General features: G+C 44.5%; 6 protein-coding genes and 1 long non-coding RNA gene across 11 annotated transcripts in view; 3 read left to right on the top strand and 4 right to left on the bottom strand.

Annotated features, from left to right (window-relative positions):
- Positions 1-312, bottom strand: part of LOC116985895 (LITAF domain-containing protein-like) — a 43,282-nt gene extending 42,970 nt beyond the window's left edge. The window contains exon 1 of the mRNA XM_033041012.1: positions 92-312. The gene's annotated coding sequence lies outside the window, so the exon portion shown is untranslated. The remainder of the gene's footprint in view (positions 1-91) is intronic.
- A 14,493-nt stretch (positions 313-14,805) lies between these two features.
- On the bottom strand, positions 14,806-33,551 carry snrnp25 (small nuclear ribonucleoprotein U11/U12 subunit 25). 4 transcript variants are annotated; one of them, XM_033041008.1, is made up of 8 exons: positions 33,472-33,551; positions 29,509-29,712; positions 28,905-28,995; positions 27,702-27,807; positions 24,594-24,668; positions 21,907-21,965; positions 17,614-17,700; positions 17,289-17,444 (listed from the first exon to the last, which is right to left on the bottom strand). In XM_033041008.1, the coding sequence occupies exons 2-6, from the start codon at positions 29,695-29,697 to the stop codon at positions 21,908-21,910; spliced, it is 519 nt and encodes a 172-aa protein (XP_032896899.1). In that variant the 5' UTR covers positions 29,698-29,712; positions 33,472-33,551; the 3' UTR covers positions 17,289-17,444; positions 17,614-17,700; position 21,907. The 4 variants fall into 4 exon arrangements, with proteins under 4 accessions (XP_032896901.1, XP_032896899.1, XP_032896900.1 ...); XM_033041009.1 differs by having other exon boundaries at positions 33,458-33,534; XM_033041010.1 differs by lacking the exons at positions 17,289-17,444; positions 17,614-17,700 and adding an exon at positions 14,806-15,052 and having other exon boundaries at positions 21,904-21,965.
- An 8-nt stretch (positions 33,552-33,559) lies between these two features.
- Positions 33,560-38,597, top strand: polr3k (RNA polymerase III subunit K). Its single transcript, XM_033041013.1, has 3 exons — positions 33,560-33,723; positions 34,505-34,592; positions 38,235-38,597. The coding sequence occupies exons 1-3, from the start codon at positions 33,613-33,615 to the stop codon at positions 38,360-38,362; spliced, it is 327 nt and encodes a 108-aa protein (XP_032896904.1). The 5' UTR covers positions 33,560-33,612; the 3' UTR covers positions 38,363-38,597.
- A 2,699-nt stretch (positions 38,598-41,296) lies between these two features.
- Positions 41,297-63,508, bottom strand: cdip1 (cell death inducing p53 target 1). Of its 2 annotated transcripts, none has more exons than XM_033041006.1 (5): positions 63,405-63,508; positions 55,091-55,181; positions 51,411-51,588; positions 45,438-45,720; positions 41,297-43,286 (listed from the first exon to the last, which is right to left on the bottom strand). In XM_033041006.1, the coding sequence occupies exons 1-5, from the start codon at positions 63,491-63,493 to the stop codon at positions 43,175-43,177; spliced, it is 753 nt and encodes a 250-aa protein (XP_032896897.1). In that variant the 5' UTR covers positions 63,494-63,508; the 3' UTR covers positions 41,297-43,174. The 2 variants fall into 2 exon arrangements, with proteins under 2 accessions (XP_032896897.1, XP_032896896.1); XM_033041005.1 differs by having other exon boundaries at positions 41,298-43,286; positions 51,411-51,578; positions 63,405-63,491.
- Positions 63,244-72,701, top strand: LOC116985892. The gene is made up of 3 exons (XR_004415366.1): positions 63,244-63,334; positions 72,406-72,489; positions 72,571-72,701. It is a non-coding gene; the product is annotated as an uncharacterized LOC116985892 (long non-coding RNA).
- Positions 72,702-75,935: 3,234 nt separating this feature from the next.
- On the top strand, positions 75,936-122,136 carry LOC116985890 (uncharacterized protein C16orf96-like). Its single transcript, XM_033041003.1, has 20 exons — positions 75,936-75,977; positions 76,973-77,059; positions 79,428-79,511; positions 85,375-85,504; positions 88,070-88,155; positions 89,806-89,907; positions 90,077-90,151; positions 93,302-93,466; positions 94,786-94,904; positions 95,506-95,568; positions 98,159-98,248; positions 100,840-100,999; positions 101,705-101,804; positions 102,704-102,790; positions 107,034-107,111; positions 107,548-107,631; positions 108,803-108,838; positions 110,498-110,569; positions 119,117-119,212; positions 121,513-122,136. Exons 2-19 carry the CDS (start codon positions 77,045-77,047, stop codon positions 119,206-119,208), a joined length of 1,638 nt encoding a protein of 545 aa, XP_032896894.1. The 5' UTR covers positions 75,936-75,977; positions 76,973-77,044; the 3' UTR covers positions 119,209-119,212; positions 121,513-122,136.
- A 123,243-nt stretch (positions 122,137-245,379) lies between these two features.
- LOC116985889 (UBA-like domain-containing protein 1) overlaps positions 245,380-254,725 on the bottom strand; it is a 22,152-nt gene continuing 12,806 nt past the window's right edge. The window contains exon 3 of the mRNA XM_033041002.1: positions 245,380-246,909. Within this exon, the coding sequence (XP_032896893.1) occupies positions 246,619-246,909 (291 nt within the window). The 3' untranslated portion in view covers positions 245,380-246,618. The remainder of the gene's footprint in view (positions 246,910-254,725) is intronic.

Here is a 254,725-nt window from a genome sequence, read left to right as displayed (position 1 = left end):
CTTTCCATTGAAACCCAGGCAATAATCCTGCAACGCTTTTAATTTAACAAGTTACATCTCAATTCTAACAGGTGTAAGTAACGAGCCTTACCCTTTGAATTCTGCTTTCAGTGAAGATCGACTCCAAAGTGCTAATGACAAATGTTTCCTTCAACAAGCTCCTCCTGCTGCTGCTGTTCCGTTCTCAAGTTCACCATGTGACTGTACAGAAATTGGTGACGTTGCTTAGTTTTATTGATCTTGTGCAAGTCCACTCTTAATATATTTCTAGTCATTAGGAGCCCGCCTGGTAATTTGTATCCACTGTCAGCAGAAAGCTCACCCCTCCTTATTGCAGGAACGAGAAACTGCAATCACTAGGTCTCATGTGGCAAGGCATTAAATCGCACAGTTTCTTTGAGGAAGGAGATGAGGGGAAATTTCTTTAGTCTGGGGGTGGAGAACCGGTGGAATTCTTTGCCACAGGAGGCCAAATCAGTGGGTATTTTTACAGCAGCGATAGATAGATTCTTCATTAGTGCGGCTGTCAGAGGTTACGGGGAGAAGGCAGGAGAACGGGGTTAGGAGGGAGATATCGCAGAGTAGACTTGATGGGCCGAATGGCCTACTTCTTCTCCTATCACTTATGACTCATGGGTTTGTGGGTTCATATTCACTTAATAGTTCAGCAAATTAAACTAAAACAGGGTGTGTGCAGGAAGGAACTGCAGATGTTGGTTTACACCGAAGATAGACATAACGTCCCCATAACCTCTGACAGCTGCACTAGTGAAGAATCTATCTATCTCTGCTGTAAAAATATCCACTGACTTGGCCTCCCGTGGCAAAGAATTCCACAGGTTCACCACCCCCAGATTGAAGAAATCCTCTCATCCCCTGACTCTCAGTCTGAAGAAGGGTCTCGACCCGAAACGTCACCTATTCCTTTTTTCCAGAGGCTCGATTGTAATCGTGTTTTGTCTTTTCGCTGGCCGGTTGGCACGCAACAAAATATTTTCACTTTACCTCGGTGCAGGTGAGTATTAACTAAACTCGCAGCTATCCGACCCGGCTGAGTAACTCCGGCATTTTGTGTTTATCTTCAAGCTAAGAGAAGGGCTGTGGTTAGCGATTTATTGCAAATACTGGTGCAGGGCTCACGATGGTTGTGTACATGCAGCAAAATCTCCCATTAGTTGCAAACAGCAAATAGCCTTCCTGTAAAAGGACAGACCGTTGCCAGAAAGCTCGCCGACAATAACAGGCAAAGCTAGCGACAGAGAATGGGTAATGTGAGAAGAGATAAGAAAGACTAGTATTTACACGGCATGGTTCATTTCCCTTTTAGAAATGTAACCACCATAGTGATTCACCAATTACAATTTGTTCAGGGTATGATTACAATTTTTTTTTAAATTACTAGACCAGGTGTCCACGATGGCTGTCGGAAGGGAGAATGTACGCTGGCGCGGTTTAGCTGCCGCTGCTCTCTCTTCACATTGTGTTTTGGATTTTTTTGTCTTTGGATCGAATTCTGTCTTTAATTTGTGTATTGGTGATGTCTTTATTATTTATTTTACTCCGATTATATGTTTTTTACTCTTGTTAAATTCTGTAAGGTGTCCTTGAGACTTTTGAAAGGCGCCCACAAATAAAAATGTGTTATTATTATTATTTGGTGTGGACCCGTAGGGCCTGTTCCTCCCAAGGCAATATTCCACCACTGACCCATAGCCCCCAACTGCACAGGCGCGGCTGAGGGGTTCACGTTCTGACGCCAGAGATCTCCGTTGTCACGGCAACCCTCCCTCAACTGCGCCTCGCCATCCCTCTTCCTACCCCTATCCTACCCCACTCCACCTCATCCCCTGCACTCCCTTCTGCTCCTCTTCGCCCTCCCTCTCCTTTCCCCTCTCCTCCTCCCCTCCCCCACTCCCTCACTCCCTCTCCTTCCCTCTACCCTCAGTCACTCCCTCCCTCCCACCACATCACCTCTCCCCTCCCTACCCTCCTCCTCTCCCTCTATCTCCCTGCTCCCCCACTCCTCACCTCCCCCCTATCCCACTCCCCCACTCTCCCTCCGCACATCCCCCACTGCCCTCCGCTCCCTGTATCCCCCACTCCCTACCTCCCCCACCCCCCTGCCCAAACTCTCCCTCCTCACCTCACCACCCCTCACTTTCCCCTACCTCTCCCTCCCTAACCCCCTCCTCTCTCTCTATCCCCTTGCTCCCCCATTCCTCACCTCTCCCCCCTACACCCCCCCCCCCCCCCACATGAAAATCGTGTTTTTTTTTCTTTAAAATAACCTAAACACAATGTTAGCTGTTAATGAAAACTGAAGAATTTGATTAAAGCTGTTATTTTTGAAAATTGTGATTTTTAATGTAAATGAGATTCAAGATCCCATTGTAACATCGTTGAAACGCGGCTGACAGGCAGGGCAAGTGGAAAGGTCATTTGAAAAGTGGTTTTTGTAAAGTTTAAAATGTCAATAACGTACAATATAACATAAATCCGAACTAAACTTGTTTCATTTACATCCCAGGACAATGGTGAGTAAGGAGGGCCTAACATTGTACCGATTTGGCGGAGTTTTGGGCTAACACATCCACGCATGCACGCACACATACAAACAAACAAGATGAGAGTTTTAGTAATATACTAGACCAACTGTTGGGTCCCTGTCACACGGGAGGCCTGGTCCTCCAACGCAATATTGCACCACTCACCCATAGCCCTCACGGGAGGCCTGGTTCCCCAACGCAACTAGTTCCCCAGGACAATAATCCACCACTCACCCATAGGCCCCACGGGAGGCCTGGTCCACCAACGCAACCAGTTCCCCAGGGCAATAATCCACCACTCACCCATAGGCCCCACGGGAGGCCTGGTCCACCAACGCAACCAGTTCCCCAAGGCAATATTCCCCCCCTCTCTCTCTCTGTATCTCTTTCTATGTCTCTTGGTCTAGCCCTGACATTCTGGTCTGTGAGATGCCATTGTGATGCCATCGCTGCAACTCGCCCCTCCCCCCCCCCCCCCCCCCGACACTGGTCTGTGACATGGCATTGTGACATCATCCCTGCAACTGTCAGAAACCTCTCATGTTATTCTGAGGATTTGGCTTTTTGATACGTTTAAATATCAATAACTTGTGAAATATAACATCAAATCCGAAGGAAACTTGACATGAACGACCACCGGACAAAGGTGTGTAAGGTGATGCAAAAATGTATGCGCTACCATGTACCGTTTTGGTGTTAGTCCCCCCTTTATTCACAAATCTTGAGTTTTTAAGTTTAATTTTTTTTTGTAAAATATAACATCAAATGTGAAGAATCTTGATACGGATGATGATGGGGTAAAGCCCCTGTCCCACTTAGGCACGTTTTTCGGCGACTACAGGTGACTAGGCTGTCACCACATGGTCGCGGGGTGACGCCTGTATGGCCATGAGTCGTCTCCTCAAGTCGCCTAAAGAGTCGTAACATTTTTCTGGTCGCCGCTGAATTTTGAAATGTTCAAAACTTTTTGCCGACTGTGGGCTTGACGTAGCTTGTCTTCTCCTGTCGTAGGCGCTGTCGTAGATTGTCGCCAGGATGACGCAGGTTGTCGCCAGGTGACGTTGGTTGTTGCCGGGTGCTGACTTCGGTGAATTCCATTGGCGACTGCCTACGTCAACCGGCGACAGGTACCGGCGACTGAATTGTCTTCAGTTGTCGCCTACAGGGTCGTTACTTGTCATAGCTTGTCGCAGGTGGACTTTGGTTGTTGTAGGTTGTCACCTGTGTGGTCGTAGGTTGTCATATGTGTGGTCGTAGGATGATGTCCTAATGGGTCACCGGTTGTCAGTAGCTTGCTGTAGCTTGAGGTTGACTAGGTGGTAGGTTGTTGTAGATATTGTCATGGGTGGTGGGGGGGGTGGGGGGGGGGTCCAGTCACCGCTTTTTCGGTGACCTGCCATGACTGTGCTACCTTTAGAATGGAAATAGGGAGGAACTTTTTAGCCAGAAGGTGGTGAATCTGTGGAATTCCTTAGACTGTGGTCCTCCCGACGGAGCCTTGGCGTTGGCTGCACCGAGCTTCAGTGCGTCCCTCAGCACGTACTCCTGCAGTCTGGAGCGGGCCAGTCGGCAACGTTCCCTGACGGACGTCGAACTTCGGCCCATCAAGTCTACTCCAAGTCTGATCTATCCCTCCCTCCTAACCCCATTCTCCTGCCTTCTCCCCATAACCCCGACACCCATACTAATAATCTATCTATCTGTGCTTTAAAAATATCATTAACTTAAAGAATTCCACAGATTCACCACCCTCTGACTAAAGACATTTCTCCTCATCTCCTTCCTAAAGGAACGTCCTTTAATTCTGAGGCTAAGACCTCTAGTCCTAGACTCTCCCACTAGTGGGAACACCCTCTCCACATCCATTCTCTCCAAACCTTCCTCTATTTGGTAAGTTTCAATGAGGTCTCCCCTCATTCTTCTAAACTCCAGCGAGTACAGGCCCATAGCCGTCAAACTGTCATCATGTTATCCCACTCATTCCTGGCAATGATCAAAATGGGGGGGGGGGGGGGGGGGGGTACGCAGGGGAATGGCATTCCCCTACTTTTCAGTTTCCAGCTCAGGTTTAATGAGTACTGCAGAAAGATTGGGGTCGTTTATCACTTGATTCAACTGAGACGAAAACGACTTGTTAACTGCCACTGTTAGCACTTGTTAACAGCCAGTAGTTAACACATAGTTATACAATGTGTCACCCATACATTGATCTGCATTCCTCAGTCAATATAATTGTGTTTTGACCAAGTATTAATGACTCAGCGGGTCAGGCAGCATCTCTGGAGAGAAGGAATAGGTGACGTTTTGGGTCGAGACCCTTCCTCGGACCCTCCATAGATCCAACCTGACCTGCTGAGTTCTCCAGCACTTTCTGTTTTGCTCTTAAAATAAATCCGTGGTCCGCAGAAGAAACAACACGATAGACCACCCTGGAAGTGCAAGTTTTGCTGTACACTTCATACAGTAGAACACAATGCTAGGTACGACGGTGACCACAACTTCTACTGAAGTGCGGATGGTCATCGGCTCGCCAGGAGCTCATCCGCCCTTTGACAGGTCTTGTTTTTGGTCTTGTTGGGCGTCTACAGCACCCTCCTCACCTGGCAAACCAGGTGGGGGAGAGAGTTTAGTCGCCGACTATCTGACCATGGAGCAGGTAGCACGGGATTACATGGTACCCGTGGCGGGAGGAACTCCCCCCAACTTGACTGATATGGTGCCCAGAATTGCTCACAATGCTTCAAATGCAGCCTTACCAGCGCCTTACAGATCCTGTTGTACATCATGCATTTGTGGGTGACTTCTAAATGGGAAATGAATGACAACAGAGGTAGTGAAAGGAAAAGAATGGCTGGAATGGAACACATATGGAACACATTTGTTTCTGGAAATCTGAAGTGAAGGAGAATGGTGAAAATAACCAAGAAATCCAGCGCCATCTGTGGAAGGAGAAATACTGAGTTAAGCTTAGTGATTGCTGACATCAGAACCATCCCCCATTCTGGTCCAAACTAGAAAGGCCAATTATCTGAGAGTTTTTAATGAAGTGTTGATTCCCAGATGCTGTAACATGCCGAGACGTAAGATGAAATGCCATTCTTCGCGCTTTTGTTGATACTGTGTGAGATGTCAAAGGTGAAGCGGTCACTGTGGGAGAGCGATATTGAATTAAAGAGACAGTCAACAGGAACAGATTCACCCTTAATAACGTTTTTATTGATGGCTGAAGGTTGCCGTAACCCCGTACAGTCTAGTTTAGAGATACAGCATGGAAACAGGGCCTTTGGCCCACCGAGTCCACGTCGACCAGCGACCCCCGCACACTAGCACTATCCTACACACATAAGGGACAATTTACAATTATACCAAGCCAATTAGCCTACAAACCTGTACGTCTTTGGAGTGTGGGAGGAAACCGGAGATCCCGGAGAAAACCCACGCAGGTCACGGGGAGAACGTAGGAATCTCATACAGACTGCACCCGTCGTCAGGATCGAACCCGGGTCTCCAGCAGTGTAAGGCTGCAACTCTACCGCTGCGCCACCCACTGAAAGCACATTCATGACTTTTACAGCTGTGTACACAAATTCCTGCTGTCAGTTTGTTAGTCATGGGATAGCAATATTTTGACAATCAAAACTGATGCAAAACATGCAGTTATGGCTCACTCCCCATAGATATCTCATAACCTTCTGAGTACATCCAGCTTTTCTGTCTATGTTTCAGATTTCCAGTCTTTTAGTTAAGACAGTATTGACCATATAATGGCAGTATGGGCAGCATGGTGGCGCAGTGGTAGAGTTGTCCTTCCGTAGGTGGATGCTACTGGATGTACTCGGCTTGTACTCGCTGGAATTTAGAAGATCGAGGGGGAATCTGATAGAAACTTACAAAATTCTTAAAGGGGTTGGACAGGCTAGATGCAGGAAGATTGTTCCCGATGTTGGGGAAGTCCAGAACAAGGGGTCACAGTTTAAGGATAAGGGGGAAATCTTTTAGGACCGAGATGAGAAAAACATTTTTCACACAGAGTGTGGTGAATCTCTGGAATTCTCTGCCACAGAAGGTAGTTGAGGCCAGTTCATTGGCTATATTTAAGAGGGAGTTAGATGTGGCCCTTGTGGCTAAAGGTATCAGGGGGTATGGAGAGAAGGCAGGTACAGGACACTAAGTTGGATGATCATATTGAATGGCGGTGCAGGCTCGAAGGGCCGAATGGCCTACTCCTGCACCTATTTTCTATGTTTCTACGTGATAACATCATTATTGACAGGTATGCTAAAGTGTCATGGTATTGTTGGTCATCATTCTTTCTTTTAAGCCCCATTTTATGCCTTTAAACACAAGAAAACTTCTTGCCAACGGTAAATAGCGAGTTAAAAGAACCCGTTTAAGTTCAAGTCAAGTTACATTTATTGTCACATGCATCAATTGGTACAGTGAGATATGAGTTACCGTACGGCCATATGAATAAAAAAGAGCACAATACATGATAGAATTTAACATGAACATCCCCACACAGCGGAATCAACGTTTCCCACTTTGAGGGAAGGCAATAAAGTCGTCATCTTCCTCATTGTTCCTCATTGCTTCCTCATTGATCCCCCAGTGAGTCAGACAGCATTTTTTCAGACTCTCCAGCATTTTGTGTTCATCTCCGACATAAACCAGCATCTGCTGTTCCTTCCTACGGACACCCATGCTATTCTTTAGTTTCGTTTATTGTCACGTGTATCGAGGTACAGTGAAAAACTTTTGTTGCGTACTATCCAGTCAGCGGGAAGACAATACATGATCGCAATCACGCCATTTAGAGTGTATAATAATAATAAATTTTATTTAATGGGCGCCTTTCAAACATCTCAAGGACACCTTACATAGTATATCGGAATAACATATAATCGGAATATAACAATAAAGACATCACAGAGACACAAATTAAAAACAGGATTCAATCCAAAAACAGAAAATCAAAAACACAGTGTGAAGAGGGAGCAGCGGCAGCCAAAGCGCGCCAGCGTCCACTCTCTCTTCACGGCAGCCATCTTGGACACAGACCTACAAGACTACAAATAGACAAAAAAATAACGCTTAGTGCGATTCTGCAAATGGCATTAGTGACTCACATACATGTTACGTGCCTTATATTCATCCCACTCCAGGCACATGCCACATATTCAACCTACTCCAGGCTCCTTGCATTTGAGGCTGTTAACTTTTTGCGGAGAATGTCGGCTGGAAGTAAGGAGCAAGCAGATCAAACTTGAAGATACTTTCAAAGACCTTGTGTGCAATCATCGAGCCTGCAGCATTGAACACACCCCCAGATACCCGGGTTTAATCCTGACTATGGGTGCTGTCTGTGTGGAGTTTGTATGTTCTCCCTGTGATCACGTGGTTTTTCTCTGGGTTATCCAGTTATCCATTGTTCCCGATGTTGGGGAAGTCCAGGACAACGGGTCACAGTTTAAGGATAAGGGGGAAATCTTTTAGGACCGAGATGAGAAAAACATTTTTCATACAGAGAGTGGTGAATCTGTGGAATTCTCTGCCACAGAAGGTAGTTGAGGCCAGTTCATCGGCTATACTTAACAGGGTTAGATGTGGCCCTTGTGGCTAAAGGGATCAGGGGGTATGAAGGCAGGTACAGGATACTGAGTTGGATGATCAGCCATGATCATATTGAATGCAGGCTTGAAGGGCCGAATGGCCTACTCCTGCACCTATTTTCTATGTTTCTATGTTTCTCCCACACTCCAGACGTACAGGTTCATAAGTTAATTGACTTTGGTAAAAATTGTAAATTGCCCTGAAGGTATGTCGGACAGTGATAGTGTATCAGCGGCGACTCGGTGGGCCGAAGGGCCTGTTTCCGTGCTGTATTTCTAAACTAAATTAAACTACCCAGACTCAGACCTACTAACAGCTTCCTGGTTCAGTACGGGCACAGGACAACCTACATATCTCTCGCCTCATTTACTGAGGCATCTGGTCGAAGGAACCCACAATCCTTCCCATGCTGTTCCATAGTTTACTGCTTCTCAATACTGGCTCCCTTCCACCATAACAGCAACAATACCCACCCATCCGTTACATGTTGGTCTTGTACTTCTTGTTTTCAAAAGCTTTCACAAAAATTGGGCGTTAATCTTCCCGAATTAAAACCATTGTAATAATTGTGACCTTTGGAAAATCAGTCCAACAGCATTGCCTGAAAAGTCAACATGGTATTGAATTGAAATATCTCCAAAGGGCGGCACATCAGTGGAGTTGTTGCCTTACAGCGCCAGAGAACCGGGTCCGATCCTGACTGCTGGTGCTGTCTGACTGGAGTTTGTACGTTCTCCCTGTGACAACGTGGGTTTTCTCCGGGGGCTCCGGTTTCCTCCCACATTTCAAAGAAGTACAGGTTTGTAGATTAACTAGATTGTTTTAATTATGTAAATTGCCGCCAGAGGGTAGGATGCAAATCTGGGAAAACATAGAACCCATGTGGACAGGTGATTGTTGGTCAGCGCGGACTTGGTGGGATGAAGGGCCTGATTCCACGCTGTATCTCTAGACCAAAAACAAATGTGATAATATCACCAATTGCAACTTGCTGTTTCCTTTCAACGTGCAAGAAACTCCCATCTGAAATAACATCGTGTGACTTTGAGATTGAAGTGACTTTATTGCAACACAGTTTATTTAGGATTGTAAATGCCATCACAAAGACGAAAGAACTCCAAATCTTTCACTCCAAAGAAATGTTACCAAGGACCTTGAGATTTCAATGAGCAAAACTATTTCATTTCATACCCCCAGCATTCATGTTTTATACCAATTGAGGAACCAGTTTATCTGGTTATGAAAAATGTTCATTGTTCCCTAGTGAGTAATAAAATGAGAGTTGACAACACAAACTTTTATGAGATTAGGAAGTTTTTTTTACTGAGGAACTGATAGGATGTGCTTCCCCTATCTCTTTGTCCTCTGCCTTTAAGTTAACTAGGTGCTGACGTGAATGCAGTACATCCTGGATACGTGTCATTGGGATGGAGCCAAGTAATAGCACAGTGTGTGCTTAACAAGGGTTCCTGAGTTTAGTTTAGGTTAGAGATACAGCGCGGAAACAGGCCCTTCGGCCCACCGAGTCCGCACCGACCAGCGGTCCCCGCACATAACTCTTCTACACACGCTAGGGACAATTTACACATACACCGAGCCAATTAACCTACATACATAGAAACATAGAAATTAGGTGCAGGAGTAGGCCATTCGGCCCTTCGAGCCTGCACCGCCATTCAATATGATCATGGCTGATCATCCAACTCAGTATCCCGTACCTGCCTTCTCTCCATACCTTGTGATCCCCTTAGCCACAAGGGCCACATCTAACTCCCTCTTAAATATAGCCAATGAACTGGCCTCGACTACCCTCTGTGGCAGGGAGTTCCAGAGATTCACCACTCTCTGTCCAGAGATTCACCACATCTTTGGAGCGTGGGAGGAAACCGAAAATCTTGGAGAAAACCCACGTGGTCACGGGGAGAACGTGCAAACTCCGTACAGACAGCAGCTGTAGTCGGTCTCGAACCCGGGTCTCCGGCGCTGCAAGCGCTGTAAGGCAGCAACTCTACCGCTGCGCCACCGTGCCGCCCAAGTGAGGCGATGTCTGTTTGCTGGTATCGCCAACTCCAACCCAATTCAGGCCTACTAGAGTTTTTAACTTGCCAGATCAACGGTTTAATTTAATGGTTCAATGGCACTTTATTTGTCACATGTACCGAGGTGCAGTGAAATTCATTTTTGTATACGGTTCAGTACAGGTATGACTATATAACAGGTGCTGTCGAGTTTGTATGTTCTCCCTGTGGTGAACCACATGTGTTTTCTCCGGGTGTTCTGACTTCCTCCCGCATTCCAAAGATGTGCAGGCTAGGAGGTTGATTGGCTTCTGTAAATTGTCCCTAGCATGTAGGCTAGAACTAGCGTATGGCGATCGCTGGTCGACGCGATGATCGGTGGGCCGAAGGGCCTGTTTCCACACTGTATCTCCAGCTAAACTTAAACTAAACATAAACTAATCCCACGGACTAATCCCACGGAGTGGCGGCGCGGCTCTGGCTGCAGCGGCTCACCGGCAGTCCTGTTTGTTTTGTGTTTTTTGTGTTGTTTATTTTCGTTTTGGTTAGTCTAGTTTTGGTTTTTAGTTTGTGTTTGGGGAGGGGGGGGGTTGAAACGGGGCTTGCTGTCTCTCCCTGCGGGGGAATGGGACTTGTTTGTCGTATTCCCCTTCTCTGCCTCCGTCTGCGCTGAGGCCTAATGGCGGAGCTGGCGACCTCGAGGCTCAGGAGGCAGAGCCCGCCAGGACTCGCCCTGAGCTCGCTCCCGTGAGGGCGGCCCGGCTCGGGGCTGGAACAGTGCTTCCGTGAGGGGCTGTGACGCTCCCGTGAGGGCGGCCTGGCCCGAGGAAGGAACGGTGCTCCCGTCGGAGTGGCCGAGCTCGGGGAGGTACGGCGTTCCCAGCCCGAGGGAGGAGCGGCGCCCATGTCGGGGCGGCCCAGCCCGAGGGAGGAGCGGCGCCCATGTCGGGGCGGCCCGGCCCGGGGAAGAAGCGATGCCCAAGTCGGGGCGGCCCAGCCCGAGGGAGGTATGGTGCCCATGTCGGGGCGGCCCAGCCCGAGGGAGGTACGGCGCCCATGTCGGGGCGGCCCAGCCCGAGGCTGAAGACGGCACGATACTCACGTAAGGGTGGCTGGGACGGTGTTCTGGCGGTGGTGGCCTGAGTCCGGGGTTCGGCCGCGGGCCAGCGGCTACGTCAGCAGGACTGGTGGGCTGGTGGGCGGCAGCTTCGACCACCCCGGGCCGCGGGACAGTTTTTAACATCACCCGTGGGGTATCGCCTCAGCGCAGAGGGAGAAGAGGAGGGAAGAGACTGCAGACCTAAAGACTTTGCCTCCATCACAGTGAGGAGATGCTGGGTGGACTCACTGTGGTGGATGTTAATATGTGTTTATTGTTGTTTTTTATTGTATTGTATTGTATGTATGACTGCTGCAATTTCGTTCAGACTTCGGTCTGAATGACAATAAAGGCTATCTAATCTAAGATCAAGTTCATGGTCAAAACTCAGTTTGGGGAAGTAAACAATGGCACAAAAAGAATGAAGTTATGATATATAATTCCTCAATTAGTATCACGCAAATATGTTAATTTAAAATACGGGAATTTTCTGGATGAGATACTGTATATAGCTCTCCGGTTTCAAATAGCATACCTTTTAGTTTAAGTGCCATCATAGTTATTGATTAAGCTAATTGATCACCTTACTGGAAATAATTCCATTCGCCTCAATTTATACTTTCTTATTAGTGCACATAGAAATTAATAAAACAGGAGTTACACATTAATAACTCACAAGTCATGTATTATTGACTTCCATTAACTTGAGGCTTGTATTTACATTCTCAAAATGTACTTAGTAGAATAAAAACTTTGAGACAGTAAACATGTACCAATACTTCAGCACAGCGTGAATAGTCAGCTTAGTTTAGTTTATTGTCACGTGTACCAAGTTACATTGGAAAGCTTTTTGTTGCGTGCCACCCAGTCAGTGGAAAGCTAACACACGATTACAATCAAGCCATCCACAGTGTACAGATACATGATAAAGGGGGTAGTGCAAGATAAAGTTCTTAATCTCCTTCCTATATTCTGCCTTGTCATTATTTGATATCTGGCCCACAATCTGATTTTGTCTGCAAATTTGTAAATGGAATTGGATTTGCATTTGGCTGCACAGTCGTGGGTTTATAAGGGGTAAAGAAGGGGGCTGAGGGCACATCCTTGAGGAGCTGAAATTAGGACGTCTTTGGAAATCAATAAACTCCAGATGCTGGAAATCTAAAATAATACGGAAAATGCTGAAAAAATACTCAGCAGATCAGGCAGCATCTGTGTGAAGAGAAACAGAGCTTTACTGTACATCAGAAATTCTTCTTCAGAATATCGTTTAAACATTTAAGAGTACTAAGAAAGGTTCCGACTGAAAATGTCACCTATTAGTCATAGTGCGTAGAGTCATGGAGAAACAGGCCCCTCTGTACAACTTGCCCCCACCGACTAACATGTCCCATCTATACTAGCCCCACCTGCATGCGTTTATAGCCCAAATCCCTCAAAACCCATCCTATCCAATCCATGCACCTGTCTAAATGTTTCTGAAACGTTGCGATCGTCCCTGCCTCAACTAACTCCTCCGGCAGCCGTTCTTTCTATCAGGAGATGCTGCCTGTCCGGCTAAGTTACTCCAGCATTTTGTGTTCATCTTCGGTGTACACTAACACCTGTAGTTCCTTCCCACACATTCAAGTATTTCCAGCTTTTTTTTCGTTCTTGTTTTAGGACTTTTTTTGGTTTTGATTCTCAACCCGTGCCAAGAGTTCGCCCTTTAATGGCATGATCCTGAGTGGCCCTGGTTGGAAAGGCAAAAGGCAGCCAGACAATACTGCGACCTCCAGGTTCAGGAACAGCTCTTTCCCAACAGCTATTATACTCTTGAACAGCAACAGCCCCTTTGAACTAAACTACAATCTGATTTGGTTGCGCTAGTGACTTTGGGGGTTTGTTTTACACTAATATTGATTTTGTTTTAATGTATTGTACTGCCTTTTGTTTACTGTGTTATCTATGAGTACAGTGTCTAGACCTTTTATGCTTCCGTTTAGATTAGAGATACAGCATGGAAACAGGCCCTTCGGCCCATTGAGTGCACGCACGCCGGCCACAAATCACCCATTCACACTCGTTGTCCCACCACACGCCAGGGCGATTTACAGAAGTCAATTAACCTACAATCCCGCATGTCTTTGGAATGTGGGAGGTAACCGGAGTACCTGGAGAAAACCCACACGGTCACAGGGAGAACGTGCAAACTCCACTCAGATAGCACTCGAGATCAGGATCGAAACCGGGTCTATGGCGCTGTGAGGCAGCAGCTCTACCATTGTGCCACAGTTGCGAGTTAGAATCTAATTGTTCTGTTTTTGGTACATATGACAATTAAACACTCTTAACTCTTGAGAGCGACAGCGCCAGAGACCCGGGTTCGATCCTCACTGCGGGTGCTGTCTGTATGGAGTTTGTACGTTCACCCCGTGACCTGTGCTGGTTTTCCCCGGGTGCTCCGGTTTCCTCCCACACTCCAAAGACGTACAGGTTTGTAGGTGAATCGGCTTAGTAAAATTGTACATTGTCCCTAGTGTGCGGATGGTGAGTGCGAGGATCGCTGGTTGGTGTGGACTCGGTGAGCCGCAGGGCAATGTATCTCTAAATGTATCTGGGACGACAGATGACACAATGGGCTAAGTGTTCGGCTGGCAACCGGAAGGTAGCCGGTTCGAATCCCGCTTGGAGTGCATACTGTCGTTGTGTCCTTGGGCAAGACACTTCACCCACCTTTGCCTGTGTGTGAATGTGTGTGAGTGATTGGTGGTGGTCGGAGGGGCCGTAGGCGCAGAATGGCAGCCACGCTTCCGTCAGTCTGCCCCAGGGCAGCTGTGGCTACAGAAGTAGCTCACCACCACCGAGTGTGACTGAGGAGTGAATGAATAATGCGATGTAAAGCGCCTTGAGTATTAGAAAGGCGCTATATAAATCCCATCCATTATTATTATTATTATTATATTGATCTAAAGCAGCAGGTAATGCAGCTCTCTCACAAGTCCAGTGATGCAGGTTCAACCCTGATCTACGGAGCCGTCAGTGTGGAGTTTGCACGTTCTCCCTGTGGCTGTAGGTTTCCCTCAGTTTAGAGATACAGCGCGGAAACAAGCCCTTCGGCCCACCGAGTCCGCACCTACCTACCAGCGGTCCCGTCACATTTACTCATATCCTACACACACTAGAGACAATTTACAATTGTACCAAGCCGATTAACCTACAAACCTGTACGTCTTTGAAATGTGGGAGGAAGCCGAAGATCTGCGTCACGGGGAGAAGGTACAAACTCTGTACACACAGCACCCGTGGTCGGGATCGAACCAGGGGCTCCGGCACTGTAAGGCAGCAACTCTATCACTGCACCACCATGACGCCCTTGCTTTCAGTTCTTCTTCAGCATACAGGCAGTTTTGTTATATTGTGATAGGGGCTTTCCTCAAAAACGTCGTGTTAGAGAAAATCACATTAGAAAAACTATTGGTTCAGTAGGAACAGGGGATTAGAGGAGAGAGATTCTGTTTCGCAATAAAAAAGTTATTTTTTCCATAGGATTTTAAAAATAAACGTTTTTTTAATAGCTAGAAGTTGATTTTTGTTAATGCAAACTACTGTTGCCCTAAATGGCCACCTATATTTAAGAAACATGAGAAGTTGTGCTAAGACCCAGATTGGTATGGTGCCTTGCCAGCCGTTAATTAGCCTGCTGACCATAATTGTTCATCTCACGTGGGAAGAAGGTGAGACAATCTGGAGCAAATAAAGAACAAAGTGCTGGAGGAACTCAGCTGGTCAGGCCGCATCTGTGGAGCCAAAGGGAGAGTTTTGAGTCAAAACCAACCTGGAACATCAACCATGCCACTGCCTCCACAGATGTGGAGATCCATGAGTTCTTCCAGCAGACACAAGGAACTGCAGATGCTGGTTCACAAAGAGACATGTAACTCAGCGGGTCAGGCAGCATTCTGGGAGAACATGGATAGGTGACGTATTGGATCAAAGGTCTTTTATTGCCGCTTGTACCAATTAAGGTGCAGTGATGTGCGAATTACCACACAGCCATACTGAAAAAAAGCGACAAGACCCAGAACGCTCCCACTTCGGGGCGGTCGAAGGTCCCGCGGCTTGGAGCTCCCAAAGTCGGTCTCTAACCAGAGACTGCGAGCTCACGTTGTTAAAGCCCCGCGGTTGGAGCTCAGAGGTCGATCCGTGTGTTAAAGGGATCGCGAGCTCCACGATGGTAAATCCGCAGGCTCCCGCAGTTGGAGCTCCCGAAGTCGGTCTCCAGCAAAGGTCGGCAACTCCTCGATGTTAGACCGCAGTGCGGACGGAGATACGATACGGGAAAAAAAAAAATCACATCTCCGTCGAGGTAAGAGATTAGAATAAGTTTCCCCCAACTCCTCCCCACCACGCCCCACATAAAAAATGCTAAAGAACGCTAAAAACATACAGAAAGCTGGAAGAGAGTTGGAGGCAGGACGGTCTGGCGAGTGACAGGTGGATACAGGCAAGGGAGGTTTTCATCGGCTGATGGCTGGACAAAGGCAAGAGATGAAAAGGCCAAAGGTGCAGTGTGTTTTTAGCTGTAGCATTTGGGCAGCCTCTCCACCCAAAGGGTGGATTGTGTATGGAACGAGCTGCCGGAAGAGGTAGCTGAGGCAGGGACTATCGCAACGTGCATGGACAGAACAGGTTTAGAGTGGTATGGGCCAGACACAGGCAGGTGGAACTAGTGTAAGTGGGACATGTTGGTCATTGGGGGCAAGTTGGGCCGAAGAGTCATGCTGTATGACTCTATTTACTCAGTGGGTTTAGCATCAAAGGATGAGTCAGGGGAATGGAAAGGATTTCCAAAAAGCATTAAACTATTATTTTTAATCACCTCTGTGTTTCACCGACCATAACTTTCCATCAATGGCAGAACAAAGTTCAGAATTGCTTCTGACGGCTGAGGTGTGGCAGCGGTATGTGTACTTTGCTATTTAAATTAGAGATGTGTATACAATGCCGCTCCTGGCGTTGCACAATGGGGCCTTGGAAAATAGAGAATTTCGAAATTTAATAAATGGGAAGTTGAGGTGAAACCCAAGACTAAAGCTGGTGCGCTGACGTATATTAAATGGACTATTTACATTGCTACTTATGTCAGGGTGTTGGTAGGATGAGGTACATGATTCATAGCAAACATTCCAATGTGGAGGAAGCAAAGTCAATTTACTCAACAAGTATTGTGTTCAGACAATACAAGATTTACAACATCCTCTCCCAATCAAAATAGTTGTAATTTCTTTAGCCAATTTTATATATATATATATATATATATATATAAATAAATTGTCTGCATAAAACCAATCTCACCTGCAGATGTGTAAGAAGGAACAGTAGATGCTGGTTTACAGCGAAGATAGACACACGATTTGTTTAGTTTTGAGATACATCGCGGAAACAGGCCCTTCGGCCCACCGGGTCCGTCCCGCACATTAACTCCATCCAACACGCACTAGGAACAATTTTTACATTTTCAAGCCAATTAACCTACAAACCCGCACGTCTTTGGCGTGTGGGAGGAAGCTGAAGATCTCGGAGAAAACCCACGCAGGTCACGGGGAGAACGTACAAACTCGGTACAGACAGCACCCGTAGTCGGGATCGAACCCGGGTCTCCGGCGCTGCATTCGCTGTAAGGCAGCAACTCTACCCCTGCGCCACCGTAACCGGTGTATTTTACATTTGAACAATAACAAGGTTTCCCATGGAATCTGTGGCCACATACGAGTTAATTATTAGCTCCAGGCCGGGTTAGATACTGCCAAAGAGATTTTCTGAAGAACATGTCTCTGTTCAGGTGGAAGGTGGTTCACTTATAGGAAATGCCACCTAATTATTGAAAGGAAAATTTTGTTTTAAAATCCTGGGATAAGCTAATCCACTTCTGGCCCCAAGACAAAGACAACGTGAGATTTATAGCCACTTAACAAAACCGTGCAGGCCCGTTATCTGTAAATTAGAAAATATAAAGATGAAAACTAATCTTTAAAAAAAAAACAATAATTGACACTTTATTTGTTGAGAAACAGCTCTACCAAGACTCTGTACAAACGGGACAACTCTAAAATTGGTTCTTTCCTTGACCTTTAATATATTCTAACAAACCCAGAACTCTGTTCTATTCTCCTTTTATCAGAATTTGATCTGCTATTAAGTTGCGATACTTAAGTTGCGATACCATGCACGTTGCGATAGTCCCTATCAGCTATTTCCATGCTGTATGACTCGATTTCTGATCCTATCCAATCTAGTATTGAATCAGGGAGCAGTTTCCAAGTTCAAGTTCAAGTGAATTTATTGTCATGTGTACCATAAATAGTTTTGTCAGCAGTGGCAAGGTTCTGGGGTGTCAGAGTCAAATACAAATTCCGCCTGAACATGTTTACAGTCTTCTAGACCTGAAATGAAAGACAGAATGGAAAAGATGTGTTAAAATAGCTCCCAACTTCTTACCCCTCTGATGAATAAAAATATCCAATTTAAAAAATATTCCTCATTGAGGATCATAACATTTTACATAGGAATCGGTGGGGTGCAATTGGCAGCCGCATTAATTTCATAAGTAATAGTAGCAGAATTAGGCCATTCGGCCCATCAAGTTTACTGAAGAAGGGTCCCAGCCTGAAACTTCACCTGTCCTTTTTCTTCAGAGATGCTGCCTGACGTTAAAAACATCGCGGAGCTGCGGGCGGCGGCGCTGAACTTCACATCGGGAGCCTGGGATCTCGCGACGAGATCGCCAGTTGAGCTCCATTCGGCGCGGCCTTGTCGGCTCCGGAAGCCACGGTCTCGAGTAGGGAGGCGGCCGTTTCCAGGGTTCCCAAGCCGCTGAGAGGACTCTCCCGACGCCGGAACATCATCACCCGGCGAGGACGGCCTGGAACATCGGGCCTCCGTAGAGGCAACTGTGGAGGCCTCAATAGGCCCGACTATGGGTGGACATTGGGGATGGGACTGGACTTTGTGCCTTCCCCCATAATGGGAACCATTGTGGGGGGATGTTTTTATGTTAAAGCTATTTATTATTGTTATGTTTGTATTCTTTTTTATGTGCTGCATTGGCAAAAAGAATTTCACTACATCTAGGTGTATGTGACAATAAATCAACCTTTGAACCTTTGACCCGCCAAATTACTCCAACACTTTGTGTCTATCTTTGGCTTAAAGTGAGGTTTGTATTCAAGCCTGTAAGAGACTGAGAGTATGTTTATTTCTTTGACATCCGATGAATTAAATACCCTTAAAATAGAGGTGAAAAATTACGAATTATGGAACATTTTAACTTTGGGGAAAAAATAACATATTGAAAACATTATATTGGAGTAAAACAATTAAAATATTGCCCAGTTATTGCCTCCACATCGATAGGTGAGAATCCCACAAATAATTGGGGGGTCAGTCTGGGCAAGTTGGGCCGAAGGGCCTATTTCCATGCTGTATGACTCGATGTCTGATCCTATCCAATCTAGTATTGAATCAGGGAGCAGTTTCCAAGTTCAAGTTCAAGTTCAAGTGAGTTTATTGTCATGTGTCCCTGTATAGGACAATGAAATTCTTGCTTTGCTTAAGCACACAGAAAATAGTAGGCATTTACTACAAAACAGATAAATGTGTCCATATACCATGATATAAATATATACACACATGAATAAATAAACTGGTAAAGTGCAAATAACAGAAAGTGGTTATTAATAATCAGAGTTTTGTCCGAGCCAGGTTTAATAGCCTGATGGCTGTGGGGAAGTAGCTATTCCTGAACCTGGTTGTTGCAGTCTTCAGGCTCCTGTACCTTCTACCTGAAGGTAGCAGGGAGATGAGTGTGTGGCCAGGATGGTGTGGGTCTTTGATGATACTGCCAGCCTTTTTGAGGCAGCGACTGCGATAAATCCCCTCGATGGAAGGAAGGTCAGAGCCGATGATGGACTGGGCAGTGTTTACTACTTTTTGTAGTCTTTTCCTCTCCAGGGCGCTCAAATTGCCGAACCAAGCCACGATGCAACCGGTCAGTATTCCAAGTCTTATGCTGGGGAATCCCAGGAAGACTGAGCTCCACTTCTCTCCTTAGATGCTGCCTCACCTGCTGAGTTTCTCCAGCATTTTGTCTACCTCATAAACTAGTAATCTGCCCTACACACGAGGGATAATTTACAATTTACAGAAGCCAATTAACCTACACCTGGAGAAAACCCACGCAGCCACAGGAAGAACGTACAAATTCCACACAAGCAGCACCCGTAGTCAGGATCGAACCCGGGTCTCTGGCACTGCCAGGCTGCAGCTCCACCGCTGTGCCACCCTGAAGAAGGGCACCGACCCAAAACGTCGCCTGTCTGTTCCCTCCGCTGATGCTGCCTGACCCGCTGAGTTCCTCCAGCACTTTGCGCTTTGCTAGAGGATCGGCAGCATCTGTGGAAAGCAGAACTGTTAATGGTTTACACAATAGGACTCTTCACCAGGCCCGAGAAAGAGAGAAACTAATCAGAAGCAGCAAAATGCTGGTGAAACTATGGGAATTTCTCTGGTGGAGCGAACATATGTGACAACACAAGAGACTGCAGATGCCGGAATCTGAAGCAACAATCTGCTGGAGGAACTCAGCAGGTCAAGCAGCATTTATGGGGTGGAAAGGAATTGTCAATGTTTTGGATCGGTTCGGATAAGATTCTTTGGTTGCGTCATTTGCTGTTGAAACCCCAAGTCTTGGCTAGAGGATGAGAAGGCAACAAATTACTGGAAATGTGTGGGTTGCATCAAAGAAGAATTCAGGATGTTTGTGTTTTTAAATCAGTGTCTGGTTTTATATAGTTGGAATAAACTGTGTTTTGCTGAATGATTTTTGGCACTAGGTTGCATTGTGGAGATATGCAACACTGATTTAAAAAATACTAGATATTAATCTGTCATGTTATTCTGTCTTGAAATAAGGTTTAACCGCATTGTGGCTCCTAAAAGTGTTGCAATTTTGTAAAAAAAAAACTGCTGATGCTGGTTTATACCAAATATAGACACTTCCGGAAGTGGCGGCGCTGGGAACGGCTGCGGCTCGCCTGCAGTCCGTTTGTCTTTACTTTTTTGTGTTGTTTTTTTTCGTTTTGTGTAGTTGCGTTTTTGGTTTTTAGGTTGTGTTTATGTGGGGGGGTTGAAACGGGGTTTGCTGTCTCTCCCTTGGGGGGAATACGACTTTTTCGTCGTATCCCCCCTCTCTGCCTCCGTCTGCGCTGAGGCCTAATGGCGGAGCTGGCGACCTCGGGACTCCGGAGGCAGCCTGTCAGGACTTGCCCTGGGCTCGCTCCCGTGAGGGCGGCCCAGCTCGGGGCTGGAACTGCGCTCCCGTGAGGACGGCCTGGCGAGGGGCCGAGACTCTCCCGCGAGGGGCTGTGGCACTCCCGTCGGAGTGGCCCAGCCCGAGGGAGGAACGGCACTCCCGTCGGAGTGGCCCAGCCCGAGGGAGGAACGGCACTCCCGTCGGAGTGGCCCAGCCCGAGGGAGGAACGGCACTCCCGTCGGAGTGGCCCAGCCCGAGGGAGGAACGACACTCCCGTCGGAGTGGCCCAGCCCGAGGGAGGAACGGCACTCCCGTCGGAGTGGCCCAGCTCGAGGGAGGAACGGCACTCCCGTGAGGGCGATCCGGCTCGGGGCTGGAGCGGTGCTCCGGTGGCTGGGACGGCGTTCTGGCGGCGGTGACCTGAGACCTGGGTTCAGCCGCGGGCCAGCGGCTGCGTATGCTGGACTGGAGGGCAGCAGCTTCGACCACCCCCGGGCCGCGGTGTTTGAGCCGGCCCGTTGCGGGGTTCGGTGAGCCGCGGGACTGTTGTGCCATCGCCCGGTGGGGAATCGCCTCAGCGCAGAGGGAGAAGAGGAGGGAAGAGACAGTAACCCTAAGATTTTTTGCCTCCACCACAGTGAGGAGGTGCTTGGTGGATACACTGTGGTGGACGTTAATTTGTGTTCACTGTTGTTTATTATTGTATGATTGTATGTATGACTGCAGGCACGAAATTTCGTTCAGACCGTTAGGTCTGAATGACAATAAAGGGATTCAATTCAATTCAATTCAATTCAGTAACTCAACTGGTCAGGCAGCATGTGTAGGAAGGAACTGCAGATGCTTGTTTACACCGAAGATAGACAAAATGCTGGAGTAACTCGGCGGGACAGGCATCATCTTTGGATAGAGGGAATGGGTGACATTTTGGGTCGAGAACCTTCTTCCGACTGAGGCTGGAGATGCTGCCTGACCCGTCGAGTTACTCCAGCACTTTGTGTCTATCTTCAGTTCTTGAATGTTTATGATGCAACTGGTTAAATTATTACCCTGTAATTCAAAGAATGATGTGCATCAAGCCAGCACAAAATACGTAATTTTCATCAGTCAAACAAAATGGGCACTTTCTAACTGTGGCTATTAGCCGAGTGCCTCTCACTGGCTCTAACCTCTCCGAGCTCCTTTGAGACATGCTAACGCTGGCAAAAAGGTTCTGGCCAGGATGTGGATTTTTATAGCTACATGAGTGAGATGTCACAGAGATAATAATGTACCTTACATGTTTTCTCCTATTAAATATAAAATAAAATCTACCCATCCAGGGACTGAAATACCAACCTTTTTATTTTTTACGGAGCTTCTTTATGAATGTGACTTCATCTCGATTCCTTATTGCATAACTGTCAATGACAAAATGTACATTTTAGGACTTTTTGCTAAATACATTTTTCTGTTCCATGCATGAATAAGAGACCCAGTTGTAAACCAGGCAGATGCACCATGCAGTATATTGTTCCTTTTTAACGATCATTGACATTATCATCCTTGGCTTCCGTGTAACAAAATGTTAAAAACAGTAACATTGCAGGCAGGTGGGACTCAATGTAGCTGGGACATGTTGGCCAATGTGGGCAAGTTGGGCAGAATGTTTCCATGCTGTATCACTCTATGACTATATAACGTTGACCTTCAGCCATGACCTTCAATAAACAATTGGCTTTTCTTCTAAATCATGAAATGGTTTTCATTCATTTCATTAAGGTTAATGGATAACATTTAAGCCTACATATTCAGTCACACAATTCAGATAATTTCAATCTTCGGCTAAATTCAGCCGACTAACATTGAAGCTTATAAGTATGACACAAAGTGCTAGAGTGAACTCAGAGGGTTGGACGTGTAATGTTTTGAGTTGGCACCCTTCTTCAGGCTGAAGAATGGCCCACACCTGAATCGTCGCCCAAGTCTGAAGAATAATCCATTCCCTTCACAGATGCTGCCTGACCTGCTGCGTTACTCTGACACTTGGTGTTTTACTCAAGAATCCTGCACCTGCAGTTCCTTGTGCCTCCATTGAAGTTGCGAAATTCTCTTTCCTTCTTTTGAACCTCTCTTTTTCACAGAGAGTTGTGAGTCTGTGAAATTCTCTGCCTCAGAGGCCGGTTCTCTGGATACAATCAAGGGAGAGCTAGATAGGGCTCTTAAAGATAGCGGAGTCAGGGGACATGGGGAGAAGGCAGGAACAGAGTACTGATTGGGGATGCTCAGCCATGATCACATTGAATGGCGGTGCTGGCTCGAAGGGTCGAATGGCCTACTCCTGCACCTATTGTCTATTGCCTATTGTTTTTCCATTTTTGAGAAAAGAAAATGTAATACGACATAAAGAGAACATTTATTTGTGGGATTATTTTAGTTTTTGCTGTAAAGTGACTAGCATTTCCTTTTGGCCTGGTTAATCATCCACTAAATCTGAACAACATTTGCTTTTGAGCTATGTTGGAGAGAATCTTATGTTACTAATTAGGGGAAGGAAATCATTAAATCTATCCTCTTAAGAGTTTAATTCGTTTCAAGGGCTGGCTATTTGAAGCAAAGATCCTATAGCAAGCAAGATAGACCACTCCTTCTAAATGCAATGGGCTGACGTGTAGTATGCAATGGAGCGGAACATGGGCCTTTTTTTCATCCATTTCAGTAACCCGACCCGACCCGACTCGCAGTGTAAACAGCGTTGCGTGGGAACGGTTTGTGTTAATAAATTATAATTCTGAAAATGAGGAGAAGATTTTTCCCAAATAACTTTTATTTTTACGAGGATGTTTCCATAACCGGTTTCCATCAATAGGATCTTTGATTTGAAGAGTCGATTCTTTGATGCAGGTTAGTAGGCATTCAGAATACAATCGGCGTTAATGATTTTCTAGTTAACTTGGCTCATTAAGTGGTCCTGAGAGATAAACCTGCCACTGAATACACTACTCATTTCTACATAACCCCATAACTCTCAACGTCCAAAGAGATAAGGGGGGGGACTTTACACAGGGAGGCACGGTAGCGTAGCAGTAGAGTTGCTGCCTTACAGCGCTTCCAGCGCCAGAGAAGCGGGTTCGATCCTGACTACGGGTGCTCTCTGTACAGAACTTTTCTCCACGATCTTCGGTTTCCTCCCACACTCCAAAGATGTACAGGTTTGTGGTTTGTATGACATGGCATATTATAAATATAAATTTCCCCTAGTGTGTATAGAATAGTGTTAATGTGCGGGGACCGCTGGTCGGCGCAGACTCGGTGGGCCGAAGGTCCTGTTTCCGATCTGTGTCTCTAAACTAAAAGTATTATTGAGAAGCTTGTGGGAATTCAACAGGTTAAACTCCAGTCCATAAAGAGAGCGGGTTCAGCAGACGCCACAGACAAGTAATCGGCAAAGAGAGAGGAAAGACTGATGGTTTAAACTTCATTCAATTCAATACTAGCGTGCAAATTGGCAACAACACTTCCGCATCGATAATCACCAACAAAAGAACACTTCAAGTTGGTCCCCTGCTCTACTCCCTCTGTACCCATGACTGTAGCCAGATACAGTCCCAACAACATCTTCAAATTTGCTGTCGATATCACTGTTGTTCGACAATTACTGAAAACGATGAGCCAAAGAACAGGAGGGAGAATGGCAATCTTGATCTCAATGTTAGCAAGACAGAGGAGCTGAGGACAAGATGGTGGCATTTAAGAGGCTTTTAGATACGCACATGGAAGTGTAAAGAACAGAGAGATAAATCATGTACAGATAAATTAGATCAGTTTTAATTTGGCATCATGTTAGGCACAGGCATTGAAGGGCCTGTTCCTTTAGTTTAGTTTAGAGATACAGCACGGAAACAGGCCCTTTGGCCCACCGAGTCCGCACCGACCAGCGATCCCGAATATTAACACTTTCCTGAGCTGTAATGTTCTATGTTAAGACTACTCACTGAGGATCAGGTACAAGAGCAAAATGGCATATAGTTAAATATATTAATACATACTCTTTGAGTTTCATTTTATCATCCGTTAGCTTCTCGCCATTAAATGTTAGATGGTATGTCCGCCAGATATATTTCCTGTAAATCATTTGAGAAAAATATCAAAAATAATGTAATTCAGAACACAATATTAGAACTATTCATTGCTTTCAATTCTTCTTCTACATACAGGCAATTTTGCTATGGCGTGATATGGGCTTTCCTCACAAACTTTGTGTTAAAGAAAATCACATTACAAAAACTATTGTGTTTATGGGAAAAGGGAATTAGAGGATAGATTCAGATTCGCAATGATAGTTACTTTTTCCATAAGATTTTTAAAAATAAAGGTGTTTTTTAATAGCTATGTTGATTTTTGTTACTGCAATCTAGAAATAATAAAGGCTGAGTATCATTGTTTATTAGACAAGCATTGCACAAGCAGCAGAGGCACAGCTGAAAAAGCAACTGCTTCACAGCAGCAGAAACTCGGGTTTAACCCTGACCTCGGATGCTGCCTGTGTAGAGTTTGCACGTTCTCCCTATGACCACCTGCGTTTCCCCTGGTTGTGCTCCGGTTTCTTCCAACATCCCGAAGACTTGAAGGTTGGTAGGTTAATTAGCGACTGTAAATTATCCCTAGTGTATGGATGAGTGATACAATGTGGCAGATAGTTCATAACAATGTGGGGAAATAGAAACATTTGGATTAATATAGGATTAGTGTAAATGGGTGGTTGAAGGTCAACACGGCCTCGGTGGGCCAAAAGTATTTTCCTTGTTGTATCTCTCCATGACTATGAAACGTCAATAGAAGCAATTGCTTGCCAATTTCAATGACAAACGTGGTAAAACTAGCGGCTGTGTTCTTATGAGACAATGGTGTCAATGGAAACAGTATTTTTTTCGCCCGGACTTGTTCCCCCACTAAGACAGCTTTTTTTCTACCTATCAATTTCCACGGTAAATTTCAAATAGTTTTCTTGTTCCCAATTGAGTCACACTGTGAGCAACACGGCACGCATAATATAAACAATGTTCCCTAGTTCATCATGTGATAAAAAGGAACTGCAGATGCTGGTCTGTAACAAAGATAGACACAAAACACTGGAGTAATTCAGTGGGTCAGGCAGCATCTCTGAAGAAAATGGATGTGACATTTCAGGTTGGGACCCTTTAAGTCAGGTCGGGATGGGTCCAGATCCGAAACGTCACTTACCCATTTTCTCCAGAGATGCTGCCTGACCTGCTGAGTTACTCCAACACTTTGTGTCTATCTTCCCCAGTTCATCGGTCATATTATATTCAATTAACGTTGTAGAAATTGGACTGCAGAGTTAAGGGCCTGTCCCACTGTACGAGGTAATTCAAGAGCTCTCCCGAGTTTAAAAAAAATCAAACTCGTGGTAAGCACGTAGAATATACGTAGCAGGTACGTCGGAGCTTGGGACGTCTCTTAGCAGCTCGTAACGCCAACGGCAGGTACTCATGAGAAACGCGGTGAGCTCGTGAAGATTTTTCAACATGTTGAAAAATGTCCACGAGAGCCCCGAGTACCTACGAGCGGCTATTACCATAATTCTCCGAGTTCGAATCAGGGGAAACTCGGGAGAACTCTTGAATTAGCTTGTACAGTGGCACAGGTCCTTTAAACAAATACCTGTCCCTGGAGTAGTAGGTTATAATTTCCGTGCTGTATCTCTAAACTAAACTAAAATAACCACTTCTTTGAACATCTGCGTACCTATTCTTTCTTTCTAGCATTTCAAATCTGCATCAGCTCCAACACCTTCACAACCTTTCCAGAAGATGGCGCCTGTTAGTAACCTTGCTTGCTGGAGTCTAACTAAGTCTCAGATAGGTTTAGTTTGTCTTCCAGGTTTTCATTCATTACAATTCCCTTTTTAAAGCTGACTTCCCATATGCGTTGCCGGCAGCACTGTTAAGCAGTCCTCTCACCGGTATAGATGTGCTCCACTGGTTCCTGTTATTTTATCACTTTAAAAAATGTTCCCTTTAAGGCTTATATTATATTTAATTTTCTCATTAAGAGATATCTACTGTGTTGAAAGGAACTGCAGATGCTGGCTTAAACTGAAGATTGACACAAAATGCCGGAATAACCCAGCAGGACAGTCTGAAGAAGGGTCTCGACCCGAAACGTCACCCATTCCTTATTTAAGAGGGAGTTAGATGTGGCCCTTGTGGCTAAAGGGATCAGGGGGTATGGAGAGAAGGCAGGTACAGGATACTGAGTTGAATGGCGGTGCAGGCTCGAAGGGCCGAATGGCCTACTCCTGCACCTGTTTTTCTATGTTTCTATGTTTCCTTCTACCCTAAGAGATATCTACTTGTTTCCAGTATCCAGCTACTTGACCAGGTTAACTACGTGCCTCATACATCTGGTTACTATCTTCCTCACTGTTTATTCTGCTTCCAATGGCGCTTAACAGGCTTTTGGATAGGCAGGGGATGGAGGGATATGGATCATGTGCAGGCGGATGAGATTAGTTTATCTTGGCATCATGTTCAGCACGGATAGCCCTGTTACTGTGCTGTGCCGTTCTTTAGACTTGAGAGATACAGCGGGGAAACAGATTCTTCGGCCCATGGTGTCCATGCCGACCAGTGATCCCCCTGTACACTGGCACTATCCTACACACTAGGGACAATTTACAATTTTACTGAAGCTAAGTAACCTACACACCTGTATGTCTTTGGAGTATGAGAGGAAACTGGAGCACCCGGAGAAAACCCACGTGGTCAGAGGGAGAACATACAAACCCAGTACAGACAGCATCCTAGGTCAAACCCCGTACAGACAGCATCAAACCTGGGTCTCTGGCGCTGTAAGGCAGCAACTTTACTCCTGCGCCAGTGTTCTATGTTCTAAAGTTTCATGTCATCTACAAATTTAATTTTTCATGCCTTTAACTGAATACACCACACATATTGCTAAACAAACCAGAAGATTTGCCAAACCTGCCATTAATTCCTTTTAAGTAGTTTAACATGGTAATAATCATATAAATAATAAACTGAAATAGTCTGGACTAAAAGAATTAACAGATCATTAATTTCAACTTGTCCCTGTCACATATGTGGTGTAATGGATGACAACACATAAATTACCAGCTAATGAATTCTGTTCCTCCCTCACGTTGTTGCTTCAGTTGGATGTATCTCTGAATAGCTTTTTTCAAATCCAGGACTGATGCATTTTGAATTACAACAACAGCTGGAGAGAGAAAGTACGGATTATGTAGCAACCTAAGAGATAATATTGAACATACCATTTTGCCCCAAACCATATAAAAGTGTGTAGCATTCACTTTTAGTTTAGTTTAGTTTAGAGATACAGCGCGGAAGCACGCCCTTCGGCCCACTGCGTCCGCGCTGACCAGCGATCACCCCATACACTCACACTAGGGACAATTTACAATTTGTACCGAAGTCAATTAACCTGTACGTATTTAGAGTGTGGGAGGAAAGCTGAGCAACCGGAGAAAACCCATGCGATGACAGGAGAACGCACAAACTGTGTACAGACAGCACCCGTAGTCAGGATCGAACCAGGATGTCTGGTGCTGTAAGGCAGCAACTCTACCACTGTGCCAACGTGCCGCCCTGTGAATGAAGTAGGGTGTGGCGTTTTAATCAGAATGGTAGTTTTATAAAACAGATAGCTAGCAGGGTTCAGCATACTTCCTTTCTATTGTACTGGAGCCTAGTAGCTAACTTGAAGTCTCATATATTGGACCACAATAATTGATTCCTTCAATCTCTCTGCGCCTATAGTGGGGATAAAAATGGAGTTTGGAATAAAAAAGTAAGCAGAAACAAACCTTGCTTCTCTCTGAATGATTGTCGAGAGGAAAAGTTTGGTTGGATGCACAGAATCTCTTCCCCAGAGTAGGGGAATCGAGAACCAGAGGACAAAGGCTTAAGTGAGGGGGGGGGGGGGGGGGGGGAGAGATTTAACAGGAACATTCACACAAAGGGTGGTGGGTGTATGGAACGAGCTGCTGGATGAGGCAGTTGAGGCAGGTACTATTATAACATTTAAGAGACAATTGGACAGGTAGATGGATAGGACAGGTTTAGAGGGTTATGGACCAAGCACGGGCAGGTGGGACTTGTGTAGGTGGGGCACGTTGGTCGGCATGGCCAAGTTGGGCCGAAGGGCCTGATTCCACACTGTCTGACTATTAATTGAACTCTTTGGGATTCGCTCACTGCTAGAAACTTTCCCCCAATTTACCCAGATTTAATTTTCACTCATAAGATAGTTATAAGAACAGTTTACAGATATAGATTTAAGAATAAGGTACTTACGCATAATTTCACTATCTCCTTTCTTTACTTTGACTGTCATTGCCTGCCCATACTCCAAAGCCACCTGTGAATTTATCTCTTCCAAAGTAACCTGAATAAAAACAAAATTTAAGTTAGCAATAATGGTCAACCTTATCTAATGTCTACATTATCACATTCTGGACGTTCCACAGAAAGGATTTAAGGCCAAGAATCCTTTCAATGTTCATTCTTTTAAAAGTACAGTGGGTTCAAATATATTGTAAACAGGTGAGTGATCAGCTAGGATACTGATGATCCTGTGTCAATATTATTTCTGATTCTACAAGCAAATTTTAAAAAAATGCTCAACTCTCAGCATGCATGCCGTCTTGATTATTAAGAGATGAAACAAGTTGATATGACATAAACTAATGATCCGATTCGATAGAAGTTTATTTATCCCAGGAGGGAAATTAAAACAGTCATAAAGCACAAAATACATGAAACATGAAATTAAAGTGATGAGTGGAAAGGATTGGGGATGAGCAAAGATTGGGGAGGGGAGTCAGTCTACCCCACGACAGAAGGGTGAGGAGTTGTAGTTTGATAGCCACAGGTTTTGGTTCATTACAATGATACACACCTGTATAGGCAGATCACACAGCAAAGGGTCCTGAACTATCATGGCCAGACCTTCCTGAAATAGGTCCAAGATGTCTTCATGTGATAACTCTTCTTCCTCTTCTGCTACTTTCTCTTCATTACAAGTTGCAGCGGTTTCTTCCTCTTTAATGCTGACGGACGGGGATTCATTCTTAATTTCATCAGCCATCCCAAATCAGCTGATCTGTAAAAGAATTCTAAGATCTCCAAAAAGCACTTTTGAAAGTAGCCTTAAAGTTACATCACCCAACAATATAATTCCATTCTTTCATATTAAGAGTAAAAATGCAGAACTAATCAAATAAAAATTGTTAACTTGGTGTAACTGTTTTTCCTTGAAGTAAAACATCGCGTCATATTATTTTCAGCATAAATTGTGGAATGATTTGTAACTGGATAGAATTTCCAATTAAATCAATTTAAATCAAATTCCCAGACTGAAGTTAAGGATCAAGTGATTATTGCAATGGGACTTAAGGACCCCCCTCCCTTCTCTCTTCTCCTACATCCCAATCTCCCCCATCTCCCCTACACGCCACCCTCCCCTTCTCCTCCTGAACTTAAAGAAAGGAGACTTTGAAGGTATGAGACAGGAATTGGCTAGGATAGATTGGCAAATTATACTTAAAGGCTTTACGGTGGAAATGCAATAGCAAAGACTTAAAGACCACATGGATGAACTCCAAAAATTGTTCATCCGTGGTCTGGCAAAAAAAATAAAACTGGGAAGGGGGCTCAAATGTGGTTAACGATGGAAATCAAGGAAAGTGTTAAATCCAAGGAAAAGGCATATAAATTGGCCAGGGGAAGCAGCAAACTGGAGGAGTGGGAGAAGGGAATTCACATTAGTCAGGAAAAGGTGTTAGGTTAACTGTTGGGACTGAAGGCAGATAAATCCCCAGGACCAGAGTACTCAAGGAGGTGGCCCTAGAAATCGTGGATGCAGTGGTGATCATTTTCCAATGTTCTCTTGACTCTGGATCAGTCCCAGTGGACTGGAGGGGAGCCAATGTAACCCCATTTTTTAAGAAAGGAGGTAGTGGGGAAGATGCTTGAGTCGATTGTTAAAGATGTTATAGCAGCGCATTTAGAAAGCAGTGACAGCATCGGTCGGTCAAAGTCAGCATGGATTTATGAAGGGGAAATCATACTCTTCTGGATTTCTTTGAGGATGTAACAAGTAGAATGGATAAATGAGAGTCAGTGGATGAGGTGTATCTGGACTTTCAAAAAGTCTTTGACAAGGTCGGACACAAGAGATTAGTGTGCAAAATTAGAGCACATGGTATTGGGGGTAGGGTATTGACATGGATAGTGAACTGGTTGGCAGACATGAAGCAAAGAGTAGGAATTACCGAGTCCCTTTCAGAATAGCAGGCAGTGACTAGTAGGGTGCCGCAAGGCTCGGTGTTAGGACCCCAGTTATTTACAATATATATTAACGATTTAGACGAGGGAATTAAAGGGCCTGCCCCACTTTGCCGATTTTTCAGCAGGCTGCCGGCGACTGTCAGAGTGGAACACACGCAAAGGCGGGGGCCAGGGCAAACGGGGGGAGCGCTGTCTGAAATCCACACGGAGCAAAGCCAAGGTGATACAGATACACACCGTGATGAACAGGAAGGTTAAGACAGCTAGCACAGTGCACAGTAAGTCCTTTAAAAGAGGTGAGAAGCAGTGGAGACACTTTTAAGAAGCCAGACAACTTTTAATAAGCCAGAGATACACAGCTGTGAAGTTTGGCGGGCATTTAACATTACCGGTCGGTTATCCTTGGTTCTGAAAACTACTAGTGCTTAGGTTTTTTTTCCCCAATGAGCCAATGAAAATGCGATTAACTAAAAGGCGATTAACGAAAACTACCTACCACTACCTCGACTACCTACAACTACATGGCGACCACACTACAACTGCACCTACGACTACAGGATTATCGATTTTCTCCATGGCGACCAATTTTTGGTTGCAGAAAAATTTTCAACATTTTGAAAAATTTGCGCCGACCATACTGAGGCCGCGACTAGTTCCCAGAATAGCGAACATGTGGCGACCATGTGGTGATCATGAGGCGAGAGCAGAGTTTCCTGCACTCGCCTCAAAAGTCGCCTAAGTGGGACAGGCCCTTAAATGTGACATCTCCAAATTTGGGGATGACGCAAAGCTGGGTGGCAGTGTGAGCTGCGATGAGGATGCTATGAGGCTGCAGGATGACTTGGATAGGTTGGGTGAGTGGGCAGACGCATGGCAGATGGCAGTTTAATGTGGATAAATGTGAGGTTATCCACTTTGGTGGCAACAGGAAGGCAGATTATTATCTGAATGGTAGACACAAAAAGCTGGAGTAACTCAACAGGACAGGCAGCATCTCTGGAGAGAAGGAATGGGTGACGTTTCGGGTACAGACATCCCTTCAGACTCGACCCGAAATGTCACCCATTCCTTCTCTCCAGAGATGCTGCCTGTCCTGTTGAGTTACTCCAGCATTTTGTGTCTATCTTCGGTTTAAACCAGCATCTGCAGTTCCTTCTTACTCATTGGTTTTTGGTGTCAGATTAGGAAAAGGGGAGGTGCAACCAGACCTGGGTGTGCTTGTACATCAGTCACTGAAATTTAGCATGCAGGTACAGCAGGCAGTAAAGAAAGCTAATGGTATGTTGGCCTTCATAGCGAGAGGATTTGGGTTTTGGAGCAAGGAGATGCTACTGTAGTTGTACAGGGCCCTGATGAGACCAGGGCCCTGATGAGACCAGGGCCCTGGAGTATTGTGTGCAATTTTGGTCTCCTAATTTGAGGAAGCACATTATTGCTATTGAAGGAGTGCAGCTTAGGTTCACCAGGTTAATTCCCGGGATGGTGGAACTGACATATGATGAAAGAATGGGTCGACTGGGCATGTATTCACTGGAATTTAGCAGGATGAGAGGGCATCTTATAGAAACATATAAAATTCTTAAAGGATTGGACAGGCTAGATGCAGGAAGAATGTTCCCGATGTTGGGGGAGTCCAGAACCAGGGATCACAGTTTATGAATAAGGGGTAGGCCATTTAGGACTGAGATGAGGAAAACTTTCACCCAGAGAGTCGTGAATCTGTGGAATTCTCTGACACAGAAGGCAGTGGAGGCCAATTCACTGGATGTTTTCATGCGTTAGAGTTAGCTCTTAGGGATAAAGGAATCAAGGGATATGGGGAAAGATATGGGTACTGATTTTAGATGATCACCCATGATCATATTGAATGGTGGTGCTGTCTCGAAGGGCCGAATGGCTATTCCTGCACCTATTTTTCTATGTTTCTGACACCACATCGACTCCCACCTCTGTTACACACTATTCTCTCCTCTCTTCTATTCTCCTACCCCTCATCCTCTCCATTCTCCTACACCCCATCCTCTCCCTTCCCTCTCCTTCACCCCATCCTCTCCCTTCCCGCTCCTTCACCCATCCCCACTCTGATCTTATCCCCACCCAAACCCCATCTCCTACGCCCCATTCCCTCCCCTCCTGCCCCCTCCCATTTCTCCCCTGCCCTCACCTCCACCCCCTGCCCATCCCTCCACCCCCTGCCCATCCCTCAACCCCCTCCACCCCCTGCCCATCCCTCAACCCCCTCCACCCCCTGCCCATCCCTCAACCCCCTCCACCCCCTGCCCATCCCTCAACCCCCTCCACCCCCTGCCCATCCCTCAACCCCCTCCACACCCTGACCTTCCCTCCACTGCATCTCCTGCCTTCCCCTCTCCCCAAACCTTGCCCTTCCCTCTACCCCCTCCATCTCACCCCTCCCACCGGCTCACCCTCCTCCTCCTCATTCCACCACTCGCTCCTTCCCCTTCTCTCCCCTCCCCCCGCCCGCGGGCCACGCACCATCCCCACAGTCCCGGCGCCCGGACACGGACACGGACACGGGGCCTCACTCACTCACTCACGCCCCCGTCAGCGCCCGCCCGCCCGCCGGGCCCGGTGCAACCTCCTGTCCGCTCCGCCCGGCGGAACCGATGTCCGGGCTGCGGGGTTCCAGGGGAAGAGCGCAGGGCAGCGCCGGGCCCGGGGAGGGGGAGGGCGCGTTGAGGACGCGGGGCCGATGCTGCTCTTCTGTCCCACCTGCGGCAACGTCCTCATCGTGGAGGAAGGGCAGAAGTGTTACCGGTTCGCCTGCAACACCTGCCCCTATGTCCACAACATCACCCGGAAAGTGAGGGGGGGAAGGAGGAGGGAGTGTGGATGGAGGGGAGGGAGGGGCAGTGGGGTGGATGGAGGGAAGGGAGGGAGGGAGGAAGGGGGTAGGATGGGAGGAGGAGGAGGAGTGGGGGGGGGGTGAAGGAATGGGAGGGAGAGTGTGGGAGGGGTGGACGGAAGGAAGAGGATGAAGGATAGAGGTAGATGGTAGACGTGGGAGGGTGAATGGGGAGGGGGGGGGAGTAGGGTGATGGAGAGAGGGGGAGTAGGGTGATGGAAGGAGGATGAGAGAGGATGGAGGGTGTGTGCTGAAGGGGGTGGAGGGGAGGACGTAGGGTGGAAGGAAGGGGAGGATGAGGGAGAGGAGGGTAGAGGGGAGGAAGAGGAGGGATGGGGTGGACAAAGCATGTGGAGGTGGAGGAGGGTGAATGGGAAGAGGAGGACGCATGAAGGGGGGAGTGTGATGAAAGAGTGAGGGGAGGAGCATGGAGGGAGTGAGGGCGAGGAGGATGGGGTTGTGGAGGGAGGGTTAAGAGAGGGAGGGAGGACGGAGAGGGGTAAAGGAACTCGGAATGGTAGAGACAAGGGAGGAAAGGAAGGAGACTGGCCATTGTCAGAATGATTAAAACTAGCCTGATGACTTGCCCATACTTGGATTAAATGTAGAAGGGTTTATAAACATTTTGTTGGAAAATGCTGCATGAAACAGAATTGCTGAGTTGCGTTTAAGGCATGTTTCCTCTTTACTTCTTCAAATGTGCATGTGGAATAGCATATATTTCTCTTTTGCGTTTAAGATAACCAACAGAAAATATCCTAAGCTGAAAGAAGTTGATGATGTGTTAGGTGGTGCTGCAGCTTGGGAAAATGTGGACTCTACAGCAGGTATGGCATGTACTAACAAAATTATATCTGAAATTAAGCATTATGATGGTACTGCAGATTGTTCTGAAATTATATGGTTGTGGATATCTCGAGTTGTAGTAATTCACAATGATACTTATGCAAATCTAACCGTTTTAGAATGTGACTTTTTTTTTAAATTTAGGAATGTGATTGTTAAGATTGTTTATAAAATCTAACCACGTCTACTAATACTTAACCCACTGCTTTTAACCTTACGTGATATTCTTGACGATGATGTGGGTCACTGTAGCTAAGTTGGGGACACAGTGGAGCGGCTCAATGTCAGTTTTAGTAAAGCCTCTGACTCGCAGCTCGACCTGAGTTTCTTCCTGACCACTGGTGCTGAATATGTCTGGTATCCTTTCTCATCCCAAGGGTGAGCGAGAGAGTCAAGAGTGGTTTATTGTCATAGGTTCCGAAATTGAATAATGAAATTCTTACTTGCAGCAGCATTAAGTGCTCTAAAACCCATAACAAAACAAGTACGTATATATAAAAAAGAACAAACAAACAAATAATAGTGCAAAGATGAAAATAATGCCCCAAGTCTGTCGTTTGAAGCTTATTTGGAGATTGTTGTGTTTAATGACCTGATGGTTGTAGGGAAGATGGTTATAGGACATGTGTAGGAAGGAACTGTGGATACTGGTTTAAACCGAAGATAGACACAAAAAGCTGGAGTATCTTAGTGGGTCAGACAGCATTTCTGGAGAGAAGGGATTGGTGACATAAAGGAATATTCCTTTTCTCCAGAGATGCCATCTGACCCGCTGAGTAACTCCAACTTTTTGTGTCTGTCTATGGTTATATGATATGTAGGTTAATTGGCCAATGTGAGTTGCCCCTGGTGTGCAAGTGAGGGGCAGATATTGAGAGAGCCATCAGGAATCTGGACAGAAAAAATTGGATTTGTACAGGATCAGTGTAAATGGGTGCTTGATGGTCAGGTGGACTCTGAACCAAAGAATATGTTTCTGTACTGTATGACCCTATTCACCACATATGAATTCCCGTTCAAGCACTGAATGATCTTTGTTGTGTCTTTTATACAATGGTGGGTATCTTGGGTCTGAAACTGGGGGCCTGTACGTAGTTAAGGACAAATAAAAATAACGAGGTTGAAGTTGTGGACAAGTTTCATGAATCAGGTGACCTTCGTCCTAAGGCCTCAAAGATAAGGTGGCTGCTGAGATTGTGGATTGATTAGTTGCTTTGATCGAAAGATATAGCATGCAAACAGACTCTTTGGCCCACTGACATCAATCACCTGCTCACACTAGTTCTATGTTATCCCACTTTCACAGCCACTCCCTGCACAGTAGGGGGCAATTTCGAGGCCAATGAACCTACAAACCTCCACGTCTTTGGGATGTGGGATGTGTTGGTTGCAATCTGCCAAAGTTCCATCAATTCTGGAGAGGTCTCAAAGGATTGGAACATACAAATGTAATACCGTTCTTAGATGGAGGAGGGAGACTGAAAGCAGGAAACGATATGACAGCTAAAAGACATATCATCATCTTTTAATTCCTTTGTTTGGATAGCTTGATTTTGTAAGAGCCATGAGGGTTTTTATAACATTGTCAGTTTCACTGTAATTATCTTAGCTTTTTAGTCCAGGTTTTTTTTTAATTAACTGAATTTAATGTGATAGCAAAATGCTAGGTGAGAGGTTAATGGGGATGCTTGGGATACTCACAAGGAGAGCATTCAAATGTAAAGTCCAATACTGACCTGGGAAGATTGCAGAATAGGCCCCTAATGGTCTACAAAATCATGGTACCATTCAAGCACTGGATTAAATTTGATGGTGCATAGTTAGCTTTAACAGATTGAGGAACTGAGGTGTACTTATTTATTGAGACAGAAAACCATTCAGCCTAATGGGTTGATGCAGGCTCCCTGCAGGGCTGCCACAGTTTAAGATTTTATTTTAGTTTAGAGATACTGCGTGGAAACAGGCCCTTCGGCCCACTGAGTCCGTGCCGAGCAGTGACCCCTGCACACTCACACTATCCTACACACACTCAGGGCAATTTACAATTTTACCTAGCCATTAACCTACAAACTTGTACGTCTTTGGAGTGTGGGAGGAAACCAGAGCACCCAGAGAAAAACCATGCAGGTCACGGGGAGAATGTACTAACTATACCGACAGCACCCGTAGTCAGGATCGAACCCGGGTCACAGGCGCTGGAAGGCAGCAACTCTACCGCTGTGCCAGCGTGCTGCCCCTTTGGAATGGAAAGTTAAAAACGAACTACAGTTCATAAGTGAAGTTCCTCTTTTTCTTGTTCGGGAGACATTGAGTCTTTAATCAAGGCTAGAGATCTATTTCCTTGACAGTGTTTTATTCCCGAAATATTTGTGACCCAAATGTTGTGTGCTCAAGTTCCATTTCAATGTCAACTTGAACGATTGGTACGTTACTTAGAGGCTATTACTTTGTAGGATAGGCTACCTTCCAGATATAAAATTAAATCTCAGATAGGATATCAAATTGTAGCTCAATAACATAAAAGGTTACTTGGGGTGTCCTGGTCATTAATTAACCAACCATTTCTACTAAAACTGTTGACTATTATTTGTGAGGTTCACCTGTGCACAGATAGGTCCCCTTTAGTCTATAAAGGAACAGTAATACTCAAGATAGACACGAAAAGCTGGAGTAACTCAGCCAGGCAGCATTTCTGGAGAGAAGGAATGGGTGACGTTTTGGGTTGAGACCCTTCTTCAGACTGATGTCAGGGGAGAGGGAGATACATAGATAAGGAAGTATAAGGTGTGAAAATAGGACAAGGAATGGGGATCAAGGAAAATGTAAAATAATTAGCTAGGAGAAAATAACAAAGCAAACAGAGATAAAATGTAGTTGGAGACAGTAGAACTGGGAAGGGATGGAGAGGGAAAGCAAGGGTTACTTTAAGTTAGAGAAGTCAATGTTCATACCGCTGGGGTGTAAGTTGCCCAAGTGAAATCTGAGGTGCTATTCCTCCAATTTGCACTGGGCCTTTACCTGTAACCACACGATAATAAAAGGTGTTGAATAAAAACAAGTTTGCTTTAATTTCAATGAAGGTAAAGGGTGGGCAATTCACCTTTTATACGTGGTAGATTTTCTACTTATGCAAATTCCAGTATAAGATTTGCATAATTTAAAGGTTTTTCCCAGTTAGATATTTTCATAATCCCATCCTTCCTCTCAGCCTCGTGTCCTGCTGAAGGCGGAGATCAATTAGCTTTGCCATTACATTGATAGAATTCTGTTAACAAAATAGGTTTAGACAGATAAAAGTAACAAAGCTGTACTAATTAGGACTATCATTATAGAATCATGTAGTCATAGTCATGCAGCGTGGAAACAGGCCCTTTGGTCCAATTTGCCCTCGCCGACCCACATACCCCATCTACACTAGTCCCATCTGCGTGCATTTGGCCCATATCCCTCTAAACCAACCTATCCATGTACCTGTCCAAATGTTTTTTAAACATTTATTTTAAACTTAACGTTTAGTTGACAAATGTTTTTGCTGCCGACTCTTAACAAAAGTAATTAAGTTTGTACTACTCAAAAGTAGACTTGGTTTCTTTAAGATTAATTCTCTCTCTTCCTTTATGCAGAAACCTGTCCCAAATGTGAACATCCTCGGGCATATTTTATGCAAATACAAACCCGATCTGCTGATGAACCTATGACCACATTTTACAAGTGCTGTAAACTAGTATGCGGACATCGGTGGAGAGATTAAAACCCCAGCATGGGAAATCTAGGCCACAAATTGAAAGAACATGTTCTGAATTATTGATATGATGGAGAGAAAAACAATTTTTTGCAATAGTTAAGCTACCAGCTAATGTTTATACAAACTCATTTAAATTGCTGTTCAGTCCATTTTAATCCACAAGTATTTAGTGTTTTAGAATGTTTGTTGTTTTGTTTGATGCTGTAATGTACAATAAATGTATTTTCCTTGACTAATTTAATTTTGATGGATAATTTGTGAATTACACTTGGCAGACTTGACTTTTATGCTGCATACTTGGTACTAAACATTGGGGTTCTGAATAAAATTGAGCTCATTCAGAATTCATGCACAGAGTCATAATACTGTTGCAGAAGAGGAGCTCCCAACATCCGCTGCACAGCCGTGCTGGAGCGGACCTGGCTGGTAGATGCTGCGGGCAAGTTCAATCGCAGCAGCCAAAGTGACCTCCGGGACCAAGGACGGTCCGGACAAGTGGCCAAAGAGAACAAAGACCCGTCGGCCACTGTGAATGAAGACCCAACGGCCACATGCGGGGGAAGCTCGGAGCCCCGAAGACCGGAGAGTCGAAGAGGGAGCTGCTGGCGGCGACGTTTGAGAGGAGTGGGCTGGTAGGAGAGGTACCGGAGTTTTGTCGCCAGTGTCTTCAGGGTCTGAGGGAGAGGGAGGGGGAGAAAGGTGGGAAAATGACCTCGGCGTCCACCCTGCCAAGGTCGTGTTTCCATCTCATTTTTCCAAACTAAAATCACACAAGCCCAATCTAATCAAACATATCATCCTAGGCTTCAAACTGGTGAAGGGTTCTCTGAACTGGTTGCTCAAATAATCTTCCTTAAATGAGGCCAGATCTCCAACAGTTCCCTGGTGTGGTCTTGCTAATGTCTTCTACTAGCATAGCAACATGTCCATCCTTTATTATGCACCATCCTCTTTGCAATAAAGGCAAACTTTCAAATTTGCCTTTCCAATTATTTCCTGCAATTCAATGCTGTTTTCCATGTACAATATGTTCTTGGCTCTTTTGCTTAATCTAATGAAATTTCAATTGTTCCCAGAGGCTGATCTCCCACAGCCACCATTTCTTCATGCCCAAGTTCATTCTCCAAAACTAAACTTGTCTCCACTGTTGTTCAGCTTGCTATGTACAAATTATGTCCCCATCATAATAAATCTTCACTTTCTTATGCTACCTTCCTAACCAAGGCTTTTGCCTTGCAGTTTATTCAGTTGCATACATAGTTGCTCCATCACCCTGTGTTTTGGGTCTATGGTACTCCACTGACAAATCGATTTTCACATCTTTTCTGAACCTCAGTTCAACCTACATGGTCTCATTTGATGTTTTGCTCATTTGATAATCTTCCTGTAGGACAATTTTAGACCCCACAACAATATAAAAATGATTGGGGGGAAAAGTGCACATTAATTTTTTTAATTGCATTGTTTTGAATAAGGAATTAAATCAAAGTAATACTATTGGCATTTATTAGCTTCCAAGATGTATATACTTTGTACACGCGAATACATGGATATGAATAATTTGTACACAGCGTTACAGAAAACTTACTTAGGACATTGCAAAGTGTCTTCTAACAAAAAGGTGCATAATTTAAGAAGCATAATATATATTAAAATATTTCAGAACATCACATTTGAAACAGACAGGCAAATACTATTCATTTCAAAAAAGATCATGAATGCAAGTAAATTATGCACATTGCCCAGATATGCAAACTAAAGATTGGCATTTACAGAAAATACAGACATTTTATCCATCATTTTCATAGTTTATCATAGTCATACACCATGGAAACATCCCATCGGCCCCAACTTATCCACACTGGCCAACATGTCCCATCTGCACTAGCCTCACCTGCCCGAGTTTGGCCCATATCCCTCCAAACCTGTCCTATCCATGTGTCTATCTTTCCTTAAACGTTGGGATAATCCCTGCCTCAACTACCTCCTCTGGCAGCTCGTGAGCTTTGGAGCTATGGTTTTATATTGGTGGATATACCTTAAATATGCAAGTAATCAAATCAGTCAAGACTGATTGACAGTGGAATTTTCATACTTTTCTGACACAGAAGCCTTCAAAAAGCCGTGGATGTAGACAAGGTATTTAAAACAAGTAACTAGTTTTAAATAGGCCCATTTAAAAAAAATCCAATATTTTACAATTATTCAGTGAACCTAATTGTGAAATTGATTTAAATTGTCTAATCAGCAATTGAAAATATTGCATCAGATATTAATCTTTTATTTATGTGTCCAACATAGCTGGATCTGCTCCTTCATTAAAATTTAGTATACATATGTATGGTCTACATCATTCTATTGATGAACAGCATTAAAATCTACAAATCCACCAGATCGTAATTTTGAAAATGGAAATAATTTCCTAGTTTAAATCAAAATTTTCATTTTACAGAAATTGTTTTCTGCACTCACAATATAACTTGAAATTCAAAGTATTATAAAACGTGATTTCCGTGCAAATTGTAGAAACAAGGAACTGCAGGTTGCTTATTTTAAAGACACTGGAATAACTTCATCTTCCCAGTTCCACCCATTTCTCTCTTCCGCAGAGCATATCTTCCTAGCCCCATTCCTTTTCACCTTCCACAAGGACCTCTCCCTCCACAACACCTTGATTTACTCCTCCCTTCCCAACCAAACCCCTTCCCAGGTATTTTCCCGTTTACCTAAAATTGGAGAATTCAATGCTCATACAGTTGGGTTGCAAGCTACCCAAGTGCTGTTCCACCAGTTAGTAAGAGGCCTCACCCTGGCAATGGAGGAGGCCTTTCTGTCCTTGACCTCCTCCATGGCTAGAATGAGGCCATATGCAACTGGAGGAACAGCACCTTCTACAACCCCCCCCCCCTCCCATTAACCCCTTTCTCCCCCACAACGCCCCTTTATATTCACCCCCTCCCCGACTCCCACCTGTTTCTCCCCTCCCATAGGTTCATAATTTGCAATTCATCAACGCCATCTGCTTTTATCTTTGGCCTGTGTTCCAACCAACTGCCTACCAAAAGCCACCTATTAGCTGCCACATTTTGTCCTGCCTCTTCCCTCTTCTCGCTTTCTTCTCCCCCCCCCCCCCCCCCCACCATAATTAGTCTGAAGGTCCCAATCTGAAACATCTCCTATCCTCGTTCTTCAGAGATGCTGCCTGAGCTGCTGAGTTACTCCAGCCCTTTGTGTCCATATGCATGCAAGTAACCTACTGATATCCTTCCAATGATTCCCAATTAATGATAGTAAGAAACTACTTCTGAACTTAAATCTAGGCAAGTTTGATCCACCCATGATTGTGTGGCGGTATCGGAAAAGCTCAGTTTAAAGCAAAAAAGTTGAAATATTAATATTTCAAAGTACTGAAATGTTTCCCAATAAGCAATAATTGCCACTTCTCATCAACCCAAGTGTTGAGTTGGTTAAATGCATTAAGCTACAACATGATAGGCAGAAAAAGGTCAGCCACATGCACACCCCTTCTGCACTCTGAAAAATAAGTGTATTTTCTATTACTTTTGTATTCCAGTAATATATTTTCAGAGGAGTATTTGTTATAATTCCCCAAGTTCATAATGCAAATTGTACAGTAGAAACACTAAAGCAAAGTGCAAGTTTATATGTGCAGCAGAGTCTTAGCAAAGGCAATACTTGCAAGCTGCACAGTTATTTTACCACATTTAAATTCTGAATATATCCAATATTTCTGCACTGTACAATATTTCAAAACACTACTATAAAGAACATTTCAGGAGACCCTGACAGTAATCATTAACAGACAATATTCCTCAAACTGGGGAAAAAAAACCTTGTTTGGATCCACAAAATCTAAGCTACATGTTTGGACTTAAAGCTTACAGGTGATGTTATTTTTAAAAAAATATCCTCTGTTAAAGTTCCATTAAAATGATTTAGACTGACACGAGTTCACTATAATCATGATAACACATTTGTCATGGCTCAGAACCTTTAATGTTTAGTTTTAAACTAAATTAGAAAGGCAGCAATAAAATGTGCCAAGTTCATATTTTAGCAGATTAAAACCTTCATCTCTTTAAAATACTGTTTCTAACATCAACCTTCATTTTAACCTTAGTTCCTTTCCGGCAACTAACAGCTGTTCAGAAATTCAGTCTCAGACCTGTATCGGGATGGATTTTTGAACCAAGAAAAAAAAACACATACCAATTGCAAGTATTCAATGACAAGAATGCATGTCATATTATAAAACACACCCATGCATGTGCTCCCATTAAGCAGTAACACGTGCCAGACGCCAAAACTATTTTCCCTGGGGTTTAAAGAATGCACTCGAATTCCTGTATTATCTATAGAGCACATTAATAGATTTATATTAAACTACATATTAAATATAAACATCACAAACATATTGCTGCAACAGGCAATATTTTGGGACGGAAGGCTGACTTTTGATACCCTAAACTAATTATTTATCCTTCATTTTCACACTACTCGGCACAATAATCCACATCAATATGCAACTGACTCATGATTCCACACTGAATATAGTTTTCAAAAAGGTATTAGCCATAAGTTTGTTTCACTGGCAATTTCACTACTTTAAGTGGAATTAAATATTGTGTTTTGGATTTTCAGTTGGGAGATCTAAACTTCATTGTTAATACATTAATAGTTCAATATATATATTCTGCAGATAAGGCATTCACAGTTTGTTAAACAGCACGAGACAATGCTGCATCACTATGTGTGTAAATTGAAACAAAAAAGTTAACATCATTGTAAGGGTCGATGTTAACACACACGCTTGTATGTATATATGTAGGCTTTACAGTTTGGACAAGTATGCATTACATCCTTCAGGTCATCTATCAAGCATGGGATTAAGCAGCAGCCCAAATCGCACCTGGAGCAAAATAAAATAAGTTTTGTAGAAGTTTACCATGACCATACATCAGTTGCAACACATCAAATGGGAAAGAACATTGCGGGTGAAATGGAAAATCAAATATTTATTTTTTTGCTCTCGCAAGAATGGAATAACTAATGATTAAGTGGTAAAACGTGCTGTGGAGAGTTTCAATCAAAGTAATCCTCATCAGAAATTAATCGTAGTGTCTTACAGCGCAGGAAAGCGTTGTTTCTGCATTATTGCTTTCAAACGAGAAATTGTCCCAATACTGGAGTTATACAAGTTACAGGAAGAAACTTTGCAGCTCCAGGAGCAAATAGTAAAACTGATCCAGAGACTCTATTACTGACTGGGTGGAATGAGTGAACAAAGAGGAATTGGATTATATCAATTTCCTAACTGCAGGATTCCCTCATTCCTACATGGAAGAGTTATTTTAATATGGTAATAAAATAGATCAGACAGATAAGACAGCTATTCCTTTTCTCCCGAGAGGTTGACAGGAGGGCATCTGAAAATAACAGTTTGCTTTTACCATCACAAACAAACTATCCTTCCATTGACTAATTAAACTTCACATTGGCTCAGTAACGCCACCAGCATAATGCCACCAGTCTCATCCCGGTCACTCCCTCTTCTCCCCTCTCCCACCAGGCAAGAGTACATTTAACACAATCATCCCCTCCAAACTGGTTACCAAACTCGCAGAACTGGGTCTCTGCGCATCCCTCTGCAACTGGATCCTCGACTTCCTCGTCTACAGACCACAGTCTGTTCGTATTGGTGGAAATGTGTCAGCCTCAATAACAATCAGCACGGGAGCACCTCAAGGCTGCGTGCTCAGCCCCCTGCTGTACTCACTCTATACCCATGACTGCGTAGCGAACCACAGTGCGAACTCCATCATCAAGTTCGCTGACGACACCACTATTGTGGGGCGTATCACTGATGGGGATGAGTCAGAGTACAGAAGAGAGATCGAGCAACTGTCCATATGGTGCCAGCGCAATAACCTGGCCCTCAACACCAGCAAAACCAAGGAACTGATTGTGGACTTTGGAAGGAGTAGGAGGGGGACCCACAGCCCCATTTATATCAACGGGTCGATGGTTGAAAGGGTCAAGAGCTTCAAATTCCTGGGCGTGCACATCTCTGAAGATCTTTCCTGGTCCGAGAACACTAATGCAATCATCAAAAAAGCACATCAGCGCCTCTACTTCCTGAGAAGATTACGGAGAGTCGGATTGTCAAGGAAGACTCTCTCTAACTTCTACAGGTGCACAGTCGAGAGCATGCTGACCGGTTGCATCGTGGCTTGGTTCGGCAATTTGAGCGCCCTGGAAAGGAAAAGACTACAAAAAGTAGTAAACACTGCCCAGTCCATCATCGGCTCTGACCTTCCTTCCATCGAGGGGATCTATCGCAGTCGCTGCCTCAAAAAGGCTGGCAGTATCATGAAAGACCCACACCATCCTGGCCACACACTCATCTCCCTGCTACCTTCAGGTAGAAGGTACAGGAGCCTGAAGACTGCAACAACCAGGTTCAGGAATAGTTACTTCCCCTCAGCCATCAGGCTATTAAACCTGGCTCGGACAAAACTCTATTATTACCAACCACTTCTGTTATTTGCACTATCAGTTTATTTATTCATGTGTGTATATATTTATATCATGGTATATGGACACATTTATCTGTTTTGTAGTAAATGCCTACTATTTTCTGTGTGCTTAAGCAAAGCAAGAATTTCATTGTCCTATACAGGGACACATGACAATAAACTAACTTGAACTTGAACTTGAACTTGAAGTGTGAAAACGCCCATCTCCAGATTCATGAACAATTTCTTCCTAGCTGTTATCAGGGAACGGAATCACCCCATCAAAAGCTAGAGAGCAGTCTTGAGCTACTATCTACCTCACTGGAGACAATTGGACTATCTTTAATTGGCCTTTACCTTGCACTAAATGTTATTCCCTTTATCATGTATCTGTACTCGATTGTAATCATGTACAGTCTTTCTGCTGACTGGTTAGCAAGCACCAAAAGCTTTTTCTCTGTACTTCGGTACACGTGACAATAAACTAAACTTAAATGAGAACACTTATAAATAAGAATTGAATACAGTCAATGAGAGTTACTTACCCCATAAAACAGCAGAAGAGACAGAATAAAGTATTGAGCAAGCCTAGTTCATAAGTGATCTTGGTTGTGATGGCCTGCTGGCAATGAGGGCACACAGTCTGCACAGGTGCAGCTTGAAACATCTCCCCCTGCAGTACGGTCACTGTTGTTGCTGCACCAGGGGGAACTATAACAGTTGCTGTTTGTCCACTGAGAGGGGGATAGTGCCCAGGAGCGGGCGCATAGGGACCTGGGGGTACAAAGTGACCCGGAGGTGGGTAATGCCCTGCAGCTGGGTAGTAACCTGTTAAAAGGGAAAATAAGACAAAATGTATTAATAGACAATAGGTGCAGGAGTAGGCCATTCGGCCCTTCGAGCCAGCACCGCCATTCAATGTGATCATGGCTGATCATCCCCAATCAGTACCCCGTTCCTGCCTTCTCCCCATATCCCCTGATTCCGCTACCTTTAAGAGCCATATCTAGCTCTCTCTTGAAAGTATCCAGAGAACCGGCCTCCACCCCCCTCTGAGGCAGAGAATTCCACAGACTAACAACTCTCTGTGTGAAAAAGCGTTTCCTCGTCTCTGTTCTAAATGGCTTACCCCTTATTCTTAAACTGTGGCCCCTGGTTCTGGACTCCCCCAACATCGGGAACATGTTTCCTGCCTCTACTGTGTTCAAACCCTTAATAATCTTATATGTTTCAATAAGATCCCGTTCTCATCCTTCTAAACTCCAGAGTTTACAAGCCCAGCCGCTGCATTCTCTCAGCATATGACAGTCCCGCCATCTCAGGAATTAACCTTGTAAACCTACGCTGCACTCCCTCAATAGCAAGAATGTCCGTCCTCAAATTAGGGGACCAAAACTGCACACAATACTCCAGGTAATAGTATGAAGAAATCAATATCTTTGTCTTTTAAACTTCAATTTTAGTTCAGAGATACTGCATGGAAACAGGCCCTTCGGCCCACCAAGTCCAAGCTGACAATCGATCACCCATTCACACTCTATCCACGTCATCCCATTTTCTCCTCCATTCCCTGCACGACAGGGGGCAATTTGCAGAGGCTAATTAACCTACAAACTCACACGTCTTTGAGATGTGGGAAGAAACCAGAGCACCAGGACGAAACAGGAATAATGTGCAAACTCCACACAGACAGCATCCCAGGTCATGGTTGAACAAGGTGCTGTGAGGCATCGGCTCCATCAGCTGTGCCCCTGTGCCACCCAAATAATGGTTGAGGCAATTAAAAATGTATGGAAAAAACACAAATAATCCTGCATTACGTAAGATGCTGCATCCACAAGGTTTAGCCACTTCTGGGGTACTTGCAGTGTCGGAAGAGTCATGGACATTGTAAACCCTGGAGTGTTATGTAATGTTCAGGTCACATTACATGCTATAGCAGGAGGATGGGGTAGTGCAGAGGTGTTGCAGTTGTCCCAGAGTTACAGCAACCCAGGTTCAATCCTGACCTCTGATGCTATGTGCTTGGGGTGGAAGATTGCAACCTTCACGTGGTCCGCCCTGTTTCGACTAATGCAATCAACTCGACGTGCACAAACGGAAGATAAAATAGAACAAATTGTCCTACAACTTTAGGCTGTGCACGCCACACGAAAGAAGAAGAAGAAGAAGATGCTATGTGCTAATGTGGCACATTCTTCAGGTGCTCCCATTTCCTTTCCCATCCCAAAGATGAGCTGGTTCATTGATTAATTAGGTCCCCCACAGTGGACTACTGGAAGAATGAGGGGAGTTTTAATGGATGAGAGAGTGAATAGGTTACAACGAAGTAAAAGAGGAGGAATTTAGAGCGAGGTGGCAGAGGCTTGGCCCGATGCCCCCTTCATATGTTGTAAGGAAATATAACGGTAGGGTGCATGGATTTACAAGGATTTTACTGGAATTGAATATCAGCTTGGAGAAAAGAGTTCTAAGCCGTGGTGATTTCTTTCCAAATTTTTTAAAAGTTGCTTGGAAGGATGGTCACATTTCCCTCTGAGAGATTAAGAACCTGTAATTGCTGGCAGTTTTGGACAGGGTTCAGACTGACAAACTGACTCCCCTTCTCCCCTCCCCCCCTGCACAATCTTTGTACATCCCCAATCCTGGACTTTCCACTTGTCACTTTAATTTCATGTATCTTGTTGTGTTTTATGACTGTTTGCAGACCAATTTCCCTCCTGGGATAAATAAAGTTATATCGTATCGTTGTGAAGCCAAGCTATTTACATGCTATATTAAGGGGACCAAATGAGATATGTTAAGAAGTTTGCAGATGATGCAAAACTTGGTGGGATTACGAGTAAAGGGCCTGTTCCACTTGGTGATTTTTTTTTCGGCGACTGACGGCATCATTGACTGATGTATCAGGTCACTGAAAAAGTTGCGGCGTGACGACGTATTGACGCACAGTGTTTCCTCAAGTGTCGCAACTTTTTTTTTGTCACCGCTGGATTTTGAAATGTTCAAAATCTTTTGACGACCTTGATATCCGGCAGTCACCGAAAAAAATTGCCATGTGGGACAGGCCCTTAAAGGGGCTCCAAGGTCGATAAACAGGTTAAGTGGAATGGGCAAGAACATGGCAGGTGAAAATAAAGTGAGATCACTAGGTGTGTATAGCAGAAAAGTGACTGAGTGATTGGGAACAAAGAGTCATCAAAATGGCTCCTGGGATGGTGTGTTTGCCATGGAATAGTTGGGCGGCACAGTCACGCAGTGATAGAGTTGCTGCCTTACAGTGCCGGTTCGATACTGACAACGGGTGTTGGCTGGACGTTCTCCCCGTGACCGTGTGGGCTTCCTCCCGCACTCCAAAGACGTACAGGTTGTAGGTTGATTGGCTTCGGTGAAATTGTAAATTGTCCCTAGTGTGTAGGATAGTGTTAGTGAATGGGGTGATCGCTGGTCAGCGCGGACTCGGTGGGCCGAAGGGCCTGTTTCTGCAATCTATTTCAAAGGCTAAAGTAAAGTCTAAAGAGTTCAGAATAATGAGATGATCTCATTGCAACCTCCTGAATTCTCATTGGGATCAGCAGATTGGATGCAGAAAGGATGCTTTCCTTGGCTAGATTCTTGAACGAGAAGACAGTCTCACAAATAATGGGAGAGGCAGATTAAGATGATGGGAGAAGAATGTCTTCAAGCAGAAAAACATGGAATTCACTGTCTTTGAAGAGCTATTAAAAGCAGATTCGTTGATTTCCCTACTATGTAGAAATGTCAAGTGCTTTGGGTATATAGGGCAAGACAAGTAAACCATGGTAGATAAGCCATGATCTTGGATGGTTGTGTGGTTATGAGGGAAGCTTTGATAGGCTAGGCTTGTTTCTGCTGGAGTTTAGAAAAGTGTGGGGCGAGTCTGATGAAACATAGATCCTGACGGGTCTTTACAGACTAGATGCTGAAGGGATGTTTTTTCTCTTGTGGGATTATCTAGACCGAGTCATTCTTTAAAAATAAAGGATCATGCATTTAAGATATACAAAGTTAAAAAAATACCCAGGAAAAGAGAGTTTCAGGGACTTTCAATGCACAGCGCAGTGGAATGCAAGTCTTCAAATATCTTGAAGGGATTGGTAGATATATTTTTGATAAGGGGGTGATAGATTACCAAGGGCCAACGAGAATGCAGAGCTGAATTTGCAATCAGAGTCATAAAGTGTGGAATCAGGCCCTTCAGCTCATCTTGCCAACACAAACCAACATGTCCCATCTGCACTAGCCCCATCTGCCTGCGTTTGGCCCGTATCCCTCTAAACCTGTCTTATCCATGTACGGGTCTAATTGCTGCTTAAACTTTGTGATAGTCCCTGCCTCGACTACATTCTCCGGCAGCTCGTTCCACACTTTGCATGAAAAAGTTCTCTCAGATTCCTACAAAATCTTTCCCCCTTCACCTTAAACCCATGGCATCTGGTTCTCGATTCCCACCCTCTGGGCAAGAGACACAGCGCGTCCAACTTATCTATACCGCTCATGATTTTATACACCTCTACAAGATCACCCCTCATCCTCATTGCACTCTATGGAGTATAGTCCCAGCCTGTCTCAACCTCTGCCTATAACGCAGATCAGCTGTGATTTGGCAGAGCAAGCTCAAGGAGCCAAGTGATCTGTGCCTAATTCTTATTTTTGTGCTATGATGGAGAGGCTGAAGGACCACAGATTACACCTGCTCCCAATCTGCACGTTCTTAACAACAGATAACATATCAGCTCTGGTTCTGTTGCCGCACCAACCACAACATTTGACCTATTTCCAGATTTATGTTTATTTGAAACTTAGTTCAGTGAAATAACATAAAAGGAAGATTACTTGGCAACATGGTAGATGACTGAATTATCATAAAGGTCAGATGTATACATCAAGAAGATGAAGATTCTCAATAGTAATTACACAATATTTTTTCACCCCGTTATTCTCAATGTTCATCATTAAGCCTGGAGATTTACTTAAAATAGTTTGTGATGAGGTGTTACAGTTTTGCAGACTGACTGAAAAAGATTAGTCATAAAATAAATAAATTTGATACAAGATACTTCCAATCTGCAAATGTTTCTCAGACAACAAACCACTTCCTGAAAGATAACCCGAAAAGATCTATACCATTGATTATATTTGATAATAGACAATACATGCAGGAGTAGGCCATTCGGCCCTTCGAGCCAGCACCGCCATTCAATGTGATCATGGCTGATCATCCACAATCAGTACCCCGTTCGTGCCTTCTCCCCATATCCCCTGACTCTGCTATTTTTAAGAGCCCTATCTAGCTCTCTCTTGAAAGTGTCCAGAGAACCGGCCTCCACCGCCCTCTGAGGCAGAGAATTCCACAGACTCACAACTCTCTGTGTGAAAAAGTGTTTCCTCATCTCCTAAATGGCTTACCTCTTATTCTTAAACTGTGGCCCCTGGTTCTGGACTCCCCCAACATCGGGAACATGTTTCCTGCCTCTAGCGTGTCAATACTCTGTAAGAGGGAGTTAGATGTGGCCCTTGTGGCTAAAGGGGTCAGGGGGTATGGAGAGAAGGCAGGCACAGGATACTGTTGGATGATCAGCCATGATCATATTGAATGGCGGTTCAGGCTTGAAGGGCCTACTCCTGCACCTAATTTCTATGTTTCTATATGTTTCAATAAGATATGACAGTCCCGCCATCCCGGGAATTAACCTTGTGAACCTACGCTGCATTCCCTCAATAGCAAGAATGTCCTTCCTCAAATTTGGAGGCCAAAACTGCTTTATTTGGGATGAAATTGTAGAATGTATAATGTGTTGTCTAATGGTGTGGATAAATAATATGGGGAAAAATAACCTCAAATGTGGGAAGGAAACCATAAGTGGGACAACTAGATTTCTCCTCAAAAGGGCTGGTCTCTGATTTACCATTCTTTGATTGCACGCAACAAAATTCAAGTGAAATTTACTAATGTTTCTCTGTCATGAAATAATCTACCCATTACTACATTTTATGACAGCACAAAACTAAGTTTAGATTTTACCATACTTGTTCAAAGTGTGAATTCTACAATGTCATCCCAATTTTTGGGGTCCAGTTCCATTCCTAGCATCAGAGCAGAGATCCCAGTGCTTGCAAGAAGTACAATTGATACTATTAATGAAGCCTTTGCTCCCTTCGTCTATGTCAAAAGACATGCACTGAACACAGAAAATTGTACAACAGATCATTTTATGTTATCCATTCAGGGGCAAAAAGAAAAAGGGCATTAAAATAAAAATTGCTGGAAGTTACTTGTTTATTAACATTTTTAAATCTATTAATCTACTAGTGGAAAATCAAATAAAGCAGCCATTTCCTAAACATTTCTAACAAAACTATGGCAGAGCAAACTCATTCCTAGCATACATCAATTGATCTTCACCTCACCACAGAATGTTTAATTATGGTGGAAATCACTTACAAAACAATTCAGTGCTGTTAATAAATTCCATAATCGCATCAACGATAGTTACCATGTGGTGGCATTGGCATACCACCTTCTGCAGGTGTATGAAGTGGTATAAATCCTGGTTGTGGCGTTAGCTCATACGGAGGTGGTCCAACCTCTGGTGGGATAAAATATCCTTGAGGTTGAATGGTGGCAGGAGGAGCAGTAGGAGGCAACATATACCCTGCAGAAACTAAACAAATCTGCATTGTAAATTACTGTAATGTAAAAATCAACAAATTGTCAATCACAAATTCTTTATCTAATGTCCAAATCTCTTACAGTATTTACTCTAAGACAATTCATTTTGAAACCATCAATAAAATACTACCTGAGGAAGGATATGGAGGCTTAGTGTCCGGTGGGCGGCGCGACTCACGTCGCAGCGGCCTCTGCAGTCCGTCTGTATTTTTATTATTTTTTGTCTCGTTTGAATGTAGTTTTTATTTTATTTTTTGTGTATGTGTGTGGGTGGTGGGGGGCGGGGGAAACTTTTAAAAATCTTTCCCCTGCACGGAGAACCCGACCTTTTCTCTGTCGGGTCTCCGTTGACGTTGGGGCCTAGCACCGTGGAGCGGCCTCCGGCAGGAACGACCTAGGGCTCCAGTCACGGAGCTGCTGACCTACTCACTATCGTGGACCTGGCCGAGTTCGGAGCGGGAGGAGCGGTGGTGGCGCGCTGCTGCGACCTGACCCCAGAAGATTCGGAGGCTTTACGCAGGTCTGGCAGACAGGAACACCGGGAGCCCGCGGGTCCCTGCTGGGAGACCGCTTTTCGGGGCTTCCGCAACGGCGACTTCACCCGCCCGAGTTGCGGGGTTGAAGAGTACCTGGAGCGGGGCCTTACATCACCGCCCCGCGCGGCTTGGAATGACTGTGGGACTTTGCTTGCGCCCGCCGGGGGCTCCAACAACAAGACCCGGAGCGTGGCCTTGCATCACCCGGCGCGGCGTAAATGGCCGCGGGACAATTACCATCGCCCGCCGGGGGCTTTGACTGACTGCCATCGGGAGGGGAATGGGAAGTGCAGGGGAGCGATAAGTCTTTGCCTTCCATCACAGCGAGGAGGAGATGCGCTGTGATGGATGTTTGTGTAAATTGTGTTGTGTCTTGGTTCTTTTTTGTGTGTATGACTGCAGAAACAACATTTCGTTTGAACCCCAATGGGGTTCAAATGACAAATAAATTGTATTGTGTATTGTGTACATTATTTTAGGGCAGATCTTATATCTTTATGTTGCTCCAATTTGCCATACTCTGAGAACGATTTCTGTTCAACATATGGATAAGCAGTTGGAATAAACACTGATGCAAGTGAATCTCTTCGTGAGCCCTGCCTGAAATGTTGTCTTTATCTTTGGTATAGGAAGAAGGGACCCGACCCGAAACATCACCTATCCATTTTCTCCAGAGTTGCTGCCTGACCCACTGAGTTATTTTGCATCTATATTCAGCCTGAAATGCTATTGCACATATTCAAACTCAGGATCTGCCTTTCCACCCAGAATAAGGTATTAAAGAGATAAATGCAACAATATTTACTTATTTATAATAAAATAAAGATTGGTTGTTTAATCTATAATAAAATAAAGATACATCAAAATGGTAAAATACAGATTTGGAGACCATTATAAAATGATCAGAACAGTTACATACATTTGAAAATAAACCTTCACTTCTAACTTCAACTTCTGCAATGATCACTTTCAGTTCCTTTAGGCTGTGGGCCGAGCATCAAAAACGTGTCTAGAAATAGGATTTCGTGACCCAAGTCACCAAACCACATGAAATTTTCACATATTGTGTACATTTTTTTATATAAATCACCCCTGAAACTCGATATGAAGAAGACTTGCACATTTTTATTAAATTAGAGAAAAACCGGAAAAATGTCGGGAATTTTTTAGTCCAATCAAAGCACGTTTAACATTGAGTTGTCTGCCAGTTGGCCAATCACGCGCTTTGTTTCAGGCTAGCACACAAAATGGCTGAGGGGGCTTCACAGATGCCTGTTTTACTGGAGATTCCGATTTGTTGTTCTGTGGAATAAATGTCGTGGAAACTTGCAGCAGGTTAATTGTATTTAGTGGGAAAAGCATTAAAAAGGCTGAAGAAAGTGCTGCGAAGTGGATTAAAGTGCAAGAAAGCCTTCAAAGTCCCTGCTGATGTGCTGGAACACAAAGAAGGCCCCCATGAATCAACTCTAACTGAAAGGTAAGACTAAAGTCTGAATTTATGAAAATCTATCTGTATGGACTTTAATTAATTTAATTGCACCCTTTTATAATGTGAATAAATTCATTCATTCATTCATTCCTTATTTATTCATTCACTCACTCACTTACTCCATTCATTCATTCATTCATTCATGAAATTGAGGGCCTAAACTATAACACAGTCAATTAAACATTGTCACTAATGCCAGCCTGTTGTAGAGTAATAAGTCTTTAACAGCTAATCTCGGAGCTGCCTGCGAAAACTTACCGGGAAAAAGTGCTCCGATCGCGGGGCCTAGGTACTCGCGGTAAAGTGAAGCCGCGGTCTCAATTAATAAGCGGCCGATTCGCGATCGCGGAGCCGCGGATCATCTCCGCGGGCGGGCGGGGGGGGGGGGAGGCTGTACATAGTGCCGTCTGTGGCGGTTATTTTCAGACCCCGATAACGGGAGAAAAACGGAGGGATATCGATCGCTATTTACCGCGAGTACCTAGGTCCCGCGATCGGAGCACTTTTTCCCGGTAAGTTTTCGCAGGCAGCTCCGAGATTAGCTGTTAAAGACTTATTACTCTACAACAGGCTGGCATTAGTGACAATGTTTAATTGACTGTGTTATAGTTTAGGCCCTCAATTTCATGAATGAATGAATGAATGAGTAAGTGAGTGAGTGAATGAATGAATAAGGAATGAATTAATTTATTCACATTATAAAAGGGTGCAATTAAATTAAGTAAAGTCCATACAGATAGATTTTCATAAATTCAGACTTTAGTCTTACCTTTCAGTTAGAGTTGATTCATGGGGGCCTTCTTTGTGTTCCAGCACATCAGCAGGGACTTTGAAGGCTTTCTTGCACTTTAATCCATTTTGCAACACTTTCTTCAGCCTTTTTAATGCTTTTCCCACTAAATACAATTAACCTGCTGCAAGTTTCCGACATTTATTCCACAGAACAACAAATCGGAATCTCCAGTAAAACAGGCATCTGTGAAGCCCCCTCAGCCATTTTGTGTGCTAGCCTGAAACAAAGCGCGTGATTGGCCAACTGGCAGACAACTCAATGTTAAACGTGCTTTGATTGGACTAAAAAATTCCCGACATTTTTCCAGTTTTTCTCTAATTTAATAAAAATGTGCAAGTCTTCTTCATATCGAGTTTCAGGGGTGATTTATATAAATATTTTTACACAATATGTGAAAATTTCATGTAGTTTGGTGACTTGGGTTACGAAACTGCAGAATAAAGCTCCTCGGCCCACAGCAAGATATTTAATTATTTTGTTTTTTGTATGCCAGTAGAAGAGTCTAATTTCATTACACTGTTAGTCAGGATACATTTTTTTTTTTTAAGAAGAGACCCAACCGGAAACGTCACATCCATTTTCTCCAGAGATGCTGCCTGACCCGCTGAGTTACTCCAGCATTTTGTCCACATATTTGATATAAACCAGCACCTGCAGTTCCTTTACATTATATACTGGATTTGTACCTGTTTGTGCAGATTGTCCTCCCTTCTCTTCAAGCAGTGGAGCAGAAGGCCCCCCTGGGTACGGAGGAGGTGGTTCTTCTGACATTGTCCCCTGCAGATGATTAAAATCAAAATCAGAACTCCAAAATCATGCAACTTCAAATGGAAGTTCAGTCAATACCCAAGAGGCCCTTCTAAACAAAGTATATGTTGGTCCCTGGAAGAGACAATGCTGTCATTCCCATTCACCTACTCCTTGCCTGGGGTTTAGTGATACAGCGCGGAAACAGGCCCTTTGTACCACCGGGTCTGCGCTGACCAGTGATCCCGCACACTAACACTATCTACACACTAGAGACAATGTACAATTTTACCAAGCCAATTAACCTACAAACCTGTACGTCTTTGGGATGTGGGAGGAAACCTGATCACCTGATGCAGTCACAGGGAGAATGTACAAACTCCGTACAGACAGCACATGCAGTCAGGATCGAACCTGGGTCTCTGACGCTGTGAAGCAGCAACTCTACCGCCGTGCCGCCCCAGTTCTGCAAATTAGATACTCAATTACCTATTCCATCCCCATTTTTTTAAACCTCAAATACTTGTCTCCACGCCCTATGTGACAGTAAGTCTAAACCACAACTATCTGCGTTTAAAAATAAATTCCCACATCCCTTTTAAATACAACATCTGGCCCCAGCTATTGACCCATCTGCTAACAGGAACACTTCCCTCTACACATCCAGTCTAAACATTTCCTGATCTAATACACTATTAAACACCTCTCTTTGCATTCCTTGCTCTAAAGGAGAATAATCCCAGTTTGTGCAATCTAACTTGTTAGTGAAATCTGTTGGATGTCCTACACTTCCTCCCAATTGGTAAGAGTCAAAGGCTTTAGTGAGGTCAAGGACAGCCATGTGCTGACGCTGATAAAGCTTCCTACATTTTCTTGTACTTCCTGCACAAGAAAACTTGCCCAATGTGCATTGGGGTAGACACAGTCCATACTATGAATCTGGCAGCAGCTCTTCAGGTAGTGGGAGGTGGTAGGACTCCAGCATTTTCTTGAAGTTGGTCCTGTTTACACACCTAAAGTTCCCTTGTAATTCATGTCTCGGAAGAGGACTCTGGTTTCTCTGGTGATCTCTGACTACACTGTTAGAAGGATGTGATGGACTGAAATGCAGACTCAGTTAATGCACTTTGTGGAAAGATAAAGGGTTTTAGATAGCATGGAAAAGAATTATGGCAAGGAGTGACTTCAACTATGAAAAGTTATAATGGAAAGACCGGGTTTGATATCTGTGTAATGAAAGGAGGATATTTGATAGGTGCACAAGATTATGAATATTTGTTTTCTAAACTAACGAAAAGTTAAGCCCATTGGAAGACCATTCAAGGACCAACACATAGATTAAAAAATTCTGGAATGAAGAGGAGAAATTATTTTACTTCGACTCCTGGAACTCACTTCTGATTCTATTTCAACCACCTTTTGCAATCAGGCCTTTCAAAAGGGGAATTGGATTAGTACTTGTGGGAAAACAATTCAAGTTGAGGGGGGGTGGGGGAATAAAATACGACTGATAGAATTTCTCTTCTAGGAACCAACATTAACCTTTGTTGCTGTAACCATTTTATCAGGCGACCATTTGTAATGCTCATGATAAAATTTGAAACTAACATGTACATCTTAACACAAATTATTACATTTCCATCACACACATTTAATCTTTCAATGCCTTACAAAGATAAAGATTAGATACATTACTTTACCAGAGAACTACATGTGCATCAGCGGAGCTGCCAACTCTCACGCATTGAGTGTGAGACTCACGCATTTCGCCAAATTCTCACGCTCTCACGCTGATCACAGAATTTCTCACGCTCTGACGTGTTAGATAACAAGGAAGCCAATGGATGTAGCTAATTTTCCGTGGTGCCCCATAAAAGATTACTGCATTAGATAAGCACCTGTGGACTTGAACGTAATAGGTTAAGTCCAGGGGGTCAGATATGGGGCTTTATGTGTGAACCAGATTTATTGTCAGTCCGGAGTGGCTAGGAGCAAGGCCAAGTGTGCATCCAGAGTCAAGGTCTGGAATAGTACTAGGTGTGCAGTTAAAGCTAGGACAGTGGGAATGTTCAGCACTGGGAACCTAAGCAGGTAAGCAGCTATGATCAGGGTAGAATAGGGAGCCAGGTGTAAGGCTGGACTCAGGGTCAGGAATGAGAGAAGGTATGCAACTGGAGTCAGGGTCAGGAGTAGTACCAGGTGTACCCAGGTTGGTCAACATGGGCCAAGTGCTTGATTATAATCTGATTTCTATACATGAATACACTAAGATCATTCATGTGCTGCACCTGTTGATCAGAGCCTGGCTCTACTGTGGAATGTAATTAGGAATGTAATTTAGCCTAACCTTATTCATAGGTAATCCAATTTAAAGCATAAATATTGAATTCAAGTGTAAATTAAAAGACTCGCTCCAGTATGCACCAGATTACACAATTTCAAGCTGAAAAATGCAAAAGCTCCGTACCAATAGGAGGGGGTTGCTAGGCTCCCTCGGGTTTGGTCTCTCGCAATTTCTCACTTCCAACTCTCACCCAATGTTGGCAGCCCTGCATCAGTTTAAGCAATTGTCTTTATTTTTTTAAAACAAGGCATTGTGGTGATCTGGGAGCAATCAAAAAAACCAGAATCAGTGATTATTTTTCATGAGAAACTGTGGAAATAATTGATAAAAATAAACTACCAACTGCCTACATGTCATATGTGCTGTAAAGCAACATTCTCTGGGTTGTGTTTACTGAGAGTTATATAATATTGTTTAAAGAAATGTTTTTACATGCAGGTTTTCTTCAATTTTGCATTGAATAGAATTTAAAATGTATTTCTCTCAAAGGGAAGATGTTTTATAGGTAGACAAATATGCTGGAGAAACTCAGCAGGTGAGGCAGCATCTATGGAGCGAAGGAAATAGGCAACGTTTCAGGTCGAAACCCTTCTTCAGACTGATGTGAAGGTGGAGGGTGTGGGAAGAAGAAAGGAAGAGCAGTGGGCTGAGGGAGAACTGAGAAGGGGAGGAAAAAGTAGGGACTACCTGAAATTAGAGAAGTCAATTTTCATACCACTGGGGTGCAAACTGCCCAAGCGAAATATGAGGTGCTGCTCCTCCAATTTACAGTGGTCCTCACTGGCCATGGAGTAGGCCCAGGACAGAAAGGTCGGATTTGGAATGGGAGGGGGATTCATTCATACTTTATGAATACTTCATTCATTCATCATCGTTGAAAACATTAGCGACGTAGTGGTGCTGGTTTCCAACGGGAACGGTGACGGACGCACCACACATCTGTCCTCCAGTTCTTGCAGACTTCCACCGCTGGAAGTATAGGATTTTGGTGTGTGTGCTTTATCATCATTCCTTACAATGCAATGTACGACAGTAATCGCAACTTTTACCGAAATTTAGATGGCCGTTGGCTTGCTAGAAGCTCATCCGCCCTTTGACAGGTCTTGTTTTTGGTCCTGCTGGGGGTCCACAGCCCCCTCCTTACCCGGCAAACCAGGTGGGGGAGACGGTTTGGTAGCCAACTATCCGACCATGGAGCACATATATACACAACCTGGCATTCATTTTCCTCAGCATAAGACTGCAAAATAAATCTTCATCTGGAGTCCATTTTAGAACCAAATTATATTTGGCTTGCATATTTGCTTCTCATGGCAGACTTTCAGCAACTGATCAGGCATAGAGAGAATAGCAGCTTTGTCCCAAATCTTACTTTGTTTGACTTGAGTTACCCAAGCAGGAAAGGAGGAGATGTACATCACACACGATGCCTTGGGAAAATTCTATCATCCACTTAAAGTTTTGAAATATGAAACAGGATTTACTAGGAACAGCAATATTTACCATCCATCACTACTTGTCCTGGTACCTAATATAGTCGAGCTACCTTGAATCAATGCATAAAACAAAGTGCTGGTGATACTCAGTCAAGACCCTTTTTCAGTCGCCCCACTACTCCAGACTGAAAGAGCCAGACAGACAGGAGGTCTGAAGTGTCCTGACCTGAAACGTCGTCTGTCCATTACCTCTACAGATGCTGCCTGATGCGCTGAGTTCCTCCAGTTCTTTCTTTTTTTGCTCAAGATTTCAGCATTTGCAGTCTCTTTTGTCTTTCCCTTGAATCAACGCATTTTGTGTTACAAAGATATCTGAACTTGCCACATCTCTCTTTGGAAGGAGTTTCAGAATTCTGACCAGGTGAAAAGAGCCGAGCTGTCCAATTAATGGCTGCATTATTTCACCCTATTATAGATATTCCTCTTCTTCCACCCATTTCTGCCCATTCACATCTTCTCTGCTACTTAGACTAACTTGCTTTCACTCCTCAGTTCCGTTGGTTGCTCTGAAAAATTTACTGTTTCTCTTTCGACTACCGTACTTTTCATTTATTGTCTTTATCTTACAGATTTCTAGCATCTGCAGTTTGTGCTTTCATTTTCATTTTAGGTCCAAATTAAGCTTTCTTTACCAGCACTCAGCAGGCAAAGAGTTATGAAGGGAACAAAACATTGTAACCAAGAGCAAATATCATCATAGGTAGACACAAAATGCTGGAGTAACTCAGCGGAACAGGTAGCATCTCTGGAATGATTCAGAAAAGCAATTCCAAAGAGTTTAAAAACAAGGTCACCATTTGAATGAGACCAAAGTGGTTTAGATAACCCAGACCCTGGAGTTACTTTTAATGACTGATTTCTAACGGAATGCCATCATCCTGCATTTTCCTTCTGATGGTGAGGCGCTGCTTTCTAGAACTGCATGAGAAGATTTAGTCCAGTCTTTTATCATCCTACACTAGTAATGACACGAGAAGTGCACATCAATGGATACAAAGAATGCATTTCCGGACCATGAAATAAAGCTGTTTGGAGTAATATGTTTTTCTTCGGTGATGAGGTCATACACAGAGGAACTGCCAAAGATGCCTGAGCAAGATGCCACAGTTCTGCAGAAATCACACACTATAAATACATCACACCACTGGTGCCAGCAGTGAATGAGCTACTTTCACAATGGTGTCACCTTTTATTGTTGTTACAACTACCAACAAAAATTATTCCACCATATTTCTTTCTGGTACCATGCAGGCAGCAGAGAGAATTCCCAGAACCATGGGCAACCAATTCTATCCCCTACCCATTTTTAAACTAACCTTATTCATTGATCATGAAGGTTTTGCTCTGGCCAACAATGATTAGTTTAGTTTAAAGGCACAGCAAGGAAACAGGTTCTTCAACCCACCAGGTTCATGCTGACCATTGATCACCTGTTCACTCCAATTCTATGTTATCCCACTTTCTCATCCACTCCCTACACACTAGAGGCAATTTACAGACACCAATTAACCTACAAACCTGCATGTCCTTGGGATGTGGGAGGAAACCGGAGCATCCAGAGGAAACCCACAAGTTACAGGGAAAATGTGCAAACGCCACACAGACAGTACCCAAGTCTCTAGTACTGTGAGACAGTAATTCTATCCACTGCATCACTGTGCCACCCAAATGTCACATTTAGCAATGCAACTAAAAACCATAAAGTATTAAAATAACTGAAAAGCCTTGTGTCTTGCTAACCTAAAGTGCAATACAAAAAGTTCTCACTTATATAGCATTTGTCAATCCACAGAATATCCCAAGGTACTTCACTGGCTGTAAAACCAATTGTTACAAGACAATTTTGTAAATTGTCATTTTTATAATGTGCAAATTACAGGGCTTTAACATAGTAAAACATCCCAAGGTACTTTTTATGTACCGCCCACATCTCTGTACCGCCCACTCTCCTGACATCAATCTCTGTTATCGCCCACTCCCCTGACATCAGTCTGAAGAAGGGTCTAGACCCAAAACGTCACCCATTCCTTCTCTCCAGAGATGCTGCCTAACCCTCTGTTACTCCAGCATTTTGTGTCTATCCCAAGGCACTTCACAGGACAACATGCCACGGAAAGGAGAACATTGGCTTAATGGTAATACTTTTAGTGATTCAGGAAGAGTTCCAGAGCCCAGGGCGTGGTCAGCATAACAATGGAGAAACAATAAGAAATGAATAGAGAGATTCTAAGGATGTCATAAGGTCATAAGTGATAGGTGCAGAATTTAGCCATTCAGCCCATCAAGTATACTCTGCCATTCAATCATGGCAGATCTATCTCTGCCTCCTAATCCCATCTCCTGTCTTCTCCCCATAACCCTTGACACCCGTACTAATCAGGGCATTAAAATACAGTGAAGAAATATGTCATGGAATCATTTGAAAACCAGGCTGTTCTTTTCCTAAATTTCATCTCCACATTCCGAAAAGCTTCAATGTAGGTTCATAAAGGCTCGGGGCTGGAACGGTGCTCCGGTGGCTGGGATGGTGTTCTGGCGGTGGTGGCCTGAGTCCGGGGTTCGGCCGCGGGCCAGCGGCTGCGTCAGCAGGACTGGTAGGCGGCAGCTTCGACCACCCCGGGGCGCGGTGATTGAGCCGCGGGACAGTTTTTAACATCGCCCGGTGGGGTATCGCATCAGCGCAGAGGGAGAAGAGGGGGGAAGAGACTGCAACCCTAAGACTTTTGCCTCCATCACAGTGAGGAGATGCTGGGTGGACTCACTGTGGTGGATGTTAATATGTGTTTATTGTTGTTTTTTATTGTATTGTATGTTTGACTGCTGCAATTTCGTTCAGACTTCGGTCTGAATGACAATAAAGGCTATCTAATCTAATCTAATCTAATCTAAAAATAAGCCAAAGGCTGCTAGATGGATGAGGCATGATGCAATTGGGACAGTATCAGCAGTTTTGAATAAGCATGCTGATGAATGGTGCTGAAGAGGATAGCAGGGAGAACTGGGTATTCCAGATCCAAGAATGCAAAAGCAATATGTAGACCTCATATCTTCATAAATTATAGGAGCAGAATTAGGCCATTCGGCCCATCATGTCTATTCCGCCATTCAATCATAGCTGATCTATCTTTCCCTCTCAACCCCATTCTGCTACATTTTCCCCATAACCCTTACAAATTAGACCTCTGCTAAAAGCACCAACTTCCTACTTTTCCATTCACAAATTATATCACAATTTTATATTATATTCCCCATACTTGAATATTAAAAACATGTGATAAACTGATGCAATTATATTTGAATACAGCGGGAGACTATACAGCAAATTGTTAACATCTGGAAAGAGCAAGTTGGATTATAAAAGAAACAGAGTGAAAATATAATGTGTATCAAGACAATCTACCTTCACTAAGCAATACACAAAGCATAGCTTGAAAGATATAAAAACCAAAATAAGTTTACCAAGAATGAATCCTACAATTTAAATACCTTATCAACCTAGGTCTAAAATTGAAACTAAAGGCAACATTGTAATTTAAAAAGTTAATTGAAAATCTTCATGAAACTGTGAAAGTACCCGATATATGCAACATTTAAATCAACCACAAGATCCACAAAATAATCATTTCACTTAGTGATTGTAACTCCGCATTTAAATGTTATATTTAGGAGGTACTAGAACATCTGCAGCTATTAAATGGACTGTCAACTCGTGTGTTAAATGAAGTGACGCCTGGAATTAGCTATATAAAATACAAAATATATGATTTTCAAACATAGTGCAAATATACTGCAATTAATAACTGCTGCACACCAAAAAAAAACCTCATGGCTCTTCATTCTTGCATTCGCATGGCACAACATCTCATAGCATTTGATATTTTAATTAAATATTCAAACTCCAGAATCTCAAGTACAGAGGTTGGCTTCTAATTGGAGACACCAGTGATTTCAGATACTGAAATCTTGAGCAAAAGAGCTGGAGGAGTTGCTGCCTGTCCCTCTGAGTTACTCCAGCATTTTGTGTCCATATTCGGTGTAAACCAGCACGGGCAGTCCCTTCACTACAGAATATAAAGAATGTATTGCCTAGTCGAGTTCCAGTCACTTGCAAGGCCCAGACACTTCAAAGGTCTTGTCATAAGGCAGAGGCGAGTGGTGTGATGGGAGGATGGGAGATGTAGTTCAACCAGTCGCGCCGCTGGCCGGGAAGTCACGGGGACCACGTGACCCTCGGGACTACAACTCCCACAATGCCCCGCCGGCAAAACAAACCCTGACATGGGAGAAGATAACGCGACCGTTCTCCTCAGCATCAACGGCCGGCTATTCGCATCGCGGATTCGGTAAAACAAAAAGGAAGACAAGCTTCCCCCCACTTATTTATAAACCGTCTTTCTATGTAAGGATACGGACCTCTCCGGGCGTCCACAGCCGCCGCCGCCGCCGTCGTGTGGGTCGCGGTGGTGTGAGTGGAAGCTTCTGTCGCTGCCGCTCCACCGCATCCGCAGGGCAGCAGCCGCGCATGCGCCGCTGCCAGGAACCACTAACTCAGCAGAGTTAAGCCGTCAAATTCCCAGTCCCGTTACTTTAGCATAAACACTTCCCCCTCCAGCCCAGCAATTACGATCACAATTAAATGCCAACTGCTGACCTTTAGTTTGGGAGAGGGGAGGGGAGGGGAGAGGGGAGGGGAGAGGGGAGGGGAGAGGAGAGGGGAGTGGGGATGGGAGAGGGGAGGGGAGAGGGGAGGGGAGGGGAGAGGGGAGGGGAGAGGGGAGGGGAGGGGAGGGGAGGGGAGAAAGAATTGTAATTCTATCTGCCATTCTAAATCTTCATTTGGTTTTGTGTGGCTGGATTGCAAACAAGGTCAACATCCCACTTTGGGGGCATGACCATTGAATCCTCCCACTTTGCTGTGTTCAAGTTCAAGTGAGTTTATTGTCATGTGTCCCTGTATAGGACAATGAAATTCTTGCTTTGCTTCAGCACACAGAACATAGTAGGCATTTACTACAAAACAGATAAGTGTGTCCATATACCATGATATAAATATATACACACACACTAATTGTCCTTGAAAAGGTGCCGGAGAGCTTTCCTTCTTTGACTATACTGCAGGGCTATACTATACAACGCTGCTAGGAGTAAGGAACTTTGTGTGGGGAAAAACAACCGATTTCTTTGCAATTAAGGAATATTGTGTAAATTGTAGGAAATGCTGAGGGTTGCTAATGTGACCGCACCTCTTGTCCTTCTTGGTTGTAAAAGCCCTGGGTTTGGAAGGTATCAACAACTTGGCCATGGGGAGTTGGTGCAATGTATTTTGTACGGGGTACACAATGTAACCATAGTTCGCCAACTGGAGTAAATGTTCAGGGTCGCAGATGAGGCACCAATCATAGAGTCATAGAGTTATACAGTGTGGAAACAGGTCCTTTGGTCCAACTCATCCACACCGGCCAACGTGTCCTATCAAAGGTACACAAAAATGCTGGAGAAACTCAGCGGGTGCAGCAGCATCTATGGAGCGAAGGAAATAGGCAACGTTTCGGGCCGAAACCCTTCTTCAGACTAATGGGGGGGGGGGGGGGGGGAAGGGGTGGGGAGAAGATAGGAAAAAGGAGGAGGAGGAGCCCGACGGCTGAGGAAGGGGAGGAGACAGCAAGGGCTAACAACATTTTGCGAATTCAATGTGCATGCCCCCAGGATGCAGACTCCCCAAGCGGAATATGAGGTGCTGTTCCTCCAATTTCTGGTGTTGCTCACTCTGGCCATGGAGGAAGGTAGTCCCACCTGCCTGTGCTTGACCCATATCCCTCCAAACCTGCCCTATTCCAGTACCTGTCTAAATGCTTCTTAAACAGATGTTAAGAAGGATATAGGCATCACTGGCAAGGACAACATTTATTGTCCTTCCATGCTTCAAAGCCATCTCGGTGGGGCATTTCTGAGTCAACTGTAAATCAGATTCTGTAAGGACAGTAGATTGCTTTGCCTGAAAGATATTAGTGAACACGAAGAGCATTAATAAGATTCATCACTGATACTAGAGTTTTATTCTTGTTTTATTTATTTGCTTTAGAAACATAGAAACATAGAAATTAGGTGCAGGAGTAGGCCATTCGGCCCTTCGAACCTGCACCGCCATTCAATATGATCATGGCTGATCATCCAACTCAGTATCCCGTACCTGCCTTCTCTCCATACCCTCTGATCCCCTTAGCCACAAGGGCCACATCTAACTCCCTCTAACTCCCTCTTAAATATAGCCAATAAACTGGCCTCAACTACCCTCTGTGGCAGAGAGTTCCAAAAGTTCTTCTCATCTCGGTTTTAAAGGATTTCCCCCTTATCCTTAAGCTGTGACCCCTTGTCCTGGACTTCCCCAACATCGGGAGCAATCTTCCTGCATCTAGCCTGTCCAACCCCTTAAGGATTTTATAAGTTTCTATAAGATCCCCTCTTAATCTCCTAAATTCTAGAGAGTATAAACCAAGTCTATCCAGTCTTTCTTCATAAGACAGTCCTGACATCCCAGGAATCAGTCTGGTGAACCTTCTCTGCACTCCCTCTATGGCAATAATGTCCTTCCTCAGATTTGGAGACCAAAACTGTACGCAATACTCCAGGTGTGGTCTCACCAAGACCCTGTACAACTGCAGTAGAACCTCCCTGCTCCTATACTCAAATCCTTTTGCTATGAAAGCTAACATACCATTCGCTTTCTTCACTGCCTGCTGCAGATTTACATTCCTTGGAAACCTTCTGATCTACCTAGTTTGGCCTATATGTGACTACACATGCTGGCCCACATGCTGCCTTGATGCTAAGGGCAATCAGTCTTATCTTGTCTCTGGACATCAACTCCATTGATCACGATTAGACCAAGGCTGAAAACGTAAGTTATTGATGCCTGGAATTACAGTCCTGTCAGAGACAGGTTTCATCATTGTGACAGAGGGCACCATACCTTTAGGTGGATTGTCATTGTCCTTGTGATGTACAAGGACAGAGATTGTTCATTGGCTGTCTCACCTTCAGCTGGACATATGCAGGCAGGACATGCATCTAAATGCACGACAAATGGCAAAGCAAAACAGCCAAGGTTTTTCCGAAGATAGACACAAAATGCTGGAGTAACTCAGCGGGACAGGCAGCATCTCTGGGGAGAAGGAATGGATGACGTTTCAGATCGAGACCCTTCTTCAGAGTCTGAACAAGGGTCTCGACCTGAAACATCACCCATTCCTTCTCTCCAGACCTACTGCCTGTCCCACTGAGTTACTCCAGCATTTTGTGTGTATCTTCAGTGTAAACCAGCATCTGTAGTTCCTTCCTACACAGCCAAGGTTTTTTAGCTGTCGTAAATATTAAGGATGACATTATGAGTTTTTTGAAAATAAATGTTATATATTTTGGAAAAAGTAAGCATAATATGGATTGGAAGACCATTTTACAAATGCTACACGGTGAACAGAGATGTATAAGGTATAAAGAGTGGATGAGCTCAGGGTGAGCTCAGTTTAGGATAGAGATGGGGTAAGATTCAGAATGCCAGGAAGCTGGCACTCCCAGTCTGAAGAAGGGTCTCGACCCGAAAGATCACCTATTCCGTTTTTCCGAAGTTGCTGCCTGACCCGATGAGTTACTGCAGCCTTTTGTGCCTATCTTCGGATAAACTCTTTGATAAGAAGACCCAGCGAGATAATATCTACTCCAAAGGCAAAAAAACTCCTAAAACCGAAGCTGGCTGGGGTGGTGTTCTGTTGAGGTGGTGAACCCAAAAAATCAGCATATCTGTGATATGTAGTTCATCAAACATGTCCACACACATATTTGGATGTAGGTGGGAGTCCAGGTGGGGCAAAGGTGTGGGGAGAGAAGGATTGAATGTTTCTCTCCCCATTGATGCTGCTGCATCTGCTAGATCTGAATGCATCCAACATTTTCTTTTTGTGCTTTCTGTTTTGGATTTGCAGCATCCGCAGTTTATTTTTGTCAAAGAAACACAAGGGCTGCCAAAAGATATGGGAGGGTGTTTTGGCATATTCAAATGCATGCTATAAGCCCTCCGAAGATAGGCACAAAAGGCTGCAGTAACTCATCGGGTCAGGCAGCAACTCCAGAGAAAAACTGGGAGTCAGGGGAGAGGAAAACGAGAGATATGATAAGGTACAAAGAACAAATGAATGAAGTATACAAAAGGACAAAGCCATCAACGATGATCAAGGAAAGATGGAGCCCACAATGGTCCTTTGTTGGCTGTGGAGAAGATGATAATGAGTGATACAAACAGTGAAACTCGGCAGGACAACAGTGAGACTAGGGTGGGGGAGAATTTTTGCCCTAGTATGAAACACTTCATCTTGGAAGCAGATGCAGGTGTAGAGGGAGGAATTGGGAGTAAGGGACAGAGTTTTTGCAGGAAGCAGGGTGGGAAAAATTGTAGTATAGATAGTCGTGGGAGTCAGTGGGTTTATAATAGAAGTCAGTAGATAGTCCATCTCCTGGGATGGAAAAGGATGAGATGCAGTGTTCATGTTGAATACATTAAGCAGCAAACCCCACCACCCTGTAGTTTCACTGTTTGCGTCACCTTCTCCTCAGCCTACAATGGACCATGGTGGGCTTCCATCTTTTCTTGGTCACCATTGCTGGCTCTTATCTTATTTGTCCCTTTTGCAAAAAAAAAGTAAAGCAAAACATTTGCGTTATGTTACTGCGTGGGGACAATGCAGGCCGTGACATAAAGCCACCAAGCCACAATGGCAACTGAGGTGACATAGGAGCAACCCGAATAAAGGCGTTTCCATGCCGCGGTGGAGGTATCTTAGCAACAGAGGTGTAACGGGCCAGGGGTGGGGAGGTTGTTTGGCGAGTTGGTGTCAATGGAAGACGCCCGGGACACATGAGGTTCCATTTGCAGCCAGGTCGTCCTGAACTGGGTTGCAATTCCGCGGCGGCTTCACACAAGGCGCTACTTATGTCCCAATAGACACGATAAGAGATGGCACACACTTTCACGTTGAACGAGCTGGTCAACCTGTCCATCGGCACCCCCGAGGTGGGTGTGTGCAACTTCAACGCGTTGCATGCGCTCTTGCACGGTATCCTGGAGCACCTGAACCTACAGGACGCGCAGAAGACGGTGGAAGAAGTTGAGGTGGAGTTCATCAAACCCAAGAGGTCTAAGGAGAAGGCCCCCGAGGATGAAGCGCCAGCTTCGGAAGAAACCCCGGGCAAGGAGGAGAAGGAGCCGAGGGAAAGCGGGAAGTCGGTCTCGCTCTTCCACCAGCTGGAGGAAAAAGTGGCCAAGCTGCAGAACGCCATGGACGTGTTGGGGCAATTGCCCAGCGTCCCGGAGCTGATGGCTCGCAGCCAGGCGGAGACCAGCAGTCGCAAGTACTCGGTCAGCAGCAGCATCGGCGTGGGCGGAACAGGGCCAGTGAAGGAGATGTGGCAACTCATGCAGGTCAAAAAAAAGGTGGAAGCCAACGAGGATGGAGTCCACAAGGTGCGGCATTGGGTTTTAACTTTCCTTAGCTGCTATAGATATTTAAGTATCGTTGGGTAAATTGAATGGATTAAAGGCCGATAAATCCCCAGGGCCAGATAGGCTGCATCCCAGAGTACTTAAGGAAGTAGCTCCAGAAATAGTGGATGCAAAGGAGAGTTTAAGAAGAGAAATAGATATCCATGTATTATTGGGGAGAGTGGAACTGAGAGAAATAATTAAAGAGGGCTTAACAAAAGAATGGCAGAGAGGATGGGAAATGGAAGTCAGGGGTAGGCACTACTTTTCTATACAATCTGAAGTTAGGAAAATATGTTTCTGTACATCTTTGTCCCGTAGGGACTCAGTTAAACTGTGTAGATTGAGGTTGGGACACTGTGGGTTAAATTACTATTTGTGCATTGTAGGGAAACATGTTTCTGGCTTGTGTGAATGTGGGAGTAATGAGACAGTTAAGCATGTTTTCCTAGAATGTAAAAAGTACAGGGTAGAAAGAGAAGTATTGTTTGTTAGACTGACAGGACTTGGAGTTGAGGCTTTTTCTGTTTCATCTTTGTTTGGACACAGTGAGAAACATCAACTGATATCCAGGGCTGTTCTTCAATTCCTGCAAGTTACAGGACTGTATGTAAGGATTTAGTTCAAACTTTGACCTGTGGAGGGCAGTAATACGCTTAGCAGCGTCTACACTGCCGGAATCCTACAAGAAGAAGAAGTAGAATAGTGGATGCATTAGTAATAATCTTTCAAAACTCTTTAGATTCTGGAGTAGTTCCTGAGGATTGGCGGGTAGCAAACGTAACCCCACTTTTTAAGAAGGGAGGGAGAGAGAAAACGGGGAATTACAGACCAGTTAGTCTAACATCGGTAGTGGGGAAACTGCTAGAGTCAGTTATTAAAGATGGGATAGCAGCACATTTGGAAAGTGATGAAATCATTGGACAAAGTCAGCATGGATTTACAAAAGGTAAATCATGTCTGACGAATCTTATAGAATTTTTCGAGGATGTAACTAGTAGCGTGGATAGGGGAGAACCAGTGGATGTGGTGTATCTGGACTTCCAGAAGGCTTTCGACAAGGTCCCACATAAGAGATTAGTATACAAACTTAAAGCACACGGCATTGGGGGTTCAGTATTGATGTGGATAGAGAACTGGCTGGCAAACAGGAAGCAAAGAGTAGGAGTAAATGGGTCCTTTTCACAATGGCGGGAGTGACTAGTGGGGTACCTCAAGGCTCAGTGCTGGGACCCCAGCTATTTACAATATATATTAATGATCTGGATGAGGGAATTGAAGGCAATATCTCCAAGTTTGCGGATGACACTAAGCTGGGGGGCAGTGTTAGCTGTGAGGAGGATGCTAGGAGACTGCAAGGTGACTTGGATAGGCTGGGTGAGTGGGAAAATGTTTGGCAGATGCAGTATAATGTGGATAAATGTGAGGTTATCCATTTTGGTGGCAAAAGCAGGAAAGCAGACTATTATCTAAATGGTGGCCGACTAGGAAAAGGGGAGATGCAGCGAGACCTGGGTGTCATGGTACACCAGTCATTGAAAGTAGACATGCAGGTGCAGCAGGCAGTGAAGAAAGCGAATGGTATGTTAGCTTTCATAGCAAAAGGATTTGAGTATAGGAGCAGGGAGGTTCTACTGCAGTTGTACAGGGTCTTGGTGAGACCACACCTGGAGTATTGCGTACAGTTTTGGTCTCCAAATCTGAGGAAGGACATTATTGCCATAGAGGGAGTGCAGAGAAGGTTCACCAGACTGATTCCTGGGATGTCAGGACTGTCTTATGAAGAAAGACTGGATAGACTTGGTTTATACTCTCTAGAATTTAGGAGATTGAGAGGGGATCTTATAGAAACTTATAAAATTCTTAAGGGGTTGGACAGGCTAGATGCAGGAAGATTGCTCCCGATGTTGGGGAAGTCCAGGACAAGGGGTCACAGCTTAAGGATAAGGGGGAAATCCTTTAAAACCGAGATGAGAAGAACTTTTTTCACACAGAGAGTGGTGAATCTCTGGAACTCTCTGCCACAGAGGGTAGTCGAGGCCAGTTCATTGGCTATATTTAAGAGGGAGTTAGATGTGGCCCTTGTGGCTAAGGGGATCAGAGGGTATGGAGATAAGGCAGGTACGGGATACTGAGTTGGATGATCAGCCATGATCATATTGAATGGCAGTGCAGGCTCGAAGGGCCGAATGGCCTACTCCTGCACCTAATTTCTATGTTTCTATATATATAAGGCTTTTGCCTTCCATCACAGTGAGGAGGTGCCTGGTGAACTCACTGTGGTGGATGTTAAATTTGTGTTTATTGTGTGTTTTTGTTATTTTTATTATATGTATGACTGCAAGGCACGAAATTTTATTCAGACCGAAAGGTCTGAATGACAATAAAGGATAATTTACTGTCCTAAGCCTAGGGAAGTACTTGTAGTTCTCATCTCTCTCTTCCAAACCAGTACTGAGGCAGAGTTTTCCTCTACCAAGATCTCTCTTGGAGATTACTTCTGTTTTATTTGCATTGTTTTTAGATTACTATTCCCAATAATCTACCTTCACACTATAGCTATCCCTGAGTTGGTGTTGGACAGGATAAAGGACATGGTACGACATTGTCACGGTAAATACTGCTGTCAGTTTGACTTTCTTTGCATTAAGCATGGTCCGCATACCAAGGGCACAAGGACGAATTGTGAGTATTTAAACAGGCAAATCAAAATGTGATGGGAACTCTGACCTGCTAGGGGAAAGCAGCTAAACTTGAATGTTAAGATGGAGTTTAGGGATTGCATCTATTCCCACCTTCAACACAGTCACTGTCATAAGTTCCTAAGTGATGGGAGCAGAATTGGGCCATTCGGCCCATGAAGTCTACTCCGCCATTCAATCATGGCTGATCTATCTTTCCCTCTTAACCCCATTCTCCTGCCTTCACCCCATAACCCCTAACACCCAAACTGTCATGTCCTGCAAACTTGTTGAGGCTTTGGTTACAATTCCTCAGTAGTCCACACAACTCTTGGTAATTTCTCACTTCCACTATTAGGTAGCTTACACACACAATGGTATGATGGTCCTTATGGGTTTGTTTAGGGTTTTAACCATATCCACCTTTTTTAGCACTAAACTTTTCCTTGTTTAAAACTGTTGCCTCTTCTGCTTCCCTACTGAATACTGAGGAACATCAAGCATCAAGTGACTCCTTTTTGAGCATGGTCTCTCACTATTTGCACGAGGCAGTATTTCTAGCCTATTAATCATTATTTCACGCATTACATGATAATTTAAACATTTGAAGTGACTTCTTTTGTAGATTCCATCATACAATTCTGTAACATTTCTAATTATCTCTCTTTATCATTGTGCACCCATTTCTACCTTTGAATGTACACAAAAATGCAGGAGAAACTCAGTGGGTGCAGCAGCATCTATGGAGCGAAGGAAATAGGCAACGTTTCGGGCCGAAACCCTTCTTCAGACATCTTGGTATCCAGCTCCCCTGCATTATTTTAAAGTCTTCTTTCGTAACATCTGTAAACGTATCTCTGAGGAAATTGGTTCCTCACTTCAGCAATGACACTTCTTTATTGATCAATGTGACATTGGTCTTTAGTATTTTTAGCTTGTAATAACAAAAATAAACGTATTGCTATCGAACTGACCTTTATTTTTGAAAACACCACTGGGGAAAAATAGTTGTTATTGCACGACTGAAATGCTCAAGCCCTGAATCTCCTTTCCCTGTTTGTCACGGTTGCCATAATAATGCACTTGTCTACAATATAATGTTTCTTGGGATTGTGACTATTGTGTTATGGCAGATAGAAGATAATCGTCACTGTTGCTGTTAATCTGCAATCAAAGTAATCGCATGTTTCCATTTTTTCAGGCGATGGGGTCACTACAAGAATTGATGAATGCGATTAATCTCTTGACTAGCAACCATGACAATATGAAGAAGGACCTTGAGAAAGTAAGTTGCTGGTCATTCCAGGAATTTAGTATGCTGATATTTACCAATTGGGGCTAATCTTCATAATAATTTCGTTTTTAGTTTTAGAGATGCAGCGCGGAAACGGGCCCTTCGGCTGACAGAGCCCGCGCCGACCGACAATCACTGTACATTATCTCCACCCTACACACACGAGGGACAATTCTTTATTCATACACCAAGCCAATTAACCTACAAACTTGTGCGTCTTTGGAGTGTGGGAGGAAACTGAAGATCTCGGGGAAAACCCATGCGGTCACGGGGAGAACGTGCAAACTCCATGCAGACAGCACCCGTTGTGTGGATCAAATCCGGAACCCCGGTGCTGCAAGGCAGCAACTCTCCGCTGCACCACCGTGCCACCTTCCTCTTCAATAATCTTCTTCTCTATCTTACTGTACTGTTAAGATAAAAATGATGCATTTTACTTTTCTACTGGTTATACAAATGTCATATTTTCTGTGCATCAGTTACCTGTTGAAATCTATCTTTGCTCCATAAAGACTCAAACTCTTCGCTGTCCTTCCCTCTTGCGTGCAATGGAGATTTTGGAGCAGTTCATTTGTGCGACAGACTAGCTTCATTAATTTCCTGCATTCTTCATGAGGGGCATTGATAAGGTGAATGGACAGTCTATTTACCCCGGGTAGGGGAATCAACAACCAGAGGACGTGGGTTTAAGGTAAAATGGGAAAGATTTAACAGGAACCTGAAAGACATATTTTTCATTCAGAAGGGTGTTGGTTATATGAAATGAGCTGCCACAGGAGAGAGTTGATGCAGGTACAATAACATTTATAAGACACTTGGACAGGTACGTGGGTAGGAGAGGTATAGAGGGAGAGTGACCAGATGCAGGCAAATGGGACTAGCTCAGATGAGGCATCTTGGCTGGCATGGACGAGTTGGGCCATAGGGCCTGTTTCAATGCTTTATAACTCTGACTCTCCAAGATACCAACAATAACATGATACATGGATAGGAAAGGTTTAGAGAGATAACGACCAGATGCGGGCAAATGGAAGTAGCTTAGATGGGGGGCATCTTGGTTGGCATGGATGAGATGGGCCGAAAGGCCTGTTTCCATGCTTTCCTATGACTCCCCAAGAATCCAAGAATAACGTGCATTGATTTTGCTCTAACAAATTATTGCAGAGGGGGGAAAATTGCCTATTTGTGTCCAGTTGTTTCTTTGACTGGTTAGCACACAACAAAAAGCTTTTCACTGCACCTCGGTACATGTGACAATACTAAACTAAATGAAGCTAAACTGCACTAAACTTAAAATCAAACTAAGTGGGGATATAGAACTGAGTAGAAGTGGAAGAGTTAATAGGTGACTGAATTTCAGAGCAGCTTTTCAGACAGAACAGTAGTAAAATAGAAATCTTTACTCATAGTTTGGGATCAAGGAGACAATATTAAACCCCATGTAACCCACATTCACTTGGGACACGGAAATGTTAAAGATGTAAATGTGGAGAATTTCTCACCAGTGTACATAGAGCATCTTTCCTTGTAGACCCAAGGAACTCTCGATGCTGGTTTACAAAGAAAGACACAAAGTACTGGAGTAACTCAGCAGGTCAAACAACATCTATGGAGAACAGGGATTGGCAATGTTTCCGGTCGAGACCCTTCTTTGTACACTGGCGGTCAGAGTATCTAAGTGTCTTTGAACAGAAAAGATTGACCTTTAACGTTGCAGTCGAACTTCCAGAATGTAACATGGAGCATATTTTTTAAATTCCCGCAGGTTTATTGGTTTTCTCGATTTGTGCAACATAGCAGTAACTAGGAATTTGGAATTGCAGGTTCCACTGATGCCTTTTGTGAGTTTGGGGGGAGAGCCTTTTCCTCACTCAGATTTAAGTAGATGGCAAAGGACACAAAGTAATGGAGCAACTCAGTAGGTCAGGCATCATCTCTGGAGAACATGGATAGATGACATTTTGGGTCGTGTACATTCTTCAGACTGATTGCGGGGGTGGGAAAAGAAAGCTAGAAAATGCCCCGTAGACAATATTAATTTGAGTCACAGTCATATAGTATGGGAACAGACGCAAAATGCTGGAGTAACTCAGTGGGATAGGCAGCATCTCTGGAAAGAAGGAATGGGTGACGCTTCGGGTCGAGACCCTTCTTCAGCACGGAAGCAGACCCTTGGGTCCCACTAGTCTGTGCTGAGCAAGATGCGTTTCTACACCAAGCCCATTTTTCTGCATTTGCTCTACTCGCTTCCTATACATGCACTTTCCCCAAAGCTTCTTAAATGCTGTAATTGTGCCTACCTCTACCATAATAATAATAATAATAATAATACATTTTATTTGTGGGCGCCTTTCAAAAGTCTCAAGGACACCTTACAGAGATTAACAAGAATAATAAAACATATAATCGGAATAAAATAAATAATAAAGACATCACCAATACACAAATTAAAAACAGAATTCGATCCAAAGACAAAAAATCAAAAACACAATGTGAAGAGAGAGCAGCGGCAGCCAAACCGCGCCAGCGTACACTCTCCCTTCCGACAGCCATCTTGGACACAAACTAACATGTTTACTTACACACAAAAAAAATCATCCCCCCCACAATGGTTACCACTGTGGGGGAAGGCACAATGTCCAGTCCCCATCCCCAGTTCACCCAAAGTCAGGCCTATTGAGGCCTCCGCTATTGTCTCTACGGAGGCCCGATGTTCCTGGCCGTTCTGGCCGGGTGCTGTTGCCCCGGCGTCGGGAGAGTCCTCTCAGCGGCTGGGCCACCTGGAACGGCCGCTTCCTAACTGGGGACCGCGGCTTCCGAAGCCGACAAGGCCGCGCCGGTTTGGAGCTCCCAGGCTCCCGATGTTAAAGTCGGCGCCGCCCGCTCCGCTCCGCAGACCCGCAGCCCGGAGGTGTTGATCTCGGCGGTCACAGCTCACCGGAGCTCCAGCGCGTCGATCCAGCGCGGCGACCCAGGCAAGGCATCACCCGCTCCGCTCCGCGATAGCGCTCCAGCGCTGTGCCGCCACCAAAGCCGAGGTGTTGGGCGGTCCCCGCCAGGAAACGGCGCTCCATGCCCGCTGGTAGGCCACGAGGACGGGTCGACGGGGCAGCCCGGAGAAAAGGCTGCCTCACCGACCAGGTAGGGACCTAGAAGTATAATTACCCCCTTCCCCCCACCTCTGGCAGCTTGTTCCATATGTCCGCCACCCTCTAAGTGGAAGATCTCCTTCAGAAGGAATGGTAGAATAAGGATGAAGAGGTGTGAGCAAGGTATAATTGTTTATGATATTCGCGGCACTGTGTTTTCTGCGCCATATATCATTCAGTATGAATTTGCCCACTTGCGTCTGTGCTATGGGTTTTACTTTGAACCCCAATTTACTGCTTGTCTATCCTTGAATCTAATTTTCAAACTTTAAATATTTTCAGCTGCAGCAAAGCAAAACACGGAACACTGAAGAGACGACTCGAAAATTGGTGAGTTATGCGCAGAAACAGTTTAAATTTTGATATCCAACCGACAAACAACCAAGTAATCTCAAGCTCTCTTCGCATTTCTGATACAAAATTGTTCTAAAAGTGAGGTAAAATTGATTTTAAAATGTAGACCTTAATAGTAACTTTTTTATGATTTTTTTTCCTTGGCTCGAACAATAGGTTGGGTTAGATTTTGAAAACTATGATTATGCTTAGATGAAAAGGTAACCATGTCCATGCAAACAACAAATTATATCCAGTTTAATTTTTAGTAAATCAATAATGTGCCGCAATAAAATTTCCCCTTATACACCTTCCCTCTTTTTAAACTTAAAAAAAAATTCCAATTGCACTTGCTGCCAGGGAAAAAAAATCCAATTTTGCACTTGCTGCCAGGACTCGGTGTCCTGGGATTTGCAACATTGTAACGGGCAGGGCCAGTAATTGGATTTGGATTTTTTACAGTGAGAAGTTAAGCGAAAAGTTAAATTTGTTAAATTGAAAATGTGAATAACTTGTAAAATATACCATCAATCTGAACGAAACTTGATTAAAACACACCACAGGACAATTGTGAGTAAGGTGGTCCAAGAATTATAGCGCTAACGTGTACTGTTTTGGTGTAATTTCGGGAGAACATGGGCACGCACACAGAATCACAAACAAGATGAGTGTTTTAGTAATATTTAGATGTCTGGAAATGGAACAGTTCAATTCATACTTGCAACTTTGTACTCTTACTCTGTCACTTAAGAAATATACTTCAAACCACATCTGCACCATCTTTACAGAAATATCTTCTTTCCGTTGATCAGAAATGAACGTACCACCGTTGTAAACCCATTTCCAATCTTGGATCATTGAAATGTGTTTTCCTTTGATATTAGTACAATAAAGTGATTTAATTGTCCAGGTGATTAGTTTACGGTAACTGAGTAAATACATCAATGTTATTTTAATGAATTCATGGTAAGAATTGTTTTTTTTCCAATTAGAGTAATTTTGAAGACGCACTGAATAATCTGCCAGACCCAAAAGATTTTGTTTTGTGGAATACTGTGCAGACAATGCTTAACAAAGAGGTGAGTAAAGGATCATTGCATGTACTGTCTAATAGGACAGACTAATAGGAGAATTGTAAATTAGATAGTGGAGTGGTGAGGTATGGGGAAGGAAAGAAGCCAATCAAATTGGATGGGATTAAAGTGAGTGAAGAGTTTTAGAGATAGTGTTAGTGTACAGAGATCACTGATCGGCACGAACTCGGTGGGCCGAAGGGCCTGTTTCCGCGCTGTCTCTCTAAACTAAACTAAACTGCCTTGGATAGAAGAGGGGTTAACGGAGTAAGTTTCTGCTCTGCCGTCAAGCCACAGGGAGTGTGACCCAACAGATTTTAGTTTAGAATTAACAATGAGGGCGAAAAAGCAAAGAACAGGGATAAGAAATATTCATAGCTCTATGCTGTCATTTGTTTACATATTTCTGAAAGTATATTTTTTATTTGATTCTCAAAGTTAACTTGTTACATCCATAACTAAATCTTGCCCGTGTGAGTAGGGATTTGCGATGGCATTGGTGGGGGCAAAAAGATAATGACACCCACAGATCACAGTAGGAGATATGGGAGTTCTGTACGGTGGGGAATGAGATTTTGAGCACATTTATTGGGATATTCGTCCATTTTGAGCGACATAGGTAGCTTAGTTTAGTTTATAGATACAGCGTGGAAACAGATCCTTCGGCCCACAGATTCCACACCAACCAACAATCCCAGCATATTAACACTATCCTACACACACTAGGGACAATTTACTCTTTAACCAAGCCAATTAACCTACGTACCTGTACGTCTTTGGAGTGTGGAAGGAAACCGAAGATCTATGAGAAATCCCACCCGGTCAATGGGAGAACATACAAACTCCGTACAGACAGCACCTGTAGTCGGGATCAACCCCGGGTCTCTGGCGCCGAAGGGCTGTTAGACAGTTACTCTATCGCTGCACCACCGAGACGCCATGGTATAACAGACACTTGGGGGGAAGTATGTGTGGAGTAGACAGGGAACCTTGCCCAGTATTCTTCACTCGGGGATCAGCAGATAGCCTCTCATTTCCCACAATGTCTCATGAAGAGCCCAAAAATGTTCTGGAAGAAACTTAATAGATATCTTCAGGGGACCCTGGCAGCCATAAGGTATTTTCTCTGTGGAGCCTGGCAACCACAAGGTTTGCTACTTATGCACCAAACTTTTATTGCCTTTCCAATGTGTCTAGGATAATGCTAATCATTAAAATGGGACGGGGTTAGAGAGCAATTGGAATTATAGTAGATGTGATGACCCATTACAGCTTTGTAGAACAAACACATATTAAGGCTTTTGGTAGACGATTGGGTAAGTTCTAGATTTTTTTCATTAAAAAAATGTATATATATAATATACATTTAATTCTGTATATATATATAATATATATATAAAAGAATATGACTATTATATATCTATATGTAATATATATGTATATATATAAAAGAATATTGAGGGGGGATCTTATAGAAACGTACAAAATTCTTAAGGGATTGGACAGGCTAGATGCAGGAAGATTGTTACCGATGTTGAGGAAGTCCAGGACAAGGGGTCACAGCTTAAGGATAGAGGGGAAATCCTTTAGAACCGAGATGAGAAGAACATTTTTCACGCAGAGTGTGGTGAATCTCTGGAATTCTCTGCCACAGAAGGTAGTTGAGGCCAGTTCATTGGCTATATTTAAGAGGGAGTTAGATGTGGCTAGAGGGATCAGGGGGTATGGAGAGAAGGCAGGTACGGGATACTGAGTTGGATGATCAGCCATGATCATATTGAATGGCGGTACAGGCTCGAAGGACCAAATAGCCTACTCCTGCACCTATTTTCTATGTTTCTATGTTTCTAATATAGAAATAAAAGAATATATAGATATAATTCTGGGGCTGCATTTTCATTAGGTAGCTGGCAATTTTAATTGAGAGAAGGAATGGGTGACGCTTCGGAGTATGAAGAAGCGTCTCAACCCAAAACGTCACCTATTCCTTCTCTCCAGAGATGCTGCCAGTTACTCCAACATTTTGTGTCTACCTTCGATTTAAACCAGCATCTGCAGTTCTTTCCTACACAAGGCAATTTTAATTGACAACTTCAGCTTCTGGAAAACCTGGGAGTAAAGTTCTTTTTTTTTAAAATATATTGCATCTGGCTGTTTCTCTTTTAATCGTAATCGGGTATTTTTAATGCATGTTAAATAATTTAAATATAATGTCTGTCTTTATTCAAGGTGCTGTTGAGTACATTCAGGATTTGGTTCTAATTGTTAGAATAAAACACCATGCCTTGTATATAAGCATTTTTATCTATTATTGATAATTGGAACTGCCTTGGATATTAATAATAAATTTATTCATTTCTATTTTTATACTTAGCTTGATTATAATTCAAAAATATCTTTGCTCGCCCTTCAACCAGAAGTGATGGAACTGGAGACGAATGATGAAGGTCAAAAGGTGGTAAGTAAAATCACATGCCCCCCACAATCATTTTTAATGAATTTGTGTTTTGTATTCCAGTTATTAGGTTCCTGTTAGAATGTAATAAAACTGTTTTGTTTCGCTGATACTTGGAACTGATTGGAGAAATTTTGGACTTCGGAAGAAATGTCATCGTGACTGACTGATATTATAATGCCATCGACCAGGACTAACAAACATCTGTCTTTCGTTGCATTGAAATTTTTAATTGAATAAGGATAACACATTGGATAGATAACTCTAAATTTCCAGTTCAAAAGGAGAAGTGCTTGCTGACTTTAATCCTAGAATTACATGGTTTATGTTCCCTTCTTGCACCAAAGGCAAGCTTTCTCACATTCATTTTCTTTACTTTGAGCATTTGTCGGCACTGGGCCTGCTCTCACTGGAGTTTAGAAGATTGAGGGGGAGCCTCGTTGAAGCATACAGAATAGAGAAAGGCTTTCATAATATGGATGTGGGGAGGATGTTTCCATTAGTGGGAGAGTCTAGAACTAGAGGTCGTAGCCTCAGAATTAAAGGGCCTTCTTTTAGGAAGGAGATGAGGAGAAATTTCTTTACTCAGAGGGTGGTGAATCTGTGGAATTCTTTGCCACAGAAGGCTATAGAGGCCAAGTCAGTGGATATTTTTAAGGCAGAGATAGATAAATTCTTGATTAGTACGGGTGTCAGAGGTTATGGGGAGAAGACAGGAGAATGGAGTTAGGAGGGAGAGATAGATCAGTCATTTGAATGGCAGAGTAGACTTGATGGGCCAAATGGCCTGATTCTATTCGTTATGAACACACACACACACACACACGCACACGCGCACGCACGCACGCACGCACGCACGCACGCACGCACACACCACACACACCACACACACCACACACACCACACACACCACACACACCACACACACACACAAACACACACCCCTTCTCTTCTGAATCAGTCTCTATAGGGTTCTGGGGCAGGGATATAAGGATTCACAAACCTCAAGATGAAGTCTCCATCTTCATCTCAAACTGTCCACCATCTTATTCTGAAACCATGACTCCGTGTAGGCAGTGCCCAAGCATTCTCTTTCCCTTGTGAAACCTCCTCAACAGCATAATCAGTCATTGTAGGGTCAACCTCGTTGTCCTAGCGATCGATCTAGTGAATCTTCTCTGAAATGCCACCAAAGTAAATCTTTCCCTGCATAAATAAGGAGATCAAGTCATTCCATCAATTTGTTCATTTACTTGTACTTCTCCACAGATATTTTGTCAAGCTCAGTCCTACTTTTCATTTTGCAAATACTTTTATGTTTCGTCTTGTGTCCTTGCTCATTAACTTCACACCATTGTCGACTTGTATTGCTGAGATTCTTCGAGCAACCATACTCTCTTATCCACGAATGTTCCTTCCACCTATCATCTATAGTGAATTTCCTCTTTGTAAACCATCGATAAGGATTTTGTGCCTTGGTGTTAAGGTCATGTTCACAAAATCTCTTGTAAAGAAGTGACCAAATAGCAGACAATGTTTAAAGTAAAAGTGGGGGAGGGGGGAGGCGAAAAGCAAATATCATTGATGGGAGGTATTCAGATAGATTTAAAGCCCTGTCCCACGGTACGAGTTCATTCCAAGAGTTCTCCCGAGTTTGCCCTGATTCGAACTCGGAGATTCGAATTAGAATTCTGATTCGAGCTCTCGTGGACATTTTTCATCATGTTGAAAAGTCTTCACGAGTCTTCCCGTGCTTACCTGCCGTTAGCGAGTCTTCCCGAGTACCTGCCGTTAGCGCTCAGAGGCATCCCCGAGCTCCGACGTACCCGCTACATTCATTCTCCGTGCTTACCACGAGTTTGATTTTTTTTTAAACTCGGGAGAGCTCTTGGAATGAACTTGTACCGTGGGACGGGGCTATTAAGCTTCCATTTAATTACTTGTGTTCCAAGTACAATTTTTGGTCACATTTCACAAAGCTAGCTTGCTATGTAAATAATAAAAAATCTTTATTTTAAATGAAATTGGAACTTTTTCTTTTGGAAAATAATAAAGAACTTATGACCATATCCATACATCGATGAAGCAACACATAACATTGCATTTAACCATGGGTTTGTTTACACGATCTTTTTCAAAAATACACTTCCATGTTGCATTTGGCTAATGATTACATAAAAGGTTGGGACAAATTGTACAGAACATTAGAGGGTTCTCAAATATTGTGTTTTTTAAATTCAAAAAAATTATTCAATTACCTGTAATAAAAAAATTATATTACACTACAATGAAACAAACCAGAACCCACCACTATAATACAATACAAACAAATATCCTTAATAAACTACTATACAAGTATCTTACACTCCTTGTCAAGGATGCATTCATCACTCTGCTCAAATATTGTGTATTGCCAGGCCATAGATGGTAGGGAAACTTTTAGCTAAATCAAAAATAACCAATGGCCTTTTCATTCCAGTTTCCATTGTGTTAGAACATTTTCAGATCTATAATAGTTAACCTCTTGGGCTCAACGCCACTGGTCATTCCCTTGTCTTTTTCTTTGTGAATATTCGTCTTTCTACTGCCCAATATCTAGTCAAATAATAACTTGAACTAGCTTGCTAACGGTGACTCATTGATGGACATGCTAGATACTACAACCTGACGTGTTGCCAGATGGAGAATGGTATTGGGAATGAGCTGCCAGAGGAGATTGTGGATTTGGGACAGTAACCACATTTAAGAATCATCTTGACAGGTTCTTGAAAGTACATGGCATAGTAGGATATGAGATTAATGTTGCCAAGTGGGAAGAGTATAGATGGGCATGATGGTCAGCATTGCTAGGATGGGCCAAAGGGCTTGTTTCTACGCTGTACAACACCAACTTTATAAAGTGGTTGATACAAGTGCCATATGCTCCAAAATCGCCAGAGCTCCCACTTTTGTGTCGAGTTGGTCCAGGTGCCTTGATCCATCAACTTTTGGATATTTGGGGATGTGAAGTGAGAAGAAGGAAATGACACTGAGATCAAATATTAGCCGTGGCCTTGTGAATAGCAGAACAAGTGTGAGGGGTTGAATGGCCTCCTCTTTCAGCTTTTATTCTATATTTTAGATGTTAGAAGTGCAAAGAGTTACAATAATAACTGCATCAGTGCAAGCATTTCAGAGCTTGTTGATCTTGGATTAGTTTAGTTTGGAGAAAACAGTCCCTTCGCCCCACTGAGTCCCTGCCGACCAACAAACACCCGTACACTAGTTCTATCCTACACAATAGGGACAATTTACAGAAGCCAATTGACCTACAAACCTGCTTGTCTTTGGAGTGTGGGAGGAAACTGGAGTGCCTGGAGAAAACCCATGCAGTCACAGGGGGAAAGTACAAACCCCGTACAGAAAGCACCCATGGTCAGGATCGAACCCGGGATTCTGGCACCGTAACATGGCCCAATGTGGATTGCAGTATAGCAGGTTGAGTATCCATGACAATGAAGTGCCAAACCAGAGAAGTGAAAGCACAAAGTTATATGCAGGTTAAACCATGGATGTGCCAGACTGAAGGAGGCCAAACAATCCCAGCACCAACAGATCAGATCAAAGTATGGCAATCCAGCCAACATCAGCCATGAAAGGTGCTGGGCAGTTTAACTAAGATGAAGGAAGATGCAGGAAATTCCCTATTCCTATGATGGGAATATCAGCACGTGCAAAAGGCTAGTTTTTTTTGGAACATTGGCCTTCATCAGCCAGAGTATTGAGTATAGAAATTGGGAGGTCATGTTGCAGTTGTATAAGACGTTGGTAAGCCCACATTTAGAGTATTGTGTTCATTCTGGGCACCGTGTTATAGGAAAGCTGTTGTCAAGCTGGAAGGGGTGCGGAGAAGATTTACGAGGATGTTGCCAGGACTAGAGGGTCTGAGCTATAGGCAGAGGTTGAGTAGGCTGGGACTCTATCCCCTTGGCGTGCAGGAGGATGAGAGGTGATCTCATAGAAGTGTATAAGATCATGAGAGGAATAGATCTGGTAGATGCACAGTCTCTTGCCCAGAGTAGGCGAATCAAGGACCAGAGGACATAGGTTTAGGATGAAAGGGAAAAGATTTAATAGGAATCTGAGGGGTAACTTTTTTGCACAAAGGGTGGTGGATGTATGGAACAAAATGCCAGAGGAGGTAGTTGAGGCAGGAACTATCGCAACATTTCAGAAGCAGTTAGACAGGTACATGGATAGGACTGGTTTGGAGGGGTATAGATGAAATACTGGCAGGTGGGACTAGTGTAGCTGGGACATGTTGGCCAGTGTGGACAAGTTGGGTCGAAGATCCTGTAGCCACACTGTCTCACTCTATGACTCTAAGTATCATCAGCCAGGTAGCACAGCGGTAGAGTTGCTGCCTTACAGCGCCAGAGACACGGGTTTGATCCTGCCCCCACAGGAGCTGTCTGTACAGAATTTGTACGTTCTCCCCGTGACCGCGTGGGTTTTCTCCGGGTGCGCCGGTTTCCTCCCACACGCCAAAGACGTGCAGAGGTTGTAGGTTAATTGACTTCATTAGGTTGTATAATTGTCCCTAGTGTGTGTAGGATAGTGTTAGAGGTTGGGGTGATCGCTGGTCGGCACAGACTGGGTGGGCCGAAGGGCCTGTTTCCGAGTTGTATCTCTAAAGTGTAAATTCCAAATACTGAGTGGATTCTCTCCATAAAGGCCATTCCCTCACAAGGTTAAACCGGTCTGATTAATTTTGCATAATTTCAGAAAACAGTTGAAACTACCAAGTGTGGTGTTGAGTGTCACTGACTGTGGTGCTGAAAGTTTCAGACATGATTGTTGTTCCACCCAGACCCTTTCACTACAGCTCCATACTGCCATCTACCTGTCAGGGTGAAATAATGCACAAGACGTCCAGTGCAAAATGTGCAGCAGAAATTAAACCTCATCATCATTATTGTGGGCCAGCAAAGTGGTGGAAGGCTTTGTCAACAGTGACTTCTGATGTTATCACCAATAATAAGAAGAAGATAGACACAAAATTCTGGAGCAATTCAGAGTGACAGGCAGCATCTCTGGCGAGAAGGAATGGGTGACGTTTCAGGTCCAGACCCTTCTTCAGATCTTTTTTGGTGACGCAAGAAACTGCAGATGCGGGAACCTTGAGCAAAAGACAAAGTGCTGGAGGAACTGGGTGGGCACTGTCTTGTTGTTCAGTTTAGTTTAGTTTCGAGGTACAGCATGGAAACATGCCACGAGTACCTACGACTAGCATCACGGTCTGCTACGACCTACCTACAACCTCGTGACGGCAGAGGTCGTGAATTAGGTGGTGAAAGTGGGACAGGCCCATTACTTAGATAAAGATTACGAAAAGTGAATATGGGGAATTTTCGTTCAATTTTGTTCTATGGTGAAAATAAGATGCCAATTTCCTGTAAAGAGACTTTGAATGTCTTATTCTCTTTTTCCTATTTTCTTTTCTTCAACTTTCTTCATTCATTCGTCTCTTTTCGTTTTCTTCAAACACTATATATCTCACGTCTTTCTATCCTTTACTATCTAATTTATTTTTCTTATTCTTATCTTTCTTTATTATAACAAAAAAAAAATAAGAAGCTGTACATAAAATGTATTATGAAAATATATATTAAGCACTTTGGTGCCATATGATTGTACTTACTTCTAATAAAATAAAATATTAAAAAAGACTTTGAATGGTGTTTAGTTTTTGTAATCAACTATAGGGTGTGTTTTATGCTTACTGTTAGAAAAATAATGCAAATGTGTGTTTGGGAAGCCTACTGGTATATGCATTGTAAAAAAAGCCGATCTGAGGATTAATTCACTGTTTTTGTCTTTGCTTAAGCCTTCAGCACAGCGAGTCCCAGCCTTAACTGCCTTGCATCAACTGTCTCAATTGCCAACCCTACATGAGAGTCTTAAAATCAGAGTAGATTTGCTGGAAGAGGAACTCAAACGCCAAATGGAGGAATTAGGTCAGCCACAACATGCAAACAGAGATACAAGAATCGTGACACAAACCTCGTTTGTTCATATACCGTTCATTCATTTGTTCTTTGTACCTTTTCATACCTCTCGCTTCCCTCTCCCCTGACTCTCAGTCTGAAGAAGGGTCTCGACCCGAAACGTCACCCATTCCTGTTCTCCAGAGATGCTGCTTGACCCGCGGAGTTCCTCCAGCATTTTGTGCCTATACTCGTTTGTAAATAATGCTTGACCAGATTCAGAGTAAATTGAGAGTGCGAGGACTGGATGTATTCTCCATTTTATGAGGGTATTCATCTCTTAAAAGCATGAGGGAGGACTCCCTGAAGCTTCTTGTCAGATCTACCCAGAACAATTGGTTAGTCACCAGGAGAATGAGCTTCACCAAAGCGGTATCATCTACTCTATCTCTCCCCGGGGTGGGAAGTGCACGATACGCGATCCAACCAGGGCGGCATGATGGCGCAGCGGTACAGTTGCTGCCTCATGTGGTATCCAGTCAGTGGAAAGACTATACATGATTACTATCAAGCTGTTCATAGCGTGCAGATACTGGATAAAGGAACAACGTTTAATGCAAGATAAAGTCCAGTAAAGTGATTAAAGATAGTCCAAAGGTCTCCAATCAGGTAGATGGTAGGTCAAGACCGCTCTCTGGTTGGTGATAGGATGGTTCAGTTGCCTGATAACATCTGGGAAGAAACTGTATGTGAATCTGGAGGTGTGCGTTTACACACGTCCGTACCTCTTGCCTGATGGGAGAGGGGTGAAGAGGGAGTTAGACTGGTCCTTGATTATGCTGGTGGCCTTGCTGAGGCTGCGTGAAGTGTAGATGGAGTCAATGATAGGCAGGTTGCTTTGCGTGATGGTCTGGGCTGCGACCACAATACTCTGCAACATCTTGCATTGTGGCAGGGACAGAGGGGAGAGCCCTTCACAACTCTGGCTACTTCGATTCGCGCAGTATAATGCACTGTGTCAATTTGAGCACGTTTTTTTATTTTGATCCATTGCAAGATCCTTCAGATGCCAACATTTTTGCCTCACAGATGTGAACATGGGAGCCAATATTGAACCACGACAACAACACCGTTCTTCCATTCATATGGAGAGAGGCTAGTTCAAGATTAGCTGCTGCAATGATGTGTGGAGGGAGTCTCAGAGAGTTTACCTGATGGAGATCCTTGGGAAAGGTGCTCTTTGTGCAAGGGTTTACAGAGATCTGAGAGCGGCAGGGTGGCGCAGCGGTAGAGTTGCTGCCTTACGGCGCCAGAGACCCGGGTTCGATCCTGACCACGGGTGCTGTTTGCACGGAGTTTGTACATTCTCTGTGTGGGTTTTCTCCGAAATCATCAGCTACCTCCCACACTCCAAAGATGTACAGGTTTGTAGGTTATTTGGCTTGGTATAACTGTAAATTGTCCCTAGTTTGTGTAGGACAGTGTTAATGTGCGGGGATCGCTGGTCGGTGCGGATTCGGTGAGCTGAAGGGCCTATTTTCGCGCTGTATTTCTAACCTAAATGAAATCTTTTAAGGAGACAGTCTCAAAATCAATTGAGTCTGTAAGCGCATGAGTGCTGCAAGCACATAAGTGATGCTACATATGATTTAGTTTAGATTAGAGATACAGCGCGGAAAGAGGCCTTTCGGCCCACCGAGTCCGCACCGACCAGCGATCCCCACACATTAACACTATCCCACACACACTTGGGACAATTTACACTTATACCAAGCCAATTTACCTACAAACCTGTACGTCTTTAGAGTGAATGCAATGTTTGGATCCCTGCAATTTGTGGAAGCCTCCAATTGTAGCAAGTTGCTTCGCCTGCTTGTGTGGATGAAAGGAAGTAAATTAAGTCCCCTCTGCCAGAATATGAAGTGTGGAGGAGTTTATAGCAGTGATTAGCCATCTATGAGATTCAATGGTTCAATTATATTTTACCACATGCACCTAGGAACAGTGAAATGCTTTGTTTTGCATACAACCCGGTAAATTAATACAGCAGACCTCACCGAGGCAGCACACAAGAGTTGCCACGTTTCTGGTGCCTAAATGCGGTATAACTCCTTGTGAATGATTCTGAAACTAGGAAGTCTAACATGACCTTAACTGTGATGATGGGGCACCTTGTTAAGACCAGTGCAGCTAATAATCTTGCTGGAATCACGAATCGCATGTAGCATTATTCTTGACATTAGCTTGACAAGAATTCTGTTTCTAGTTCCGACAAAAAACCCACTGGAAAAGCACGGACTTAATTTCCTATCAGGCGAAAAGATATCCAGGATCAGTTTTGTTCTATTCCAGGTGACACCACATATCATTTGCATCGCACTTTGTATTTCAGCCATGTTAGAATACATTTCTCGGTCTTACTGCCAGAATGAGACATTTAGGTTGAATGAAAAAAGAACAATGCTTTACGGTTATTGGGCTTTAAGCATCAATTTTTAAAAAGTAATTACACTATTTTTTTAACTGATCTATTTTTAAGAGCAGAGCAATGATAGAGCTTGAATGAAATGGTGAGTTATGTCTGTCTCTTTTCAGAAAAGAAAGGTGTTCCTGATGATCTGTTGATGAGATTGGACTTACTCGAGAATGGAGCGCAAATCCAGCAGAATGAAAATAGTCAGGTTATAACATTTTTTTTTAAATTTCAAATTTGTATTAACTTGTCAGACATAGTATTGGTATTTGTTTACTATTTTCGCACCGATACAGTGAAAAACATTGTTTTGCGTGCTATCTAGGTAGATCATACTGTACATGAGTACAGTCAAAGCCGTACATTAGCGTAGCAGGCAGTGCACGAAGAGAAATATATAGTTGCATCTGCAGAGAAATTGCGGATAATTAAAGAAAAAGTACAAAGGCCATAACAAGATGGATTGGAATATGGGGAATTCATCTTCAAGACAGAAGAGAATATCAGAGACTTATGTTCATGTGATAAGGACAGAATTAGGTCATTTGAGCCCATCAAGTCGACTCCGCCATTCATTCATGGCTGATCTATCTCATCCTCCTTACATTCTCCTGCCTTCTCCCCATAACCCCTAACACCCGAACTAATCAAGAATCTATCTATCGCTGCCTATATCCAAAGAATATCCATTGACTTGGTCCCCACGGCCTTCTGTGGCAATGAATTCCACAGGTTCACCACCCTCTTATTAAAAACTGAAGGGTTCAGCAAAGAAAAAAATCTAAACATTATTCAAGGCAGTGAAGAAAGCTAATGGCATGTTGGCCTTCAAAACGAGAGGATTTGAGTAAAGTGGTCCTTCTGCAGTTGTACAGGGCCCTCGTGAGACCACATCTGGAGTAAGCTGGACAAACTAGATGCAGGAAAAATGTTCTCAATGTTGGGGGAGCCCTGAAACAGGGGCCACAGTCTAAGAATAAAGGGGAGGCCATTTAAAACTGAGATGAGAAAAAAACAATTCACCCAGAGAGTTGTGAATTTGTGGAATTCCCTGCCAGTGGAGGCCAATTCACTGAATTAATTTAAGAGAGAGTTGGATAGAGCTCTTGGGGCTAGCAGAATCAAGGGGTATGGGGAGAAGGCAGGCACAGGTTACTGATTGTGAATGATCAGCCATTATCACAATGAATGGTGGTGCGGCTTGAAGGGCTGAATGGCCCCCTCCTGCACCTATTTTCTATGTTTCTATCTGTGTGTTCAGATATTTTGCATTGTAAATTCATTTTGTCAAAAAGTAATTATTTGTAATTGAAGGCACTAGACTGCATACTTTGTGTACGGTGACAAGAGACCATGCGATCTACTCATTTGGCCAGCAATACAGCCAATATTGCTTCATTGACTGGAAGGTGTTTGGTACCTTTTGAAAGATATGAAATACACACAAGGCGCATTTTGTCCAGTCCATACAACGTTCAAGCCTCCCATTTATCACTATTCATTTCTCCCTCATATGCTTATGCAGCCTTCTCTTGAACACTAGCAAACTGTTTGCATCAACTAAGCCCTGTGATAGTTAGTTCCGCACTTTCAAAGATGTCGATTGTCTTGGGAATCCCCAATTCCCCAGCTGGATGATGTGGAGCTGTCAAGGTCATAAGTGATAGGAGCATAATTCGGCCATTCGGCCCATCAAGCCAACTCCGCCATTCAATCATGGCTGATCCATCTCTCCCTCCTAATCCCTACTCTACTGCCTTCTCTCCTCATAGCCCCTGACACCCGCACTAATCAAGAAAGAGGCCTAATAATGTCTCCTGCTTAATGATGTCTGTGCTTTGCATTCCCATTTCATTAGGATAGAGAATTGTTGGCAGCCCTCAAGAGGAAGTTGGAAGAAATGGAAGAAGACTTTGAAGGCCGCCTTGCTGTGTTGCAGGCTGACCACGATGAACTCCAGGTGATCATTTTAGTTTCCGTACTCTTTCAGAGTAATTGATTTTGTTGTTTGATATTTTCATTGTTTCAAATAAGCAATAGTTTTATAAAGATTTAATTTCAAAGGAAATCCTGATGATTTGAATTGATTTTGATAACATTTATTGTTATTTCCAACTGTGCTTATGTAGGGTATTCTTGAAAAGTTGGACCAACTTGAGGAAAAGAAGGTTGACAAAGAGTTTTTGGAAATGGAGATTAACGGGGTAAGGATATTTTATTAAGAAATGATGAGCTGAAGATTTCAAGACAAACCCTATGTGGTTCATGATAGCAATTAGAAGAGGGGAACAGAGATTAGGAAATAACATTCCATAAAGTTTAGAAACATTTCCAATCCTCTGCCCAGAACATCTGAAAAAGCGTTACTGTTCTGGAGGGATTTGGATTATCCATATACAAGCAAGGGTTAGAAGAGGGAGGAAATCCTGAAATTAATTCACACCAACATTGACGTTTCACCAATATCTCTCCTTTTGCAAATGAATCGATGCTCGAGGTCCATCAGGTTCATCACTTGAATTATTTAGTTTAGCATTTTTATATTTTCGGTTAGAGTTGTGATCGGGAGACATTTCACGAAGGGTTTTGATCAAAAGGCCTGTCCCACTGTACGTGCTAATTCAAGATTTCTCCCGAGTTTCCCCTGATTCGAACTCAGAGAATTACGGTAATAGCCGCTCGTAGGTACTCGGGGCTCTCGTGGACATTTTTCAACATGTCGAAATGATGAGCTGAAGATTTCAACAAACATGTTGAAAAATCTTCACGAGTCTTCACGAGTACCTGCCGTTAGCGTTACGAGCCGCTCAGAGACGTCCTGAGCTCCAACGTACCCGCTACGTACATTCTACGTGCTTACCATGAGTTCGATTTATTTTTTAAACTCTTGAATTACCTCGTACAGTGGGACAGACCCTTAAGAGTTGTTTGGCTCACATGGTTACTGATCACATCACATGTAGGACACCTTACCCTTCCACGTCTCCATGTCTCTCCCCTGACTCTCAGTCTGAAGAAGGGTCTCGACCCAAAATGTCACCCGATTCCTTCTCTCCAGAGATACTGCCTGTCCCGCTGAGTTCCTCCAGCATCCTGTGTCTATCTTCGGTGTAGACCAGCATCTGCAGTTCCTTCCTACATATCTGGGAATACAATTGTGTTTTACAATAAGAATACATAGAGGTTGGAATGCCTGTACCTCAGTATCATTGTCATGGTTTCATGGCAACAGCTGTTATGCAAGAGATTCCAAAGATGCAGAGATCACTATAAACAGGCACAGAAGACAAAGTAGATGTGGGGGAGGGTTAGTTTAAATTAGCTTAGAAATACAGAGCAGAAACAGGCCCTTCAGCCCACCAGGTCCGCACTGCCCAGCGATTCCCACATTCTAACACTATCCTACACACAATTTATTATTTTTTATACCAAGTCAATCAACCTACAAACCTATACATCTTTGGTGTGTGGGAGGAAACTAAAGATCTCTGAGAAAAATGATAATAAATAGTTGAACTGGTAACAGATTTTATTTTGCACTTCATAGATACAGTGTGGAAACAGGCCATTCGGCCCTCTGAGTTCACCAGTGATCACCCCACCCCATACACTAACACTATCCTGCACACATTAGGGACAATGTACAATTTTTACCGAATCCAAATAACCTACAAATCTGTACATCTTTGGAGCGTGGGAGGAAACGGAGCACCCGGAGACAACTCACGCGGTCACAGGGCACGTGCAAACTCCAAACAGACAGCACCTGTGTTCAGGATCGACCCAGGTCTCTGGCTCAGTAAGGCAGCTGCTTTACCACTGCGCCACCGTGTCGCCTCAATTTCCTTCCTAATTTAATTCACAGATGGTCAATACCTTTAGCAGATCCCACTACTACCTACATTTCCCCATCTCCACCCCTTTCTGCTTTCCACAGAGACCGTTCCCTCCGCAACTCCCTGGTCGACTCGTCCCTTGCCACCCAAACCACCCCCTCCCAAGGTACTTTCCTCTGAAGCCGCAGGAGACGCAACAACACCTGTCCCTTTACCTACCTCCCCCCCTCGACTCTGTCCAAGGACCCTGCAGTCTTTCCAGGTGGGGCAGAGGTTCACTTGCACCTCCTCCAACCTCACCTACTGTATCCGCTGTTCCAGGTGTCAACTCCTGTATATCGGTGAGACCGGGCACAGGCTCGGCGATCGTTTCGCTGAACACCACTGCTCAGTCTGCCTAAACCTACCTGATCTCCCAGTTGCTCAGCACTTTAATTCCCCCTCCCCCCCCCCCCCATTCCCAAACTGATCTTTCTGTCCTGGGCCCCCTCCATTGTCAGAGTGAGGCCCAGCGCAAATTGGAAGAACAGCACCTCATATTTCGCTTGGGTAGTGTGAGATTCAAATTCACAAATGCTCAGAGACAAAGTCAGAGAAACAAGTTTATCTCATTTATTACATTTCTGCGCAGAAAAGGGTGCCCCTCTGTCATCCCCTAGAGGCACACCGAGGATCGGGATGTCTTCTATCTTTATACATTTCATTTTACTATTGTCACACCCTCGTCCCTCCCCATTGAGCTTCTTCCAATCATAACATAAAGCCCAGATTCCCACGAGAACGTCCTGGAACGTCCACCCAACGTCAAAGACACCTCCCATATCATGCATCGCATGTGCATTTAAATTAGGCATCTTGTCATAGTGGGCGTGAGTTCATATTCATGTAATCTCATTAGGCATGTGTAGTTGTTCTTAACCCCTCGCCCTTCTCAACTCTGTCCTACTTCTCTTAAAACTCCTGCTGAAGTCTTTCTATTTGCTACTTTTTATCTAGAATTTCTCTCTGTTCTTTATATCATTACTTTCTATTCTACTAGCAGTCTGGCTTCTGCTGACACCTTATTTCTTTCTAAATTACATTTCAGAGTTCTAGTATAAATCAACCATCTCTATTAACCCTTTTCTCACAGTAGCTTACACCCCAGCAGTATGAACATTGACTTCTCTAACTTCAAGTAGCCCTTGCTTTCCCTCCTTCCCCATCCCCACTCCTTTCCCAGTTCTCCCACCAGTCTTACTGTCTCTGACTACATTTTATCTCTATACCGCCCACTCCCCTGATATCGGTCTGACGAAGGGTCTCGATCCGAAACGTCACCCATTCTTTCTCGCCAGGGATGCTGCCTGTCCCGCTGAGTTACTCCAGCACTTCGATTTAAACAAGCATCTGCAGTTCTTTCCTACACGGTACTTTTAGCATTGTCCTAATGCCTTAATACCACAACCACTGGTGATGCCCACCCTCCAATAACAGCCAGGGTTTCCCTACACTAATATTTCCTATCTTTCACTCCAGAAAGCCGACAAAAAGTCATTAGAATCGAAAGTGAGTCGAACGCTTCTTGACGCAACGGCACAGCAGTTGAACGCAATGATGCAGGAGCTGTTAAATAAGGTGTGCGCGCAAGAGAAGGACTGGCAGAAGGTGCTGGAGAAACTTCTTTGTGACATGGATTGCAAGGTAACAAGTATTTTACAATTGTCCATGTATTTCAACGTTAATCTAAGAATCTCATAACTTCAAAAAGTTAATGGCATTTTTTATTAATAAGCTTAGAGTCATAGTCATGCAGCGTGGCAGCAGGCCCATCCATCAGCCCAACTTGCCCACGCCGACCAACATGCCCCATCTACACTAGTCCCACCTGCCTGCGTTCGGCCCATATCCCTCCAAACCTGTCCTATCCACGTACTTGTTGAAATGCTTCTTTAATGTTGTGATAATACCTGCCCCAACTCCCTCCTCTGGCAGCTTGTTCCATATACACCCACCACCCTTTGTGTAAAATAAGTGACCCCTCAGGTTCCTGTTAAATTTTTTCTCCCTTCCTTAAACCTATGTCCTCTGGCTCTCGATTCCCCTATTCTGTGCAAAAGTCTCTGTGCATTTACCCAATCTATTCCTCGCATGATTATGTACACCTCTCATCCTCCTGCGCTCCAGGGAGTAAAGTCCTAGCCTGCTCAACCTCTCCTTATAGCTCAGGCCCTCGAGCCTTGGCTTATGAAAGTAAAAGGTTATTGGTACAAATTATGATATTTATACTATATTTGATTACTTCAATTTAACCTTGTAACTCTCAGGTTTCCATAAACCCCCCCCACCCCCATCCCCCCCCTCACTTTAAACCTTTGTCCTCTGATTTTCGATTCCCCGACTCCGGCAAAAGTCTCTGTCCGTTTGCCGATCTATTCTTCTCATGATTTCATGAACTGAAATTATCAAGGTGATGATAGGAATAAGGATTTAATATGCTACAAAGTTGAACTGCAGTCAAAAGCAAGGTACGACCGATATTGGAAATATACTGGAAATACTCAGCAGGTCAGGCAACAGTTGTGGAGTGAGAAACGGATTCAACTTTTAAGAGTAGTGATCTATGATCAGGACTTCAAAAAATTAGAGATGAAGTAAGAGGTTTAAAGGACACGGGGGGAAAGAGCAGAGGGAACAAAAGAAAGGTCTATGGTTGGATGAACAACAGCAAAGATCGAGTGTTATAAAACACTGATGGAGATAACTGAATGAGGGTGGCGCATGATATGTGGAATAATGGCCTAAAAATTAACTTTTGAGTTCTCATTGCTCGAGGTTTATTAGAGCACATAGAAATGTTTTCTCAATATATTTTCAAGAAGTTATCCAAATAATTTCCAGCCTTAAGAGAGGAAGATAGATCAGCCACGATCGAATGGCGGGGTAGGCTTGATGGGCCGAAGGGCCTAATCCTGCTCCTATCACATATGACCTTATGAACTCTCCGTTCATTTAATTTGCAGCTGGATCGAATGGAGTTGGATCCTCTAAAGAAACAGTTGGAGGATCGATGGAAACAGCTGAAAAAACAACTGAGAAACGGCCCGGGATTTGAGGCCGATTCTGCAGCTGGATTCAGAAAGTGAGTGACTGGAATTCAATGGATAAGTTGTGCATCTTGGAAGTAACCTGACGAGACATTGGTATAAAGTTTTTACAGAATCAGTCAAATCTGTTGCTTTTCCACCAAAGTCACGGCAAGGAAAGGCCTCCATATTCCACCGAATAATTTTATTAATAAGCAGGTTCCCTCAATCAATAGATGGTGCTGGGGCTATTGTTGTTCTCATTTAGAGAAACCACTTAGGTTCTGGAACTGGCAAATATCTGGAGACATTTAAGAGAGGCAGCTGAGGAAGAGTATATTAACGAGCAGCGTTAGTATTTGCAATCGTGGAAACGCAGTTAGTTTGTTACCCTGCTGATTATTATTAAGAAATGAAAATGTTTGAAGACTGACCTTAGAGCTCTGAAAAAAGTCGGAAATATCTTCAGTTTGAACCAGTATCAGCAGTTCCTTCCATCTTTCATCTGTTGCAGACCCTGACGAAGGGTCCCGACCTGAAGCGCCACCCATCCTCGTTCATAAATTAATTGAATCTTTGTATTAAAAAATCAATCAATCAGATTATATGAAAACTGACATTAAATATGTTTTTAAATGTTGTATCATCCAATTTCAGACAGTTGCTGGAGCGATTTAAGTGCCTTTCCTGTGCCAAATCTACAAGGATGATGCCCGGGCCGTAAGTAAATACTTTATGTAATATATTAGGTCAATTTCCTATTTAATAATAATAATAATAATAAATTTTATTTATGGGCGCCTTTCAAGAGCCTCAAGAACACCTTACAAAATTTAGCAAATAGAGTAAAAACATGTAAGCGGAATGAAATAAATAGTAAAGACATCACCAGTACACAAATTAAAGACAGAATTCAATCCAAAGACAAAAATCAAAAACACAATATGAAGAGAGAGCAGCAGCAGCTAAAGCGCGCCAGTGTACACTCTCCCTTCCGGCAGCCATCTTGGACACAGAATAAAATAATCATTTACACACAAAAAAACATCCCCCCACAATGGCTACCACTGTGGGGGAGGCACAATGTCCAGTCCCCATCCCCAATTCTCCCATAGTCAGGCCAATTGAGGCATCCACAGTTGCCTCTACGGAGGCCCGATGTTCCTGGCCGTTTTGGTGTTGCTCCGGCGTCGGGAGAGTCCTCACAGCGGCTGGAACGGCCGATTCCCTACCGGAGTCCGTGGCATTCCGAAGCCGACAGGGCCGCGTCGGTTGGTGCTCCGAGGCTCCCGATGTTAAAGTCGGCGCCACCGCCCGCGGCTGGCCGCTCCACAGTCCCGCAGCTCGACGGTGTTGATCACGGCGGTCTCAGCATAGAGTAAAAACATGTAAGCTCCAGCGCGGCGACCCAGGCAAGGCATCGCCCGCTCCGCTCCGCTGTGCCGCCACCGAAGCTGAAGGTGCTGGGCGGTCCCCGCCAGGAAAACGCTGCTCCACTCCCGCTGGTAGGCCGCAAGGACGGGTCGACGGTGCAGCCCGGGGAAAAAGCTGCCTCACCGACCAGGTAGGGACCTAGAAAATAGTTTCCCCCTTCCCCCCCACATAAAAAAAGTCAAATTCCCCAACAAACATAGGACAAAATTCACTAAAACTAATTAAAAAAAGTGAATTGAACGGACAGCTGCTGGTTAGCAGCCGTTCCCCAGGATGGCTCCTCCTCCTATTTACTGACATTATTCTTTACAAAATTGAAGGGGTTTAAGAAAAGATCTGATCACATTTTATCATATTAAGGAAATAAGTTTTGAAATAAATAAGCAGTTCTTTTGTCATAAATTAATATTTGTATACACTCTTGGAATGATATTAAGACCTAAAATGTGTGTAATATTTTCATAAACACTGAGGGGGTGTAATGCACTTCTTTGATCTGACGTTAGTTTAAGCTACAAAAGCAACAGTGGATGGGCTCCGAAATAGGCTGGTTCGGTCAAATGGTCGGCTTTTATGAGGATGATGCATCCAGTTCTCCCAAATATTTATTCTATCTTCAGTTCATACACAAGTTTATTTGCGAAAGACTTTGCTTGGGGGTCACACTTCTTAAATTTGTTACTACATTTTTTCAATGGAAATCCCGGGGTCACTGAGTGAGGTTTGAGAACGTTTTCAAGAAAGAGTTAGATTTACCTCTTAGAGCTGACAGAATCAAGGGAAATGGAGGAAAAAGCAGGAATGGGGTAATCAGCAGATCATATTGAATGGCGGTGCTGGCTCGGAGGGCCGAATGGCCTACTCCTGCACCTATTTTCTATGGTTCTATGTTTCTTCTATTCTGGTCTATCCGTGCACTGCTGAACCAAGTACCATTCATTGTCCATGAACTCGCCTTTACGTATGATAAAGGAGACCATTCGGCCCATTGTGGCTATGCTGGTTTCCACCCAAGGAAATAATTCACGTTTATACAACGCCTTTTCATGTGTTGCCAATCAAATGTGGGAAAAGAAGAATACTTGGTTAAGAAACAAAAGTGCTGGAGGAACGGTGCACGGTGGCACAGCAGCAGAGTCGCTGCCTTGTAGCCCCAGAGCTCCGGGTCCCAGGTTTGATCCTGACCACGGATGCTGTCTTTACGGAGTTTGTACGTTCTCCCCGTGACCTGCCTGGGTTTTCTCCTAGATCTGCAGATTCCTCCCACACTCCGTTGTAGGTTAATTGGCTTCGTGTAAATGTAAATTGTCCCTAATGCGTGCAGATAGTGTTAATGTGCGGGGAACGCTGGTTGGTACGGACTCGGTGGGCTGAAGGGCCTGTTTCCCCGTTGTACTTCTCATAAAAATAATAAGCTAATAATAATAAACTCAGCGGGATCAGGCAGCCTCTGTGAAGGAAATCGATCGGCGACATTTTGGGTCAAGGCTTTGAGCCCTGACCCGATGAGCCCCTCCAGCACTTTGCCTTCTTGCTCAAGATTCCAGCATCTGCCGTCTCTTAGAAGCATAGAAACATAGAAAATAGGTGCAGGAGTAGGCCATTCAGCCCTTCGAGCCTGCACCGCCATTCGATATGATCATGGCTGATCATCCAAATCAGTAGCCCATCCCTGCCTTCTCTCCATACCCCCTGATTCCTTTAGCCACAAGGGCCACATCTAACTCCCTCTTAAATATAGCCAATGAACTGGCCTCAACTGGCCTCAACTACCTTCTGTGGCAGAGAATTCTTGTGAGTCCAGAGAAAAGAATAATCGATAAGCTTGAAATTAGTTGTGAAATTAGTTTATCAATTTTCCATCTTTGTCTTTCAGACACCTGATCACAATAGCAGCATCAGCATTGCATCCTAGAATACGTCCAACCACCGCACCTGAACTGGATTCTCTGAAGCAACAAAGGGGGTATGTATCATCTCCAAGAAGCTGGTTGTAAAATTGCTGTCTGGTGGCTGTTAAGGTCCATGATTGAAATGGCTTTAGCCTGAAAACTGTAACGCCCAGGTTCAGGAACAGCTTCTTCCCTACAGCCATCAGGCTATTAAACACTACAACCTCCATTAAGCTCTGAACTACAATAGACTATTATTGTTATTATTGTTGTTTGCTTTTTTATGTGAACATATGTGTGTGCATGTATATATCAGTGTATGTGTGTGTGTTAGAGTTGCCAACTTTCTCACTCCCAAATAAGGGACAAAAGGTCAAAATATGGGACAAATTCTCGAAGGCAATTCGTTGACCGACTCGGCCGTGGCTGGGTGAATGTTGAATTGGCCGGGGTGCTGGACTGCACACAAAGCCCAGCCGGCGGGCCAGCTGAGGAGTTTTGGCCCGCGCGACGTCGCGCGCAATGTCCAGCACCCCCATCCAACTCATGAACCGGTGATCGGTGGTGTCGGCGGTAAGCGAAGGTCCGAAGGTCGGACCGACGGAGCCACGGGCGAGGAGCTGCTGCTGCACTACGTCGGGACGGGTGAGGTGGGGCCGGACGCAGCACTCTGACCTGACGGTCCCCTCGACCCGAATAGTAGCAGTCAAATACGGGACAAGGGCGTATGAGACAAACCAATTTCGCCCAAAATATGGGATACCCCGGTTAATACGGGACAGTTGGCAACCCTAGTGTTCATAGCAAAAGGATTTGAGTATAGGAGCAGGGAGGTTCTACTGCAGTTGTACAGGGTCTTGGTGAGACCACACCTGGAGTATTGCGTACAGTTTTGGTCTCCAAATCTGAGGAAGGACATTATTGCCATAGAGGGAGTGCAGAGAAGGTTCACCAGACTGATTCCTGGGATGTCAGGACTGTCTTATGAAGAAAGACTGGATAGACTTGGTTTATACTCTCTAGAATTTAGGAGATTGAGAGGGGATCTTATAGAAACTTACAAAATTCTTAAGGGGTTGGACAGGCTAGATGCAGGAAAATTGCTCCCGATGTTGGGGAAGTCCAGGACAAGGGGCCACAGCTTAAGGATAAGGGGGAAATCCTTTAAAACCGAGATGAGAAGAACTTTTTTCACACAGAGAGTGGTGAATCTCTGGAACTCCCTGCCACAGAGGGTAGTCGAGGCCAGTTCATTGGCTATATTTAAGAGGGAGTTAGATGTGGCCCTTGTGGCTAAGGGGATCAGAGGGTATGGAGAGAAGGCAGGTACGGGATACTGAGTTGGATGATCAGCCATGATCATATTGAATGGCGGTGCAGGCTCGAAGGGCCGAATGGCCTACTCCTGCACCTAATTTCTATGTTTCTATGTTTCTATGTATGTATGTGTGAGTATGTGATACAATACGTTAGAGCTTCTTCTTGCGTTTGAGTCAGCAGAAGTCCGCAGCAGGGTGATGCCATCCGGTTCGACATTCGTAGGTGCCCGCCCGCATGCTCTGGATTTGGCGCCGAGCTGCGGCGTTGCTGCTGTGTCTGTTTGTTGTCGTTCGCCTGACTGAGGTCAGTTGACAGGGCTCACCACGGGGAGATCGACAACATGAGCCCCATGATAGAACTTAATTTGTCCCACGAGGGAAATTGCTGCCAACAGTCGTGAAACACAAGATACATGAAACATGAGATTAAAGTGATGAGTGGAAAGGATTGGGGGTGTGCAAAGATTGTGGGGGGAGGGGGGAAGGGAGTCAGTCTACCCCACGACCTAAGGGGGAGGAGTTGTGCATGTGTACACATAATTCATGCCCCCATACAGATGTGTATATGTACACACACACACTGAACTTTTTTTCTCATTCATTATATTGTTTACAAAGGACTATGTTTAAATATTCTGTTGTGCTGCCGCAAGTAAGAATATCATTGTTCTATCTGGGACATATGATAATAAAACCCTCGACGTTACTCTTGAAATATATTCGGCCTACTTCACAGCACAGGAATTCCGAAACTGGCAGACTGTCTTTGAAATCTCATGGGACTAGTGTAGATGAGGTATGTTGGTCGGCATGGACAAGTTGGGCCGAAGGGCCTGTTTCCCATCTGTATGGCTCTATAATGTCATTATAATCTTTAGACGGTGCACATGCACCCACCCCTCTTCCTTTAAAGTCTGAATTACAAAGGCTGCTGAATGAGATGCAGTTTGTGATTGACGACATCTCGCATCTCACCAAGCCTTGCCGACTTGTTTCTGGTGATTAACATCACCTATTCATTGGGAGGAGTGCAGTGCCTGGGAGAACCACGCATGTGCCTGAAATATTGACATATTAAATATTGAGCAAACTTTGCAACTAACTGCAGACACACGCACCAAAAGCTGGAGAAACTCAGCGGGTCAGATGGCAGCTCTGGTGAAAAGGTAAAGGTCATGTTTTGGCTCGAGACCCTTCTGAGTCCTTTTCTCTGGAGATGCTGCCTGACCCGCTGAGTTGCTCCAGCATTTTTGTGTCTTATCTTCGCTTTGAACCAGAATCCGCCGTTCCTTCCGACACACGTTGCAGCTAACTGCTGGTTTTTTTCCTCTTCTCTGTTTGTTTAGAAGTATGACCAATGATTACTACGAGAGCATGGGCAGAAGTTCGATTCGACCTTGCGGTGGCAGTCACACCGTCACGGGCCCGGTCAGCAGGCGGAATGGCCGTGGTATAAATTATCAAACCGTCTACCAGTACGGTGACCCTAGCCCACCATACCGACGGGTAAATCCTCTCACTCATCGCAACAACTGTACTTGCCTTCCACAGGAACACCTAAAAGTGCATTTTGCTTAATATATATTTCCTGATGCAGTGAGCAGTTATGACATTGCGTGCAGTTTTGGTCTCCTAATTTGAGGAAGGACGTTCTTGCTCTTGAGGGAGTGCAGCGTAGGTTCGCCAGGTTAATTCCCGGGATGGCAGGACTGACATATGATGAAAGAATGGATTGACTGGGCTTATATTCACTGGGAATTTGAAGGATGAGAGGGTATCTTATAAAAACATATAACATTCTCAAGGGATTGGACAAGCTAGATGCAGGAACAATGTTCCCGAGGTCGGGGGAGTCCAGAATCAGGGGGGGTCACAGTTTAAGAATAAGGGGTGGGCCATTAAGGACTGAGATGAGGAAAAACCTTTTCATCCAGAGAGTTGTGAATCTGGGGAATTCTCTGCCGCAGAAGACATTGGGGCTAACGGAATCAAGGGCTATAGGGAGAAAGCAGGAATGGGGTACTGATTTTGGATGATCAGCCATGATTGAACGGCGGTGCTGGATCAAAAGGCTGAATGGCCTAATCCTGCACCTATTTTTATGTTTCTATGACACCTGATCAAGTTTTTTTTTGTTTAGTTTAGAGATATAATATTTGGCTAAATATTAATTCTTCAGACATTTTCTTTGCTTGAATGTTCTCCTTTTAGGAAGAGGTTGAGCTTCAAGGCATTGATGGCGTAATGTACAAGGGGCGGCTCGATCCCAAGCTTCCGACAATATATCAGATGCAAGATGAGGAGCCATTGGGTATAAAATAAATTCTTGGATATAATACAGTGAAGCAGCTATCTTATTAGTGATGTTAACAGTTATTGTTTGTTATTCATTTTCCCTCAGTTTCCAATAATTAGCTAGCCCGTCAAAGTGAGAGTTTTAAAATTTTGACCACATATAGATGTGGAGAAAGAAAGTAGGTCCCTATTTATGTGCAGCGTTTGGGTCCAATTTCACTTCTTCTTGTTAATGTTCAGTGAGTAATCGGCTCCACAGAAATGCAGGACCAAAGTTTCCTTTTTTATTCACAATTAGCTTAGTTTTAGTTTAGTGATACAGCGTGGAAACATGCCAAGTGTGCGCCGACCAGCAATGCCTGTACACTGGGACTGTCCTACACACTTGGGGACAATTTACAATCTTTACCCAAGCCGATTAACCTCCAAAACATGTCTGTCTTTGGAGCGTCGGAGGAACTAACTTTCCCTCTCAACTCCATTTTCCTGCCCTGACATCCGTACTAATCAAGAATCTATCAACCGCCACCTTAAAAATATCCATTGACTTGGCCTCCATAGCCTTCTGTGACAATGAATTCCACCAATCCACCAATTTATCCTCATCTCCTTTCTAACGGATCCTACTACTTAATTCCTACTTCTAATTTTTACATTAGTATGTACTTTCTTCTTTTTCTTAAAAATAGTACGTACTGTGAGTGACAAATATTTTGCAAAAATAACTGATTTACTTGGTTAAATAGAATACTGCATGAACATAATTGCCCAACTGGTGCTTCCCACAAATAAAGTTTATTACGATGTTCTGCCCCTTTCTTTGGGCGGGGGAGGGGAGATAGTTTTTTGCTGATTTAGATATTAAATATGTCCAGCAACTTGTTGATTTATCAGCTCATCTTAATTTGTCTGCAGAGAAGAAAATGAGTGGAGGGAAACAGCAAGTCGCTCGGCCAGAAGCTCCTCCTGTTTCTCCAAAATGTGTTTACTGCAATCAAACTTGTAAGTAATTCCTTCCGGTTGTCGTGTTGTTTAACTTAATTTTTTTGTTTAGTTTAGAGATACAGCGAGGAAACAGGCCCTTTCGGCCCACCGGGTCCGCGCCGACCAGCGATCCCCGCACATTAATACTATCCTATACCCACTAGGGACCATTACATTTATATCAAGCCAATTAACCTACATACCTGTATGTCTTTGGAGTGTGGTAGGAAACCGAGGATCTCAGAGAAATCCCACTCGTGTCACGGGGAGAACGTACAAACTCCGTACAGACAGCACCCGTAGTCAGGATCGAACCCGGGTCTCTGGCACTGCATTCGCTGTAATGCAGCACCTCTACCGCTGCGCCACCGTTAACTGTTCTTTAACTATTGACGTCTGTGAACAAAGTCATCCCTTTCTGAACTGTACCAACTGGTTATGATCCACACGGGGAGAACGCACTTACCCCCGCACGGTGTGATGAAGCCAATGTGTGTAACACGGACTCTTCCACACATGGGACAGGGTGGGTGGGTAGTTACATTGTGAGGGTGGGGTGCCTTTTCCACTGCTGACACTGAGCTTCCGAGTAGAGACGTCGAGTCATACAGCGTGGAAACAGGCCCTTCAGCCATCAACCCATCACCACCCACACCATGTTATCCCACTTTCTCTCCCTAGCCTCAAAAAGGCTGCCAGCATCATCAAGGACCCACACCATCCTGGCCAATCACTCATCTCCCCGCTGCCTTCAGGTAGAAGGTACAGGAGCATGAAATCTGCAACATCCAGGTTCAGGAATAGGTTCTTCCCCACAGCTATCAGGCTATTAAACTCAACTCAAACAAAACTCTGAACATTAATAACCCATTGCACTTTATTTTTATCTGCTTATTTATGTGTGTACATATATATATATATATATATTCAATGGTATATGGTCACACTGATCTGTTCTGTATTTACTTATGCCTACTATATTCTGTTGTGCTGAAGCAAAGTAAGAATTTCATTGTCCTATCTGGGACACATGACAATAAACACTCTTGAATCTTGAATCTACATCCCAGTGGCAATTTACAGAGGGCCAATTAACCTACAAACTAGCACACCTTCGGGATGTGGGAGGAAACCGGAAGAAACCCACACCATCACAGGGAGAACATACAAACTCCACACAGACAGCACCCGAGGCCAGGATTGAACCAGGATCAGCGTCGGTGTCTGGCACTGAGGCAGCAGCTCTACCAGCTGTGCCACCGTCACGCCACTTTCTCTGCTCACAGCCACTCTGTCATGGGGTAATAATTATTAGCATCACCAAGGCCTGGATAGAGTGGATGTGGAGAGGATGTTTCCACTAATGGGAGAATCTAGGTCCAGAGGCCACAGACTCAGAATTAAAGGATGTTCCTTTAGGAAGGAGATGAGGAGGAATTTCTTTAGTCAGAGGGTGATGAATCTGTGGAACTCATCGCCACAAAAGGCTATTGACGCCAAGTCAATGGATATTTTTAAGACAGAGATAGATAGTACGGGTGTCAGGGGTTATGGGGTTAAGAGGGAGAGATAGATCAGCCATGATTGAATGGACTCGATGGGCCGAATGGCCTAATTCCGCTCCTATCACATGAACATAAACGAATAAATAGAACTCCTTACTCATCCTCGAATGGCATCGTGCAATTTAATATCTTATTTAGAAGATGGGACATCAGCCGGCAGAATTGTTCCCCAGCAGTGCATCAAGCAGCAACTTTGATTTGATACAAGTCGAAGACACAAGGGAGTTATTCTCCTCACAACCACCGTCAACGCCCATCTGAAACTATTCTGTCGCAAGTGAGATTCTGTTTAAATGCCACAGGATCATTCATGCTGAGTGTGACACGTTTACTGTATCGAGTAGTACACATAAATAATCCCATGTTGGGTTCAAGTTGGTGAACAAAACGAAGCATTATTGAGGATAAAATCGGCCGATTCGCAAGTCCAATACAAACAGCACATCGGCAGATTGTTTCACGCTCTCACACCTCACTCCATTTATACTTCATTCAATGTTCCTCTCCATTGTTGGGCAATTAATTCACTGCACATCTGCCCACGAGTGATCTCATCATTACGAGGCTTGTCAGTGGTTATGCATTATTGAGTAGGAGTGTGCTACGCTGAGAATTTTTTCTCTGCAGCAGAAAGCAGCATAATAGGGTCAGATCCAGACTCAAACTGTGCTGTCAGACAGGGACACATCAAAAATGACCAGGTAGCGAATCTTAAGTAGATTTGAGTCAGCGTTAAAGGGATAACGAACTAAATTATTATTTGGTACGTTGGAAAGTTGAAGGAGCTCCATGCTTCCTCTTTCGTGTCAATAGACAATAGGTGCAGGAGTAGGCCATTCGGCCCTTCGAGCCTGCATCGTCATTCAATGTGATCGTGGCTGATCATCCCCAATCAGTACCCCATTCCTGCCTTCTCCCCGTATCTCCTGACTCCGCTATTTTTAAGAGCTAGATCTCTCTTGAAAGCATCCTGAGGACCTGCCTCCACCGCCCTCTGAGGCAGAGAATTCCACAGAAAAAGTGTTTCCTCGTCTCCGTTCGAAATGGCTTGCTCCTTATCCTTAAAGGAGTAAGCCATCTTCCATGTCCATCTTCCATGCTTCAAAGGAGGCAAGCTTCCGGTGACAATCAGTGGGAACCGTCACTTGTTGCAATAGATGATGGTGGTAGCAGAATTGCTCACGATACTTCCAGTTTCCAGCCCCGCGACGTGGACGCTTCTGCTTTGGGGCCAGCTCCATGCTGTAAGGCAGGAATGATGGTGTGTATTTGATTATGTAGGGACAGCACTTGGACCACTGGTAGGACAGTAGAGGATGTGAGGTTGCAGCTTCATGGCTAGATACTGGTGGTTGACTGATTGATTTTAGTTTAGTTTAGAGGCACTGCGTGGATACTGGTCCATCGGCCCACCGGGTCCGCATCGACCAGCCATCCCCGCATATTAACACTATCCTACACTCACTAGGGACAATTTTAACATTTACCAGGGCAATTTACCTACAGACCAGTACTTCTTTGGAATATGGAAGGAAACTGAAGATCTAGGAAAAAATCCACGCGGTCACGGGTAGAACTTACAAACTCTGTACAGACAGCACCTGTAGTCAGGATCGAACCCGGGTCTCTAGCGCTGCAAACGCTGTAAGATTGCCGCTCCCCTGCTGCGCCATCGTGCCACGCATTGATTGATACTTTAATGACAAGTGCGCTTGGTACAGTAAAATTCTTTGTTTTACTACGCAAGTATGCAAAGAGTTGCCACGTAAAGGGCACCCACAAAGTTACAGAAGTTTCAATATGGTCCCGATGGTCCCTGTTCCCTCTCGCCCACCTCCCCCCACCCCCCTCCCTCCCTCCACCCCCCTCCCCCCACCCCCCTCCCCCCACCCCCCTCCCCCCACCCCCCTCCCCCCGCCCCCCCCTTCCCATTCCCTTGTTGATCTTGGCAGTCCCCCTCCCCGTGCTGGGTCTTTCCTCAGTGCCCCCCCCCCCCACCCCATTTGGAGTCCCTCTTTGTTCTTGGCAGGAGCGGCCCCCCCACACTGGGGCCCCTCGGTTCTCGGCAGCTCCCCCCCCCCCAAGCCGGATTCAGGCGTACATTCCAATTTTGCAATACAAAGGAGAACCCACTACCCACCATTTGGTTCAGTGGTTGCACTTGAGGCATGGTGGTTGCAAGTGTCTGAAGAGATTAATCTGAGTGTATGGACCACACAGTGGGAGATGGATCTGAATCACTATATTATTGCAAACCATCTATCTCTGGTGACCTGCCTCGTCAACTCCACCCCAATTCTCCCACTACCTTCAGTACAGGCAGATTATATTACCCAATTGACCCAAAAGCAGCTCACCATTCGCTTGGAGGGGGGGGGGGGGGGGGGGGAGATAGAGTAGTTATTTGATTGAGAGGCACCTCAGCTGTCATTCCTTCCACATTTCTATCCTGGTTGATTAATTCACCATTTTACCTACATGGATTAAAGAACGTGGCATCATGTGGACCTCGTGTTCCATCTCCAGCCAGATCTTCCTGTTGTTTCTCTTATTCCTTGAAGAGCATGTCTTTTCTACTATTGTGGCAAGATGACTACAAGCACCATGAAGTGGGGAGGGGGGGGGGGGGGGGGGGGGGTTGGTTTATGGTCGGTTTGTTAACGTGGTTTTATTTATCGTTGGTTGCTCTGTTTCAGGTATGGGCCCACGTCCTCCTGATCCATGTCAACAGAGGTCCATGGCACAAGACACCTCCAACATTTGCCGATGCCTAGGTGTGTCCTATTCTGATGACTGTAAAGGAGAATTTCATAGCGGAGACTGAATAATGGAGTTCATTAACAGATGAGTGCTTTAATTCATCATTTATAACATTTTAATAGTTGGAGCAGTTTTTAATTTTGAACTGGTTGCTTCAATACTATTTTGTCCACTCATTCAGGAACATGGAATCTGTAGTTAAGTTGGTCTCAACGTATCTCTAGTACATAGAGCATTGTACATGGGTGTAGAGCGATCCCCACATGTGTGACAGTGGGGATTACATCTTTGAAAATGTCATTATATTAGATTTGAATCAATTTTGGGGAGTTTACTGCTATTTGTTAGAACGGAGGTCAATATGTCTTTTAGCATCTGCAGGGATTTCTTCATTCCGTGCATTATCAGGAATATATGTCGTTGTGTTTATTTTTGTTTGGTATTTTTCAGCATCTGCGGCCCGACCTGCTGATGCAGATATGATGCAGCAGAGGCCCACGTCACAGGATATCTCCAACATTTGTCGATGCCTAGGTACCTAATTTCAATGAATATAAAGAACAGGATTAGGCTGTAAACCATGCACTAGAGTAGTTTCACGGAGCGGCCTTTCAGCTCAGAATATCCAGCCCAGTTGATCAATCGTATCTGAGCGAATGTGTAATTTAGTTTAGAGATACAACGTGGAAACAGACCCTTCGGCCCACCGAGTCCACGCCGACCAGCCATCACCCGTACACTAGGGATGATTTACCCTAACTACACACGAGGGATGATTTACAGAAGCCAACTAATCCAGTATTTACAATTTTTACCGAAGCCAATGAACCTACAAACCTGCACATTTTTGTGATGTGGGATGAAACCGGAGTTCCCGGAGAAAACCCACGTGGTCACGGGGAAACTTACAAACTGCATATAGACAGCACCCGTGGTCAGGATTGAACCAGGGTCTCTGTAATGCGCTGAAAGGCAGCAACTCTCCCTGCTCCCCCTCACTTCCATGCACCAACTCCTAAGCCCACCTCCATCGAGTCCTGGCCTTCTCCAGTTCCTGGGGACTGTTCTTAGTGGTGCCTGTCTACAACCTTGCATCATCACTCTAGTCTACCTTTTCATCACTAGGCTGCCCAGCCTTCAATCTCTCCACGTGGCAGTCAGGAAATAAAGTATAAAATACCAGTGGCATCCTACTAGTAGCAGGGAGAGACACAGTGGCGCAGTGCCGAAGACCCGGGTTTGATCCTGACTACGGGTACTGTCTGGATTAATTTCTCCCTGTGACTGCGTGGGTTTTCTCCGGGTGCTCCGGTTTCCTCCCACATTCCAGAGACGTGTGGGGTTGTAGGTTAATTGGCTTCTGCAAATTGTCCCTAGTGTGTAGGATAGAACTTTAATGGACGCTGATCGCTGCTCAATGTGCTCAGTGGGTCAAAGGGCCTGTTTCCACACTGTATCTCCAAACCAAACTACACTTTACACTGCTCCATTATAGCCTTCCCATAAATACTGAGGCAGCTGTTGAATGCAGAAGCTTTATGTGGGTCAGTGGGCAAGACATTCAATTCACCAACCTGAAGTAGAAAATATCTCATGTTTGAATATTTACTGTGTTTTCTATTGGGGCTGCTTGGGTGGTTTTAAAATGAATGATTTCTAATCATTATTTTAAATGAAATTGAGACCATATTTTTTTAATTTGTAGCTGCAATGTGCGCTCCACAAGATTTCGGAAACGCAGGTAATAAAACCTACTTGTTTCTTATACTTAGTATTAATTTATTTAATCAAAGGCCTTAGCAATGCAATTAATGCAATGCAGCAGCTGTAATATATATAATATATGTATATGTGTGAGAAGCTCGATTCTAGTATTGTAATATATATAATAGAATCTAGCTGTGCTATATATTCTATGAATTATATAAATATATATATTTAATTTATATATAGAATCTAATTGTTGCCCATATATAGACACATACAGATACTGTATATATAATAGAATCTAGCTGTAATAGACAGTCTATCACTTATATAAAATATGTATATATATTCATATGGTTGTGGCGACATCTGGTGGTCGAGCCACTTATTGCTGGAACCCTCGTCAGGAGCTGGGACAGGTTTTGGTGTGAGTTAATTAGAAAGTCATTAGTTTTCTGGTGTGTCTGATTGTAACGGCAGGAACTTTGCTCAAGTCCTCACCAGACACGTGTGTGTCAAATCTGTATTACTTAATAATAGTTTTGTTCAAAATGTTTGGTCTCTACGTGATATAAATTGATACATATGATACATTGATAAATTGATATATATGAATTTTATATATATATATATATATATATATATATATATATAAAATGTATACTATGATAGCATGTGGTATATCTTATATGCATCCATATATTATATATAATATATATATACATATGATACTACACACACACACAATTATCTCTCTATCTCCCTATCTCTCTCTCTCTATCTCTCTATCTCTAGCTCTCTCTATCTCTCTCTATCTCTCTATCTCTCTATCTTTCTCTCTCTATCTCTCTATCTCTCTCTCTATCTATCTCGCTCTCTCGCTCTCTCTCGCTCCCTCGCTCTATCTCTCTCTCGCTCTATCTGTCTCTCACTCTATCTCTCCCTCTCTATATATCTCTATCTCACTTCTCCTTGGCATCAGCTCCACCTACATCAACCGACTCCAACTGGTCCAGAACGCAGCCGCCCGACTCATCACCCACACCAAATCCTGGCATCACATCACTCCAGTCCTCAAACAACTTCACTGGCTTCCCACCTCCCACCGGATCACCTACAAAATCCTGGTCCTCACCTACAAAGCCCTCCACCATTTGCCCCCCCCCATATCTCACTGACCACCTCTCCCCCTACCAACCCTCACGGTCCCTCAGATCCACATCAGCCGGTCTCCTCTCCATCCACAAGTCCAACCTCCGCAGTTTTGGGGACAGAGCCTTCTCCAGGGCAGCTCCCAGGCTCTGGAACTCCCTCCCCCAACTGATCCGCAATTCCGTGTCCCTCACCATCTTCCAGTCCCGCCTCAAGACCCATCTCTTCACCTCTGCCTATCCTTAGCCCCACGTCCCACTCCCTTTTCATCTGTGCTTGAATTGCCTCATATTGTGTTTTGAATTGAATTCTGTCTTTAATTTGTGTACTAGTCATGTCTCTACTATTTATTTCATTCCGCTTACATGTTTTTCCTCTACTTGCTAAATGTTTGTAAGGTGTCCTTTAGACTCTTGAAAGGCGCCCATAAATAAAATTTATTATTATTATATTATTATCTCTCTCTTTCTCTCTCTCTCTCTCTCTCTATCTCCCATAATTCAAACACATAATGCTATGTCTTGGTTTGATTGTGTTACAGCTGGGCTAATGCATGGCACAGAAATCGTATGTCCGAAGCATCAAGATCAAGAACCTTTAAGTCAATGCCCAGGTTTCTCTTAGTCTTACGGGAAAGAATATCAAAGTAGTAAAATGTGTGCTGGCAACTGAACAGAGGAGATGGGAGTATTACTTCACCCGATTTGCAGATTCTCAGTGGCCAAGCAGAATCTTAATCTGTTTTTTTCCCGCACAATAATTGATATTGCATTGTATCTGAATTTCAGTGATCTGCCAGTAGACACACAGCAGGGCACAGGAACAGGCTCTTTACCCCACAATGTATCTGCCAAGCTTGTTGCCATCAATGCCATTTGTATCTGCTTCCATCACCACCACTGGAAGCAAGTTCTGACCTTAAACCTGTGACATTTGCTCTGGTCTTTCCACCCAGGGAAAAAGAAATTGTGGCTGCCTATCCTTTTTATGCCTCTCATCATATAACAGCCGCAACGTAATTTGTGACTCGTACTCAATATGCTGGCTGATGAAGGCATGTGGATGATCAGCCATGATCACAGTGAATGGCGGTGCTGGGCTCGAAGGGCCAAATGGCCTCCTCCTGCACCTATTGTCTATCGTCTATTGCATATCCAATGTCTTTGTCATCTCATCTATTTGTGTTGCCATGTACTGGGGGCTAAGGAATTGAACCCGAAGATCCCTCTGTAACCAATGTTGTTAAGGGTCCTGTCATTAACTGTATCCTTTCCCCCTGCATTCCACCTCCTAAACCTTACACTTCATTTAATCAAAGTCCACCTGCCCCCCATATCTATATTCTCCATCATTCTCCACCCATATCTCTAAGTGATCTATATCCCACTGTATCCTTTGACAGCCTTCCTCACTGTCCACAACTCCAACCATTTTGGTGCCATCTCAGGAATACTAAGGTCAGCTCGCTTGCACCAGGTCTGGCTGTAGCGCCCAGGTCGGCTGGCAGGTCGGGCTGCAGTTCCTACGTTACCTGCATGCCCCGGGACTGGCTGCAGTTCCCAGGTCGCGAAATCTTATTGAAAAAAAATACGCCTGCGGGCCGGTTGATTTCGGGTTACGCCGTGGGCCGTAGGTTGCCGGCCCTTGTCCTGGATGTTAGGCCTCATTGTGTCCCCCCCATGTTTTAAAAGCGATTTCCGCCCAATGAAAATCAACCCATCTACATTTGCATCTCCATCTGGGTTGTTTATAGATAACACCACTGATCTCCATGAGATTAACATCCACTGCACACCCTTCATCAAATGCCTTCATTGCCTCTTCAAAACACTCAATCGTTAGTAAGGCATCAATTGCCAAGGACCAAAACATGCTGATTATCCCGTTCTCTTCCAAATGCGGACTCAAGTTCAGGACTCGAGGACCTGAGCTATCGGGAGAGGTTGAGCATGCTAGGGCTCGAATCCTAGGAGCGCAGGAGGATGAGGGTGATCTTACAGAGGTGTATAAAACCAGGAGAGGAATACATCGTGTAGACACAGAGTCTCTTGCCCAGAGTAGGGGAATCGAGAACCAGAGGACATAGGTTTAAGGTGAGGAAGGAAATATTTAATAGGAACCTAACGTTTTCACACAAAGGGCAGTGGGTGTATGGAACAAGTTGCTGGAGGAGGTAGTTGAGGCAGGTACTATTGCAACGTTTAAGAAACATTTAGACAAGTACATACATGGATAGGGATATGGGCCAAACACAGGCAGGTGGGACTGGTGTAGATGGGGCATGTTGGCCGGTGTGGGCAAGTTGGGCTGAAGGGCCTGTTTCCACACAGACATCTCATGCGGTTAGAGAGTCCAAAGATCTCCTCTCTTGCCTTGTGCGTATTGTGTTCAGCTTTGGTCATCGTCCTTTAGAAATGATGCCATTAAACTGAAGATTTACGAGGATGTTGCCAGGGCTCAGTGGCCTGAGCTTTTTGGAAAGGTTGGGTCAGGTAGGACTTTAATCAATGCGTAGTGTGTGGCTGATCTTATGGGGATGCATTTAATCACGAGGTGAATAGATAGGGTGAATGCCAGGGTAAGGGGACAGCAAGAACTAGAAAGCATAGGTTTAATGTAAGGGAGGGAAGATTCAATAGGAACCTGAGGGGCAACCTTTTCACGAGTGGTGAGTATATGGAACGAGCTGCCAGAGGAAGCAGTTGAGGTATGTACAATAACAACATTAAATAGAACACCAAGTACTGGAGTAACTCAATGGGTCAAGTGGCATCTGTGGAGAACATGGAAAGGTGACGTTTCGTGTCATGTCCCTTCTTCAGGACTGCTGAGTTACTCCAGCACTTTGTCTCCTTCTTTGTAAACCAGCATCTGCAGTTCCTTGTTTTTACATTTTACCATTAAAAATATATTTGGATGGTACATGGATAGGAAATGTCTATTGGGGTAATGATTGGGGATGATCAGCCATGATCACATTGAATGGCTCGAAGGGCTGAATGGCCTACTCTTGCGTCTATTGTCTATTGAAAGGTTATGTGCCAGGTGTGGGTAGAATGGGATTAGCTTAGATGGAGCATCTTTGTTGGTATGGATGAGATGGGCTGAAGGGCCTGTTTCTGTGCTGCATGACTGTATGAAACTCAATAACCTGGGATAGATCCCATCAGACTCTTTGGATTTATCCAACAACGCTTTTCAAGACACCTAGCATACGTCCTTGCTCAAGAGACAAACTGCTGGAGTAACGGAGCAGGACATTGTGTGTGTGTATAGTAACTGGGCAAAGAAGATTCGGTGTGTTGCCAAATACTCCATCAAACCTCTTCAGGTGTACGGTAGAGGGCACACTGACATTGCATCACGGCCTGGTTCGGGAACCAAGGAGGCCTCAGAGAATGGTAGCCATTGCCCAGTCCATCACACTTACTGGCTTCCCTACCTTTGAAGGGATCTACAGGAGGCGCTACCTGCCAATATCATCAGAGACACCCTCACCACCCTGGCCATGCTCTCATTTCACCACTACCATTGGGAGGAAGATACAGAAGCTTAAAAACCATGACCACCGGTTGCAAGAACAGCCTCTTCCCAGCAACTACCAGGCGTTTGAACACTGCGCAACATGAACCATTAGATCAGCAAATGCGATCTTCTTTAGACTTTTTTTATCTGCACTATGAAAGTTTGGTCTGGCACTATTATGGCTACCTGGTATTACAGTTAATAGTTGATTGCATTATTGATGATTATCTATTACCTGTGTTATTGCATTTACGGGCCTGTACAGTTGCAGCAAGTAAGAACGTCGTTGTTCCATTGCCGACGCATATGACAATTAAACGCTCTCGACTCATGATGCAATCCGTGGGGACGTTGTCAACGCTTTACCGGCAGGTGAGGCCAGTGTGAAGAGGATCTGAAAGCAGGAGAGGACCATCGGGTGAATGCTTTACTACACGCTGCCTGGACGGTGGGGTGTGTTGCTCTAGTCCAGGAGAGCGGGACTCTTGACAAGCCAAGGAAGCCGTTGCCATGGAAGGGTCTGCATAGTTCTCGGAGTTGTGTACATCTATGGAACTGATGCACTACAATATTCGCAATGAGGTAGAGGCAAATTGTTCAGTACTCTAGCCTATGGAAGGACTGTTCGGAAGCCTGATAACAGAGTGTGGCAGAAGCTGTTCCAGAGTCTGGTAGTGCACACATTCTAGCTTCTGAGTTTGGTGGTGCGTGCTTTCACGTTTTGGGCTCTGGGCCAGATAGGTTGAGGAGATTGCAGGTAACTGTACATGTTGTCATTCTGTGAGAACAATGTGTGTCCGTTTGTGTTGCTAACATGCCTTTAGGGCTGTTTCTCAGCAGGAGAGCAGAGAGCTATGTACTAAAGTAACTCTTAATGCACTTCTCAGCTTTATCAAAGGGGAGGAGAGAGTGGAGCCTCCATCCTGACTGATTGTTGCTTTGATCAGAAATGCTAGTTGATAACTGTCCTTTTAACCGAGTACTGTGGCGGTTTTTATTGATGAGAACACATTCACCAGAGCATTCTTGCTTCATGCCACAAATTCATGCAAGCTGTTCTTTAATTTAGTTTAGTTTAGATATATAGCACGGAACCAGCCCACCGAGTTCGCGCCGTCCAGCGATCACCCCACACACTAGCACTATCCTACACACTAGGGACAATTTACAATTTTTACCAAAAGTCAGTTAATCTACAAACCTATGCGCATTTGGAGTGTGGGAGGAAACCGGAGCACCCAAAGAAAACCCACGCACAAAATCCGTACCGACAGCACCCGCGGTCAGGATCGAACCCGGGTCTCTGGCGCTGTAAGGCAGCAACTCTATGATTTGACACACTGCAGCAGGTTTTATGTAGGCTGCCCTCTTCCTTGTACGCTTGGCAATGTGCGCGAAAAATCTTTGCGTAAACAGTGGGCTGATAAAGCCTACATTTTTATCCTCTCTGGCAATACTTGGAGTCGTGTTCCACTCCCATTCCCTGAACTTGTCCTTCAGTGTTGGCACCTCACCTCACCTCACCAATGAATGATTCACCCCCAATGAGGGCCTTCTCACTTGGTATCTATGTGCCAGCTTCTGAACTAGTGTGTGGAAAGAATAGAACAGGTGGTTCCCTCCAAGTCTGTGCTGCAGGTGAATGATCAAGAAGAAACTGCAGATGCTGGAAAATCGAAACGTTGCCTATTTCCTTTGCTCCATAGATGCTGCCGCACCCGCTGAGTTTCTCCAGCAATTTTGTCTACCTGACGGTGAATGAGATGTAAAATTTGCAGGCAGTCTGAAGAAGGATCCTGACCCGAAGCATCACCTATCAGTGGCACAGCGATAGAGTTGCTGCCTTACAGCACTTGCAGCGCCAGAGACCCGGGTTCGATCCTGGCTAAGGGTGCTGTCTTTTCAGAGTTGGCAAGTTGGGGACATCTGCCATTCCTGTCACTCACTCCCATCACCCAGCCCCAAAACAGCTGAAGTGGAGGAAGAGCTTCTTCCACACAATCCAGCCACTGTCACAGTCTCCACAAGCAACTAGACCTGCCTTGTGGGAAACGAAACGTTGTGAAAAACCACCACCACGTAAATTTGCCAATCCCAACCAAGGAACAGCTACCACCTGGTCACAGGTGTGACTGGAAGGCCTGGAAGTCCCTCAATAGGCTTCGTACAGGGATGGGTCAATGCAAGACCAATATGAGCAAATGGGGCTATGCAGATGCGGCAGACACAGAATGGGAATGTGGAACATCTGTACAATCCATGCCACACCTGCTAACATGCCCACTTCTTGGTGAACGATGCTGCCTAGAAGATTTAGCGGTGGCAAACGAGAAGGCTGTCCACTGTGCAAGAGCCTGGCCCAATATCTGAAACATAGATGATGAGCACGAAAGAAGAAGTCTACACGGAGTTTGGACGTTCTCCCCGTGACCTGCGTTGGTTTTTTCCGAGATCTTCTGTTTCCACACCCACACTCCAAAGACATACAGGTGTGTAGGTTAATTGGCTTGGTATAAGTGTAAAATTGTGTGTAGGACAGTGTTAATGTGTGGGGATCGCTGGTTGGTGCGAACTCGGTGGTGCCGAAGGGCCTGTTTCCGCACTGTATCTCGAAACTAAACTAAAATCTGCATTCTCCAGGGACGCTGCCTGATCAGCTGAGTTACTCCAGCACTTGGTATCCCTTTGTGTATGAATCAGTATCTGCAGGTCCTTGTTGCTACGACATTTCTACTTAATCGATGGGAACTTGGATGGAAACAGATTTTGGCCATAACATGCTGCATCACAGTCTTTAAAGAGAAAAAGAAGGTTCACGAACTAGTCAACCATCTTGAGCCTTCAGCCTCGACATCTCTGGCACTCTCCCAACTTATTTCCAAGGCTTCCTCCTCGGTGTGGCGGAGGTATTTTAGACATTCCTTTCTTCCCAAAGTGTTGTCCTGCTGCCAACCGCAACTGGACAGTGAATGTGGAGAGGATGTTTCCACCAGTGGGAGAGTCTAGGACCAGAGGCCGCAGCCTCAGAATAAAAGGACGTACCTTTAGAAAGGAGAATGAGAATTTATTTAGTCAGAGGGTGGTGAATCTGTGGAATCCATTGCCACAGATGGCTGTGGAGGCCAAGTCAATGGATATTTATAACGCGAGGATTGACAGATTCTTGTTTAGTATGGGTGTCAGGGGTTATGGGGCGAAGGCAGGAGAATGGGGTTGAGAGGGAAAGATAGATCAGCCATGATTGAGTGATGGAGTAGACTTGATGGGCCGAATGGCCTTATTCTGCTCCTTGAGCTTATGAATTCATACTGCAAAAATGATGGTGCATGGTTCGTGTACATGTGACGTAGAGTTATACAAAGAGGCTGCTGAAATAAAGCTGGCAAGATGGAAGAAGCTGTTCTAAAATCTGGACTTCCAAGCTTTGAAGCTTCTGTATCCTCCAAGAAAGTAGAAGAACAGAGAAATGGCATGCATTGTTGATGATATCTCCCGCCTTCCTGATGCAATGCACCATGAAGATGGCCTGGATGGAAGGAAGTAACGATCCCGTGACGGACTGGGCTGTGTTCACCACTCTCTGCAGGTTCGAGCGGCCCGGAGAGGTGATGTTGCGAGATCAGGCTGAGATGCACCCAACCATAATACTCCCACTAGCGCAGTTGCCGAAGTTCAAGAGAATCTTCAAGGACATGCCGAACCTTCTCAGTCATCCAAGAAAGTAAATACACTGATACGCTTTCTTGATCACAGCATCAGCGTATAGGGCCTGTCCCACTAACGCAACTTTTCAGCGACTGTCTTCGACCTTCAAGCTTGAGGGCACTCGCCTGAAAAACCTCGAGCTGGATCGACCGTCTGCGAGTGGCAGAGTGAGGAAATGTGATGACCAATTCTAACCAACTGAGGTCTACTGGTCAGCAAGTCTAGAAGACAGTTGCAGACGGAATCCCCAAGGCCGAGGTCTAAGAGCTTGGAGTCGACACAAGGAACGACAGATGCTAGTTTACAAAACAAGACACAAATGTGCTGGAGCAACTCGGTGGACCAGGCGGCATCTCTAGATAACATGGTTAAGGGTCCAGAGCCAATACATCGCTTGGCCGTGTTCTCCAGAGATGCTGCCTGACCCGTTGAGTTACTCCAGCACTTTGTGTCTGTCTTTTTCCAGGAGTCTAGAGATGAGCTTATTCCGTATAACAGTGTTGAAGACTAGTAATATCCTGACATACCGTAGGTTGTTTGAAGGACAAGGAACGTCACAGGAAAGTGGAATGTTTTTAAAAGTGTGCTGACAAGAGTCCAGGACATGCATGTTCCTGCTGGAGTGAGGCAGGTGGGGGGGGGGGGGGGGGGCTTAAGGAAGCTTGGATGACGAGGGATATTGAGGCTGGTCACGAGTAAGAAGGAGGCATGGGGCAGGTATAAGTAGCTGGGATCAAGTGCATCCCTGGGGGAGTTTCAGGAACTGAGGAGCAAGCTCAAAAACAGGAAATGAGGAGGGCAAACAGGGATGGGAGATAGTTCTGGCAGATAGATTTAAGGATAATCCTAAGAGATTTTATAAGTACATAAAGGGAAAATGGGTAGCCTGAGAGAGAGAACGGGACCCCTAAGATCGTAAGGTCATAAGTGATAATAGTAGAATTAGTCCATTTGGCCCATCATGTCTACTCCGCCATTCTATCGTGGCTGATCTATCTCTCCCTCCTAACCCCATTCTCCTGCCTTCTCCCCATAGCCTCCAACACCCGTACTAATCAAGAATCTATCTCTGCTAATTATCAGTGCAGTCTGGTACAGCGGTCATTCATGCATCATACAGTCCCACATTCCTTTAGCTACAACATACCCATGGACTTTATAATCACAGTCTAATTATTATCATCAACATTGTTGACTACAGGACAACTATGCTTTGAAGGGCTTGGTTTGTTATTTCTACATATTGAACAACAATTGCATGCATGACATGAAATAAGCCCTGGAATGAACTAGGGAAAGTGTGGAGGTTGAACTAATGTATAGGACATCACATGAATTGCTTACTTTACAATGTTTATAGATAGGGCATATAATGTGCCATTTGCAAAACTAAGCTGAAGTTTAGAAGGGTGAGGGGGGCACCTCATTGCAACTTACTCAATAGTGAAAGGCCTGGATTACTTGGTTGTGGAGAGGATGCTTCCACCTGTGGTCTAGAACTAGAAGGCACAGCCTCAGAATAAAATAACATACCTTTAGAAAGGAGGTGAGGAGGATTTTTAAAATCCAAATTATTGAAATATTGACAGATACTTGATTGGAAATGGTTTCAAGGGTTATGGGGAGAAGGCAGGAGAATGGGGTTGAGAGGGAAAGTTAAACCAGCCATGATAAAATGGCAGATAGACTCGATGGACCGAATGGCCTACTTTTATTCCTATGACCTATGAACGTATGAAGCTAGAATAGTCTCTTACTGGAGTTATGTGAGTGTGTAATGTTTGGACAATATGCTGCAAGTCATATAGGTAATGTTACAAGAGTATTGCCAAATACAGACCTTATTTATAGGAGCATAGTGTGTTGACATTTAATAATTAAAATGATTGCATGTTGGTTAAAGAATTGACTAATTGTTCTGTCGTGTAAGGGAGAGGTCCGGTGAAAGTGTTTTGCCCTCCTCAGAATGGAACTGAAGAAGCTGTTCGTTTGGCCTCTGCCAACGTCAATTGTGCAAAATGAACTGGTGAGCCTGCAGAACAACTTACTAAACTAGTTAACAGTGAGCTGATCTTCTCCATAAAGGGGCCGTCCCACTGTACGAGGTAATTCAAGAGCTCTCCCGAGTTTAAAAAAAAAAAATCAAACTCGTGGTAAGCACGTGGAATGTACGTAGCGGGCACGTCGGAGCTCGGGGACGTCTCTTAGCGGCTCGTAACGCTAACGGCAGGTACTCGGGAAATGCGGTAAACTCGGGAAGACTCGTGAAGATTTTTCAACATGTTGAAAAATGTCCACGAGAGCCCCGAGTACCTACGAGCGGCTATTATCGTAATTCTCCGAGTTCGAATCAGGGAAAACTCGGGAGAACTCTTGAATTAGTTCGTACAGTGGGACAGCCCCATAACACACGCTGCTCCTTCTTGTTCCGCTGCTTTTAGAAATAAAATCGAACTGAGCTGGAATTTTAGAATGGTATGAATTTATTTTTCAACTCAATCAAGATGTTTAATCATCACAGAATGCATATTAATTTCCCTATGTCCCTCTCAATTCGTCAACCTCCCACGCCATTTACAAATGTTGACATCTAGCATTGGTACCATGAACTATTTGATCTGGTACTGGTTTAAAGTGCCGGGTCAAATACGTGGGTGTACGCATATCCAAAGAGGCACGGTGGCACAGCGGTGGAGCTGCTGCTACTGCCCCACAGCACCGGAGACCTGGGTTTGATCCTGACCACTGGTGCTTGGCTGTACGGAGTTTGTACGTCCTCTCCATGACCTGTGTGGGTTTTCTCCTGGTGCTACAGTTTTCTCCCCCTCTCCAAAGACTTACAGGCTTGGTAGTTTATTTGGCTTGGTAAAATTGTAAATTGTCCCTGGTAGGATAGTACTAGTGTTATGGGCTGATCGCTGGTCGGCGTGGACTAGGTGGACCGAAGGGCATGTTTCCCCGCTGTATCTCTAAACTGAATTGAACTAAAGCAATTTGGTTAAGACACAATGTAAACATATGTTTGTTCATGGCACTTCTTTAGATTCATTTTTCATTAGGTATAAATGTATGGGAATGTTCTCTTCTACATTTTAATGGCACTATTGTTGTTAGAATGCATTTTGGGTGCTGGCGTAACTAGTTGTGCAATGGAAGCATTTTAACAGCTGAGGCTCATTCTGTCTTGTCTCCAGAAATTAAGTAAGCCTGGGGCTGACATTGTGTATGGTAACCTCCCTTTACTAATATCACAGTCATTGAGGGGCTCAGTATTTGGGCATCATTATTAAAGGGTTTTAACCTTTATAGATTACACTTAGTTTGACAAGGAAAAGAAGGGGCTGCACAGCGGTAGAGTTGCTGCCTCACAGCGCCAGAGACCCAGATTCAATCCTGACTGCGGGTGCTGTCTGTATGGAGTTTGTACGTTCTGCCTGTGACTGCGTAGGTTTTCTCCGGGATCTCCAGTTTCCTCCCACACTCCAAAGACACACAGGTTTGTAGGGTAATTGGCTTCTGTAAATTGCAAATCGACCCTAGTGTGTAGGATAGATCTAGTGTACTGGTGATCGCTGGTCGGCGCAAGCTCGATGGGCAAAAGATAGACACAAAATGCTGGAGTAACTCAGCGGGTACAGGCAGCATTGCTGGAGAGAAGGAATAGGTGACGTTTCAGGTCGAGACCTGCGTGTTTCGACACTGTATCTCTAAAGTTTAGTTTAGTTTAGAGATACAGCACAGAAACAGGCCCTTTGGGCACACCGAGTCCGCGTCGACCAGCGATCCCCGCACACTAACACTATCATACACACAATGATACCAAGCTAATTAAACTACAAACCTGTGTAGGTATTTGGAGTGTGGGAGGGAAACCGAAGATTCCGGAGTAAACCCATGCAGGTCACGGGAAGAAGCACCTGTAGTCGGGATCGATCTCGTGTCTCCGGCGTTCCAAGGCAGCAGCTCTACTGCTGCGCCACCGTGTCCAACTGTCCGCAGCTTGAGTTCTCTGATGAAGCTCCATGAATCTAAACCTATCGATGCTGCTGGACCTGTCGTGTATTTTGATACTTGAATTACACTTCAGATTTCAAACATACACATTATTTTTTTGTTTAATTTTCCACAGAAAGTTCCTTATATTTAAATGTGTATAACATTAAATGGAGCATTTAGCTAACTCCAAATGATTTAAAAAAAACAAAAAAACAATATTTTACAATATTGAAGTCTGAAGTTGAATAGTCTAATTGAAGTTCATGTTGGTGCAGATGGTAGATTTGTTTGTGTCTTTCAATAATCTGTGTTCCTGGTAATATTTTGCAGCTCCTGCCACATGAGCAAGGGATGCAACCTCAGTAAGAGACAGCAACCCTATACGATCGTGCTCTGGTGTTTGAAAGTTAAAGGAATGTGAATTAGAGAGAAGAATTTGTTCGTATCTCAACAATGGACCTGAAGAAAAAGATATGTGATTCTAACCTGAATTACATGGAACAGGATTTTCGTCCAGTGGAGCATTTTCCTTTATTAAATATAATTAGTATTCCAGTTACTTGGAACAGTTTGAGATCACCAGCTATCTGGCTAACAGGAGGAATTAATAAAAAATCTTCACCGATGGAAAGAGACAGCGTTACTTTACATCTGTAGCTCACGAGGTTTATTTCTGTTCTTGTTTAGTTTAGATATACAGCGCGGACACAGGCCCTTCGGCCTGTGAATATTAGAAATTGGGGTACTTGGGAAAATGGAAGATGTCGGTGAAAAGATCTGTGAAACCTGCTTGACATAATTTGCAGGGAGTTGCAGAACCATGTGACATAGATGGCTGGAGGGAGTCTGAAACCTAGGACGGGGTTGCAGACAAAGATCCTATAGCGGAGCAAGATAGACCACTCCTGCTAAATGCAATGGGCTGACGCAACGGAACGGGACGTGGGCCTTTTTTTTATCAATTTCCGTAACCGGACCTGACCCGACTCGCAGTCTAATCAACGTTGCGGGGGAACAGTTTGTGTTAATAAATTTAAATTCTGAAAATTAGGAGAAGATTTTTACCAAATAACTTTTATTTTTACGAGGATGTTTGCGTAACCGGCTTCCATCTCCGCACTAGTATCCTATGGGATCTTTGGTGCGGAGACGGAAGCCAGTTACGGAAATGGGGCCTTAAATTACCCATGAATCTGCCCATGACCGTACCACGTCTTGTTCGTCGGGTGGACCCTCTTGCTTGCTATAGGATCTTTGGTTGCAGAGAGGTTTCTGTCCAAATGGCCTGCAAGTTGTTAATATGTATGGGATATACATGGGAGCTCTGCACTGCTGCAAAGGCATGCTTGGGATTGGTTGGGGAAATGTTGGGTTTCAATTATGTTGCACTGCCTTACTGCCATAACTTGTGATTGGTCCAGAGGAGTGGCCTCACCAAAGATGTTTCTTTATCTAGTGATAATGTTTCTTTACTTAATGGAAGTGTTTCACCCTGAGTGCTCTGTGTTGAAACTATGTTATGTGCTATTGTATGATTGGGCTAAAGAGTTGTCATTCTACGTGTTTAGCAGCCGGTATCGGTAATTGGCTTGTAGGGGTTGCCTCCCCCAAGTAATGTCACGCCCTTAGTTCGGAAGGGTATAAGAGGGCGGGTAATTCTTTGGGTTGGGTCGGTTGATTGTGACTTCTGTTTGCACGTGATATTGTTGTCTTGCGTGAGTGGATCAGCGACCATCGCTACAGTTTGTTCTACAATAAACTAAGGTTTTGGAACCAGAGTTTGACTTAGTGTTTGACTAAACCAGACTAGGGGGGTAAGTTTAGATCCGGAATTAACATTGGGGGCTCGTCCGGGATCTCAAAGGATTGCCAACGCGAGTCTGCGACCAAGGTGATGAATCGTTTCGGATCGCGGGAGGAGAAATTGTGCCCCCCGTGTGTGAAGTTTTATCTGCTTCGGTTTTCCCCGCTCCGCTAAACCCCCCCCCCAAAAAACAGACTAAGGGAGTAAGTTTAGATCCGGAATTAACAGGTCCACCGAATACGCACCGACCAGCGATCCCCGCACACTAACACTATCCTACACACACATGGGGACAATTTACAATTATACCAAGCCAAAGGTAAACTGAACTGAATTAACCTTCAAACCTGCACGTGGGTGGAAACCAGAGATCTCGGAGAAAACCCTCGCAGGTCAGGGGGAGAACTACAAACTCCTTACAGACAGCACCGGTTATCAGGATCGATCTCGGGCCTCTGACGAGGAGGAAATGGCAACAAAATATTAGAGAAAAATATGAAGCCATCCACTGGTGGGGAAAAATAGAAAGATCTATTTTGAATTGTGAGAGATTGAATGTTGTTGGTGGTCAGAGTAAACTGAGTTTACGTACTCAGTCATAGAATCATAGTGTGATACAGTGTGGAAACAGGCCCTTGCCCACACCAGCCAACAATGTCCCAGCTATACTAGTCCCACCTGCCTATGCTTGGTCCATATCCCTCCAAACCTGTCCCTTCCATGTACCTGTCTAACTCTTTCTTAAATTATGGGACAGTCGAATCAATTCAAGTTAACATTCAGGTATAGCAAGTAATTATATAGGCTAATGGCAAATTGGTCCACATTTCAAGAGAATACATTCTGTCTCATTTCTCCTTATTTTATCATTTTAATCTTGTATCTGTTTTGAAGGTTATCACGTTTTAAGATTTGCACTGATTTCAGTCTGAAGAAGGGTCTCGACCCGAAGCGTCACCCATTCCTTCTCTCCAGAAATGCTGCCTGTCCCACTGAGTTACTCCAGTATTTTCTGTGTCTATCTTTGGTTTAAACCAGCATCTGCAGTTCCTTCCTACACATTTCACCAATATTATTCTAGACTGGTCACTGATGGATATTTACAAATATTATTAATGTTGGCATTGTTCATACATTTATTCAATAAACAATTTTTTTGAATGTGGCATGTAGTGGTGGCAAGACAGGTTCCTAATGTGCAAGTGATCGTTGGTCAGCATGGACTTGGTGGGCCGAAGGGCCTGTTTCCGCACTGTCTCTAAACTGGGAGGATGGGATTATTTTCCATGCAGATGATATCTCTTTCAATTTTCAAATGAGCCTTCCATTCCTTGCAAAACCATCATTTAATTTTAAATTTTCGCCACACTTTTCACCACCTTGTGATATATTGTGTTTCGATGGCTGCCTCGCCAACAATCCGTCCATTTCGTCTTTTTTTTTGCCATCTTTAGTGTGTTTTAAAAGTTTGTGTAAATGTTTTCTGTTTTTTTGTGGGGGGGGGTGGGGGAAGGGAGTCGGGGGAAACTTTTTTTCAATCCCTTATATTGCTGGAGATGCTATTGTTTTCCGGATGGCATCTCCGGTCGCTCTGCAGCCTAACATCGTGGAGCTGGAGGCCTTGCTCGGGACTGACTTTGAGCCCCACAGTGGGGCGTGGACTTACCATCGGAGTCGATTCTTTGCATGGGATCGATGCTCCAACCGTCAAGGTGCTTGCAGTCTCGGGTTGAGACTGACGTCAGGAAGCTCCAAAAACGCACGACGTTCGACTAGCCCCGGCCCGTACTATGTTATCCCACTTACACATCCTACATAATAGGCGCAATTTACAGAAGCCAATTAACCTACACATCCGCATGTCTCTGGAGTGCAGATAAGCTCCCGTAGTCAGGATCGAACCTGGGTCTCTGGCACTGTAAGGCAGCAACTCTCCCGTTGCACCACCGTGCCACCCTTATAGTCCTTCAAGAACAATCCTGCTTTCCTGAAACAACACCGGGGGTTATGGGGAGGAGGCAGGAGAATGCGGTTGACACGGAAAGATAGATCAGCCATGATTGAATGGCGGAGTAGACTTGATGGGTCGATTAGCCTAATTCTTCCCCTATGACCCTTATGACCTTTTGAACTAAAGTCTCTACACTGCACCTAACAAAACCCATTAAATGAACGCATGAATGAATGAGTACTTTGTCAGCTTTATTCAGGTCACAGTACTTCACAAAAAACAACAGCAAGATCTCCTCCAGGTCTCTCAGTTACTCGAGCTGACATCCTGCTGAGCAACACCCACAACCTGCTTCTAATCAGAAGCTACGAGAGTTGACATGCTACACATACAAAAACAATTGACCAGGGCACATCTGGAACTTCTGTGCACTCCATCATCTGACTCTCTACATTACTATCCCAATGGGAATCCCTTCAACGTTCAACTCGAGACATCCATCATAACACAAGGCTGCATTTAATGGTAACACTTTGTGTATGCTCATTGCTTCCTTTCAAAGGAAAATATTGCTAAATATTTTTTGGTTGAAATTCAACCAATATACCCCCTTTCTTAAACATCAGCAATAGGGTCATAAGGTTATGTGATAGGAACAGAATTAGGCCATTCGGTCCATCAAGTCTACTCCGCCATTCAATCATGGCTGATCTATCCCTCCATCCTAACCCCATTCTCCTGCCATCTCTCCATCACACCTGACACCTGTACTAATCAGGAATCTATCTATCTCTGCCTTAAAAACAACCATTGATGCTCCTTCCTTCTGAGGGAACCTGAGGGGTAAATCTTTCACACAGAGGATGGTAGGTATATGGATGAGCTGCCGGAGGAGATAGTTGGGGGAGGTATCTCAATTTAGTTTAGTTTAGCGATACAGTGGAGAAATAGGCCCTTCGGCCCACCGAGTCTGCACTGACCAGCAAACCTGCACACTAGCACTATCCTACACACGAGGGACAAATTACAATTTTACCTAAACAAATTAACCTACAAACCTGTGCGTGTTTGGAGTGTGGGAGGAAACCAGGGCACCCAGGGAAAACCCACGCAGGTCACGGGGAGAACGTACAAACTCCACACTGACAGCACCCGTGGTCAGAATCGAACCAGGGTCTCTGGTGTTGTAAGGCAGCAACTCTACCGCTGCACCACCGTGCTGCCTGTGCTGCTAAATATTGTTTGAATGGGCTGTTGAAAATCAACCAAATAGTTTCCTTTAGAGACTTCGGTACTTCTCTTGCGGGAGGCTGAGGGGCAGATTTTTCACAGAGAGGATGAGCTGCCAGAGGAGGTAGTTGAAACAAGTACCTCACTTGCCTCCTCTGGCAGCTCGTTGCATGTATGGATCCAACTGTGGATTGTCTTTGGTTGCACTAAGCACTTTGGGCATTTCTTGCATTGGAATTGGGACTATTAGTCTCTAAGAAGGAACTGCAGATGCTGGAAAATCAAAGGTAGACAAAAATGCTGGAGAAACTCAGCGGGTGCAGCAGCATCTATGGAGCCAAGGAAATAGGCAACGTTTCGGGCGAAGAAGGGTTTTGGCCCGAAACGTTGCCTATTTCCTTCGCTCCATAGATGCTACTAGTCTTTATTTTATTGTATATTATCTAGGTTCATTGAGTTACAGGTCTGTTATGCTGCTGCAAGTAAGAATTTTGTTGTTCCATTGTTGGTACATATAGAGTCATACCATGTGGAAACAGGCCCTTCGGCCCAACTTGCCCACACCGACCGACATGTCCCATCTACACTAGTTCCGCCTGCCTGTGTTTGGCCCATATCCCTCTAAACCTGTCCTATCCATATACCCGTCTAATTGCTTCTCAATTGTAGTGAATATGACAAATTAAACACTCTTGAGTCTTGATGCTGGTTTCCAAAATACACGAAGAAGCTGGAATAACTCAGCGGGTCATTCAGTGCTGGAGAGGCAGGCAGGCAGGGTCTGGAGAAGGGTCCCGAAACATCATCTATCCATGTTCTCCATGAGATGCTGTCTGACCCGCTGAGTTAATCCAGCATTTTGTGTCTATTTTAGGGATAAACTAGCATCTGCAGTTCCTACAAGGTTTCAATGCTGTATCTCTCTGTGACTCCAGAGCTCGTTGACGTTACCAGCCTGCTTTTTCAGCTGTAAATTCTTTGCTCTGAGCCTCGTGTTTTCTCATCAGCCATGACTGAATGGCAGAGTAGACTTGATGGGCCGAATGGCCTAATTCTGCTCCTATCGCTTATGAAGGCGCAAGGCAATTTAAGCATTCTATGTGCAGGAAGGAACTGTTGATGCTGGTTTTAACCGAAGATAGACACAAAAAGCTGGAGTCACGTTGTATATTTTGTATGTTTATGTATGTCTAACTCTGGAGAGAAGGAATGGGTGATGTTTCGGGATGAAACGTCACCCTTTCCTTCTCTCCAGAGATGCTGCCTGTCCTGCTGAGTTACTCCAGGATTTTGTGTCTATCTTAGATAGAATGCCTTTTATTGTAGAATAAAATCTTGAAAGGATCTTCAGCATTTTATTGTATGATGTGGTTTGGCTCTTGGAACCAGCTTCAACTGCAAGCCAGAAATGCTATTGCTTGATGCCTAGTTTCACGCTAAATAAAATGGCTTGATTTATGTTCAGTCCAGATCCAAATGTCTGTTCTATGATGCAGCAAGCAGCCCGTGAATCACTTATGGATTTAGAAATGCTCGATCAATTATCCAGGATGGAGTGTGGGAAGTGAGACCCTGAGAAGGTGGTGTGGGCCACCAGAGGGCGCCCCGCATCACTATTTGATCAGCACCACTGCACCCTGAACTCATTTCTTCAGGTGCAGATCAAAACATATTGCCAATTTTCTCCTCTCCGCTCTGAACATTGTGTGCTGGCTGAATCTCCACAGATGTTGGTACCTCCAGACAACTACTCCGTGTTCTTGCACAGTGGGAAACTGGCTGCAGGTGTGACTGGAATTGAGATAAGACTCATACTTGCGAATGACAAATATAGGAAGCCTTCAGACATGGAGACCTGAGACCGTTCATCTCTTTCGTTTCTAACCCAAAAGTGCCGAGGATGACTAATGCGTTATTTTTAACACGCCCCAAACTCAGATTAATTATTTGACCAATTAGCGGATTAGCAGATTAGTTAGCGGGGACAACACAGAACCAAGCACCAAGCACAGTGACACATAGAAACATAGAAACATAGAAAATAGGTGCAGGAGTAGGCCATTCGGCCCTTCGAGCCTGCACCGCCATTCAATATGATCATGGCTGATCATCCAATTCAGTATCCCATCCCTGCCTTCTCTCCATACCCCCTGATCCCTTTAGCCACAAGGGCCACATCTAACTCCCTCTTAAATATAGCCGATGAATTGGCCTCAACTACCTTCTGTGGCAGAGAATTCCACAGATTCACCATTCTCTGTGTAAAAAATGATTTTCTCATCTCGGTCCTAAAAGACTTCCCTCTTATCCTTAAACTGTGACCCCTAGTTCTGGACTTCCCCAACATCGGGAATAATCTTCCTGCATCTAGCCTGTCCAACCCCTTAAGAATTTTGTAAGTTTCTATAAGATCCCCCCTCAATCTTCTAAATTCTAGCGAGTACAAGCCGAGTCTATCCAGTCTTTCTTCATATGAAAGTCCTGACATCCCAGGAATCAGTCTGGTGAACCTTCTCTGTACTCCCTCTACGGCAAGAATGTCTTCCACAGACTCTTCCCTCTCGGTCTCATTGCTGCCTCCAATCCTAAAAACACCATGACACCTGCTGCCCTCTTTAATTTCTGGTCTTCCCAGTATTCCTGATTTTAATCCCACATTTATGGATGTGCCTTAAACTTTGCCTGGCCTGGATAGAGTGGATGCAGAGAGGATGTTTCCAATAGTGGGAGGGTCTCGGACCAGAGGTCATAGCCTCAGAATTAAAGGGCGTACCTTTAAGAGGGAGATGAGGAGGAATTTCTTTAGACAGAGGGTGGTGAATCTGTGGAATTCATTGCCACAGGCAGCTGTGGAGGACATGTCTATGGATATTTTTAAGGTAGAGATAGATAGATTCTTGATTAGTACGGGTGTCAGGGGTTATGGGGAGAAGGCAGGAGAATGGGGTTAGGAGGGAGAGATAGATCAGCCGTGATTGAATGGTTGAATAGACTTGATGGGCTGAATGGTCTAATTCTGCTCCGACCACTTATGATCTTATGACTCCTTAAATTCTGATATTTCCAGTATCCCCGACTTTAATCCAACATTTATGGATGTTTCTTTAAACTTTATATTTCAATGCCCAATCACTTTTGCATCCCCATCTCCCTTTATAGTTTACATCAGTTTAGTTTAGAGATACAACGCAGAAACAGACTCTTCAGCCCACCGAATCCACGTCAACCAGCGATCCCTGCACACTAGCACCATCTTACACACACTAGATCACACTTACACACACCGGATCACCTACAAAATCCTGGTCCTCACCTACAAAGCCCTCCACCATCTGGCCCCCCCATATCTCACTGACCTCCTCTCCCCCTACCAACCCTCACGGTCCCTCAGATCCACATCAGCCGGTCTCCTCTCCATCCACAAATCCAACCTCCGCAGTTTTGGGGACAGAGCCTTCTCCAGGGCAGCTCCCAGGCTCTGGAACTCCCTCCCCCAACTGATCCGCAATTCCGTGTCCCTCACCATCTTCCAGTCCCGCCTCAAGACCCATCTCTTCACCTCTGCCTATCCTTAGCCCCACGTCCCCCTCCCTTTTCATCTGTGCTTGAATTGCCTCATATTGTGTTTTGAATTGAATTCTGTCTTTAATTTGCGTACAAGTCATGTCTCTACTATTTATTTCATTCCGCTTACATGTTTTTCCTCTACTTGCTAAATTTTTGTAAGGTGTCCTTGAGACTCTTGAAAGGCTCCCATAAATAAAATTTATTATTATTATTATTATTATTACTAGGGACAATTTACAATTATTACCAAGCCTATTGACCTCCAAACCTCTACTTCTTTGGAGTGTGGGAGGAAACCTGAGATCCTGGAGAAATTCCACGCAGGTCATGCAGAGAATGTACAGACTCCGTACAGACAGCACCCGTAGTCAGGATCGAACCTAGGTCTCTGGCGCTGTAAGGCAGCAGCTCTACCGCTGCGCCGCCGTGCATAACATGCAATACATTTACCACTTTGGTCATTCTTGTACCTTGGGGCATTTACAGCCTTCAGTGTTAGCACGTGAATAAGAGTTACAGTTGCTCTTAAAATGGATTACTCTTGTTGAACAATAAATCTGGCAATACCTTATGCAAAATAATAGACTCTGGATAAAATGCATACAATTTTATATAATGAGTAGGTTGGGTGTAATTTTTCAATTAGTCATAATGGGCTAATTTGCAATTACCTTTGTGTTGAATTGTAAGCGTATGATTCACTGGTACATTATGATGCCGTACATTGTTAGTTTAAATTCCGTTAAGCAATGGACTAAAGCACTAATTCATATTAAACAAGATTGTACTTGAGAATGTTCCTGTAATTTGAATTTAAATCATGTGACAATATGAAGTAAATAACTTTAAATTAACAGGGCTACTAGACTGCTTATTGGGCTGTGTTTCTCCGTTAATACAATAGTTTCCCTAAAATGTTAAGCTTACCGTCTTCTGGCCATTGATGCATCAAAAATACTAAAGTACGGATGAGGGGAAGAGTCGAAGGGCCTATTTCCATGCTATATCTCGAAACAAAACTAAACTTGTTGTTCAATGTTGTGCGGCTAATAAAGTCAAGACTTGCACTTATTCGTTATAAAAATGCTGTTGGTTTGGGCAACTGAAATTAAAAGCACTCAAAGCACAGATAGAAAGGCTGCCTGACGTTTATGTTACAGCAAGATAGTAAACACATGCCCGGTTTAAATGAGTGGATTGTGTGACTTTTTTTATGTTTCCTCTCTCCAAATCTAATGATATTTTATTTGCTTTAATCAAGGATGTATAAAGTGAAGCAGCCGGGCCAGGCAGGGAACTGGCCAACGTATGAACATGTGCTGTTTTCAAGTGTAGGTTATGGAGGAGAAACACAGATGCTACAGTTTCTGCAATTGCACATAAAAATAATGCATTATTTTATACAAGAGCCACAGTCACATTGTTATTGATCATCAAATAAATACATGCGCACAAATACTTGCAAGTCGGATATTTCAAAGGTCCTACTGAGGCTAAACAAAGAGAAATCTATGAAAGATTAATGCCTCTTTATTCCATTCCTGGAATGTTTTAATGGGTCAATGCTTCAACTATACTTTATTGTCACATGTATCGAGGAACAGTGATATTTCTCATTTGCATATTGTTCATTAAAAGTAGTACATTATTTTTAGTTTTTAGTTTTTTTAGTTTTAGAGATACAGCACGGAAACAGGCCCTTCGGTCCACCGAGTCCGTGCCGGCCAGTGATCCCCGCACATTAACACTATCCTACACACTAGGGACATGTTTACCCTTATACCAGGCCAATTAACCTACAAACCTACAATACAATACAATACAATACAATTTTATTGTCATTTGAGCCTCAGTGAGGCTCAAACTAAATTTCGTTTCCACAGCCATACAAACAGACAATTTCTAGACATACACACAATTTAGTTCACACAAACATCCATCACAGTGAACCCACTGTGATGGAAGGCAAAAGTCTTTTTGTACGTCTTCTGTACGTCTTTGGAGTGTGGGAGGAAACCGGAGCACCCGGAGAAAACCCGCGCGGTCACTGGGAGAACGTACAAACTCCGTACAGACAAGCACCCGCGGTCAGGGTCGAACCCGAGTCTCTGGCGCTGTGAGGCAGCAACTCTACCGCTGCGCCCCCACTGTTCCAAATTGGAACACAGTACTCCAAATGTGGTCTCACCAACGTCTTGTACAACTAACTGTAACATAACTTCCTAACTTTAATATTCAGTATCCTGATTGATGAAGGCAAATGTACCAAAAGCCTTTCTTACCACCCTAGCTACCTGTGATGCAATTTTCATGGAATTATAGCGTTATGGGATCAGGCAGCGTAGAAACAGCCCCTTCTGCCCAACGTGCCCACACCCCTCTAAACCTACCCCATCCGTCGACATGTCTAAATGTTTCTTAAACTTTGCAATATACCCTACCTCAATTATCTCCTCCGGCTGCTCGTTCCACCATCCTTTGTGTGAAAACGTTACCCCTCAGTTTCCCATTAAATCTTTCCCCCCCCTCACCTTAAACCTATGTCCTCGGGTTCTCGATTCCCCCAAGAGACACTGTGCATCTGCCTGATCTGTTCCTCTCTTGACCCATACCTGTACCCCTAGATCCCTCTGCTCTGCGGAGTGGCGGCGCGGCTCTGGCTGCAGCGGCTCACCGGCAGTCCTGTTTGTTTTGTGTTTTTTTGTGTTGTTTATTTCGTTTTTGGTTAGCCTAGTTTTGGTTTTTAGTTTGTGTTTGGGGTTGAAACGGGGCTTGCTGTCTCTCCCTGCGGGGGAATGCGACTTTTTTGTCGTATTCCCCTTCTCTGCCTCCGTCTACGCTGAGGCCTAATGGCGGAGCTGGCGACCTCGAGGCTCAGGAGGCAGAGCCCGCCAGGACTCGCCCTGAGCTCGCTCCCGTGAGGGCGGCCCGGCTCGGGGCTGGAACAGTGCTTCCGTGAGGGGCTGTGACGCTCCCGGGAGGGCGGCCTGGCCCGAGGAAGGAACGGTGCTCCCGTCGGAGTGGCCGAGCTTGGGGAGGTATGGCGTTCCCAGCCCGAGGGAGGAGCGGCGCCCATGTCGGGGCTGCCCAGCCCGAGGGAGGAGCGGCGCCCATGTCGGGGCGGCCCAGCCCGAGGGATGTACGTCGCCCATGTCGGGGCGGCCCAGCCCGAGGGAGGTACGGCGCCCATGTCGGGGCGGCCCAGCCCGAGGCTGAAGACGGCACGATACTCACGTGAGGGTGGCTGGGACGGTGTTCTGGTGGTGGTGGCCTGAGTCCGGGGTTCGGCCGCGGGCCAGCGGCTGCGTCTGCAGGACTGGTGGGCGGCAGCTTCGACCACCCCGGGGCGCGGTGATTAAGCCGCGGGACAGTTTTAACATCGCCCGGTGGGGGATCGCCTCAGCGCAGAGGGAGAAGAGGAGGGAAGAGACTGCAGACCTAAAGACTTTTGCCTCCATCACAGTGAGGAGATGCTGGGTGGACTCACTGTGGTGGATGTTAATATGTGTTTATTGTTGTTTTTTATTGTATTGTATTGTATGTATGACTGCTGCAATTTCGTTCAGACTTCGGTCTGAATGACAATAAAGGCATATCTAATCTATACAATGTTCCCCAAGGCCTTACCATTCACTATGAAGGTCCTGCCATAGTTTGACTTCCCAAAATGCAACACCTTGCACTTATCTGCATTAAATTCCATTCACCATTCCTCAGCCCATCTGCCCAGCTGATCAAGTTCTGGCTGTCATTTTTCACAGCCATTTTCCCAGTCCATGATACCACCTTTATTAGTGTAATCTGCAAATTAACGAATCACTTCTTGTGCACTCAAGGCAACACATTGCTCAACACTGCCTGCTCACTACAAAACTATACATTTCTAACACAAATTAAAGTTGGTCTTGCATGCTGTTTACTGCTAAGAGTTACATTAAACACATTAACTATACACAATATGTGCAGAGAAATATTACACCGTGGTGTAGCGGTAGTTGCTGCCTTACAGGGCCAGAGACCTGGGTTTGATCTTCACTACAGATGCTGTCTGTTCGGAGTTTGTTCGTTCTCCCCGTGGCTTGCGTGGGTTTTCTCCGAGATCTTCGGTTTCCTCCCACACTCCAAAGACGTACAGATTTGTAAGTTAATTGGCTTGGTATAAATGTAAAATTGTGCCTAGTGTGTGTAGGATAGTGTCAATGTGCGGGGATCGCTGGTCGGTGCGGACTCGGTTGGCCGAAGGGCCTATTGCCGCGCTGTATCTCTAAACTAAACTAAACTAAATCCTTCATAGGATTCACTTTGACTTCCAGCCACTGTGTAAAACGGTAATATCGATTTCACCATGAATTATGAATTCTCCTAGTATTTTATTTTCATCAGGACTGGAAAGTCATTGGCACTGCGTTTTAAAGGCTCAGGCTCGGCCAAGAAAGAAAGTTAGGCCAAGAAATTCAGCTGGAAAATGGAAGATAATTGGCTGGGTATAAATTTTTGTGTCCATTGTTTGTCAAAGACTCCATTGAGGACATGGAAACAAAATAAAGTATGGTCACAGTACATGTTATTTATGACTTTGATTAGGGTTATTCTAACATGCAATAATGGAAAATAACAATATAATTTGGGAATAATATAATATATTAAAGGACTTTGGAGAGGACAGTAAGGTGAGAGGTGGTAACATCAACATCTAGTTTCGTTTAGTTTAGTTTAGTTCAGATAAGTTTATAATCATGTGCTTCGAGGTACAGTGAAAAACTTTATGTTGCGTGCTATCCAGTCAGCAAAAAGACTATACGTGATTGCAATCAAGCCGTCTGCAGTGTCAAGAACCAAGAGTGTTTTATTGTCCTATGTCCCAAAGCGGAACATTGAAATTTTTACTTGCAACGACACTACAGATATGTAAACATTGTACTCCGTAAAACGCGTAGAAACAACATAAAAAGGTTCAGCATGTATATTTTTAAAAAACAGGCAGAGAAATAAATAGACACTAATAATGCAAATGTGCAGATACAGGATAATGGGAATAACGTTTAGTGCAAGATAAAGTCCAGTGAAGTCTGATTAAAGATATAGTCCGAGGATCTCCATTGAGGTAGAATGTAGCACAGTCTATGACATACTTGGGTGTTGAAGGTGAAAGGGGCAACATAGAGAGGTTTGATGGTGGGGAGAAACCACAGGAGTATTATCTTTACAAACAGATTAATGGTGAAGTATTGGGTTCCAGATGGAGTTGAATCATCATTCCATTCCTTGAGAGAGTTAATAGACGACTACATTTGGCCAAATGATCGAGATGGGAGAGAAAATGTTTTACCGGGGTCAAACATGTTTTACAGGGTGGCCACGGTGAAGTTGCTGCCTTGCAGTGAATGCAGCGCCGGAGACTCGGGTTCGATCCCGACTAGGGGTGCTGTCTGTACGGAGTTTGCACGTTCTCCCCGTGACCTGCGTGGGTTTTCTCCGAGATCTTCGGTTTCCTCCCACACTCCAAAGACGTACAGGTTTGTAGGCTAATTGGCTTGGTAAATGTAAAAATTGTCCCTCGTTGATGTAGAATTGCGTTAGTGTGCGGGGATCGCTGGTCGGCGCGGACCCGGTGGGCCGAAGGGCCTGTTTCCAAGCTGTATCTCTAAACTAAACTGAAAGTTAATTTGGTAGTTTATCAATGCATTAAGTGCTGGCGGAACTCAGCAGGTCAGGCAACATCTGAGGAGGAAATAGACAAACAACATATCAGATGGGCACCCTTCGTCAGCATGATCAGAGCTATTCAAATATGAAATAATAAAAAATAACTGTATAATTTGGGAAGCAACTTATTAAAAGATGCAGAAACAAGGAACTGCAGCTGCTGGTTTAAATCGAAGGTAGACACAAAACGCTGGAGTAACTCAGTGGGTCAGGCAGCATCTCTGGAGAGAAGGAATGGGTGACGTTTCGGGAAGTGGAAGACTCAGCCAGTCCCTCCCCCTGTAACTTATTCAACGACATTCAAGGCGTGGACCTTTATTTAATTTCAAACAGCTCGTAAAAAATTATTTGAAAGGCCACCTAGTGGAAGTGTGCCCAAGGAAAGATATAGTTATCCTGACCTCAGCACTTGCATTGTTCATATGTTGGGATGTGTTGGGAGAAATGGCTTTCCTCTGTCATTATCTATCTTCCCCTCAGTATTTTGACAGAGTCGCCATACACGGTGTTTGTCCCCATGTCTCGTGGCAGAGCCGATAAGGAATGTAATCGAGGCAGTCTGTTCTTGCTGTGATCCTCGCAGCGTGTCGCTGTATTTAGCACCTCTGATGGCATGCAGACTTTTGACTTCACTTTAGACGTTTAGAGGAACAGAGTGGAAACGGGCCCTTCGGCCCACCGAGTCTGCACCGACTAGCGATTCCCCTACACTCGCACTATCCTGCACACACACACACTAGGGACAATTAACCATTTTAGCCAAAGCCAATTAACCTCCCAACCTGCACGTCCTTGGAGTGTGGGAGGCAACCGGAGCACAATAGACAATAGACAATAGACAATAGGCCCGTCGAGCCAGCACCACCATTCAATGTGATCATGGCTGATCATCCACAATCAGTGCCCCGTCCCTGCATTCTCCCCATATCCCCTGACTACGCTATCTTGAAGAACCCTATCTAGCTCTCTCTTGAAAGTATCCAGAGAACCGGCCTCCACCGCCCTCTGAGGCAGAGAATTCCACAGACTCACAACTCTGTGTGTGAAAAAGTGTTTCCTCATCTCGAGCACCCGGAGAAAACCCACGCAGGTCATGGAGAGAACATACAAACTCCGTACAGGCAGCACCCCTAGTCAGGATCGAACCCTGGTCTCTGACGCGGTAAGGCAGCAACTCTACCGCTGCACCACTGTGCCTCTATAATTAGCAGCCCTAGCAGAATGTGACAGAGTCACACACTCCTCTGGAGAGTGCAAAGACATTGTGGCAATCTCACCCCCATCCACGACTGACTTTTGAAGTTTAAATTCATAGGAATTTGCTGAGAGGAAATCTTGCCATTGAAAAAAAAACCAATCACACTTCAAATCTTCAAAGTTGTTTCAGTTGTTAAAGCAACACAAAGGACACAGGCAGAAGGGCACTATTAATAGCTTTGTTTTATTGATTGGGTTCAGGGAAGGAACTTCATGTTACTGAATGATGGGACTGTGTGAGTCAGAGTGAGTGATAGCCGGTAGAATAGTTGAACCCAGAAGCAAAAACATAAACAAAGGCTTTTCTGTTTCACTGAATTCTTGCCAAAGATTTTGCACATTTTCCATTCTCAGTATAATCATTTGCCCTAGCTCTAGATTACACTCCCCCCAACACTGGAAACAGGGGAGACTTTTATGTACTGCATCTGTAATCTACTATCCTTACAGTTAGTTAAGTTCAGTTTAGTTTTGTTCTGCTTAGTTCAGTTTAGTTAGGATATAGAGTGTGGAAACAAGCCTTTCGGCCTACCTAGTCCGTGTGAACCATCGATCCCCCTCAAGTCAAGTCAAGTCAAATCTAGTCAAGAGAGTATATTGTCATGTGTCCCTGATAGGACAATGAAATTCTTGCTCATATTCGCATCCAACACACTAGGGGCAATTTACCGAAGCCAATTGACCTACAAACGGGTAAACTCTGCGAAGACAGCACCCATAGTCAGGATCCAATTCCAGAACCAAGGACACTCCAACTCAATCTCCAACCTACAGTAAACTGTTGACAATCAGACTGGTGAACAGTTAGAGGCTCTGGGCTTCAAGTTATTGTAAACTGTTTGCCACAACTGCTGACGGTTTGTGGCTAAATAAAAATTGGTAAAGGTTTAAAAAAAAAGGTGGCAGCTCGGTGTCGCAGCGGTAGAGTTGTTGCCTTACAGCGCCAGAGATCCGGGTTCGATCCTGACTACGGGTCGCAGCGGTAGAGTCGTTGCCTTACAGCGCCAGAGACCCGGGTTCGATCCTGACTGCGGGTGCTGTCTGGAACACCCGGAGAAAACCCACGTGGTCACAGGGAGAACGTACAGACTCCGTGCAGACGGTGCCCGTAGTGAGGATCGAACCCGGGTCTCTGGTGCTGTACGGTAGCAACTCTACCGCCTGCCATTACTTTAACCCGGCATCATATCTCGTGTGGCACAGTGGACATTGTGGGCCGAAGGGCCTGTTCCTGTGCTGTACGGTTCTATGTTTTATTCCGTGTTGAATCTATTTGTCTTCCTGCAGGGGTGAACGACAGAATATTGGAAAGAATCTCGACAACATCTGGAAAAGAGAAGTAAGAGCAGGAACAAATATGCTGTCCACATTTATAGGCTGCGTTTCCACACTTCTGTGGATCCAGAATAATCACAGTAATCACAATATTACCCTGAGCTTTACTAGTGTAAGTGTCAATGGTTCAACTGTTCGTTATTGTCACGTGAACTGAGGAACAGGGAAATTTGTTTTTTGCAGACAGTTTAGTAAATTATTACCATATATACATAAATGATCACAATGGCAGGATGTACAAAGTGTATAGAAATAGCCCACTGAGACCATATAGAAGAGTTGGTCTCGACTAATTTGAGGAAGGACATTCTTGCTATTGAGGGAGTGCAGCGTAGGTTTACAAGGTTAATTCCCAGGATGGCGGGACTGTCATGTGCTGAGAGAATGGAGCAGCTGGGCTTGTACACTCTGGAGTTTAGAAGGATGAGAGGAGATCTCATATAAGATTGTTAAGGGTTTGGACAGGCTAGAGGCAGGAAACATGTTCCTGATGTTGGGGGAGTCCAGAACCAGGGGCTACAGTTTAAGAATAAGGAGTAAGCCATTTAGAACGAGGCGAGGAAACACTTTTTCTCACAGAGAGTGGTGAGTCTGTGGAATTCTCTGCCTCAGAGGGCGGTGGAGGCAGGTTCTCTGGATGCTTTCAAGAGAGAGCTAGATAGGGCTCTTAAAAATAGTGGAGTCTGGGGATATGGGGAGAAGACAGGAACGGGGTACTGATTGGGGATGATCAGCCATGATCACATTGAATGGCGGTGCTGGTTCGAAGGGCTGAATGGCCTCCTCCTGCACCTATTGTCTATTGAACCGAAACATCCCCCATTCATTCTCCCCAGAGATGCTGCCTGTCCCGCTGAGTTACTCCAGCCTTTTGTGTCTACCTTCAGTTTAAACCAGCATCTGCAGTTCCTTCCTGCGCACATACACAAGAGGTGTCAGGTTTTGCCGCCATTTTCAAAGTCCAAGCAGCAGCTGGCCATGAAGGCCCCGTTGTCATGGCGACGTTGCAAGGTCGGCCTGGCCAAACAAAATTATCTGCGTCCTCCACCGCTCCGTGCCGCCGCAGGTCGCGTCCGGCCCGCTGGCGCTCGGTCTTCCTGGCGCGGCCCCCGATCCAGTCGAGCCCCAGGCTGCTGCAGGGCCTCCAGCCATCACCTCCAACCAAGCCTGAAGGAGGAACCTGACCCGATAAATTCGCTTGCCCATATCCTCCAGAGATGCTGCCTGGCCCGTTGAGTTACTCCAGCACGCTGTGTTCTACTCAAGAATTTTGAGCAGTTCTTTATTGCGAAAACAGCCACAATCTAGCAGTGTGAAAGTGATGTCACGTCTCCGACCAGACCACGGGACACTCCTCTGGGCATAATCACAGAAGCATTTCTTGTAGCGCACTTTACTACATTATGCCTATTAATCCTAAATTCATAAACAGATTTTCTCTCAGGGAGCCTCCCTTCCAGCTATTTATTTTCGCAGGAAGCTCTTTGTGGAAAAAAAGCAAATGAAGAACATTTCACAATTCCCGAAGAAATGTGTTGTGAATTTCAGTAATGTGGTACTGGCTGCATTTATCATCCACCTACTCTGGTGTACGTGTACCAAGGAAGGAGAGCGGTGCTTACACAGACTGGGATCATTTTCCATTAAGGACATTTAGAATGAAAATATTTGCCCAAGGGCACTGAAACATGATGATGATCGTATGTCAAGGCTGTCAGGTTATTAAGGTCCAGGAAAATGAGGTTGTTGACAACGTTCTAGGATGGTCTGACACTAATCTTCTCTCTGTCGTTAAGAAGGCTTGGAACTGGAGAGCCGTGACTGAGAGTGGCAGCATCTTTCTCCCCCACCTCTCCACCGTCAGTTACCTAACTGAGATTGTCGAGCATCTGGTTCCATTCTTGTCCATCCAAATCCAAATGCATTCAGAGAGGCATCAGCTGGCCAATCGCTCTGCCTTGTCCTACATGTGTAGGAAGGAACTGCAGATGCTGGTTTACACCCAGGATGGACACACAGAATGCTGGAGTAACTCAGCGGGGACAGGCAGCATCTCCGGAGAGAAGGAATTGGTGACGTTTGGGGTCGAGACCCTTCTTCGGTCCTTCTTCAGACTAAAGAAAGGTCTCGACCCGTAACATCACCCATTCCTTCTCTCCGGAGATGCTTCCTGTCCCGCTGAGTTACTCCAGCATTCTGTGCCCTGTCCTAAATACTATCAATCATTATTGGAGATAAAACAGGGAGCCAGAATCTCACGTCTATGAGACAAGGATAAGGCTGACATTTGTGCTTCAGGTTTCTGGTTACTGTAAGTGTTTAGATTTCCACTTATTCTGTTACCTGCTCTTATGGGGAAAAATACAAATGAACAGCACATTGAGACTTATTGAAGGATTGCTTCACTTATTAACCAGGATTTTAAGTCAACAACTCAGGATTTTACACAGCTGAGCATTACCAAAATCCAACCACTTACAGTAACTTCCGCCTGAACTATAGAATGATTCCTGAGTGACTTCCTAAATTGAAGAATCAAAAGCAATGAAAATCTTTGCCATATCCAGCTGGATTCATGACCAACGGTGTATGGGTTAACTCTGTGCTTAAAGCCACAATTTATTGGAGGACCTTTTTCCAGATCCTGATTGTGCTAGTGTACGGGATGATCGCTGGTCAGTACGGACCCGGTGGGCCGAAGGGCCTGTTTCCACGCTGTACCTCTAATGATTACAGACTAAAGGTTATTCTCCATCATGGTCATAACGAACAGGAGTGGAATTAGGCCATTCGGCCCATCAAGTCTACTCCGCCATTCAATCATGGCTGATCTATCTCTCCCTCCTAACCCCATTCTCCTGCCTTCTCCCCATAACCTCTGACCCCTTTACAGTAATTGCAGCTTGACACCTTTACAGTGATAATCTTTACAGTAAATGAAAGAAGCCACGCTGTCATGGGTCCATTAGTTTAGTTTAGTTTACAGATCCAGCGTGGAAACAGGCCCTTCAGCCCACCGAGCACGCACCAACCAGCGATCCCTGCACACTAACACTGCCCTACACACTAGGGAGAATTTACCATTTTTTTAACCAAAGCCAATTAACCTACAAACCTGAAGGTTTTTGGAATGTGGGAAGAAACCAGAGCACACGGAGAAAAACTTGCACTTAACGTTATTCCCTTTTCATTCAAGATTCAAGATTCAAGAGAGTTTATTGTCATGTGTCCCTGGTAGGACAATGAAATTCTTGCTTTGCTTCAGCACAACATAACATAGTAGGCATTGACTGCAAAACAGATCAGTGTGTCCATATACCATTATATGTAAATATATACACACATGAATAAATAAACTGATAAAGTGCAAATAACAGATAATGGGCTATTAATGTTCAGAGTTTTGTCCGAGCTCTGTGGTAATCATGTACAGTGTTTCTGCTGAATGCCTAGCAAGCAACAAAAGCTTTTCACTGTACCTCAGATGGTGCACGTGACAATAGACCAAACTGAAACTGAACGTGCAAACTCCGTACAGACAGCACCCGCAGTCAGGATCGAACCTGGGTCTCTGATGCTGTAAGGCAGCGACTCTACCGCTGCGCCACCGTGCCGCCCTTTATAACTGTTTGTCATTGGACTTTCAGCGAGAGAGAAAGGATAACGACAAAGGGTTTTATCTCATGGTACAAGCTGCCAGAGAGGCCCTGAAACAGGAGCGGGAACCCAGTCGCGAGCTCAGTGTCCTGTCATTGCCTGAAAACACGGATCGGAAAATTCCGTGGAACCATATTATTGCTAGTTCTTCACAGTTTTTTTCTCTCTGTTTATGCACGAGAGATTGAGGGCACAAAGTCCAGCAGCGTTTTGTGAGAGGGCTGCACTATGCTTTAGATAATATTAACTGGGTCTCTGTGTGGCCTGCCTGACCTGGATTCCTATGTAAGGACTTCAACTTGAATTGTCCGCCCATTTCTTTCCCCATCAACCAACGTTTCAGCTGCTGAGTAATTCCAGCATTTTCTGTGTTATTATTAATGATCCCACCGCACTCTTCAAAGATGGAATTCATTGCCACAGATGGCTGTGGAGGCCAGGTCAATGGATATTTTTAAGGCAGCGATAGATAGATTTTTTGATAAGAACAGTTGTCAAGGGTTATGGGGAGAAGGCAGGTGAATGGGGTTGAGAGGGAGAGATAGATCAGCCATGATTGAATGGCAGAGTAGACTTGATGGGCCAAATGGCCTCATTCTGCTCTGATCACTTATGAACTTATGAATGCTCCCAGGTATCCTGAACGAAATCCGTCCTCTAGACAGCTTCAATGGGAGATGATGATGTGGTGAATGTTAAATTGATGTCTGCTGTTGACTAATTGATTGATGCGATTCAGATTACAACAGCAACCACAGTAATGAGGTGGCATGGTGGCACAGTGGTAGAGTTGCTGCTTTACAGCGTCACACACACACACACACACACACACACACACACACACACACACACACACACACTCACACACACACTCACACACCCACACACTCACACACCCACACACTCACACACACACTCACACACTCACACACTCACACACTCACACACCCACACACTCACACACTCACACACTCACACACCCACACACACACACCCACACACTCACACACTCACACACACACTCACACACACACCCACACACCCACACACTCACACTCACACACTCACACACACACCCACACACCCACACACTCACACACACACTCACACACACACACACACACTCACACACACACACACTCACACACATACCCACACAATCACACACTCACACACACACTCACACACTCACACACCCACACACCCACACACTCACACACTCGCACACACACACCCACACACCCACACACTCACACACACACCCACACACTCACACACACACTCACACACTCACACACACACTCACACACACACTCACACACTCACACACTAACACACACACCCACACACTCACACACTCACACGCACACTTACACACACACTCACACACTCACACACTCACACACACACCCACACACTCACACACTCACACACACACTCACACACTCACACACTCACACACACACCCACACACTCACACACACACTCACACACTCACACACACACTCACACACTCACACTCACACCCACACACCCACACACTCACACACACACTCACACACTCACACACACACTCACACACTCACACACTCACACACACACTCACACACACACACACACACACACACACACACACACACCCACACACTCACACACTCGCACACACACACCCACACACCCACACACTCACACACACACCCACACACCCACACACTCACACACACACTCACACACTCACACACACACTCACACACTCACACACTCACACACTAACACACACACCCACACACTCACACACACACCCACACACTCACACACTCACACGCACACTCACACACACACTCACACACTCACACACACACCCACACACTCACACACTCACACACACACTCACACACTCACACACTCACACACTCACACACACACACACTCACACACTCACACACTCACACACCCACACACTCACACTCACACACCCACACACCCACACACTCACACACTCACACACACACACACCCACACACTCACACACTCACACACTCACACACCCACACACCCACACACCCACACACTCACACACCCACACAACCCTCCACCTTCCCCCCCCATCTCCACCTTCCACCCTGATGATACGTATACACAAATGCAATAAGGAGGCTGGTAGGTTTACCACACAAACCAGGCATCCCTCATAGTCTCGACCCGAAACTTCACCCGTTCCTTCTCTCCAGAGATGCTGCCTGTCCCGCTGAGTTACTCCAGCATTTTGTGTCTATCTTCGGTTTAAACCAGCATCTGCAGTTCCTTCCTAAACACGCCTCATTTACAGCCTGGGTGAGATGGTGCCGAGAAGCTGAGTTCCCATCGGTCTCTATGTAAGAGGGAACTCCACGCATTTATATGAAGCTCCTCACACACGCTGGTCTTGTCTCTCACTCACTGAGTCACAGTGGCACCGGCATGTCTTGTTTACCAAGGCATGTGGAATAAAGGCAGGATAGAGCGACCCGGCCAAGTGGAAAGTAAAAACAAGTATGGTTTAAATGGATGAATTCCAAGATCACAGTTCACGTTATAGGAGTGGAATTAGGCCATTCGGCCCATCGAGTCTACCCCAGCATACAATCATGTCTGATCTCTGTCTCTCATTTTCCTGCCTTCTCCCCATAACCCTTGACGCTCGTTCTAATCAAGAATTTGTCTACATCTGTCTTAAAAATATCCACTGACATGGCCTCTACAGGCCCCTGTGGCAATGAGTTCCATAGATTAACTACCCTCTGACTAAAGAAGTTCCTCCTCACCTCCTTTCTAAAAGAGTCCCCTTTAATTCTGAGGCTTTGCCCTCTGGTCCTAGACTCTCCCACCAGTGGAAACATCCTTTCCACATCCACTCTATCTATGCCTTTCATTATTCTGTAAGTTTCAATGAGGTCCCCCCCCCTCAACCTTCTAGACTCCAGCGAGTACAGGCCCAGTGCCGTCAAACGCTCATCGCATGCTAACCCACTCATTCCTGAGATCATTCTTGTAAACCTCCTCTGGACCCTCTCCAGAGCCAGCACGTCCTTCCTCAGATACGGACTTAGAATTAGTTAGAATCAGGGTTAATTCTGACCTTGTGTCTACTTGTGACCATTTCTTACTGATTCTATATCACAACCCACTTTAAAACACCATTAATATGAACCTTGAGCCCTGTTTGCAAAGAGACTCCATTAATAATGATCATGAGACCTGATTTAGCAATTCTGTTTACCACAGTTCCATGAGGCTGGAATGGCCACATGACACAAGATGTGGGGGGAGGGGGAGGGGGAGTGGGAGGGGGGGGGGAGCTAACGCAGGATGGCCAAGGGTTAAGTCAAAGGAAGTGCTTTAATGACAGGATTTGTGATGGTAAAACTGCAGGCTGCCATCTTAAAATGCAACGCATCGCAGTTGTTGTGTGGGCAAATGCTTCCTGTAAGAGCTGTCGGTGTGTTTGGGTGCTTTGTTATCAAGTTGTTTTCATGCAAAGCTAATCTCGTGAGCAGAAACGCATCATTCGGCGACACTGGTCATTCTGCAGTGTGCGTACACTAGGGGGCAGTGTCCCACGTATCAGAGCAGAAGATGGAGCCTTGATGACATTACTGGGAAGTTGGGGAAAGGTCCACGATGGGAGAGATCACAACTTAGTGGAGGCAGCACAACGACAGTGGGGGAATAGTGAACGCAATTGAATGAAGAGATGGGACGGCAGCTCTGCACCAAGTACTGATTTTAGTTTAGTTTGAAGGAGGGTCTCGACACGAATCATCTCCCATTCCTTCTCTCTGGAGATGCTGCCTGTCCCGCTGAGTTACTCCAGCATTTTGTGTCTATCTTTGGTGTAAACCAGCATCTGTAGTTCCTTCCTACACTATTAGTTTAGTTTAGTTTAGTTTAGTTTAGTTTACCAGTCAGCAGAAAGACAATACATGATTCCAATCAATGCATTTACAGTGTATAGACACATGATAAGGGCCAGCAAAGTCCGATCAAGGATAGTCCGAGGGTCACCGATGAGATAGATAGTAGTTCAGCAATGCTCTCTGGATGTGGTAGGATGGTTCATTTGCCTGATAACAGCTGGGAAGAAACGGTCCCTGAAAACTGGAGGTGTGCGTTTTCACACTTCTATACCTTTTGCCTGATGAGAGAAGGGAGAAGAGGGAGTGGCCCGGGTGCGACTCGTCCTTGCTGCTGGCCTTGCCAAGGCAGCATGAGGTGTGAATGGAATCAATAGAAGGGAGGTTAGTTTGTGTGAGGTCGGCCCAATTTGCCCACATCAGCCAACATGTCCCAGCTACACTAGGCCCACATGCCCCGCGTTTGTTCCATGTCCCCCACCCCAAACCTGACCTATCCATGTACCTGTCTTGGGATAGTCCCTGTCTCAACTACCTCCTCTGGCAGCTCGTTCCATACACCCACCGCCCTTTTGTGTGAGAAAGTTACCTCTCAGACTCCTATTAAATCTTTTCCCCTTTGCCTTAAGCCTATGCCCTCCGGTCATAGGGTCATAGAGTGATACAGTATGGAAACAGGCCCTTCGGCCCAACTCGCCCACACCGGCCGACAATGTCCCAGCTACCCTAGTTCCACTTGCCTGCGCTTAGTCCATAACCCTCCAAACCTGTCCTATCCATGTACCTGTCCAACTGTTTCTTAAACGATGGGATAGTCCCAGCCTCAACTACCTCCTCTGGCAGCTCATTCCATACACCCACCAACCTCTGCGTGAAAAAGTTACTCCTTGGATTCCTATTTCCCTTTCACCTTAAACCCCTTTTTCCACTTCACCTTAAACCTATATCCTCCAGTCCTCGATACACCAATAGGATCTTGGTTCTTGGTTTCTTGGTCCTCCAAAATATTCCAAATGGAATTTAAACTGGAGGTGGTGAAGGGAGGGCTTAAGCCAGAAAGGGTTATTGGGAAGAAAGAGCTACTTTAAATTAAGTTGCATCTGGTTGGGTAACTATAGTAGGGTGGAGATTATTCCATGCTTTAATTGTGCTGGGGAAGAACGAATTGCTGTACACATCTGTCTTTGTAGCTGGGATCACAAATTGGATCGAATGCCCTCGTCTGCTCCTAATTGGTTTGGGTTTGGTGTAGGTCTTGTAGTCTATGTCGAGCTGACCATTTAACATTTTGTAAAAACAGGTCAAACGGTGAGCTTCACGTCTGTCTTGGAGAAGGTTCTGTACAACCAATCGTCTCCGTAAGATCAGCTCACCTGGAGCAGTCCCTTCAGAATGAAGCAACAACAACAACAACTCAGTCAGGTCGCATCAGTCAAGTCAATGAGCTCTCTGCGACCCTTTCTCTGTCTGCTGTCTGTACACATTTGGCAGAAGATTCGGGTCATGTTCACTTGAGCTGGGAATTGATGGAATTCCCATTATATGTGTCTCTGGGCCCTCGGGAGCTGTTGGGCTCCCAAGCGTAAGACCAGCTGTGGGCTACAGATGTGTTGTTATTCGAGAGACAGCTGGGTGACTTTGTTGCAAGCCATTAACAGGGAATAGAGCCACAAAGTGCTGCAGCAAACCTGGCGAAACAGGACGCATCTTTGGAGAACATGTATGGGACAGAACATTTCTTCCATCTGAAAGTAGAGGTGGGAAAGTGGGCAAATGGCAAATAAAGTATAAATCGTAAATATGATTGTTTAAATACTGGGGGAGGGGGGGGCGGATATAAACTGGAGGCATGCAAAGGCCAGAACAAATCAGGGCCGGCCACAGATGACCTCAAGAAAGGTGGAGCCCACAATGGCCCATTGTTGGCTGGGGAAGGCGTGGTAACAAGAGGGATATGCGACAAATGGAACTGGTAGGACGACTAAGGTGGGGGAGGGTGGGGGGGGGGGGCGGGTGGAGCGGTGGGGAGAGAGGGGGAGGGGAGGGAATAAAGGAGTTACTTGAAATTAGAGAAATCAATTTTCCCACCGCTGAGTTGTAAGCTGCCCAAGCAAAATATGAGGTGCTGTTCCTCCGATTAGCGTGTGGCGTCACTCTGACAGTGTTTATTAGTTTAGAGATACAGTTTGGAAACAGGCCCTTCGGCCCACCGAGTCCGCACAGACCAGCGATCCCCACAAATCATCACCATCCTACACTAGGGCCAGCTTTTACATTTATACCAAGCCAATTAACCTACAAACCTGCGCGTAATTGGATGTGTGGGAGGAAACCAAAGTTCTTGGAGAAAACCCACGTAGTCACGTGGAGAATGTACAAACTCCGTACAGACAGCACCCGTAGTCGGGATCGAACCCGGGTCTCTGGAGCTGTGAGGCAGTAGCTCTACCACCGTGCTGCATAATGGCGGAACCAGGTCTGAAGAAGGGTCTGGACCCGAAACGTCTCCCATTCCTTCTCTCCAGAGATGCTGCCAGAGATATTCCAGCGTTTTGTGTCCATCATTCATGACATCCTCCTCTAGGTTAGTTTGGAAGAGAAACATTTAGCTGCAAGAAAGGGGGACATAATGGAGGAGGATGCTCCCAAGAGAGAGGGTCGACCTGGAAATGAAGGTCAGGATGATCTGAAGGATATGGGCTGTGTTACTGTGCACAGGCTGAAATTCTTTCACAAGGCACACTCACCAGTAAGGAATTAACATCAGCATTGCCTTTCCCCAGAAAAGTACAGACATCTCCTTCTTCCCCTTTTGAGAAAAGTTCATAAAAGCACCTTGTTTTAGTTTAGTTCAGTTCAGAGATACAGAACGGAAACAGGCCCTTCTGCCCACGAGTCCGTGCCGACCAACAATCCCACCTACACTAACAGCATCGTAAACTCTAGGGACAATTTACCATTTTTTACCGAAGCCAATTAACTGACAAACCTGTACGTCTTTGTAGTGTGGGAGTAAACCGGAGCACCCAGAGAAAACCCACAGGGCCACAGGGAGAACATTCAAACTCCGGCCTACCGTATGGTACATGGCCTACTCCTGCACCTATTGTCTATTATCTATTGAAGTGTTATCGGGATGGATGAAGATGCAGAGGCAGGAAGGAAGGGTCCAACTTGCCCAAACCGGCCAACATGTCCCATCTTCACTTTTCCTACCTGCCTGCATTTGGCCCATATCCCTCTAAACCTGTCCTATCCATCCACCTGAATAACTGTTCCTTAAACATTGCGATAGTCCTAGCCTCAACTACCTCCTCTGACAGCTCGTTCCATACACCCACCGCCCTTTTTGTGTGGAAAAAGTTACCCCTCAGATTAAATATTTTCCCCTTCGCCTTAACCTGCATGGCTTTGGGATGTTGGAGAAGAACTGAGTACCTGAAGGAAACCCACACGGTCCCAGGGAGAACATGCAAACTCCACGTAGACTTAGCTTGGTTCTACAGTGATCAGAAGGACATTCTTTCCTCTGCCTTGAATGTTTGCCTTGTGCCCTTGTGACCTGAAGGGGGCTGAAGGCTGCAGGCTGCAGGTATGCGTTAACCTTTGCTCTCGCGCTAAGATTAGAAAATCACAGCAACGAACAGGGGCGGCACGGTGGCGCAACGGTAGAGTTGTTGCCTTACGGCGACAGACACCCGTGTTCGATCCTGACTACGTGTGCTGTCTGTACGGAGTTTGTACGTTCTCCCCGTGACCTGCGTGGGTTTTCGCCGAGATCTCCGGTTTCCTCCCACGCTCCAAAGACATACAGGTTTGTAGGTTAATTGGCTTGATATAAATGTAAATTGTCCCTGGTGTGTGTAAGATAGTGTTAGTCCGCGGGGATCGCTGGTCGGTGCAGACTCGGTGGGCCGAAGGGCCTGTTTCCCCGCTGTATCTCTGCTAAACTGAACTAAAATTGACCTCGTATTTATTCCTGGTTAGTTAAATGCTCATGGAGCTGATAAAGTATGAAGTGGATCATAGCAAGGACATTACATCAGATATTGCAGCCCTAAAACACGGTACCAAGGAAATCGCTGATCTGATAACATTTCCATTGACCTTTAATTATGTAGCATAGTGAGTGTGCACCATTCGTAGTTATCAGTTTTCTGTAGTATATTGTGCAGTAAATTTGATGGTTTTATTTCTGATAGCTTTGATCTGATCAATTAAGGGCGTGTTTTGTTATCCTGCTTCTGAGATACGGCGCTGAAACTGACCAGCGTAGCATCTGTATTTCTATATCTTCACTTGCACCTTCCCACTGGATACAGATCCATTCAGGTTTGGTTCAAACTGAAAGCTAAAATGAAACTGGGCCAAGCTCCGATCGGACGAAGACACAAAGCGCTGGAGTAACTCAGTTTGTCAAGCAGCATCTCTGGAGAAGATAGACCCAAAAGGCTGGAATAACTCAGCGGGTCAGACAGCATCTGTGGGGAACATGGATAAGGTGACGTTTCGGGTTATGACCCTTTTTCAGGGTCCGAAGAAGAGTCCCATTCCAAAACGTCACCCTAAAGCGGCATTCTGCGTCTTTTGTTTTGTAAACCAGCATCTGCAGTTCCTTGTGTCTCTCTTTTGACTCTTCCTCTGCTGAAGATGTTGCTTGTCTAACCATGCCTGCACCAGTGTATTATAGAAACATAGAAACATAGAAATTAGGTGCAGGAGTAGGCCATTCGGCCCTTTGAGCCTGCACCGCCATTCAATATGATCATGGCTGATCATCCAACTCAGTATCCCGTACCTGCCTTCTCTCCATACCCTCTGATCCCCTTAGCCACAAGGGCCACATCTAACTCCCTCTTAAATATAGCCAATGAACTGGCCTCGACTACCCTCTGTGGCAGGGAGTTCCAGAGATTCACCACTCACCATTATGTGCAATTGTTTCGGAGTGGAACGGTTATTGAGATTTAAAAGCACCCATAAACCTTTTTTACCAGAATGTAAAGAGAAAGTGTACCAACTAGTGCAGTGGAACCTCTTTAAGGGACAAAGGGACGATATTGAATACTATTGTGACATTGTCCTTGCCCTTTACGTGGCGACTCTTTGCATACTCGTAGTGTGCGCAAACTACATAAAGAATCACACTGCACAAAGTACGTGTGACAATAAAGTATCAATTAATAATAATCAATGAATGATATACATTAGGACTGAGATGAAGAAAAACTTTTTCACCCAGAGAGTTGTGAATCTGTGGAATTCTTTGCCACAGAAGGCAGTGGAGGACAATTCACTGGGTATTTTCAACAGAGAGTGAGATACAGTTCTTAGAGCTAACGGATTCAAGGGATATGGGGGAAAAGCAGGAACGGGGTACTGATTTTGGATGATCAGCCATGATCATTTGTATGGCGGTGCTGGCTCGAAGGGCCGAATGGCCTACTCCTGCACCTATTGTCTGTTTCTATGTTTCTATGACGAGGCACAGGGGAATGCTGGAATGATGAGTGTACAGTATATCGCTATTTACTCAGGGAGGATTTGAGATGGCAGCAGTAATGAATGGGAAGATCGATGGGCAGAATTGAGGTTTGTACATTCCGCTCTGTGACTCAGTTCGTTCATCCGTTCATTCAAGATTAACGAGGCCGTTGCAATCTCCCGGAAATGTCACATGGTCAATTACTCCATCGTTGCATGTGCCAGGTTCAGCTGATGATTGCCCAGCACAGTAAACAATGGTGCTTCAGTAAACAAGAATGCGCTGGAACAACCCAGAGAATCAGGCAGCATCTGTGGAGGGAAATGGACTGTCGACATATTGGATTGGGACCTTTCTTCAGGATGAAGGAGTAGATAGACTCTTGGACTATCTTTAATCAGACTTTACTGGACTTTATCTTGCTCTAAGCGGTATTCCTTTTATTATGAATGTGTCCATAGTGGACGGCTCGATTGTAATTGTGTATAGAGTTAGCACGCAGCAAAAGCTTTTCACTGTACCTCAGTACACGTGACAATAAACTAAACTAAACTAAACTCCTATCACTTATGTCCTTATGTATCTTTTCCTCTTCTTCTTCTTGCGTGTGGCGTGCACAGCCTAAAGTTGTAAGACAACTTGTTCTGTTTGATCTTCTGTTTGTGCACGCCAGGTTGATTGCATTCGTTGAAACAGGATGGACCACGTGAAGGTTGCAATCTCCCACCCGAGGAGACAGTTAGCTTAAGATAGACACAAACTCAGCCGGTCAGGCAGCATCTCTGGAGAAAAGGAATATGTGATGCTTCGGCTCGAGACCCTTCACCAGACTGAGAGTTAGGTTTAGTGTGAGCTGATTTCCGGAGGATGAGGAGGTTTGGTCGACAGAGCTAAGGTCATACGTGATAGGAGCAGAATTAGGCCATTCGGCCCATCAAATCTACTTCACCATTCAATCGGGGCTGATCTATCTCTCCCTCTCAACCCCATTCTCCCCCTAAGCCCTGACATCGCCCCCTTAATGAGCCCCTTCACATGCACAGCGCCAATCAGCGACATGGAACCATCAGTTCAGTCTTTTGACAGGTGGCTGGTGTAAAGTATGCAGCCTGAGGCAGATCTAACATCAGAAGGTGGATGAAACCATATGTTTTTAATTGTCAGGTTTAATAATGTGAAATAGCAGAGGCAAAAAAAATCATAGAACAAAATCTAGATTGCAACAGGAAACCAGTAAAAAAAAAATCCAAATGACAAGTTAAATATTGTTTATTTATTATGCTGTTGGCAAAGACTGAAACATGTCTGACCTTGGTTTCACAAAGTGCTGGGGCGTGGCAGGCAATTAGAGCAGCCTTTAAGTAAGACCAGAGATCTCCCACGTTTATTGGAGCCCTGCGTTCAGCAAGGAACTCAAGGAGTGGTATCAAAATATTCAAAACATTTCCTCACAATGTAACTAGGCTGAAGATTCCTGCCTTTGTGCTGAGCTGCAGTGCTGAGGTCATCGTGTTTTTGCAATAGGATCCCTCAGACAAAGGCACATTGGATGTTGCCATGCACAGGGGGGTGAAAGATATTTAACATTTAATACCTAGACATTCAATTAATCATCGCTAATTTAACCCATTGTGTCAACGGTCTCACCAGTTACCCCGATCAAATGACTTATTGCACACTCCAGAATAGTTTAGTTAAGATATAAATCATGGCCGTAGGCCATTCGGTCCACCGTTTCTTGACTAGTACGTGTGTCAGAGGTTATGGGGAGAAGGCAGGCGAATGTGGTTAGGAGGGAGAGATAGATCAGCCATGATTGAATGGCAGAGTAGACTTGATGGGCCCATTGGCCTAATTCTACTCCGATTCCTTATGACCTGATGACCATGTCCATGCCAACTATTGCACACCAGCACACTAGCTTTATGCTATCCCACTTTCACGTCTAGCGATTTGCAGCATTGCCAATAAACACTACAAACCCACACATCTTTGGGATGTGGAAGGAAGTTGGAGCAGACGGAGTAAGCCCACGCAAACGTGCAAACTCCACACCGACAGCAGCCGTAGTCAGGATTAAGGAGAGGAGGGAAAGATTTAATGGGAACCTGAGGGGTAACCTTTTAACACAAAGGTGGGTGTGTGGAACGAGCTGTCGGAGGAGGTACTGGAGGCAGGTAAAATCGCAACGATTAAGAAACATTTAGACCTGTACATGGATAGGACAGGTTTGGAGGGATATGGGCCAAACGCAGGCAGGTGAGACTAGTGTAAATGGGGCACGTTGGTCGGTTTGGGCAAGTTGGGTCAAAAGGTCTGTTTCCACGCACTGTGACTCTATGACTCTATAACCTAAATAAAATTTCTGGGTAATGAAGCCACTCACAGTATCTTTATTAATTTAATCATTTGCTTTAAGTGTTGTGAAAACAAGTGTGCAGCTCCGACTACATTGTATAAACACTTGATACCTGGTTTTATTTTATGACAGCGAATGCTATTGGCATCTGTAACCATAAGCAGCGATGATTAAAATCTGTTATTGAAGTCTTAGACGATTCGAGATTGGAGGATCTGTACATAGTGACGTCCGCAAAATTCAGCTTTGCAAAAACACAATGTCTTTTGTGTCTTCGTGAAAACTGAACAGCACGCACAGCGTCATAGAGTCATAGAGTCACCCAGCATGGACACAGACCCTTCAGCCCAATTTCCCCATGCCAACCAGGATGCCCCATCTACGCAAGTCCCACCTGCCATTGTTTGGCCCATATCCCTCTAAACCTTTCCTATCCATGTACCTGTCAAATGCCTATTAAAGGTACACAAAATTGCTGGGGAAACTCAGCGGGTGCAGCAGCATCTATGGAGCGAAGGAAATAGGCGATGTTTCGGGCCGAAACCCTTCTTCAGCACTGGCTTCCTCCAACAAATGCCTATTAAATGTTGTGATTGTGCCCTCCAGGTTCAGGAACAGCTTCTTCCCCACAGCCATCAGACTATTAAACACAACTTCAAACAAACTCTGAACTCTAACAGCCTATTGCATTTTATCTGTTTATTGATGTGTGTGTATATATAATATTCTATGGTATATGGACACACTGATCTGTTCTGTATTTATGACTACAATATTCTGTTGTGCTGCAGCAATGCAAGAATTTCATTGTCCTATCTGGGACACATGACAATAAACTCTCTTGACTCTTGCCTCAACTACCTCCTCTGGCAGCCCATTCCATGTACCCACCATATGCATTCCATATACACATATGAAAATGTTGCCCTATGGGTTCCTATTAAATGCTTCCTCTCACAATTATGGTTCTTGATTCCCCAGAGTAGCCGCGAGTCAGAACACTGAGTGACAGGCAAATATCACCCGCCCAGACACACAAGAAAGATTTATGGTGGTGCTTGATGGAGATGGACAGGAGACGGGCAGGAAGGAGGCACAGAGGTAGAGTTGCTGCCTCACACAGACCCGCATTCGATCCTGAGCTCAGATGGTGGCTATGTGGAGTCTGCACTTTCCCCCTGTGATCACGTGGGTTTCCTCCAGGTGCACTGGTTTCCTCCAACATGCCAAAGACGTGCGGGTTTGTCGGCCTCTGTAAAATTCCCCCCCAGTGTGTACGGAGAGGATGAGAAAGGGGAATAGCACATCACCGTGGGCGGCACGGTGGCGCAGCGGTAGAGCTGCTGCCTCACAGCGCCAGAGACCTGGGTTCTATCCCGACTACGGCTGCTGTCTGTATGGAGTTTGAACGTTCTCCCCGTGACCGCATGGGTTTCCTCCGAGATCTTCGGTTTCCTCCCGCACTCTGAAGACGTACAGGTTTGTAGGTTAATTGGTTTGCTATGTGTAAAAATTGCCCCTAATGTGTGTGCAGGGTAGTGTTAATGTGCAGGGATTGCTGGTGGGCGCGGACTCGATGGGCCGAAGGGCCTGTTTCCGCGCTGTATCTCTAAACCAAACTAAAACTAATGTGAACAGGTGATCGATGGTCGGCGAGGGCTCAGTGGGCTGAAGGGCCTGTTTTCATGTTGTATCTCAAAATTAATCTAAACTTGGAGATATTAATCTAGCAATTTAACCATTGTGTTACTGAACTAATCTAATTACAAAATCTGTATGCAGTTTTTCCAGCTAGCATGGCTTGACAGTATTCGGTGATACAAGTATGCAGATATGCATCAGTTGGTGGCTTCATTCAATGCTAGAACAGATTAATTATCAATAATCATTGCTTCCTTTGACATTATGCATGTAAATACACACATTTGTTTCCTAGTTTTTAATGTATTGGAAGGAACTGCAGATGCTGGTTTACATCGAAGGTAGACACAAAATGCTGGATTAACTCAGTGGGACAGGCAGCATCTCAGGATGGAAGGAATGGGTGATGTTTCGGGTCGAGACTCTGGTTCTCCTCCTCTCTGCGACAAGAATTGTGCATTTCTTCCTACGCAGGAGAGATACACCATTCATTTGTTTGGCTTTCAGGTGGAGAGTGACAGTCAAAAAACATATTTTGTAAGACTCCTTCATACACATTAATATCAAGGTTTGTGGTTGTCATAGAGATGCGGTTTAAGCAATTAGACTGCAGATTGTGTCCCTTTTGTGGTAAAATTAATGCACAGAAGAATGGATATCTGGCACTAAAGGTGAGCAGTCTCTGGTCGGCAATACGCAAAATAAGAAAGCTGTTACTCCTGAAGATTAATTTGGACTTACAGGAACAGCCTCGGAGAAGTTTACAATGAGGAGAAGGTTGTGGCTAGAAATGGAGGAGGTCTGAATTATGTTGAAAGTCACAAAGTGTGTTGTTGTAACACAGCGTGTTTTAGTTTAGTTTAGAAATATAGCGCGGAAACAGGCCCTTCTGCCCACCCAGTCCGTGCCGACCAGCGATCCCCGCACACTAACATTATCCAATGCACTAATAATAATAATAATGGATGGGATTTATATAGCGCCTTTCTAATACTCAAGGCGCTTTACATCGCATTATTCATTCACTCCTCAGTCACACTCGGTGGTGGTAAGCTACTTCTGTAGCCACAGCTGCCCTGAGGCAGACTGACGGAAGCGTGGCTGCCAATCTGCGCCTACGGCCCCTCCGACCACCACCAATCACTCACACACATTCACACACATTCACACACAGGCAAAGGTGGGTGAAGTGTCTTGCCCAAGGACACAACGACAGTATGCACTCCAAGCGGGATTCGAACCGGCTACCTTCCGGTTGCCAGCCGAACACTTAGCCCATTGTGCCATCTGTCATCCCACTAGGGGCCATTTACACTTATACCAAACCACTTAACCTGCAAACCTGTACGTCTTCGGAGTGTGGGAGTAAACCGGAGCACCTGGGGAAAACCCAACGCGGTCACGGGGAGAACGTACAGACAGCACCCATGGTCAGGATCGAACCCGGGTCTCTGGCGATGTAAGGCAGTAACTCTACTGTCAGAAAATGTATCAGTGTTAGTGTACGGGTTGACAGGCTCTTCAGCCCACCGAGTCCGCACCGACCAGTGATCCCCGCACACTAACACTGCCTTACACACACTAGGGACAATTTTACGTTTATACCAAGCCAATTAACTTACAAACATATAAGTCTTTGGAGTATGGGAGGAAACCGTGGATCTCGGAGAAAACCAACACAGGTCACGGGGAGAACGTACAAACTCCGTACAGACAGCACTCGTGGTCAGGATGGAACCTGGGTCTCTGGCGCTGTAAGGCAGCAACTCCACCACTACACCACTGTGCCCCTCTATGTAAAACTAATACTGGTGGTTAAATGGTGACACAATTCTCTGGATTCTTAAGAAGAATGAGTTGCCTTTCTAACAGAATGTGACAATAATAAAATATGAATCAAACAGAATTTTAGTGCGACAGAAATGTGGCTATTTTATAAAGCAGAAAAGGCATAATGACGGCTAAAATCATTTAAAAAAGATGCCTGTTGTCCTTCAGATTGATTTTATCAACAGAAAATGTAATGGCAATTTTTTTTTAATTTAATGGTGCAAAAACCCACAATGTGGGTGGGGACTGGCACGGTGAGGGGGAACCTGTTCTAACGCAAGTTAGAAAGCGCAAGATAATAACAGGAAACGGCAGCACAAGTGAGATACGAGCAGCTAAAAGTGTCAACTGAACTTCTACTTCTTCCTGTTCTATTTAAAAGTGAACTCAAACAGAAACCAAGCAAAACATGCAGATTAAGTGGGCAAAGGGGGAAATTCCAACCATTGATTCGCATCTCTTTCCCACTACTGATTAGCAATAATTAACGACCATTGCTCATTTTAGACAAGTTCAGAATGAAAATAAAGAGCTAAGTGTGGTAATAAGGCAGGTGGATGCACAGAGTCTCTTGCCCGGAGAGAGAACAAGAACAAGAGGTTTAAAGTGAAGGGGAAATGATTTAATAGGAATCTGAGGGGTAACTTTTTCCACTCAAAGGCCGGTGGGTGTATGGAACGAGCTGTCAGAGGATGGGGCTATCCCAACGTTTAAGAAACAGTTAGAAGGTACATGGATAGGACAGGTTTGGGGGGATATGGACCAAACCCAAGCAGGTGGGACCTGTGTAGCAGGGACATTGTTGGCCGGTGTGGGCAAGTTGGGCCGAAGGGCCTGTTTCCACACTGTATCACTCTATGACTCTATGACTCAATACCAATCACACCTCACAACAAGGGGCAGCCCAGTCTTGGTGACTCAACTTTGTTTCTGATAGTCTCCTGACAAAACGACTTATTTTGGCAGCACAGCAAAGTAAACCCAAAGTAGGTTACTTTATAGCACATGTATTCCAATTGCAGAAAAATGGTGTTTAATTACCACCTCCTCCATCAGCCAGCTCACTTCAAGCAAGGATTACCCTTATGCCCAGAACAGATAAGAACAGAACAGAATGGTGCGGCACGGTGGTGCAGCGGTGGAGTTGCTGCTTTTCAGCGCCAGAGACCAGGGTTCGATCCTGACTCCGGGTGCTGTCTGTAGGGAGCTTGTACGTTTTCCCCGTGACCTGTGTGGGGTTTTCTCTGGGATCTTCGGTTTCCTCACACACTCCAAAGACGCACAGGTTTGTAGGTTAATGGGCTTGGTATAATTGCAAATTGTCGCTAGTGTGTGTAGGATAGTGTATGTGTGCGGGGATCGCTGGTCGGCACGGACTCAGTGGGCCGAAGGGCCTGTTTCCGTGCGGGATCTCTAAAACTAAAATCTCAACTAAAACAAACAAACAAAAATTGTAATTAAAAATTGATTCATTGTAAATTGTCCGTCGTGCCTAGTAGGATAGTGTTAGTGTACAGGGATCGCTGGCCGGCACGGACTCGGTGGGCCGAAGGGCTTTTGCCGCGCTGTATCTCTAAACTAAACTAAAAACAAACATTTAATCGCCCTATACTCCGCCACGAAAGTGTAAAAGTCTTTGGTTTCAACGGAAGATCTCCTTAACTATTGCACCGGCTGGGTAGGTTGAACAAAAATGTTGCAACAATGCTCTTTGGGTTTCCTGATGTTATATAAAGAACAATCCAGCCACACCCAAGGCATTTCACAGAAATGTGAAGAGTTTTGCCTTCCAGTAAACTGAAAAGGCCGTTAAACAGTTGGTTTCCAACAGGCCCATGAACATCTTGTTCCAGACACAGAGGGTGAGTGAGGTAACTACATGACCAATGCATGACCTGACCGGCGGGGGTTTTTCCCGGGTGCTCCGGTTTCCTCCCACAGTCCAAAGACGGGCAGGTTTGTAGGCTAATTGTCTTTGGTGTCATTGTAAATTGTCCTTAGTGTGTATAGGAGTCAAGTCAAGAGTGTTTTGTTGCCACATGTCCCAGATACAACAATGAAATTCGTACTTGCATTAGTAATAGCATTAATGTTTATTTTATTTATTTATTTTATTTAACCTTTATTTAACCAGGATAAGTCTCATTGAGGTTAAAAATCTCTTTTACAAGAGAGTCCTGGCCAAGACAGGCAGCAGCACAGTTCCACAGTTACAGACAACAATTTAAAAAAACAACAGAGAACATATAAATAGAGTCACAGTCAGATTCAAATTCAGCAGGGGTGTTAAAATTAACAGCAGACTCAGCAGAGCCTGGGCCTGGGTTAGGTTGAACATTCCCTGAAATCATATTTGTAAAACAAACAGACACAGTTAAAGACAGGAGGAGACGTGTGCTGCCATCTTGTGCAGGGATTGCTGGTCGGTGCGGACTTGGTGGGCCGAAGGGCCTGTTTCCATGCTGTATCTCTAATAGCATTGAATAGCATTAAGGGCCTGTCCCACTTTCACGACCCAATTCACGACCTTTATTACTCGTGGAAATTTTTCATCAGGCTAGAAAAATGCCCCCACCTACTTGATGCCACGAGTACCTACGACTAGCATCACGGCCCGCTATGACCTACCTACGACCTACCTACAACCTCCTACGACCATGCTGCGAGTATGAGTCAAGGGCAAACTCGGCAGAGGTTGTGAATTAGGTCGTGAAAGTGGGAAAGGCCCTTTAGTGTGTGTAAATCTCGTTGGCGTAGACTTGGTGGGCCGAAGGGCCTGTTTCCATGCTGTACCCCTAAAATAAACTGAACAAAATTGGAAAGTGCTGGTCTTTCTCGATGATCACAAGGCTGATAAACGGTTTACTCCAAACCAAGGGACACATTGGGTGAAGAAGGAAGGTCGTGCTGGATGCAGCGCGTCCTTCCGAAAATGACCGAAAGTGCTCGCAACAGTATCGGCTGTTAAATTGACTTTCCTTCAGGAGTCTTGGGGCTGCACAACGGCGCGGCGGTGGAGTTGCTGCCTTACAGCACCAGAGACCACGGTTCGATCCTGACCTTGGGTGCTGTCTGTACGGAGTTTGTTCGTTCTCCCTGGGACTGTGTGGGTTGTCTCCGGGTGCTCCAGTTTCCTCCCACACTCCAAAGACATACAGGTGTGTAGGTTAATTGGCTTCTGTAAATTGTCTCTAATTAGATCTAGTGTGTCGGATAGAACGAGTGTATGGGTGATTGTTGGATGGTGCGGACTCAATGGGCCGAAGGGCCTGTTTCCACGCATTATCTCTAAACTAAACTAAAATTATCCAGTCTAATCTTGAGCACTTGGATCAGATGCATTGTTACCAATGTCAACCCAGCTGCATTGACAATGTTGGAGGTAGCTGCAATGTGTCTGAACCTTGTGATTCTGATAACATACAACAAAGTCTGCACACCAGAACTGTCCAAGCTATTAGTCCACACAACACAATCTTGCACAGTAACACATATACACCATGATCATGATGCTGTTATACAGTGGTATCTGTTCACCGTGGGTCTCAGAGTAGCATCTGCACAGCATGGTCTTACAATAAAAAGAGTCGGGGGAATTATTAGTATGGGTGCCAGGGGTTATGGGGAGAAGGCAGGAGAATGGGGTTAGGAGGGAGAGATACTGTAGATCAGCCACGATTGAATGGTGGAGAAGATTTGATGGGCCGAATGACATAATTTTGCTCATATCACTAAGGCTCTTATGAGCTTATGAATGGACAGGCAACATCACGGGTGGGGACCTACTGGAGTCCTGAAGGGTCCAGATCTTTCACCCAGCTTTGTGTCATCTGCAAATTTGCTCATGCTACTTTAAATCCCTTCATCTAAATCATTAATGTACATTGTAAATAACTACGGTCCCTGCACCTGGCCTCACGGTACACCACTAGTCACGATGATTTGAGATACAACTGTGCAACTCGGTAAATCTAATTTGCCTTCTCAACACCAATCTCACAGAGACTGAGCAATTCTCTCCTTGTTTTCCCAGTGGATTAATACAAGATCTGCTGAGGTTTCTACCTCCTGGTTTTGGTTTCGCCTCCCCCCCCCCCCCCCACCCAATTTTGTCTGCTTGTCCTAAATGGCCCGCTGCCAAAAGGCTGGCCATTGATCTCGGAATACCCCCCTCTTTCGTTCCCTTTTCACCCGTACAGAAATACCACCCATTCGTCATTAAATGAGATCAAAGTGGGCCCTAAATACAGTGGGGGGTTTTTAAACAGTTTACCATGACGTTACTTTAGTTTAGTTTAAAGATACAGCGGGGAAACAGGCCCCATTCAGCCCACCGTGTCCGCAACGGCCAGCGATGACTGCACGCTAACACTATCCTACACACACTAGGGACAATTTACAATGACACCAAGCCAATTAACCTATAAACCTGCAAGTCTTTGGAGCGTGGGAGGAAACCGGAGCACCCGTAGAAAACCCACGCAGGTCACGGGGAGAACGCCCAAACTCCATGAGACATTATATGGGTTTAGAATCAGAACCTGTAACTTCAGGGTAATTTGGTGGGAAATTGATGTAACTGCAAGATAAGTTCCTCACTGTTACTAATCTTTCACTGCAGTGGTAGCACCTCCATGAACGGTCCTATAAAACTGCTAGTAGTGGTTGTTGCTGAGATCCCCCATTCCAATGAAGGAATACCTCAAGTGTCTTATATCAGTCAGTGACCACATTCTTATGAACCCACACTAAACACAACACAGGGTGGCGCAGCAGTAGAGCTGCTGCCTTACAGCACCAGAGACCCTGGTTCGATCCTGACTATGGGTGCTGTCTGTATGGAGTTTGTACGTTCTTCCCCTTGACCCTGCGGGTTTTCTCTGGGAGCTCCGGTATCCTTCCCACGCTCCAAAGACGTAGGTTAATTTGTAGGTTAATTGGCTTGGTAAAATTGTAAATTGTGCCTAGTGTGCATAAGGATTGTGTTAGTGTGCAGGGATCGCTGGTCGGCGCGGAGTCATAGACTCAGTGGGCCGAAGGGCCTGTTTTTTTCCGCACTGTATCTATAAACTAAACTAAAACTAAACACCAGCAGTTCCACGTCACTACAGAAAATCAAAGCAAAGCGGGAAGAAACAGAAAAAAAACTTGTTTCGGAGCCAAATTGAGGTGGCAAAGTCCAGTCAAGTATGAATGAAGAGATTGAGTAACCTTGCGAAAACACACTCGGTTTCATTATTAGTAACAATACAGAAATTAAACCACGTTACGCATCCATTGAGTGAAACTTTACCCGCAGAGACGTTTCGGTTCTACCCAAAGCTGGGAAACAACAGAAATTTCGTTGCGGTAGTCATTTTTGTTTGGCTTAAGAAAATGCAGTAACAGTTAAACTACAGGGAGGGCCTCTGTTTTGACACGATTATAATGGCAGAGGATACGTTTCAACTGCCTTTGCTAATCTGTAGAAACAAGACTGAAATAAATCTTGTGAAATTAATCATTGAAAACCCACATGCTTCACAAGGTGAATCATTCAAAAGCTTAAAAAAAAAATTACATTATGACTTGTCTGAAGCATAAAGGAGGGTTTGAATGTCATGTGCTCTCTTTTAGATGTGGAATAAAAATCATTCATGTGTGCTTACAAGATGATCTTGGAAGAAACGTGTATCACTTGAATAGGGTATCAAGCTGTAGCACTATAACAAAGGCAAAGTGTGCAATGCACCAGAGTTCAGCATGGCCAACATGTCTTCATGCTTCCATTCTGTTTACACGCCTATTCAATGAGTCAAATAACCCTATTATTTTGTAAGATCTCAGAATTAAGGACAGTCGGCGTGAGTCAAAGCATTGTATGTAAACAAGCACGTCATCGGCTAAGATGGACTCAAAATGCCAGAGTAACTCAGCGGGACAGGCCGCATCCCTGGAGAGAAGATTTTTTTTATTTTTTTTTCCAAAATAGACTTTATTCAGGTAATAAATGTATAGAATACGTGAACCGTGCGAAAAATTCATCCGACATTTTCGGAGGCTATACAAATTTTTCAATACAGTCTATATACATTTCTCAAATTTCACAAATCTGTCCCCCACCCGTGCCACTCACGTGGCCCCCTGGCATGGGATACCTTCCCTTATTTTGAGGGGCGTCTCCACCATACCGTGTCCCCCATGTCCAGCAGCGGAAGGACCCTGGAGAGAAGGAATGGGTGACGTCTCGGGTCGAATCCCTTCTGCAGACTAGTCAGGGCAAAGGGAAACGAGAGATTTAGACGATGGTGTAAAGAGATATTGAACGAATAAATGAAAGATATGCAAAAAAGTAATTATGGTAAAGGAAACAGGTCATTGTTAGTTGTACCTAGGTGAGAACAAAAAAGCTGGTGTGACCTGGGTGGGGGAGGGATGGAGAGAGAGAGAGGGAATGCAGGGGTTACTTGAAGTTAGAGAAATCAATATCCCTACCACTGGATTGTAAGCTGCCCAAGCGGAATATGAGACGCTGTTCCTCCAATTTGCGTTTAGCCTCACCCTGACAATGGAGGAGGTCTCGGAGAGAAATGTCAGTGTGGGAATGAGAAGGGGAATTAAAGTGTTTAGCAACTGGGAGCTCAGGTAGGCCCAGGCGGACTGAGCGAAGGTGTTCAGTGAAATGTTCGCTTACGTTGCATTGCAGGATGAGTTACTGGGTCCTGACTTGTAGAGTGTGACGTGTGCTGTTCCTCCTACCCCTCTTCCAAAAATATTAAAACCTTCTGAAGACTGGTCTCCTTGAGGAAAGTGCTGTCCTAGCTCAGAGTCCAGAGCCTCATGCTGGAGTTTAGTTTCTTTTAGAGATAGAGAGCGTAAACAGGCCCTTCGGCCAACCGGGTCCGTGCCAACCAGCGATCCCCACACATTAACACTATCCTACACCCTACTAGGGACAATTTTTACATTTACCAAGCAGGTCATGGGTAGAACAGACAGCGCCCATTTATAAACCCTATTTAGGAAAACCGAGTGGAAGATATGCAAAAAGCAGAGATAATCAAGGAAATGTTGAGCCCACAATGGTCCATTGTTGGCTGTGGGATAGGTGATGACGAGTTATACAGACAGTGGAACTCAACAGTACGAGAGTGAAACTAGTACGATGACTAGGGTGGGGGAGGGACGGAGAGAGAGGGGACGCAAGGGTTACTTGTAGTTAGAGAAGTCTATATTCATACCGCTGGATTGTAAACTGTCAAAGCGACATATGAGTTGTACCTGCTGAGGGATGCAGTGAAGCCAACGCCAAGGCTCTGTGGGGGAGGACCACAGTCTAGGGTTCTTCCGCTGCTTAATATTGGGGGGGTGGGGGGGGAGGTGTGGTGGAGACGCCTCTCAAACAAGGGAAGGGATATCACCACAGGGATCCCACTAGAGTGGCTGGGATCTTATGGGTGCTGGGTATAAGGATAGTTATTTTATTATTCTGAATGAATTTAATTTTTGGAAAGAAAAACAGCGGTAGAGTTGCTGCCTTAACGCACCAGTGCTGCGTGATTGTGACTCGATGACTCTAAAGACATTTTAGTCTTTGTTGATGCTTTTCATAGAGTCAAGCAGGCCAGAAACAGGTCTGTGTAGGAAGGAAATGCAGATGCTCATTTAAACCGAAGTTAGACACAAAATGCTGGAGTAGCTCAGTGGGACTGGCAGCATCTCTGGAGAGAAGGAATGGGTGATGTTTTGGGTCGAGACCCTTCCTCAGTCCGAAGACCAGGAATGTCACCCATTCCTTCTCTCCGGAGATGCTGCCTGTCCCACTGAGTTACTCCAGCATACAATGACCATCTACAGAACCAGGTCCATCAGCCCTGCTAATCTTATTGATCATCTGCACTTATCTCATGCAGGCTATCTATGCAGTATCTATTGTGGCGAATACACTTCAAACTGCAGATGTCAAATAATGTGCAAAGAAAGTCTAGGTAGCTTGTTCAATACAAGCCTGGAGATTGCGATCACAGCTGAAAACAATGTAATAGATCCGGTTGGAAATGTTGACTAAATTTGGAGGAAAATAAACTTTATGTGTTAGATTCCAAGTCACTGGATGGATTTAAGAGAGAGTTAGATAGAGCTCTAGGGGCTAGTGGAGTCAAGGGACATGGGGAGAAGGCAGGCACGGGTTATTGATAGGGGACGATCAGCCATGATCACAATGAATGGCGGTGCAGGCTCGAAGGGCCGAATGGCCTCCTCCTGCACCTATTTTCTATGTTTCTATGTTTCTATTATGCATCAAATAATGATTGGAGAATTAGGGGTTGGCACGGTGGAGCAGCACTAAAATTGCTGCCTAACCTGTGCCCGAGACCCGGGTTTGATCCCGACTAAGGGCGCCGTCTGCGCGGAGTTGGTCCGTTCTCCCCGTGATCGCATGGGTTTTCTCCGGGTGCTCCGGTTTCCTCCCACACTCCAAAGACGTGCAGGTTTGTAGGTTAATTGGCTTTGGTAAAAATTGTAAACTGTCCGGAGAGTGCTAGTGTACGGGGTGATCGCGATTGTCGCGCACTCGGTAGGCCGAAGGGCCTGTTTCCGCGTTGTATCTCTGAACCTAAACCAAACTAAAACTCCATCCATCTCCACCACTAAAAAATTTAATATTATCAAGAACCTAAGAAGGAGTTGGATGGACGCAAACTGTACAGAGAGAACCCGTGGTCTGGATCGAACCCGGGGTCTCTGGCGCTGTAAAACAGCAACTCTACCGCTGAGTGAATCTTTACTATGTTTGTCCTGCAACATGCATGTCTTCTTTTACAGGGCAAGAGGGCCAACATTGAATGCAATCATTCAGGTGTGGTTTCCAAATTTAAGGCGCTGCATTGGAAGTGACTGCTCCTAAACATTTTATTGTCATCTTATTCCACTAAGGCAGAATTTGGTGATTTATAATATTCTTTAGCCAGAGGGGCCAGGAGCATACAGCAGTCGACTAGCTGGTGAAATCCACTTTGATGTTTGAAATTCCCATGACCTGAATGGCTTTCTGGAGGTCAATAGGATTTAATTGAAGTGTACTGATTACAAGTTTTGGATGAATATTATATTCCAAGTCAAGTCAACTTTATTTGTCACATACACATACAAGATGTGCAGTGAAATGAAAGTGGCAATGCCCGCAGGGTTGTGCAAAACAACAGAACAACAGAACAGATCCAGTATTTACATTTTAGGGAAAAAAAACACAACACAACAGTAAATTAGTCTCTGGTGAGATCAGAGTTTACAATCCTGATGGCCTGTGGGAAGAAACTCCATCTCATCCTCTCTGTTTTCGCAGCGTGACAGCGGAGGCGTTTGCCTGACCGTAGCAGCTGGAACAGTCTGTTGCTGGGGTGGTAGGGGTCCTTCATTATCTTGCCGGCTCTGGATCTGCACCTCCTGGTGTATAGGTCCTGCAGGGGGGCTGAGTGTAGTTCCCATAGTGCGTTCGGCCGAACACACTACTCTCTGCAGACCCTTCCTGTCCTGGACAGAGCAGTTCCCAAACCAGATCGAGATGTTGCCGAACAAGATGCTATCTACAGCCCCAGAGTAGAAGCACTGAAGGATCCTCAGAGAGACTCTGAATTTCCTCAGCTTGCCTTCCTCACCAGTGCAGCAGTGTATGTTGTCCATGTCAGATCCTCTGTGATGTGGACTCCCAGGTATTTAAAGCAGCTCACCCTATCCACAGTAGTCCTATTTATCTCCAGTGGCGTGTACGTCCTCGGTTGTTGAGCCCTTCTAAAGTCCACAATCAGCTCCTTCGTTTTAGTGACATTCAAGAGGAGGCTGTTGTCCTGACACCAGAGTGCCAGATCAGCCACCTCCTCCAGGTAGGCCTTCTCATCGTTATCGGAGATCAGGCCCACCACCACAGTGTCAACAGCAAACTTGATGATGGAGTTGGAGCTGAACCTGGCCACACAGTCATGTGTGTACAGGGAGTACAGTAGGGGGCTGAGGACGCAACCCTGGGGGGATCCTGTGTTCAGGGTGAGGGGGTTGGAGGCATATCTCCCCATCTTGACCACCTGCGGCCTGGCGGTGAGAAAGTCCAGGATCCAGGCACACAGGGGAGTGCTCAGCCCCAGTTCCAGCAGCTTCTCAGCAAGTCTGGTGGGGACTGTGGTGTTGAAAGCTGAACTGAAGTCTATGAACAGCATCCTCACATAGCCCCCCTTCTGGTTGTCATGGTGAGAGAGAGCGGTGTGCAGAACCTGGGAGACCGCATCGTCCGTGGATCTGTTCGGACGGTGCGCGAACTGTAGCGGGTCCATGGTGCGAGGGAGGAAGGCGCAATTAAACGGATGTTACGTAAGTTGCTCTGATTTTCTCACATTTAGATGTGTCGGAAGCAACTGCTGATGCTGGTCTACACCGAAGATAGACACAAAATGCTGGAGTAAATCAGCGGGACATGCAGCACCTCCGGAGAGAAGGGATGGGTGACGTTTCGGGTCGAGACACTTCTTCAGTATGAACACCCGAAACGTCACCCATTCCTGCTCTCCAGAGGTGCTGCCTGTCCCACTGAGTTACTCCAGCATTTTGTGTCTATTTTCACATTTTAATCTCTCGAACCCATTTACCTGCAATCTAGCTGCGTAAATAGTGTTCAGTTGAAAGCTCGGTGCTCCCGAGATTATTTAGGCCGCCGGTGGGTTTGATGAGGCTGCTTTATAATCAGGAGCATTTAACGATGTGAACTCGAGCAATGTATTAAAACAGCGCAAATTGAAGCAATGTTCCATCAGCTGTTTTATTCATTCAAGGTGCCCTAGGAATGCTGTGCTGGACAGCTGCCAGCTAGGATTGAGGCTGACAATGACAAGCAGAGGCCAAGTACATGTGTTGGGTGGGGGGTGGGTTTGAACTGCATCCCTATTATTCACATGGAATGCGGCACCTGCACACATTCTTCCTGCTTTAGCAAGGCAGAGCGCACCTGCAGCTCTCCTGATGCCACAGCCGCATTCTAAGCCTTGGAGTTAAGGAGAGATACAGCACAGAAGCAGGCCCTTCGGCCCACCAAGTCCATGCTGGCCATCAGACACCCATTCACACCAGTCTTACATTTATCCTTTCTTTTTGGTTGCCCCCCCCCCACTTGTTTATCAACGTCCCTGAAATTCTACCACTCGCCTACGCAAGAACACACAGTGGTGGAGCTGCTGCCTCCCAACGCCAGAGACCCGGGTTTCATCCTAACCTCGGGTGCTGTCTGTGTGGAGTTTGCAAGTTCTCCCTATGACTGGGTAGGTTTCATCCGGGTGCTCTGGTTTCCTCCCACGTGCCAAGACGTGTGGGTTTGTAGGTTAATTATCTTCTGTTAATTGCCCGTAGAGTGTAGGATGCGAAAATGGAAGTATCAGATTAGCCATGGTCTTAGTCAAGTGGCTTAAACCACATTGCCTACCCCGGTTATTATTTTAATGTTCTTTTTTAGTTTAGTTTAGTTTTAGAGATACAGTGTGGAAACAGGCCCTTCGGCCCATCGAGTCTGCACTGACCAGCGATCCCCGTACACTAACACTATCCCACACACTATGTACAATTTACACATTTACCAAGTCAATTAACCTTCAAACCTGTACAACGTTAGAGCGTGAGAGGAAACCGAAGATCACGGCGAAAATCCACGCGGTCACGGGGAGAACGTGCAAACTCCGTACAGACAGCACCTGCAGTCGGGATCGAACCCGGGTCTCTGGTGCTGTGAGGCAGCAACTCTACCACGGCGTCTTTGGTGTGTGCAAGGAAACAGGAGCCACCGGAGAAAACCCACGCAGTAACGGGGAGAATAATAATAATAATAATACATTTTATTTGTGGGCGCCTTTCAAAAGTCTCAAGGACACCTTACAAAGATTAACAAGAATAATAAAACATATAATCGGAATAAAATAAATAATAAAGACATCACCAATACACAAATTAAAAACAGAATTCGATCCAAAGACAAAAAATCAAAAACACAATGTGAAGAGAGAGCAGCGGCAGCCAAACCGCGCCAGCGTACACTCTCCCTTCCGACAGCCATCTTGGACACAGACTAACATGTTTACTTACACACAAAAAAAATCATCCCCCCACAATGGTTACCACTGTGGGGGAAGGCACAATGTCCAGTCCCCATCCCCAGTTCACCCAAAGTCAGGCCTATTGAGGCCTCCGCTATTGCCTCTACGGAGGCCCGATGTTCCTGGCCGTTCTGGCCGGGTGCTGTTGCCCCGGCGTCGGGAGAGTCCACTCAGCGGCTGGGCCACCTGGAACGGCCGCTTCCTAACTGGGGACCGCGGCTTCCGAAGCCGACAAGGCCGCGCCGGTTTGGAGCTCCCAGGCTCCCGATGTTAAAGTCGGCGCCGCCCGCTCCGCTCCACAGACCCGCAGCCCGGAGGTGTTGATCTCGGCGGTCACGGCTCACCGGAGCTCCAGCGCGTCAATCCAGCGCGGCGACCCAGGCAAGGCATCGCCCGCTCCGCGATAGCGCTCCAGCGCTGTGCCGCCACCGAAGCCGAGGTGCTGGGCGGTCCCCGCCAGGAAACGGCGCTCCACGCCCGCTGGTAGGCCACGAGGACGGGTCGACGGGGCATTCCGGAGAAAAAGCTGCCTCACCGACCAGGTAGGGACCTAGAAGTATAATTACCCCCTTCCCCCCACATTAAAAAGTCCATTCTCCAACAGACAAAGGACAGGACTTACTAAAACTTCAAAAGAAAAGTGAATTAAACGTGCAAACTCCGTATAGACAGCACCAGTAGTCGGGATCGAACACGGGTCACTGGTGCTGTGAGGCAGCAGCTCCATCACTGCACCACCATACCATGTTCTTACAAACATTTGCATAGCACCTGTCAAGCACCAAAAGTCCCACGCTGCTTCATGGAGGTGTCATCAAGCCAATGGGAGATGGTGTCTGCCATAGAGCTGTTGCGATGTAGGATAATGTACAGCGGATCAACGCTGCCTGGGAGGCCGGAGTTAATGTGCACCATGACCGGCCTTCAAAGCACTTCACACCAACAGAGAGCACTGAGGAGGGATATGGATCATGTGCAGGCAGATGAGATTATGTACATAAATTATAGACGAAGAATTAGGCCATTCGGCCCATCAAGTCTACCCCACCATTCAATCGTGGCTGATCTATCTTTCCCTCTCAACCCCATTCTCCTGCCTTCTCATTCGCACTAATCAAGAATCTATCAATCTCCACCTTAAAAATATCCATTGATCTGGCTTCCACTGCCGTCTGTGCAAATGATATTCCACAAATTCACCACCCTCCGACCAAAGAAATTCCATCTCATCTCCTCACGTCCAATCTCCAAGATTAGTTCATCTTGTCATTATGTTCAGCACAGACACTGTGGGCCGAAGGGCCTGTGTGTGTGCGCTGCACTTTTCTACGTTCTACGTTTTACGATGAGGGAGGTGATAGGATGTGGTCAGCTGGAGATTGGATTAACTGACGTCTTTATGGTGCCTGGAGAATGGGAGGCAGAATGCCAGGAGCTGAGCAAAATTAAAAACTTCGGCAAGCGAGGGGGGAAGCGAGTGAAGAAGGTCGACTATGCTTCAGAGTTGAAGTTGCCAGTTTTTACCATGGAGAGGGTTTGCATTTGGATGCCCAGATTGAGTTTAGTTTAGTGCAGAGATACAGAGGCCCTTTGGTCCACCGATTCCATGCCGACCTTTGATCAGCTGTTCACACTAGTTCTATGTTATCCCATTTACGCATCCACTCCCTACACACCGGGGGCAATTTGCAGAGGCCATTCAACCTGCAAACCCGCACATCTTTGGGATGTATCGAGGTCACTGAAGCGCCCGGAGGAAACCCACACAGATATCTGTATCTCTAAACTAAACTCAATTAAACTCAATCTGGGCATCCAAAGAAGTCTAACTCATAACGCCAACATCCTGGGTTCAATCCTGACCTCTGGTGCTGTCTATGCGGAGTTTGCAAGTACTCCCTGTGACTGCGTGAGTTTCCTCCGGGCGCTCCGGTTTCCTCCCACGTCCCAAAGACGTGCGGGTTGGTATGTTCATTGGCCCTCTGTAAATTGCCCCTAGTGGGTAGGGCATGGATAGGAAAATGGGACAACATAGAATGAGTACAAAACGGGAGATCGCTACCTGCGTGGAGTTTGCGAGTTCTGCTTGTAATGGCGTGAGTTTCCTCCGGGTGCTCCGGTTACCTTCCACATCCCAAAGAGGTGCAGATTTGTAGCTTAATTGTATCTTCATTGGTGCGTAGGGAGTGGATGCGAAAGTGGGATAACATAGATCTTATGTGAACGGGTGATCGATGGTCGGCGTGGACTCGGTGAGCCGAAGAGCCTGTTTCCACGCTGTATATTTAAAGCCTCTAAATATAAAGGCCTTCGTGCTTTTTCCTGACGGAAACATCGCACTTTGAGTAATCCCAAAATCTCACTTGACCTCCACTGATTTTAACTTTCACCATTTAAAAGTTATTCAGATCTATCAAATGTTGATCCTTGCATTTACTCGGTTGGAAACCCATCTGCTGCACTTTCTCTCTCTCTCACTTCATCTATCAATGTCTCAATGAGTTTATGGTTCAGTCTACAATGCTTGCGGTGCCACCTCTTGATGTGCGAGACAGAAACCTAGATATAATACTCTCTATTGTGCTATCAATGTCATTAATCATTAATAAATACACTGAATAGTTGGGAACACAGCACAGGCCCTTGAGGGACACCATGAGTGACTTTGTTCCAATGTGTGTGTGTATGATTTAAACCTACCCTCTACTTTGGACCACCTCCTAACTAGGTCAATAATTTGCCTTCAAATCCACGAGCTTTAGTTGTAGCTCACAGGGAGTTGTGGATAAAAGAATTGTGTGTTCCTGATATTCAGAGGACGGTAAAAAATCAAGTGGAAGCAGAAACTACTCATAGTCATGTAGTGTGAAAACAGGCCCTTCAGCCCAACTTGCCCATACTGACCAACATGCCCCATCTACACTAATCCCATCTGCCTGCATTTGGCCCACATCCAAGTTCAAGTTCAAGAGTTCAAGAGAGTTTATTGTCATGTGTCCCTGTATAGGACAATGACATTCTTGCTTTGCTTCAGCACACAGAACATAGTAGGCATTTACTACAAACAGATCAGTGTGTCCATATACCGTGATATAAATATATACACGCATGAATAAATAAACTGATGAAGTGCAAATAACAGATAATTGGTCCAGATAATTGGTCCTCCAAACATATCCCATTCATGTACTTAAGATAGACACAAAACACTGGAGTAACTCAGCGGAACAGGCAGCATCTCTGGAGAGGAGGAATGGGTGACGTTTCGACCCAAAACGTCACCCATTCCTCCTCTCCAGGAAGGGTCTCGAACCGAAACGTCACCCATTCCTTCTCTCCAGAGATGCTGCCTGTCCCGCTGAGTTACACCAGCATTTTGTGTCTGTCTTTAGTTTAAACCAGCATCTGCAGTTCTTTCCTACACAAGTTTCTTTGTGCTGTTCAAATTAATGCCAGTGTGTCACATCCCTTGAATTTTGGCGTAATGTCTTCCCGGTGAACAGTGTGCTATGATAGCAAAGAGCTCATGGTTGCCATTGCAATGTGAAAGTCTTTAGACTTTAGGCTTTAGAGACCAGTGATCACCCCGTACAGTACAACTATCCTACGCACTCGGGACATAGAAACATAGAAAATAGGTGCAGGAGTAGGCCATTCGGCCCTTCGAGCCTGCACCGCCATTCAATATGATCATGGCTGATCATCCAACTCAGTATCCCATCCCTGCCTTCTCTCCATACCCCCTGATCCCATTAGCCACAAGGGCCACATCTAACTCCCTCTTAAATCCAGCCAATGAACTGGCCTCAACTACCTTCTGTGGCAGAGAATTCCACAGATTCACCACTCTCTGTGTAAAAAATGATTTTCTCATCTCTGTCCTAAAAGACTTCCATCTTATCCTTAAACTGTGACCCCTTGTTCTGGACTTCCCCAACATCGGGAACAATCTTCCTGCATCTAGCCTGTCCAACCCCTAAAGAATTTTGTAAGTTTCTATAAGATCCCCCCTCAATCTGAGGGACGTGACAATTCTTACCGAAGCCAATTAACCGACAAAACCTGCACCTCTTTGGAGTGTGGGAGGAAACCGCAGCACCCGGAGAAAACCCATGCAGTTACAGGGAGATTGTAAAGACTCCGTACAGGCAGCATCCGAGGTTAGGATCCCTGGCGCAGTGCGGCAGCAACTCTACCGCTGCACCACTGCGCGATCCTAGAGTGGATTGCAGTGAAACTGTTTGCGTTCTTGGCATCCCGTGTCATGATGTGACTGCACAGCACTGCTGTCGAAACATCCAAACTTGCAAATGTCAGTGGTGGAACAGCTGATATTAAGTCCGCATCTGTTCCTATCCTTCAAACTCAGATTGTTATTTTTGTTTATATTTGCTCAATGAATCTCGCTGCTTTTACCTCAGTTCCAAGAATTACGCAGTAACATTAGCCAGCCATTGTGGTGTTGTGGAATTTCCCGCCTCTAAGAAAGGTTTGAGCCCTATTCTCATCCTGCAACTTTAGTTTTTTGTTTAATAATAATAATAATAATGGATGGGATTTATATAGCGCCTTTCTAATACTCAAGGCGCTTTACATCGCATTATTCATTCACTCCTCAGTTACACTCGGTGGTGGTAAGCTACTTCTGTAGCCACAGCTGCCCTGGGGCAGACTGACGGAAGCGTGGCTGCCAATCTGCGCCTACGGCCCCTCCGACCACCACCAATCACTCACACACATTCACACACAGGCAAAGGTGGGTGAAGTGTCTTGCCCAAGGACACAACGACAGTATGCACTCCAAGCGGGATTCGAACCGGCTACCTTCCGGTTGCCAGCTGAACACTTAGCCCATTGTGCCATCTGTCGTACCTGTTTAGAGAGATACAGCACGGAAACAGGCCCTTCGGCCCACCGGGCCCGCGCCGACCAGCGATCCCCGCACATTAACACTATCCTACACCCACTGGGGACAATTTTTACATTTACCAAGCCAATTAACCTGCAAACCTGTACGTCTTTGGAGTGTGGGAGGAAACTGAAGATCTCGGAGAAAACCTACGGAGATCACAGGGAGAACGTACAAACTCCGTACAGACAGCACCCGTAGTCAGGATGGAACCCAGTTCTCTGGCGCTGCATTCGCTGTAAGGCAGCAACTCTACCCCTGCGCCACCGTGACCGTGAGCTTAAAACTGTACTCCCTAGATAGGCACAAAGTGCTGAAATAACTCGTTTTTACGCAGGAACTGCAGATGCTGGAAAATCTGAAGAAGGGTCCCGACCCGAAACGTCACCCATCTGTTTCTCTAGAGATGCTGCCTAACCGGTGTCTATCTATGTGTCTATCTTTGGTATAAACCAGCATCTGCAGTTCCTTGTTTCCACTAACTATATTCCCATTATGGCCAGCAGGAAGCTGTTGGGCAACAGTGGGGCAACAGTGAGGCCTTTATGGTGGAATAAAGATCGGAATTGTTGCCCTGATGAGTGTTACAAAGAACAATAGTGATCACGTCACATTAGTAATCAGCGACCAATTGATTTAGATGCACGTCAGGTTTTTGGGCTTTATATGGATCATCCAGAATACTAAAGGCACACACTGAAGCAATCAGCTCCAGTTTGGGGTGGGTTAAGCTAACTTCTGCCACATAAAGGCCATTTTGTTTGCATCAGAAAGGATGTGACAGTATGACTGAGATGTCTTGAATAACTGGCATTCAGTAAGTGCCAAGCCCCATAACAGACTGACGGAATGAATGAAAGCGAGCTCTGCTCCCGATGATGTAAGCTTCCTGAGTGTGTGAGCTAGCCAACACAGGGGGCGGTTTCACTGCGAGAATCGTCGACCAACTGGTTGCACAACCCTGTGATAACAGGGTGCAAATATCAAATGGATGCCATCGCAAGCAAGATAACAACACTGAATGCTACAGACATCCTGGCAGCATCTTTATTTAGGCCAGCGTGGATAACTCAGTCTTGCAAAAATAGCAACATAATCAGCTGACTCTGTTTACACTGTGTATTCACCAACTGATAACCGCTTTTGATTGTATCTTCTTAATTAAAGCATCTTGTGGGCGTTAAATTCAACATAGAACGGTACAGCGCGGCAACAGGCCCTTCGGCCCACAGCTTCCGTGCCGAACATGATGGCAAGTTAATGTTTAGTTTATTGTCTCGTGTACCGAGGTACAGTGAAGAGCTTTAGTTGCGTGCTCTCCAGTGAGAGGGAAAGACAATACATGATTACAATCGAACCATTTATAGTGTATAGATACATGATAAGGGAATAACGTTTAGTGCAAGGTAAAGCCTGCAAAGTCCGATCAAGGAGAATCCGAGGGGGACCAGTGAGGTAGATAGTAGTGTGTATAGTATAGATAGTATAGATAATAGAGGTAGATGAGTGAAGAAGGGTCTCGAACCAAACGTCACCTATTCCTTTTCTCCAGAGATGCTGTCTGCCCCCCCCCCCAAGTTACTCCAGCTTTTTGTGTCTGTATTGTGGTTCAGGACTGCTCTCTGGATGTGTAATCTTCCCCGTCTGTGTGGGAGGTGTGTCCAAAATGATATAAAGTGCTGAAGAAACTCAGTGGGTCAGGCAGCATCTCTGAAGAACATGGATAGGTGACGTTTCTGATCGAGATCTTTCTTCAGACTGATCTGTTGGTATATGATAATAAATCCCTCTTGACTCTTGAGGTGAACATGTCGGGCTATCAAACCAGATCCCATCTTCTCAGATCTGATCATATTCGGAAGGAGCGCATATTCCAATGGGATAATCACAGGAAAATGATTTCTTGAAGTCGGTAGATCAGTGTTTACAAGTGCAAACAAACAAAAAAATAGCTGGCAATATTGGAAACTTGTAAACAGTAAATTCTTGAATTAGCCATTGGATGCTTCAACAGCTGCTAACATTCCATGTCCTGAGAAAACCTCTGAGCTGGCAACGAACTTGCAAACAAAAGTTCTGACTTCCAACCATATAGTTGCTATGGGGTTGCCAAGGCTGCAGGATGGCCCACGAGATCCAAGAACTGGAGATGACCACCCCAAAAGACCCACCATCAGCAAACCAGGAGGAAAATCAACCAGAGGAACATTAAGTGTAGGAAAGAACTGCAGATGCTGGTTTAAATCGAAGATGGACACAAAATTCTGGGGTAACTCAGCGGGACAGGCAGCATCTCTGGAGAGAAGGAATGGGTGATGTTTCGGTTTGAGACTCTTCTTCAGACTGACGAAGAAGGAGACTACATAAGCTTAATCCCACTCTTTCTAAAGTGTAGTGATCCTCCAGCCCCCACCTCATCATGAAGAAGGGTCTCGACCCAAAACGTCACCCATTCCTTCTTTCCTGAGATGCTGCCTGTCCCGCTGATGTTACTCCAGTATTTTGCGTCTTATCTTCGGTATAAACCAGCATCTGCAGTTCCCACACACGAGGCAATGTCCCCTGGAGCCCAGATGTGCATGTTTCCAGTGAAGGTATTGCACATCGATGGACTGTGAGAATTCCTGGTGACTTTCATTGTCCAGAACAATGTCTAAGACGTTGGTGAGACCGCATTTAGAGTATTGTGTTCAGTTCTTTAGGGAAGGTGTTGTCAAGCTGGAAAGATTTATGAAAGGATATTGCCAGGACTAGAGGGTCTGAGCTACAGGGAGAGGTTGAGTGGGCTGGGACTCTGATTCCTTGGAGCGCAGGAGGGTGAGGAGGGATCTTATTGAGATGTATAAAATCATGAGAGGAATAGATCGGGTAGATGCAGAGTCTCTTGCCCAGAGTAGGTGAATCGAGGACCAGAGGACATAGGTTTAAGGTGAAAGGGAAAAGATTTAATAGGAGTCCGAGGGGTAATATTTTCACACCAAGGGGCGGTGGGTGTGTGGAACAAGCTGCCAGAAGAGGCAGTGACGATCGCAACGTTTAAGAAACAGTTAGACAGGTACATGGATAGGACAGGTTTGGAGGGATATGGACCAAGCGCGGGCAGGTGAGACTGGTGTAGCTGGGATATGTGGGCCTTTGTGGGCAAGTAGGGCCGAAGGGCCTGTTTCCACACTGTATCTCTCTATGACTCTAGGACGAGATGGGCAGCAACGTGTGAGATCTCGTGGCTTCCAAGAACGTAGGGTGTAGAGTAGTGAAGAAAATCAAACCAAAGACTTAAAATGAGCAAAATAACCTTCCAGGAAACAAAATGGGTGCATGGGAACTTAAAATAAGTCATTGCTGCCTCTTGGAAAATAAATAAAAATCCTGCCTCGGGTTCTGACAGCTCTAACCCAGCTCCCCATATTACAGGAAGAAAAATGACCAAACGCCCACACTAACCTACTTATGCCAAAAGACATAAGAATGTGATACGTCCACCCTCTCTATCAACACTAGGTTTTCCAAGAGAAATGGTGTTTTCTTTTTATAGCTCGCTGCGCTGCACATCTAGTTTCAGGAAGAGGAAGACCTTAATGTTATGTTGTAACTGATAGAAAGGTCTTTCGTTGCCGGATTGATTTACTGGCCGCTTGCTACATCAATTATTCACCCAATTAAATGTGTTATTCATTTGTTACCCAATTAAATGTACGCAATTTGGATTTTGGAAACTCTATTCAGAGTCGTATTTATACAAATAGGCACTTTGTAGATCAGTCATTGAAAACAAATACTAGCCCTCCATCACAGCGAGAGAGCACATTGGACAGTGTTCACAAAAGGTTTGTGTGTTTGAACAGTCTGTGTTCTGTGCCCATGGAGGGAGAAAGGCAGTCAGGCAAGCAAACAAAGACTTTTTGAAGGTACACAAAATTGCTGGAGAAACTCAGCAGGTGCAGCAGCATCTATGGAGCGAAGGAAATAGGCAACGTTTCTGGCCGAAACCCTTCTGCTGCTGCACCCGCTGAGTTTCTCCAGCATTTTTGTGTACCTTCGATTTCCCAGCATCTGCAGTTCCTTCTTAGACAAAGACTTTTTGAAAATACTTTCCTTGTTGATTTTTGGTTACCTGTTCTGTGATGTCAGCAAATAGTTTGTCGAGCACAGCGTGTGCCACTTTTGTTGTTGCTGCCGCCGAGTGTTTACTTTGGTTTGGCCTGGAGAAACAGCGCGGAACACAGGTCCCTCGGCCCACCGGGCCCGCGCCGACCAGCGATCCCCCCCGCACACGATGGCACTAGCCCACCCGCACAAGGGGCAATTTACAATTTTAACCAAGCCACTTAACCTATAAACCTGTACGTCTTTGGAGTGTGGGAAGAAACCGGAGCACCCCGGAGAAAACCCGCCCGTGTCACATACAGACAGACAGCGCCCGTAGTCAGGATCGAACCTGGGTCTCTGGCGCTGCGAGGCAGTAACTCCACCGCTGCGCCACTGCAACAACTTCAATTGTGTTGCCCCCAAAGCCGGACAAGAATTGCTCCAATATGGTATAAGTTGGCAAACGTTTAATATAATAACATTTCACTAACACTAACATGTGTTAACTCCACGTTGGTTCATTCACGCCATTGAGCAATAACTCAAGGAAAGGCAAGCACTACGGGCGGCACAATGGCGCAGCTTGTGGAGCTTGCCGCCTCACAGCGCCAGAGACCTGGGTTCAATCCTGACTTTGGGCGCTGTCTGTGTGGAGTTTGCATGTTCTCCCGGAGACCTAATGGGTTTATTCCAGGTGATTCGATTTCTGCCCTCATTCCAAAGACAGAAGGTTAATTGGCCTCTGTAAATTGCCCTCAACGTGGAAGGAGTGGATGCAAAAATGGGATTCGCATAGAACTAGTGCGAATGGGTGACCATTGGCTGGAGACGATTTGGTGGGCGAAAGGTTTGTTTCCACACTGTGTCTCTAAACTAAACTGAACTAAACTAAACAAACTATCATGAGAGTTCCTGCGACTGTTCTGTTCTCCCTCCTTGTCTTTTTTTGATTGATTTAACAGGACGTGTGTATGGCCAGTGTGCGTATAAGGCCAGCATTTATTGACCATCCCCAGCCTAGATATAATTTTAGATTCAGAGATACAGTGTGGAAACGGGCCCTTCGGCCTACTGAGTCCTCGCCAACTGATCAGCATTTTGGTGGGAATTGGATTGAAGGTGCAGGAGATGTTTTCCATGGTCAAGGGCAGGGTGAAAAGTAAAGTAAACATGGCGGGGATATGCAAGGAATGGAGGGATCAGTAACCATTGCCAGCATATGCAAAGATTAAGCGAGTTCGGTATTCCGATAAACACAAGGAATTATGGGATTTTTCAAAGGTCACTCGCTTACAGCCAGTGCGGAGAAGATGCACTAACTCCAGCTCAACTCTGCCGGTCCCGCCAGGTTAACCGACAGCCCTGGACTGACGGGACACCGGCCTGGAGCAGTGGAGTTAGCGCTAGTCCTCCATGCTGGCTGTAAGCCTGGGCCGCCACTGCTCAGGTCCGGTGTCCCGTCAGTCCAGGGACACCCAGGACATCTCCGGCCACCCCCGGACAGGGATGGGACATTCGGGAGGGGACGAGGATGGTCCAGTAGCAATTCAACAGCACTTGCAGCGCCGGAGACCCTGACTACGGATGAAACGCAGGTCTGTACTCATGCATTAGCACAGCTGCCGAGAAAGTTTATCGCAAGTGACCTATGACCTGGGCATGCGCAGTCGGAATACCAAACTCACTTATAGAGGGATATGGATCATATGCAGGCAGAGGTAATTGGTTCAGCTTGACATCATGTTTAGCACAGACGTTGTGGGCCAAAGGGCCTTTTCTGTGCTGAATGTGTTTAATTTAGTTGATTGGCATGTGTACCGAGGTACAGTGAAAAGTCTTTGTTGCATGCTAACCAGTCAGCAGAAAAACAATACCATTTACAGTGTATAGGTACATGATAAGGGAATAATGTTTAGTGCAAGGTAAAGCCAGCAAAGTCCGATTGTGTTCTTTGGGTATTAAATCTAAAGAACACCCTCTGACTTTAAGTCGAAAGTGGCCAAACGTCAGATGCAGCCGAGTCATTAATGAAACTATTTACTCATAAACCTCACCAAATAATGCAGTGACTTTGTGACTAGCACTCGGAACTGATAAGAAGGCACTATCTACTCTGTGAAAGATGCTGATTCCAGCTTCTGGGCATAATCTGCAGGAACCAGGACATCTATAAATAGGAACACTTCAAACTGATAAAATTCCCCTTTTAATAAACGGAGAGAGGACACCTGCAAAATTGATGGCCTGTTCACGCACTGGCATGAATGTTTCTAGCGATAAGATCTGGGGCCTGAATTCCTCAGGGGCTCCACATATCTCCCGCTGTTGCTGTTCAGTTCAGTTCAGTTCAGAGATGCAGCACGGAAACAGGCACATCGGCCCACCGAGTCCGCGCCGACCAGCGATCCCCGCACACTAACACTATCCCACACACACACTAGGGACAATTTTCAATTATACCAAGCCAATTAACCTACAAACCTGCACGTGCTTGGTGTGTGGGAAGAAACCGAAGATCTCGGAGAAAACCCACGTGGGTCACGGGGAGAACGTACAAACTCTGTACAGACAGCACCTGTAGTCGGGATCGAACCCAGGTCTACAGGCGCTGTAAGGCAGCAACACTACCATTGCACCACTGTGCCGACCACCTTTTAGAACCCTTGACCCTGGGAAACAGACTGCAAGTGTTCACATTGTCTCTACCTCTCTTGACCTTGTACATCTCAATAAGGTCAACACCTAGCCCTTCCCCTCCCAAGTAAGAGTCCATGCCTTTCCAAACTTCTCCTATAGTTCAAGTCTGCATGTGCAGGTAACATCCTGGCGATCCTAGTGAATGGCTTAACACAGAACATAGAAAAGTACAGCACAGGGACAGACCCTTGGACTCACAACACCTGTTCTGAACATGATGCCAAGATACACTAATCTCATCTGCCGGCACTTGATCCATATCCCTGCATTTCCTGCCTATCCATGTGCAAATCTACGAGTGTGCCGATCTAATCACAACTCCGATTCTACACACAGAGAACAGAACCCTGGGCCAGAGGCTCTGTTTCCATGCTGTGCCTGGCTTCACTCATTGATTGAATTGATTGAAAGATACAGCATGGTAACAGGCCTTTCGGCCCACCAAGTCTACACCGACCATCAATCACCCTGTCACACTAGTTCTAGGTTATCCCACTCCCTACACAGTAGGGGCAATTTAGAGTGGCCAATTTACCTTTAAACCCACAAGTCAGGAGATATGGGGAGAAGGCAAGAGAATGTTTAGCGAGGGTCTCGACCCGAAACGAGCTGAAGAAGGGTCTCGAGCCGAAAACGTCACCCATTCCTTCTCTCCAGAGATGCTGCCTGTCCCGCTGAGTTACTCCAGCATTTTATGTCTATCTTCGGTTTAAACCAGCATCTGCAGTTCTTTGCTATGAATGTTTAGTTTAGTTTATTGTCATAAAGCTTTTGTTCCGTGCTAACCAATCAGCGGGAAAGACAATACATGAATGGGGTTCGGAGGGAGAGATAGATCAGCCATGATTGAGTGGCAGAGTAGACTTGATGGGCCGAATGGCCTAATTCTTCTCCTATCGCTTATGAACTTATAACGTCTTTGGGATGTGGGAGGAAGCCAGAGCACCCGGAGGAAATCCATACGGTCATGGAGAGAACGTGGAATCTTTCAGTCCTTTTGACTAAAGAGAGATGCCACCTGATATATGTGTGATTATCCTTGTCGCCTTTTGAAATTTAGCCTGGAGGAAGGTTGGCTGCTTTGTTGTTCAAATTCACTTCACACAATTGGGTTATCATAAGTGTTATAAGTGATATGAGTAGAATTAGGCCATTCGGCCCATCAAGTCTACTCCACCATTCAATCAAGGCTGATCCCTCCTAACCCTATTCTGCTGCCTTCTCCCCATAACCCCTGACACCCACACTAGTCAAGAGCAGCTTGCATAAGTAAATGAGCACACTCTGTGTTGGAAGGAACTGCAGATGCAGGTTTATACTGAAGATAGACAGAATGTGCTGGAGTAACAAGATAGAGTGCTGATTTAGACACAAAATGCTGGAGTAACTCAGCGGGTCAGGCAGCATCTCTGGGGAAAAAAGAAATACGCAATGTTTTGGGTCAGAAGCCTTCTTCAGACTCTGAACCAGTCCAGTCTGAACCAGTCCAGTCTGAACCAGTCTGAAGAAGGGTCTCGACACCCATTCCTTCTCTCCAGAGATGTTGCCTGACCCGCTGACTGACCCGATATTTGAGAGAAGGAATAGGTGACGTTTCGGGTCGAGACTCAAGACCCTTCTTCAGACTGATTCAGACTGGACTGCTTCTAAGTCTGAAGAAGGCTCCTGACCCGAAACGTTGCCTATTTATTTTTTCCCAGAGGTGCCGCCTGACCCACTGAGTTACTCCAGCACTTTGTGTGTAAATCAGCACTTTATCTTCAGCACAAACCCGCACCTGCAGTTCCTTCCTTATTCAGATCCTTCTAGTTGTCGTTCATTGGGTTTACATAAGGGATGGACTAGACCTCGGGTGGGGGGGGGGGGGGTGGGGGGGGTGGAATATCGTTCACATGACATCATTGTTATTGTGTGTTATTTGAATCCAAGCGTGAACTCCACTCTGTGAATCCACTCTTCCGTGAAATTTGCATACCAATTCACATCCAGACACATCGGATCATGTTGGCTCAGTCTTTTGTTAGCGGAACTTCGTGCGAGGCTCAAATATCAGGTTTAAGGAGGAACTGCAGATGCTGGAAAATCGAAGGCAGACACAAATGCAGTCCAGGGTTCCCAAGCCGCTGAGAGGACTCTCCCGACACCGGAGCACCATCACCCGGCAAGAACGGCCTCGAACATCGGGCCTCCTTAAAGGCAACAGTGGAGGCCTCAATAGGCCCGACTATGGGTGGACATGGGATGGGGACTGGACATTGTGCCTTCCCTCATAATGGGAACCATTGTGGGGGGATGTTTTTATGTTTAAATGTCTTTATTATTGTTATGTCTGTATTCTTTCTTTATGTGCTGCATGGCAAGAAGCATCTCACTACACCTAGGTGTATGTGACCAATAAAATAACCTTTGAACCTTTGATATGCTGGAGAAACTCAGCGGGTGAGGCAGCAACTATGGAGCGAAGGAAATAGGTAACGTTTCGGGCCTGAAGAAGGGTTTTGACTTGAAACGTTGCCTATTACCATCGCTCCATAGATGCTGCCTCACCTGCTGAGTTTCTCCAGCATTTTTGTCTACCTTCGTGTCTGAAGAAGGGTTTCGACCCGAAACGTTGCCTATTTCCTTCGCTCAGATTTCAGGTTTATTGGGTTTACAGAGACGTGTGGTGCCTGCATCTACAGGTTACGCTCTTGTGCAAACTGATGCGGGTCAGTGTGAATCACAAACAAGATCTTCACATGAATGGAGGAAAAGCTTCACAGCCCCATAACAAATAAAAACCTTTTCAGGAGCATATGGAGCTCGCTGGTCTGTCCGTAACTTGTTCATCTCCCAAAGACAGACACAAAATGCTGGAGTAACTCAGCGGGACAGGCAGCATCTCAGGAGAGAATGAATGGGTGACGTTTCATGTCTGAAGAAGGGTCTCGACCTGAAACATCACTCATTCCTTCTCTCCAGAGATGCTGCCTGTCCCGCTGAGTTACTCCAGCATTTTGTGTCTACCCTATATATATATATATATATATATATTGTGTGTGTGTGAAAGTTGCACACCAGCGGCAAACTACAGTATTTTTGGCATCTTCTATGACCTATATACACCAGCCAAAATCATCCAAAGATTATATATAGGAAGGAACTGCAGATGCTGGTTTACACCGAAGATAGACACAGTGATGGAGTATCTCAGTGGGACAAGCAGAATCTATAGAGAGGAGGAATGGATCACGTTTCGGGTCGAGACCTTTCTTTTGTCTTCAGATCCAAAACGTCACCCATTCCTCCTCTCCCACAGAGTTACTCCAGAATTTAGTGTAAACCAGCATCTGCAGTTCCTTCCTCCACTGTCCGTCGGGGAATGTTGTCGACTTGCCCGTTCCAGACTGCAGGAGTACGTGCTGAGGGACGCACTGAAGCTCGGTGCAGCCAACGCCAAGGCTCCGTGGGGGTAGACCACAGTCTAGGGTCCTTCCACTGCTGGACATTGTGGGGGGGGGGGCGGGGTGGTGCAGGGTGTGGTGGAGATGCCCCTTAAACAAGGGAAGGGAAATCACCCCAGATGGCCACATGAGTGGCAAGAGTGCCGGGTATAATGATACCACAAAATATAACACCAATGAATGTGTGAGCATGGCCGCTGAGAATGTTGGAGCCTTTTTGTCCAGTTCTCACCTTGTACATATTTTTTATCCTGAATAAAGTTTATTTTGATTTTTAAAAAGCATACTCAGCTCGCTTAGCCTCGGTGGAGGAGGTCCACAAATGTAGGGCCCCTCGCTGTGGGAATTTGAGAGTCATGTGAAGATACCCCTCAAATAAGGGAAGGGATATCCCCCCAGGGGGGCACATGAGTGGCAAGGGTGTTTGGTTTAAGGATAGTTGTGAACACTATTGAATGTATGGACGCTGAGAATTAGTTTAGAGATACAGCACAAAACAGGCCCTTCGGTCCCAATAAGTCCGCACCAACCAGCGATCCCCGCACACTAACACTATCCTACACACACTAGGGACAATTTACAATTTTACCAAGCCAATTAACCTGCAAACCTGTACGTCTTTGGAGTGTGGGAGGAAACCGGAGATCCCGGAGAAAACTGGTGCAAGCCCTAGGAAGAACGTACAGACAGCACCCGTTGTCAAGATCGAACCCGGGTCTCTGGCGCTGTAAAGGGGCTGTCCCACTTGAGCAACCTAATTGGCGAGTTTAGAAGAGTTTGAAAAAATGACATGTTGAAGACCTCCTTCGACCATGTTGAAGACCAGCTTCGACTGGCTACGACTAACTTTGGGAAAATTGGACACCGAATAGTGAAGACGACCTCCCTTCGACTATGATGAAGACTACCTTCGACTACCTTCGATTACCTACGACCAACATGCCGACCCACTACGACCTACTACGACTAAACCTACGAGTAAAAAAAGTATTGCTTTTTTCCATGGCGACCTTTTTTTACTCGCGGGCATTTTATAACAGATTGAAAAAAACGCCGCGACCTAGCTGAGGCCTCAAGTACACGGAGACCACTCTCGAGAATGAAGGAGAGTTAAGAAGACCTCCTACAACCTCGTGTCGACCATGCTGCGAGTATGAGTCGAGTGTAAACTCACCAGAACTCGCGGATTAGGAAGCCCAAGTGGGACAGGCTCTTAACCACTAGAAGATAGTCCCAAAAAGCTGGAGTAACTCAGCGGGTCAGGCAGCATCTCTGGAGAAAAGGAATAGGTGATGGTCGAGACCCTTCTTCAGACTGAGAGTCAGGCGAGAGGGAACTAGAGTACAAAGGTTCATAGAACAAATGAATGAAAGGTTTGCAAAAGGACAAATCAAAACCAGCAATGATGATCAAGGAAAGGTGGAGCCCACAATGGTCTATTGTTGGCAGTGGAGAAGGTGATAACGAGTGATACAAACAGTGAAACTCAGCAGAGTGACAGTGAAACTAGTAGGACGACTAGGGTGGGGGAGGGATGGAGAGAGAGGGGATGCAAGAGTTAGAGAAGTTAGAGTTAGAGTTGGATGAAGTTAGAGAAATCAATATTCATACTATTGGGTTGTAATTGAAGATAGACACAAAATGCTGACACAGTAACTCTGCGGGACAGGCAGCATCTCTGGAGAGAAGGAATGGGTGACGTTTCGGGTCGAGACCCTTCTTTGCAAGCTGCCCAAGCAATATATGAGTGGCTGCTCCTCCAATTTGTGCTTGGCCTCACCCAGGCAGTGGAGGAGGCCCAGGACAGAAAGGTCAGTGTGTAGGAATGGGAAGGGGGGTGGTAAAGTGTTTGGGAACCGGTAGATCGCGCAAGCCAAGGCGGACTGAGCAAAGGTGCTTGTGTGCTGCAGAATCCCAGGAAAAATAAAACTCCCAACAATTCCCACTGAAGAACGATTGAGCGATTAAATCACCAACATTGGAGAAATTTGAATGAGAGGAAGATGTAGGCGGGGACCAGTTTTTTTGTGTTTTGGTTTTGTGATTGAAGGGTTGAATAGGCATGTCGGAATGTCTACTTGCTGAATCTGCAAAGGATCTGTGATACCCTGTCTCTACATGTTCCACTGACATTTAAGAACGAATTGATATGCATCCTGCAATTATGTAAATGCAAAGCTGCTGTTGGTATGCATTGAACACAGAGCTGATGAATAATGATGTGTTTAACTTTGATCAGAGTTTTTTCTTCCCACTTACAAATGTCACCATCAATTCTTTATCCTTTGGGATTGTTATTATTGGTGGGAAACGATTACAGCTGTGATCCGAACAAGTTCAGTTGTGTTTACAAATCAAGTCCGGGCACATTCTCCCGAGTAGGGACATTTTATTTAATTAATCCACAGGATGTGGGATCACGGGCAAGGCCGCCCGACTCTCACTGCCCATCCCTACGGGCTTTCGGGAAGAATGCGGTGAGCCACCTTGTTGAACGGCTCAGTCTTTGTGCCAAGAAGCTTCACACTGTGTTGTCAGGGCGGTTTTGTTTAGGTTAGAGATACGTTGCGGAAACAGGCCCTTCGGCCCATTGAGTCCACGCCCACCAGCGATCCCCCCACACGGTGGCACAGCGATAGAGTTGCTGCCTTGCAGCGAAAGCAGCGCCAGAGACCCGGGTTCGATCCCGACTATGGGTGCTGTCTGCATGGAGTTTGTACGTTCTCCCCATGACCTGCGTGGGGTTTTCTCCCGAGATCTTCGGTTTCCTCCCACACTCCAAAGACGTACAGGTTTGTAGGTTAATTGGCTTGGGATAAATGTAACTTGTCCCTAGTGGGTCTTCTTCTTGTGTATGGCATGCACAGCCTAGATTGTAGATCAAGGGCCAGGACAGCATCAGTTACTGTGTGGATCGGCTTTGATGCCCGCAGGGAAAAGCCTCAGTGAGCAGGCATTAGCGATGTGTGGGATGGTCTGGTCTGGATGTCTGCAGTCGCAAGCAGGGGTGTCTGTCATCCCCCACTTATGCAATTGGGTGTAGGATAATGTTAATGTGCAGGGAACGCTGGTCGGCAGGGACCCGGTGGGCCAAAGGGCCTGTTCCCGCGCTGTATCTCTAAACTAAACTAACACCGTCCTACACACACTAGGGAGAATTTACAATTTTACCGAAACCGATTAACCTACAAACCTGTAAGTCTTTGGAATGTGGGAGGAAATCGGAGCACCCGGAGAAAACCCACGCAGGTGTGTGTGTGTGTGTGTGTGTGTGTGTGTGTGTGCGTGCGTGTGCGTGTGCGTGTGTGTGTGTGTGCGTGTCTGTGTCTGTGTCTGTGTCTGTGTGTGTGTGTGTGTGTGTGTGTGTGTGTGTGTGTGTGTGTGTGTGTGTGTGTGTGTGTGTGTGTGTGTGTTTGTGTGTATATAAATGGTATGTATGCCCATGTGTGTGTGTGTGTGTTCATATGTGTGTGTATATAAATGGGTATGTTCATGTGTGTGTATATGTACATGTGTGTGTGTGTATTTACATGTATGTGTGTGTGAATGTGGGTGTATATGTACACACACTGAACATTTTCTCTCGTTAATTACATTGTTTACAGGGTACTATGTTAACATATTCTGTTGTGCTGCTGCAAGTACGAATGTCATTGTTCTATCTGGGACACATGACAATAAAACACTTGACTCTTGATACATAGGCTGGGCTGCTGTCTGTACTGTGGAGATGAGGACTTCTAACCCCAGACCCTGCTTCCTGCTATACTTTGGACGTCCTCTACCATTTCCTTTCATGATCGCACTCTAGCCTGTCTATAATCTGCAGAGGCCAGAGTCCAGACTCTGATTCAGCCAGTTCCTTATTCTCACGGTGTTCCTTCCAACAATAACCTCGCTTTCTTTACAACTTCTGGCTTCAAGTCGACACCCAGCAGCTTTCGCTCTGCTCTGCAAATCTTGGCTTCTGCGACACTGCGCCATTACGACATGAAGTAATAACTAGATCTTATCCCAAATTTGGCTTCCAGATTCCTGAGATTTTTCTGGACACCATTCCGTGTTTCCGCACCAGACTGCACTGGTGTCTTTGCTCCGGTTCTCTGCTGCTTAAATTTCAACATAGCTCTGACCGACTGACAGCCCTTCGCCCCTCTCTCTGCTCCCCACGAGTGGACAACTGGCCCCTCAGCTGCAGCCTCAGTCTAATCCCAGGAGAGATGGTCTCATTTCTGGTCTGCAGTCTATTTCTCCATCACTCTGCATCTTGCCAAGCCTTCAACGCTATTTTGTTCCAGGCAAACTGATCACATAGTTTCCACCAGTGGGAGAGTCTAGGACCAGAGGCCACGGCCTCAGAATAAAAGGCAATACCTTGAGAAAGGAGATGAGGAGGAATTTCTTTATTCAGAGGGTGGTGAATCTGTGGAATTCATTGCCACAGAAGGCTGTGGAGGCCAAGTCAATGGATACTTTTAAGGTAGAGATAGATAGATTCTTGATTAGCACGAGTGTCAGGGGATATGGGGAGAAGGCAGGAGAATGGGGCTGAGAGGGAAAGATAGATCAGCCATGATTGAATGGCATGGATTTGATGGGCCGAATGGCCTAATTGTGCTCCTATCACTTATGAAAATAGTGCTCCTGGATTTTACAGCTCGATCAATCATCAATCAGTGGTGCAGCTAGAAGAACTACTGCCTCACAGCGCCAGTGACCTGGGCTCGATCCTGACCTGGGTGGCTGACTGTGTGGAGTTTGCACGTTCTCCCTGTGATTGAGTCTCTTACCTTCAAGCTATCAAGTCAAGTCAAGTCAAGAGAGTTTATTGTAATGTGCCCCAGATAGGACAATGACATTCTTGCTTGCTGCAGCACAACAGAGTATTGTAAACAAAAATACGTGCTTGATATTTCCATCCTGAGGAAAAGATTCTGACTGTCCACCCTAGTCTATGCATCTCATCATTTTAAATACTTCTGACCACGACTCCCCTCAACTTCCTGCACTCCAGAGAAAACAATCCAAGTCTGTCCATCCTCTCCTTGTGACTAATACTCTCTGATCCAGGCAGCTTCCTGGCAAACCTCCTCTGCACTGCTTACAAAGCCTCCCGTCCTGTAACAATTGCACGCACTGCTGCGAATGTGGCCTCACCAAAGTCTTATAAATCTGTATCACGTCTTCCTGACTCATCTGCTCAAACTTCCTGAATTTTCTACTCAAAGTAGCTGAAACAGGAACTCAATCGAGCTCAGACTTGTTTGGCTTCAGTTTATAAAGGAGCTGAGACAAACAATAAAACATTTTCTGCTTCCATATTTTTACAGAAACATTTTTTTGTTCCCCCTCCGTCACCCATGTTGCTTCCCAGGAGACTCGGCTGGGAAAAGAAACCAGGAATACTGGATCGATTGACTAAATACCTACTGGGTGAACCGGCACGGTGGCACAGCGGTAGAGTTGCCGCCTAACAGCGCCAGATACCCCGGTTCGATCCTGACGACGGGGTGCTGTCTGTACGGAGTTTGCACGTTTTCCCCGTGACCTGCATGGGTTTTCTCCGGGATCTCCAGTTTCCTCCCATATTCCAAAGACGTACAGATTTGTAGGCTAATTAGCTTGGTATAAGGTCATAAAGTCAAAAGGAATAGGAGTAGAATTAGGCCATTCGGCCCATCAAGGCTACTCCGCCATTCAATCATGGCTGATCTATCTCTCCCTCCTAACCCCATTCTCATGCCTTCTCCCCATAACCTCTGACACCCGTACTAATCAAGAAATTATCGTGATAAATTATCCTTAGTGCGTGCAGGATAGTGTTAGCGAGCGGGGATCGCTGGTCGTTGCGGACCCGGTGGGCCGAAGGGCCTGATTCTGGACTGCATCTCTAAACTAAAAATGATGTGTTACCCCAGTACACAATGGGTATGTGCGTTGCCTTGACATGCTTTTGGTGAGCCTTAGACATGCCAGCACTGCTCAGCATCCATGAGAACCAAAATAGCACAGTCACTCTCAGCATGAGTACAGTTTAAAATCTCAGGCCATAATATAAAAGTCTAATGTGGATTTAAATAAAACAGCATTATAATGCCCCCAGTTATTACTTCATTTTGAATCTATTTTAATTCTAATGCTGAATATATTTGAAATGCATTGTTTTTCCTCAGAGGTAAGATTTCTTTTGGCATATTGTCCAATTTAGCTTTAAAATCAGACATTATAAGCTGGCACCTATTTTTGAAACGGCCTGGTGTGTTATATCTATAGTTCCCTGAATGTCGTGATTGGAAAATCCATTCTGAGAGTCACATTGCATCCTTACATGATCCGGAAATGATTACATTGAAGGTTCCTTTAAACCTTTTACAACACTGGGATATTAGTCAAATACAGTGGTGCAAAGTACAAACGGGGACCCAAACGCTTATATAGAAGCACTTTGCATGGCAGATATATAGGCACACCATCGATTTTCCCTCACCCAGAAAGTGGGATCGCATAGAACTAGTGTGATCGATGGTCGGTGTTGACTTCCCAGGAGACTCGGCTGGGAAAAGAAACCAGGAATACTGGATCTATTGACTACATACCAACTGGGTGAACTGGGTTCGACTATGAATTGAAATAATACACTTTGTGCAAGGGATTCAGTGGGTTGACTGAGGAATGCCTGCAATGCCTCTGGCCCTGCTGTGTTTGTGTACATCAGGTTGTTTTGGTTGAAGATAGACACCAAAAGCTGGAGTAACTCAGCGGGACAGGCAGCATCTCTGGAGAGAAAGAATGAGTGACGTTTTGGCTCGAGACCCTCCTTCTGACTAAGAAGGGTCTCGACCCGAAACGTCACCCATGCTGTCTGTCCCGCTGAGTTACTCCAGCTTTTGGTGTCTATCTTCAGTTTAAACCAGCATCTGCAGTTCCTTCTTACACAGGCTGTTTTGGTTGTTCCTGCCCTTTGGCAACATACCAGGCCAGGGAGTGACTGTCACATTCTAGCTGTTGGTTATGAAACCAAAGTGTTGATGGAATGGTAGTGATTGAAGTCTCTGCTGGTTGCTCAATATGTAGATCCACCTTTGCAGTGTTTATTTTGGTTTGTCCTTCCGTTTCTGTTCTCTCTGGAAAGTGTTGACTCCATTTAGTCGGTCTGGAGAAATAGATATTGCTGGCTTTTTCCACAATGAGCAGCAATAAACTGAACCCGCGTATAAGGAGACACAAGGAACTGCAGATGCTAGTTTAACAAAACAAAAACGACACAAACTACTGGAATAACACAGCGGGTCAGGCAAGCAAGAGTTATGGGGTTGAGTGGGAAAGATGGGTCAGCCATGATTGAGTGGCAGAGTAGGTGCGATGGGCCGAATGGCCTAATTCTTAGATTTACTTTAGTTTAGAGATAGAGCGGGGAAACAGGCCCTTCGGCCCACCGAGTCCGGGCTGACCAGCGATCCCCACACATTAAAGGGCCTGTCCCACAAGCATGCGACTGCATGCGGCAAGCGCGACCTAACGTGGTCGCTTCATCCGTACGGCCTCGCGGGGCCGGTCCCACTTCGATCGCCGGAGCCGTATGGAGTTGTGCGGAGCTGGTCCCGACATCGCGCGGGGCTCCGAAAAACTGAGAGTGTTCAAATATTCCGCGCGGCAACGGCCTGCCAGCCCGCAGACGGCTCAACACCGTACGCACCGCCTCGACGTGCATGCGCAGCGTCTCGATGCCGAACGCAGCGTCTTGACGCCGTACGTCACGCGCAAACTTCCCGCGGACTTCGCTCGAACTTCACGTCACTCACTCGACCTCCGCGCGGCCACCGCTTCCGGTTTGGTCGCGCTCGCCGCATGCAGTCGCATGCTCGTGGGACAGGCCCTTAACACAACCCTGCACTAGGGACGATTTACATTTACACCAAGCCAATTAACCCACAAACCAGCACGTCTTTGGAGTGTGGGAGGAAGGAAACCGACGTTCTTGGAGAAAACCCACGCAGGTCAGGGGGAGAACGACGCGGGCCACTGGGAGAATTACCTCTGCACCCTCTCCAAAGCCCCCCACACCCTTCCTGCAGTGGAGTGACCAGAATTGCAGGCAATATCCAAAGTCCTCTGCGGCCACATCGTGACAAAGCTAGGCCACACCAGAAACAATATTCAACTCTCATCAGAAGGTTTGGGAATACCATGTTGTGATATCTAAATAGCATTCTGAAAGGAATAAAACACAACACTCATTCATTCAATTGGGAAATGTGTGCACCAGATTGTCAGTAAAGTGTTTAATGAGATATCTGTCAATGAGTGACAAAGGTTGCATAGTATAAGGATTAAACTGTCCAAAATGACACTGCACAATGTTGAATATTGCATTTCTATTTTTTTTAAAGATACTTATGCCACTTTCATGTTACTCCAGAACTGGCTAAAAGGAGCAGGTTGGTGAATCTGATAGCAAGTGTGACCTGCTTGGCACAGGAGAAAAATATCAAGTATATTAATATCATCTGCTATTAAACTGAACATAATCCTCTGTTGGGATTGTGGAGTCTGTATGATCGCAGGGGGTCATAAGGTCATGTGATAGGAGCAGAATTAGGCCATTTGGCCCACCATGTCTACTCCGCCATTCAATCATGGCTGATCTATCTTTCCCTCCTAACTCCATACTCCTGCCTTTTCCACATAACCTCTGACACCCTTACTAATAAAGAATCTATCTAACCCTGCCTTCAAAATATCCACTGACCTGGCCTCCACAGCCTTCTGTGGCAAAGAATTCCACAGATTCACCACCCTCTGACTAAAGACATGCGTTCTCATCTCCTTCCTAAAGGAACGTCCTTTAATTCTGAGGGTATGACCTCTAGTCCTAGACTCTCCCACTAGTAGAAACATCATCTCCACATCCACTCTTTCCAAGCCTTCCACTATTCTGGACGTTTCAATGAGTGGAGGTTTGGAAAGGGTTCAGATGAAGTTTAGGGTGCCTGGTTCAGGGGGGGTTTAGCTACAAGAAGAGGTTGGACAGACTTGGATTGTTTCCTCTTGAATGGCAGAGGCTGAGGGGCAGTCACGGTGGCGCAGCGGTAGAGTTGCTGCCTTACAGCGAATGCAGCGCCGGAGACCCGGGTGCGATCCCGACTACGGGTGCTGTCTGTACGGAGTCTGTACGTTCTCCCCGTGACCTGCGTGGGTTTTCTCCGAGATCTTCAGTTTCCTCCCACACTCCAAAGACGTACAGGTATGTAGGTGAATTGGCTTGGTAAATGTAAAAATTTTCCCTAGTGTGTGTAGGACAGTGTTAATGTGCGGGGATCACCGGTCGGCGCGGACAACCTGTTTCCGCGCAGTATCTCTAAACTAAACTAAACTAGACCTGATGGAAGTATATAAAATTACGAGGGGCCATACACCAGCTGCTCCAGGTTCCGCCCATATTCCCAAAAAAACTGGCCAATGTCGATTCATCTTTGTGTCAGCAATTGGCAAAATTAACCAAAGCTGGGGTTGGGGAGTGATGGGATTTGAAGGAGAAAATTGGTTGCAGGGATACAGAGAAAGAAAGAGAAGGGGAATGGGACTGATGGGATCACCCTTCTAGGAGACAGCATTGAGGCAATGGGATGAATGGCCTCTTACAATGGTGTCATAGTAATGACTCCGCTATTTTTAAGAGGCCTATCTAGCTCTCTCTTGAAAACATCCAGAGAACCGGTCCCCACTGCCCTCACCATTCGCTGTGAGAAAAAGTGTTTCCTCGTCTCCGTTCTAAATGGCTTACTCCTTATTCTTAAACTGTGGCCCTTGGTTCTGGAGAGTCAAATGCAACGAAATTTCGTTCAAGGTGCACTGTGTCTAGGTGTATATCTGAATGACAATAAAGTTTTCATTCATTCATTCATAATTAATTATGAATCATGGATTATGAAATGTTCAATGTTTATTTCGAAACCCAAATGCATTCCATAAAGATCGCACCCTCTACATATTGTTGTTATTGTTTAAATACATGGCTTCATTTTCTTGTTGGGTTTAGGGGGAACGCACTGAATTGAGTTTGGACAAATACCAGAATTAAGAGATGGTATTGGAGAGGTCAGATGAAGTGTAGGCTCTCTGTTTGACTTGACACTCACACGTTCTCAATGAACCAAAGCCTTTGATCAATACAGCAACTTACTTGTGGAATGTGCGACATACAACGTATTAAAGATAGACGCAAGATGCTGGAGTAAATCAGCAGGTCAGGCAGCATCTCTGGAGAAAAGGAATAGTTGACGTTTCGGGTCAAGACCCATCTTCAGATCGTCGTACACTTCCTACACATTCAATGTTTAATTCAGCTTAGTTTTAGTTTAGAGATACAGCGTGGAAACAGGCCCTTTGGCCCACCACGTCCGTACTGATCAGCAATCCCCGCACATTAACACTATCTTACATCAGGGACAATTTTTACATTTAGATAATAGACAATAGACAATAGGTGCAGGAGTAGGCCATTCGGCCCTTCGAGCCAGCACCGCCATTCAATATGATCATGGTTGATCATCCCCAACTAGTACCCCATTCCTGCCTTCTCCCCATATCCCCTGACTCCGCTATTTTTAAGAGACCTATCTAGCTCTCTCTTGAAAGCATCCAGAGAACCGGTCCCCACTGCCCTCACCATTCGCTGTGAGAAAAAGTGTTTCCTCATCTCCGTTCTAAATGGCTTACTCCTTATTCTTAAACTGTGGCCCCTGGTTCTGGACTCCCCCAACATCGGGAACGTGTTTCCTGCCTCAAGTGTGTCTAAGCCCTTAACAATCTTATATGTTTCAATGAGATGCCCTCTCATCCTTCTAAACTTCAGAGTGTACAAGCCCAGCTGCTCCATTCTCTCAGCATATGACAGTCCCGCCATCCCGGGAATTAACCTTGTAAACCTACGCTGCACTCCCTCAATAGCAAGAATGTCCTTCCTCAAATTAGGGGACCAAAACTGCACATAATACTCCAGGTCTTCCCAAGTACCTGCCGTTAGCGCTAAGAGATGTCCCCGAGTTTGATTTTGTTTTAAACTCAGGAGAGCTCTTGGAATGAACTCGCACCGTGGGACAAGGCTATTAGACACAAAATGCTGGAATAACTCAGTGGGACAGGCAGCATCTCTGGAGAGAAGGGATGGGTGACGTTTCAGGTCGAGACTCTTCTTCAGACTGAGGTTTGGAGTGCTGCTATGTGCCATCTGCACACTGACTGAAAATTCCTGGGCATTTGACTCGGAGCGTAGACTGATTACATAGCCACCATTTACCAAACATGCAAACGAAAGTTTTGGAGAAGTTACATGTGTCGCAATAGCCTGTGCTAATCACAAACAAAACATTCCCTCTCACATGAGCCATTTTCACAGTTGAGAGAAATATGCTTGGGAAGAGCAGTGGATAAAGTGAGGATTGTATTTCACTGCATTTTATGCCGGAAATGAATGAGGTAATGAACAATGACATTAGCACATTTACTCTTTAGCAGAGACCCAGCCTACAGGCGTGCTGTTGTAACAACACTTGCACTCCAAACCAAAACGCTTCATTCAGTTGAACCATATATCACAGTGGTAATAATTCAACATTTGTCAAACCTTTTCAATGAAAGCTATCAGTAGCTTAACACTAATGTTTGGCAAAGGAGACATTCCCTGTATCATTAATTCACCAGCCTCGGTGTAAGAGAGGCAACTTATTAAAAACATTTCCATGTCCTGAGAGAATGTGAAATGGTGTCTGTTATTAAATGGCAGATTAAATAATGCTTGTCCTCGTTTCTGCTTATGTGTTAAGGAGCACCGCAGGAACATGTTCACGCTATTACACATTTCGACATGGTGGCACAGTTAGTAGCATTGCTGCCTCACCACGACAACTGCCTAGGTTCAATCCTGACCTCCCGTGATGTGTGAGAGAGAGAGTGAGTGAGAGAGTGTGTATGCGTGTGTGTGTGTGTTTGTGCATGCGTATGGGCATGAGAGTGTGCCTGAGAGTGTGTGGGAAAGCGTTTGCATGTGAGTGTGTGCGAGAGTGTGTGCGTGGGTCTGTGTGTGCGCTTGTGTGTGTGTGCGAGCGTGCGTGTGTGTGGGAGGGAGAGAGAGAGAGAGTGAATGTGTGTGTGTAAGTCTGTGTGTGTGAGTGTGAGTGTGTGTGTGTGTGTGTGTGTGTGTGTGTGTGTGTGTGTGTGTGTGTGTGTGTGTGTGTGTGTGTGTGTGTGTGTGTGTGTGTGTGTGTGTGTATGTGTGTGTGTGTGTGTGTGTGCGTGTGTGTGTGTGTGTGTGTGTGTGTGCAGTGGCGGACTGGGTCTAAAAATATTGGTTGCCGGGAGACAAAGGGGGCCCACTTCATCAGGGGCCCACTTGCCATCGGGCAAGCTGACACCCTGGCCAGTCCGCCACTGTGTGTGTGTGTGTGTGAGAATTGTTGTGTGAGTGTGTGGGTGTGAGAACATGTGAGTGTGTGAGTGAGTGAGTGTGTGAGAGGATGTGAAGTCTTTACATTCAGTCAGCAGAATATGCCCCAGTGGAACCTCCTTCCACATGATTTGCTGCCAGTGCATTCTAGATTACAACCATAGTTTGCAGAAAGAAGTTGTTCCTCTTGTCACCTGTACAGGTTTGTCGGTCAATAGGTATAAATGGAAAAAATTGTCCCTAAAGTAGGATAATGTTAAAGTGAGGGGTTGGCAGGTCGGTGCGGGCTCAGTGGGCCAAAGGGACTGTTTCCGCGCTGCATCTTTGAACTAAACTAAAGAACAAGCCTTCTTTAAGTCCCTACATGCCACACCTCCCTTCTCAACTGTATCCGTCGCCCCATCAAAATATTCCATCAAATTGATTAAGTATGACCTACCCTTGACAACCCTGTGGTGGTTTGCCTCAATTGATCTATTTTCCTATGGAAGACTATTGACCTCGTCTCAGATCAGTCTTTCTAAAGGCTTTCCTGCCGTCGGGCATTAAAACAGACAACACTGCACATGCACGGATCTTGAAAAATGCTCTTAATATTCCCTTTATTTCCCAAAAGGTTCATTGGTCACTGACATTACCAGCTTGCACTGCAACAATAAGTTCGTAGGATAGACACAAAAAAAGCTGGAGTATCTCAGCGGGACAGGCAGCATCTCTGGAGAGAAGGAATGGGTGACGTTTCGGGTCTGGACCCTCCTTCAGGGTCAGAGAGTCAGAGAGTGGGGTGGAGACCAGGAGTGGATCAGCCACGGTCTTAGTTAATGGTAGTAAGGAACTGCAGATGTTGGTTTAAACCAAATATTTAGATAACAGTAAAGGTCTGAAGAAAGGTCTCGACCCGAAACGTCACCCATTCCTTCTCTCCAGAGATGCTGCCTGTCCCGCTGAGTTACTCCAGCTTTTTGTGTCTATCTTCGGTTTAAACCAACTGCAGTTCATTCTTACACATTCTCGGGAATGTCAACGTTCCATTACATCACTTGATTTCACCATTAGCATTGGCTCTTTCACTTGATCTGTGGCCTGCATGCAGCTTTAACTCTGATGGCCCGAACTCTAGGCTAGCACCCCCTGGCATTCTTGCACATGCTTCTCTTGCCTCACAGCCCGAGTTTCACACTTCGGATGGCTAAAGCAAGTTACTCTAACTCAGCAGAAAGGTTTTTTTTGTTGAGATATACAGTGTGGAAACTGAGCCCTTCGGCCCACCAGCGATCCCCGCACACTAACACTATCCTACGCCCACTAGGGACAATTTACAATTATACCAAGCCAATTAACCTACAAACCTGTACGTCTTTGGCGAGCACATTCTCCCTGAGACTGCGTGGGTTTTCTCTGGGTGCTACGGTTTCCTCCCACACTCCACAGATGTATAGGATTGTAGATTAATTGGGATTCGATTCAATTTACTGTATCTGTGAATTGTCCCTCATGTGTAGGATAGTGCTGGTGTATGGCGTCATCACAGGTCAGCACGGACTCAGTGGGCTGAAGGGCCTGTTTCCGTACTGTATCTGTAAATACTGGGCAACCCCACCACGCTGGAACTAAAAAGGTCTGGAAATTGCGACATTTGGCTGGTATTTACCCAGGCCAAATAATTCACCAGCTGTTTCCTCTGGTACTTGGTTGCATGTGAGAAAAACTTGCAACTCGTGAAAATCCCGGAGGCCACTGGACTAAAATGTCTCTTCAAGGTTTTAACCGCATCCTCATTAGAGACCTCCTCGTTGCCACATCCTTGTCTTAGAGTCATTGAGTCGTGCAGCATGGAAACGGGGCCCTTCGGCCCAACTTGTCCATGCTGACATGGATGCCCCGTCTGTACCAGCCCCACCTGCCTGCGTTTGGCCCAGATCCCTCTAAACTTCTTCCTATCCATGTACCTGTCCAAATGTCTTTTAAATGTTGTTAATGTATCTGCCTCATCTACCATCTAAAGGAGGCCTGGCGTGGAGGGGCCGCCAAGAACTAAAGGGGACATGATATGGGGTGGGGGGTGTTATTTTTATAACTGTGAGTCACGGCATGTTTGTGGTGTCTCTTTTGTGTACTTTCCATGCAAAAAGAAAAAATTCACTGCACCGAGTCTATGTACAAGTGACAATAGAGTATCATCATCATCATCATCATCATCATCTGATGGCTCGTTGCATATAACCAGCACCCTCTGAGTGAACAAGTTGCCCCTCGGGTTCCTATTAAATCTTTGCCCTCTCACCTCAATCACCTCCCGCCCGTCTATAGTACAAGCCACGTACCACAGGCGGCCGTGCCTGCAGTACCCGGCCCCAATGTCCCATGTGCATCGAGCACTACTGCCAGCAACAACATCACCTTCCTCATTTCACATCTGGCTGCACCGCTCCGTTCTGAGCCTTCCTCCGGGACCTCTGTGATGTTGTTTGCTTGTCGGAACAACGCGTGCAGGGGAAGGGGCAGAGATTGGGCTTTTATTTTAGTTTAGTTTAGAGATACAGCGCAGAAACAGGCCCTTGGTGTCCCGACTGGTCCGCGCCGACCAGCGATCGCCCGCCCATTATCACTACCCCTACACACACTAGGGATAATTTACATTTATACCAAAGCCAATTAACCTACAAACCCGTACGTCTTTGGGGCGTGGGAAGAAACCGAAGATCTCGGGGAAAACCCACACAGAGAAGATACAAACTCCGTACAGACAAGCACCTGTAGCCGGGATCGAACCCGGGTCTCCGGTGCTGCAAGCGCTGTAAGGCAGCAACTCTACCGCTACGCCAGCACCATTCTCTCTCACATGTAGCCAGCAGCACCCCTTTGAGTTTTTATCGCTCCACTCAGGGGTAATGTAGGCTCAATTAACCTACTGGACACATAATCACTCACTTGATCCCGTCCAGCCAACAGCAGCACTTCAAACCAGTCACTGATGTAGTGCCCATGGGCTCTTTCCCCGTTGCTGTTCCATAAGGCAGGTGACAAGGACACGGCTGCTAAACAAACATCCTTGACTTAAAGTAGCCAGAGCTCAAGAGGAGTACCTGATACAACAGTGAGTTAAACGATATGGTGCACACAACACACATGGTTCTGAAAGTACGTTCGCACAATAACCTTCCAACTTAATGTTGGGTTCTTTCTCATCCTCCAATTCTATCACTCCACCATTGCCAGCTAAGACTTCTGCTGCTGAGAGCTATGTCATCCATGTTTCCCTTCCTTAACCACTCCGTCTCCTTACAACTCACTGTCTTCTTCCTTTAAATTACTCCCTAAAAGCACAAGTTCTTGGCCGTTTTCCCTTGGGCTCTGGAACAGCTTCTCCAAGTGCCGCTGCAAGTAAGAATGTCATTGTTCTATCTGGGACAATAAAATCTTGAAACACTACAATCTCCAATAACCTCTGAAGGTGTGTGTGTGTGTGTGTGTGTGTGTGTGTGTGTGTGTGTGTGTGTGTGTGTGTGTGTGTGTGTGTGTGTGTGTGTGTGTGTGTGTGTGTGTGTGTGTGTGCATGTGTATGCAGTGGCGGACTGGGTCTAAAAATATTGGTTGCCGGGAGACAAAGGGGGCCCACTTCATCAGGTGTGTGTGTGTGTGTGTGTGTGTGTGTGTGTGTGTGTGTGTGTGTGTGTGTGTGTGTGTGTGTGTGTGTGTGTGTGTGTGTGTGTGTGTGTGTGTGCATGTGTGTGCAGTGGCGGACTGGGTCTAAAAATATTGGTTGCCGGGAGACAAAGGGGGCCCACTTCATCAGGTGTGTGTGTGTGTGTGTGTGTGTGTGTGTGGTGTGTGTGTGTGTGTGTATGTGGTGTGTGTAGTGTTTGTGTATGTGTAGTGTGTGTGTGTGTGTGTGTATGTGTGTGTGGTGTGTGTGGTGTGTGTGTGTGTGTGTGTGGTGTGTGTGTGTGTGTGTGTGTGTGTGGTGTGTGTGGTGTGTGTGTGTGTGTGTGTGTGTGTGTGTGTGTGTGTGTGGTGTGTGTGGTGTGTGTGTGTATGCGTGTGTATTTATTTATGTATATATACACACACTGAACTTTTTTTTTCTCTCTTTTTTATTATATTGTTTACAGAGTACTATGTTTACATATTCTGCTGTGCTGCTGCAAGTAAGAATTTCATTGCTCCGTCTGGGACAGATGACATTAAAACACTCTTGACTCCTGACATCTTTTTGCATAGCTCAGCGTCGCCATTTTTGTCATGTCCCTGTGAAGAACTTTGGGTTGTTTTTAACCATATGAAAGACATTACGTAAATTAATATTGTCGTTGTTGCTGTTGGGAAATAAAGGCTCAGCGTATTTGGAGAGGTCCCCACGTGGCCACTGGTCTTGAAATAACCACATCCTGAACAATCTTGGCTGCAGCATTCCTAATGATATTGTTTGAAACCAGCCATTTGCTGAATTCAATATCGGCTGGCAGCTTGCTGTAAATAAGTAATTAGACCAAACTTTGGGAATTTCTGCAGGCATAAAGGTTTCTCTCAAGTGCTTTTGCTGATTTAATGCCCACATTGCAAACGACATCTTACTGCGAGCAATTCCATTAAATTGACACCACAGGAACCGAGCAATGGGTCCAAATGCTCTGTGCAGAGGGTGAATGTTCCTTGCGAGCTTTCTCCGTTCAGTTCAGTTTATTGTCACGTGCACTGAGGTACAGTGAAAAGCTGTGTGTTGCGTGCCAACCAGTCAGCATAAAGACAATACATAGAAAATAGGTGCAGGAGCAGGCCATTTGGCCCTTCGAGCCAGCACCGCCATTCAATATGATCATGGCTGATCACCCAAAATCAGTACCCCATTTCTGCTTTCTCCCCATATCCCTTGATTCCGTTAGCCCTAAGAGCTATATCTAACTCTCTCTTGAATACTTCAAATACATGATTACAATCAATCAATTTACAGTGTATAGATACATGAACAATGTTTAAGGCAAGGTGGAGCCAGCAAAGTTGGATGGCGAAGTAGACTTGAGGGGCTGAATGGCCTAATTCTACTCCTATCACTTATGAACATATATTGTGCAATATACAGGCACAGACCACGCTCACAGCACAGTGTATTGTTTGGCTTCCAATAAGTTATTGCTTAACTTTGACCTCAGAATTCGACATGTAAGTGGAAAATTTTAAGCATTTCCATGACTTACACTCTTTGTGGCTTCTCAAACAAGGTTTCTGTATTCCGAAACCCCCAAAGCAATCCGGGAAATGGATTCTTTCGGACCAGAGTAATTCCTTCAAAGACTTTTAGCTGCTGTTGAAGTGGAGGACTTGCATCACTGTGGCTGAGTACGAAGCCAATCACCATGAAAGGAAGTGTACCACAGCATCCCAATCCCAGAACCAGACTTCGAAATGAAGACAAGGTCTCATGATTGATTCTGTCTGTGACCAAAAGCTTACAGTGAGATGCCTTAAATGTGGTTAGTCGGGTTTGTTTACAGTCTCAACAGAAATATTTTGATATAAAATGGTTGCACGCTTGAGGAGGTCCACACAAAATCCTCTTGGGTCTGTTTAATGATGGATCTGCAACAACTTTGTGATTTTTGGTACCATATTTGGTCAAACTAATTCAGCTACCCTGCTAAAACGGACCTATTATTGAATTTTTCTGACTGAGAAAATCCTCAAACGAGCGCCCCAACTAATCCTATAAGTGGAGAGCTCAAATATTGCAACTTAATGGATTACCTCTCATTATCTCTGAGCACATAACTGACACATTGTACATTAAAAACCATTGCCACATCACTTGTCCATGATTCAAGTCTTTCCTGCCTTTCTCACACTTCAACCATACTTGCCAAACGAATGAGACAATACTCATCCTCTATGGCCAAATTTTTGTGCCTTCCACCACAATGATGAATGCTGTGGTGGATGTTTGTGTTACAGTTTTATTGTGTGTTCTTTATTATTGTACTGCTGCTGACAACCCAAATTTCCACCAACCCTGGTTGTGTGGCAATAAATTATATCTATCTATCTATCTATCATTCCTCATCAAAGCCAGATATTTGGCAGAATTTTTATTTTTTTTTGTGTACGAAATGCCTTCCTCCTTTTAAGTGTGATTCTATCCTTCTGCATCCTAACGTCATTAAGATTTAGTTTAGAGATACAGCGTGGAAACAGGCCCTTCAGCCCAGCGTGCTTTGATTCGTACGGGTGTCAGGGAGAAGGCAGGAGAATGGAGTTAGAGGGGGAGAGATAGATCAGCCATGATTGAATGGCGGAGTAGACTTGATGGGTCGAATGGCCTAATTCTGCACCTATCGCTTATGACCTTATGAGTCTGCGCCGATCAGTGCCGTACACTAGAGCCTTTATCCTTGTAGTGCACAGTACACTACAACCTGTACACTAGTTCTATCCTACACACTAGGGGCAATTTACAATTTTACTGAAGCCAATTAAACTACAAATCTGCATGTCTTGGGAAACTGGAGCACCCGCAGAAAACCCACAATGTCACAGGGAGAACTTACAAACTCCATACAGACAGCACCCCTAGTCAGGATCGAACCTGGGTCTCTAGTGTTGTAAGGCAGCAACTCTACCGCTGCACCACTCCGCTGCACTAATATCAGTTGGTTCATATCAGTACCGTTTATCCGGTGAGGCTGATAAGAGTAGTCAGTCAGATCTCTGTCTAAACTCCTTAAAATTCTAACTGCTTCTAAAGAGCAGTTTATTTCCTGGAGTTTATGACATGCACGTTGAGGTGTGTAGGTTTCGTTTTGTATTGTTTCTGGGCTTCTGGCTTAATCTTAAGGGAGATAACAAAGAACGGTGGCATGGTGGCACAATGTTGGAGCCACTGCCTCACAGCAGAGCTACTGTCTTACAGCGCCAAAGACCCGTGTTCGATCCTGACCACGGGCGCTTGTCATAGAAACATAGAAAATAGGTGCAGGAGGAGGCCATTCGGCCCTTCGAGCCAGCACCGCCATTCATTGTGATCATGGCTGATGGTGTTGTCTGTACGGAGTTTGTGCGTTCTCCCCATGACCTGCAGGGGTTTTCTTAGAGATCTTCGCTTCTCTCCCACACCAAAGACGTACAGATTTGTAGGTTAACTGGCTTTGTATAAATGAAACATTGCCCCCAGGATAGTGTGGGGATCGCTGGTCGGTGCGAACTCGATGGGCCGAAGGGCCTGTTTGGGCACCTGTATCTCTAAACTAGACTAAACTAAACCAATCCTTGGTGATGCGGGGTAGACTAGTCATAACTCCCTGTACTATAACAAGGGGATGTGGCTCTATTCCAAGATGGCAGCTGGCATTGCAATCACTACTTTGGTCAGGTGAATACCAAACCGCATGGATTCCAAAGCTGAATCCCGAGAAGAAATGCACACTTAACCTTTGACATTGTCCTTGAAAACACACGCAGAGCCTTGGTGGCAGCTTTCGGCTTTTCTTTGCCTCTCCAAAACCACAGAGCTATGAGGGGAAACTGTTGACTGAATCTCAGAACGTCATGTAAAATGTACAAACACAATGCACGAGTCACAGTCACCAGTTGTGAGTAAAAATCTCTCAGGCTTCACAGTGAGAGCAAGTACTACACACAGAGTAACCTAATAATTCAGCTTGTTTTTTGTGCAAATAATAATTTATTTAATTACCATCACAATACAATACAAAACCATGGTAACCATGGTAACACACCCACCACCACAGTACAACATTATCTTCACACTAAATTCTCAAACCACTATGTTACAATCCTTACAAATCTACTAAATAACTACTATACAACGATGACCCTTTCTAACACCACCCGGGCGTGGACGTAACCCCGGAAAAGGGGTAGGCATCTGGCTCGGGCAAAGCCCTCTTCTGCCTGGCGTTGTGACTTGCGGATGGCCAGCTCGGCCAGGCCGAGGAGCAACCCGACCAGGACATCTTCGGCCCTGCCCACTCCCTTCGATCCCGCCACCAATCCTCCGGTCGCTGACGGACCCTAGGTGGAGTGGCGGTGCTCCCTGCCCTCCGGACCCTGGCTACAAGGGACTCTCTACTGGTCCCTCAGCAGGAACGTCGCTGCTCCGGGCGATCCAACTTCCTTGTGGGCTTGTCTCCAACAGTGACGTCAGTCGGTCACAAATCCGTGGCCATGTTCAAACATCAGAAACGGCCGATCAGCTCGTCATTCATCTCAAGTCACAGACCACTCCAGGCCGAGCAGTGTTTCACTAATGGCATTGGCTGCCCCAGCTCCACTGTTCGGCGAACAAGGCCGGAAAAGGAATCTCCCTCACTTTCCGCACAAAACACAGCAAACTCGATAGTGCCACAACTGACCTCGCCTGCTTCATGTAAACAAACGCCCAACTGCTGCCAAACCAGTTTCTTTCTAAACAAAGTCTGCTCTGTTTTTAATAAATCGCGGCTGTGCCAATATCCGATGAATGTGTCTTACGAAGGTGGAAAAGAATCTTACAGTGTCTTTCCACTTGCACATAATAAACCGGAGTCTTTAGCTGCGGCTGCTTGAAACCAGATTTAACGCTGGTTATTGTAGACAGCCATGTTCTGCTTCCCTGAGGCTGTGCCGTGTCGAGCTGTTTAAAAGCACCTGGTGAATGTAAACTAAAGCGTTAATAGAAAAGAACTCACTGTTTGTAAAGTTTCTCCGAGATAAAAACAGCTTAGAAACATAGAAATTAGGTGCAGGAGTAGGCCATTCGGTCCTCCGAGCCTGCACCGCCATTCAATATGATCATGGCTGATCATCCAACTCAGTATCCCGTACCTGCCTTCTCTCCATACCCTCTGATCCCCTTAGCCACAAGGGCCACATCTAACTCCCTCTTAAATATAGCCAATGAACTGGCCTCGACTACCCTCTGTGGCAGAGAGTTCCAGAGATTCACCACTCTCTGTGTGAAAAAAGTTCTTTTCATCTCGGTTTTAAAGGATTTCCTCCTTATCCTTAAGCTGTGATCCCTTGTCCTGGACTTCCCCAACATCGGGAACAATCTTCCTGCATCTAGCCTGTCCAACCCCTTAAGAATTTTATAAGTTTCTATAAGATCCCCTCTCAATCTCCTAAATTCTAGAGAGTATAAACCAAGTCTATCCAGTCTTTCTTCATAAGACAGTCCTGACATCCCAGGAATCAGTCTGGTGAACCTTCTCTGCACTCCCTCTATGGCAATAATGTCCTTCCTCAGATTTGGAGACCAAAATTGTACGCAATACTCCAGGTGTGGTCTCACCAAGACCCTGTACAACTGCAGTAGAACCTCCCTGCTCCTATACTCAAATAGATATTCGGTTACTGCTTTAACCTAATGCTCGGGCTATCTTTGATCGGACTTCACTGACTTTGACTTGCACTAAACGTGATTCATAAGGTCATAAGAAATAAGAGTGGAATTAGGCCATTCGGCCCATCAGTCTACTCCGCCATTCAATCATGGCTGATCTCTCTCTCCCTCCTAACCCCATTCTCCTGCCTTCTCCCCATAACCTCTGACACCCATACTAATCAAGAATCTATCTATCTGCCTTAAAAAATATCCACTGACTTGGCCTCCACAGCCTCCTGTGGCAAAGAATTCCACATTCACCACCCTCTGACTGAAGAAATTTCTCCTCATCTCATTCCCTTATTATGTGTCTATACACTGCAAATGGCTCGATTGTGATCATGTATTGTCTTTCCACTGGTTGGTTAGCACGCAACAAAAGCTTTTCATTGTACCTCGGCACACGTGACAATAAACTAAACTGAACTGAATAAACTAAACTGAAAACGGAAATGATGCCTTTTTTTAAACTGAGGGAAGCTTTCAGAATGATGCATTAGCAGAGAGAAAATATTGTGTAACTGCTGTGTATTCCAATGGTCAGGGAGAAACATTCGGAAGACTTTATGTTGTCTGGTCATTAACTTAAAGGAAGAAAGTTATTACCCATGAGAACACACAGGGTTGAGTATCAAGGTTGAGTTTTTTGTGGAAACACTCCTGTTGTATTAGTTTTCTTAGCTGGTGTAGATTTAAAGGGAGCCAGAAAGAGATACAACATAGTACATGGAATAGCATAGCATAAGAACAGCCCTCTGACCCACATGCTGGGCCAAACATGATGCTAAGACCGACCTTTATCTGCCTGAATATAATCCACATCACTCCATTCCCTGCTTATCCATGTGCTTATCCAAAAGTCTTAAATGCCACTACCTATCTGCCTCCACCACTACCCCAGGCAGCATACTCACCACCCTCTGTGTAAAATGCCTGCCCCACATGTCCCCATTAAAGTTTCTTCTATGTTCTAAGTGAAGACTTAAAATAACCCCTTTTAGACTTTAGAGATACAGCATGGAAACAGATACTTCAGCCCACCAGGTATACAGAAAAGTGCTGGAGTAACTCAGCCCTTGGCCTCGACCCGAAACGTCGCTCATTCCTTCTCTCCATAGATGCTGCCTCATTCACTGAGTTACTCCAGCTCTTTGTGTCTACCTTCGATTTTACCAGCATCAGCCCACCAGGTCCATGCCAACCAGCGATCCCCGTTTACTATGTAATGTTGTGGTATTTGTTTCCAGATTATACAGAAAGTGCACGCAGTAAATTAATTTCGAACAGTAAAGATCATAAGTGGTGAACTAACAAACAGAAAGAGCTATGTAGAAATATAGTCATAGAATCATAGATACAGTGTGGAAATAGGCCCTTCGGCCCAACTTGCCCACACTGGCCAACATGTTCCAGCTACACTAGTCTCACCTGCCTGCATTTGGCCCATATCCCTCCAAACCTGTCCTATCCATGTACCAGTCTAACTGCTTCTTAAACGTTGGGATAGTCCCTGCCTCAACTACCTCCTCTGGCAGCTTGTTCCATGCACCCACCACCCTTTGTTTGAAATATACGAAAGCTTAAAGAATGCAAGCAGTTCTGCGAGTTATTTTTGGCACCTCAGACTCCTCAGTCACATTCACAGACGCTCATGTGGCCATTAAGTGGTCCGCAACATGGCACACGTCCTGAGCCACTTGGCAGTCGACCTTGCCACTTAACCTGGCCAAGTTCCCAGCCCATGAAAGAGTTTAACCTCCTGTGTTGTTTAACCTCCTGTGTTATTGTCTCCGTGGAAGTTGTGGACTGCAGCAGAGGCGACTGAGAGGGGAATATCTCTCAACGTTTCTCACACTGTAACACGCATTACAATTACTGGCACCTACCGAGTCACGGGGGTCCCCGCTTTGATGGCGGTGAAACTGTTCGTCCATCAGGCACGCTGCCACCAAGGCAGGCGGAAGTCATGGGAAGTCTCGACGCAGAGTAAAATGGCCCTAATTCTGGAAATATTTAATGACACTACCACTTGGCTCCAGCGCATGCACTAACCATCCATTTATACTCACGTCTCATCTACACACCAGGGGCACTTTACGGTGCCTAATTAACCCACCAAGCTTCCCCTTTTTGAGATAATCTACAATATAATCTCAAAACTACATAGACTTGGATTTGTCATTTTACACTATTATTGTTTGTTTCTTTATTAGTGGGAAAATATTATTACTCACACTAATATCGGGGTATTGCTGAGACACACACACACACACACACACACACACACACACACACACACACACACACACACACACACACACACACACACACACACACACACACACACACACACACACACACACACACACACACACACACACACACGTTTAAATCAAAGGTAGACACAAAATGCTGGCATATCTCAGTGGGACAGGCAGCACCTCTGGATAGAAGGAATGGGTCTTTTTGTGTCTATCTTCAGTTTAAAGCAGCATCTGCAGTTCCTTCCTACTCAGTATTATCAGTGCACTGCTGTTATATTACACCATTGTGTGACATTTGCTAATCCCCTCTGCAGACAGACATGGCATGAAACAAATAGAAGTTATTTAAAAAGAGGTTTAGGAGCGAGACGTTGCAATCAGGGTCAGTGTACATATGACTCACATCTGAAAGAGATTGGAAAAGAACCAATGGAAAAGAGCGCAGATGCGGGCGCTGTCTGTTAAGTTAGTTTAATGTGATCTGCAGTAATAATAGAGGTACTAAAGGTGCCCTTTAGAGAGACTGGTCAGGTTCCTACTCATACTAGCTATCCAGAAACCCCTACCTTAAAATGGCTGCGTGCATGTAATAGGAATGGTCCAATTTGTGTTTACTGCAATGTCTCTCTACTTGCTACTAAAAAGACAAGGTGCTGGAGTAACTCAGCAGGTCAGGCAACACTGGAGAAGATGGATAGGTGACGTTTCGGGTCGGGACCTTTCTTCAGACTTCCTGATCCGAAACAACGCCTATCCATAGATAGACACAAAAAGCTGGAGACCAGTCTGAAGAAGGATCTCGACCCGAAACGCCACCCATTCCTTCTCTCCAGAGATGCTGCCTGTCCCGCTGAGTTACTGCAGCTTTGTGTCCATCAGCTGCATTTCCTTCTGACACACAACGCCTATCCATGTTCTGACCCACTGAGTTACTCCAGCACTCTGTGTCTTTTTGTGTACACCAGCCTCCTAAGGGCCTGTCCCACTGTACGGGGTAATTCAAGAGTTCTCCCGAGTTTCCCCTGATTCGAACGCGGATAATTACGGTAATAGCCGCTCGTAAGTGCTCAGGGCTCTCGTGGACATTTTTCAACATGTTGAAAAATCTTCACGAGCTTACCGCGTTTCCCGTGTACCTGCCGCTAGCGTTACGAGCCGCTAAGAGACGTCCCGAGCTCCGACGTACCCGCTACGTACATTCTACTGGGGATGACAGATGGCACAATGGGCTAAGTGTTCGGCTGGCAACCGGAAGGTAGCCGGTTCGAATCCCGCTTGGAGTGCATACTGTCGTTGTGTCCTTGGGCAAGACACTTCACCCACCTTTGCCTGTGAGTGAATGTGTGTGAATGTGTGTGAGTGATTGGTGGTGGTCGGAGGGGCCGTAGGCGCAGATTGGCAGCCACGCTTCCGTCAGTCTGCCCCAGGGCAGCTGTGGCTACAGAAGTAGCTTACCACCACCGAGTATGACTGAGGAGTGAATGAATAATGCGATGTAAAGCGCCTTGAGTATTAGAAAGGCACTATATAAATCCCATCCATTATTATTATTATTACATGCTTACCACGAGTTTGATTTTTTTTTTTAATTCGGGAGAGCTCTTGAATTACCTCGTACAGTGGGACAGGCCCTTAAGGTTCCTTGTGTGTCTCTCTCGCTATCTCTTTCTTTACCGGCTGTTGTGCCGATAAGAGCACACGTGACAAATCGTTACGTTGGAGAGAGACCAGCACCTGTAGATAAAATATTGTGTCACTAAATTAATCACTACCCTTAAAAACAAGGAGACGATCACCAATGAAAGATAGTGGGGGTTGGGCCAGAAAGGAGTAGTTTTACTTTCAATGTTGTTCAATGATTTCTGCCAATAAAATGCTTAGCGTGGTCAAGATAATCTTATCTTTCTTCATTTATTCCAGTTCAATAAGCTGTAATTTATGTAGACATTTCTCGGCAGGGTGTGTTGCAGAAGGCTCTGGGTGCGACACACTGTTATTACACTGGAAGCCTTGTAGTGGTTTGCCACTAATCTACAGTATATTTAGATCAGAACAAAATGTCTTCCGTGTAGAGTGTGGTCACAAGAAAACTTAATTGCAAGAATATTTGATATGTTGTATCACCTCAAACTACAAAGATAGCAAAGGAACCAAAGATTAAAATATAACTTGGTAAACATCTAAGTATTTTAAATGCCACCAAAAGGAGGTATTGATCAATGCATAATGATATGCACGCATTGTGCCTGTATCAGGTCACTTCTATATTGCCAGGCATGGCACAGGAATTGTAGGATTGCTTTTCCTTGAAGATGAACACAAAATGCCGTAGTAAATCAGAGGGACAGGTAGCATGTCCTGATAGAAAGAATGGTGACGTTTTGGGTCGAGACAGTTCTTTAGACTGAGATTCAGGGGAGAGGGAGTCACAGAGGTAAGGAAGGGGAAGGTGTCAAAATGGGACATCAGAAGAGATGAAGGGTCAAGGAAAACGTAGAATAGATCATGTTAGCTAGGAGAAAGTGACAACTAAGCAAACAGATAATATGTAAAGTCGACACAGAATGCTGGAGTAACTCAGCGGGACAGGCAGCATCTCTGGAGAAAAGGAATGGGTGACGTTTCGGGTTGAGACCCTTCTTCAGACTGATGTCAGGGGAGGGGACGGGACAAAGGTAGAAAGTAGGCGGAGACAGTAAGACTAGTGGGAGAACTGGGAAGGGGATGGCGAGAGAAATCAAGGGCTATCTGAAGTTGGAGAAGTCAACGTTCATACCGCAAGGGTGCAACCTACCCAAGCGAAATATGAGGTGCTCTTCCTGCAATTTGCGCTGGGCCTCACTCTGACAATGGAGGAGGCCCAGGACAGAAAGGTCAGATTGGGAATGGGAGGGGGAGTTGAAGTGCTGAGCCACCGGGAGATCAGGTAGGTATTTTATCAGCGATACAAATGTAATCGGGGAGAGAGTCAGACTGGTCAGAGAACTTGGAAGGGGGAGGGATGAAAAGAGAGGGAAAGCAATGGTTACTTGAAGTTAATGAAGTCAATGTTCAATACTGCTGGGGTGTAAGCTGCCCAAACGAAAAATGAGGTGCTGTTCCTCCAATTTGCGCTGGGCCTCTCACTCTAACAGTCTTGAATATCGATAATGTGCTTCAGAATGTTAAAATTAACGCAATTCAATTAATATGGGGATTCTCTATTTTATATAGCGAATGGTTACTTCCATTTAATTCCTTTTATTTTCTCTTGGAATGTATAAGATACTGAATTTGCTGTTTTTTTGCATAAGCGCGTGAGTACGCAGAGAATGGAGGGACATGGATAATGTGCAAGCAGACAAGTGTTGGTCTTGGCATCATGTTCAGCACAGACATTATGGGCCAAAGGGCCTGTTCCTGTCCTATTCTATGTAGAGACAAGGAAGTGCAGAAGCTGGTTAGCACAAAAGGAGACCAAGTGCTGGAGTAACTCAGCAAGTCTCTGGAGAACATGGATAGGTGATGTTTCAATGTTTCAGACAAGTGTTACTCTTGTATACCCTGTGGAATACAATCCTCTCCTCTGTGACCAGGTTTTTGCTCTGCATGGCCTATCATTCCAACTGAGCTTTTGATTGTAAAACTAAAATCCAACTAATGGTTGAAATCACATAGAAATCTGGAGAAGGGTCTCGACCCGAAGCGTCATCCATTCCTTCTCTCCAGAGATGGTGCCTGTTCCGCAGAGTTACTCCAGCATTTTGTGTCTATCTTAAGTCATTCTCCAAATTACTTCCCAACTGCAAACAAAATGGCAGCTAAAAGGATGACACTTTCCACCAAGGAGGTATACAATTTAACATTTTGCACAGCGAGAACTATTGTATTTGTTAGAGTCATACAGCACGGTTTCAGGCCCATTGGCCCATCTCGTCCATGCCGACCAAGATGCCCCATCTAAGATGGTCCCATTTACCTGCGTTTGGCCCATATCCCTCAAAATCTTGTTGAAGACAGAGTAATCAAACTCTGCTGTTCAGGTTATTTAAGAAGGAACTGCAGATGCTGGAAAATCGAAAGTACACAAAAATGCTGGAGAAACTCAGCGGGTGCAGCAGCATCTATGGAGCGAAGGAAATAGGCAACGTTTCTGGCTGAAACGTTGCCTATTTCCTTCGCTCCATAGATGCTGCTGCACCCGCTGAGTTTCTCCAGCATTTTTGTGTACCTTCTGCTGTTCAGGTTGCCTGAATGTGCTTGGTACAGAAGAGGCACAAAAGATTGAAGATGCTGAAATCTGGAGCCAATAAAACAAACTGCTGGAGTAGCTCAATGGGTCAGGCAGCATCAGTGAACGGTAGACATTTTGGGTCAAACCCCTTCCTCAGGACTGAAAATATGGAAGGGACATAGATAATGCTTTTAACTAGTCTGGTTACTGGGACACAAAATTCAGGCAAAGCGTTTAAATGGCGCAATTTTAATCTTTTCAAACTTTAAAGTTATCTCCTATATCACCAAGACGAGAAAGGCAGGGAGAAGTAGGAAGTTCGCTGTGATATCTTGTTCAGTAGCACTGTCTCCACAGAACAGGAACGTGAAATATAAATGTGAAACATTGATATCTCTGGTATCCAACTTTTCAAAATCTCAATAAAAATAGCATTAGCAGGAACTCACTTCTGTGTTAAGCCACTAATTAACAGCCACAGCAAGCAACTAAATAGATTAAACTTGGAGTTTGCAAAGCATATATATTTAAACCAGTTGGTTGCTGAATCGTTACCGAACATGTCCTTTGCACTGAAAGTATACATTTCCAATTCAAATATCACGGAAAGTGCCAAAAGGATTTTTCTGGCAGACAGGTTACAGCATCAATAATTGACAAATAGGCTGATAACTAATTAGTAGATCATTCATCAGGCACCAGATGTAAAGTTCGTGAAATTGTGACCAGGTTGTCAATTAATTCACACAAGTTAGGTCGTTTGATCCTCCTCAGTACAGTGGACATTGCTTTCATTACTTTCTTGGAAAACGTAATCATTGAGATTTACTAGCATCTGACCAGTACATGGATGGGCGATATTTCAGGCCGGGATCTGAAGAAGGGGCCTGACTGGAAAAGTCGCCTGTCCATGTTCCACTGAGATGTTGCCAGACCAGCAGAGCTACTCCAGCACTCTGTGTCTTCTTCTACAAGTTTAGGTAGTAACATTTCTGGTGAACAATTGGAAGGAGGCAGTGACGGTGACCTTGTCTTCCAGAATGGACAGAATGTTGTGGGCCTCAAAGTCTTACTCTGGGACTTGGGCACATCCCAGCTGACACTACAATGTAGTAACAAAGGAACATAGCAGTGACACAGATCCTTTTAGTCATTAAACCAAAGTCCCATGTGCCCTCGTAGTTAATCATAAAAAGACCATGGTAGGGTGAATACACATCGTTTTTTTTTTTTAAATGGGGCAGCACGGTGGCGCAGCGGTAGAGTTGCTGCCTAACAGCGCCAGAGACCCGAGTTCTCCCCTGACTATCCCTAGTGTGTAGGAAGTGCTAGCATACGGGGTGATCATGGATTAGCGCAGACTCGGTGGCAAAGGGCCTGCTTCCATACTGTATCTCTAAAACTATAACTAAGGATACCTTGTGATGTCAGGGATAATACAGTCTACTCTTGGTCTCCCAGCCTTATTCTTCAATTAATATTACTAAAGCAATTCAACTAGTAGTTTATTTAAGATAGACAAAAATGCTGGAGAAACTCAGCGGTTGAGGCAGCATCTATGGAGAGAAGGAATAGGCGACTTTTCGGGTCGAGACCCTTCTTCAGACTGATGTCAGGAGGGGGGGGGCGGGAAAAAGAAAAGAAGAGGCGGAGACAGTAGGCTTGTGGGAGAGCTGGGAAGGGAGAGGGGAAGGAGGGAGAAAGCAAGGACTAACTGAAATTGGGGAGGTCAATGTTCATACCGCTGGGGTGTGAACTACCCAAGCGAAATATGAGGTGCTGTTCCTCCAATTTGCGCTGGGCCTCACTCTGGCAATGGAGGAGGCCCAGGGCAGAAAGGTCGGATTCGGAATGGCAAGGGGAGTTGAAGTGCTGAGCCACCGGGAGATCAGGTTGGTTAGTGCGAACTGAGCGGAGGCGTTGGGCGAAGCGATCGCCAAGCCTGCGCTTGGTCTCGCCGATGTAGAGAAGTTGGCATTATTTAACATCTGTTAGGAACCCAGCCGCCTCAACTTTTCCCTGCGTTTAAATACTTTTAAAATACTTCAACGATTGTGAAAACAATTTGGAGCATAAAATTTATTATATAAATATGAGCTCTTCCATCAAACATCCTGTTTTTCAAACAGAACATCTGTGGTTAGGAACATGGAAGCCTACGGCACAAGGTTTCATAACCTTGAAGACCTCCAAAGTATGAGGAGTGAAAATATATGATGAAAGGGAAGAGGGGGAAAGGAAACTAACCACAGTTCAGCCAAGAAGGAACTGAAGTGGAATCTTCCTATTATTTTGTAAAAGTTGTGCAACATGTCAGAATTTGACAAGCCACAGAAAACTGCAATAGCCTTTCTCTAAAATACGTCAAAAAAATAAATAAAACTGGCATTGAACCCAGAGCACAGCCAGATGCTAAAGGCTAGCCAACAGACTGCTGCTGCAATATTTGTCCTTCAGTTCAGTGAGCATAGTCAATATCTTCTTTCAGTAACGTTAAACAGTTGGGCTTGTTTGTGTTATAAAAAGTTTGTAACAAACTGCTCAATGTTAGTCTGGTTTCCCAACTGCTAGACATATTAGCAATCTGACTCTGAGGCAATTTGATGTAGTGCCTTTCCCCCCCCCGCATTTTGAGACATTTTCTGTTACGTTCTATTTTGTAACTCATTCAATTTACAAGTGGAGAAACAAGGAACTGCAGATAGAATCAAAGGTACACAAAAATGCTGGAGAAACTCAGCGGGTGCAGCAGCATCTATGGAGCGAAGGAAATGGGTGATGTTTCGGGCCAAAACCCTTCTTCAGATAGAATCATATTGTCACAGAATCATACGGTTCCTTCGGCCCAACTTGCCCCCACGCCGACCAAGATGTCCCAGCTACACTAGTCCCACCTGCCTGCGTTTGGCCCATATCCATCTAAACCTGTCCTTTCCATGTGCCTGTCTAATCATTTCTTAAACGTTGCGATAGTCTCTGCCTCAACTACTTCCTCCGGAAGCTCGTTCCATACACCCACCACCCTCTGTGTGAAAACGTTTCCCCTTGGGTTCCTATAAAATCTTTCCCCCTTCACCTTAAAGCTATGTCCTCTGGTTTACAAAACCAGATGCTGGTTTACAAAACAAAAACAATGATACAATTTTACGCCTTTAAAATATTAGTTGGTGCTGGTTGTCAGATTCATATGGCTGGGGAAGGCAATTGTAGCTTGTTGTATGGGTTAACGATCTACTCAACAGTTTTTAAGTCTGAAGAAGGGTCCCAATCCGAAACGTCACCTGTCCACGTTCATCAGATATGCTGCCTGACCCGCTGAGTTACTCCAGCACTTTGTGTCTTTCCGTGAGAAATGAGTCTCTCAGTGTGGGAATTCTGTCAATGAATGAAAGGTCTGACATGGATTTTTTTTAATTGTGTGCTTTTACATTTAGTGGTGAAGTTAATAAAGTTCTGCATGGGTGCAGGAGGTAGCCCGATGCAGTCGTCAATGTAGCGGAGATGGCGTTGGGAGATAGAGATTAGGCCGGTGTATGCCTAGAAGGGGGACTGTTGGGCAAAATGTCAGGCATAGCTGGGGCCCATGGCTACACCTTTGACTTGGAGGCAGTGGGAGAAGTGGAAGGAGAAGTTGGCGAGATTGAGAAATGTTGGTTCAAATAATATGCTGCGTTTCATGTCCTGGGCAGTCTGCTGTGAATTTAAATACTCTCTTCGAGTTAACTGGTCTTGTTTCTCTCTCATCAAGTCACCTCCTCTTGCTCCTTGTTTCTGCAACTGGTCTTTACTGTTTTGCCCAGTGCTGGGAGGAGAGCGAGATGGGTAGCCTCTGTAGACTGCCAGCAGAGGTGCAGTGGCTCACCAACACAGTCTGAGCAGGGATATTGTCGTGCAAGAAGGAGCTGCAAATGCTGGTTTAGACCGAGGATAGACACAAAAAGGCTGGAGTAACTCAGCGGGACAGGCAGCATCTCCGGAGTGAAGGGATGGGTGCCGTTGACCCGAAACGTCACCCATTCCTTCTCTCCAGAGATGCTGCCTGTCCCGTTGAGTTGCACCAACCTTTTTGTGTCTGTCTTCAGGTATGTTGATGTCTCACACTGTGACTAGCTGAGCCAAGCATTCTGTAGCGTTCACACTTTCACATCAGCTTTCCAAGTCGTCCTCATTGCTGCCCAGATTTAATTATGAAAAATATCTGAGCTAATATTTCACTCAAGTCAATGCAATTTTTTTTTTTAATCCTTATCGATCGTCCTAGAATGTGAGAGAAGACTCCGTATTTAATTGCATAATCAATTGGGAAATGCATTTTGAAGAATGAACACGTTTGTAGGGGGCAGTACATTGGCGCAGTTGGTAGAGCTTCTGCCCCACCAATGTTGGAGACCCAAGTTTGTTCCTGACCTCAGAGTGCTATCTGTGTGGCGTTTGCCTGTTTTTTAGTGACTGTGTTTAATCCGGGTGTTACTGTTGCCTCTTATCTACACTATTCCCAACTGCCTATGCTTGACCCATAATCCTCTCAACCCATCCTATCCATGTACCTGTCCAAATACCTCTTAAACATTATTATAGTACCTGCCTCAAAGGCCTCTTCCGACAGCTTGTTCTACATACCCACCAGCCTTTGTGTAAAAAAGTTACCCCACAGAGAATATTAAATCTTTGTACGAGTTGAGTTTAATAGTCTGATGGCCGTGGGGAAGCAGCTATTCCTGAACCTGGACGTTGCAGTCTTCAGGCTCCTGTACCTTCTACCTGAAGGTAGCGGGGAGATGAATGTGTGGCCAGGATGGTGTGGGTCCTTGATGATGCTGCCAGCTTTTTTGAGGCAGCGACTGCGATAGATCTCATCGATGGTAGGGAGGTCAGAGCCGATGATGGACTGAGCAGTGTTTACTACTTTTTGTAGTCTTTTCCGCTCCTGGGCGCTCAACCAAGCCACGACGCAACCGGTCAGCATGCTCTCTACTGTGCACCTGTAGAAGTTCGAGAGAGTCCTCCTCGACATACCGACTCTCCGTAATCTTCTCAGGAAGTAAAGGCGCTGATGTGCTTTCTTTACGATTGCATCAGAATTCTGGGACCAGGAGAGATCTTCGGAAATATGCACGCCCAGGAATTTGAAGCTCTTGACCCTTTCCACCATCGACCTGTTGATGATCATGATCTTGTACATCGCCTTTTGACCACCCCTCGTCCTCCTGCGCTCTAAGAAATAAAGTCCTTGCCTGCTCAACCTCTGCGTTCACACTCAGGCCTTCGAGTCCTGGCAACATCCTCGTAAATCTAAATCTGTTCCAGGAATGATGCACAAAAAGGATTCAAGATTCAGAGAAAAGTATTGCACACAAAAGATGCATAGAGTGAAAGAGCCGTAATTTTCTGATGCATTATCCCAAGATGTTGCTTCAAGGGACAAATTGTGTTGTTGGAATAACATTAAACCTGGGATTTTTTTCCTTGTTAAAACATTTAAAAACTTGGTTAAATCACAATGCCAGAGGCAATCTTGGCAGTGGATAGGCTTATTCACATGCAGTGCCTGTGGCAAAATTTAACTGCTGCAACTTTATCTAAAAGTACATAAAGCCATTTTTTTGGTTTATATGTGCAATTTAAAAATATCCACATCGTTAAAACGTGCTTGGCCAAGCCCACTGCAGAATGATTTAGTTAAAACTCACATCTTGCACAGATTACACAAACCTTATCAAAATAACTGCAGCCATTACAGAAATTATAAACGAAAATGCTATTTTTTAATTACTTTGCTGAACACAAGTGCTCATTCATCTCACAAAATATGTACATTGCAAAGCAACCTCTGACCACATCAGCGCCCACCCACAACCTGGACTTGTTTTTGTGAGGTAGTGACAACAGCGTGTCAGGCAACGAACTGGAGATAGTCTTGTGATAGGCTTGTGATAGTCATCTGCACCTCAAGCAACTTGCTCAGAAAACAGAGACCGTTTAAAGAGAACAAGCCAACAGAACTTGGATAAAACTAGTTAGCTCTCCTTCTTTGAACCTCAAACAGTGGATACACAACCTCAATAGTGAATAGAAAAAGGACACTAAGTGGTGGAACAAAATAGGGTGGCACGGTGGCGCAGCGGTAGAGTTGCTGCCTTACAGCGTCAGAAACCTGGGTTCGATCCTGACTACGGGTGCTGTCTGTACAGAGTTCATAAGATCATAAGTGGTAGGAGCAGAAGCCTACTCCACCATTCAATCATGGCTGATCATCTCTCCCTCCTAACCCCATTCTCCTGCCTTCTCTCCATAACCTCTGGCACCCATGCTAATCAAGAATCTATATCTCTGCCTTAAAAATATCCATTGACAGTCTGCACAGCCTGCTGTTGCAACGAATTCCATAGATTCGCCACCCTCTGACTAAAGAAATTCCTCCTCATCTTCCTAATAGAACAACCTATAATTCTGAGGCTAGGACCTCTAGTCCTAGACTCTCCCACTAGTGGAAACATCCTCTCCACATCCACTCTATCCCTAAAAAAACATGTTATCCCCGTGACCTGTGTGGGTTTTCTCCGGGTGCTCTGGTTTCCTCCCACATTCCAAAGACGGCTGAGGAGACAGGTCAACGGCTCCATTCTTGATCATGTTTAATCACCTATTATCTGCAGGCAATGTTTAAATGTAATACGCAAACTACCAGTCTGGCTGTGCGGTGCAGGAGTGACTCACTTGCCTTATTCATTAACATTGTGTCTTTGTGTTCAAGTATTTATATTTCATAGAGTCAGAGTCTTACAGCGTGGAAACAGACCCTTCAGCCCAACTTGCCCACGCCGACCAACATGTCCCATCTACACTAGTCCCCACCTGCCTGCGTTTGGCCCATATCCCTCTAAACCTGTCCATGCCCTCGTCTAAATGTTTCTGAAACATTGCTTAAACGATTTTTGTTTCTTAAACAATTATCTTTATTTCTCAAAGATAATCTTGAAAAGCAGGAAGAGGTTGCTCACCAATACTGTCCAACCCTTGTATAGCTTTAAAAAAGTTGACGAAGGCAAATCTGTAGATAAATAATTTCTGTTTAAAAATTGCGGAAAGGAGGTTTGCTGCAACTTTATGCCAAGTTATATTTGCATCAGGATCGAAGAAATAAGTTAAATGTTGTTTGGGCATCTTCTACTTCAGGTCTCTCTTCCTTAACTTTGCTTGAAAACCTAAACTACTTTCCTACTCAAGCCCCCGATACAAAAAGCATACAGATCTCGCTCATGTTATTGAAGCCTGTTCTACAAGGCCTCAGTAGTTTCAGGCATGCCCCTCTCACAGGTTTTCACCAGTGCTTTACTCCCCATGAGAATCATGGTTTAATCTTGCCCCCTTGCTACTCAATCCTATTCGTTTACATCTCTTACAAGTGCTATTTGCTTTAAAAAGGAATCAGACTTCACTTCTGTAGCTGCTTGTGGCAGAAAAATGTACACTCTTAATCACACTCCACCTTTCAGTTTTAGTTTAGTTTAGAGATACAGCGAGGAAACAGGCCCATCAAGTACGCACCGACCAGCGATCCCCGCACACCTACACTATCCTACACACGCTGGGGAGAAGTTTACAACTTAACAAAAGCCAATTGGCCTACTAACCTGTACGTCTTTGGAGTGTGGGAGGAAACTGGAGATCCCGGAGAAAACCCACGCAGGTCACAGGGAGAACGTATAAACTCCATACAGACGGCTCCTGTAGTCAGGATCAAACCCGGGTCACTGGCGCTGTAAGGCAGCAACTCTACCGCTGCGCCACTGTTCCGCCCATCTTTCTCCAGTCTCATTCTCTAGCTCTTTTTTTGTGACTAAAATTGCATCCATCCATCCATTGAAGCAGTAAGTATGAAGAAGGGCCCGCACCTGAGACATCAACTACCCATTGTCGCGAGAGATTCTGCCTGATCCAACATTGTGTGTCTATCCACCCTGACAATGTTGCTCACAGGAGGATTGTAATCTTGTACATCACTATGAAATCATCCACGTTATTTTATCTGTCTCCTTGTCGAAAAGTCCTATCTTTTTAAGTCTCTTTTTATAACAGCAACTCCTCGTGGATTGTAACAATGTATTGACCACTTCACTACCCATTACCCATTCTTCTCATTTGCTTGCAACAGGATGGTCAGATTCAAAATCCGATTATGGCCCCAGACTTTTGTACAAGAACAACAATATTTATTTTATTTTTGTATCTACAGCCCCCTAAATAAAACAGTCTCATTCATTCCGCCTACCTCACTGTGGTCTCATCTGCATGCGCTGCATGTCTTCAATTTTGCAGGAAAGAACTGCAGACGCTGGCTTAAATCGAAGGTAGACACAAAATGCTGGAGTAACTCAGCGGGACGGGCAGCATCTCTGGAGAGAAGGAACGGGTGAAGTTTCGGGTCGAAACCCTTCTTCAGACAGTCAGACCTTCAATTTTGTAGTTGACATAAAGTCTACAATTTGATGTGTTATTCCTTATTTTAACATCTTAATTCCACAATGCAGTTGTAAAAAAAAAATACTGAACTGCATTTGGACAGGTATATAGATAGGAAATGTTTAGAGACATATTGGCCAAATATGGACAAGTGGAGTATCTTGGTGGGCGTTGGCAAGTTGGGCCGACGGACCTGTTTCGGTGCCGTATGGCTCTAATTTCTAGGTCCTGATCATTGTGCGCTGTTTTACTAAAGTTTGTCAAAGACAATAATGCTGTTACTCCATCCGTTCTTACTACCAGCTGATTGTTTTTGATCGTAAATAGCACCCTTAACACTACTTTTTCACAAATAGCGCTCCTCACTAACATTTCCACAACAAATGGCTATACCCTTTTAACCTACTCTTGCATGGAAGAAAAAAAATCAGCTCAGTCGCTCACAAGTTCCTTATGGGGCCTGTCCTACTATACGAGTTTACCCAAGAGCTCTCCCGAGGTTAAAAAAAAATCAAACTCGTGGTAAGCACGTGGAATGTACGTTGCGGGTACGTCGGAGCTCGGGACGTCTCTTAGAGGTTCGTAACGCTAACGGTAGATACTCGGGAAACGCGGTAAGCTCGTGAAGACTCGTGAAGGGTTTTCAACATGTTGAAAAATGTCCACGAGAGCCCCGAGTACCTACGAGCAGCTATTACCGTAATTCTCCAAGTTCGAATCAGGGGAAACTCGGGAGAACTCTTGAATTAGCTTGTCCCCGTTAGTTTCCACTGTGTGTAGGAAGGAATTGCAGATGCGGGTTTAAACTGAAGATAGACACAAAATGCTGGAGTAAAGGGCCTGTCCCACTTGGCCGCCATTTACGCGACCTGGTAGCGTGTGGGTAGCGCAGGACAGGCGCATGGAGTGGCGTGAAGGAGTGTGGAGTTGCGCACGGTATCGCGCAACGCTCCAGGATTTGGTTCTGGACGAAAAATCTTCGCACGCCACCGGCCTGTCGCGTAAATGACGGCCAAGTGGGACAACCTGGCGCGACGCAACGTCTCACCTCCAACATAGCAGAAGCAGGCGAGCGATCGCTGAGCACGGCCTGGGGCTCACGGCCGTTGCGGATTCGGATCCGCCCCCTCTCCTACTCCCAGAGCAGGGCCAAGACGATTGGAGATAGACACAAAATGCAGGAGTAACTCAGCGGGGCCGACAGCATCTCTGGAGAGAAGCAATAGGTGACGTTTCGGGTCGAGACCCTTCTTCAGGCTGAAGAAGAGTCCCGATCCGAAACATCATCCATTCCTTCTCTCCAGAGATGCTGCCGGTCCCGCTGAGTTACTCCTGCATTTTGTGTCTATCTTCAGATGACGTCACGTGCTCCAGACGGCTGTGCGGGCGCATGATGATGCGCGCGACCGTCGCGCTTCAGTCATTACCGGCCTGTCGCGTAAATGACGGCCAAGCGGGACAGGCAGCATCTCTGGAGAGAAGGAATGGAACCCATTCCTTCTCTCCAGAGATGCTGCCTGTCCCGCTGAGTTACTTCTTACTTTCCAGTACTAGCATGCTTTCCAACATGTAACGGTCCCAGCTCAACCTAGGCTCCCCAATTTGTACAAATGTTTCCTTTAAAAAGCATCAAAGTGCTGGAGTAACTCAGCAGATCAGGCAGCATCTCTGGAGAACATGGATAGGTGATGTTTCAGGTCTGGACCCTTCTTTAGACTGGATCTGCAGCTGCAAATCTGCACCAGCATCTGCAGTTCCTTGTTTCCACATTAAAAATATTTTGTGATTGTTATTTTATATCGTCACAGAAATACACATTTCTATGTACATCCACTTTTGGAATGTGTTTGATTTATGTCCTTTTCCTTTATGTCCATTCCTGTTTAAAATATCTTCCATTTGCCAATTTCTCTTCTATTTAATCTGGGAAGTTCCTTTCATTCGAGTTAAAATGTGTTTCATTTTCCAATCATGACATATGCTTGGTTCCCCATTACATCCTTGAATAATTTGTTTTAGCATAGTAACTTTTGAGATTAAATATCTGTTGTCAATTCACCTCTCTCTCTCTCTATGTACACACACACACACACACACACACACACACACACACACACACACACACACACACACACACACACACACACACACACACACACACACACACACACACACACACACACACACACACACACTCTTATATGTGTGTGTGTGTGTGTGTGTTGTGAATCTGTATACATATCACATTATCCTGCATCAAAGCCTAAATATTCTAGATATTATAACAAAAATATCACTTTGTGCCACTCAGGCACAAATAATCGCCTGGGTGGAGCATATAAATAAGAAATAGCGGTGGTCAATAACATGTCAATATTAAAATTAGTAGTATATTGTTTTAGTAAAGTGAATCTAATTTGACCATTTATTATAGCTAGTATGAAACGGTTCATTACTGATCCATATCCCTGAGGCCGTTTTCTGGAGATCACTTTGATTTTGTTCAATATTTTAATCTATGTTTTGAAATTGGCTAATTGACACATGGTTACGTATTTTGTCAAATGATTATTAAAATCACATATCTGACATCTGACAAATGATAGACGCCAATTAGGCCAATGGACTGGAGCTGAGGTGGCTTGAGGTGGAATATTTAAACTAATATAAATCTCCATCTATATAATGGAGATTATAATCTCCAAGCAATTATCTATTGCATTTTTCATAGTAACTTCATTTTATCTTTATTCTTTTTTTAAATCACTTTCCTTTGAAAATTGTTCAATACCCTAACATCATTCCATTAGTAATAAACAAACTGATGATCCCTTATCACTAATTTACTCACACAAATAATTCACTCATCAAAACCATAATAACTTTAGAAAATCTTCAGTATATCAGCCTCTCTCATCTGCTGCTCTGATGATAGTTCTCCCAGCATCTAAAATCACTTCTCATAACGCTAGCTTTTCGGCCCGCTATCATTTGGACTTGTTGATTGTATGGGACTGAAAATCTATTTCCAAAATTAGGTTTTTTAAAAAAGTTATTGAATTGTACCTCAATCTATGCTTTCTTTGAACATTTTATTCCTGAATGCTGCACCCTTTCCTACAACCACAAAATCCATTGTGTCATGCTCTGTGTTGTTAGCGACTTACATGGAATTACTCGATGGAACCTAGTCACACCCTCCTGTGAATTTCCACAGAATTTGTATGGGTCCGTACTAAATGCATTATGGATTGTTCACTTTATAATAATTACAGGACAAAAGTCTAATGTTCACTTCGAAGGAAAAATGTGGTGGCAGACAGTGTGAGCTTCCTCGAGGTGCTCCAGTTTTTTCCCACGTCCCAAAGATGTGTAGGTTTGTAGGATAACTGACCGCTGTGAACTGCCCTTTGTGTGCATGGGGTAGTTGTGAAAGTGGCATAGAACCAACACGAATGGGTGATCAATGGGCCCTCAGTGGACCCCATAGGCAGAAAGGCCTGTTTCCATGCTGTATGTCCAAACTAAACTAATTATTAAGAGCATTTCTTATTGGGTTCTGGAGCAGCAGGGTTGCCTCCATGTTATTTTCAGGCATCCAGGGTGGTTTATCGATGTATGTCCCAAAACAGAACAATGAAATTCTTATTTGCAGCTGCACAACAGACATGTAAACATATTTCTTTAACACACATACAGATAATCCTGCTTTGGGTGGTTACACAACAATGCATGAGTATTTTATTAAATGACCTCTGAATCACCTAGCAATTTTTCAGCAACAAAATGGCTTTGGGAGACAAAAATCAAATATACTCTTAAAAAAAAAAAAAAGGTGTTTCAAGGAGGTGCGGATTTACTACAATGGTGGGCACTGGTAGCACAACCCAATTTGCAGTAAAACCACCACAAGGATATGAAGCCAAGTTAGATGTACTTGGCCAAGAATGCTCCAAAGGGTGTTGTGAAGAGTACCAGGCATTATGCCAGGGGAGCTGTTCACAGGATAGATCAGCACACTCGTAGAAGGAAACGAGCTTTCCCTATCTGTCTCATGCCGCAAGGTCAGATGCAGAAGGATGTAAACAGATCGTAAGATATACACATTGCTCACCCAGCTTTACAAGAATAGTTCCAGGAATGAGTGGGTTAGCATATGATGAGCTTTCGACTGCACTGGGCCTGTACTCGCTGGAGATTAGAAGGTTGAGGGGGAACGTCATTGAAACTAGCAGAATAATGAAAGGCATAGATGGAGTGGATGTGGAAAGGATGTTTCCACTGGTGGGAGAGTCTAGGACCAGAGGTCATAGCCTCAGAATTCAAGGGCGCTCTTTTAGAAAGGAGGTGAGGAGGAACTTCTTTAGTCAGAGGGAAGTTAATCTGTGGAACTCATTGCCTCAGAGGGCTGTGGAGGCCAAGTCAGTGGAGATTATTAAGGCAGAGATAAATAAATTCTTGATCAGAACGGGTGGCAAGGGTTATGGGGAGAAGGCAAGAAAATGGGATTAGGAGGCCGAGATCAGCCACGAATGAATGGTGGAGTAGACTCGATGGGCCGAATGGCCCAATTCTACTCCTATACCATGTGAGCTCTAAGCACCAAGAGTTAACTCAGAGAAGCAGGAACGTATGCCAAAATAATAATTACATCACAACTTGAAGCAAATGGTGGCATTCATGTCTTGGCCCTGGCTCAGATGAAATCTATTTCTGGTCTCAATGGCATTGAAAACCTCACACAAATATTTCTGGCAATAAAAATAAAACTATCGTCAGTTATGGTTTCCATGTAATAGCCAGAGCTTCATTACAAAATTGCTGTCTAAGGGAGGAAATCTGGCTTCCTGACTAGTGTGGCCTATACGTGACTTGGCACTGGCAGAATCAGAGAACAGAGGGTGACCATTAGGCCCGTGACTACAAACAGTTATATCTCAAACAAATCCAGCTAGTCTTGGTTCCACACATTATTATTTTCCTCCTGACTTTTGTGACTTGTGAATTTGAATATTATGCCCTGTACACCCAGGTTTAAGTTATTCATACATATTGAGATTACTCCATTGCACACATGCCCTCAGTCGGAAAAAAAACCTTTCATTGCTAATCTCTGTTATCTGTTTTCTGTCCAGGATGTTTATTCCATGATTAGTTTTGGTTGAGAGATGCAGTGCGGAGACGAACCTGTGTCTCCTGGCGCTGTAAGGCAGCAACTCTACCGCTGCTCCACCACAAATCTTCAATGACATGCGTGTTATCATCAATTTTATCTAAATCTTTTTGGAAATCAATAAATACCAACTCTCACACATTACACACAAAATGCTGGAATAACTCAGCAGGACAGGTAGCATCTCTGGATAGAAGGAATGGGTGATGTTTCGGGTCGAGAGCATTTTGTGTCTATCGATGGGCAGCACGGCGGTGCAGCGGTAGAGTTGCTGCCTTACAGCGCTTGCAGCGCCAGAGACCCAGGTTCAATCCCGACTACGGGTGCTGTCTGTACGGAGTTTGTACGTTCTCCCCTTGACCACGTGGGTTTTCTACGAGATCTTCGGTTTCCTCCCTCACTCCAAAGATGTAGAGGTTTGTAGGTTAATTGGCTTGGGTTTGTATACTTGGAATAAGTGTAAATTGTCAATAGACAATAGACAATAGATGCAGGAGTAGGCCATTCGGCCCTTCAGGCCAGCACCGCCATTCAATGTGATCATGGCTGATCATCCCCAATCAGTACCCCGTTCCTGCCTTTTCCCCTTATCCCCTGACTCCACTATCTGTAAGAGCCCTATCTAGCTCTCTCTTGAAAGTATCCACAGAACCGGCCTCCACCTCCTTCTGAGGCAAGAATTCCACACTCACAACTCTGTGAGAAAAAGTGTTTCCTCGTCCTGGTCTAATGGCTTGTCCCTTATTCTTAAACTGTGGCCCCTGATTCTGGACTCCCCCAACATCGGGAACATGTTTCCTGCCTCTAGCGTGTCCAAACCCTTAACAATCGTATATGTTTCAATAAGATTCCCTCTCATCCTTCTAAAGTGTGTACAAGTCCAACCGCTCCATTCTCTCAGCATCTCGGGAATTAACCTTGCAAACCTACGCTGCACTCCCTCAATAGCAAGAATGTCCTTCCTCAAATTAGGGGACCAAAACTGCACACAATACTCCAAGTGTGGTCTCACTAGGGCACTGTACAACAGCAGAAGGACCTCTTTGCTCCTATACTCGACTCCTCTTGTTATAAAGGCCAACTTCGCTTTCTTCACTGCCTGCTGTACCTGCATACTTACTTTCATAGACTGATAAACAAGGACCCCCAGATCCCGTTGTACTTCCCCTTTTCTCAACTTGACGCCATTTAGATAGTAATCTGCCTTCCTGTTTTTGATACCAAAGCGAATAACCTCACATTTATCCACATTAAACTTAATCTGCCATGCAACTGCCCACTCCCCCAAACCTGTCCAAGTCACCCTAGTGTGTGTAGGCTTGTGTTAATGTGCGGGGATCGCTGGTCAGTATGCTCAGTGGGCCAAAGGGCCTGTTTTCGCACTGTATTACAAAACTAAACTAGACTAAACTTCGGTTTAAACCAGCATCTGCAGTTCCTTTCTACACAACTCTAACACATTACTTTCACAACTTCCCCTCCCCCTTAATTCTCTTGCCATCCACGTGAATTATTTTCTTGCTATAACGCTACAACTGAAGCTATTACCATTGGTGGTCCATTCCAACTATTTGGGCATTAAGAAACTGTTTAGTGCAAAAAAAAAAAAAAATTGCTGTGTTACTTCTGGTTTTCTTGCCAACTGGCTTCATTCTACATTGCTGATTCATAACCCTTGTGTCGATGTGTACCTTGTCTCTATCAGCTTGGTTGTTACACCCATTGTAATTTTAAATACCTCTATCAGATACCCTCACAACTTCCTGGTCCAAGAACGGTAGCTTCTACGGTTTAGTTTTAGTTTAGTTTAGAGATACAGCGCAGAAACAGGCCCTTCGGCCCATCGATTCCGCACTGACCAGCGATCCCCGCACATTAACATCATCCTGCACACACACACACACACACTAGGGACAACTTACATGTTCATACAAAGCCAATTAACCTCCAAACCTGTACGTCTTTGGAGTGTAGGAGGAAATGGAAGATCTCAGAGAAAACCCACGCGGTCACGGGGAGAACATGCAAACTCCGTACAGACAGCACCCGTAGTCGGGATCGAACCCGGCTGTGCCGTCATGCTCAATTATTATCCCAGAAACCTGGAGTCAGCTCAGTAATCATAATTCCACAGATGATGGAGTGGGTGAATAGGTGGCAGATAAAATACAATGCTGAGAAATGACAAGCTTTACATTTTGGTAAAAAGGAAAGAGATGAGACCTTGAGGTCCATGTGGTCTTTTAGGTCCATGTGCCCAGATGTGCAGAAAAATAAATCAATTGGATAGCTTAGGAGGAAGTGCTGGTCCATTTTACCTCAATAAAATCATTAAAGATGGAGATAAGGACAAACGTCTTCCATCAGATGGTCGTGAACCTCAAGAATTATCTGCTCCCGATGTGGGGATATATGGAGATAGATTCACTGAAATATATAAGACAGAGACTAATATACATTTAACCCACTGACTCACCTATAGTTCGAATGGTGTTGAAGGTGTGATTGAATTAGCCATGAATGGTGCGAGCTGCTGATTAGTCTACTCTTGTTTGTTACGTTCTTAAAAATATGACAAAAGCTTCACGAGAACATATCAGTTCTGGAAAGAGGCGGTGCTTAGAAATGAATGACAGGACGGTAGAGAAGTTGAGAAAGGAGAATTTGGCACTTGTGTCAAGACAGTGAACGGCTTGTCTGCCCCAGCAGGTTGAAGGAAATTCGAGACACACAAGAGACTATAATTGATGGGCACCAACCTGAAGGCAAATAGTTTTTAAGAGGGAACTGCAGATGCTGGAAAATCGAAGGTACACAAAAATGCTGGAGAAACTCAGCGGGTGCAGCAGCATCTATGGAGCGAAGGAAATAGGCAACGTTTCGGGACGAAACGTTGCCTATTTCCTTCGCTCCATAGATGCTGCTGCACCCGCTGAGTTTCTCCAGCATTTTTGTGTACCCTGAAGGTAAATAGTTTAGGTAAGTGACAGAAATTAGTATTTGGAACTGCAAAGAACAGATTGTAGCAAAATGAATGGAACAAAAATGCTCTTACAGCTAGCTTTAGATAGTAGCTTGAAATGTATGGTTCTGTCTGTGCCCTGGCATGATTTTGTACCCGTCAAAGCAAGTGCACCATAAATGGTGAAATGGAAAAACCTCAGCCTGCAAGTCTCATTCGGTACTTCCGAACATTCTGAAATTCAGACATTCTGAGCATAACATTTTAAAGCCACCAACAATGTTGGTTTAGCTTGCATTATTTCCCTCCTAGTTTCTCCTTTCTAATTTCCTCTTTTCTCCCCCCCCCCCCCCCCCCAACATGTGTCAACATTTTAGCAGGTCGTTGAGTTCATGGTATTATAAATTCCCCTTCATTTGTTTGAAAGCACGAAACACCAGACTCAGGAACAGTTTCTTCCCCTCGATTTTCAAGCTTCTGAACGGTCCTATCATCAGGTACCTACGGCCCCTCCGACCACCACCAATCACTCACACACATTCACACACAGGCAAAGGTGGGTGAAGTGTCTTGCCCAAGGACACAACGACAGTATGCACTCCAAGCGGGATTCGAACCGGCCACCTTCCGGTCGCCAGCCGAACACTTAGCCCATTGTGCCATCTGTCGTCCCGAAGGTAGGGAGGGTATTATCCGATTCACCTCTATTCACATTGGGAACATTGGACTTTGTCAATGGAACTAATGTTCTACAATACTGAGAACTATATTCTGCCCTCCGTACCTAACACTTTATCAATTGTACTTCAGTTTGATTTGATTGTATTTATGTATAGTATTACAGAATCTGATAGTATATGGTATTATCTGAAGAGTTTGGATAGCATGCAAAACCAAGCTTGCATTGTATCTCGGTACACGTGACAGTACATGGGCTAAAGTTTTAATTTCCTGTAGCCCTGCAACTTATTTTACTCTCACACACCCATCAGATCCTCTTTGGTCCTTTTGCTGCCAGGGGTAACTTATGTAGCCATTCATTTTTCTGCACATATTTTGGGATTAGAGTGGAAATTAGAGCACCCAGGGGGGAATCCATGCAGTCAAGAGGATAATGTCCACATTCCACGCTGACAGCGCCCCAGGTCCGGATCGATCCCTCGGTCCCTGAAGCTGTGAAGCAGCAGTACTAACTGTTGTACCATTGTGGCATCCTGACATCACTTGGCAAATGTCAAACTTGCAACTAATCAATTGGAGGCCGGTTGAACAAGCAAAGTATTTTAGACCCAGCAAAATTTGCCCAGCAATACAAAACAAAATGTGTAAGGTCTATTAAAACAGAAACAAGACACAGGAGAAACATGCAATTTAAAATATACCAGCAAGATGCAAAGAATGGAGAGATGACACAGAGTGCTGGAGTTGCTCAGCGGGTCAGGCAGCACCTTAGGGAACATGGATAGACAAGGTTTTTTCAGACTGAAGAACGGCCCCCGACCTGACACGTCACCTACCCATATTCTCCCAAGATGCTGCCTGACCCATTGAGCTACTCCAACACTCTGTGTCTTCTTTTGTAAACCAGCATTTGCCAGTTTCTGCAAAGAATGAAGAATGAATAAATTCACAATTATGTGCAATAAAGTCACTTACAGTAGTTTAATCTCCAGGTGCGATGGGTGGTCGGTTCATCAAAATCATCTCTCGCTGCGATTCATGATGTCGCCGATGCAATCCTTAACATTGGCAGAGAGAAGTAGCCAAGATGTGGCACTATGTCATTCTTTCAGTGTAAAGAGCATCACAATGGAAACTCTTCTTTCTCTTTGAATTTAAAGCTGAAAGGTCCAGAGGAAAAAAATTTAAAATAATGGCAGAGGCTGGACAGTTATTTCACAAGGAAAGAATATGAATGACCAGCAATTACTTGGGAAGCAGAAAGAGAAAAACAACTCCATCCTGTGATTACAAACACAAAAAGACTTAGGATAGAACGTTGCAAGAGAATAGACAAACTAATTAAATGTTGTTAATGACAAAAGGTATTAATGGCATTTGTGGAATGCAAAAGATGCCAGAATTGAAATCAGACACAGAACTCAACAAAATAAAAACCGAGAAAGAGAGCACAGTGCCAACCAAATATTGCCAAATCCCTGGGGTGAGATGGCTTCCAAACCTGGTTTTAAAAGAAAGTAGATGCCCAAACTCTAATGCTCAAACTGTAATCTGGATTCACGAACCGCTCCTCTAGATTGGAAAATTACACATTAGTTACTCAGCTACTTAAGAATGATGAGAGAAGGAAAACAACAAATTGCAAACCAATTAAGCTTGACATTTGCAGCATGTAAATTACGAGAGTTCATAAGCACAGATAGAATAATAAAACCTAAATTATTTCAAATTTGCATCTGTTTATAAGGGGTATCTGATGAACCTGACTGATCATTTGCAAGGGGTGACGAAAGTCAATGGGCGGGGGAAAGTCAATGATTGTTATTCGTAAAGACTTCAAAAAAATATATAATAATAGTAAAATGCTGAAAATCTGAAATAAAAATAGAAAAACGTGAAACGTGAGCAGCAAATGTTGAGAAGTCTCACGGCCAGACAGCATCAGTTCTGGTGAAACTTGAAACATCATTCCCTCCACAGATATTGCCTGACTATTAGCAGATATTGTGTAGGAAGGAACTGCAGATATTGGTTTAAACCAATGATAGACACAAAAAGCTGGATTAACTCAGCAAGTCAGACAGCATCTCTGGAGAAACGGAGTCTGAAGAAGGGTCTCGAGTCCGACCCGAAAAAGTCACCTATTCCTTTTCCCCCGGAGGTGCAGTCTGACCCGCTAGAGGCAAGAAACATGTTCCCGGTGTTGGGAAGAGTCCAGAACCAGGGGGCACAGTTTAAGAATGAGGAGTAAGCCATTTAGAACGGAGACGAGGAAACACTTTTTCTCACAGAGAGTGGTGAGTCTGTGGAATTCTCTGCCTCAGAGGGCGGTGGAGGCAGGTTCTCTGGATGCTTTCAAGAGAGAGCTAGATAGGGCTCTTAAAAATAGCGGAGTCAGGGTATATGGGGAGAAGGCAGGAACGGGGTACTGATTGGGGATGATCAGCCAAGACCACATTGAATGGCTGTGCTGGCTCAAAGTACAAAGTGAATTTACAGAAAACTCTGCTTTAAGTGTCGAATAGGTCAGGAGGACACATTGTCTATTGACCCACTGAGTCACTCCAGCTTTTTGTGTTTATTAGCAGATATTACCCAACTAAGCGATTAGCATCATCTTGTTTTCTCTGCAGCAGTTCAATGAAATATTTCACAGGAGACTGTTAGCTAAAATGAATTCAAATTATTGAACTGGCTAGGACATCGGCTGAATTCAGTGGCAGAGAGAAGGGATGATGTGCAGATGTCCTGTAAAGATTAGTGTTGGGTTACAATCCTTCACTGCATTTATAAACAAAGCAACTGATAGGATCGAAAGATGGTAGACACAAAAAGCTGGAGTAACTCAGCGGGTCAGGCAGCATCTCCGGAGAAAAGGAATGGGTGACATTTCAGGTCGAGACCCTTCTTCAGACTCTAAAGCTATTTAGCTACATGGCACAACATTGGGGTATTAGAAACATAGAAAATAGGTGCAGGAGTAGGCCATTCGGCCCTTCGAGCCTGCACCGTCATTCAATATGATCATGGCTGATCATCCAACTCAGTATCCTGTACCTGTCTTCTCTCCATACTGTTCAATAAGGAACTGCAGATGCTGGAAAATCGAAGGTACACAAAAGATTTTGTGTACCGTTCTCTCCATACTGCATTTGCGGTAGTGTTGACAACAGGATTTAATTAAAAGAGATATTTGTAAACTGAGTGAATGTACAAAATCGTTGAAAATGGATTTCAATGTTTTTGCATGTGGCATCATATGTCCTGGGTATAAAAATTGTGGATACAAAGTGCTGGAGTAACTCAGCGGGTCAGGCAGCATCTCTGGAGAACACGGATAGGTGACGTTTCAGGTTGGCTCCATTCTTCAGACCCGAAATGTTATCTATCCATGTTCCCCAGAGGTGCTGTCTGACCCGCTGTGTTACTCCAGCACTTTATGTCCTTTTGTGAAAAGCAGCATCTGCAATTCCTTGTTTCTACTGTAAAAGGATGGAACTTTTTTCCCCATAAAGTATAAGGTAGAAATAGTAGGGACCCATGAAAATGTTGGAATAACATTTATAACAAGAGGAATCGAATATAGGAGCAAAGAGGTCCTTCTGCAGTTGTACAGAGCCCTGGTGAGACCACACCTGGATGGAGTATTGTGTGCAGTTTTGGTCCCCTAATTTGAGGAAGGACATTCTTGCTATTGAGGGATTGCCGCGTAGGTTTACAAAGTTAATTCCCGGGATGGCGGGACTGTCATATGCTGAAAGAATGGAGCAGCTGTGCTTGTACACTCTGGAGTTTAGAAGGATGAGAGGCAATCTCATTGAAACATATAAGATTGTTACGGGTTTGGACACGCTAGAGGCAGGAAACATGTTCCCGATGTTTGGGGAGTCCAGAACCAGTGGCCACAGTTTAAGAATAAGGAGTAAGCCATTTAGAATGGAGACGAGCAAACACTTTTTCTCACAGTGAGTGGTGAGTCTGTGGAATTCTCTGCCTCGGAGGGCGGTGGAGGCAGGTTCTCTGGATGCTTTCAAGAGAGAGCTAGATTAAGCTCTTAAAAATAGCAGAGTCAGGGGATATGAGGAGAAGGCAGGAACGGGGTACTGATTGGGGATGATCAGCCATGATATCATTGAATGGCGGTACTGGCTCGAAGGGCCGAATGGCCTACTCCTGCACCTATTGTCTATTGTAATAAATTATCAGACGGGTACAAAAATATAATAAAAAACAAATAGAATCCACTTTTTGGAGTTAAATATAGATAGAAGTCATACTACTACTACCCATTACCCTGGAATACAGTTAACAGTTCTTGGCATCACACCGTACAAAGAATATTTTGGTCTTGGAGGGAATTCAGTTGACATTTATGCCATATGATACCTAAACTCCTAGGGCTAAGTTACAGGGATAAGTTACACATATATTCATTCTATCTTCTATGATTTAGGTTTTGGATGATTTGATCAAAGTTTTCAAGGTATTTAGGAGAACGGATAGGTTATTTTTGCTGGTTAAGTCCAGGATAATGGAACATAATTGAGAAATTGGAAGCAGGTTTTTCAAGAATCAAGTCTGGAAATGCTTCCACATGAAAAGGGTGATAAAACTTAGGAAGTGTCTCCCAGTAATACCAATTGATGCCAGATTAGCTGTTAATTTTAGATCTGGGATCAAATGACATTTTGTTAACTAAAGATATGAAGGAAAAAAAGACTCAACAGGCATGTTAAATTCAATCACAAATTTAATTATCTCATAGCATGGGGTGGAACAGGAAAGACTACATTGTTCCTGATCCTCTCCTATGTTGTAAAGGAGAAGTCATCTCATCCATTTAAAAAAAATCTGTATGTGTTTAAAGGTCACTGTAAATATAGAAGAGACAACAGATATATAATTAATCATTAATTTGGAAATGAATGCTGCTGGTGCACTGGGGGACCGGCTAATGATGTTGCTATATTTAATAATGTTTCAGACAAGTTCAGGAAACTGTAAGGCAGTTAGCTTGACTTTGGCAGAAAGAAAGATAAAGGATCTCTGGATTCAACAAGGTAATAGAACGCAATCCATAAGCAAAAAATGAAGATCGGATCAGCATGGATTTTATAAGGGAAGGTCATTCTTGGCCAACTTTATTGATTTTTAAGTAGCAGAGAGTACACAAGGGTAATACATATCAATTATACATGGAACCTCAATAGATCTGTAGATTACTGCATAGCAGATCAAACGCAAACTTGTTATCCACAGAAAATAAAGATTGAAAATGTGCTGGTTTTGCTAAATCGTGCTGGTATCACTGATCCTCACTATTCATTTACATTTGGACCAGGGAATCGGTGTTATTTCAAAAATTGTGCTTGACATAATATCAAGAGATCATGAGTATTGAAGTTGGGAGGTCAGGTATAAGACGTTAGTGAGACCGCAATTAGAGTATTGCTATCAGTTCTGGGCACCATGTTGTAGGAAAGATGTTGTCCAGCTGGAAAGGGTACAGAGAAGATTTACGAGGATGTCGCCGGGACTAGAGGGTCTGAGCTACAGGGAGAGGTTGAGTAGGCTGGGACTCTATTCCCTGGAGTGCAGGAGGATGAGGGGCGATCTTATAGAGGTGTATAAAATCATGAGAGGAATAAATCAGGTAGATGCACAGAGTCTCTTGCCCACAGTAGGTGAATCGAGGACCAGTGAACATAGGTTTAAGGTGAAGGGGAAAAGATGTAATAGCAATCTGAGGGGTAACTTTCTCACACAAGTGGTGGTGGGTGTATGGAACAAATTGCCAGAGGAGATAGTTGGGGCTGGGAGTATCCCAACGTTTAAGAAACAGTTAGACAGGTACATGGATGGGACCGATTTGGAGGGATATGGACTAAGCACAGGCAGGTGCAACTAGTGCAGCTGGGACATGTTGGCCGGTGTGGGCAAGTTGGGCCGAAGGGCCTGTTTCCACACTGTGACTCTATAGCTAATAATGAAATTAAATAAAAGACATTCATAGACTTGCAGAATAAGTGCATAATAGAAGTTAATTTTAAATTTGAGAGAAAGATAAAGCAGTCAGATAGACGTATTTTGCAGGGACTAAATGAGAATGGCAACAGGTATTCAAATCATTAAAAACACAAATGAGCATTATGAAGGGCATTAAAAGGCATTGGGATTTATTACTGTGAAATTGTGAAATTAAGTGAAATTGTAAAAGAGAGAACTTAACATTCACGTTTAATACAATGTAACTTTAACATTGGTTTAATTTGTATCCGAACAAAAAATTGGTCAAACCACATTTGGAGTACTGTGCACATTTCTGGTTTCCTCAAGCATAAAGAGCTGTAGAAAGTACAAAAAAACAAAACAAAAATCACAAGAATGAAACCAGAACTGTGGAATAAAAAACATAAACATGGTGATCGATCTTCTCTGGAAAAGAGGGGGCAGAAGGCAGAACAATAAATCATTATCATAAAAGGAATATATAGCTTAGACATAGTGGTTTCACTTATAGGACAGATGAAAACAGGGGGCCATTCATATAAGATAGTCACCAATACATTTGATATAGAGATTGGAAGAAATTTCCTTAACCAGAGTTTTCAGAATGTGAGACAAGTCTCAAGGAATAGATTTGATAAAAGTATAGGTGGCGTTAAATTGAAATTAGATAAGCATACGAGGAGAAAAACAAATTCTGCAGAAAGGATTATTAGATGGGAGGTGTTTGAATGTGCCATTTAGTAGCTGCATGCGTTATATAATTTTGTGAAACATTCACTAAATTTGTCATTTCCTTTGTGCCAGTATTTAATCTTGTTGCAAACGTTAGGCTGATTGTAAAACCATATTTATTCCCAGTTGATTGCATTCTTTATGTACCTTTTCAAAAATAAATAGATTGACTAGTATTCTGTACACATTAAAGAAGGTCCCCGGAAGTAAACACAACTCTGCTTACATTCTCTATAAGGGGCAAAGTGTAACTGAAGGCTGGCAGGGAAAAACAGGTCTGTTTTGCTTCAATTAAATTAGCCTGTTAAACCATAAACCTATCGAACAACAAGTAAGTAATGATTAACATCAAGATTAAATGAATTCACTTTTTAGATATTACATCCAGATAACAACAGGTCAAGTAACAGTCGTAGCAATCCAAAATATACAAAAGGTGATCCCAACTCTTACCGTTCTTCTAAAAGTCAACATCTGGAATCAAACAAGATCAAAATTATGTTAATAATAATTCTAGGTAACAGTACCTTTAATTTTCATTATCCTCAAGTACAGATAGGTCTGAAGTGCAGATTGTTGCAAAAGTCAAGACCAGAGAGGCTAATGTATCCCCACAAAAATGCTAAAATCCAATCTATGATTAAAGTACGAATGTATTTATTAAACTATCTTAAAATGAGGTAATAACATGCAATCACTTCAAAACTCATTACTACTAATAATTGAGAAAAGGTGAAAATGATATCATCGTTAGACTGCACACCTCTTTGTGGTTTGCATCTCACTTTTTAAATTATGCACATCGTTAAATCAAAAAATATATGGATAGCAGTCCAAAAATTGGCTATCAGTAAAGCTGAAGAGATAATTCTTGACACAGAAGAATTTGATATTTGTTCAATGGTGAAACGAGATGCAGCACATGATCATATAATTGAACACTACAATTTATTGAAGGGTGCCGTAAGGAAGCAGGCCATTCAGCCCACTAAGCCCATGCCAACCATCGATCACCCGTTCACACTAGTTCTACCTTTACCCCACTTTCTCATCCACTCTCTACACACCAGGGGCAATTTATAGAGACCTATTAACCAACAAACCCGTATGTCTTTGGGATGTGGGAGGAAATTGGATCACCCGGAGGAAACCCACGCAGTCACAGGGAGAATGTGCAAACTCCACACAGAGAGCAACCGAGGTCAGGAGTGAACCCGGGTCTCAGGCGCTGTTAAGCAATGGCTCAACACTGCTACATCCTTCTTGTTCCTTATTACAAACAGAACACATGTAACGTGCCTTGTATAGAAAAAAACCTTGCCTACAAAAACAGCATGTTTTGCAAGGCTTGGTGGATATTTGGTTGAAAATGGGAACTGAATTTTGTGATCAAATACATATTGTGCTAATAAATATAACATTGAAGATAAGAACTCTGGTACAAATAGGGCCGAGGTGAAGTTGTGACAGCAGAAACGTCCATAGAAACTCAACTGCTGTCAAATGCACACATTTTACTTCAATTTCCTTTGAAAATGTTTATAACTACAGAATCTGCACAAGACTAACTAAAATAGAATCCTTTGTGAGACTGAACTTAATGCAGCAAAGGGCAAGTTCTCTTTTTCTGTTTCTTACTTTGAGTTGGCATCAACCAATTTTGGCCCAATATCAAGACTAGAAAGTTTTATATGCATCTGATTTAGTTCTCTAGCCCAACCAGTGTTTGAGTTATGGAATCAGTTTGAGATCACTGAGCCAGCACTTACAGACTGTGTTGTTACTTTATTAGAAAGTTCAGTGAAGGATTCCAAACATTTTGAATTGGCTCTGTAGGCAATTTCCTTTTAGAGAAAAAACAGAGAACTACTTTGTGTATTTTCTGTAGGTGGTTTGGATGGCAGCTTTTGTATTTAAATGTTTTTGAATGGGCTTACTTTTTATTCATCAAAATTATGCTTTCAACTAAGGATCCGATTTTGCCAGTTCCAGTAAATAATTTGCACGATTCATTCAAATTTTGAAATTTGAACATATGCTAAATCAGTCTTCTGATGAAGAAAATTCAAAGGCTGACAGACCCTTCTTGGGTGCCATGACCTTTAACTGCGAGCATAAGCAAAGAAATGTTAAATTAGCCACCACGCACAAAAACACTGGATAGGGGAATTGTTTAAAAAAAAAAAAAGATTTTGTGTGGTTTATATCTAATTAGGTCACAATTATTTTCCCTCATGCTCAAGAAACTCTCAAATTTGCTTGGTGTGAACCATATAAAAGGTTATTACATCCCGATTATAAGCAGCTTTCATTGATTTGATAGGAAAAGTGATGCTTCAGAGTTCAAGATTGGTTTTGACAAACAGACTGATTCGCTTAAGAGCAGTGTGTAAAATTTTCCAGGTTCAGGCAATTTGAATGGTGTCTGAAATACCAGTCAAATTGAAACCAGTTGTTCACTGTTTGCAAATGTAATGCTTCACATGAAACGATGAGCACACTGATTAGAGTTTGGTTTGGTTTCCCTTTCTAAAAGTTTGCTTTGCTACAATAAATAAAGGCATTCTGAAGTGCAACCTCAGGCATGTGATGCTGGCATCAAAACCTTTCAGAAACGTTTGGTGCTGTCAGCTTTGGTTGCCATCAGATGTGGGAGTTTAAATCCACCAGTAATTGCTGTTGGGAATATTTCCTGCATGATCAGGTTGCTGTCCTCGCGATGTAAACTGAAGTTCTTTCCAATGGATGGCAGTCTGAGAGAGCGCAGGAGATGGGGTAGAATTTCGCTTGGGCTAATTTTTGTTTAAAGAGCTAGGCTTGGGCATGCACCCAAACATAGAAGTCCAATGTCACATGAGGAAAACTCTGAAGTTGAGGGACAATGATTTCATATTATAGCTTTAAGGTGAAAGAGGCAAAGTTTAAAGGAGATGTGCGGGGCAATTTTTTTTCCACACAGAAAGGTGGTGAGTGCCTGGATCGCGCTGCCGGGGGTGGTGGTTGCAGCAGATAACTTTAGTGGAATTGATAAGACTTTTGGATTGGCATATGGGAATGGAGGGATGTGGATTATGCAAGTAAATAAGTGATGGTCTTGGCATCATGATCAGCACATTGTACTGTACTGAAGATAGACACAAAAAGCTGGAGTAACTCAGCAGGACATGTAACATCTCTGGAGAGAAGGAATGGGTGACGTTTCGGGTCGAGACCCTGCTGGTTCTCAAGAAGGGCCTTGTCCTGAAACGTCACCTATTTGTTTTCTCCAGAGATGCTGCCTGTCCCCGTTGAGTTACTGCGTTAATGCTCCTTCTTACACATTGTGCTGTACTGTTCCATATCTCAGGACAGCAACAAATGGTTTAATCAGGCAATATGGGGAAATGGTCACCAGGACTGGGGTTGGAGAGATGGGCCAAATTAGTTAAAATAATAACCGATTGACATTTCCTCTTGACACAGACTCTGCACATTTGATTTGTCTCATGGCAAATGAATAGACAGTGAAAATTCCCTGTTCCAGAATGGAATTATTGTCATTTTACATTCTTTAATACACTACATTTATCTTAAGTATCCATTCATCTTTTCAAACAAAATGTTAAAGAACGTACTGTGTTCCCAGTATCTACTTGTCTGTAATTTAAGAAACAGTATTGCAAAATAATTTTATTCAAATGACCCTCAAGGTCTTTGATCCCTTGCATGGGATGCCAATGTCAAAACTTTAAGGTCTAAATATTTTAAATCTGCTGCTAAAGAAAAAGTCTTAAGAGACGGGCCCTTCGGCCCATCATGTCCGTGTTGACTTGACTAGTATTCCGTACCTGCTGCGTTTGTCAAATTAGAACGGGACAGCACTGCCCACTCCTTTGCCACATTAGAAACATAGACATAGAAAGTAGGTGCGAGAGTAGACCACCAGGTCCGTCGAGCCCGCACCGCCATTCGCTCATGGCTGAACACTAAACAGACACACTTACCCACAAACAGTAGACACAAGACACAGAACACAAGACACTACCCTCCCCTTTATACCGCTATCACCCCTCTCCACCCCAAGAACCTCGTGATCTCCTGGGGGAGGCAAAAAACCGGATAAAAACCCAGGTCCAATTCGGGAAAAAAATCCGGGAAATTCCTCTCCGACCCCAATCCAGGCGATCGACACTTGTCCAGGAGATCACTCAGGTCTTACTATACTAACCATACCTAGGTCCATATCCCTGCCCTCTCCCCGTAGCCCCTTATCCCCTTGGCAGCTAAAAAACCATCTATTTTAGTCTTAAATATATTTAAAGTTTCTGCTTCCACTGCTCCCTGGGGCAGTGAATTCCATAAATTAACCACCCTCTGGGTGAAGAAGTTCTTCCTCATCTCAGTTTTAAAAGAGCCCCCCCTTATTCTGCAACTATGTCCCCTAGTTCTAGTTTCCCCGATCATTGGGAACATCCTCGGTGCATCCACCCGATCAAGGCCCCTCACGATCTTATATGTTTCAATGAGATCGCCTCTCATTCTTCTAAACTCCAAAGAGTAGAGTTCCAGCCTACTTAACCTTTCCTCATATGTCAATCCCCTCATTGCAGGAATTAATCTTGTAAACCTTCGCTGCACTGCCTCCAGGGCTAGTACATCCTTTCTTAAGTATGGACCCCAGAACTGTACACAGTATTCCAAATGTGGTCTCACTAATACTGTGTACAGCTGCAGCAAGACCTCCGTGTTTTTATACTCAATCCCCCTAGCAATAAAGGCCAAAACTCCATTGGCCTTCCTGATTGCTTGCTGCACCTGCATACTAACTTTTAGTGATTCATGTACTAATACCCCTAGATCCCTTTGCGTTGCATTACAACGCAGCTCCTCCTCATTTAGAAAATAACTTGCCCTATCATTTTTTTTCCCAAAGTGAATGACTTCACATTTATTAGTATTAAATTTCATCTGCCAAGTTGTTGCCCACTCACCTAGCTTATCTATATCCTTTTGCAGACTCTTCCTATCCTCCTCATCCCCTACTTTTCCTCCCATTTTTGTATCGTCCGCAAATTTTGATATATTACACTTGGTTCCCTCCTCCAAATCATTTATATAAATTGTGAACAACTGGGGTCCCAGCACCGACCCTTGCGGAACCCCGCTAGTTACCGGTTGCCATCCCGAGTATGAACCATTTATCCCCACTCTCTGCTTCCTATTTGTTAGCCAATCCTCTACCCATGCTAATATATTACCCCCAATCCCATAATTTTTTATTTTTAGCAATAGTCTCTTATGTGGCACCTTGTCAAAAGCCTTTTGGAAGTCCAAGTATACCACATCCACCGGTTCCCCTTTATCCACCCGGGTTGTTACTTCCTCAAAGAATTCGAGCAGATTCGTTAAACAGGACTTCCCCTTCACAAAACCATGCTGGTTCTGTCCGATGAAGTCATGTTTATCCAAGTGCCCCGTTAGTGTTTCTTTAATAATTGTCTCTAACATTTTACCCACCACCGATGTTAGACTAACCGGTCTATAGTTACCCGCCTTCTGTTTACTTCCTTTTTTAAATATAGGTGTTACATTGGCCATTTTCCAATCCACTGGGACCGTTCCTGCCTCCAGGGAGTTTTGGAAAATTATCACCAATGCATCCACAATCCCCACCGCTATCTCCCTCAAGACCCTTGGATGTAATCCATCAGGCCCAGGGGATTTATCCTCCTTCAGTCTCATTAATTTCCCTAATACCACCTCCTTGGTGATCTTAATAGTATTTAGCTCCTCCATTCCTACCGCCCCCTGTTTATCCAGCGTTGGAATATTTTTTGTGTCTTCTATGGTGAAGACTGATACAAAATACTCGTTTAATGCCTTTGCCATTTCCATGTTCCCCACCAACAACTCTCCAGTCTCACCCTCCAATGGACCAACGTTCACCTTAGCCACCCTTTTTCTTTTTATATAGCTATAAAAACTCTTACTATTAGTTTTTATGTTGTTCGCTAAATTCCTTTCATAGTCTATTTTCCCCGTCTTAATTAAAGAATAAACATTCTCCATCCTAAATTTAAGTAGTACTAGATGCAACTAAAGTGAAATAAATAAAAGGAGCAACATCTCAAAGCAACGGAAGTCGCTCTCAGTTCAGTTACTGGAAAGACGTGTAGATTGTACCAGATTATGAAAATAGGAAATTCCCCAAAATCTGGGCAGGGGAAGCCACTGCAAACATTGACATGCTGCTGGAAGATTCTGCCCGAAGATATAACTTTTTAATCCAAACGTTTTCCGTGAGTTTTCTGTGATTTTCTCCAATCCCTTTATGTTTTCTTTTTCAGTGTTACATAATTAAACATCGTCTTCACCCAACATACGGCGTGATAATGGCAATACTGTAAATAAAGCACATCGCATCACAGAGACATTCACCTCTTGTCCGTCAGATATGATTTCAGACTCAAATAAGCTTGGCTCCTGTGTTTAAGAAGGAACTGCAGATGCTGGAAAATCGAAGGTACACAAAAATGCTGGAGAAACTCAGCGGGTGCAGCAGCATCTATGGAGCGAAGGAAATAGGTAACGTTTCGGGCCGAGACCCTTCTTCAGACTGATGGGGGGTGGCGGGGAGAAGAAAGGAAAAAGGAGGAGGAGGAGCCCGAGGGCTGAAGCTTGGCTCCTATTTGACATAATTAACCGCGTGTTGATTCATTTTGTCCAATTTTTTTCCTTTTAATGCATCAACTTAATGCACATTTTTGTAAAAATGTTTTATCCATAGGATGTTCTCCCAATGCTGCCATTAATTGCCCAGCCCCTAATTGAGTTGGCTATTAAGAGTCAAACACTTTGGTGGGTTATAAATAACCAAGATTAGACCACACATGGCTAGAATATGACAGAATGTTCCTCCTCTAAAGAAAATTAGCGAAACAGATGGGCTTTTACAATAAGCCAGTATGTCATGGCTCCCATTATTAAAACTGGGTTTAATTCCAAGTGCAATGAAATTTTAACAAATCCCACATACCCTGGTAAGATTTTAACTGGTGTCTCTGGATCAAATGGTCCTGAAATTTGGCTGCTGATCCACTAAATTAACCGTTATTCCATCATACCTCAAAATGTTGCTCAACTTGATTTACAGAGTGACTAGAATTGGCAATGTCACACTTCACATCAGACCATGGCCTTTCGCAGTTGCATAATGTCGAGTTTTAAAAAACCCAGCATTGTGCTGTATTCCATAAATTAAAGGATTAAGTTTTGGTAAAAATGCTGAACTGAGATCATGGGAAAGAATACCTTTGATCCTTCATCCCCTCTACATCTCTCAATGTCATTCTTGATACTACATCCCACACCAGCCTCAGTACTTGACTCAAAACCCACGACTTCACCTTCATCCCACCACTTATTGAAGTGAAACCCCAATATCATCTCCACTCAACTCACCCGATTTTTATCCCCAACCTTCCTTCGACATCCCTTGCCCCATTTTTTAGTTTAGTTTAGAGATACAGCGTGGAAACAGGCCCTTCGGCCCACCAGCAATCCCTGCACACCAACAATATCCTACACACACTGTGGACAATTTTACAACTTTTTTACAAACCAGTCCATTTTTGGATACCAGAGTTACCAGAGAAATCATGCGCAGTCTCAGGGAGAACATACAAACTCCGTACAGACACCACCCGTAATCAGGATCGAACCCGAGTTTCTGGCGCTGAAAGGCAGCAACTCTACCGCTGTGCCTTCATGTCACACCACAACCATTGTGCCCCTTCCCACACATTGTGTGCCTTCCTTGATTAACCTGCCAGGTTCTGATTCTAGTGCTGCAGCCCCCCACCCTGTCATCCTCACCCCCCATTGCTATACAAACCTTCGTACCTGCCCACAGCATTACCCCTGGGTGGATTATTTTCCAGCCAATATTTGCACCATGGATGCCCCACAGCCAATACAATTATTTGCATGCCATTGCAATAGAAATGTAGTGCATTTATATGGAAGCGGAAAAAACTGGGGGACAATGACTTTTATGAGTAAAATGCAACTGATATTAAACATTGGTATATTAAAAAAAACATAACAACCAAAAAAAGTCAATTTCATAAACTATGAACCTTCTGAAGTCCTGTTACGAAGCTAGTGGAAAAATGATAGCATTTATTCTCAAAAATTTGAATTCAAGTGCATTAAAATAAATATTCCAAAGTTCTCATGATTTAAAAACAAGATACTCTCAAGAGTATCTTTGTTCGCAGAATAAGATGACTCAATTCTACCATGAAGAACCTAAACGGGAAACAGACTGGAGATGATCTATTATGGTACCACCCTTCAATACTTTTGGCTCTCTTGGAGTGGATGATTGTTATCTCACAAAAAAAGCCCTACACAAACAGGGTAATGCCAGATCTCGCTACCATATGGAGCAACATATGCATATTTTGTTTTTGTATAACAGTTGAGAAGTATGAAGCTTTTCCTGTTTACTAACAACTTCACAGTATGTACACATGCCAAATTCAGACCAACATTCTGACCACTGTGTGTGACTGGATGATTACTGCACGCGAGATATTTGCCTAAACTTTTCCAGTGGTGCACCTTAAATAAATGTTAACATTGTTTCAAATTTACAAGATTAAATTTTAAATCGCCAATCTTCAACACAAAAACTATCTGCACACCCAGATATCTGGAGAAATCGCACAACCTATTAGGTCTGCCAATTTGATACTGTGTCAACATGGATATGATGAAGCCGAATTTTTTCAGATATGGTGAGCCAAAGGGCCTCTTTCTGTACCATACAACTGACTATTATCTGTCCATTACTCAATTTATTCACAAAGGAGAAATTCATTAAATCCAGTGCATGGTTTTTAAAACGGGCTGTAATCAAATTACTGAAACTTCAAATATAGTTTCAATTCATATTTTATTGTGCTTCATTTTTTTTTTTAAAGTGATGGCATACTTACCATCTGCTAAGGTTAAATATAAGATCAGTACAGGAGGAGTACCATTAGTACATACAATATTTATTTAGCAACACAAAGATAAGTTAATTATTCATCAGGTACTCCACAAATATTGTGGAACAGTATCATTAAAAAAAATACATATCAATCTATTCGGAACAAGCAATCCTCAAGAAGCATGAAATCTCCATTTAAAAGTAAAGGGATCAATTTGTGCAAAGATTTGTTTTGTCAACTTGGGTTTCTTTGACCATAAACATTCCTGTATCGGGGACAATGGATAGAAGAAGACAGTAAGACAGAAAGAGGAAGTGATAAGATAGATAAAACAATTCTAGAAATAATTGGTACTCCCTGTCTGTGCATAACGTAGTACAAAATATTATATAGTCCAAGTTTGACAAAAAGGACAAACCTGTACTCATTGCAACTGTTGCTAAAGTGAATTTAAATTCTATCACACGGTTAAGAGTAGCAAAACACATTTTTTTTTTTTTTACTTTGTTTTTCCCCCCCAATGTTTACATTTTAATGTACAGTATCATGCAATGGCACTTTTTTTTTTATAAAACATTAAAACCTTACTGTAGTAGTCTGTCTGCAGTCAGTACACTATGACTGCTATCCTAGTTCCCCCTTCCCTCAGAAAACCTCATTCACAAACCAAATACAAAGATAAACAATGATTCGAAAACCTAATTTGCAATCCCTGTATTAAAGTTTATTTGTTTTAATTGTCCATTGTTGCAATTCCATATACTCCCCACCCTGTAATTCATTAGACAACTGCCACAATTTTACTGCAAAAAAGTAATGGAGTATTCTTTTAAAAACCATTAGTGATCTTCATGGTTGTCTCTGATATAGCAGCTAATCACTGATAGGTTCCTTTTGTAGGGTCATCGATCATAAACAAGTTACTCAAGGTTAACAATTCCATTTTTGAAGTCAGGCCGATGACCTTGCAAGTCTTTTAATTGTGTCACACACATGCAAACTCCAGAAACAAGGCTTTGTTTGAAAATTGCTGGACCCATAATTCTTCTGCTATGAAGTTGAATCTTCCCTATTGTATTCCTTCAGTTCAGATTAGCTGCAGCACAATACAACAGAAACTATTTCATATTGACCCATGCAAGACTTTTTCCTGCTTCACCTCGAAAGCCGTAACCAGGCCTCATCTCTCAGCCTCCATGGCAACGTTAACCTTCTGTTCTGAGGTGGTTTGTTGGGACACTGCTGCTGGCCAGCCAGTATGTGGAGTTGTTGATGCAGGAGCCCACATGCCCTGCTGGTTTGGAGGAGACATGGGCCAGCCCGAGTTGAAGTTTACAGGAGGAGGAGATGTTGCCATTGAGGCAATTGGGCTGCTACTGTTGAAGCTTTCTGAAGCTTTCAGCCGTGAAAACATTGTAAGTGCATCTGGAAAATTAGGAGGTGTTGCAGGTGTGTTAGCTGGAGTGCACATCTGTGAAAACATAAAACACAGAGTTAATATTCATATAATTGAATTAGAATTTATCAGTACGAATCCTGCCAATTTACCCAAACAAGGCTAAAACTATCGCACAGAATTCTTGAAGTGCTTGGGCAATGAATGCCCAAGTTCAGTTGTGTAAAGTTTAATCAAGAACAGAGCAGGTGGCAGCCATTTGGCTCCTTTTACTTTTTCTGCCACTCAGTAAGTGTGGCTGATTTTCAATCCCAGCAATACTTTTCTTGCATTAATCCCATTTCCATGCTTCAGTTAGATCGGATATTGGTAAGATCAGATCTGGAGAATTGGTCACACTACTGATTTCCTTATAAGGAATGAAGTTTTGTGTTGAAATCAGAGAAGATTTATTAGCCTAGCAGCTGGAATGAGTAGGTCATCTTGCGAGGAAAGGTTGGATAGACAAGGCTGGGGTTTAGAAAAGAGGCAACTGAATTGAAAAACTCAAGATCCTCAAGGGTCGTTTATATCGTGAGTGAATATAAAACAGGGATGGTGGTGTTACTGTTTATAAGAGGTCACCCATTTAAGACAAATAAGTCTATCTCAGAAGGCTAAATCTTTGGAACACTTCAAACAAAGGTGAAAGTAGCATCTGAATACTTTCATTGCAAAGCAAAGATGGATACTTGTTAGCAAAGGGGTTAAAGGTCTTGCAGTCATATAGGAATGCTGAGTTGAGGTTACAAATAGATCAGACGCATAGCCAACTATTGCTTCTAAATACATTTGTTCATCCATTTAAAATGTACTAATCTTGATCTTGAACATATTCAGCAAGCAAGCCTCCACAATTCTCAACTCTCAGGGTGAAGAATGTTTTCCAGCTCGGGGACTATCTATTTTGAGACAATAATCATCTGGGGGAAATCTTTATCTAATAATGTTGTTAACTTTTTGTTGGCCATCACATGGAGCACTTATTAGAGTTTGTACATTGAAGCAATATACAGCTTATATTCTTTAAATATTAACTATTATTAAGTAACACCATGCCACTAAATGCAGTTTCTGAGTCTATTACAGTGATCCCATCTCATAGCTTTTTGGTTTATTTAATATTATGGATTCAAATTCTAGAAAATCATTCTAAAATCTTTGAAGACAATTCCTAGATGATACTTTGCCATAAAGGCCTCTTAATTACAAGATTATCAATTAATCTTTCCTCATTGCACAGTAGCTTTCCACATGTTGATCCGCCAACACATCTAAAAGATCATATAATTTCGTAGTACTATAGCACCTTCATTTCAAAACTTCCTGTTAAGGGCAGGGAAGGGGGAAATCAGTTTTAATGCCTATCAAACACAACTTGAGAAAGATGTACGCTATGTCATAAATTAGATGGTCTTTAATTTATCATAACTTAATTGGAACAAATTAGGAAGGTCTACAAAAGTTAAATGCAGATTAGTGCAACTGCTGCTCAGCCTTTTTGCCAAAAATTTAAGGGAAGTCTTGAGAACCACCCTTTTGGAACGTGCATGTACTTTTAATATGGTAGGAAGGGAAGTGAATAAAATTAGAATATGCTCCTTATTAGATTTGTTCAGAAATCTGGTATGAATATTGTCTCTTTCATGAGTCAATCCACATCAAGTATAATTATCCCAAATCAGGATGAATTCGCAGGAGAGTTCTAACTCTGAGGAACTATTCACAAACATACCCATGAGAATATCCACACTTTAAAAAATGAAATAAAATACACACTGGAACTTAAAATCATTCTGATTTCCACAATAAATTGCACAAAAGCAAAGGCAGAATGTTTTACATGCGTCTTCATTTTGAGGGATCAAGTTGGATATTCTAGTTCAGCTTTCTCCCTAGATTTTCATACCATAGAAGCCAGCCCAAGCCAACTCCAAACATAAAAAAAGATAGAGCATTGAATAAGGCCAGGCTGTATGCCAACTGTGGTGTCTACCTCCAAAACTAGTGAAGTCTCCCGTCTCAGACTTTTTCACCTGCTAATACATGCACTCACTCCCACACCCAACAACATAGTTATGAAAAATGATCCAGGTATGTCCTTCTTGTCAAATTAAAAAATATATATATCAGGACAATGTAAACCAATTACCACTCCACAAGGATCAGTAGACAAAGCTATGAAGTAACATTTGCTCATTTTATTCTTCCCTCCGTCAACTGGCAAGTGTTGTAGCCCATTGATTGGGGGTGGCAGGATGTGAGCAGGCCTTGGATCATTGGGCTTGAGTGCGAGTCATTGGAACCATGAGCAACACTCTCCATCTGGAGTCAAATCTAGTATAATTGAATAAAGTTGTGTTTTTGGAGGCCAATCAACCCCAGAACATCATTACAGTTCCTCCAGTCTCAAACAATATACACTTCAAATAAATTCCACTTGCTTGGATTTCTAACACCCAAATAGCTCAACATAACCATGACAATACAAACTACTTAATTGGCACCCTAGGGCTGCAGAATGCCTGTGTTTCCTCTGCAGACTGCTCTGCAACAACCTCCCAAATATGCAGCCTTCTTCCCCAGACGTAAAACACAATTAATGCTATCAAGATCACTGCCAAGTCTTGCATCTTCCTGCCTCGGGAATTGTAATCCATCATATCATCAAGTCAAAATGTAGAAACACTTATAACATTTAAGAGGGCCTTCAACACAACAGTTGGAGCATCTCAAGAATTAGTGTTAAATGTTAAATACTGATCTTGCCCCTTTCTGTATGCGTCACATCAAATTACCAAACATGTCTGTGAGACACAAGCTAATTATCATAAAGGATAAGCTAGAATTGCACAGAATTGACAAGACTTAAGACTGTTTTGCTGCATTGTACCAAAACTCAGATTTAATCAAACCCAGAATGTTCAGTCACAACAATAAGTTGTGAAATGCATATTTGAGCATTTTTGAAAAATGGGCAGCCTGATTCACCCCTTCTGAGGGTTAGATCAATCAAACAGCCTGCGGCAGGGTACAATAATAGATTTTCCATTTACTCCAGTAACCAGCACCTGCAGTTCCTTCCTACACATAAGTATGTACATCCAGTGTGAGTGGTAGGTGCGTAGGATTGGATTTCGCTAAGCATTTCACTGGCTGGCAAGATACCCAGCTCAAAGTTGAAGTGGTAATCTGTTGTTATCCTGGTAGTAATGTGTTGTTATCCTGGCAGCATCTATTGGTGGCAGTCCCCAGGGTGCAGCCCAATTCTCTGTGCCATGCTCCAGCAATAGTTTGCATAGGGAATGGCATCGTCCCTGGTGTCCCTGACATAGAAAATGCGTTGGGTTTTTGATGGGCAAGCGAGTGACATGAAGAAAACTTTTCAATTGCACTACACTGGAAAAATAAAATAGCAATGTGCAACTGATTTACGCTAAATAAAAGCAAATTTGCACATGCAAAAAATTAGAACAATTAGAAAAGGGTGCATGGGTTTTCTAAGTGGGGAAAATCATGACAAATTTTGAGCCTCCCACCATTAGTTAATGCGACCATGAATCCGAAGAGTATTATGTAAAATGTACAAAGTACTTATAAATATTTGTATTCGAATCAGTAAGAAAAAACATTTACTAATAGACTTCAGTATTATTTTTCTTTCCAAAAGGAGTATATATGTTAAGCCAACTGCAGTGGATATCTGAGTAAAATGAAATCATTTACATTTTGAACTGTTAACTTTCTATTAGGGCACATAAAACATGGAACAAAATGGCACAGGAACACATCCAACAATGAAAAAGGGGATTAATAAAGTAAATCTAATCTAATCTAACAATGTCTGTACTGAACGTAATGTCATGTTAATCTCCTCTGCTTTCATGTGATCCCTATCCCTCCATTCCCTGCATATCCATGTGCCAATCTAAAAGCTTCTTAAATGCCACTATTGTATCTGCTTCTACCACCATCTCCGGCAGCATGTTCCAGGCACCCACCACGCTGAATAAAAACAATAACTGGCCCCACACGTATTATTTAAACTTGAACCCTCTGACCTTAAAACCATGCCCTCTAGCCTTTGATATTTTCTGCCTGGGAGAAAAGGTTCTGAATGTCTACCCGATCTATGTGCTTCATAAATTTTGTATACTTCAATCATGTCTCTCCTCAACATCCGACACTCCAGAGCAAACAATCCATGTTTGACCAACCTCTCCACATAACTAATACCCTCAAATCCTGGCAAACTTCTTCTGCACTCTCTCCAAAGCATCCGTTCTTCCTGTAATGGGATACCAAGCATTGCCAACAATACTACATATGAGGCCTAACCGAAGTTTTATAATGCTGCAACATGACTTCCTGACTCTTGTATTCAAATGTCCTAATTGATGAAGGCAAGCAGCCCATTCTTCCTTCTTCACCACTTTATGTACTTGTGTTGCCATTTTCATGGAGCTATGAACTTGGACCAAGATCTCTTGGTACACCGATGCTGTTACGGACCTTGCCGTTTCCCCTTGCATTTAACCTCACAAAGTGCAACACCTCATGCTTGCTTGGATTAAACGCCATCTGCCATTTCTCTGCCCACGACAGTAAATGATCTCGCTGTATACTTTGAAAGCCTTCCTTACTCTCTACAGCTGCACCAATTTACTTGGCAAAATTGTTTGCAAACTTACTAACCAATCTATCTACATTTTATAGACCTCTGTGGAACTGGTCACATATCTCCAGCTAGAATAACACCCTTCCAACATTACTCTCTGTTTTCTATGGGTTTACTCATTTGGAATCAAAATGACAAAACCTCCGTGGATCCTATTCATCTTAGTCTTCTGGGTCGGACTACCATGAGGGACCTTGTCAAATGCTTTACTAAAATCCATGTAGACAGCATCCACTGCCCGACCTTTGTCAGTCACCTCCTCAAAAACTCAATTTACTATAGACTGTGGAAGAAATTTTAGAAAGCATTATGGTAACATAATTTTCAAAAATGAAATCTTCCTACATACTTTTGAGTTAAATTCAGTTGGATGTACTGAATAATACATTGTGAAAGTTTAAGGCTCGATAGCTTTCTTTTGGATAACACGAGAAAAGAGAGAAATAAAGCAATGTTGGTAATGCTTACCAATTCAAATATCAGGCAGGCACCTTTAAATTGAAAATGCACAAGAGATTTTCATTTAAATCAAACAGGCTTCACATCAAGTTATTCTCTTACCCTTGGTAATTCTACTCCCAAATGAAACTACAGCTATGGAAACTTCTCTACTTGGAATAAACATTGCTTTTTTTTGCAATATGTCCTTTGCACTGGGGTTTTCCGATCCTTAAGAGAGATAAAGATAGTTTGTGATGAATCACAGGATCAACACACATTTTCAAAGATTTGCCAAATAATATCAAAATAACAGCATCAGATCCATTTAGCACAGCATTCTGTAGTAGTCCAATAGTACACAGCCAATTTCCAGGTCGGGTCTAGGATAATTAACTCTTGATGTTCACAACAGTTATGGCACTTTCAAAAATTCAAGACAAACTAATGCTCTATAGATAACTACAAATGCTCTGCACACATAAGGATGACAATTCAGCTTAATTTAGCTGTTCCATTTTGTATAACGATAGATATTTGCATTCAAATTTTCTGTGACAACCAAACTTCATGCTTGCCAGTCTATTTTTTTTTTCAATAAACCTGTTTTTATTGCCTCTGGGTGCAGGTGATCAGGCAGATTCTGGCTTCAACCCAGTTTCACCTAAAAATATTTCTGGCAATTATACTGTGAATAGTCAACTATGAAAAGTCAATATGTTATAATCTTTTCAAGAAGACATTGTTAGTTTCTATCTAAATTTAGACTCATAAGGTCATAAGGAATAGGGGAAGAATTAGGCCATTCGGCCCATCAAGTCTACTCCGCCATTCAATCATGGCTGATCAATCTATCCCTCCTTATGACCTTCCCCCCCCATAACCTCTGACAACTGACCTCTGACATCATGAAAACCTCTGACGCTCATAGCACAAGCCTGCTTAAAAGGAGTGGAGCCAAAAATTATAAATACACGTCCAAGTACACATATCAAAGAATGCAAATCACATTGAAAACACCAACCATGTCAATTAGGACCTAATGCCCAGTAAAGTTATTATGAAGATGAAATGATTACCCACACTTCATGACATAGAACACAGAACATGGAACAGTATCTCAGGAATAGACCCTTCAGCCCACAATGCCTGAGCTGTACATGACAGCAAGATAAACTAATCTCCTCTGCTGCGCATGCTCCATATCCATGTGCCTGTCCAAAAGCCTCTTAAAGGCCACAATCGTATCTGCCTCCAGCACCACCCCGAGCAGTGTGTTCCCTGTGTTTAAAAATAATTTGTCCCACACATTTCCTTTAAACTTTTCCCCACTCACCATAAAACTATGCCTTCTTATCTTTGACATTTCCACCCTGGAAAAAGGGTTTGACTGTCTGCCCTCAAGTTGTGACTATCTACCCTAAATATATTATCTCCATAATTCATGGTCGATTCAAAACCAAAATGACCCGAGTAAAAATATTTTGTTGAAGTTGTTTTACAATGCACAATGTTTTGGCTGAATGACGATTGGAAGCATTGTGGATTCACGTCCTGGCAAAGTATAGATGAGCAACTGCAATGACATTTCTGTGCATAAATTTGCAATCTTAACACATGCTTAACAGTTGTGTTTGGTCTGAACATTTCAAAACCATTTTCCACATCCAGCTGAAGTACAGCATGTTCACTGCCAAATCTTACACCAGCCCAATAGGGCAAATCTAATCTCGTGTTGCTGAGGCAACAACTGTAAAACTGACTGCTATCTGGACATTGTACCAATATTTACTTTTTGTAGTGGAGTGTGATTTTAGTTTTATGGAGGTCTGAAGGCAGCAAACATACAGTGAAAGATTTTTTTTTAAACAAAATACATCTTTTCCCCTTTTAATATCAACTTGGAATAGCTTTCAAAAGCTTTATTAACATACACATACTTCCTTCCCCTCGCTGACCACAATGAAGAATTCTCAAAATTAGATTATTTGTTCAGGCTTTGAACACACTTGGTGTTCTTGTAAATATCTACATGGTTTCAGGACTGCCAAATGTAAATCTTTTGTAATCTCAGCACTTTACATAATCTCTACTATGAGGAGTTTTGTTAAATTCACGGTTAAATTGAATGGAAATAACATAACTTAAAAAAAACTATGCCACCCTCTCAATTTTCCCAGGTAATGTTTGAAAAAAAAAACCCCCATTACATACATATATCTGTTTATCGCCACTAAATGGCCAAGCTAAATGGGACACTAACCTATAGCTGAATAGAAAAATCACATTGAAAATGACTGCACCAGTGAAAATTTTAATTTAAGTTTTATGGAGAACTACTACTACTGAACACAATTCCCAGAATGTCTTACTGTATACATGTAGAAATAAGATAAATGTAGAAATCTTCAAAAAGCAATGATACTTTTCTTTCTCGTGATACAGCTCAGCAAGCACATAACTGAAAATACCAATGGAAGAACTCGATCGCATTTATTTATAATTTACGGGTTCATGGGTTCAGCTAAGTAGCTCTGGATTGTACAGCATATACGGTGCCCTCCATCTGCTCAAATTCAAACAAATGCCTCAAAACTCATTGGCCGACGATTCATTCCACAGCAAGACAATGATCCCAAACGTACTGCTAAAGCAACAAAGGAGTTTTTCAAAGCTAAAAAATGGTCAATTCTTGAGTGGCCGTCAATCACCCGATCTGAACCCAATTGAGCATGC

This window comes from Amblyraja radiata, chromosome 22 (genome assembly GCF_010909765.2).
Source record: "Amblyraja radiata isolate CabotCenter1 chromosome 22, sAmbRad1.1.pri, whole genome shotgun sequence".
NCBI classification, from domain to species: Eukaryota; Metazoa; Chordata; class Chondrichthyes; order Rajiformes; family Rajidae; genus Amblyraja; species Amblyraja radiata.
Note: the sequence above shows the minus strand (reverse complement) of the source record. Positions and strands in the feature narration are given on the sequence as shown.

Excerpts from the sequence above, each read along its gene's own strand:
- snrnp25 (XM_033041010.1), bottom strand. The coding sequence starts at position 29,697 with ATGGCTGATGAAATTAAGAATGAATCCCCGTCCGTCAGCATTAAAGAG. Across the intron at positions 24,669-27,701 it reads GGAACAGAATTCATTAGCTG|GAAATATATCTGGCGGACAT; the intron begins GTAATTTATGTG and ends AATGATTTACAG. Across the intron at positions 21,966-24,593 it reads GATAAAATGAAACTCAAAGA|TTATGCAATAAGGAATCGAG; the intron begins GTATGTATTAAT and ends TGTCATTGACAG.
- polr3k (XM_033041013.1), top strand. The coding sequence starts at position 33,613 with ATGCTGCTCTTCTGTCCCACCTGCGGCAACGTCCTCATCGTGGAGGAA. Across the intron at positions 33,724-34,504 it reads TCCACAACATCACCCGGAAA|ATAACCAACAGAAAATATCC; the intron begins GTGAGGGGGGGA and ends TTTGCGTTTAAG. Across the intron at positions 34,593-38,234 it reads AAATGTGGACTCTACAGCAG|AAACCTGTCCCAAATGTGAA; the intron begins GTATGGCATGTA and ends TCCTTTATGCAG.
- cdip1 (XM_033041006.1), bottom strand. The coding sequence starts at position 63,493 with ATGCGGTGGAGCGGCAGCGACAGAAGCTTCCACTCACACCACCGCGAC. Across the intron at positions 55,182-63,404 it reads GGCTGTGGACGCCCGGAGAG|GGGACAATGTCAGAAGAACC; the intron begins GTCCGTATCCTT and ends AATCATCTGCAG. Across the intron at positions 43,287-45,437 it reads CTCTTCTGCTGTTTTATGGG|GTGCGATTTGGGCTGCTGCT; the intron begins GTAAGTAACTCT and ends ATTTTGCTCCAG.
- LOC116985890 (XM_033041003.1), top strand. Across the intron at positions 93,467-94,785 it reads TTTGTGACATGGATTGCAAG|CTGGATCGAATGGAGTTGGA; the intron begins GTAACAAGTATT and ends TTTAATTTGCAG. Across the intron at positions 108,839-110,497 it reads ACAAGATTTCGGAAACGCAG|CTGGGCTAATGCATGGCACA; the intron begins GTAATAAAACCT and ends ATTGTGTTACAG.